This window comes from Oryctolagus cuniculus, chromosome 4 (assembly GCF_051225735.1).
Source record: "Oryctolagus cuniculus isolate XC-2025 breed Fujian yellow rabbit chromosome 4, ASM5122573v1, whole genome shotgun sequence".
In the NCBI taxonomy this organism is placed as follows: domain Eukaryota; kingdom Metazoa; phylum Chordata; class Mammalia; order Lagomorpha; family Leporidae; genus Oryctolagus; species Oryctolagus cuniculus.
In genome coordinates, this window is record NC_142870.1 from 130,692,600 (window position 1) to 130,931,855 (window position 239,256).

The window sequence follows — 239,256 nt, forward strand, 5'->3', positions numbered from 1 at the left end:
CTACAGCCAGGCCACGTGCTCTCCTGTCGCACAGACCCCTTCTTAAGGAACAACAACCCCAGACAAGATAACTCAGCCATCGTGATAAAATGAAACCAAACAAGGCCACCCCGTAATTATGTCTAAGCACAGACAAAAGATTGGTCCCAGTGCTTTTCCCCAGCTGTCTGATGGAAACCCTGGTTCCTGAGCGCCTCTCCCAAATCTTCAAAACGAAGCCTAAACCGTTTAAGACATTTCGTTGCAATAAATAAGAAACCCAGCCCAGTGTCACTACAGGCGGTCTCTGGATGAAACATGCTGATGGTTGTAGGCGCTGAGCCATGCTCCCCCACACCCACAGACATCTTGGGGGATTGCTGTTCCCATTTACACCCAGGGAAACTGAATCTGAAAGGAGTCACCTCCTGTAAGGGTCAGTCACGCAGGTGCCCACTGCGGTACCCTGCGTACCTCTTTGTGTGTATAAAGATATCTTATGGGGATGGCGCTGTGGCATAGCAGGTGCCTGTGGGGCCAGCATCCCATATGGGTGCTGGTTCGAGTCCCAGATGATGTACTTCCAATCCAGCTCCTTGTTGACATGCTTGGGAAAGCAGCAAAAGATGGCCCAAGCCCTTGGGCCCCTGTACCCACGTGGGAGACCCAGAAGAAGCTCCTGGCTCCTGGCTCCTGGTTTCAGTCTGGCCCAGCAGGGGCTGCTGCAGCCATTTGGGAAGTGAGCCAGCATTTGGAAGACCTCTCTGTCTGTCTCTTCCTCTCTCTGTCTGTAACTCTGCCTCTTAAATAAAGAAATAAATATTTAAAAAAAAATCTTACAGAAATTTCAAGAGTCATAAAATGAAAACAAAGTCCAAAAAGGACAGAGGTGGCACCCACGTGGCCAGGGATGCCTCAGGCCTTCTCCACCTCCAGGAAACAGAGGAAGCCACAGCAGGACTGGGACCAGAGTCAGGTGCCAAAGGCAAGGAATGCCAGCAATCTCACTCAGCAAGACACTTAGTATTTAAGGCAGTGTTTTAATAAATAAATCAAATAAAAATAAATAAATAAGTAAATAATAAATAAATCAAACCTGCAAACCTCGGCCCAAGAGCTGGCTTCTGATTTTGAAAATCTGGTTTCTGTGGCAGTCCCACCTGGCATCTATCTACTCAAAAGCCAAATCCCAGCACCCATAATGCCAAGTGGCATTACAGACATCCACCAAAGCAGCCCAGGCCCCAACCACTGAAAACTTAAAAAAGGGACCAGTTCTCCAGGAAAGGAAAGGAAGCTCATAGCTCATTACGCTGCTAGCTGCCCAGGGGCCCCAGACATTATTACATTCCTCCAGCAAAAGGAGGCCTGCCGCTTTAAACCCGTGCGCGGGCCGTCGCCCTGGGAGACAGAGGGACGCACAGCCTGGCGCGCGGCCAGGGCTGCGACTCGAGCAGCTGCGGTCTCGCCTCCGCCAGCCATGGCCTCACATCACAGCTCCGGCAAGCCGGAGAAGGAAGAAGAGGAAGAGAAAGACGAGAAAGAGGAGAAGGAGGAGAAGGAGAAAGAGGAGAAGGAGGAGGAGAGGGAGAAAGAGGAGGAGGAGGAGAAGAAGGAGGAGAAGGAGAAGGAGGAGGAGGAGGGGGGCCAGAAAGAGTCCGAGGAGGGGTCAGAGGAGGAGGAGGATGTGGAGGAGGAAGAGGCGGCGGAGGCAGAGGCAGAGGCGGAGGTGGAGGCGGACACCGGAGCTGGGAAGAGGCTGGACACTGTGCAGACTGTGCCTGGGATGCTCTTCAATGAGTACCTCTGGACGGCCTTGAACTTCGACAAGGTCAAAGACTACAACCAGCTGGAACTCTGCCCGCGCCTGCCCAGCGTGGTCAGCCCCAGCCTGAGCCCGACGCCCGTGCCCAGCCAGGCTTCGATCTTCACGTGGAGCCACACGCCCAGCGCGAGCCCGTCCTCCAGCGGCTCCGTGCACAAAAGTACCGCCCCCCGTCCACCTGGGCCTGGAGGGCAGCCAGGCGTCACACTGCTGAGCCGGTGTCTGGTTGCTAAATGCATGCACCGCCGCTACACACACACACACACACACACACACATAGCCTTGTCGCTAGGACCCAAACACACACGCACACGCACACGCACAGCCTTGTCGGAAAGACACATACACACACAGCCTCATTGCAAAGACCCGCGCGCGCGCGCACACACACACACACACTGCCTCTTCGCAAAAACACACACAGCCTCATTGCAAAGACCCACAGATCACACACACACACAGTCTCTTCGCAGACACACACACACACACAACCTCATCGCAAAGACAATCAAATCACACACACACGCACACACACACACAGCCTCATCGCAAAGGCACACACACAGCCTCATTGCAAAGACACACAGATCACACACACACACAGCCTCGTCGCAAAAACCCTCAGATCTTGGCTGAGCTGCTGAGATGATTTACCCTTTAGGATATGGGTGAAATGCTTCGCAAAAAAAATGGAAACCCTTGCACACTTCTGTACCAAGTGCTCGTGTCACTCCTGAGAGCAGTAATACCTTAAGGATGCTGTGCTACTAGACAGCCCTGCAAAGATGCACAGCTCCTCCCTGGTGTGTCTAACTTCCCTCCCGGGAATCACCACAGTCCCTTGAAAAGACAGGCAGGACAGTTAGCGCGCTTTCTCAGGCTCCCGGGTTTCGACGTTTTGCTCTGGAAAGTTCTTGGTTGGGGCGAGGACAGGGGCCAGTTCTGTGCGTAACAGAAAGTGTAGCTGCGTCTCTGGCAGCTGCTCACACACACACACACACCCAGACACTGCTTCTCCGGGGCGTGGTGGGCAGGGCGGCAGGCAAGACTGCCCTTTTGAGAACCACGGGTTTAGAGGAAGAGGTTAAATGCTTACCTGCTTCATTCAACAGGTGTTCCTAAAATATTTCATACATTTAGGAAAGACGTGTCTGATGCGAACTTAGATAGGTAAGAGAATGTTTTCACTTTTCATTTCACCGTTTTTTAAGCTGACAATGTTTACCTCGTGTATAAACATTCTAGAAAGTAGAATCAAATAACCCAGGGCATTTACCATTTATTCAAAAAAGTTGTTTTTTTTTTAATGAACACTAGGGCAGGTGATTGGTCCAGCAGTTAGATACTGTTTGTGGTGCCCACATTGCCATTTCCACAGTTCTGAGTTCAAGTCCTAGTACTTCTTCCAATTCCAACTTCCTGCTAATGTACACCCTGTGAGGCAGTGGGTGATGACTCAAGTAGTTGCCTCCTTGAACCTACAGGGGAAACTGGAATTGAGTTCCAGACTCCTGGCTTTGGCCTGACATAGCCTTGGCTGTTAAAGGCGTTTGGGGAGAAAGCCAGCATATGAAGACCTCTCTCTCTCTCTCTCTCTCTCTCTCTGCCTTTCAAATAAGAAAAAATTCAATAACGCTTTGAAAAATCTAGTTAGAAGCTTTAGAAAGCTCCTGTCTATTTAGCTTGTTACATGGCTATAGACTTAGCATGTCAATTTATCGGTGTCACATGTAACAATACAAGCCCATGTGGAGGACACTAACTGCTGGGAAGTTGAAAACATAGGTCTCTATAGACTAGGAAGAGCTGTGAAAGTTTAGAACATAGGTCTCTATAGACTGCATGCAAGAATGACCAGGTACACCCTTTGGTGAGGGAAAGTAATCGTGGCCTTTCTCTCTCTCTCTTGTTCTCACTCGCTCTTGCTCTCGCTCTCTCTCTCTCCTGATTGTTGCTGTTAGCCTTCAGACAGTTTGATAGGAACATAGTAGGGAAATCTCGAATGCCTGCAACAGCTGGGCTGGGTCAGGCTGAAGCCAGGAGCTCCATCCCAGGCCCCCACATAGCTGGCAGGAACCCTAGCATGTGGGCCATCATCCACTGCCTATTCAGGTGCACCGGAAGGAAGCTGGATCAGAAGCAGAGCAACCACACCCCAACCAACCCTCAGGTGTAGGAGTGGCTTACCCTGCTACACCACCAGGACTGCTCCTGAACTTTTATAAGCAACTTTTAGATTTTTAAGCAGAATTGTTCTGTCCCACTTATACATTTTTGTCCTTTTAACTCAACTTTTTAAACATATTTATAGTTTAAAAATTTAAGTATAGAGATAGGCGTTTAGCTTAGTGATGAAGATGTCACTTAAGACACCTGTGTCCTACACGGGAGTGCCCAGGTTCAGGTCTCAGCTCTGCTCCTGATAACATGCACTCTGGGAGGCAGGTGATGGATCAAGTAAGTGGGTTCCTGCCACATGGGAACCTGGACTGAGTTCCTGGCTCCCAGCTCAGCCTTGCCCAGACCCAGTGATTTGGAAATTTGGGGAGTGAACCAGAGATGGGAACTCTTTATGTCTCTCTGCCTTTTGAATTAAAAGCAGTAATGACAAGTAGAAAGTGAAAAATTGGGGGTAAGTGTCGTTACACCACAAGTTAAGCTGCCATTTGGGCTGCCAGTGTCCCTTATCAGAATGCTGGTTCCACTGTAGGCTAAACCCCACCTCTGATCCACTTTCCTGCTGATATGCCTGGGAAGGTAGTTGATGATGGCCCGAGAACTTGTCTCATACCACCCATGTAGGAGACCTGGATGGAGTTCCATGTTCCTGGCTTCAGCCTAGCTCAGTTCTGGCTGTTGTGGCCATCTGAAGAGTGAACCAGCAGACAGAAGATCTGTGTGTGTGTGTGTGTGTGTGTGTATCTAATTCTGTTTTTGAAATGAATTAATAATTTTTTTAAAAAGAAAGAAACCAATAGTATGACTGACAGACACTGTGTCGCAGTAGGTTAAACCTCCCTGTAGGACACTTGTGTTGCACGTTAGAGAGCTGGTTCTTGTTCTGCCGGCTCCACTTCCAGAGTATTTTCCTGCTAACGTGTCCTGTGCGGCAGGAGATGATGGCTCGGGTGCTTGGGCCCCTGCATCCTTGTGGGGGACCTGGACTAAGTTCCTGGCACTTGATTTTGGCATGGCCTAGTCCCGGCTGTTGCAGGTATTAGGGGAATGAACCAGTGGTTGAAAGTGTTTGCCCTCTTGCAACTCGCTTTCTAGCTCTCTCTTTTGAGCTGATGAAAATTAACATTTTTTTAAGAAAGATTTATTTATTTATTTGAAAGTCAGAGTTACACAGAGAGAGGAGAAGCAGAGAGAGAGAGAGAGAGAGAGAGAGAGAGGTCTTCCATCTGATGGTTCACTCCCCAACTGGCCGCTACGGCTGGAGCTGCGCCAATCCGAAGCCAGGAGCCAGAAGCTTCCTCTAGGACTCCCACATGGGGGCAGGGGCCCAAGCACTTGGGCCATCTTCTACTGCTTTCCCAGGCCATAGCAAAGAGCTGGATCAGAAGAGGAGTAGCCGGGACTAGAACTGGCGCCCATATGGGATGCCAGCGCTTCAGGCCAGGGCGTTAACCCGCTGCGCCACAGCACTTGCCCTGTAAATTAACATTTTTTTAAAAAGAAAGAAATGTGATTGGATTCATGGACAAGAAATTTAATGCTATATCTGTAAAACTTGTCTCCTAAAAAGTGAACATTTCAACTCTCAGTTGTGTTTAGCTGGCTTCACTTTCTCTAGTGTGGGTTCAATAGCCACACTTTCTTGATTCCCATATTACCTTCTTTATTCTTTTCCTTTTCTTTTTGTTAGAAAAATGCTGTAGATTTTTTGTGGGTCTCGTAGGTAGTCAAATTCCTGAGTTCCTGTCTACTTGGAGATTTCTTCATTTGCCCTCATATTTTATTAATAATACAAACCAGTCTTGGGGCTGGCACTGCAGGTTAAGCCACCACCTGCAATGCCGGCATCCCATAATAGCACCAGCTCCCTGCTAATTCACCTGTGAAAATAACGAAAAGTGGTCCAAGTGTTTGGGCTCCTGCCACCCATATGGAAGACCCAGATGGAGTTCCAGGCTCCTGGCTTTGGCCTGGCCCAGCCACAGGCCATTGTGGTCATTGCAGCCATTTGGGGAGTGAACCAGCAGATGAAAGATCTTTTTCTCTCTCTGTATCTCCCTCCCTCCCTCCCTCTCTATCTATAACTCTGCCTTTTAAATAAATAAATATGCCTTTGAATATAATATGAATGAGTGTAAGAGAACAGGTTTAAAGCCATTTTCCCTCAAAGCTCTGCAGGTCTTGCTTCCTTGCCTACTCGTGTCCAGTTTCTCTGACCAGTCTGCTTCTCACACCTTTCTCAGAGTCGAGTGTTTCCTGCCCTTCGTTGCCTCTCCTTTCCTTCAGAACTCCTACTAGTGGCTGACGGGTCTCTTAGACAGATTCTGTTTCACAATTTTGTCTTTATATGTTTCATATCTTCAAACTTTATGACATTTGTGTGCATGTAGCCTGTGCACAGAATTTTTTTTATTTGGGAATTCCTATTTATAATTTCCAATAATCAGTTCTTGTTCTCAGATGGATGCTGTTCAAAATAGTTTGGTGTGTGTGTGTGCTTCATCTATTTGAAGGTGCTATACTATAAAGTTCTCCTTTGTTCTTTATCTTGGTTCTTTTTCCTCTAAGGGTTAATTGTTAGGTTTGTTTATCTTGCTCCTCCTCTTCCATGGTATTGGCTCCCCTTAAGTAACTGGTAATCCTTGGTTTTCCATTCATGTTTGTAGGTGAATGGAAGGAAGCTCGAATGGAAGCTTCCTGCCACTGAGTGGTCCTGCTTCCAGGCAGGCCTGGCAGGCAAGTGTTTATTAGAAGCCTTGTGCAGCTGGGTGGAGCATATCAAGGCCAGCTTCCTGCAGTGTCTGGGTAGGAAACAGTCCAGCTGGGACCCCTACTATTACCGGAGTTAGGACAAGGATACTTTTTGTGTATGGCTGGAGTTGTTCGTGAGTGCAATGTCCCTCCTTTCACACCCAACCCTGTTGGGCAAACCCCAAGCAAGTCATACTCTGCCTGCTTCTCTTTCAGGGCTAACATCTCCCCAGGAAGGTTGCCCACTGTTTTCTCCTTTGTAAGTAAAGACAGCTGCTGCCATCTGCCTGTAGAAGGGGAGAGACGAGGGCCTGCCTGGCCAGCTGTCCCAAGCTTACTCCTTGAACTGCTCAGACGAGTCCCCAGATCCTTCCTCGCTGTGTTTGGTTGAGTGGCTATGGAAACTTCTCAGGGATTCCCTTTGGAAAAACCTTCCTTACCTCTCTCGTCATGAGCTGTGGCATACTCTGCTCTGCTTTTCCATCAGCCTACAGCCACTTATTATTTTCTTCCTTGTAAGGCTTTCTTTTCTTCAGTATCACTTGTCTACTCATGTTTTCTGGGGCTGTTTGTTCAGTAAGATCTTGGAAGGCAGAGGAGGATTGTGTGTTCAGCTGCCATATTGACCTGGAAGTGCCTATTACATGATTTCTAATCTGTGGGAGCCTCTTTCCAAGATCAAAGTCCCTACTTCCTCACTACAAATCTTCCTTAAAAAGTGTTTTTATATTTGAAAGCAATCTCTGGTGAATTTGGTGAGATTATGAGTGTTTTCAAATAAATATGTCCTAAAAATTCATTAAAATGCAATCAATGTTGGGCAACTTCTATTTTTCATTGTTGTACTACTATTTTGGTAGTCAATTAGGCAATCTTTAAGAGGCAGAGAAATGTGGAGAAACACAGGTTTTGGAGCCAAACAAGGACCCCTGTGATTTTTGAAAGGTTCTCTAATCTCCATGATATTCAGTTTCCTTGCCTGCAGAAAGGAAATGTTAATAGTTTCTTTGATTTCCTTTTCTAGAGATAAATGAAGTTACATATATCAAGTAACTACTATATATATATATAGTATACACACACAACACACTGGGTAGTACCTTCTCAGTAAATGTTAAATTTTGTTATAATCTTCTTTCTGTCTTCCATCTTTACACAGAATTTCAGAAACAGTCTCTGGTGTTGGTTTAAGGAAGGTAGATATCTAACCAAATAATATATTGATTTTGTTAACCATTGATTTGGAAAACAAAAACATTAAATGTTGTCTAGGGATTCCTCTTTAATGCCTCTTAACTTGGCATCCCCATAACTTATTTCTCTGGGAGGTGAGATAAACAGGAATCCCCCAGAGACTGGCACAGGTGGCCTCCGCAGAGAAGTTCTTCCCCTGCTAGAAGACACACTCATTTCAGGATGAAAAACAAAACAGAGCACTTCACTGATGCAATGAAGCAAGGGCAGGAGCAGGGGACATCTTTCTGCCAAGGACAATTTGGATCTTCATAACAGCACTGCCAGGCCATACAAAATTATCACCTGGAAAGTTACCCTGTTACAGATTTCCTGGATTTCAAGTCCCACCTGTGGCTGCCTTGGTAGGCTCAGACCAATTGGGCTGGATCTCCTGGAGCCATGGGATGAAGTATGAAAAAGAAAGGTGGAGACATGACAGAACTGAGAAAGGTGAAAAGCTAGCGATCCCAAACCAAATAAACATGGTAATGTTTCAAGATCCAACAAATTATTCAAAAACTTGAAATTCAAAGAGGCAAAGAAGCTTTAAAGGCAATATTGTTTCCTTATTATCATGTAAGACTTATTTTAATTAGTAAAGTCAGCAGATGTCTACTTTCCTATTGCATCATTAATAAATAACTACTTATAAAGATAATAGGCTAATTACAATACATTTAACAGCTCTTTTAAAAGTTTGTAGTATTTTTAAGCTGTTGAAAGTGAACAGTTTAAGTTCAAGTAACTACTACAACCACCACCACCCTCACACAGACACAGTAGTAGTAATTCACCACCCGAGGGAGATGATATGGTACTGGGAGCCTGTGGGATTTAGAAAGGAATACTTTCCAAAGAATAGATGTGATGCAAATGCACTGTGCCTAGTGTTACAGAAGAAATAAGAATGTAAGAAAATATTTCAGAGAACATAGAATTAGGATCTTCCGAGTGCACTTGTTATTTGATTGTCAAACATACTGTATTTAGAAGACTTGCTAACAACCATATGTATATACTGGAAACTAATATTGTGCTTAAATTTCAGTGCTCTTTATCAGAATTTGTATCCGGGAATTGAAACATCAGTTCAAACAGAAGAAAGCTGGCTTCAAGAACTGGCTGATAAAAAGCACACACGTGAGTAGTTTGATTTCTTAGCTCTGGCCAGGAGGTGGGCCTGTGCACTGGAAACATCACAGTTGTGGAAGGTCAGGAGATCTAGGTTTGAATCCCAACCCCAGTACAATGACACTGGGCAAGCTGCTTAACCTCCCTGAATCTGTTTCTCTTGGTAACAGTCACATTATCACGGTGTTGCTATGAGGATCAGAATGAGATTGCACTTCTAAACACCACGGCATTACTATTGACAAATGGTAGTGTTTCTGCTCACATCAAGAAATAATACATACCTTTATTTTCTTGGCATACATACATATACATATACATACCTTTATTTTCTTATTACAGAAATGATATACAAGAGGACTTCAAAAAATTCATAGAAAATGCACAATATATTTTTAATTTAATTTTATTTATTTGGAAGACAGAGCTCCCCTCTGCTGGTTCAGTCCCCAGATACCTGCGCCAGCCAAGCCTGGGCCAGGCTGAAGCCAGGAGCCAGAACTCAATCCAGGTCTCCCACATGGAAGTACACTAGCAGGAAACTAGCAATGGGAGCAGAGCAGGAACTCAAACCCAGTCTGAACCACCACACTAAACACTTGTCCCCACTTATCTTTTCCTTCCATTCTTCTATGAACATTCTGAAGCTCCTTGGTGGGGCCAGTGTTGTGGCACCACCTGCCTTGCCAGCATCCTATACTGGAGCACTAGCTCAAGCCAGCTGCTCGGCTTCTGACCTAGCTCCCTGCTAATGCACCTGGGAAAGCAGTGGAAGATGGGCCAAGTGCTTGGGCCCTTGTACCCATGTGGGAGATGAAGAATGGAGTTCCAAACTCCTGGCTTCCACTTTGCCCAGAACTGGCCATTGTGGCCATTTGGAGACTGAACCAGTGGATGGAAGATCTCTCTTGCTGTCTCTTCCTCTCTCTCTCTCTGTAACTCTGCCTTTAACTTTAAAAAAAATATAGGCTCCCTTGTATGTACATTGTAAATATCAAACCATTAAGACATAATGTAAAAATTTAAAAATTTAACATATGCCCACATATTCCTCAGGTGTAATAATTATGAGAAGCCTTTCTGTCCAACCTCTATATCAGGTTTTATGTTATGGCACTGATTCAGCAAATGCTTATTGAATACCCACCATCCACCAAGCCCTGTTCTAGGAAACCAGCAGTGAGCAAAGCGATTAGATCTTGTGCCTCAGTAATCTTACAGTGTGAGAGGTGGAGGTAAGGGTGAGATAAATAACACACAAAATAAGTAAGTATATGCATAATACATTCAATGACATAAGTACAAAAGAGAAAAATCAGGGAAGGGGGTGGAGTGTCAGCGCGGAAGGACTCTTAGCTCACATGGGGTGTGCAGGGCAATCTCTGGGAAGCTGCAGTATTTTAGAAAAAACCTGAAGGAAGTGAGAGAATGAGCCAGCCAGGGGAACAGTGAGGGCCTCCTTCCAGAGTAAGGAGGCCACTGTGGCAGCAGGAGGATCCCAGGGGATGAGACGGCGGAAACAGTGAGGACCACATCTCCCTGGGAGTGAAGTGAGAAGTCCCTGGAGGGGGGCGCAGAGGAATGACGCTCTCCAGCGAATTTTAATGACGACTGACGGCTCAGGAAAGTTGGCGAAGGAGCAAGGGTCCAAGGATGGAGCCTTGGGGCACTGCTTTGTGAAGTCAGGTACACGAGATGGAGACTAAGAACAGCTTCCAGTGATGCAGAAGGAAATCCAGTAAAGGGTCCTGGAAGCCAAGAAAGGAAGCATAATGGGGCCGGCGGTGTGGCTCAGGGGGTTAAAGCCCTGGCCTGCGGCACTGGCATCCCATATGGGCACCAGTTCAAGTCCTGGATGCTTCACTTCAGATCCAGCTCTCTGCTATGGCCTGGGAAAGCAGTAGAAGATGGTCCAAGTGCTTGGGCTTCTGCACCCACGTGGGAGACCCGGAAGTTCCTGGCTCCTGGCTTCAGATCAGCTCAGCTCTGGCTATTGTGACCATCTGGGGAGTGAACTAGCAGATGGAAGATCTCTCTCTCTCTCTCTCTCTCTCTCTCTCTCTGTATCTACCTCCCTCTGTAACTCTTCCAAATAAATAAAATAGTAATCAAAAATAAAGCAGGATGGGATGACAAAATATGGAATTAAAAGAAATAAATATTATGATTATATAATAAACTGAATTATATCAATAATCATTTAAAAATAAAAAAGAAAGCAAGTGTCTTAATGAGCAGGGAATGATAGCTGGGTCAAAGGTCACTTAGAAGCCATGGAGGTGAGGACCTAGGGCTGACTGGTAGATCTAGGGTGATGCCCATAGCACCTGCCTCTATGGCGATAGACAGCTGATTGGATGATCTCAAGGGACAGGGGGAGCAGGGAATTGAAATAAGTACAGAGCAGAAATGGAATCATGCCCTCCATTTCCATTTCACTGGTAAGCTTTTAATGGTATAATTGTATACTGAAATGTAGTCTTTTTTTTAGTAAAAATAAGTAAAATTGATTCTTTTGACCATTACCCCCAAATTCAGAAGTCATCACTATGATCCTGTTGGTGTATTTCTTTCCTAAGCTTTTCTACCCATATACTCACAGAAGTACAGGCAGTAGTTTGGTCCTTTTTGGTTTTTATTTACATAGATGGTATCCCACCGAATGTGTTGTTCTGCTTGCTTTTCCACTAAATAACACACTTTGAAAATTTTATCAGGTCAGTACATACAGATCCTCCTCGATCCTTTCAATTGTTGCACAACAGTGTGTAGAATGGATGTGCAGTTGTTAGATGTGCAGTTCTTTATAGATTCCCAGGAAGGGTATTCGGCCTAGCAGTGAGGATACTGATGAAGACACCGACACTCCGTACTGGAGTTCCACATCAGTTCCGACCTCAGGTTCCAGATTCCAGCTTCCTACCGATGCAGATCATGACGGGGAGCAGGTGATAGCCTGAGTGGCTCGGAACACCACTTCCCTGTCACCCACACGGGAGACCTGGGTTGAGTTCTTAGCTCCTGGTTCTGCCTGGCTTGGTTTTTGGCTGTTGCAGACATTTGGGAAGTGAAGAGCAGATAGAAGCGCACTCTCTCTCTCTCGCTCGCTCTCGCTCTCGCTCTCTCTCTCTCAGAATTTAAAACTTTAAAGACTCTCAGCCAATACATAAAGTCACTCCCCACATTCTCACTTCCACAGTGTTACACTGTTTACTCCTTTGTGTGTGTGTGTGTGTGTGCATCCAAGAATTTCTCTAAGACAGGTGCCAATAAAGTGGTATTATTGGGTGAAAAGTTACGCATTTTAATCATCACCTTCCCTAAGTGCTAACTCCATGTATGTTTCTATTAAAAGAGAGATACTGAGGTTTCTTTTTCCCTACCCTTCCCAATACTTGGTGCTGTCATTCTTTTAAATTTTTTGACAGTAGGGTAGGTGGAAATTATACTGTATCTTATTGCATATAATCAATTCTCCTGAGGGCTCAGGAAAAGAAAGCTGTGCAGAAAGCCTTCTATTCCTAGAGAACGTCTGAGTGGTCAAGATCAGAACAGTAACACTACGCACGGTTAAGAGCATTCCGACGTGGTCTCAGACGGGAATGAAGAACGTATTGTTGGACAGTGGAGGAAAGGCCAGCCGTGTCATAAAGTGACAAGGAACTCGGGGGAACCGTGCTTCTGTTCCAGTGTTTTGTGGGAGGTACAACTAGCTTGTTAGATATCTGGCTGAAAAATTTCTAAAATAAGTGTTGAAGGTGCAGTTTGGCTGCTTTTGTAAGCTTATAAAGAAAAGAGAGAGAGATGACTTCAAGACAGAATTGTTAATTGAAAGAGAAGCAGTACTTATGGTAAATAAGTTTTAGTGAAAATCTTTGTGCATGGCATTTCTGTTGGACAAGATGCCTAATACAGGTTTAAATTTTTTTCAGATTCTTCACATCACACTGCCCACATGCATACACACACCTACACACACCCCACATGGATAACTTTCTGAAGCCTCTCTCCCCAACAGCAAACTTGAACTCCTGAGAAAATAGGTCCCTTACATCTCAGTAGCCCCCTCCTTTGCCTCTGGCCTTGGAGGCTGCTCTGATTAGTTTTTCTTCATGCCAATCCCACTTGTTTTAAATCTTTCAGACATTTGTTCAAAGTTGTGGATGTGTTGATGGCCTTCTCCTCATTTCCATTGCCTCTCTGGAATCCACAGAGGCTGTAATCCTGGTGGTTTGATTCACTATCTTGAACTGGACCCCTACCCACCCCTAGAACTCCCTTACCTGAAAAAAACCTATCAGAAAAACAGGCATAGAGTAGACATGTGGCACTTCTAATAAGCAGAAAGTAAGAATGGGTGTGTAGCTTAGTGGTTAAGACATCTGTTAGGGTGCCTGAGTGTCATATCTGTGCCTGTATCTGATTCCAGCTCTGGCTCCCATTCCAGCTTCCCACCAAGGCAGACCCTGGGAGGCAGCAGGTGATGGCTCAACCACCACTCATATGGGAGACCAGGACTGAGTTCCCATCTCCCAGCTTTGGCCTAGCCCAGTCCCAGCTTGTGGGAATTTGGGGAGTGAGCAATGCATGGGAGCTCGCTCGCTCTCTGCTTCTCAAATAAAATACATATTTTTTAATTTAAAAAAGCACAAAACAATTAAAATATTATAAACAATTAAAATATTCCTAGTAGTATCCTAGGGCTAGAAAGAAATAGGGAAGGTTAAGCCTTTGCCTGCAGTGCTAGCATTCCATATGGATGCTGGTTCAAGTCCCAGATGCTCCACTTCTGATCCAGCTCCCTGCTAATGCAGCTGGTAAAGCAGCAGAAGATGGCCCAAGTGCTTGGTCCCATGAAACCAGGTGGGAGACCCAGAGGAATCTCCTGGCTCCTGACTTCAACTTAACCCAGCCCTAGCCCTTACGACCATTTGGGGAGTGAACTGTGGATGAAAGATTCTCTCTCTCTCTCTTTCTCTCTCTGTCTCCCCCCTTCTCTCTCTGTATTTCTGCCTTTCAAATAAATAAGTAAATCTGCTTTAGAAAAAAGGAATGGGGAAGCAATTTTACATGTGATGCAGAGTGTGGTGAACTTCCTCTGATCCTTACTGTTGGCACAACGTTAATGGGAAAAGGCAGAAACACTGTCAGGACATCTATCTGTGTGAGCCATGTATTTCCTCCTGTGTATCTCACTCCTTTTCTGTTTTGTCAAGATTGATGACAAACATACACTCTCTTTACAGAGAAGAAAGCCCAGGCAGAGAAGGAAGCTGAACCTGAAAGCCAGGCTGCTAAGTTAAGAGGTAAACGGGTGCTGGGCCTCGTCCCCCTTTTGCTGGCAAAGGCCAGTTACCAGTGGGAAAGCAGCCTTAACTTGCCCTGAGGAGCAAGAATGTGTGCAGAAATGCAGGGGTCAGGGTCTCTCAATAGTGAGTATGGGGTGGGCTAAGAGCTTGGGGTGGCGAGGAAAACCAGAGAAAATGAAGTGCACAGCACAAAGGTTTCAAACTCTCCTGCTAAATGTATCCTTTCTCTTCAGCAAAGTGGGTGATTAACCCAGAAGAGTCAAAACTCAATATTTTAAATGAGCTAGAGGTAAGAAGTGGTCAGTACATCAACCTGTACACTGTTCTTACTGTAGAAAAGCGTGCTCACTCCTCGGCTTCTGTGTGCGTGTTTCTGATTTAGTTTCAGGAAGACTTCATGACACTCTTTGAGCCTTCTCTAAGAACATTACCCAGCATCGGGCTGCCGCCCATTCTGGCATACAAAAAGGAGACTTCCAACTTAGACATTAACTTCAAGGTAATTTCAATCCACAGTTTGCATTATTATTCTAAAAAATTAACCTAAAAGCCATATCATGATGTGCACCATGGATGTTAAACATATTTTAAAGAAAAAAAAAAAAAACAGCAGAGAGCTCATTCATTTGGAATAACACCTAGGGTGGCTGTTTCAGTCTCCATAGATGTGAAACAGAGCACCAGCAACTGGATGGCCTAAGCCAATGGAAGCAAGAGGGGACAGAGGTGGAAAATCAAGGTCTGGACAGGGCCGATGCTGTAAGATCTGTCCTGGCCCTTCCTCGCGTTGGTGGTAGTCGGCCGTCCTTGGCATTCCTCTGCTTGCTGCTGCCTCCTGTGGAGCTGCCTCAGCTGTCCTGGCGTTCCCTGTGTCCAAACGTCCCCCTACCTAAGGACACCCATCTTACCAGATTAGGGCCCACTCTAATAACCTCATTTTAACCTGGTGACATCTGCAAAGACCGTACAAGTATTTCCAAACATAGTCACGTTCACAGGTATCAGGGCTTAGGACTTCAACATATCTTTTTTGGGGACACAATTCAACCAATAACTGTGGCCACAGAGCCTGGAAACACAGGTGAATGTTTGCCACACCCAGTTACAGAATGTGATGATTTAACACCTGCAAGGGTGACTGTTCGTCACTTCCATAATTCCTAGAGATAGTGCACCAGCCCCTACACCAGACTCATGTGTGTTGACGTATTGGTGGAATGGCTGTTTTCAAACCTAGTTTGGACCCCTAGCCCTGTGGGGAGAATTGCACACTCCCCGGATCTGAATCCTTGACTTCTTCTGGGGTGCGTTAAGGGAGAGGTTTATACACTGACAATAAGAGACACCATGAGAGACAGCAGGTGTCAGATGCATGTGCATGGACTGGGGGAAAGACTTTGTGGCTGCATTACGGTGGTGTTCACTGACACTTTGTACAGCACACTGAACTATGCAATTCTGATGAGGCAACACATTAAATATTCATGTAATGTAAAATCAATACATAGTTAGCTAGGTTTCCAAACTTTCTGATCACCCTACAGACTCAAGATGAAAATATTTCTAGCAGTGTTATTTTAAATGAATTTATTTTATTTATTTGAAAGAGAAAGAAAGAGAGAGAGAGTACCCATTTGCTGATTTACTCTCTAAATGCCCACAATGGTCAGGGCTGGACTGGAGAGAAAGCTAGAAGCTGGAAACACATTCTAGGTCTCCCACGTGGGTGGCAGGGACCCAACTCCTTGAGCTACCCTGCCTCGCAGAGTCTACACTTGCAGGAAGCTGGAATGAGGAACCAGAGCCAGGTCTCAAACTCAGGCTCTTCAAAATGTGATGCAGGCATCTTCCCCCTCTCCCCAGAAACCTTTTATTTAAGGAATACAAACTTCGGGCACCAGTTTGAGTCCTGGCTGCTCCACTTCTGGTCCAGCTCTCTGCTATGGCCTGGGATAGCAGTAGAAGATGGCCCAAATTCTTGGGCTCCTGCACCCATGTGGGAGACCTGGAGGAAGCTCCTGGTTCCTGGCTTCAGATCAGTACAGCTCCGGCCATTGTGGCCAACTGAGGAGTGAACCAGCGGATAGAAGACCTCTCTCTCTCTCTGCCTCTCCTTCTCTCTCTGTGTAACTCTGGCATTCAAATAAATAAATAAATCTTTTTTTAAAAAGGAATACAAACTTCATGCATTTCATAAACACAATTTTAGGAATATAGTGATTCTTCCCACTGTATCCGCCCTCCCACTCCCACTCCCACCCCTCCTTCTATTCCCATTCTTATTTTTTACTAATATCTATTTTCAATCAACTTTATACACATATGATTAACTCTATACTAAGTAAAGAGTTCAACAAATTGTATGAAAAAAAAAAAAAACCTGCCACTCAACGGTCAAGACAAGGGCTGTTCAAAGTCATCTCATCTCAAAGTGTCAATTTCACTTATATAGATTACATTTCAGGTGCTCCATTAGTTACCACAGATCAGGGAGAACATATGGTATTTGTCCTTTTGAGACTGGCTTATTTCACTAAGTATGTTGTTTCCAGTTTCATCCATTTTGTTGCAAATGACAGAATTTCATTTTTTTTTACCGTGATGCAGGCATTTTTTAAAAAAACATTTTTCTTATTTATTTGAGAGGTAGAGTTACAATGTGAGGGAGATACAGAGAGAAAAGTCTTCCATGTGCTGCTGGTTCACTCCCCAAATGGCTGCAAAGGCCAGAGCTGGGCTGATCTGAAGTCAGGAGCCAGGAGCTTCTTCTGGGTCTCTCAGGCAGTTTAGGGCCCAAGGCACTTGGGCCATCTTCTACTGTTTTCCCAGGCCATAGCAGAGAGCTGGATCAGAAGTGGAGCAGCTGGGACTCGAACCAGCACCCATATGGGATGCCAGCACTGCAGGCAGAGGATTAACCTACTGCGCCACAGTGCCAGCCTGATACAGGCATCTTAACCAGTGTCTTAACCCCTAGGCTAAATGCCTGCCTATGAGCTGGAATTTGTTTTCTTCTATCCTGAGAAGTCTCTCGAGCTGTCTTTTTTTCCCTGATACCCTGAAATGGACCTGAACATGAGAAAGGCCTTGTGGCCTCTCCTGCGGGGAAACATCCCTGCGATGGCTCCTCTGGCTTCCCAGGCAACCCTTGCAGAGGTAGGGTTGATGCTAGTCCAATTCAGGGACAGCAGCACCTGCATCCCAGCTCCTTCTCCAGCCACAGCCTCTTCAGGTGTGGATTCCAATCCCGGCTCGTAGTCTACGGAAGCATGTCCATCTTGCTTCACCCCTAGGTAAAGTGAAGGGGCTATGAGCTGAGGTGGTCACTACCAGGTTCCTTGTAGGGAACAGCTCATAGAGGGCTTGGCACTGCTAAGCTCTCTTTCTGCCCTGCTCCATCATGTAACAGCTGTGCTGGACTTTTCATCACGATTCTCTATCACAAGACTTTACTCTCCAAGCATTCTGCTTTCAGCAGTGTGCAGTAGTCTCTGTTGGGTGGATTCAATGACTTAAAAACAATAGGTGTTGGCCAGCACCACAGCTCGCTAGGCTAATCCTCTGCCTGCGGCGCTGGCACCCTGGGTTCTAGTCCCGGTTGGGGTGCTGGATTCTGTCCTGGTTGCTCCTCTTCCAGTCCAGCTCTCTGCTGTGGCCCGGGAAGGCAGTGGAGGATGGCCCAAGTGCTTGGGCCCTGCACCTGCATGGGAGACCAGGAGGAAGCACCTGGCTTCTGGCTTCGGATCGGCGCAGCGTACCAGCCATAGCAGCCATCTGGGGGGTGAACCAACGGAAGGAAGACTTTCTCTCTGTCTCTCTCTCTCTCTCACTGTCTAACTCTGCCTGTCAAAAAATAAATAACAACAACAACAACAACAACAAAAACAGTAGATGTTACTCTGGGATAGTGAAATCCTGACTGAACTGGCCATCTCTAGCTCCATGTTGGGCATTTTTGTCACTCTCAGAAGATGATTTCCTGGGACAAGCACTGTGGCATAGTAGGTTAAGCCTCCACTTGTGACACTGGCATCCCATATGGGTGTGAGCAGTTCAAGATTCACCCTGCTGTTCCACTTCTTATCCAGCTCTCTGTTGATGGCCTGGGAAAGCAGTGGAGGATGGCCCAAGTAGTTGGGCCTTTGAACCCATATGGGAGACACAGCCCTGGCCATTGCCACCATTTAGGGAGTGAACCGGCAGATGGAAGACCTCTGTCTTTCTCTCTCTGTAAATCTGCCTTTCAAATAAATAAAATAAATCTTTAAAAAAAAACCAAGAAGATGGTTTCCACGGCCAATGCAGCTGCCCTGGTGGAGCTCAGATCTGGGTCTTTTCCTGGAGGCCACTGTTGAGGCCAGGCTGCTTGCCTGGCCAGGACATTGCCATCACAGACATTACCTCTGATCACTGGAACAGTCACAACATATCAGCCCCTCACTGAGTCACTGGCCCTCCCCTCCCCCACCGCATCCCTGTGCCATCACAGCACACGGAAATTTCAGAGCTGCAACCTGCAGATCCCTTTGAGAAAAGACTCTCATTTATGTTACGGAGTTAATGGTTGTACATGGTGGCCTACATGGTAGTTATGAGACTTTCTCTGTTACAAAAAAAAAAAAAAAAAAAAAGAGGGGCCGGCACCATGGCTCACTTGGTTAATATGGGATGCGGTGCCTGCATCCCATATGGGTGCTGGGTTCTAGTCCTAGTTGCCCCTCTTCCAGGCCAGCTCTCTGCTGTGGCCCGGGAAGGCAGTGGAGGATGGCCCAAGTACTTGGGCCCTGCACCCACATGGGAGACCAGGAGGAAGCACCTGGCTCCTGGCTTCGGATCAGCGTAGCTCCAGCCATAGCGGCCATTTTGGGGGTGAACCAACGGAAGGAAGACCTTTCTCTCTGTCTCTCTCTCTCTCTCTCACTGTCTAACTCTGCCTGTCAAATAAATTTTAAAAAGAAAGAGAAAGAGAGAAGTTTTATTTATTTATTTGAAAGGGACAGTAACACGCAGAGAAAGAGAGATCTTCCATCTATTTTTTCACTCCCCAAATGCCCGCAACAGCCAGGGCTGGGCAAGAGCTGGGCAAGACCAAAGCTAAGAGCCAGGAATTTCATGCAGTGACCCAACATGTGCTGCAGGGACCAAAGTACTTGGGTCATCATGCTGCCTCACAGGAAGGGGAGCTGAGAGTCAGTGGGACTGAAAGCAGATCTCTGTAAAAAGTAAGAGCGGGAATGGGAGAGGGAGGAGGAATGGTGACAGTGTGGGTAGGGAGTATCGCTGTTTCTAAATATGTTTATACAAAATACATGAAACTTGTATAACTTACATACATTTAAAAAAAAAAAAAAAAGAAAGTGGAGCGGGACCGGAACCCAGGCACTCCAATTCGGAGTGCAGGCATCCCAAGGGGCCACTGCTCAACCACAACACTGGGCACAGGGCGCTTTCTTATCTGGCCCTTTTTAAAAGACGACTCCGCGGTGTTTGAACACCTTAGACCCTCTGCAGAAAACCCAGTGTGTGCTTGCCTGGCATACTCTGGAATCACTGATCTCGCTGCTTAGTGCCTTCTAAAACCTTAGCCCTCTGAAAGTTCCCCACCAAGTATTTCTGGGAGTGCCCGTGGTGTCTGAGGGTTCACAAGCAAGTTGGCACCTCACTCATCCTCCTGATGTCCCACGGGACATTCACCGGCCCTGCCCAGGGCCTGCTCCTGCTGCTCTCACAGCTGCCGGGCCTCCTGGGACCACTTCACTTCTCTCTCTCTCTCTCTCTCTCTGAAGGAAGAAGAGGAGGAGCAATCGCCTGAGTGTGAATTTTGTGGAAGCGACCTAAAAGCATTTCTTTCCAATTTGGACATATACTCTGACTATAGATGCACTGAACCAAAAAAACATGTGAGTTTTGAAACAGGTTTAATGAGGAAGTTTTTTTATATAAACACTATTTTGAAACACATGTAGTATTTTCTCTTGTATCTTTCACCTGCATTGCTATTCTCAGAACTATATGACAGCTGCTGGGGAGAGGCAAATCACTCCCACAATGGGACACTACTTCACAGCCATCAGATGGCTATAATTATAAGGATAATAACAAGTATTGTCAATGACACAGAAATCTGTGCGTTTCTTCCATGATTTGCATTTTTCATGAGCTTTTAAAATCTGTTTAAGCAGGCAGAGAGAACAGACAGAGCTCCTCCATCCTCTAGTTCACTCTCCAAATGCCTGCAATAGCTGGGGCTGGGCAAGGCCAAAGCCGGGCACCCAGAACTTAATCCAGGTCTCTCACATGGGTAGCAGGGACTCAAGTACTGGTGCCATCTCCGCCATCTCCCAGTGTGCACATTAGCAGGAAGCTAGAATCAGAAGTAGAGCTGGACCTTAAACCAGACACTCTGATGGGAAATAACAGCATCCCAAGAGATATGGTAAGCACTCTGCCAAACACCTGCCCCCATGATCTTTTTGAAGACTCCTTATATGCATAAATGTCAAAAATTTTTGCACCAAAATAAACTTATTTCATTCCATTTTCCATGAACTTTTTGAAGTCCCCATCTGTACCCAAGAAAGTTGACAACATAGATCCATACAAAACCTTATGCATAAGTGTTCATAACAGTATCATTTATGATGGCCACAAAGTGGAAAGAACCTAATTGTCCATTAACTGATTAATGAATAAACTAAGAGTGGTAATTCATAGAATGAAATATAGTCATCCAAAAAATGAAAGCTGAAGTAGTGAAATGTAATACAATGTGGATGCACCCTGAGAACATTTTGCTAAGTGAAATACGCCAGTCATAAAGGGCCACATGTTTTATGATTCCACTTATAGGAACTGTACAAAATACGCAAACCTAGAGAAGCAGAGAGCAGATCTGTGGTTGCTGAGGGTCTGGGAGGAGAGACGGAAGGGAAGTGACTGTTAATAGCTAGAGGTTTCATGTCCTAAAATTGACTGTGCTGACTTTGTGAACATACTTAAAAACCAAGGAACTGTACCTTTTTTGTAAGAGTGGATTGTGTGGGATGTGAATTATATCTCAATAAAGCTGTTACCAGAAAGAAAAAAGAAGTGATGATAGAGCGGTATCCAACCCCCATTTAATTGTGTGTGGCGCCTGCTCCCTCTGATCATCTTCATCTAGGGCTAATGATAGGAAATGACCTCTTTGTTTCTCAGGCCTCCTGTTGTCTCCGTTTCCAAAATCTGATTGACTACATCTACGAGGAAAACCAGAGAGACAAAAGCCCTGATCTTGAATTAATCTGCATCAACCCCCACGAATCTCATGGCAGTGAAGTTGATAGACTCAAGGCAAAGGAGAAGGCCCTGCGGAGGTAACAGGGGGCCTGCCACCGGCCAGCTTCGCGGAAGAGCCCCCTGCGCGATGAACCCTGGTCTTTAAGAATGTGTCATTTTGAAGTTGTGTTCCCTGTGAAGAAGTAAAAATTGGCCAAAGCAAACAGATGACAGTGCCTGGCAGATTTCATGAGATTGAAAAGCTCTCAGAAAATCAGTGATCTCACTGACCGAAAGTGGTAGTTTATGAACTCTGAACTAGCAGGATAATTCAGCAGTCCTATGTTGGAGAAATGTGTCCAGTAAGCAGAGCAGGGACCCTCTGTGTCCTGATAGGCTGGATTCACAAGTAATAACAGATAAAAATGTAAAAGGATTAAAACAATTTGTATATTCTATTTTAAGTTTAAACCACTTCTCTGATTGATCCATGTTTTTTTGATTTTGTAGAAAACAAGAGCAACAAATGGCCAAAAATTTTGCAAAAAAAGCTGAATACACAAATTTATCTGAAGGTGAGTTTATCACTGCTGATATTATAGACTAGCTGTGCAGCATCAGAAAGATGTTTGAAAAAGAGATAAAATCTATACATTATAAAAATATTGAAAATTTTCACTTCTAAGCATTACTCAAAGTGGGTCAGAAAATCTGGTGTTTCAGGCATCTGGATTGTGGCGTTCTTAGTCTTCATCTAATTGTTATTATTGATTGAATTCAACTAGCAACATTTATAGAGCACTTCATAGAAGGCCGCAGAGTTTTCAAGTTCATCAGCTCCTGTTTGATTATGCACACATTCCATTTTGTTTTCAAATTTGGGTCTGGAAAATGTCAAAAATCAATCAGATTGGGCCGGCGCCGCGGCTCACTAGGCTAATCCTCCGCCTAGCGGCGCCGGCACACTGGGTTCTAGTCCCGGTTGGGGCACCGGATTCTGTCCCGGTTGCCCCTCTTCCAGGCCAGCTCTCTGCTGTGGCCAGGGAGTGCAGTGGAGGATGGCCCAGGTGCTTGGGCCCTGCACCCCATGGGAGACCAGGAAAAGCACCTGGCTCCTGGCTCCTGCCATCGGATCAGCGCGGTGCGCCGGCCGTGGCGGCCATTGGAGGGTGAACCAACGGCAAAGGAAGACCTTTCTCTCTGTCTCTCTCTCTCACCGTCCACTCTGCCTGTCAAAAAATAAATAAATAAATAAATAAATAAAAAAATCAATCAGATTACTTTCTTCATATACTGGTTTTGTCGGTTGGCTGGCCAGTATAACTGTAGCACTGGTACAGTTGGAGAATCATTGTATGACTGGCCAGTATAACTGTAGCACTGGTACAGTTGGAGAATCATTGTATGACTGGCCAGTATAACTGTAGCACTGGTACAGTTGGAGAATCATTGTAGGAGAAGGTGCTGCTCGTGTTGTGGCTCAGCGGGTTAAGCCACTGCTTCCCATGACAGCATCCCATACCCAGGTGCCGATTAGATTCCCGGCTGCTGCACTCCCTAACCAGCGCCCTGCTAACGTGCCTGGGAAAGCAGAGGAAGATGACCCAAGCGGGCCCCTGCTACCCATGTAGGAGACCTGGATGGAGTTCCCAGCTCCTGGCTTCAGCCTGGCCCAGCAGTGGCCATTGTGGTCATTTGGGGAGTGAACCAGTGTATGAAATGTTTCTCTCTCTGTGTTTATTGCATTTCAAACAAACAAACAAAAAAAAACAAATCTCAGAAGTCTAGAATTTGTATCCTTGCTTTTCTTCTTACAGGCTGTCTGATTTTGGGTAAATTACTTAACCTTTCTGAGCACCAGGCTCCTCCTTTACTGCTCAGTTATTGAACAAACACTTAGGGAGCAGGAGGGTAGCCCAGCGGTTAAGGTGCCTGCACCCCGCCCTGGAGTGCCTGGGTTCCGCTGCAGGCTCTAGCTCCTGGTTCCGGATCCCTGCTCCAGCTTCCTGCCAGTGAAGCCCCTGGGAGGCAGCAGTCACGCTTCCCACGGTTGAACTCCTGCACTCACGCGGGAGACCTATGCTGCTCTCTCTGCCTCCCAACTAAATAAAAATTTTAAAATACCTAGAGAAGACACATTTTTTTTGTAATTAAATCCCTAATACTACGTAAGTTTCTTGATACTGTTTCTCGCCAAAACTAAAGGCCAAAAAATGCCATTTAGTGAAAAGGATCTTTTTCTTCTTTTAACCAAAGAATGTTCTCACTTTTTTTCTAAAGGTTTATTTTTATTTACTTGAAAGGTATCGTTAGAGAGAGAGAAAGAAAGAGAGAGGGAGGGAGAGAGGGAGGGAGCGATCTTCCAACTGCTGGTTCACTCCCCAAATGGCCGCAATGGCTGGGGCTGGGCCAGACTGAAGGCAGGAGCCCAGAGCTTTTCCAGGGTTTCCCAACATGGGTGCAGAGGCCCAAGCACTTGGGCTATCTTCCATTGCTTTCCCAGGCCATTACCGGGGAGCTGGATCAGAAGTGGAGCAGCTGAGACTCAAACTGGTGCCCATCTGGGCTGTTGGCGTCGCAGGCTGTGGCTTAATCTGCTTTGCCAAAACACCTGTGCCTCTCCTCACATTTTTGTTTTAACAAAAGTACTCCCTTACTAACATAATGATGGTCCTCATTTTTTTCCTTAAGAACTCTGGTGAATCAATGGTTTGTAATGGTATTTGGAATTATACTTTAGAAGAAAGGTTTATTAAATGCTAAACATGTATGTAATTATTTTCCCATTAGATCCAAAGCATTTAAAAACAATTTCCTATCAACTTTCCATGGATGTCCCAGAAAAAAAGAGAGCTGATGAGAGTCTATTTGATCTACAACTAAGCAGTAGCATATCCATTGTTTGCTGTGATTCTAAGAGTGTATGTGGAAAGGTAATGGAAGTATTTTTACTCACTATTTTTAAAATTGTGTCAATGTTTAAAGATCATTTTGCCATATTCACTTCATATGTAGATACTATATATACACATACAGTTTTTCTTGAAAACAAGGATATTAATATCATATAACACGGGGTTCATGACAGTGATCATAAAGTGAGGAAAAAGGAGTGTATTGTCATGTGGGTAGTGTAATTCAATGAAGAAAGTATTTATAACTATGTACCAAATAGGATGACATCCACACTTTATGCCAAGTAGTAGACTCCACACACAAGAGAAAACCTGCTATCCATTTTACCTAAAATTGTAAAAGTTCTTATGAAGCTTAGAGAACATGATACATTTAACTATTTTCCAAAAGAATTGGTACAGACTCTGCTTTGTGATTTCTTCTAGGTTTATAACAATGTCTTAACAAATGTTTTGGTTAAAACCTTTTCATTTTAAAATGTGATAGCTGGGGGCTAGCGCTGTGGCATAGCAGGTAAGGCTGCTACCTACAGTGCCGGGATCCCATATGGGCATCAGTTTGAGTCCCAGTTGCTCCGTTTCCGAACCAGCTCTCTGCTGTGGCCTGGGAAAGCAGTAGAAGATGGTCGAGTCCCTGAGCCTCTGCACCCCTGTGCCCACATTGGAGACCTGGAAGAAGCTCCTGGCTCCTGGCTTCGGATCAGCAGAGCTCCCCGGCCATTGTGACCACCTGGGGAGTGAAGCAGCAGATGGAAGACCTTTCTCTCTCTCATTCTCTCTGTCTCTGCCTCTCTGTAGCTCTGCCTTTCAAGTGAATAAACAAATCTTTAAAAAAAAAAAAGCCAACTATTAAAAAATGTGATAGCTGCATGTGTTAGAACTTGCACTGTGCTAGACTTGCACTGCCCAATATGGTAGCAGTATGATACATGACTATTTAAACTTAAATTCATTAAAATTAATAAAATCTAAAATGTAAGGCTTCAGTCACACTAAGTGTATCTCAAGTCCTAGACAGCTGTGTGTGACTAATGGTTACACACTGCAGTGCCAACATAGAACATTTTTCTTGTCATAAAAAGTTCTAGTAGATAACAGTGTTCTAGACCTTTTTCCTTCCATAGGTCTCTGTTAACATCCTTGTAATCATATTATATATGTTAGCCTTTTTTTCAAGATTTATTTATTTATTTGAAAGGCAGAGTTACAGAGAAGCAGAGGCAGAGAGAGAGAATGAGAAAAGTCTTCCATCTGCTGGTTCACTCCACAAACGGCTGCAATGGCTGGAGCTGGGCCAATCTGAAGCCAGCAGCCAGGAGCTTCTTCCAGGTCTCCCATGGAGATGCAGAGGCCCAAGCACTTGGGCCATCTTCTAGTGCTTTTCCAGGGCATAGCAGAGAGCTGGATCAGAAGTAGAGCAGCAGGGACTTGAACTGGCACGCATATAGGATGCAGGCACCAAAGGTGCCAGCCCCTGTGTATGTTAACTTTTATCTACTCTTAAACTTAGTTGGAAAAATATGCTTTCCAGGATGGGTGCTTGTTGTAGCAGTTAGCATGCTGCTTGGGTTGCCCGTATCCCATATCAGAGTGCCTGGCTTCAAATGCTGGCTCTGCCTTCAATTCCAGTTTCTTGCTAATGTACAGCCTGAGAGGCAGCAGGTGGTGACTGGAGTACGTGAGTCCCTGCCACCCATGTGGGAAACCTGAATTGATTTCAGAATCCTGACTCAGCCTAGCCCTGACCCAGCTCTTATAGGGGCTTGGAGAGTGAGTCAAGGAAGGGCTCTGTCTCTGTCCCTCTCCCTTTCAAATAAAAATAAATAAGTAAGTAAGCAAGTAAGTAAAAAAAATTTTTTTGAATAGTTAATGAAAGCAAACTAATCCTTCAAAAATATTTTATGAGGTATTATATAGTATTCATTGTTAGGACTCACTAGGTCACTGAGACAGAAATGGTTAACTTCATACCTGGCAAACCAAGTCCCAAGGAGTGACTCTGAAGATGTCACGGTGGAATTTGTGTGTGTGTGTGTGTGAGAGAGAGAGAGAGAGAGATGTCGCTCCCCCTCTTCGTGGAGGAGCAACACTGAACCCTGCGCTGTTCTTTCGTCTGCTCGGCCTTCCCCGGGTTTGCTGCTGGTTCTTCCCGGGTTGGCTACTATCCCTTCCACCTCCGTGGAAGGGCAGTTCCCCCTGGCCGCATTCCCCACTTCCGCAGGGGAGCGGCACACCGCCGGCCGGCTTTCTCGGGGGCTGCACGGGTTCCCTTAGATGTTCCCCATAGATGTTCCTCGTGCATGCCGTCTCTCTCCTCCTTTATAGTCCTCCTCCGCCAATCCTAACTCGGCTGCCCACACGCCGAGTACGCTGCTCTCCTCCAATCAATAGCAAGTCCTACAGTTTATTGGTTGAACTGGAGGCAGCTGTGCGGAAGCTGTTTACTTCTCTCCCAGCGCCATATTATGGGAGAGCAGATGCATAGAATAAGTCTTAATTCCAGTAACAGTCTAGTCCGGTTTGCTCCCCACAAGAGAGAGAGAGAGATTTATTTGAGAAGCAGAGTTAGAGAGAGAGGGAGAGACAGAGAGAAAGGTCTTCCATTCACTGGTACACTCCCCAAATGGCAGCCAAGGCTGGAGCTGAGCCAATCCAAAGCCAGGAGCCAGGAGCTTCTGCTGGGTCTCCCACACAGGTGCAGGGGAACAAATATTTGGGCCATCTTCTGCTGCTTTCCCAGGTGCAATAGCAGGGAACTGGATTGAATATGGAGCATCCAGGACTGGACCCGGGGCCCATATGAGATGCCAGTGCTGCAGGTGGAGGCTTAGCCCACTACACCACAGTGCCAAACCCCATGGTGGAATTTTGTGGCCTATGATTCTGCTGGTTCTGACTCTCACTAAGCCTACCTGTCTGGGACATCCTGGGCTGATAAGGGCATACATCATAAATGGGTGACTTTCAGTGGCTCTGTCAAGCCACCCAAGATGTCAAAAGGAAAGAAGGCCAAGGGGAAGGAAGTGGCCCCAGCCCCTGCTGTCGTGAAGAGCAGAGGGCCAAGAAGGTGGGAAGTCCTGTGTTTGAGAAAAGACCTAAGAACTTTGGCATTGGACAGCACATCCAGCCCAAGAGGGACCTCACCCATTTTGTCAAATGCCCTCACTATATCCGGCTACAGCAGCTGAAGGTGCCTCCTGCCATTAACCAATCCATGGATCACACTGCCAAGCTGGAAAAGGTCAAGGCTAAAGAACTCGCCACAAAGCTGGGATAAATGTGCACTGTCTAGTTCCCTGTACATAATAATAAAGATTCTCATAAAAAAAAAAAAAAAAAAAAAAAAAAAAAAAAAAAAAAAAACCTGGGGGATTCCAAGATGGCAGAATAAGGAACAACATACAGCACTAGGAAGTCATTGTCAATCAAGAACTAGAAAACCACAGTAGAAATTCTACGAAAGGAAGAGGAACACCGTGGGCCTGTGTGCACCACGGAAGGTGCAGACACGCAGCACAGACACAGGCACGACACACGACTGCAGCAGCCAAGAGCTGGAGGAAGCACCAGCTTTGGAGACTGAGGTGAGATCCCACTGCAGCAATCCGTGCCACTGGTGCTATAGCCGGAGGGAGAGCATGCCATGAATCCAGCCCGGAGCCTTAAGGGGGAGAGGGCACCTGCAGACGCAATAAAAAAAGTGGGGGAGACGACATTCTCTCACCTCACCCCTCCAACAATGGCACTCGGCAACTGGCTGGGAGGGGCAGGTGCTATTTCGGTCATAAGTGGCAGCTGCACAAGCCGTTGTGCATGTGCGCAGCAACATGGCATCTTCTCAGCAGGACTGGTGGCAGCAGCTCTGGTGCACCTGGCGGGGAGAAGGCAACGTTCAGCCAGTGTGTGTGCGTGTGATCAGGGATTCTAGCAGAGGGAAAAATCCGCATTCCCCACTGCCTGAGTCTGGCTGGGGGACTGATGGGGACTGGGCTCCCATGTAAGACTGTGAGGTGCCCCCAGCCTTCCCAGGCTCCAGGACTCAAGCCGCCTAGGCAGAGCACCCAGAGGAAGCTGGCTCAGGGAACATCTGCCTCTCTGTGGACCAGATAGGCTGGCAGGGTGGAATGGATCCTCTGCACCCTGTGACTGTGGGAGCCTAATGTGATGAGACTTTGGGGACTCTGTGGCTGCACGAGAGGGTGCAGGGTGTAGCTGGGTCTCTGGGGCAATCGTGAGTGGCACCACACTCTCAGAGCTCCCTGATGCCTGGGGTAGGTCACTGCAGTGGGATCTGTGCTTGGAGTGAGGACTGTGCAGATCATTTGTGTGATTCATATGGCAACGTAGACAAGGGCGGAACCCGCTGGGGGCTAACACCCAGGCATTGACCACCTTGGAGGAGAGGGGTTAGGGTGTGATTACACCAACAGAGTTGACCATACCCCCCACTCTGTTAACAAGAGGAAATCTACCACAACCAACTTGGGCGTCACCCTGGATACTCGCCCCACCCTGGAGCACTGACCAGAGCTCCCTGGCCACATCCAGCATGCACTTCTGGGTATTCACTGAAAGTGCAGACATTCCACTAAGCCACAGATGAACAGTTCAAAGTTATCTTGTATAAGCCATCAGAGGAAAAAACTAACAAGTATCTCCATAAATACCTAAAAACAAATGCAGAAATTCAAGAAACAAGAATAAAGACAACATGACCTCCCCCAAAGGAACATAACAACAATTCGACATTAGAATGTGATGAAGAGATTGATGAAACACCTGAAATGGAATTCAAAAGGTTTATCATAGGATTACTCCAAAGCAATCAAAAGTAAATCCATGAACTAAAGAAATTCATACATGACAGGAATGAAAATTTTCCCATGAAATTGAGATTTTTTAAAAGAGAAATCAAAATGCAATATTAGAAATGAAGAAGTCAATAGATCAAATAAAATTGCAGTGGAAAGCCTAAACAACAAACTTGGTGAGGCAGAAGAAAGAATATCAGAGCTAGAAGACCAATCTTTGGAAATTTTTCAGTTTGGCAAAAAAAAAAAAAAAAAAGAAGAAGAAGGAGGAGGAGGAAGTGGAAGAAGAAGAGGAGGAGGAGGAGAAGAATAAATCAGGAAAATTAAAAACAGTGTTGGAGACATATGGGAGACTATCAAACAACCCAACATACAGATTTTAGGAGTTTCTGAAAGCGTTAAAAAAAAAAAAAGTGAGAGAGAGAATGGATTAGAAGGCTGTTTTAGTGAAATAATCACAGAAAACTTCCCTAATTTGGAGAAAGAGATGTCCAAGTACACAAAGCACATAGAACTCCTAATAGGGGCTGGCGCTGTGGCATAGCAGATAAAGCCACCGCCTACAGTGCCATTTGGGTGCTGGTTCAAGTCCCAGCTGCTTCTCTTCCTATCCAGCTCTCTGCTATGGCCTGGAAATGCAGTGAATGATGGCCCAAGTCCTTGGGTCCCTGCACCCAAACGGGAGACCTGGAAGAAGCTCCAGGATCCTGGCTTCAGATCTGCTCAGCTCCAGCCATTTCAGCCATTTGGGGAGTGAAACAGCAAATGGAAAACCTCTTTCTCTCTCTCTCTCTTTTTGTTCCTCTCTCTCTCTCTCTCTCTCTCTCTCTCTCTCTTTGCCTTTTCCTCTCCATAAGTCTGCTTTCAAATAAAAAATTAATCTTAAAAAAAAAAAAAAAAGACCTCCTGGCCAGTGCCGCGGCTCAATAGGCTAATCCTCCACCTGTGGCGCCAGCACACCGGGTTCTAGTCACAGTCAGGGCACCAGATTCTGTCCCGGTTGCCCCTCTTCCAGGCCAGCTCTCTTCTGTGGCCCGAGAATGCAGTGGAGGATTTCCCAAGTGCTTGGGCCCTGCACCCGCATGGGAGACCAGGAGAAGCACCTGGCTCCTGGCTTCGGATCAGCGCATTGTGCCAGCCTCAGTGCGCCGGCCGCAGCGGCCATTGCGGGGGTAAACCAACGGAAAAGGAAGACCTTTTTCTCTACCTCTCTCTCTCACTGTCCACTCTGTCTGTCAAAAAAAAAAAAAAAAAAAAAAAGAAGAAGAAGAAGAAGAAAAAGAAATGATTTGTATCACTGGCAGGCAACAGCATTCACTGATACACTTAGTGCTTTGTGTGTGAAACAAGTAACAGTCCCGTGTTCTGCTCTTTTCTCTGGTGCCAGGTTGTGAGGGACGAGTTCCTGGAGAAGCACTATAAACATGGGAGCAAGTTTCTGACTTCATTTCCAGATGGCACAATGCAAATATTGTATCCTTTCTTCCAAAAAGTTATTTTTGTTAGCTTCACTTTCTTTAAAAAACAGAAAAAAATATACAGAAAAAGCATTACCTCTAAAATTCTAGTGCCCAGAGGAAAGCTGGTAGCATTTTTAAACATAGCTTTCCTTATTTTTTCCTATGAGCATATACAAGGGTGCTTCAAGAAGTTCTTGAAAAAAATGGAATTAAAAGTATGAGTTTATTTTGGTGCAAAAAAAATTGAAATCCTTGCATATTGTTTTCATAATACACATTTCCCATGTATCATGAAGTCTTTTTGCACCCAAATAAATTAATACTTCTAACTTCATTTTTCCACAAATGGTTTTAAGTATGCCCATATGGATCTTTAAAAATCAACTGTTATGCAATATATTCATATCTTATAACTGGTCCTTTTATATAATAGATGTTATGAGTATATAATATGCAATAAATATAGATATGGCAGTACTTTTATAATCACATAGTATTTCATTATAGCAATGTATGAGGATGCTTCTAAAAGTTCATGGAAAATGTTCATATTATTTCCATCCATGAACTTTCTGAATTACCCTTGTACTATATCATCCATTTAACCTGTCCCCCATGACTGAACAAAGATGGTTTCACAATTTTTGCTGCTGTATATAATAGCTAAATGAACAGCTTTGTGTACACTTACTGTATATTATCTTGAATTAAATATCTAGGAGCAGAAATTATGGGAAAGAAATTCAGGCATTCTAAAGCTTTGATGGAGTGTTGCCTCCCAAATGGATACACGTTTACACATGCCTGAGCAGTTTGTTACTTTTTAACACCAAAACTCAACATCCTTTTATGGAACCCTAAGTTACTGATTGCTTGGACTTCTGCCCCATGGCCAGGCCATTTGATATTTTGGCACAAAGTTCATTTAGTATCTTGAGGAAAGTAAAAAACATGCAAGCAAAAAATGAGGCACCATTTTTCATGAACCAAGGGCCTTCCTTTTTAGAGGAAATTTTTAGTCGTAGTTTCCTAAATGTTTAACTATAATTATCAATAATAAATCAGAAAAATGGCTTTCACAACACAGGAGGCAAATTGAATTTTTAGTTCCTTAGGCCCATATATATTTAAAAACCTGAAGCAATGTTCCCGATTTTATTAGTTATCATTTCTTTCCCTGACTTTAATTCTTTTTTTAAGATTTATTTATTTATTTATTTGAAAGTCAGAGTTACACAGAGAGAGGAGAGGCAGAGAGAGAAAGAGAGAGAGAGGTCTTCCATCTGCCAGTTCACTCCCCAGTTGTCCACAACCGCTGGAGCTGTGCTGATCCGAAGCCAGGAGTCAGGAGCTTCTTCCCGGTCTCCCATGTGGACGCAGGGGCACAAGGACTTGGGCCATCTTCTACTGCTTCCCCAGGCCATAGCAGAGAGCTAGATCAGAAGTGGTGCAGCAGGGAATCGAACCGGCACCCATATAGGATGCCGGCACGGCAGGCAGTGGCTTTAACCCACTGCGCCACAAAGCCAGCTCCTGACTTTAATTTTTTTTTTTTTTTTTTTTTGACAGGCAGAGTGGACAGTGAGAGAGAGAGACAGAGAGAAAGGTCTTCCTTTGCTGTTGGTTCACCCTCCAATGGCCACCGCGGCTGGCGCGCTGCGGCCGACGCCCCGCACTGATCCGATGGCAGGAGCCAGGTACTTATCCTGGTCTCCCATGGGGTGCAGGGCCCAAGCACCTGGGCCATCCTCCACTGCACTCCCGGGCCACAGCAGAGAGCTGGCCTGGAAGAGGGGCAACCGGGACAGAATCCGGCGCCCTGACCGGGACTAGAACCCGGTGTGCCGGCGCCACAAGGCGGAGGATTAGCCTAGTGAGCCACGGCGCCGGCCTGACTTTAATTCTTAACTCTCTTGAAGGTTGTGATGGATTTTCAAAATGACTCAGAATCAATCTTGTATTTATTGTATCTCCAGATTTCTCATCAGCCTAAACATGGACTGAGTATGAGTATTAACAGTGAATTAGCCTCCGTATATATTTTTGCTGCTATTATAAATGGAATTATAAAAATTTCAATTTATTTTTATTTATTTGAAAGGCAGAGAGCTGGAAAAAGATAGATCTTCCATCCACTGATTTGTCCTCCAAATGTCCTCAATTGCAAGGGTTGGGCCAGGCCAAAGCCAGGAGCCAGAAACTAAATCTAGATCTCCTCTGTAGGTGTCAGGGACCCAAGTACTTGAACCATCATTTGCTGTCTCCCAGGGTGTCCAGCAGGAGGCTGGATCAGAAGTGGAGCCAGGACTCAAAACCAGGCTCTCCGATGTGAGATAGAGGTGTCCTAAACAGCATCTTTACAACGCTGCACCAAACACCCATCCCAGAACTGTTTTCTGAATTTCATTCTCAGAATGCTCAGTGCTCATGTGTAAAAATACAATGTATTTCTTGGAGCCTACCACTCTGAAGTCATGTATTGTTCTCTGAATTCCTTAGGATTTTCCGTATACAAGAGCATGTCATCTGCAGAGGCACCACTGTACTTCCCTTCCCAAGCTGATTCCTTTCATTTCTTTTTCTTCCCTGGACTTTCTGTGATCAAAACAACATTGACTAGAAGTGGAAAGAGTGGACATCTCTGTTTAGTGTCTGATCTTTGGGGAAAAGCATCCAATCATTCATCATTAAGCATGATTTTAACTGTAGGTTTTTCGTAGATGCCTTTATCATGTTGAAGACAGTCCCTTCTATTTGAAGTCTATCGAGTCTTTTTGACAAAAGTGTGTTGGGGTTTTTCCAAATGCTTTTTCTGTGATTATTGAGATGATCATGTGTTTTTGCTCTTTATTGATATATATATATTTTTTTTTTTTTGACAGGCAGAGTGGACAGTGAGAGAGAGAGACAGAGAGAGAAAGGTCTTCCTTTGCCGCTGGTTCACCCTCCAATGGCCGCCGCTGCAGCCGGCGCACCGCGCTGATCCTGGCAGGAGCCAGGAGCCAGGTGCTTTTCCTGGTCTCCCATGGGGTGCAGGGCCCAAGCACCTGGGCCATCCTCCACTGCACTCCCTGGCCATAGCAGAGAGCTGGCCTGGAAGAGGTGCAACCGGGACAGAATCCGGCGCCCCAACCGGGACTAGAACCCGGTGTGCCGGCGCCGCAAGGTGGAGGATTAGCCTATTGAGCCACGGCGCCGGCTATCTTTATTGATATATTACATTAATTGATTTTCAGATATTAAACTAACATTCCATTCTTGAGATGAATCCCACTTCATCATGGTACATAATTCTTTTTATATATTGTTAGATTCCATTTGCTGGTGTTTTTTGAGTATTCTTGTATCTCATAAATATATAATATATATTTTTTATTTATTTAAAAGGCAGAGTTACAGAAATGCAGAGGCAGAGAGAGAGAGAGAGAGAGAGAGAGAAAGGTTTTCTAACTGCTGGTTCATTCCCCAAGTAGCCACAATGGCTGGAGCTGGGCTGATCTGAAGCCAGGAGCCAGGAGCTTCCTCCAAGTCTCCCACGCAGGTGCCGGGACCCAAGGACCTGGGCCATCTTCCACTGCTTTCCTAGGTCATAGCACAGAGCTGGATCGGAAGTAGAGCAGCCAGGACTCGAACCAGCGCCCATATAGGATGCCAGCACTATGGGCTGCAGTTTAACCCACTACGCCACAGAACAGCCCCCCCCCAATAAATACATTTTAATCCACATAAAAAGCATAAAAATTGTTAATAATAGTATCTCTTATTTTCAGAATGCTATATAATTAGAAAGTACCCTTTCATAAACTGAATTTATTCCCAGAACAGTTAGGACCATTAGAACAACTCATACAACCTTATCTGAGTTCAGCTATCCATCTGGAAACCTAGCCATCGTCCGAGTGCCCAACAGGATAAATGGTTTCACTAGTATAGTTCAAGAAGATATGTCTACTAACCCCTCCATCCTGGCAGTGTTGGACTCCTCTGGCAAAAGTTCCTGCTATCATCCCAATGGAAATGTCTGGTAGGCGTCTAGGTTCCTCCTGCTGCCATTTTTACTTTTCTTGTATTTTATTTTATTTGAGAGAGAGAGAGAGCCACCACCAGCTGGTTCACTCCCCAAGTGCCTGTAATGGCCAGGGCTGGGCTGGGGCTGAAACTAGGAAGTGGGAACTAAGAAGTGAATCAAGATCTCCCAGGGGTAGCAGGAGCCCAATTGCTTGAGCCATTTGTCCACATCAGCAGGAAGCTGGAGTCAAGAGCTTGAACCAGAAATCAAACCCAGGCTCTCTGATATGGGATGCACAACCTTTAACCACTAGGCTAATGCCAACCTCCATTTTATTTTTGATTTTGTGGGAAAAAATTATAAATGTTAAGAATGGCTTTAAGTGATCTATTTAAGTTAGGGTCATTAGGTAGAAATGTTCAACTAAGAAGCATTTTTTAAAGATTTGTTTATTTATTTGAAAGGCAAAGTTAGAGAGAGTGAGAGGGACGGAGAGAGAGAGAGAGATCTTCCATCCACTAGTTCACTCTCCAAATGGCCACAATGCCTAGGGGACTGACCAGACCAAAGCCAGGAGCTCCACCTGGGTCTCTCATGTGGGTGGGAGGGTATCAAGTACTTAGACCATCTTCCACTGCTTTCCCAGATGCTTTAGCAGGGAGCAGGGTTGGAAGTGGAGCAATGTGGATTCAAACCAGCCCCATATGACCACGTTGGTGTTGCACGCAACGTCTTAACCCAATGCGCCATAACACTGGCTCCAGAAGAATTTCCATTCCATATGCAACTCAATGGGAAAATTCCAAGCAACTACACAAAACAAGGCTCATCATATTCTTTCTATAAAGGTTCTAGTCCCAGTTGAGGCGCTGGATTCTGTCCCAGTTGCCCCTCTTCCAGGCCAGCTCTCTGCTGTGGCCCGGGAAGGCAGTGGAGGATGGCCCAAGTGCTTTGGCCCTGCACCCCATGGGAGACCAGGAGAAGCACCTGGCTCCTGCCATCGGATCAGCGTGGTGCGCCAGCCGCGGCAGCCATTGGAGGGTGAACCAACAGCAAAGGAAGACCTTTCTCTCTGTGTCTCACTGTCCACTCTGCCTGTCAAAAAAAAAAAAAAAAAAGTAAAAAGTAAATATGAACTGGGGCCGGCGTTGTGGTGCAGCGGATTAAAGCCCCAGTCTGAAGGATCAGCATCCCAAATAGGCATTGGTTCAAGTCCTGGCTGCTCCCCCTTTAATCCTCTCCCTGCTTATGCACCTGGGAAAACAGCAGAGGATGGCCCAAGCACTTGAGCCCCTGTACTCATGTGGGAGATCTGGAAGAAGCTCCTGGCTCCAGATTGGCTCACCTCTGGCCATTGCAGCTATCTGGGGAGGAAACCAACAGATGGAAGATCTCTCTCTCTCTGTCTCTACTTCTTTCTGTAACTCTTTCAAATAAAAAAAAATCTTTTAAGAAAAAGAAAATATGAACTATACAATGGCGCAATTGTTATTGAGATACATTCCCTTCTTTAAATCTTCTTTTTAAAAAGATTTATTTATTTATTTGAAAGTCAGAATTACAGAGAGAGAGGGAGAGACCCAGAGATCTTCCATCCCCTGGCTCATTGGCCAGGGCTGGGCCAGGCTGAAGCCAGGAACAAGGAGCTTCATCTGGGTCTCCCCTGTGGGTTCAGGGGCCCAAGCACTCAGGCCATCCTCTGGGGCTTTCCCAGGCACATTAGCAGGGAGCTGGATCAGAAGTAGAGCAGCTGGGACTGGAACATGGATGCCAACACTGCAGGTGGCAGCTTAACCTGCTATACCCCAGTGCTGGCCCCAAGATACACTCCTAACTTGTAAGCTTCCTTTAGCCACAACCAACAATAGTAACACACACACAAAATCTCTGAAAGAATTAAGTTCCTGATCCCATTTTGATCGACTAACATACATACTCTATGGGTTCATATTATATCATGTAGCCTAACAAAGTGAAATTTGGATTCACTATGATTAACACCTTTTGAGCTTTTCAGAAAGAGATATTCATCCCTCTAAATTATTTACAGGTGTCAAGACTCTCATCTTGCCAATAATTGGCCAATTGGGCCCCTGCCAGTACTTGAGATACAGTGACTTATTTGTGTTTACCTAGCAGTCAGTCCATTACCACCAAACATACTGGAAAATTTTGACTTAACGTTCGGAATTCAGTGGCAATTCTATGCTACATTTGGTGGAGTGCTTTACTGTCACCCGAAGTCAATGAGAGCTGGACTACAGATTCTAGACTGCATGAAGCCACCTGACCCACAAACCACACCTCTGGCAGGCTGGCGGCTCCTTGATCCGCTCAACACCCCCTGTATCTGCCTCTTGAGCAGCAAGTACATTCCCTCTGCTACAGGACGCCAAGTTCCTTGAAAAAACACACCATGAACTTGTGCCACCACCTGGCAATCTGTCTGTACAAGGCAAAGAATGTATATTAAATTCAAAAAGGACCAGCTTACCCAGATAATGTCAGCCAAGTATTATTTTCACTCATATTTCAAGATAAAACTAAATTTCTCCTTTCCTAAGTCTGCTAAGATAATCATCTCAATTCCTCCTTTGTGTCTTTGCTATTAGGTTCCTATCACTAATCAATACTGGGGAGATAAGATTTTTTTATCTTACTTTTGGGGAACCCACATGACCAAGTCTGTCTCTTTCTTTTCTCTGTTCTATTTTATTTGAAAGGCAGACAGAGATCTTCCAACCACTCATTGACTCACCAAAGGTCTGTAACAGCCAGGGCTGGGCCAGGCTGACGCCAGGAGCCTGGAATTCCATCCAGGCCTCCCATTAGGGAGTGCAAGCACTTGAGCTATCGCCTGCCGCCTCTCAGGGCGCACATCAGCAGGAAGCTGAACTAGAAGTGAAGTAGGCAGGCCTTGAGAACCTAGTACTCCAACATGGGACACAGGCATCCCAGTGGCTAATTAACCACTGCACCAAACGCTCAGCCAACTTACCTCACTAACAAAATAATTCACTAGCAAATTAAGCCAACTTTTTTTTTTAAGATTTATTTTATTTATTTGAAAGAGTTACAGAGAGAGGTAGAGACAGAGAGAGAGGTCTTCCATCCACTGACTGGTTCACTCCCCAGATGGCCGCAATGGCCAGAGCTGCGCTAATCTGAGGCCAGGAGCCAGGAGCTTCCTCTGGGTCTCCCACATGGGTGCAGGGGCCTAAGCACTTGGGCCACCTTCTACTGCTTTCCCAGGCCATAGCAGAGAGCTGGACTGGAAGAGGAGTAGCTGGGACTAGAACTGGCAACCATATAGGATGCCGGGGCTTCAGGCCAGGGCGTTAACCCACTGCACCACAGCACAGGCCCAGCCAACTTTCTAAGTCTCTCTAAGTTCTCTCCTCAAGGTGGGGGCTGTGATCCAGATTGGAGAGTCTGCTGAGACAACTGAGGAGAATGGCACAGTTAGTGCCACCAGATCTCAGCGTGTACAGGGCTCACTCTGTGTGCAGTGTAGTGAAATGTGGGGCACTCGTGGTCCTAGAGACTGGGGAGCCCCAGCTGGTCTGCATTCTTGCAGCTTCTGCTCCGTCACAGAGCTCTTCCCTCCGGCAAGGGTCACAGGCGCTCTCACCCAGCCCTCGGGGGAGGCCTCCCGGTCCTCAGTCTGAATTGGTGGGCTGCTAGAAACAGCTCTCCCGTACTGAGGCTGGCTCAGACTGCTCCGGAACTTACACCCATGGGCGAAAACCTAAGCTCTGGCCTCCTGTCCTTCAGAAACGGTCTCTCTCTTCTTTCCCAGACCAATACTTTTCCTGCTCCCTCTTCCTCCTTGCAGAACGCTTAGCCATCTTGGTTCCATCTTTTGGACTCATTTTAATTTATCAGTAGGGCCTCACATTGCACTCAGCACTTCAGATGAGTGTGGGACGTGGTGCTGGGATTATCACTCCTGAGAACCCCTGAGGTTCCCACTGCTCATATGCCATTAGCTAGCAGGACTGTCACTCTCCTTGTCTAGCCAGGGACAGGACTCACTCATCCCAGCATGGAATTGTAGTTACTGCTTGTGATTTTTTTATTTTCTTCCTCCCCAGGGTGTACATCAATATCTTGGGAGGTCAATATTCAGACCAAGCCGGCAACAGAGTGAGAGCTTGGAATTGGTCAAGTGTCCTTGCTTCCGCATCCTTTGTTTCATTTAAACCTGTCTTTCTGGCCTTGAACTGTTACGTTGGAATTCGCATCTTAGAACAGGACAAGATTTCTATCACTTTCCTAGCAATGGGCCGACAAGCAAGAATCAATGCTGGAACCAAAGTGAAGGTACGTACATTTGGAAAACATTCTAAAGCATTTACAGTATGAGTGAAGTAACTTCTGTTCATACTATTACTGATAATATTTACATATATATACCCTGCTATCCCTTAAGAATTTTGGAATTCAATGAAAAAACACAATGAAAGCTTCATGTGGGATTGGGGCAACACTGCTAATTTTCCTCTTCAGAAATTCCTTAGTTCAGACTTGGATCCAAGTAACACTTAATGAGTGTTTACTCTGGGACCGGTAGTGGTGTCGCTCTGGGGGCTTTGTCTTAGGATTTGCTACTGTGTTTTTCTCCAGGCTGTGGTAGAAAGTCCTGGACTGTTCCAGGAGACCGGGGTTCTTCTAATCATGTTCAAGACCGAACATGGGGCTCACCTTGTTAAAGACACTTCCTGATTCTCCTAGTCCTCCGCCCAGTTAGCACTGACCACATCCTCGGGGTTGTCCAAGAACCAGCCTTTACCATGTGCTTGCTGAGCCATGCTGCCTCACTTGGCCGCATGGCTGCCTTTCCTACTGGACGGTGAGTTCCTGAAGCATAGAATCCCTGTCTTACTGACTGCTCTGTCGCTAGTGCCTTGCACAGGGCATGGCCCAGAACACACTCAGCCACCGGCAAGAGTGCACCAGCATGAACATGGACTTCAGGTTACTTACAGAATCTCTAGTTCAGACCCCAGCTCCACCACTTGGCTAAAGTGAATGAACTAGCACTTCAGTCCCTCATTCATAAAATGGGCTGATTCCTAACTTATAGATTGCTGTGAAGATTCAATGAGAATGCAAAGCACCAGATGTGGTACCTGGCACTGAATAAGCACTTAGTAAATGTTAACTCAACACAGATACAGAGGTGGCCATAAATAGAGATTGATGTGTATGTATCTACATTTATAATGGATATAGTGTGTGACTTTGGACAAGTCCCTGGAACTCTAAAGACCTTTGTGTAACAATTTTTTTAAAAGATTTTATTTATTTATTTGGGAGGTAGAGTTATAGACAGTGAGAGGGACAGACAGAGAGAAAGGTCATCCATCTGCTGGTTAATTTGGTCCCCAAATGGCTGCAATGCCCAGAGCTGCACTGATCCAAAGCCAGGAGCTTTTTCTGGGTCTCCCACACGGGTGCAGGAGCCCAAGCTCTTGGGCCATCTTCCACTGCTTTCTCAGGCCATAGCAGAATGCTGGATTGGAAGAAGAGCAGGCGGGATTAGAACCAACGCCCATATGGGATGCCGTTGCCACAAGTGGAGTATTAATCTACTGCGCCACAGCACTGGCCCCAGTGTAACCAATTTTTAAAGGAAGATGGAGCTCCAAACTTCAGAAGTGTCTTCAACTTCTGAAAAGCCCGTACTTTTACATGCATAGAAAGAGGATCTCAGTGTTCAGCACGAGCAGGACTATCTTTTGAATATCAAACAAAAGGAAGTTTCAGATGCCGCTAACAGGAAGTGATGGTCCACGTTGTGCTAAGCACTATTCTAGCTATGCTCTGTTGGTCTAGCTAGGGCAGTCAGATGATTGGGCTCCAGACAAGTTTCTTTCCTGATTAGAAGCGTGGACCGTAGCCTCCCGTGGCACATTACACTCATGGTAAGTACATCCTGACCTGAAACATAACAGTGTTCTCAGTCAGATGCTTGGGGTTCCTGCTTCCTGATCCCTCCCCACTAGAAATGAACTTTTAGCCAACTTAAGTCATTTTGATGCAAAAAGAAGAATTTGATGTTCAAATATTTTACTTTTTTTCATTGTTGTCACAATCACCCTTTCTTTGGGTTTCTGAAAATGAATAAAATGACTGTGACTATATCCTCATATTTGAAGATTATTCAAATAATATGTAGAGGATAAAGATGAGACTCCCTCAGGGCCAATGCTGTGGCATAGCTGGTAAAGCCAACCTGGGAAAGCAGTAGAAAATGGCCCAAGTCCTTGAGCCACTGCACCCACGTGGGAAAACCCAGAGGAAGCTCCTAGCTCCTGGCTTCAAATCAGTGCAGCTCTGGCCCTTGCGGCCAATTAGGTAGTGAACCAGTGGATGGAAGACCTCTCTCCCTCTCTGCCTCTCCTCTCTCTGTGTAACTCTGACTTTCAAATAAATAAATAAATCCTTTTAAAAAACGAGACTGCCTTTCATATCTTCTTCTATTTTAACTCCCTTTCCCAAAGTAATCACCATCCCATGCTTGCTGGGTATTTATAAATTATTCATATACATTTTTAAAAAATAAGAATTAGATCAGACTATACTGACTGTATTCTTGGAGGCAGTTCTATTTACTTTTGTTTTCAACTTAAATGAAACAGAAGGTTTCTCCATGTCTGCATTTTCTGGAACACTGAAAATCTCTTTTAAATTGTTACATAATATTTCACGTGTCCTGGAGCTGATTTATGCTAAACCCGATGAGCTCTCGGCACATTGTACTCAGTCCACCTCTGCCTGGAAGCCTGCCTTCCCTTACCTCCAGGATCCTGCTCCCCCTTGCCACCCCCCACCCCCCACGTCACAGGCTGTGCTTAGCTCGCTTGGCTGGAATCAGGAGCCGGGCTGGGATGTGAACCCATGCATGAGATAGGAGATGCAGGCATCCCAACTGGGGTCTCCACTGCTTGGCCAAACGCCCGCTTCAGAAAGGGAGTTTAAACGACCCCCGGTCCTACCTTCTCTGAGCAAGACTGGCCCCCTCAGCGCCTTCCCAGTGGGCACTCCGCACACCATCCCGGGCGGGTGCACCCGGGAGAGGGGCTATTTGAAGCATCTGTGTTCTTCCCTCAGTAGATGCCCGCTACCTTACTTGATTACATTCCAAGCTCCGGGTGATTTCTCAGGTCTCCACAGCATTTCAGCTCTTTCTTTTTTTTTTTTTTTTTTTTTTTTTTTTTTTTTTTTTTTTGACAGGCAGAGTGGACAGTGAGAGACAGAGAGAGAAAGGTCTTCCCTTGCCGTTGGTTCACCCTCCAATGGCCGCCGCTGCAGCCGGCGCACCGCACTGATCCGATGGCAGGAGCCAGGATCCAGGTGCTTTTCCTGGTCTCCCGTGGGGTGCAGGGCCCAAGCACCTGGGCCATCCTCCACTGCACTCCCTGGCCATAGCAGAGAGCTGGCCTGGAAGAGGGGCAACCGGGACAGAATCCGGCGCCCCGACCGGGACTAGAACCTGACTAGACTCCAGCTGAGGGACTAGAACCCGGTGTGCCGGCGCCGCAAGGTGGAGGATTAGCCTATTGAGCCACGGCGCCGGCCCTCAGCTCTTTCTTAGGTTAGAATGACACCATCGCCCCTGGTTACAGATAACTAGACTGCTGCTCCTCGGTAGGGAACCGAAGCCCAAATGAGTGCCACCATTTGGCTCCTCCCATCTCCACAGTGTCACTCCCGTCTCTGAGCTGCCCTTTCTCCCTCTCTTTGCTGAAAAGCTGCTGCACCCCGAGGAGATTCCGATCTTCCGGTACCTGAACGGAGACGACCTGCTTCTGCTGGCCAAGTTAATAAAGATCCGACGCCTGTTTCATAAACTTGAAGGATGTACAAATTTTCCCTCAAGCCAGGTTTTGGGAAAACTAAAGCAACCTTCCTACCTGTCTTCGCTTTCTCTAAAACTAATTGCCCTCTGTCACAATTCTGGCATAAAGCGGGAGATCATGACGGCCATACGAAACATAATCAATGAAAATGTTTAAGAACCACGGTGCTTTCGTTGTTTTGTAGGAATTTTACTTTTTATTGGCGGGGGGAGGGGGAGGGAGGGTGGGAGGGAGTTGGGAGGCTTCCAAAACAGTTAACAGTGCAACCAGGAACTACGCAGAAATATGGGACGTTATAAACTCAGAACCCGCATCTGAGGTCGTTCATGGTTTAAACACTCTGGGTCAGAAAACTACAACTCAATTGCCTGACACCAGGAAACCAGCCACTCAGCCCAAGTACGAGAAAAGGAGAAAGCAGGGTGGGGTTAGAGGTTTCACTGAGCCACTGGGAGGGCTGGGCAAGTAACACCCTGACCGCCTGCCGGAACTGAAGGAATTCCAGGGAGCCCTGAAGTCAGTCCCTTGGAGGGGCAGGGGCCCAAGCAGTTGAGCCATCCATCATCGCCTTCCTCCCAAGTGCAATTAGCAGGAAGATAGATCAGAAGCACAGAGTAAGCGGGACTCAAACCACACTCTGCTATGGGATGCAGCCACCCCAAGAGGCAGCAGAGCCTTGTGTGCCCCAACGCACATCCCTGGTTTTATTTTGCTTGCACATATTTTAGGTTTTATGTGTCTATTTTTAGACAGATAAAAGGACCACCTGTCAAGAACATAGACAAATGTACTCCTTGTAACTGACAGGCCAAGAAATTAAATGTCTTGGAGAGAAGGACCAAGATAGCAGCTGAGAGCGATGCTTGGGTGATCACGTGGCCCGCAGACACCAATCTGAACGGCTATTTGCACATCAAGTCACCCGCACGAGAGACCTGGAAGCCAGTGCCGGGTTTTACTGAAACAGTAAGATGAGACCCGCTGAAGAAAGCAGGGAGCAAGGGGTTGCCTGTGTCACCCCTCTCCAGATCCAAGCTTGAGGGAGCAAGAGGGAACCAAGGCCAGCCCTTAGACTTGGAATCCAGCACCAGGCCTGCCATGATATAAACCAGGGCTCGGCAGGGCCCTGTGCCCCCCTACCTTCCCCCACAGGCTCCCATTTGCGAGTTGAGGTTTTGGACTTCCTTAGCCAGGTGGCTAAGAAACTGCCTCCACCTTCCCCCTCCCAGCCTCTGACAGACAGCGGAGCCCGACTCCAGCTGCCGGGGAGCAGGGCGAGAAAGGACACTCAGACACTTGCCTTGGAGCTCAGGCCTGGACCGGCACGGTGAGACTCGGAGCCTGGGGAAACCCGGAGGCCTCTAGCGCCTGGGCCAATGCTCCCAGATGCAGCCTCTGGAGTGGCCCTTGCCATAGAGATCTGTGCCCCCATGGGACGGCCATGGTTAGGCATGTATTAGTGCAATTGGGCGCTGTGTGTACCGAGACTGCACAGAGCCTGGTGAGTGTGAACTGCCGCTCAGGGCCACCCTGGGCAGTGACACGTGGGGTGTTCTATCACCTCCCACCCCCAATCTTGAGTAGGCAGCAAGGAACCTCAGGACCTGGCACTCAGTGTCGAGCTGGTAAAAGCCGACGCTGGACAGATCCTGACAGCCACTCCTGCAGGTGGAGCTTCTAGCCTGGCTTCGGCATCAGGTAGACACCTGCACCAGTCCGGAAGCCTGAGTGTGCCACACTGCCTCTCAGGGGCCTGCTGCACGCCCCTGAGGCTTTGCAGGGCCTGAAGACTGAGAGCCAGGTATGACCCAATTTAATGCCAGTCTAGGTGGCCAAGAGATTGTATTTGTCACCCTTCCCCATCCTTGTGCAAACAGCAAGGAATCGCAGGACTGTCTTAGGACTCAGCTCAGGGAACCATGACATCACCCAAAGAACAAAATAACCACCTAGGATCTGACATTGTCAAATATTCAGATAAAAATTTTAGGTAGTTGAGTTTTTGTTAAAAATAAGATTTGTTTCACTTATTGAAAGGCAGGGTGACAGACAGAGGGAGAAACAGAGTGAAATCTTCCATCTGCTAGTTCACTCCCCAGTTGGCTGCAACAGCTGGGACTGGTCCAGGCCAAGGCGAGGAGCCTAGAACACCATGCGGGTCCCCCACACGGGTAGCAGAGCTCAAGTACTCAGGCCATCGTCTGCTGCTTTCCCAGGGACATCAGCAGAGAGATGGCTTGGAAGCAGAGCAGATGAGACTTGAACAATATGGGATCCCAGGGTCGCAAATAGTGGCTTAACTCACGTACCCCAACACCAGCCTCTAAAATAGCTGTTTTAAGAAAACTCAGTGAACTTCAAGACAACACAAAGAAACACTTATTAGTCTAATAGAGAGATATGACAAAGAGTTGAAAGTTATTTTTAAAAATCAAACAGAGAGGCCAATGCTGTGGCGTATTGCGTAAAGCTGCCATCTGCACCCAAGAATATGGCACCCAGAAAAGCTACCCTTTAGATATCAAGGAAAGACAATGGTGTTCTCAGACAAAAGTTTAGAGAATAAGACCTCTCTTAAATGCTAAAGGAGTTCTTCAAAATCAAAGAAAGGGATGCTAATAAGTTAAGAATAAATATCAGAGGGTAGAAAACTCACTGGTGGTGTGGGCATTTAGGAGCAAGGTAGATGCCGGTTGGGACGCCTGCATTCTGTATTGGAGTGCCTAAGCACAAGTCATGGCTCCACTGTAGCTTCCTGCTAATTCTTATCCTGAGAGACAGCAGGTGACGTCTCAAGTGTTGGGTCTAGGTCACCCATGTGGGAGACACAGATTGAGTTGCTGGCTCCCAGCTTCAGCCTGGCCCAGCCCCAGCTGTTGTGGGTAAGGATGATTAGAGACTATTACGAACAATTATACAACAACAAATTGAATAATCTAGAAAACATGGACAAATTCCTGGTCTTATACAACTTGCCAAGATTGAAGCAAGAGGAAACAGAATATCAAAACAGAGCAATAAAAAATAGTAAGATCAAGTCCATAAAAAAAATCTCCCAACAAAAAGAAACCCAGGACCAGATGGCTTCACTGGTGAATGTTACCAAACATTTAAAGAATTAACACTAATTCCTCTAAATTAGTCCCAAAAATACGAGAGAAGGGAATTCTTCCAAACTCATTTTATAAGGCCAGCATTACCTTGACACCAAAACCACAAAAGGAGACAATTAAAAAAAAAAAAAGAAAGCTTTAAGCCAATACCCTTTATGAACACAGATGTAAAAAATTCTCAACAAAATACTAGCAAACAAATCCCACACTACATTAAAAATATTCACCATGACCTAATGAAATTCATTCCAGGGATGCAAGTATGGTTGAACATACACAAATCAATAAGTGTGATATACGACATCAACAGAATGAAGGATAAAGAACCATATGATCAATTCAGAAGAGGCACTGATAAAGTCTAATACCTCTTCACATTAAAAATTCTGAACAGGGGCTGGTGTTGTGGCACAGTATGAAAAGGCTGTCTCTGGCCGGCGCCGTGGCTCACTAGGCTAATCCTCTGCCTTGCGGCGCCGGCACACTGGGTTCTAGTCCCGGTCAGGGTGCCGGATTCTGTCCCGGTTGCCCCTCTTCCAGGCCAGTGCTCTGCTGTGGCCCGGGAGTGCAGTGGAGGATGGCCCAAGTCCTTGGTCCCTGCACCCCATGGGAGACCAGGAAAAGCACCTGGCTCCTGCCATCGGATCAGTGCGGGGCGCCGGCTGCAGCGCGCCAGCTGTGGCGGCCATTGGAGGGTGAACCAACGGCAAAGGAAGACCTTTCTCTCTGTCTCTCTCACTGTCCACTCTGCCTGTCAAAAAAAAATTTATATTTATTAAATAAAAGTTAAAAAAAACCAAAGACTTCATCAGAAATTTATTAGAACAAATTTCAGCAAAGTTACAGGATGTAAAATCAACATACAAAAATCAGTAGTGTTGTTATATAAGAATAGCAAATCATCTGAAAAAGCAATCAAGAAAGGAATTCCATCTACAATAGTTAAAAAAAATAAAATTTTTAAAACTAGGAATAAATTTAACCAAAAAGGTAAAAGATTCCTACAAAGAAAACTAGAAAACTCTAACAAAGGAAGTTGAAGAGGACAGAAAGCAATGCAAAGACATACCATGTTATGAACTGAAGAATGAACACTGTTAGACTGTCCATACCACCTCCAGTGATTTATAGGTTCAATGCAACTTCTTACCAAAATACTAGTGATATTTTTAATAGAACTAGAAAAAAAAACACTGCTAACATTTGTGCAGAACCACAAAAGTCTCCCAAATATCCAAAGCAATCTTAAACAAAAAGAACAAAGCAGAAGGCATTACATTACTCGAAATTAAAAAGTATTACAAAGCTACAGTAATAAAAATAGCATGGTATTGGAATAAGAAGACACTCAGACCAATGGAACAGAATAGAGGCCCTACAATTAAACTCCTGTATCTACAGCCAGTGAGCTTTGAGAAAGGCGCTAAGAACATGCATTGGAAGAAGGATCAACTTTTCAATAAATGGTGCTGAAAAAACACACTAAAGAAAAAAACCAGGCACCTACTTCTCTCCATATACAGAGATAAACTTAAAGTGAACTAAAAACCCAAATGTAAGGCCTAAAATTTTGAAACTACTATAAGAAATCATGGAGAGATGCTTCAGAACATCGGAATGGGCAAGGATTTTTTTTTTTTTTTTTAGATTAGACACAAAACACAGGAAACAAAATAATAGACAAATGGGACTGAATCAAACTAGAGAGCTTCTGCACAGCGAAAGGAAAGAATCAACAGAGTAAAGAGAAAATACTTGCAGGTTATACTTCTGACAAGAAGTTAGTAACTAATCCTCCACCTTGCTGCGCCGGCACCCCGGGGTTCTAGTCCCGGTCGGGGCGCCGGATTCTGTCCCGGTTGCTCCTCTTCCAGTCCAGCTCTCTCTGTGGCCAGGGAGTGCAGTGGAGGATGGCCCAGGTGCTTGGGCCCTGCACCCGCATGGAAACCGGGAGGAGGCACCTGGCTTCTGGCTTCGGATCAGTGCAGCGCACACGGCTGCAGCATCCATTTGGATGGTGAACCAACAGAAGGAAGACCTTTCTCTCTGTCTCTCTCTCTCTCACTAACTCTGCCTGTCAAAAAAAAATTAAAAAAAAAAAAAAAAGTTAGTAATTAAATATATAAGGAACTCCAATAACTCAATAGAAAAAAAAATCCAGTTTAAAAACGTGCCTAACTTAAACAGACCGTTCTCAAAGGAAGACATAAGAAGGGCCACATGAAATAATGTTCAACATCAGGCCGGCGCCGCGGCTCACTAGGCTAATCCTCTGCCTTGCGGCGCCGGCACACCGGGTTCTAGTCCCGGTCGGGGCGCCGGATTCTGTCCCGGTTGCCCCTCTTCCAGGCCAGCTCTCTGCTGTGGCCAGGGAGTGCAGTGGAGGATGGCCCAAGTGCTTGGGCCCTGCACCCCATGGGAGACCAGGAAAAAGCACCTGGACCCTGGCTCCTGCCATCGGATCAGCGCGGTGCGCCGGCCGCGGCGGCCATTGGAGGGTGAACCAACGGCAAAGGAAGACCTTTCTCTCTGTCTCTCTCTCTCACTGTCCACTCTGCCTGTCAAAAAAAAAAAAAAAGAAGAAAAGAAAGAAATAATGTTCAACATCATACTCATAAGGAAAATGCAAGGCAGAACCACAGTGAGACACCACCTCACTCCAGTTAGACTGGCTATTAGCAAAAAGACTAAAGGTAACACGTGCTGCTGAGGGTGTAAGACAGGGAGCCCTTGTACTCTGCTGGAGGGAGTGGGAATTTGCACAGTCATCGTGGGAAGCAGCATGCAGGTTGCTCAAAAACCTCGGGGAACTACCAGACAACCCCGCAGTGTCAGTACTGGGTGTATGGCGAAGGCTATGAGCTCCCTTTCAGACATCCCCGCTGCCGCGTGAATCACACCACCAGCCACAACAGCCGAGAAAGGGGAAACAACGTAAGTGTCCACCCACTGGTGAGTGACGAGCACCACATGACCTCACGTTATACAAGGAGCCTAAAACGCCAACCTCACAGAAGAGTATAATGGTCATTATGAGACAGGAGGTATTAGTGGGGAGAGAGAGATGGGCATAGCTTCGTTTTTTTTTTAAGATTTATTTTATTTATTTGAAAGAGTTACAGAGAGAAGGAGTAAGAGAGAGAGAGAGAGAGAGGGCTTCCATTGCTGGTTCACTCCCCAAATGGCTACCACAGCCGGAGTTAAAGGGCTGATCCGAAGCCAGGAGCCAGGAAATTCTTCCGGGTCTCCCACGCAGCTGCAGGGGACCAAGGACCTGGGCCCTCTTCTACCAGTTTCCCAGGCCATAGCAGAGAGCTGGATCGGAAGGGGAGCAGCCGGGACTCAAACTGACACCCACATGGGGCTGCCAGCACTGCCGTCCGGGGCTTTAACCCACTGCGCCACAGCACTGGGCCCCATAGCTTTATTGCAGTGTGCTATGAGTGAGTTCTGTGCTTCTGTCACACAGCAGACTGACTACAAATAATGACAATGTACTGTATGTCTCTCTAAAAGGAAAACTAGAAGACAGGATTCTGATTGTTTTCACTATAAGAAATGTGAAATGCTTGAGGAGACAGATACGCTTACTCTGGTTGGACATTACACAGGACATACACATGTAGACACTTTACATCATACCCATAAACATGTATAATCTTTTATGCATTGGTTAAAAATAAAAGAAATTAAAATGTTCTGCTTCAGGATAATTTGGCAGCAGAGTGTATTTGGCAAAGCTCTGCAGAGAGTGAGACACAAAAGAGTGCCCCGTGTAAGAGCCTACACAAACCTTAGAACACAGAAGCAAAATATTTAGAGGATGCTTGTTGGTGGCTCACACTGCTACCAGAAGTACTGCCAACCTACTGTAGAAATTTTAGAGATTACAAAAAATTATAAAGGTATTTTAAAACACAGAAACTAATTGTATTTTTCCAATTATGTTAAAAAGTGAACCAAGAGCAATTACAAAAATAGATTTTACCTCAAAATAAGTAATTTTCTCCTCATTTTTTATCCCATTTCCCTGAAATACAGTGCTTTTCTTATTTTTTAAATTTTAATTAGTTTTTCACAGATTCAGTATAGTTTATAGATATAATTCTAAGAACAGAATGATATTCCCTTCCTCTCTCCCTCTCCCTGTCCTTTTTTTTATTATTGAGTTTTTGAGGTAACTTTTTTTTTTTTTTTTTTGACAGACAGATTGGACAGTGAGAGAGAGAGACAGAGAGAAAGGTCTTCCTTTGCCATTGGTTCACCCTCCAATGGCCGCTGCGGCCGGCGCACCGCGCTGATCTGAAGCCAGGACCCAGGTACTTCTCCTGGTCTCCCATGGGGTGCAGGGCCCAAAGACTTGGGCCATCCTCCACTGCACTCCCTGGCCACAGCAGAGAGCTGGCCTGGAAGAGGGGCAACCGGGACAGAATCTGGTGTGCCGGTGCCACAGGAGGAGGATTAGCCTAGTAAGCCACGGCGCTGTCCTGAGGTAACATATTTTAAATTCACATTATAGTCAAAAGGCCTAATACTTCAGCAGATTAAGAAGTTTACCAAGTAAAAAGCAAAAAGACTCTAGCTTAGCAGGAATATAGGCAATAATTGAATGGGAAAATGACAATATATATATTATGTCTTATTTTTTGCTTATCCTTTGCCTTATTCCAGAAATGATAGAAGCCACACTTTAGAAATATTTTCAACACAGAAAATTAAAATAATTTAGGGGCCAGCTTTGTGGCACAGTGGGTTAAACCTCTACCTGCATGCAGTGTGCCGACATCCCACGTGAGTGCTGGTTGAAGTCCTGGCTGCTCCACTTCTACTCCAGCTCCCTGCTAATGTGCCTGGGAAAGCAGTAGAAGATGACCCAAGTGCTTGGGGCCCTGCACCCACGTAAGAGACCAGGAGGAGGCTCCTGCCTCCCGGCTTCAGCCTGGGCCAGACCTAGTTGTTGCAGCTATCTGGGGAGTGAAACAACAGATGGAAAATCGATCTGTCTCTCTCACTCAAATGAAGTTTTTAAAAATTTTTCATAATATGAAACGAGGAACCAGATTACTTTCAAAATGCATCCCACAATGTCTAATGCCCTTGTTTCAGTTGGGGCAACAAAATCTCTAATGAAAAGGTAACTGACAAGCAATATCTTTTTATTTTAAGATTTATTTATTTGAAAGGCAGGGGGGAGAGAGAGAGAGAGAGAGAGAGAGAGAGAGGTCTTCTATCTGCTGGTTCACTCCCCAAATGGCCACAATGGCCAGAGCTGGGCAGATCTGAAGCCAGGAGCCTGGAGCTTCTTCTGGGTCTCCCATGTGGGCACAGGGGCCCAAGGACTTGGGCCATCTTCTACTGCTTTCCCAGGCCATAGCAGAGAGCTGGATAGGAAGTGGAGCAGCCGGGTCTCGAACTGGCGTCCATATGGGATTCTGGCACTGCAGGTGATGGCTTTACCCACTATGCCACAGTGCGGGCCCCGTCAAGCAATATTACAGCCTCCTCAAAGTACATGTTTTCCCTAGAGGAAGTCTGCGTCAATTTTTCCTCTATAACAAAGCATGAAATCCAGGAATTAGGAACACCTTGTTTTGAGCCAAACTGGCAAATTAAAGCAGGTGTTATAAAACACAAACGCATTCTTCAAAAACTTGGTGGGCAATCAGAATCAAAGGTAAGTTCTTATATTTTGATACCAAAAAGTTTTTAAATCCATGCATAGTTTTTCATAATGCACATTTTTCAAAAGCTTTTAAAAGACATTTCATATGCATGGGTTTAAAAAAAATTTTGTGCCCCACCCCTGCAAAAAAAAAAAAAAAAAAAAAAAAACCTCATCACTCAATTCCATCATCCATGAACATTTTGTCTGTGTGTCCACAGACAGGTGGACAACCACTAAAGTGTCCATATCACAGCTTGTGGGGCGCAACTCAGTCTCAGACAACGACAGGGAAGAACCAGCCTTCCAGTTGCATCCATTCTTTCCACACTTGCTCTACAGGACTGGCCCTGGGAAATGAAAATGACAGTGCAATGCCTTCCCAGACTCTCCAATGATGCCCAGTTACACAGAGGATTCCCATTGTGTTAAACTATTAATCAGGGCTGGGCACTGTGGCACAGCAGGTAAAGGCCATCACCTATGATGTTGGCATCCCATATGGATACCTGTTCAAGTCCTAGCTGCTTCACTTCCAATCCAGCTCCCTGCTAGTGCACTTGGGAGGGCAGCGGAGGATGGCCCAAGTGCTTGGGCCCCTGCACCCATGTGAGAGACCTGGAAGAAGCTCCTGGATCCTGGCCATTGCAGCCATTTGGGGAGCAAACCAGCAGATGAAAGCTCTCTATCTGTGTCTCTCTCTCTCTCTCCCTCTCTCTCTGTAACTTAGCCTTTCAAATGGATAAAATAAATCTTTAAAAAATTAAATGAATAAACTATTCAGCAAAGGAAACACCCACCGGAAAAGCAATCAACATCCTGCTCTCTGGCTCATGTGAAAATCTATGAGTTCATGACAAGTGTTGAACGAATGAATGCATGAACAAATAAAGTGAAAAATCTACTACAGACACACAAGCAATATTCAAAAGTGCATGGAAAATGTGTATTACGATAAAACTATGCATGGATTTCAAAATTCTTTTTTGTCAAAATAAACTTCTAATTCCATTCTGCCATGAAGGTTTTGCAGTATCCTCATACACGGTCATGGAGCAAAATTCTGCGTTTCTCTTCGCTGCTCTCCTCAGCACATGACAGTGTGGGTTAAGAACAGACTGAAATGGGGGCCGGCGCTAGCGGGTAAAGCTGCTGCCTGCAGTGTCGACATCCCATATGGGCGCCTGTTCAAGTCCTGGCTGCTCCACCTCCGATCCAGCTCCCTGCTATTGTGCCTGGGAAAGCAGCAAAAGATGGCCCAACTATTTGATCCCCTGCACCCACATGGGAAATCTACAAAAAACTCCTGGCTTCAGATCAGCTCAGCTCCAGCCATTGTGGCCATCTGGGGAGTGAACCAGCGAATGGACGGTCTCTCTCTCTCTCTCTCTCTCTCTCTCTCACTCACTCTCACTTTCTCTAACTCTGCCTTTCAAATTAAATAAATAAATCTTTTTTAAATAAAAAAGAAATAGACCAAAATCTACTCATCTCAAAGCCTTATTCTTACTTCAATCTTTTTATAGTAAATCTGTTGTTCTCTGGAGTTGAACTGCCACTGGTAACAAATTTCTACCAGAACCATGACTGGTACTCTTTTTTTTTTTTTTTTAATGTACTGAATACATTAATAAGTCAAGTTTCCATCCAAGGTCTGTGTTCATTCTATACACTCATTTGTCCACCTGTTTAGTAAACATTTATTCAGTGCCTACTTTGGACCAAGTACTTAGTGATGCAAAGTAAGAAGTCATAGCTCCTTGTTCTTGGGGAAGAAGAGACCATGACAAAATGATAAGTGGAGTGACAGAAAAGTACAGGGAGTACCAGAAAGACAGCATCTCCCGCAGCCTGGGGGCCCAGTGCTCCTTCAGTGGGGGAAGGAGGAGGTTGCAAATGACCATTCTCGGCATAACCCTAGAACTGTCTCCCTGAAGCAACAATTAACCCTTAAGTCAGCAGGATGGAGGAATCCCAGAAAATCAAATGCCCAGATGATGAGTAGGTGAGTATGTGCTCAATTCCTTTAATAGTTGCTCACACCATAAGGTTAGTGTGAAAGGGTTAGAAATGGAGGCGTAGATTTCATCCCAGGCATTGAGGGGCGAGGAAGGTGGCCTGCCTCTGAGGTCCAACTGTGGACTGAGGCAATGCATGAGGCTGGGGGACATGTCAGAAGGAAAAACACAGCCCTGGATAAAGCCTCTATTTGGGACACTAGCAGCATCCTCTGCACTTACCCTAATTTATCCACCAGTGGCTGGCAATGTGTTGGGACACTTAATGCTGGAGAAGCAACAGGAAAGAGGAACAGGCAGAATTAGCAGAGAAGGCATCACTGTGTACATTCACTCATTCAATACACATTTAGCCCACACCAGCCATTGTGCATGGCTCTCATATAGTTTATATTCCAGTGAGAGACACAACAAACAGCTATACAAGTAATTTCAAATTATGATAAGTGCAATGAAAAATTAAAAAAAAAAGAGTATGTGACTGAGCATCATGGAATAAGTAGCAGACTATTTAATATTATGTGGTCAGAGAAGGTGGGAAGAGCCAAAACACGAATGTTGAGGAGAAACCACCTGAGCAGTGAGCTGGGAAAAGTGTTCTGGCCAGAGGGACACCACATGCTGAGATGGGAATGCATTTATCTGCATGTCCCAGTGGTAGAAGAGAGGCCGCAGGGAGAGAGGAGGACCATGGTGTAAGGGGGAGGCTGGCGAGAGAGGAGGAAGTTACATAAGGCCCAGGGCTGTTGTGCCGCTGGAAGCGCTTGGGATTTCGTTCCACAGATGCAGCTCCTTTTCATCAAAGGGCACCAACTTCAAAAGCCTGCAAAGTTGATCTGTTGAACACACACATTGCTACTCTGTCTTATCTAATAACTGCTAGCTGGGAGAGAAGACGGAAGGCAATGGGAATGTGTGAAACCTTTGGACCACATGTAAACTGGTGCTCTCACTTTGGAGAGAAATTCACATTACCTAGCAAAGCTGAAGATGAGCATCCCCAAGGCATGGAAGTCCCATTCCTAACTAGATACATCCTAAAGGAACCTACGTGTACACAGCAGCCAAAAGCAAGCTTGTTCAGAGCAGACACTGTTTGTAACAGCAAGGCAACAACAAAATGGGCCCATCAACAGAAGAAGAACAAAATCAGGCTGTATTCATTCATACAGTGGAATTTCAAAACAGCGTGAAAATGAATGAACCAGAACCATCTGAATCAATATGAAGAGCTATGTAAAATATTCTCACCTTGAAAGAAGCAAGAGGGCAAAGAAACACACTCAGTACTATTCCATTTATATAAAGTTTTAACCCATGCAAAATTACTCCACACATCATTTAGGGAGACATATCTGCATAGGGAAAGTGTGTGGAGGCTTCAAAAAGTTCATAGTAAAAACAATTCACTCGAATTTTCTATGAACTTTTTGAAGCTCCCACCTATAAAGAAATATAGAAGTGCTTGATGTCAAGCTTTGGACTGGTGTTCACTGCTGAAAGTGTTTTTTACATTCATGTTTTAAATTTTATTTATTTTTATTTGTATTTAAAAGGCAGAAGGGGGGGAGATCTTCCATCCACTGGTTCAGTACCCCATTGCCCACAACAGCCAAGGCCGGACTAGCTCCATGCTACAAGCCTAGAACTCAACCCAGGTCTTCCATGTAGATGGTAGAGACCCAACTACTTGAGCCACCGTCCGCTACCCGCCGGGGCAGGCATTAGCAAGCTGGATTGGAAGTAGAGGAGCTAGGACCTGAACCAGGCACTCTGATATGGAATGGGGGTATCCCAAGCAGCAACTTAACCATGGTGCCAAACACTTCCCTTATGGTGGAGATCTTTGACTTTAGCAAAGCAGTACCTTCATGAGACTTCATTAGTTATTCTTTATATATGCTTAGTATGGGAAATTTTCTTTATTCCTTTTTAAAAAGACTAAGCATACGCAGAGCAGCTATGGGGAAGAAGCAAACAATTCTGAGTCAGCACAGGCTGTGGCTCAGTTCTCCAGGGTAGAGAGTCGATCACCAAGCTGGCAATTAGAGTTTCTTTGCCCTTTATCCAAAGAATAGTGAGCTTCTTTTGTACAAAATTTATTCTTCTTCTTTTTGTTTTAATGTGTTATTTACTTTATTTGAAAGGGAGAGTTATAGGAGCCAGTGCTATGGCCTAGTGGGTAAAGCCACTGCCTGTGGTGTCTGCATCCCATATGGGCTCCAGTTCAAGTCTTGGCTGCTCCACTTCCAATCCAGCTCCCTGCTGATGGCCTGGGAAATCAGCATTAGATGGTGCGAGTATTTGGGCTCCTGCACCCACATGAGAGACCTGGAAGAAGCTCCTGGCTCCTTGCATTGAAAAAAGAGCTTTCTCTCTCTCTCTCTCTCTCTCTCTCTCTCTCTCTCTGTGTGTGTGTGTGTGTGTGTGTAATTTGCCTTTCAAATAAATAAATCTTTAAAAAAAATTAAAGGCAGAGTTACAGAGAGAAAGGAAGAGATACAGCGGGTTCAGGCCAAAGCCAGGAAACAGGAGCTTCCTCTGGGTCTCCTATATGGGTGTAGTCCACTGCTTACCCAGGCACATCAGGAGGGAGCTGGATTGGAAGTGGAGCAGCTGGGAATTGAACCGGTGCCTATATGGGATGCTGGTGTTGTAGGCAGCAGTATAACCTATTACACCACAGTGCCAGCTCCATGTTGTCATCTTTTAAGAACTCTATCCTTGGCCTTGTCTAAAAATGATCAGAGTCAGTGAACTCAGGGGGCTTCCATAGCCTTGGCAACTCATGACAAGAGCCTAGGGTGATTACTGATGCCATAAACAAGAGTGTCAATTTGTTAAGTCAACAACAGGAGTCACTGTGCACTTACTCCTCATGTAGGATCTTTGTCCTTAGTGTGCTGTACATTGAGATCTAATGCTATAACTAGTACTCAAACAGTATTTTTCACTTGATGTTTCTGTGTGGGAGCAAACTGTTGAAATCTTTACTTAATGTATGCTAAACTGATCTTCTGTATATAAAGAGAATCGAAAATGAATCTTGATGTGAATGGAAGGGGAGAGGGAGTGGATAAGGGGAGGGTTGCGGGTTGGAGGGACCTTATGGGGGGGAAGCCATTGTAATCAGTATTCTGTACTTTGGAAATTTATATTCATTAGATAAAAGTTAAAAAAAAACTGAAAAAAAAAAAAAAGAACTCTATCCTTACGTAATTCTCCAATGGAGGCTAGATTCAGAACTTAACATGAACAACCTAGAAATTCTCTACTCACTTCATGGCTTATCTGGAATGCACACTGGGATGAATCTGTCTAAAAATGTGTGTTGCACTTTTCCTGTGTCCACACCACCTACATGACTTCTTTCCCCAGTTGCAGGGTCAAGCAGGGATACTGCACTTCTAACATTTGACAATTCATGTGCTGTAGCATTCAACAGATAGAAATACTAACTCAGTTCCCAATTCCACAGAATCCAATGATGCTTTGGGAATTCTTCTATGACCAAAAGGTGATAGTTTTCCATCTATTCTATGAACAAAAGAAGAGCAAGAGCTAGGACAAAATTATATTTCTTCATACTCAAACATTGCTTACAGACTGGGTCGCCCCATAATCCTACAAATTTCCAACAAAGACAGTAAGGACTGAAAGACTATTGGTAAGTGACACTCAGGTCTCACAGCTGCCAGGAAGTGGAGTGAGAAAGTGAGTGCAACTCTTCCCATCCCATTGAATGTTCTCTCCTTGCTTCCCTCCGGGACACTCTTTGACGAGGGCTAGAGCACAGAGAGGGGGCACTGTACTAGTCGGCTTTTTTCCCTATAACAAATACCCCCACACAGTCCACATATGAAGGAAGGAGGTTTATTTTCCACAGCACGGTTTTGGAGGCTCACCGTCCGAGCCTGGGTGGCCCCGCTGTTTCAACTCTCTAATGAAGCCGGTGAAGCGCAGAGGAGCAATCACACAGCGAGCCAGGAAGCAGAGACAGGGACGCCAGGCCAAGCAGGCTGCACAAACACCACTCTCCCAAGAACTACCTTCCCAGGGCAGGCCTTTAATGACCTAAGGCACTTCCCCTAGCACCCCTCCTAGCACCACCCCAGGACTCGGGGGTTTCAATAGTGCTCAGGCTTTATAGCCTCCTGACTTTGGCTCCCCAAAATTCATGTTCTTCTCACATGCAACACAGAATCACTCCATCCCCCAAATTCCAAAGTCTTAACTTAGTCAAAACTCCCAAGCCTCATCTGAGACTCAAAGCAAATTAACTCCATTAGCTCGGGCCACCATGAGATCAAAAGTTAGACACTTCCAAGATACAATGGCGAGACAGGCACCAGGTACACATTTCTGTTCCCAAAAAGGGCCAACAGGTAGAAAGAATCCATTGGAGCAAACCAAGCTCCCAAACCAGCAGGGCAAACACTACATCCCGAAGTTCTACATCTGGCATCCTGGGCACACTGCAGTGGCCAAGGGCAAGGGCAAGGGCAAGGGCAGCCCTGCGCCTGGGCCTTTGCTGCTCACAGCCCGCGCTTCAGTTCTCATGGCTCAGTCTCCTCTCTGCAGCTCCGCTAGCTGTCGCCCTGGCGGGGACTCTGGGAGGAGTTCTGAGCCCACCTTTCCACTTGGCACAGCCCTAGTGGGAGCTCTGCAGACTCCACCCCTGTGATCGCCTCTGCCTAAGCCCCAGAAGCCCTTTGAAATCGAGGCGGAAGCCTCCCTACCTCCGCTGGTCTCTCCACCTGGCCGCTCTCTGAAGCTGCATTGTGGATACTGGTGGCTTCTCCACTGGCCCGCTGCTTCTAGCTTTCCTTGGCGGGCATCTCGTGTTGCTGGCAGCTCTACCTCTTTGGGGTCTCCTTGGCAGCTCCACTCTCTTGGCTGCCACAGTGTGCACAGGATGCTCCAAAACATTTTTTTAAAGATTTATTTTTATTTATTTGAAAGACAGTTACAGAGAGAGAGAGAGAGAGGGAGAGAATCTTCCATCTGCTGGTTCATTTCTGAAATAGCCACAATGGCTGGGGCTGGGCCAGGCTGAAGCCAGGAGCCAGCAGCTTCTTCCAGATCTGCCATGTGGGTGGCAGGGGCCCAACCAACCAAACACTTGGGTCATCTTCGGCTGCTTCCCCAAGTGCATTAGCAGGGAGCTGGATTAGAAGTGGAGCATCCAGGACTATAACAAGGTGCTTGACCTTCTGTGCCACGATGCCAGCTCCTACTGTCCACGTTTAAATCAGTATTCCGGGCTTCTAAGCCCTCATCAAAATTACCCACTCAACCTACAGCATTCTAGGCTTTCTCCAGCCCGCTCCTCCAAAGTCTTCCAAGCTCTTCCATTAACCAATTCCCAAGGCTCCTCCACGTGGAGTATAGCTATACTGCTCCTCAGCACGTCTGTACTAGTTCTGTAATAGTCAGCCTTCCATCACTGTATCAAATACTCGACACGGGCCACTTATGAAGAAAGAGGGTTTATTTCTGCTCACAGGTGTGTAGTTCACAGTCCAAGAGCAAGAAGCCCCATGGGTTCGGCCCCTAGTGGTCCAGCAGATGGGAGAGGAGTTACCACAGTGCAGGCCGGGAGCGGAGATGGCAGCAGGTGCGACTCGGGCTTCCTAACGCAGCCTTGCACAGGAATTACCTTTGAATACCTAAGGACTGCCCACTAGACACCCGCCCAGACACTGTAACTGGATCGAATCTTACTCTCGGGACTGTTAACGTAGGACTCTGGGGTTTAAGCACCTGCATGAGTTGAGGAGCCACATCAGGCTCAAACCACAGCTGGTAGCGTGCAGAAAACAGCATCCAGGCAGACTTTCCAGGGGCAAGAGCCAGCTCTCCACCAACTGTGTGTCCTTGGCCACGTTACTCGCCCTACCTCTATAAACTGAGAAAGGTAAAATCAACTTCTGATGGTTCTGGTATCTCAGTCAGTTTGGGCTGCTGTAACAAACTAGCATAAAGTGCATGGTTTAAACAACGAACACCTCCCAAGGCCAGGAACCCAAGATCAGGGTAACAGCATAGCTGGGTTCCTGCGAGTGCCCTCTACTTCCAACTTGAACTGTACACAGCTAAACTGTTGCAGAAGGAGCTGGGGACCTCTCTCGGTTTCCTTTGACACACGCATTAACCCCACGTATGCACGCTGCACGCTCAGCACCTCGTCTCCTCTCAAAGCCGTCAGCTCCGCATACTACCATGTTGGGGGTGAGGATTTCAGCCCGTAAATTTGGCGTGAGACAGAAACAGACAGGCCATAACACGCTGGGCTGCTGAGTGCGGTGCTCAGTGATGGGAGCCACGGTAATTAGAACAGAGAACAAGTAAGGCTTGCGCCCCGCTGCAGCCTCGCTGACACAGCCCTCTCAGCCACCAGGGAACCAACTTGCAACTTTTTTTTTTTTTTTTTTTTTTTTTTTTTTTTTTGGACAGGCAGAGTTAGACAGAAAGAGGGAGAAAGACAGAGAGAAAGGTCTTCATTCCGTTGGTTCACCCCCCAAATGGCCGCTATGGATGGTGCACTGCGCCGATCCGAAGCCAGGAGCCAGGTGCTTCTCCTGGTCTCCCATGGGGTGCAGGGCCCAAGCACTTGGGCCATCCTCCACTGCACTCCTGGGCCACAGCAGAGAGCTGGACTGCAAGAGGAGCAACCGAGACAGAATCCGGCGCCCCAACCAGGACTAGAACCTGGGGTGCTGGCACCGCAGGCAGAGGATTAGCTAGTGAGCCGCGGTGCCGGACAACTTTTTTTTTTCTAACTGAGGATTAATAGGGTTAGAAATAGAATGTGGAGGGGCCAGCACTGTGGCTCAGCGGGTTAACGCCCTGGCCTGTAGTGCTGGCATCCCACATGGGCACTGGTTCTAGTCCCGGCTGTTCCTCTTCCAGTCCAGCTCTCTGCTGTGGCCTGGGAAAGCAGTAGAAGAAGGCCCAACTGCTTGGGCCCTTGCACCCACGTGGGAGACCTGGAAGAAGCTCCTGGCTCCTGGCTTCGGATCGGCACAGCTCCAGCTGTTGCGGCCAACTGGGGAGTGAACCATCAGATGGAAGACCTCTCCCTCTCTCTCTCTCTGCCTCTCCTCTCTCTGTAACTCTGACTTCCAAATAAATAAATAAATCTTTAAAAAAAAGAAATAGATTGTGGAGTTAGGTTAGACAATTCAATAAGAGAGTAACTAGCTATACTAGTACCGTATATATGGGTATCAGAATGGAAGAATTTAATTACTACTACTAAAATAAAGCTGTATTAATCCACTTTAACAGCAGAAGTGACTTTGTGTCATAGAAACATGTTGCTTCTCCTTCACTGACAGCCAGTAGAAAATACCACAGGAAACACACCCACATAATCGCCATAAGCACCATCGAAGGTTTTGCAGAATGTATTATTTATGTATCTGAAAACAGATCAGAGTATGGATTAACTTCTGTTTCATTGCATTCTCTCATTAGAAAAGCCTAGGGAAAACAAGGACAGGGTTTAAAACAAATCACCTTAGCCTACCAGCGAGAAGCAAGCAATCCAGCCAGACCAGTTCTCACACTTTTCCCATTTCACCTTACAGGAATATTTTTATGTATGTTGTCCCTGGCACATTTGTCAGTTCCATCTATAATGGCTCATCATAAGTTTAAGTCTTTGCAAAAATGTGATTTCCAAAATAGTCTCAATCTTGACATCTTGAAATAAAACATTACTTTCTAAAATGAATGCAGTGGAATCTAAATACCACAGTAATGTGATACTCCCATTATTCATTGAAAAAATATAAACTAATGGGGCCAGTGCTGTGGCATAGCAGGTAAAGCCGCCACCTGCAGTGCCAGCATCCCATATGGGCACCAGTTTGAGTCCCGGCTGCTCCACTTCCAATCCAGCTCTCTACTATGGCCTGGAAGGGCAGTAGAAGATGGCCCAAGTGCTTGGGCCCCTGCACTCACGTGGCAGACCTGGAAGAAGCTCCTGGCTCCTGGCTTTGGATTGGCACAGCTCCGGCCATTGAAGTCAACTGGGGAGTGAACAAGAAGATGGAGGACCCCTCTCTCACCCTCTCTCTCTGCCTCTGCCTCTCTGTAACTCTGACTTTCAAGTAAACAAATAAAATATTATATATATATATATAAAATAGCTTTTAATACTCATAAATGTGGCAATATTCTTTTTTTTCTTTTGGGAATTATACTTTCACCCTTCCTTCAGAGAATTTTTCTTAAGATGTATTTATTAGAAAGGAAGAGTTGAAGAGAGAGAGAGAATCTTCCATCTGCTGGTTCACTCCCCAAATGGACACAGTGATAAGAGCTGTGCCAGGTGGAAGCCAGGAACCAGGAGCTTCTTCTGGGTCTCCCAAGTGGGCGCAGGGGCCCAAGCATTTCAGTCATCCTCTGCAGCTTTCCCAGGCACGGTGGCAGGGAGCTAAATCAGATGTGCAGCTGTCGGGGACTTGAACTGGCATCCGTATGGGGGCCAGCACTGCAGGTGGTGGCTTAACTTGCTATGCCACAATGCTGGCCCCCGGCAGAGAAATTTATTGAACTGTGATATATTTTTATGTTTGAAACTGTATTACTGATCATCTCATTTATTGACTATAAAGTATTTAAATTTGAAAATTTTAAACTTCACTTCCTGGGGACAGCATTGTGGCACAGCAGGTTGAACTGCTGTCTTCAGATGGAGTTCCAGGCTGGCTTCTGGCTTCAGCCTGGCCCAACCCCAGCTGTTACAGCCATTTGCGGAGTGAACCAGCAGATGGAAAATCTCTCTCTTTCCCTCTCTCTTGCTCTCTCTGTCTCTCTCTCTCTCTCTCCCTCTCTCTTGCTCTTTCTGTAACTGCCTTTCAAATAAATGGGTGACTCTTTAAAGCAAAAACAAAAACCAAAAACTTCCTTTGACCTTAAGGCTCTAAGTGTTAAAAAAATTCTTTTGGTAGACTTAGCAGGAAACTTATCAGCACACAGGGCAAGCATCGTTTGCCGAAGGTTAACCTTCAACTTGGGATGCCAGCATCACATACTGGAATCCCGACTGGAGTCCCAGCTACTCCACTTGCAATCTAGCTCCCTGCTAAAACAGCTGCAAAGCCTAAGTTGATGGCTCAAGTTCTTGTTCCTACCACCCACATGGGAGACCCAGGTGGAGTTTCCGGCTCCCGGCTTCAGCTTGGTCTAGCCGCAACTATTATGGCCGTTTGAGGAATAAGCCAACAGATAAAAGCTTGCTCGCTTGCTCTCTCTCCTCTGTCACTCTGCCTTTCAAATTTTTTTTAAAAGATTTATTCATTTATTTGAAAGTCAGAGTTACACAGAGAGGAGAGGCGGAGAGAGATAAGTTTTTCTTCCGTTGGTTCACTCCCCAGATGGTCGCAACAGCCGGAGCTGCACTGATCCGAAGCCAGGAGCTTCCTCCGGGTCTCCCACGTGGGTGCAGGGGCCCAAGGACTTGGGCCATCCTCTACTGCTTTCCCAGACCATAGCAGAGAGCTGGATCAGAAGTGGAGCAGCTGGGTCTCAAACCGGTGCCCATATGGGATGCCAGCGCCCCAGGCCAGGGTATTAGCCTACTGTGCCACAGCGCCAGCCCCCCATTTTTTTTAATCAATGGGACATATCTTGATAAATGGAAAGCAAAATTTTAGTGGAAATTTATGATTCACTCTCCTCAAGTTTGGTTGAAACGAATTGCAAAGCTGCCTGCTAGGTTACTTATTTGTTCAACTTGGACCCTCTGGGTGGAGCCCTGGAGGGCTAGACCTCTAACAGAGAGACAGCCCAAGGTCGAAGGCTTTGTAAAGCAGACAGAAGCCCTGGGGAAAGCAGCAGCCCACATCTCCAAAACACATTCGGTGTCAGCTTGCAGAGAGGATGCAGGGAACTGAGCACAGGACCCCTGAGCCCCGAACAGCCCATCACGAAGGGTCCCCAGAGCCCCAGATTGAGAAGCACCAAATCAGACCACCCCTAGAGGCTGAAAATTGTAGCTGAACATCCAAGGTAGAGCTCACACCCCAAACGCGGCAGCTCCAGTTTCTCCTCCATGAGAGGTGCAAAGCGGATTCTGTTTGGTCACAAAACAGATACCATTACACACACACACACACACACAGGGAGGTGAATTTTCTCATAGGCCGTAGTGCTCAGGGCCTTTGAGTTATCGATGACAGATTAACAGAAAGGGGTATTGGGGTATTACACACAAAGAAGCAAGGGGGAGAGGGTGGGGAACTCCTGATCAACCAGGGGTGGGGGCTTATCTATCAGCATAATCAAATCCAAAGTGGTGCCTGGCTTCAGTGGGGGAAAACATGGGAGGTTCTAGAAGGCCTTCACACAGCTTCCTTAGAATATCATTGTGTTTTCCCCTCAACTCCATGTCCCCCCATTCACAGTACACACAGGCACGAGGCCTGAGCTGTGTGTACGGGGAAGGTGTGCCCTGCCTCCTCCGTCTACAGTCAGTGTGAGCACAGCCGCGGCAAGCAGCCGGCGGCAGGAACGTCAGTGTTACAGGCCTGGCCCAGGCCGGCGCTGTGGCGTAGTAGGCTACTCCTCCTCCGCCTGCAGTGCATCCCCCGATATGGGCACCGGTTCGTGTTCTGGCTGCTCACCTTCTGATGCAGCTCTCTGCCAATGGCCTGGGGGAGCACTGGAAGATGGCACGAGTGCTTGGGGCCCTGCACCCACCAGGAAGAAGCTCCTGGCTCCTGGCTTTGAATAGAACCAGCTCCGGCCAATGTGGCCATTTGGGGAGTGAACCAGCAGATGGAAGACCTCTCTCTCTGTCTCTCCTTCTCTGTCTGTAACTCTATGTCAAAGGAAGGAAGGAAGGAAGGAAGGAAGGAAGGAAGGAAGGAAGGAAGGAAGGAAGGGAGGGAGGGAGGGAGGGAGGGAGGGAGGGAGGGAGGGAAGGAGGAAGGACCCATCCCTTCTCTGTCTGAAGACAGAGGGGTGGAGAGTAGGCACTGCAGGTGAATTCTCAGGGAGCTCTGTTTGGGGCAGCTAAGGGAAGCTCAGATGAAAGGTCTTCCTGCCCATGACTGCGAGGCTGGGGGGACCCTCCAATCCTGGGTAATCACCACTCGGCTTGGTTTCAGAGTTCCACTTTTTCAGATTCCACACATAACTGACATCAAACAGTTCTTTTCTGTTTCACTTAGCGTGATGCTCTTGCGGTTCAGCCATATTGCTGCAATCAGCAGAATTTCCCCTGGATAATATTCCGTCTTACACGTATCCTTATCCGTTCATCTGCCAACAGACACTTCGGTGGTGTCCATGTCTTGATGTACTGTCAGTTTCTTGTTACCCTAACACACAGGCCATCCAGGAAGCACGGTTTAGTTCAGCTTGCGGTTTGGAGGGCACGCTCTCACATCTATGAGACAGATGCTCTGGCCTCTATGAGGACAATGGATGGTGGAATCACTAGAGGAAGGATCCCATGGGAGCCGGGAAGTGAATGGCTGGACCAACTCAGGCTTAGAGAACCAACTGCCTTGTGATAAGTACCTTCTGAGGCTATGCCTCCAGTGACCTAAAAACCACCCACCAGGCCCAGCTCATGAGCTCCATAACTGAAATCAAGGCACCATGCTCCTAGCACCACCAACCCCTCACTTTGGGGGTTAAATGTGTGCACAGGCTGAGGGGTAAACTACTGGGTCATATGGTAATTCTATTTTTAATTAAAAAATTTTTTTTATTTGAAAGGCAGAGTGACACACAGAGAAATCTTCCATTGGCTGGTTCACTCCTCAAATGTTCACAAAAGCCAGGCCTGGGCCAGGCTGAAGCCAGAAGCTGGAATTCCATCTGGGTCTTCCATGTGGTTGTCAGGGACTTCAGCTATCACCTGCTGTTTCCCAGGGTGCATTAGCAGGAAGCTGGACTGACAGTGGAGGTGGGACTTATCCCAGGCAATCTAACACGGGACATGCAGGTGTCCCAAGCACTGAACTGGCAGTGCCACAGTGTCCACTCTAATTTCAGTTTTTTGAGGAATCTTGACACTGCTTGTAATAATGGCTCTACCAATTTCTACTACTACCAACAACATACAAGGGCTCCCCTTTTGTCCACATCTGACCAACACTTACCTTTTGTCTTTTTTGTTAATAGTCAACCTAACATGTGAGAGGTGACATCTTGATGTGGTTTTGATTGCATTTGCTAGGTGATAAGTGAGGTTGAACACCTCTTCACGTGCCTATTAGTCTTCTATACAAGGATACTTCAAAATGTTCTTGGAAAGGAGACGGTATCTGTACAGCAGTCTTCACACGGCAGTTGGCATACCCGCAGCCCTTATCAGAACCTGAGTTTGGGCCCCAGCTCTGTTTCTGATTTAGGCTTCTTGCCCACACTCACGCTGGGGTGGCTCAAGAAGCTGTCTCTGCTACCCACTCTTCCTGAGCCTGTAATTCCTGTCTTCATCGTGTTGTTCTCAAGTCAACTTCATTCTAAACATAAATTCACGAGCGGTCAGGGTTGTGGCACCGTGGGTTAAAGCCACCACTTGGGACGCCAGCATCCCACATCAGAGAGCTGGTTCCAGTCTCACCCATCCTGCTTCTGATCCAGCTTCCTGCTAATGACCCTGAGAAGGCAGCAGAGGACGACCCAAGTACTTAGACACCTGCCCCACCTATACAGAGGGTCTGGCTCCTGGCTTCAGCCTGGCCCAACCCTGGCTGCTGTGGCCATTTGGGGAGTGAACCAGGAGATGGAAAATATCACTCGCTCTTTCAAATAAATAAATCTTTTATTTTTTAAAAAAGTAATTTTTGTAGAGTACAATTTCCAAGATCCCTCTCCCTGTCTTGGAGGTTGTGAGTTCATGCTAATTACTTAGTCTCCGATTAGCAGCTCATCCAGAGGCTATCCAGGGACCCCAACCTTTGTCCCTTCATTAGCAGCAACTAGGTCTGATCAAAAGAAGCTCCTACAAACAGCAACAACCAATCCTACCACTGGGGAAGTTCCAAGGATTTCCTCGGAACAAAGATGAAAGATGTTTCTATCAGCCACACATCACGCAAGCTGCTGTTGAGTTCCGGGTAGTCTTCAGGCTAGCTTAGCCCTACTGCCACAGTGTAAACCTGCTGGGATCTCTGTTGAGTGCTCCAGATGAATTCTCCACTCCAGCAGCTCAGAACATGACTCCCAGCCTTTTGGAGCTCTGGGAATTATCAGCTAACACCTCCCCACTAGTGCCTCACAGGGCTTCTGCAATGCACTCAAGGGAACTCCCATGCACACTTCTCCCATAGCTCCCTCCTCTATGCTTGTTTGCCCTGTAAATTCCAACCACCTCTTTGAACTCCAGTCCACCTCCGCGACTCAGTGACTTGACCCTGCTCCGGATCCTGCTCTCTGCATCTTAGTGAAGTGCCTCTGTTATGAAGAGGACCTTGTTTCCTTCAGATTCAAATACTGAACCCCTAAAGCCCCACTTTAATGTATTTGGAGATAAAGATCTTCAGGGAGGCAATCAAAAGGGTGGGACCCTAATTCCATAGGACTGGTGTCCTCATAAGGGAGACATCAGAGATACTCCCACCACCATCAGAAACCAACCCTCACAGCACCTGGATCTTGGACTTCAAGCCTCCAGAACTGTGAGAAAACAGATTTTTTTTTTTTTAAGATTTATTTGAAAAGCAGAGTAACAGAGGTATAAAGATAAGAAAAAGAGATCTTTCATCTGTTGGTTCATTCCCAAAATGGCCATAAGAGAAAAGATGAACTCAGGAGCCTCAAACTCCATCCTGGTCTTCCACATGGGTGGTAGGGGCCCAACCAGGTTCTGCTTTCTGCTGCTTTCCCGAGCACATTACCAGGGAGCTATACAGGAAGTGGAACAGCTGGGACTCAAACTAGTGCCCATATGGGATGCGTCGTCTCAGGCATTTAAACTGGTAATACAACACTGGCCCAATTTCTGCCATTTAAGCCACCAAAGGATGATTATTTTGTTATGGCCCTCTTAGCAGACCAATACAGCCTCCAGGGAGAAAACCTGGAATATTTTATGTAGGGTCCCATTATGACCAGAAGCATAAGCCCCTTCACAGCATGCTTTTTTTTTTTTAAAGAGATTTATTCATTTATTTGAAAGGCAGTTACAGAGACGAGAGAGAGAGAGAGAGAGAGGGGTCTTCATCCGATGGTTCACTCCAGAACTGGGCAGATCCGAAGCCAGGAGCCAGGAGCTTCTTCCAGGTCTCCCACGCGGGGGCAGTGGCCCAAGGACTCAGGCCAGGGCGTTAATCCACTGTGCTACAGCACCGGCCCCGTGAAGATTCTAAATACATCAGGCAGCCGAGCCTACTATGTCTAACAAGAACTCAGATCTCAGCAAGGTAAGACTTCTAGATCCTACTCATTCTTGTATTGAATGAGGACATGGAGTTTCTGATTCAGTTCAAGGGGACAATCAGTGTAACTTCCATCATACAATTTTCCTTGGAATTACCAAGGAATATCCCCTACTGAGGATCTAGGATCAGTGTCCTCTCTGAAATCAATACTCACAAGACATAGTGTATTGTCACTCGGGACTAGTCAGGATTGACTGGGCCTCAAAGGGCAAGGATGACTTCTGAGAAAAACAAGGACGAACAATCACACTACACCTCAAAGCACTTTCACTGCATTGTTTCATGTTCTCAGGGCAAGAAGGGAGGCTCCTTGGCCAACCATCCAAAAATGGACACCAAGAGGAATTTAAATAATTCCCAGAGGTTAAAAACTAAATTGTAAACTTGATACTTTAGATTTAAGGAGGATGGTTTTAAGGCAGCACAAGGTTCAGCACGGCACTGAATTCAAACGTGAAAGGGAAGTGAAGAATACAAAAGGAACATGCATGAACACGAAAGTTAGCACTGGGGGTTTTTAACTGAATACATTACTAAGTTATAATCCGAAGTCAGAAGATTGGAGGTATGACGCTACAAGAATGCTGGAATAATGCTTCCGCTAGAACTCTAGCTACCCCTCCTCCCTGCTCTGCCCCCTAGATGCTCACTTCAGCCAGAATCACCTTTTAAAAGCCCGGACTGGATTTACAGGCCATGTGCTCAGAAAGCCTCTTTGGCTAGTACCTGTAGGAGGCAGCCAGCTCCTCACCTCAGCTCTCACTGCCCTCAAACATCTTGTCCTAACCTACCTTTCTACTCTGTTCCCCAGATTTTTTTTTTTAAGATTTTATTTATTTTATTCGAGAGGTAGAGCTACAGAAGACAGAGGGAGACAGAGAAAGGTCATCCATCTGCTGGTTCACTCCAATGGCCCCAACGGCCAGAGTTGAGTTGATCCGAAGCCAGGAGCTTCTTCCAGGTCTCCCAAATGGGTGAAGGGACCTAAGCACTTGGGCCGTCTTCCACTGCCTTCCCAGGCCATACGAAAGGAACTGGATTGGAGCAGCAGCCAGGATATGAACCAGCACCCATAAGGGATGCAGGCACCGCAGGCAGAGGCTTAGCCCATTTCGCCATAGTGCTGGCCCCTCCCCAGCAGATTACCCACACCTCCACCTCTCCTCCACATATGCTGTGACCCAGCCCCTCCCCTTACAGGAATCATCACAAAAATCTTGTGCTTTTGTGCTGTCTCAACTCTAATGTGCTGATCCTCCTTGTACTCACCTCCATTTATGGGAAACCCTACCTTTAAGGACATAGAGCCAACGCCCGTTGTGTTCGGCTGTAACACTGCTGCACGGCTGTCCCCTCTACTGTACTATAAGCTTTGTTAGAGGTCTTCACCGCTATTACTGCCCACAGTCCGTAACACATGGAAACCCCCGCCCCCAGATGCTGTGAAGGTAGATGGAGAAGACAGGGTGGACTTTCAAGTTGGACCTGCTTGGTCCTCAGCAGATCCCAAAGCTCCCTCAACACCACCACCCCTCCCCCCGGCAGCCTAAGAACACAGAGGCCCAGAGGATTAACACAGGTTGTTGTCATTGTTGGAGGATACTTCTCAAAGCTTCTGGCCTGGAATGTTAATCATCTCTTTTCATGCAACTTATTCACACCACAGCTTTGGGGGGGGGGGGGGGGAACCACCAAAGCCAGTCTTTTTTTTTTTTTGACATCTTACTTCAAAGCTGCTTCTGTCTCTTTGCCTTTCAAATAAATGTAAATGAATTTAAAAAAAAAAATCTAATGTGAAGTGGAATTTTTGAGACTGCTTTGTCTCCCCTTTCCACCTGGAGAAACTTCTGACAGTCCTCTGAACTTTTACTGTGCTTTCCCCAAACCCGCCTAAGGCTTCTTTTTGCCAGAAACTATATAGCCAGGGAAGATACTTAAACCACTCTTGGTTCTTTTCTTTATTTGATAATTGGAGTACTGAAGTAGATTCCAAAATCTTTCACAACAAATTTTTATATACCTGTATAATACAGAATTTTAGAATTATTAGAATCATACAAGTAAACCACTGTTTATATGAGTACACATTATGTAGTTTAATCTTAAAGAGAGCCTCTTATCCCTAGTTTTTACGGGCTGTTATAAAAGAAAAACTTCAGCTGGATTTTTAAAAATTTTTTAACATGTAGAGGAAAATGTCATCGGCACACTTTCCTGCAAACAGACTTGTTCTTAGCAACTCCAGAGTAATAAACAAAGGTGCTGTAATTGCCAATACACAGAGCAGATGAGCCCATCCAGCGGCCCAGGGGAGGGCTGATGGCAACCTGCTCTCCAGGCTCTACCGAGACTTTCCTAACCAAGCAATCAGGCGTTGCTTCCTCCATCTGAGACAATTCTTAGCTTACACGGCTGAGTACTTGATCTGAGCAGATTGTAATGAGGAAGCCACAGGCTTGTTTTAAAAAATTTTGATCACGAATGGGAAGAAGGCTGGGTTGGGGGAAGAGTCAATGTGCAGGGGAAAAGCGGGGTCAGGGAGTGGACCTCCAGTGAGGCCGAGACAGAATCCAAGGCAGATGTGAGCAAGCTGCAGCAGAGCGCTCTCCTGGGCGTTCTTCCACACTCCCCTACTCTGCCCTTCTCACTCCACGTGCTCTTCCCTCCGGGTCATGGAGAAAATGAGGCCACTTTAGAGCAGAGTTCTGATAATCCTATTTGAATCCCCAAGGCCAATTCTACATTGGATTGTTCAGTTCCATGAACCAATTAATCCCTTTCCTTTTGGGGGCATAAAATAGTTCAGAGTGGGTTTCCTTAGTAATTCAAAGAGTTGCCATTAATTAATTACTCAAATAAAATGCAGGCATGCACTTTTTCCTATTCAGAACTGTAAGAATTATAAAATAGCTGCTTAATGTGAAAATCAAGTTCAACTGTCACTGTGAAATGAATAAAATGCAGGCATGCTTGAGAAAAATCTGGCAACTATTTTAAATTATGCTGAGAAGATTTAGTATTTGCCTTTAAAACATTCATCTGAAAAGTTTTAAAGTAACCCAAGAAGAAAAGATATGCTGCGCTGATAACATTAATTTGGCAATTAAGTCAATTTGTTAACAATTCCCTCTTACCTCACTGTTTATCTTCTGAGTTCCCATTTTTACTAAATTTGTGTTCCTATTATGCCATTCTATAAAAGTCAACCAAGTATACAAAATTTTCTTTTAGGCTGAGTCATGAGTCTTTCGCATCTTGCTTTATGGGACAGGGTTGCTCAGTGTGGACCAGACTGATAGAATCAGCATTACCTTGTAGCTTGTTTGAAATACAAGTGAGTCAGAATCTGTAGGGGTAGGGCCCAGGAATTTGTCCCAGTGATTCTTAGGCAGTCTGAAGTATAGAAACCTCCGAGAGTGTCCGCATGGTTACCATTTTGCTTCTTTTTATTTGCTCACACTTAAGATGCAACAGAAGACCATCTCTCAGCCCTCATACTGAATGGATGACCCAACAGTCCTCCCAATGTGTCTAAAACCAGCTTATATTTTTCTTCAAGACACAGTTTGAAGCTGCATTTATTGAATTTCTGTTTACCTTTCTGAAGCCTAGGGAAAAAGAAGCCAGGGACTGTGAAAGGAAAAGCCCAGCTGAAGTTTGGCCAACAGAGGGAAAGGATTTATTTCGTTTCTCCCCAGAGCTGGGGATAGGGCGAGTTTCTCAGGCATTCTGAAGGGTGGGGTTAACCTGCTCTACTCCAGCACATCACAGAGCCGCTGCCAGTCCAGCAGCACGGAAGCACAAGTGACCATAAGGCTTGAGAAGCAGTGTAAGTCCCAAGAGTGTTAAGACTCTGAGTGCTAGGCTGAGGTGGGATGGTCAACACTGGTTGGGTTAAGAAGTCATTAGAAAATAAACATATTAATTAGTGACATCAACTTTTACATTGCAAAATTTCCTACATAACATTACCATGTAACATGCTCTAGCATAGATTTAATTCCACAAAGTAGGGATTACTTTCACATCAGCATTATAAAAGTTTATTTTCACAATTCTAAAGAGGTAAATCCCCAAACTTTACATTTCCTCACTTATTTCTCCCAAAACAGATTAAAAAGATAAATAAATAAAAAGCGTCAGAATATCAAACCATGTTTAAAAATCCTGCGGGCTAATTTTAAAATCCGAATTATTTTAAATTATGACAGTGATGGAATGTTTGCCAGTTAATCAAGGTTCCAAACTAACATTCAAAATAAGAAAGAACTATCACTGGGATCCTGTTACATTTTAAATCACTATAAAGGCTGATCAATTTTTATCATTAATAATGCTATTGCCATAAGCAAATAATGCCATTTATATTCCAAAAGTATATTTGTCTTGCACACCTTACACATTGAGGTATAAAGCCATGCTTTACTTGCATTTTTTATTAACATAACGAATAATTTCTTCCATAATGGCAATTATAGTAAAAAGTCAAATAACATCAGCCAACTTGCTGGCATTTTCTATTGTCTTCTAATTAATATACTAGTGCATAGACATGTATAAACCATATAGCCATACCAATTTATAAGCAACAAATTCAAATTATTAGGAATATAAATTCAAATATTATATCAATTTATAAGCAATAAATTTAAAATGTTAGGAATATAATAAAACTACATTATAAATAGTTTACTTTCCATATTTCCTTAACATTATTTTTTATTCATGTCTCCCACTAAATTTTCTTCACTAAACTCTATTAAACTCTAGATTTAAATATGGCTAAACATAAGAGAGATGGGTGTCAACAAAACAGCTGAGTTTTGTCAGTGTCTAAGTCACTTAAAGCTATTCTTCAAAAGACACATTACTCAACCGAAGGCAAACGTGGAAAAAGTTGTATTTGAATCTTAGGTTCTTCACAGTTTGACCTGTCAGGGCCACGGGACATCAAAAGCCCAAGTTGTGAACGTTTACATAAAGTTAACTGTGTCACTAGCGGAATGTCTGTTAGCTGAAGAAAGACCTCTGGAAACATTCAACAAGACATTTCAACTTGCAGAAGATGAGCAGTTTGGAGTGGTACACAATCAAATTAACAAAGTTTTAAACCTTCTCAAATATAAAGTGGTATTATACCCAAATAACAACCTCTAATGAAATTTCAGTTTAAATTGTAACACTTCTTATCATTATATGAAGAAGTCAACATTGTTAATAAATGGTCTATGTGGTTAATAAAAAGGACAATCCTTAATCAATTTTGTAGAGTCAGTAATAGACTAACGTCCTATCATCTGGAGGTTCTAGTATGTTCCAACTTCAGGCTGTCACAATCAGGAACATTAAGTGATATTAAGTGATAAATATTCAGTGACAAAGTATAACATTAGGTGTTACAACATGTAAGTAAGTACAAGACTATTTCAAAAGTTCATGGAAAATGAATTAAGATGTTTATTCTGGTACAAAAAAATTCATAATCTCTACATATGTTTTTCATAATACACATTTTCATGAATTTTTGGAGCTCATTCATGGATAAGTATTTCAATTTTTGCATCAAAATAAACAGCTTTTTAATTCCACTTCCCATGACCCTTTTTGAAGTATCCTCACATAAGGTCTTAAAAACACCTAAGTGTTGGTGAAACCAACGCCAAAATTACCTCATAACTTTTCCTTAAATCCATTTATTTCCACTAACAAATCTAGGCCTACTACTGGCTCTACCACTTTATTCCTATTTAGAAGCTGAAGTATGTTATCATTGATGCAGTATGACTATTTTTCCAAACTATGGTCTTATTTCTGCTAAGTCATTCTTATAGTCTTTATTAGTTTAAGTTGTTTTAACTGTCTTTTTAGAACTCTAAAATGATATTAAATTTAAAATTTTTCCAATTCTGTTCCTCAAATACAATTCTGATATATTAGACAAACTATTAGACAACTAATATCAACATTGTAAAGAGATTCAATTGAGTGAGTTTCAATTATCCTAAAAATGTAAGTAAATCTAAAGTGTGTGCCTTATGAAGTTATCTGAGAATGAAAAACAAAAATTTGGAGAGACGATTGTTAAATACAATGTTAACAGGTATACTGAACAATAAATTGAAACTTTTTTATTTAACTGACATCTGCTTAGTTTTTTATTTAGTTAAGTATAAAGGCCCAGTTAAATCAACTCATTAGACTGGTCAAGGCAAGACACTTGAACTACATAATAGGACTTAAAAAGCAGTTGGTGTTATAGTAGTTCTGATAATCACACACACATACACACACACACACATACACATACACATACACACAAATTGGTAGAGTACTCTGGATATTAGATTTCCCCCTATAATCTTGTATAATGCACTGTTCACAATTTGCAGTGTTTTGAAAACTACACAAATTGGACATAGCCAAATTAGAGATGTCTGATTGAACTCTTATAAAGTATTTGGGAACTTTGGCTATATTCACAAAAAGACTGATTTTAAACCATAAAAAATGAAAATTCATATAAAAGCACAACAGATTTAACAGACATCTTTAAAATAAATCAAATTGTAACTCAATTTTCTACTTTTTCAAATATGTCTAAGAAAGTTGCAAGTAATGTCTACATTAAAAAAAATATTAACTGGGTGAATTTGGGAGGGGGAGGAAAACTATACAGTATTATTGCACTCCACGAAATGTGCAGAATTCCAAAATGTGCTAGCACTGAAAAACCGTCTTGCATTGAGGTTTTCCAAGAGGTACAACGAGCCTGCCAAAAAAGCATCTGGTCTGTACTAACAGCTTGCTGTCTTCAGTACAGGCCTTCATAATGTCAGTCACGCTGCTCTTGCAAAATCCCTTAATGTCTGAAAAACACATAGAAAGAAAAAAAAAAAAAAAAAAAAAACATTTTATTTTAAAATTCACTCTTGCAAAAAGAAAGTCAACTCACTGACCAGAAAAGATCTGATAATTCTGCTAAGCAAAAGTTAACTAACACTCTCCATAGTCAAAGATTAGCTTATAAATTTTCTATCTTGAGCATATTAAAAGAATACACATATACATACTCCAGTACAATATATCAACTCTGGTCATTAACTGTTCAGAATAAAAGGAAAAAAATATTAAGTTGTAGTCCAAGTTATTAAAACTTGAAGATAAAATTATTATTATTATTTTTTTTTTTGACAGGCAGAGTGGACAGTGAGAGAGAGAGACAGAGAGAAAGGTCTTCCTTTGCCGTTGGTTCACCCTCCAATGGCCGCTGCGGCCAGCGCACCATACTGATCCAATGGCAGGAGCCAGGTACTTCTCCTGGTCTCCCATGGGGTGCAGGGCCCAAGCACTTGGGCCATCCTCCACTGCACTCCCTGGCCACAGCAGAGAGCTGGCCTGGAAGAGGGGCAACCGGGACAGAATCCGGCGCCCCTACTGGGACTAGAACCCGTTGTGCCAGCGCTGCAAGGCGGAGGATTAGCCTAGTGAGCCGCAGTGCCAGCCCAACTATTGACATAAGTTTCTTTTGGCACATAAGTTTCTCTTGAAACACATGAATTATTAATGAAGAAAACATCATTTGTTTAAATTTAAGTTGAAAACTCAAGTGACAACAGATGCATTAACTACTAGCTTACTGATTCATGACAAGAAATAACAGAAACCTATACATAGTCATGTGTATTTTTAAAGTACTTACAAAAGAGTTTTCAGTGCTGATAGGTGGGGCTATGACCGATGGTGTGGGATTGAATCCATATGCACATTGAGTTTCATTTCATTGTCAAGAATTTGAACAAGTTGTTGCATGGATGGAAGGTGACCAGATTCCAGTTTAGACCACACAGGCACATCTATAAAAAGAAATGATAACCACCCCCCAAATTTAAATAGGAATCCCTAGCAAGACATTCATTCCACAAGTATTACTGCATGTGTATGTACATAACTGGGGATACAGGAGTGAACAAAAAGCCACTTGCTCTTAGTTTATGTTCTTGTAGGAGAAAACACAAAAGAACTGCCCAAAATTACAACTGTGTCCAAAGAATTAAAACTAAAGAGTGCTTTAAATGAAATGAGGGGCACACAGAAGGGGTCTTCAAAAGATAATGAAAAATGTGTTATGAGCAAACAATGTCTAGATTTCAAAATTCTTATGCACCAAAATAAATCCTTTTTGTTTGCTTTTTTAATTTAAGAGGCATAGAGACAGAGGGCTCTCATCTACTGGTCCACTCTCCAAATGCCTACAACAGCCCCAGACTGGAACCCTATCACTTGGGCCATCACATCTCTCTTCCAGGATCTGCATTAACAAGAATCTGGATTCAGGAGCTGGAGCCAGGAATTGAACCTTGGAATTTTCTTTAGATATGGTATGCAGGTGTCTTAAATAACAGGCTAAAATACCTGCCTCTACATCTAACTGAATTCATACTTTCCATGAACTTTTGAAATACCCTTGTACATAAGCCTGCATCACTGATTAGTCAGAGAAGTAGTATCATTTAAATTGAGATCTCCAATTTCAGTTCACAATTGATCATACTGATAGGTCTAAGAGTCAAAGGGATCACATAAACAAGACTAGTGTCTGCTAATACTAACTGATAGAATAAAAAAGGGAGAGAACGATCCAACATGGGAAGTGGGATACACAGCAGACTCATAGAATGGCAGATGGCCTAAACAGCACTCTGGCCTCAGAATCAGCCCTTAAGGCATTTGGATCTGGCTGTAGAGCCCATGAGAGTATTCTAGGCATGGAAAGCCAAGACATTCTGGCAAAAAAAAAAAAAAAAAAAAAAAAAAAGAAGAAGAAGAAGAAGAAGAAGAAGACCTAAATGAAAGATCTCTGTGAGTGAGATCCCAGTGGAAAGAACAAGGCCATCAAAGAAGGAGGTACCTTTCTCTGAAGGGAGGAGTGAACCTCCACTTTGACTATGACCTTGTCTAAATAAGATTGAAGTCGGCGAACTCAAAAGGCTTCCATAGCCTTGGCAACTCATGACAAGAGCCTAGGGAGCTTACTGATGCCATAAACAAGAGTGTCAATTTGTTAAGTCAACAACAGGAGTCACTGTGCACTTACTCCTCATGTAGGATCTCTGTCCTTAATGTGTTGCAATGTGAATTAATGCTATAACTAGTACTCAAACAGTATTTTACACTTTATGTTCTGTGTGGCTGCAAACCATTGAAATCTTTACTTAATATATACTAAATTGATCTTCTGTATATAAAGATAACTGAAAATGAATCTTGATGTGAATGGAATGGGAGAGGGAGCAGGAGCTGGGAGGATTGTGGGTGGGAGGGAAGTTATGGGGAGGAAAAGCCATTGTAATCCATAAGCTGTACTTTGGAAATTTATATTTGCTAAATAAAAGTTTAAAAAAAAAAAAAAAAGAATGTCATTGACATTTTGATTGGGATGACACTGAATCTGTAAATTGCTTTTGGTAGTATGGACATTTTCATGATATTAATTCTTCCAAACCATGAATATGGAAGATTTTTCCTATTTTTTGGTCTTTTCTTATATTTCTTTAATGTTTTGTAATTTTCATTGTAGAAGTCTTTCACATCATTGGCTAAAGTTGTTCCAAGGTTTTAAATTTTTTGTAGCTATTGTATATGGACTGATCTTAAAAGATCTTCCTCAGTTACGACATTATCTGTGTATATAAATGCTATTGACTTTTGTGTGTTGATTTCATATCCTGCAACTTTACCTAACTCTCTTATGAGTTCCAATAATTTCTTAGTGGAGTCTCTTGGTTCCCCTATACATAGAATCATGTCCTTTGCAAACAGGGATAATTTGACTTCCTCCTTTCCAATTTGTATCTCTCATACAAAGATGGAAATGGTTAGTATGTAAAACACCTTCAGTTAATCTCAAATTATGAAATTATGAAAAAATACATACGAATTTCAAAAATGTTTGCACCACAATAAATGTAATATTTTAATTTCATAAAAAATGAGATCTAAAAGATAAATTATCAAGACACAATGAGGCCAGCGCCGAAGCTCACTAGGCTAATCCTCTGCCTTGCGGCACCAGCACACTGGGTTCTAGTCCCAGTAGGGGCGCCGGATTCTGTCCCTGTTGCCCCTCTTCCAGGCCAGCTCTCTGCTGTGGCCAGGGAGTGCAGTGGAGGATGGCCCAAGTCATTGGGCCCTGCACCCCATGGGAGACCAGGAGAAGCACCTGGCTCCTGCCTTCGGATCAGCGCGGTGTGTTGGCCGCAGCGCGCCGGCTGTGGCGGCCATTGGAGGGTGAACCAATGGCAAAGGAAGACCTTTCTCTCTGTCTCTCTCTCTCACTGTCCACTCTGTCAAAAAAAAATTAATAATAAAAAAAAAAGACACAATGAGGATTCATGGGGACAGAAAACCTTCCAGGCACAGACAATAGAAGGATAAAAGGTAGAAAAGAGTGTGGCATATGAATAGTGAGAGAAAGTCAGTGAAACTGAAATAAAGGAGAGCAGTGGTAACATGGAGACTGGAGAAGTGGGAAGAATAGACTGAGGTCAACAAACTGTAAAAGGGTCAAAGACTAAACACTTGTTTGGCCAGGAAAGATAAACAGTTTCTGTCAGGGCTCTTCAATTCTCACTGTAACCTGAAAGCAGCTACAGGCCATATATAAACAAATAGGCCTGGTTGTTTTCAAATAAAACCTTATTTAAAAAACAGGGGCTAGTGCTGTGGTGCAGTAGATTAAGACGCAGTCTGCTGGTATCCCAGATAGGTACCAGTTAAGTCCTGGCTTCTCCTCTTCCAATCCAGCTCCCTGCTAATGTTCCTGGGAAAGCAGCGGAGGATGGCCCAAGTACTTGGGCCTCTGCACCCATGTGGGAAACCAGGAAAAAGCTCCTGGATCCTGGCTTTGGCCTGGTCAGCCCTGGCCACTGTAGCCATTTAGGCAGTGAACCAGTAGATGGAAAATCTCTCTCCTCTGCCTCACCCTCTTTCTCTCTAACTCTGTCTTTCAAATAAGCAAATCTTAAAAGAAACAAACAAACAAAAACAGAAACCATAGGACCAGTCTGCAGACCTCCAGCTCTGGCAAGTCTTTTGGTCAAGTTAAAAAGTCAAGTCATTTAATAATGAACCTGAGACATTTAGGTGACAAGATGAAGCCTACATTTTAAAACAATAACTACTGTTTAGAGCAGATATTGGATAATTTTTCTATAAGACGTGAGAGAGTAAATATTTTAGGCTTTACAAATCAACAGACAAAGCCAAGTATATTATATAAGTATTTAAATAGTGAGAAAGATAAATCTCCATGAATTTTTCATTGAAACTCAAAGCTTTATTTATATATACAGAAATTTAAATTTCCTATGTGTCATAAGGTATTTATATACTACATTATTTTAGCCATTTAAAAATACATAAACCGGGGATAGCACTTTGGCATAGTGAGTAAAGCTGCCACCTGCAGTGCCAGCATCCCATATGGGCACCGGTTCAAGTCCCAGCTGCCCCACTTCCGATCCAGCTCTCTGCTATGGCCTGGGAAAGCAGTAGAACATGGCTCAAGTCCGTAGGCCCCTGCACCCATATGGGAGACCCAGAAGAAGCTTCTGGCTCCTGGCTTCGGATCAGCACAGCTCCAGCCATTGTGGCCAACTGGGGAGTGAACCAGCAGATGGAAGACCTCTCTCTGTAACTGACTTTCAAATAAATAAATAAATCTTTGAAAAAAAAATAAAAATCATTGTTAGCTTAAGGGTCATTTTTGCCAACCACTGATTTAGAGAATGGATAACACAGTAAACAAAGCACTAATGGCATGGACTAGCATGGGGCAGTGAAACCAAACAGAAGCAGAGTTTTGAGAAACTGAGGAGGTAGTCTTGAGAAGATCTGATAATCCATTAAATAAGGAGAATAAGAGAATATGATGTTATAACAAATAATGCTGCCTTTAATTAAATCAGAACTGTCAGAGAAGAAGCAAATTAGAGTCCACAGAAATTGTAGGAAGCCTAAGTAATCAAGAGTTTATTTGAAGCACAATATATTTAAGATTCCACAGCAATTAAAAGAAAGGTCAGGGATCATCATACAGATTTTATTTTATGGCATGAAAATGAATAAGGACCACGGAAACAACATAACAGGAGGGCCAACTCTTCAAGGAATTTCAAAATGTGAAGGTCAAGACAGAGAGTAGTTGAAATTTTCCAAATTCTTCTATATCCTGAATTTTCACAATTTCTTTCAAATAAATTTTTCTTTTACATGAACATTAAAGAAGTTTCTCTTATTATTAAAAAAAAAAGCTGGATGCCCATTATAAATCATTTAAAATTTATCAACTATTCAGAACTTACCATTTAAAGTTATCTCAAATGCACCTGTTGACATACACTGGTTCTCAATCATGTTGCTCAAGAAGAAAACCATCATACATGCATAGACCTAAAAGAAAATACAATTAAGCACAATAGGCAAAGTCAAAACACCATCACAGCTTAAGACATAGTAATCTTTTTAATGTATAATCTCATTCTTTACTTGGTAATTCTATTTTTTAATTCACCTTAAAGCTTCATACCAACTATCACTGCTATTCCATATGTTCAGATAATACATTCAGAGCAAGAAAAACACAGTATTAATTCATAGCTATAAATATGCTGAAGAACTTACAGTACTTCCACAAATTTGTGGAAAATACAATTAAAAGCTAAGTTTAATTTGGTACAAAAATTATTTTCTAATTTATTTGAAAGAGAGATGGAGACAAAGACAGAGACACACGGACAGATTGAGGAAGATCTATCTACTGGTTTCTTCCCTAAATCTCTACAAATGCCAAGGCTGGGCCAGGCCAAAGCCAAGAGCCTGGAAGTCAATCTGGGTCTCCTTTTTGGGTGACATGGACTCACCCACCTGGGCCATCACCTCCTATTCCCTTCCCGAGTATGCATCAGCAGGAAGATGAAAATAGGAGCAGAAGCAGGGATTTGAACCCAGGAATTCCAATATGAGATGCAGGCATCTCAAGCATCATCTTAACCAACACATCAAATGTTCACTCCCGGGGCAAAAAATTTTGAAATCCATGCATATCAGGGGTCCTCAAAATGAACATGGAAAATGAGAAATACGAAAAAACTATACACGGATTTCAAATGTTTTTGCACCAAACCAAACATCTTTTAATTCCATTTTTCCACAAGCTTTTTGAAGTTCCCTCATATAGGATATTCATATTTTATATAATTTATACATATTACTCCCCAGAGATCTCATAATATCATAACAGCTTTAATAAGTTAAACAAGAATATCAGTATAAGCAGAGTTGCTGTTACCACTTTTATAATTTAATATATGAATTCACAAGAGACTAGTGATGCAATAATCAGCAACTCCATGTATTCAATACAACCTGTTTATGTTTCAAACACATCACTTTAAATCAAACAAAGAAGCAGTAAAGGAGCACTGACATATTAAAATTCACTCATTCACCTTTTAAAGGCAAATCTTTACTCTCCCTAAAGGGACTAGAAGCCCCTTGTTGGACAAAAGTTGTAACTTAACAAAATCACTGGACTAAAAATAGGATATAGTGAGAATGTCAATTCACGACAAACTGTTTCAGAAAAATAACTCATGTCTCTAGAGCAGATGAGAAACAGTATTTCCTCCTGTCCCATTTGAACTGGACAGAGTTGTTTCATAAGGGTTTCTAGTTTTTGGAAACCCAAGTCTACTTTCATGGGAACAATACATAGCAACTGTCTTGAAAGCTGCAGCTTTAAAATACATTCTTATACATTAGATCAGCAGCACCTAAGTCTACACATAGTAGTAAAATGCACAAAAGATAATTTGGAATCAATAAATACAGCATAAAACATTATCCATAAGTACTCAACTTCCAACTCTTAATCCTCTGCAAATCAACATTTTGTTAATAAGAGTAGAGACACACTTCAACTAGAGATAGTACCTCAGCACTTCTTCATGTTAAGTCTTGTCTGTTATTGGAAACAGGTGGTTCCATAAGAAAAAAAAATACAACTATGTAAGAGTCTGCTAAAGGCATTCAATCTAAAACTAAGACAAGACCAGACAACTCTAAAAGAGAACACTTCATAGAGGGAAGCCAAAGCGATCCCACCCAAGACATATAAAAATAACTGCTATTTCAGACAGAATGGTACACCCTCCAGAAAAAAAAAAAATTTTAAGCAAAATGGATGAAAATACAGGTGATCTAGAAAGAATGTATGTTGCAGCAAGATCCTGGAAAGGGAATAAAAGCACAAGATTCTTCAGCATATTCATTGCTGTTCTTTCAGGCAGTATGCCCAACAGAGTGCCAAGAACAGAAAAATTAAGACAAATATTTAAGAGAAAGAAGAATTTTGAAAGAACAAGTTAATGTAAAATCCCCTTTTAGTTGTGAACTAACCTATTAATGCCCCCAATAGTATAAAAAGCCCACATTATATCCATACTGTGTTTTACAGAATATGATCTGAGTGGTTCTATAATCAAAATCAAATAATTAATTACTTTGCACCCAGGTTCTGCTAAAGTAATACCTCTTATGCCACCAAAATAATCATTCTTTTTTTTTTTTTTTTTTTTTTTTTTTTTTTTTTTTTTGACAGGCAGAGTGGACAGTGAGAGAGAGAGAGACAGAGAGAAAGGTCTTCCTTTGCCGTTGGTTCACCCTCCAATGGCCGCCGCGGCCGGCGCGCTGCGGCCGGCGCACCGCGCTGATCCGATGGCAGGAGCCAGGAGCCAGGTGCTTTTCCTGGTCTCCCATGGGATGCAGGGCCCAAGCACCTGGGCCATCCTCCACTGCACTCCCTGGCCACAGCAGAGGGCTGGCCTGGAAGAGGGGCAACCGGGACAGAATCCGGCGCCCCGACCGGGACTAGAACCCGGTGTGCCGGCGCCGCTAGGCGGAGGATTAGCCTAGTGAGCCGCGGCGCCGGCCAAAATAATCATTCTTAATATGTAAATATGAAAACTGAGGTTAAGGGAGATTAAGTGACCTCCCCAAAGATAACATGCATTTAACAAGTCAATCAGTAACAAATACTCAATTAAAAGAAAAAAAATCAATAAAATATTTTCACTAACAACCTAAAAACCTACAGTTGCCAAAGTTATTAAGTTACATACCTTATTTTCCTGGCCCCACTGCCAGATACTAGGAGCTTGCATGCCAAAGAAAGCAAAAGGATCTTTGCCAACAATTATTAAGCCTATTAATACTAGCTTGAAGACTGACAGGAAAGATGCTATGTGTCTGTCAAAACAAAGAAAGAAATTCAGCAGAAGCCATAATTTCTCATCTACTTTAAAATTTAATAATTCAAGTACATATGTATAGACAATTTCTAGACACTAAACCTACGTTACTAATTACAGAAAAGATAGCTAAGGCTTACTACAGTTTTTTAAAAAAACATTTAATACTCTGGTTCTCTTCAGGTTGTATAAATCTTTCCCACCTTAAAAAAGCTTAATCTTTTAAATCAATCAAAAAATGAACTTATAAAATTCCTCAGAATTGGTCTTTTAAAACACTAACTTAAGACAGCACAGAATTTAATATCACGGCTTTTCTAGAAAACTTTAGAGGAGTTATTGAGCTATTTCCATAAAAACTAAGTAGGAAGATACATCCTTAGAATGGCTGCCATCTCTGAAATGACCCTATTGCTTCTTAAAGAAAAAGCTATGTATATTTGGATCAAATAAACTTGCTATTTATAAATCTGCATTCTCTGTATATTATCATAACCAAGTAAGAAATTAAAGTAACTAATGAAAACTAAAAGTTTATAAAATCAAAAAAACTGTTTTCTTTTTAAGTTACTTAAGTTTACTTACCTATATATTGGTTGAGGGAGGTAATTCTCTCCTTCAATTCGGATGTCTGGGTACCGCTGGCTAATAACCCGCATGTACTCCTCAAACACCCGCCTATACCCTCAGGAAACACTGCAAAAAAATACATGTATTTCCATTAAGTGGCTTAGAATACATATAGTTTTACTTTATAGTTAGATAAGAAAAAATTAATCTTGGTAATAATTTTTAAGATCCATTACAAATTATTAATAAGGGAAGTTGGATGATGGGTACATGGAGGTTTTGTGTTTTTTTTTTATTTTTGTTTTTATAAATTTTATAGATTTAAGTTACTTCCTACTCAAATAAATCCTGCTATTAAAACATTAAACTTTATGTATTTGGGTTATTTTGGCAACAGCAATTACCTACCACCTATCTTGAGTTCTCACAGTGATTTAACCTTTTTTTTTTTCCCAAGCAATGGCTTGTACCAACAATGAAATGAAGACAATTCTTATTTGTTTAAAATTGAGACTTTTAAATTTGGAACACAAAAGCATGAGATATGAATTTTTTTTATTCCCACTCTGCCCCTAACTGGGCAAATTTATTTGCTCAATCACAGAAGGAAAAGGAACTTAGACTAAACTCTTAGATTGCTTCTACCTCTAAAATCTGTGCCAAAAAACACAGACTGGCAAGGTAATTTTTAGCACTATAACAGAAAATCCTTTTAATTATTCTGGAAATTAAGTCTACAGCATCTAATCTTCTCCATTAAAGTCTCTTAACAACCCACCTTCAGAGGCACGAAGGAGTATATATACAGAAAATATGCAGTGGCACTACAGTACCAACAGAATAGCTTACAAACTCAAATACGACTGTTATGCACTGATTTAAGGAACACATTTCATGAGTTGGTGATGGTATCACCTGGTATAGAAGAAGCCAGGTCAGTTATTATATTCTACTAGAGTAAAACCTGAAGGGCCAGCATTGTTAATCAAAGAAAAAACTAATCACTACCAACCCAAGGGAACAGCATGGAGTTTATGGGGTAAAATAGTTCAAATACTAGATTTCAATTTACAAAAACACATTTTAGAGGATAAATTCACCAGTTTTTTCTTGTACTATTTAACTTTTTAAATTTAAAACTTTCTATTTATTTATTTGAAAGTCAGAGTTATAGAGGGAGAGAGAGAGACAGAGATCTTCCATCTGCTGGCTCACTCCCCAGATGGCTGCAATGGCTAGGGCAGGGTCAGGCCAAAGCCAGGAGCCTGAAACTCCATCCAGGTCTCCCACGTGGGTAGCCAGGGCCTAAGCATTTAGGCCATGTTCTGCTGGTTTCCCAGGCAAGGAACTGGACTGCAAGCACAGATTGGAACCAGCATTTACATACGATGCAGCCTTGCAGGTGGTGGCTTAACTCACTGAGCCAGGACATCAGCCCCTTATTCACCTCTCTGACAATTGTGCCTTGATGTCTAAATCTATGTGGTTCTTCTGATCCCAAAAAGTCTTAAGTCTCACACCTTTGTGTGAAACTCCAAATAGAAAAGGATATACTGTTCAGCTCCAAAAGAATTTTAAACTGTACTTACTTTTTAAAAAGTCAATCAGTTTACAAGACTACGCAACATATTAGACATGCTTATTTATTGTGCTCCTCCTTTCATATGCTTCAGACTTGTGAAGAAAAACCAAGGAACTGGGGCCAGCACCGTAGTGCAGTAGGTTGATCCTCCACCTGTGGCGCCGGCATCCCATATGGGCGCAGGTTCTAGTCCTGGCTGCTCCTCTTCCAATCCAGCTCTATGCTGTGGCCTGGGAAGGTAGTGGAAGATGGCCTGGGTCCTTGGGCTCCTGCACCCGTGTGGGAGACCAGGAGGAAGCTCCTGGCTCCTGGCTTCGGATCGGCGCAGCTCCGGCCGTTGCGGCCATTTGGGGAATGAGCCAGCGGAGGGAAGATCTTTCTTTCTGTCTCTCCCTTTCACTGTAACTCTATCTCTCAAATAAATAAATAAAATCTTTATAAAAAAAAAAGAAAAAGAAAAATCAAGGAACTTTTTTCCCTATGCAATTATTGCCCCCAAAACAAAATTTCTGTTTTAAGAGTAGCAATCACTATTGCAGATGGATGTCTTCCAAAATAAAACATGGGGCGAGTGTTTACTACAGCAGTTAAAACACCACTTCAGATACCACATTAGAGGGCTACTCTGCTTCTGATCCAGCTGCCCACTAACAAACACCTTGAGAGGCAACAAATACTGGCTCAAGTATTTGGGTCCCTCCACCCATGTGAAAAATCTGGACTAAGTTCCAGTGTCCTAGCCCAGCCCTGACTGCTGTAAGCATTTGGGGGAATGAACCAGGGGATAGAAGATTTCTCTTAGTCTGTCTTGCAAATAAAATGAAAATAATTTTTAAAAAAAATTTTTAAATGAAACATATCTACTATTTATCTAGAAAGGAAAATGTTAAAAGCACATGTAAAGAATTAGTAATCATTCCACATCTACCACATTACCCTAGTTCTTTCAAATTATTCTGTCTTACCAGGTCAAGTCAAAGTACCAGTCTGAGTCCACCTCCAACAACAAATATGTGAACATGCTGAAAACGCTAAGCAGTTACCTATTCCTTCTGCCGACCAAAGGTTCTTAAAAAGTAAACCTAACTCCTGTCCCCTCCTCTTCCTCTCTATTTAATTTTTTACTTGAAAGGCCATGACAAAGATCTACATCTACAGGGCTGAGCAAGGCTGAAGCCAGGAGCCTAAAACTAAATCTAGTTCACTCATGTGAACGGCAGGGACCCAAGTACTTAAGCCATCACCTGCTGCCTCTCTGGGTGCACATTATCAAGAAGCTGGAAATAAGAGCAGAGTCATGACTTAAACCTGGGTACTCTGATATGGGATGTGGGCATCCCAAGGGGCATCTTAACTGCTACACTAAAGATATGTCCTGTAAGTATACCTAATCTTGAAAAACAATCAGGGACTGGTGGGTGAGGCTGCCACCTGCGGCGCAGGTATCCCATTATGGGTGCCGGTTCGAGTCCCAGCTGCTCCACTTTCCGATCCCGTTCTCTTCTATGGCCTGGGAGAGCAGTAGAAGATGGCCCAAGTCCTCGGGCCCCTGCACCCATGTGGGAAGCCTGGAGGAGGCTCCTGGCTCCTGGCTTTGGATCGGCACAGCTCCAAGCCGTTACTGTCATCTGGTGAGTGAACCAACAGGTGGAAAACCTCTCTCCCCCTGCCTCTCTTTCTCTCTGGTGTGTAACTCTGACTTTCAAATAAATAAATAAATCTTTATTTAAATATATCTTTTCTTTTCTTTTTCTTTTTTTTGACAGGCAGAGTGGACAGTGAGAGAGAGAGAGAGACAGAGAGAAAGGTCTTCCTTTACCGTTGGTTCACCCTCCAATGGCCGCTGTGGCCGGTGCACCGCATTGATCCGATGGCAGAAGCCAGGTGCATCTCCAGGTCTCCCATGTGGGTGCAGGGCCCAAGGACTTGGGCCATCCTCCACTGCACTCCCTGGCCACAGCAGAGAGCTGGCCTGGAAGAGGGGCAACCGGGACAGAATCCGGCACCCCGACAGGGACTAGAACCCAGTGTGCCGGTGCCGCAGGCGAAGGATTAGCCTATTGAGCCGCGGCGCCAGCCTAAATATATCTTTTCTATATGGAGTCAACCACTACAACTGCTTGGCTTAATGTATTTTTCACACAGTACTCTTCCAAAGGGAGAGCTTGCTTACATATTAAATGATCTAGATATAATAACTAGAAAGGAAATTAAAGAAATACAGAAAAACCTCATCTATGCTATTTCTAACAGATCCTGTGCTTTTAGAGTTCATCACATGTCCAGTTTCCTAATTCACAGTGCCAACCATCCCACTGTTCCCTTCTCCACATCTAATTGTAGTCAAATGCCTGCCTGTGTATCAAACCTGAGCCTACCAAATTCTCACATCATGAACGAATATCTTGCGTTTACTGCAAGGAAATAAAAAAAAAAAAAAAAAAACCTCACTCTCCCTTTTTATTCACAATGACCCACTCACACACAGGAGACCCAACTTCTTCCTATAGCTAATGTTCCAGAAAGGCGAATCTGTCACAGGAAAGCCCCAAGTGCCCTCTCTAGAATGAAGAATTGGGATTTTAAAAACTGTTAAATGACAGTTAACACCAAAGCTGATAGGAGAGTCATATTCTTTCAACAGGACTAAGTGGAGATAAATCAAACTTCAGAGAAAGAGAAAAATGAAGCACACTTGACTGAGAAAAGTACAAATGTGAATCAGAGAAGAATGAATGAATTCTTGGGAGCGGTATTTGGTGCAGTGGTTGGGATACAACTTGAGACCCCCAATCGCATATAAGAGTGCCTGGGTTCAAGTCCTGGCTGTTTCTGATTCCAGATTCCTGCTAACATGCACCCCATAGAGGTAATGGTGATGGTCAAAGAACTCGATCCCCTGCCACCCACATAAGGCACTCAGATTGAGTTCTGGGCTCTCAGTTTCAACGTGGCCCAGCCCTGGCTGTTATTGGCATTTGGCGGTGAACCAGTGGATGGAAAACTGCTCTCTGTCTCTCCACTTTTCAAGTAAGTAAAAATAGATAAATAAAATTAAAAATAAAAATCAGGCTTTTCAGTTCCCTACTTCAGGCCATCTCTGCTTCTGGGTTTCAAAACCACCCTTTTAGAAATCTTTAAATGCATTTCTAAATGCTTTGTTTATACCAGTTCAAAAGAGTTTCTGCTACTTGCATCCCAATAATGTTTCCCCCACTTCCCACCAAGAAAATTAAGAAGATATTGTATGAACACTGGTTTCTAATTACACACAGCATTGATCAAGCTCCAGCAGAATACTGACATTACTTTTTTTATATAATCTTCATTTCTCCTTGGTCTATTTGGTAGCGGAAGTACTAACAGACATTTGTCTGATTAATCACCTGCTCTAAGTATTTTAAGCATGAAATCTGAACAAGATATTCTCTACACCGTACCAGAAATAAGAATAAACTAACGGGATAAATGCTTCTTAGAAGTAAGTTTCAGAGAGTAGGCATTTGGCCTAAAGGTTAAGATGACCACAACCCACAGTTGAGTGCTTGAGTTCCATTTCCAATTCTGGCTGCAAACTCCAGCTCCCCGCTAATGCAGATCCTGAGAGGTAGAGATGATGGTTCAAGTAACTGAGTTCCTGAGACCCATGTGGGAGCCCTGGATGAGTTCCCTGCACCTGGCTTTGGCCCCAGGGCCTAGTCCCAGTCACTGTGTGGGCTTCTGAATGGGAGCTGTCTGTCTCTCTGCCTCAAAAGTAAATAATTATTTTTTTAAAGTTGTAAACAAGAGTGCTCAAACACTCTGGAAGAATTTTAAAGATGTAGACCTTAATTTGCTCAGTTTTTCAAAAAGTTGCAAAAGCAGGAGCTGGTGTTGTGGCACAGCAGATAAAGCCACTACCTGCAGTGCCGATATTCCATATGGATGCCAGTTCAAGTCCCAGCTGCTATACTTCCGATCCAGCTCCCTGCTAATGCACCTGGAAAAGCAGCAGAAGATTGTCCAGGTCCTTGGGCCTCTGCACCCATGTGGGAGACCTGGAAGAAGCTACTGGCTCCTAGCTTTGGTCTGGCCCACCTCCAGCCATGCTGGCCATCTGGGGAGCGAACCAGCAGATCGAAGACTGTCTCTCTGCCTCTGCCACTCTGTAACTCTGCCTTTCAAATAAATAAATACATCTTTAAAAAAAAAAAAAAAGTTGCAAAAACAACTAAAGAGGTGGCATCTTATCAGATTAAGGAGCTGTGTTATATGAAATCAGGTGATTTCATCTTCCAGCTGCCTCACTCTTGGAACACTGCAATGCCCTCCATCGTAAAAACACACAAAATGAGCCTACAGTGGCTCCTGAGAGGTTGAGAGTCCTGGTTTCTTACTGACTTTATTCAAACGTTCACCTAATATCAGTCTACAACCAGTGGATAAAAAGACAAGATTAACAAGGCCAGTGCTGTGGTGTAGAAGATTAAGCCTCCGATTGAGGTATTGGCTCAATGGGTGCTGGTTTGAGTCCCAGCTGCTCCACTTCCAACCCAGCTCCCTGCTGATGCACATGGAAAAGAAGTGGGGGATGACCCACTTGGGCCCCTTCATTCACATGGGAGACCAGAAGAAGCTCCTGATTCCTGGCTTTGGCTTGGCCCTGCCCCAGCTGTTGCAGTCATTTGGGGAGTGAACCAGCAGATGGAAGACCTCTCTTTCTATCTCTGCATTTCCAATAAATACATGTATCCTATTTTTTTTTTTTTTTTTGAAAGGAGACAGGCAGAGAGGGAGAATTCTTTTGTCCACTGGCTCTCTCTCTAAATGGCCACAATGGCCAAAGCTGAGCTGATCCAAAACCAGGAGCCAGGATCTTCTTCTGGGCCTCCCACACAGAGACAAACATACAGGGAAAGATTTTTCATCTGCTGGTTCACTCCCTAATGCCCACAAAAGCCAGGCCTGGACCAAGCCAAAGCCAGGAGCCAGGAACTAAATTCAGATCTCTCATGTAGGCAGCAGGAACCCAACAACCTAAGTCATCACCTGGTGCTTCCCAAAGTGTGCATTAAGCAGGAAGCTGGATTGGAAGCAGAGCCCAGACCCAAACCCAAGCACTACAATATGCAATATAGTAGTCCCAAGTAGTGTCTTAACCACTATGCAGTTCTTGCCCCTAGAGTCACAAACATTCCTAATGAGAAAGAAATAGTAAAGTTTCTTTAAAACGTTACCTCAGGGGAAAGTGTTGTAGCATAGCAGGTTAAGCTGCCACGTGGGACACCCACCTCCCATACTGGAATGCCTAGGACTGAGTCCAGCCTCCACTTCCGATCCAGCTTCCCTGCTAATGCACCTGAGAGACAGATGTTGGATGGACCAAGTACTTGGGTTTTTGAACCCACAGGGTAAAACTTGGATGGAGTTTCTGGTGTGTGGCTTCAGCCAAATTCTGGCTATTGTAGGAATCTGAGAAGCAAACCATTGAATGAAGACCTCTGTCACTCTGTCGGTCAAATAAATCTTTAAGAAAAAACTACTTCAAAAACAAATGATTTTTTGTGTTTAGAACATATTTTTAAAAGATACGCATCAGAAAGGCACATAATCACGAAGTGAGTTGACTAAAAGAATAAAAGGGGCTGCATTTGTCACAGTGGGATTTGCTCACATCCCAAAGGACCCATGTGGCATTCGCTCACATCCCAGGTCAGAATGGCTGGACTCAAGTCCCAGCTCCACACCCAATTCCAACCTCTTGCTAATGCTCACCCTAGAAGGCTTTATGATAGCTCAAGTACTTTATGATAGCTCAAGTACTTAGGTCTCTGCCAAACATGGACTGAATTCCAAGTTCCCAGGCATTTGGGGAGTGAACCAGTAGATGAGAGATCTGTCTCTTTCTGCCTCTCAAATAAGTAAAATAAAATTTGAAAGTTAATGGAGAATGTAACAACAAGTGGCTTTTTAAACTATTAGCATAAAAAAAAGACAAACATGCTTACTATTTACAATCTTTGTCTTCTGACTTAAATAGAGAAAAAAATTCCATGGAAATGTACTGACTATCTATGTCCTAGAATAAGCTACTCTGCTAGCTAGCTATACTCTTATTTAACCCTCAGGACAATCCTCTGAAGTCTTCTTATCCCCACTTTATAAATGACCAGACTCATAACAACAGTTAACTTCCTTGTGATTAACAGGTGAATTAGAACCCAAATTATGTGAAGCCACTCAAATTCTGAGACTCTAAACCCCAATTCTAAGGCCAGCACTGTGGCACAGCAGGTAAAGCTACCACCTGCAAGGAGAGCATCCTATATGGAAACCGGTTCAATCCAGGCTGCACTACTTCCGATCCAGCTTCCTGCCAATGTGTCTGGGAAGGCAACAGGAGATAGCCCAAGTACTTGGGCCCTTGCACCCACTTGGGAGACTCAGAAGAAACTGCTAGCTCCTCACTTTGGATCGGCCCAAGTCCAGCCATTGTGATCATTTAGAGATTGAACCAGCAGATGAAAGATATATCTCTCTTTCTCACTCTCCCTAACTGCACCTTTCAAGTAAATAAATAAATAAATCTTAAAAAAAAATTTAAGCACAATTCTCCTCAAGGGAAGGAAAATGCCTTCAGATCAGGACAAAAGTAAAAAAAAAAAAAAAAAGAAGAAGAAAGAAAGAAAGAAAAGAAATCTGTAGTATGACTTGTGATGCAATAGGTATGGTGTAGCCACTATATGTGGAGTCAGGAATCAGGTCTCTCACTGAGCAAGACAAAGGTCTAGTCTATTAAAGTCAACAATGTGGCAAAGGTTAATTTTGTCACAGCATGCATTCTGTACTGATACTTGAAATAATCAGCTCCCACTATACTCAAGAGATAAGGCATATAAGAATGATATATATACACACACGAAGGTAGGTTTATTTTCACATTAGAAAAAGGAATTCACAATCTAATTTCTTAAGCACAAATACATAGCAAATCCTGGGAAACAATCATAAGGTAACATGTAAACAAGTCCACAAAACATACAAATGACAAACATGAGGGTGAAAGTGAAAGGGCAAGTAGAGGGTAAACTGTCATTTCCCTGGTGTATCTTTCTGTCATTACAAATTCCCTATGTCATAAAATACCTATATTTTACCTTTTTAGAAAACAATCTATCCTTTCCTCCTCTCTACTAGTAGAATTGAAAATAATAAAACGATGGGGACAGCACTGTGGCGTAGCGGGTAAAACCACCGCCTGCTGTGCCAGCATCCCATATAGGCACCGGTTCAAGTCTCGGTTGTTCCACTTCCGATCCAGCTCTCTGCTATGGCCTGGGAAAGCAGTAGAAGATGGCCCAAGTCCTTGGGCCCCTGCACCCACGTGGGAGACCCAGAAGAAGCTCCTGGCTTCAGATCGGCGCAGCTCCGGCCGTTGCGGCCATCTGGGGAGTGAACCAGAGGATGAAAGACTTCTCTCTCTTTAACTCTGACTTTCAAATAAATAAATCTTTAAAAAATAAATAAAAATAAATAAATCTTTAAAAAAAGAAAACCCATTAAGCAGAAACAGAAAATGTTATTTTCTGATTACAGTGGAACAAGATAGAAATTTTAAAACACCCAACCTACTCTATGATCTTCCAGAACATTAACCAACTCAACTGTCAAAATTTAGAATGTGGGGCCCACGCTGTGGCATAGAGGTAAAGCCACCACCTGTAGTACCAGCATTCCATCCGGACACTGGTTTGACTGCTAGCTGCTCCACTTCTACACCAGCTCCCTGCTAATGCATCTGGAAAAGCATCAGCACACTGCCCAAATACTTGGGCCCCTGCACCCTTTGACCTGGCCCTACTCTGGCCGTTGTGGCCATTTGCGGAGTAAACCAGCGAATAGAAGATCGATTGATCGATTCATCTCTCCCTCTCTGTAACTCTGCCTTTCAAAGAAACAAACCCACCTTAAAAAATCTTTTTTAAACATGATGCCCTTTGGTATAATCCTTTTTTTTTTTTTAGATTTACAATTTACTTATTTATTTGTGTTAAATTTAGAACAGCAGAAGGAGAAATCTTTCACCTGCTGGTTCACTACCCAAATGGCTGCAACAGCCAGGGCTGGGTTAGACCAAAGGTTAAGAGTCAGGAACTCCATCTGGGTCTACCAAATTGAGGGGCAGGGATCCAAGTACTTGGACCATCACCTGCTGCTTTCTCAGGCACACCAGCAGAAAGCTGAATCAGAAGCAGAGCAGCCAGGACTTGTACAGGTGTCCTGATATGGGATGCTGGAATCTCAAGTGGCAGTTGAACCTGCTGTGTGCCACAATGCCTGCCTCCGTAACATTCTACCTCTAAGGATTTATTTCACAGAAATAATAGAACAAGTATACAGAGATATTTAAGAATATTCATCTTATCAAAGTAATTTGGTAAAAAATTCAGGCCAGCATACAATGTTAACTAATAAAGCACTGGTTAAATTAAAGGTATATTGATTTTTTTTTAAAGATTTATTTATTTATTTCGAGGGCAGAGTTGCAGAGAGAGACAGAGAGGTCTTCTATCCACTGGTTCACTCCCCAGATGGCCGTAATGGCCAGAGCTGCACCGATTGGTAGCCAGGAGCTTCCTCCGGGTCTCCCACGCAGGTGCAGGGGCTCGAAGACTTGGGCCATCTTGCATTACTTTCTCAGGCCATAGCATAGAGCTGGGACTCGAACCAGTGCCCATATGGAATGCTAGCACTGTAGGCGGCAGCTTTACCTGTTACACTGCGGCGCCGGCCCTGCATACTGATCTTCCGGAATACTATTATTGTTGACACAGATCATCATATGGTGCCGGTGTTGCAGTGCAGCAAGTTGAACTGCAGCCTGCATCCCATGTGGGCACCATTTTGAGTTCCGGCTGCTCCACTTCCAACCTAGCTCCTTGTTGCTGCAACCTGGGAAAGCAGTGGAAGACTGCTCAAGTATTTGGGCCCCTGCACCCACATGGGAGACCTAGTTGAAGGTCCTGGAACCTGGCTTCAGCCTGGCTCAGCCCTAGGGCTGCTGTAGTCATTGAGGAGTGAACCCTGGAATGGAAGATCTCTCTCTCCCTCTCTGCCTTTCAAATAAATAACTTTTTTTAAATTACATATTTCTCTGTCTTCAAGGATACTCTTTACATGCACACATATCTATAAAACTATGTATACCAGAAATTTAATTTTATTTCTTTTTAAATTGAAAGTCAAAGAGGAAAGCTTTCAAAGGTTTATTAACTGAACTTACTTCTGTCACAGCAATACAGACATAATGAAAACAACAAGGAACAATAGTAAGCACTGGGTGCTTTAAACTGATGTTCTTCCCTTGGCTTGTAAAGCATTTTCTCTGTATCTCCTGCTAGAAATTCCCATCAAGATTTCATTTCCTTCTCTGCAAAGCTCTCCAACTTTAAATATTGCTGGAAAATACTGTTCCAACTGTAAATATTGTTTATTTCTGTCTCTTCTACCGTACAACTGGTTCTCAAATCTTATCACACACAAAAAATTGTACCTTCTTAAAACTGAACCAAAAAAAAAAAAGGGGGGGAGAAAGTGACATGGGGAAAAAAGGGCAAAAACAAAAGCTAGACTATGTTGCTGTCACTACAAACTTGATTACCAGTAGCTCATGATAAAACTACCCAATGAGATTTCTTCCTCAACAATAGTATACTACGCATCAGAGGAACCAGAAGGCTCCAACTATAGTCTCAGTGACAAAGACAGAAAACACAAACACAAATACATGCTTTTTTTTTTTTTTTGACAGGCAGAGTGGACAGTGAGAGAGAGAGACAGAGAGAAAGGTCTTCCTTTGCCGTTGGTTCACCCTCCAATGGCCGCTGCAGCCGGCGCACCGCGCTGATCCGATGGCAGGAGCCAGGTACTTCTCCTGGTCTCCCATGGGGTGCAGGGCCAAAACACTTGGGCCATCCTCCACTGCACTCCCTGGCCACAGCAGAGAGCTGGCCTGGAAGAGGGGCAACTGGGACAGAATCCGGCACCCCGACTGGGACTAGAACCCGGTGTGCCGGCGCCGCAAGGCGGAGGATAGTGAGCCGCGGCGCCGGCCATTTTTTTTCTTTAAGCCTCCTAACAGTAAAAAAGAAATCAGAATATCAGAGGTACATCAAATGCAACCAACATCTTCATTACACAGATGCACAATTATACCAAGTATAATTCCAAGGGTAGGTAAAAAGCAGATCAGTTAAGAACCTGGGTCTCAGGGCCAGCGCTGTGGCATAGTAGGTAAAGCTGCTGCCTGCGGCACTGGCATCCCAGATAGGTGCCAGCTCAAGTCTCAGCTGCTCCTCTTCTGATCCAGCTCCCTGCTAATGGCCTGGGAAAGCAGTGAGGATGACCCACGTGCTTGGGCCCCTGGACCCAAGTGGGTTAGAAGCTCCTGGCTCCTGGCTTCTGATCAAGCCCCACTCCAAGACGTTGCAGCCTTTTGGGGAGTGAACCAGTGAAAGGAAGATGTCTCTGCAACTCTGCCTTTCAAATAAATAAGAAAATCTTTAAGGTAAAAAAAAAAGAGCCTGGGTCTCCAAATCTCTATTCCAGTAAATGAGTAGTTTCCGTCAACTAGTCAAAATTTATTAAATTATTTTGGTATTTCTAAATGATATACTCAACTTTGTTTTCCACCAGCTACCTCATTAAGCAGTAAATTTTAAGAAAATAATGTTTCAACTTTTTTTGTTTTTGTTGTTAAAAGACTTATTTATTTGAAAGGCAGAGTTACAAAGGGAGGGAGAGACAGTAACAAAGATCTTCCTTCCACTGGTTCACTCCCCAGGTGGCCACAATGGCCGAGGCTGGGCCAAGTCAGTAGCCTGGTACTCAATCTGGGTCTCCCACATGGGTGGCAAGTACCCGACTACATGGGTCTATCTTATGCTGCTCTCCCAGACACATCAGCAGGGAGCTGGATCGTTGGCAAAGCAGCAGGGCCTGGACTCATGGGATGCCAACATTGCAGGCAGCAGTTTAACCCACTGTACCAAAACACCAGCCCCAAGAAAATGTTTCAACTTTCTGTAAGATGATATCAAGCCTTTAAAATCACTGCCATATTTTACCTGCATCGAACAGCTCTGAACTAAGTGCTTCATTCATTATTAAATAGAAACAACTATTCTGTGCACAGTATTCAATTAGATGCTGCAGCTATTTGCTTGTGGAAAAAAATGGTAAAAATCAAAACAAAATAGTGACTAAACTCCACATAAGCATAAAGTTTTAAAACCCTAATTTATTGGTAGGTATAGTAGTCACCATTTTATTTGTTTTGTAGTCACACTTTAAGACTACTAAATGACCATTTGGATCAACTTCTTAGTACACCTTTATTCATTAATCCCAAGAAGCCTAATTTTTCTATATTTAGCATCTCTTAAAAAATCAGGATTTACCTCACAATCATCAGTATGTCATAGTTATTCTTTTTAATAAAATGTATTTATTTGAAAGACAGAGTTAAGACAGGGAGAGATCTTCCAACCACTGGTTCTCTCCTCAAATGCCCACAACAGCTGAGGCCTGGCCCGGCTGAAGTCAGGAGCCTATATCGGAGCATTGGTTCTGATCCCAGCTTCTCTGCCTCCACTCCAACTCCCTGCTAACATGCCTGGGAAAGCAACAGAAAATGGCTCACATACTTGTGTCCCTGCCACCCATGTGGGCCTAGCTTTGGCCTGGCCCAGCCCCAGCTGTTGTGGCCATTTGGGGAGTGAACCAGTGGATATGAGATCTCTCCCTCTGTGTCTCACTGCATTTCAGGTAAATAAATAAATCTTTAAAAAAATTACTTAATTATAGGGCCAGTGTTGTGGTGTAATGGGTTAACCTACTGCCGGCAACACCAGAATCCCAAATGGGTACCGGTTCTGGCTGCTCCACTTCTGATCCAGCTCCTTGCTGGTGGCCTGGGAAAAGCAGTGGAAGATGGCACAAGTACCTGTGCCCCTGCCACCTATTTGGGAGACGGGATGAAGCTCCAGGCTCCTGGCTCTGGCCTGGCTGTTGTGGAAATTTAGGGAGTGAACCAGCAAATGGAAGACCTTTCTCTCTTCATCTCTCCCTCTGTCCCTGCAACTCTGGTTTTCAAATAAATAAATTACTTAATTCTACTGTGTAATTATCTGACAATAAAAACCTCACTTACATAGAGTAATAATGAGACATTTTTGTAGGCTTCATGAGTTAGGCACATCCCTCTCATTCATATCTACATAAGGTGGTCACATCTTTTCTTTAGTTCCTGGCACATAGCAAGGGTTAAATGAACATTTAAAAAAAAATGCACATAGAATAGCAAACTTTGTCTTCAGCTATTCTGTGCACTTATCTCTCTCCCCCTTTAATTCCACTGTGCACTGTGTTGCTACTTTGTTCTACTAGCAATGACAAAAGTGGCACAATTACCTTCAGGTGATGTGTTACGTAAGTATAAGTACTTGGGGCCATACAGGTTAGGCTGCTGCCTGCAGCACCAGCATCCTATACGGGCTGGTTCCCAGCTGTTCCACTTTGGTCCAGTTCCCTGCTAATGTGCTTGGGAAAGCAGTGGAGGACAGATCAAGTCCTTGGGCCCCAGTATCCACTTGGGAGACCGGAAGAAGCCCCTGGCTTCTGGTTTTAGCCTGGCCCAGACCTGGCTGTTGCAACATTTGGGGAGTAAATCAGCAGATTCAAGACTTCTCTCTCTTTCTCTCTCTGTCTCTGTCTCTCTCTCTCTAGCTCTTCCTTTCATATAAATAAAATAAATCTTTAAAAAAAAGAAAAAGTACTAATGGGGAGGGCTTTTGGCACAGCAGTAAAGATGCCTCTTGGGACACCTGCAATCTCCCAGCAAACTGCTTGGGTTCAAGACCTGGCTCTGTTTCAGATCCAGCTTCCTGCTAATGCACACCCTTGGAGTCAGCAGCTGATCATAGCTCACTGTCATTTTGGGAGACCAGGATTGGGATCCTAGCTCTGGTTAGACCTGGGGCAGCCCCAGGCATTGTGGACATTTGGGGAGCAAACCAGCAAATGGAAAACTTCCATTTATCTCTGTCTCTCTCCCTTTCAAATAAATAAAAAAGCCAAGAAAAACTTCTCATAATCAATATAAAATAAGAAAAAAAAAAAAAAAAAATTGAAAGCACAATTCTTGGGGCCGGCGCTGTGGTATAGCCGGTAAAGCCACCGCCTGCAGTGCCAGCATCCCATATGGGTGCCAGTTGAGTCCCAGCTGCTCCACTTGTGATCCAGCTCTTTGCTACGGCCTGGGAAAGCAGTAGAAGATGGCCCAAGTTCTTGGGCCCCTGCACCCACGTGGGAGACCCAGAAGAAGCTCCTGGCTCCTGGCTTTGGATCAGCACAGCTCTGGCCGTTGCAGCCATCTGGGGAGTGAACCAGCAGATGGAAGACCTCTCTCTTTCTCTGTCTCTCTATGTTACTCTGACTTTCAAATAAATAAATCTAAAAAAAAAAAAAAAATCACAATTTTCTCTTGATTGTTAACAGTGGTAATTAATGAAAGAAAAACTCTTTTATAGTACTGAAATTTGCAACAAAAAAATAAGATTTTCTTTTCTTCTATACATAGGGGAACTGAAAGACTTCACTAAGGAACTATGGGAATTCCTAAGAGTCTGGCAAAGTTGCAGGTTATAAAATCAACATACAAAAATCAACAGCATTTGTATACACAAACAATGCCATGGCTGAGAAAGAACTTATAGGATCACTCTCATTCACAATAGCTACAAAAAAAATTTAAATGCCTTGGGATAAATTTAACCAAGGAGGTGAATGATTTCTACAATTGAAATCAAAACATTAAAAAGAAACAGAAGAGGACAGAAAAAAAATGGAAAAATCTTCAGGTTCGTGGATTAGAAAAATCAGTATAATCAAATACCCATACTATACAAGGCAATTTATAGATACAATGCGATCCCAATCAAAATACCAATAAAATTCTTCTCAGATTTAGAAAAAGTGATCCTAAAATCATATGGAAACACAAGAGACCCAAAATGCTAAACAAAGAATCCTCAGAAATCTGAAAATACATCTGCCAATGATCCAGCCATCTCAATCCTGGGAATTTACTGAAATGAAATAAAATCAGCAGATGAGAGAGTTAGGTGTATTCCCATCTTTACAGCAGCTCAATTCATAATAGTTAAGATATGGAAACAACCCAGATGTCCATCAACTGATGACTGGATAAAGAAAATGTGGTATATATGTGTATGTGGTATATATGTGTGCCATAAAAAAGAATGAAACCCTGTCTTTTGCAACAAAATGGATGTAACTGGAGACCATTATGCTTAGTGAAATAAGTCATTTCCAAAAAGACAAATACTATGTTTTCTCTGACATGTGGTAGTTAATATAGAACACAAGGAAAAAAATGACATCTTATGATTTTTCTTTATAGCCCTTTTCTATATTTTTGTGGAACAGTGGTCTACTTTTTACTTTTGTTGAACATTATTGTTAGTGGTGCATTAAACCTGGCATTATAAAGTAAATTGAAAGTATGGGGGCTGGCGCTGTGGCATAGCAGGTAAAGCTGCCGCCTGCAGTGCCGGCATCCCAAATGGGTGCTGGTTCCAGTCCCAGTTGCTCCACTTCCTATCCAGCTCTCTGCTATGGCCTGGGGAAGCAGTAGAAGGCCATGTCGTTGGGCCCTTGCACTCGCATGGGAGACCCAGAAAAAGCTCCTGGCTCCAGATCGGCACAGTTCTAGCCATTGCTGCCATCTGGGGAAAGAAAAGAAAGTATGGGGGCTGGCGCTGTAGCACAACAGGTAAAGCCGCACCCTGCAGTGCCAACATCCCATATGGGATCATATCCTGGCTGCTTCACTTCCGATCCAGCTTCCTGCTAATGCACCTGGGAAAGCAATGGAAGATGGTCCAAGTCCTTTGGTCCCTGCATCCACATGGAAGACCTGGAAGAAGCAACTGGCTTCTGGCTTGGGGAGCGAACTAGCGGGTAGAAGATTCTCTCTCTCTGCCTCTATCTCTCTATAATTCTTTCAAATAAATATTCTCAAAAAAAAGTATATTATAAAAATTAAAGGAAAAAAAGAAAAGGGGGAGAGATGGAGGGAGGAAGGGAAGTACGGTTATCAGAGTTGTGTCTATAAGATATATGGAAGCTATTCTCATATTAATGAAAGTAAAAATTAAAAGAATTTTTTCGAAGCCAGCGCCGTGGCTCACTTGGTTAATCCTCCGCTTGCGGCGCCGGCATCCCATATGGGCACTGGGTTCTAGACCTGGTTGTTCCTCTTCCACTCCAGTTCTCTGCTGTGGCCCCGGAGTGCAGTGGAGGATGGCCCAAGTGCTTGGGCTCCTGCACCCAAATGGGAGACCAGGAAGAAGCACCTGGCTCCTGGCTTCAGGCCGATGTAGCACCAGCCATAGCGGCCATTTGGGGAGTGAACCAACGGAAGGAAGACCTTTCTCTATGTCTCCCTCTCACTGTCTATAACTCTACGTGTGAAAATAAAAAAGAAATTTTTAAAAATTATAATTTTTTCACATTTATCCTTAGTTAGATTCGCTTACTCTCCTTTCCCAAACTTGCAAATAAATATTCAAGAGATTTTAGCAAAACAATAATTTTGACTACTGTAAACAGATTATCTTTACGAAAAAAAAGTAACAGATGAGGAACTAAATTTTTTATACTTGGCAGGCATATTAATAAAGGTATTTCCTACATAAATATAAAAAATTGAAGCATTTTTGTGATCTACATGTCAGGATGACTACAAAAGTCAACTGAAGAACTTTTAAATTAAGAAAGTTTAATCTGAAGGACTGAATCACTGCTCTTTCCTACATTTGTTTACACACTGTGAAAACCTTGTTAGGAACCTCCTCAGTAGAAGTCCCTTCTGGTAAACCACTGTGACAAGTACACCAACTGAAGCAAATACAACAAAGAGTATTTCAGGAAAACCTGCAGTGCAATGAAGAGCTAGAAAGGGAGGATAAAGACTAACTACACAACTTGAAAACTGCAGTCTTATTTCATCTATTTAATTCCCAGAGCATCACACTTAATCTTTCACAATTTCTGTAGGTTGGCAAAATAATTACCACTTTCTAATTTTAAAAATTAAGGAAAAAAATTAGAAAAAACAGTACTCTAAAAACGATTATATAGTCCAGGTACACAGTCCACTGAACAGGGAATTATTGCTGTTGTTTTAATCAGGAAGAGATTACAAGGCTTTTGGTTTTCACTCCAAAAATAAAGTCTTACCATCATCTTATTTTCTGACTCTCTAGCTTAAACTCAGTTTTTAAATTTTTAAATACTTGATTAGTTTCCAATGTTAAAGCTAGTTGCTGAAGTATAAAACCTAAACGTCATCAGTGAGATACACAGCAGACCCATAGAATGGCAGATGTCCTAAACAGCACTCTGGCCTCAGAATCAGCCCTAAAAGCATGCGGATCCAGCTGGAAAGCCCATGAGAGTACTTTAGGCATGGAAAGCCAAGACACTCTGGGAAAAAAAAAAAAAAAAACTAAATGAAAAATCTCCGCGAGTGATATCCCAGTGGAAAGAACGGGTCATCAAAGAAGGAGGTACCTTTCTCTGAAGGGAGGAGAGAACTTCCACTTTGACCATGGCCTTGTCTAAATATGATCAGAGTCGGTGAACTCAGGGGGCTTCCATAGCCTTGGCAGCTCATGACAAGAGCCTAGGGTGATTACTGATGCCATAAACAAGAGTGTCAATTTGTTAAGTCAACAACAGGAGTCACTGTGCACTTACTCCTCATGTAGGATCTTTGTCCTTAGTGTGCTGTACATTGAGATTTAATGCTATAACTAGTACTCAAACAGTATTTTTCACTTTATGTTTCTGTGTGGGAGCAAACTGTTGAAATCTTTACTTAATGTATGCTAAACTGATCTTCTGTATATAAAGAGAATCGAAAATGAATCTTGATGTGAATGGAAGGGGAGAGGGAGTGGGAAAGGGGAGGGTTGCGGGTGGGAGGGACGTTATGGAGGGGAAGCCATTGTAATCCATAAGCTGTACTTTGGAAATTTATATTCATTAAAAAAAAAGAAAACTACAACTATAACATACAAAAAAAAAAGCTGATTTTAAATAAATTACAGCTAACAGCAACACTGGAGTATAAGTACCAGGATTCTCAAGGTTTACTAATCTGACCATCCATCCTGAGAAAATGTCATCTTTTAGGGTGTAAGATTCTCCCGTCTGCGATTTTACAATTTTCGTTTTCTGTTGTTTTTCTAACCTTAGCTGTTCAAACCTTCCTCGGGTCCACTTACCTTTTAGAAAGCACTCCTGCCCTGCTTCTAACACTTAACTACTAGCCGAGCACAAAAATCACAGCGTTGAAAACTGCCGGGTTCTTTTCCTATGTGAGTGCCCATGACATCGGAAAGGCAGGAAGAGGTGCCAGCGCAAGGCATCTCCTGCGGAGCGGGAGTAGGGAGCCCCGGAGAGAACCCCGGCTGTTCCGTGAGCGAACCGTCCAAGCCGAGAGGAGCCAGGCGCTGCTTTTCTCACGCTGAACTGGGAGCCAGCCTCCCCACACTGCCTCTCCACGCCCCCACTCAGCAGTCAGCCGCGCAGCTCCAGGAGCCCGGGCGCCGGCCACTCCATCCGCTCCCGTGCCCCTCACCTGCCGGGCGGCCGGGCTGCGACAGCGGCAGGAGACGCGACCTGAGTGACAACCGCCTGCAGCTGCTCCGCCAACGCAGCGCCCGCTCACGCCCCAGCCGCAGGCAGCCGGGGCAGCATGGCGCGATGCGCCGACAGCTCCTCCGGACTGACAAGCGTCCCCCCGGCCTCGCCTTTCAGCGTTTAACCTTCTCCTGCCCTCCTGCCCCACTCCTCCAGTCCTAGGAGGCAAACAACGAGTCGGCAGCTGTACCTGGAGGAAAAGAGGGGCGTCTGATCGACCCGCGGGGGAGACGGCAGGCTAAGGAAGGGCCCTGGCGCTGTTCTTCCGAGCTAAGGAAGGTGCAGCCACCTAGGCCGCGAAGCCGGGGCCTCGCGTACGGAGCTGCGCCGAAGACAGGCGGGGCGGGGAGGCCGGGGCTCGGCGCGTATACTCACCAAATCTGGAACTTCAGCAGCGGCCCCGTAGCGTACTGCATCTTTAATCTCTTGCTGGGCACGCCGCCCAGGTTGGCCGAGGCCTCGCTCCGGGCCACCGCCGACGCCGCCACCAGGAGAAGCAGCAGAAGCCTCATCTTAATTGAGCCAGCCGCTCCGGCCGCCCTCAGACAGACTGCAGCCAGCTCAAAGCCCAGCCGCGCGCCGCTCCTCACTGCGCAGGCGCGATCCGCCAAGGTCGGCCAGGGAAGCGCACACGCGCCTGCGCGGCCTGCCGCCTGCGCACACTCGGGAAAGCGGAGCTGACCTAGTTCGCTGTCCGCAGCCGTCACCATCTTGGGTGTATGCAGAGACTCTGGAAGGGAAGAGGAGAGGGTGGTGGGGAGGAGGCAAACGAGCTTAGTGGGATGTCAGAAGGACCCTTAACTTACTGCCCCGGAATATTTGGGTTTTAGATCCAGTTTTATTAATTCAGACATTTATCTGCCTGATATACTTAGGAACACCTCCTTGACTGTCCGGATCCATGTGGCGGAGGTAGAAAGAGCAATCTCTGGCCCTTTGAACGAAGTGTTCAACTTTTTAGGGAGTGCCCTTTCTTTAATCCTACAAGATTCCTCCATGCTTTAAAAAACGTCAAAAATAAATTATTGGGTTTCTCGTTTGGCAGAGTGGTCGTAACCGCTTTGGACATCCGGATCCCACGTCAGAGTGCCTGGTCCACTTCTGGTCCAGCTCCCTGCTGATATGGAGACTGCTGATGAAGGCTCAGTGCTTGGGTTCCTGCCACCCATGTGGGAGACCCTGGTTGATCCTGGGCTGCTACAGGCATTTGGGTAGTAAACTAATGATGGGAAAATGTCTCCGCTTTTCAAATAAGTAAAATTTAAATAACTTTTAGGAGAGTCTCTGGAAAGTTTCAAACACTGACAAGAATAGGATTCCCTTTGGCAGTTGGCATTTTGACCATCTTCATTCATCAGCACCTCTTAACCACTTCCCTCTCCAGGTGAGCTAGGCAGGCATACAGGTTAAATCCATTAGGTTTGTGGTCTGGAAGACCACGCCTCCACCACGCCCCTGTGTGATGACCTCATGCCCCTACCTGGCCACACCTGAACACCCACTGGCCAATCAGGTTAATTAACCACTCCCCTTTGAAAGTGGGCTAAGGGGCCGGTGCTGTGGCATAGCAGGTAAAGACGCTGCCTGCAGTGCTGGCATCCCATATGGGTGGTGGTTCCAGTCCCGGCTGCTGCTCTTCAGATCCAGCTCTCTGCTATGGCCTGGGAAAGCAGAAGATGGCCCAAGTCCTTGGGCCCCTGCACCCGCCTGAGAGACCCGGAAGAAGCTTCTGGCTCCTGGCTTCAGATCGGCACAACTCCAGCTGTTGCGGCTATCTGGGGAGTGAACCATTGGATGGAAGACCTCTCTCTCTCTCTGCCTCTCCTCTCTCTGTGTAACTTTGACTTTCAAGTAAATAATAAATAAATCTTTAAAAAAAAAAAAAAAGAAAGAAAGAAAAGGGGCTAAAAGCCTGGACCAGGGTGTGTCCGGCCCTTTCTCTTTTCTTTCCTTTCTCTGGCCTCTTGCCAGTAGGGGGCTGGCTGCAGCCCTGCACCTCCAGGGCGTGTGGCCTTCAGGCCACCCACCCCATGCTTCCTTGCCTACATGCTCTTCTATGTGGCTAGTTCCCGGTACTTGGTATGAACCCAGATTTACCTCTCTCTGTTAGATAAAGCTCTCATTCTCCTGTGCATCTTTCACACTTAAAGCTTAAAATGTATCATGCTGCCTCGTTCATTTATGCCGGTATTCAGAATTCTTCTCTGAATATTGGGCAAGAACCCACATGGGCTTATTAATACTGGGAACTTATTAATAAACATATGATGATATTGTGTGGCACCCCAGATGGGACTTCTGGGGAACTTTAAGGGGCCACATTCCAGTATTATATTTTAGGGGGTCAAATTCCAATATCAGAAGGACATTTGGGAGTGAGACTCAGACATCATAGCATAAAACATGTATCTCTAAAAAAGCATTATTAAAAAAAAGACCAAAGGGGCCGGCACTGCAGTGCTGGTGCCAGCATCCCATATGGGTGCAGGTTCTAGTCCTGGCTGCTCCTCTTCTGATCCAGCTCTCTGCTATGGCCTGGGAAAGCAGTGGAAGATGGCCCAAGTCCTTGCTTGGGCCTCTATATCCATGTGGGAGACGCGGAAGAAGATTCTGGCTCCTGGCTTCGGATCAGCACAGCTCTGGCCAATGCAGCCAGTTGGGGAGTGAACCAGCAGATGGAAGACCTCTCTCTCTCTCTCTCTCTCTCTCTGGCTCTCCTTCTCTCTCTGTGTAACTCTTTCAAATAAATAAATAAATAAAAAGGCCAAAAACAGTAATTGCTTAGTATCAAATATCTAGTTTCAAATTTGTCTTGTCTTCACTATTTACTATTTGTTTAAATCGGGATTTTTAAAAATTTATATATTGTCATTGGTTGGTATCTCTTTAGCTCCTGTCAAAAGCTTTATGACCAAGAATACAGCAGCTGCTGAACAATTTCATTTCTTAGCTGGTGCATGAAGAACCCAGGGAGTCCCGGTAAGGGGTGTTAGAAGGATGGACTCTTTGAGTGATTTGATGACTTCAGGAAGGGTGTTGGATTGCCTAGCAATTCTATGACTAGGTCACTCAATAACCCTTGACTTCAGAGCAAGGAGACTAGATACAGACATAGGTAATGGATACAGAAGCTCCTCATTGTGGCTGAAAGACAAGTTCTTCTGGTGTTTTTGGGGTAGCACAGTGACCTTATTTTGTTGCATAGACACAAACATCTTGTTTTCTATCTCAGTCCCTTTTTTTTAATGTCCCCCACACCTGCCCTTCCTCCCTGTCTCCTTTTCCCTTGCAACTCTCTGCTGAAGAAACCATGTATTTGTTACATAGGGTTTTCTACAGCCTGGACTTTGCTAATCACAAACTCATGGTATCCTTTAATATGTATCTCTCATTTGTTTCTCATAAATTGGCAGTTATAGCTAGAGAACTGAACACTTATAGGTTCAATTCTTTTAGCAAAGTTATAAAAAAGATGTTTTACTAACATCGAAAAAAAAATAAACGGAGAGTGTGCAGTGTTGTGGCACAGTGGGTGAAGCTGTTGCCTGCAACACTAACATCCTCTATGGGCTCCAGCTCCAGTTGCTCCACTTCCTATCCAGCTCCCTGCTAATGTGCCTGGGAAGGCAACAGGAGAAGGCCCAAGTGCAGGAGTCCTTGCCACCCATGTGGGAGACCCAGATGGAATTCCTGGCTCCAGGCTCAGTCTGTCCCAGCCCTGGCCACTGCAGCCATTTGGGAAGTGAACCATGGATGGAAGATGTTTTCTCTCTGTCTCTCTCTCTCTTCCTCTGTCATTCTGCCTTTCAGATAAACAAATATTAGAAAAGAAAACAGGAACACAAGAACAGACACAGGCTACTGCCATTTGATATAACCCTATGCAAGAAATACATTAAAAAACACTTCAGGTGGTAAATTAACACCAACATGATTATCAACAAAATGCAAAACTCTGATATAAGAGCATGAGAGTATATCCTCGTTCAGATTTTCCACAATATGTACTTTTTTTCCCTTAAATTATCACAGAATTGGGAAATACTTTCAAAAAGCTTTAAATAGAAAAATTGAATCTCTCACCTGGATCCCACGTCAGAGTGCCTGGCCTAAGTGGAGGCACTTATTCCTTTGAGAATATCTAGTGTCAACTATAATACCAACCTTTGTTGTGTTAATATATTGTGCTATTTTTTAAAGATTTATTTATTTATTTGAAATGCAGAGTTACAGAGAGGCAGAGGGAGGAAGAGAGAGAGAGAGAGAGAGGTCTTCTGTCCGCTTGTTCACTCCCCAAATGGCTACAATAGCCAGAGCTGCACCGATTCAAAGCCAGGAGCCAGGATCCTCCTCTGGATCTCCCACATGGGTGCGGGGGCCCAAGGATTCGGGCCATCTTACACTGCTTTCCCAGGCCATAGCAGAGAGCTGGATGGGAAGTGGAGCAGCTGGGACACAAACCAGCACCCAAATGGGATGCCGGCACGGCAGGCTGGGGCTTTTCCCGCTATGCCACAGTGCAGGCCCTTCTATTTACATTTTGAAATGTGCCTAGAAAGTTATTCACTGAATCAAAATTCAAACAAAGTTAATCACCTTTTGAATACATTTGAGTATGTCCTTACTTTAAACCTTTCCAAGATTTTAAAATCTATTTTACTTCCCTATTTTAAATTTTGTTTTGTACCTTTATTTTTCAATCCCATTGCTTCAGACTACTGAGATGGAGAATTTCTTCTTCTATTTATTATACTTTGCACAGCCCTAATACTAACCCAATATATTCCAGAAGTCTATGAGAGAGAATTTTTAAAGGACTGGGGTGTGAATGGGGAAACATTAAGAAAATAGCAGAAGTGGACCTTGGGAGAGAAAGGGAAGGATTGGGAAGCAAAGATGGTTCATCGAGTTTCCAGCCTCTCACCCTGAGTCTGCTCACCCTCCGTGACTGATACATTCTCGTGCTGCATGACGTTGGGATACTAGGTTTTAATCAAGCCCTAGTTCCTCAACTGTCCTCCCTGGAGAGACTCAACTGAAGACCCCAAGTAAGGGACCTCCCTGACTTTCTCTCAGGTGTAACAGCATCCAAAGACACAATAGAGGAGGCACTGGCAAATTTGGTCAACTTTTTAAGTATCAATAGTAATAAAGGCTGATCACTTACAGATCATTTTGCTCAGCTATTGCAATGATGAAATACATCAGATACGAGTTTGAGGAACAGTAGAAGAAATTCTAAGTGAGTATTTACAACATAGGTCCTCATATCCTGTAGATATCCTGTAGCACAGGACCAAAACTGTCCTGATGTAAGCATGCAATAAAAGTCTGAACACATCTCCCAACTGTTAATTCACCTCCCTTCAAATTTAACTGCTTTATCTTAAATCATACCTAAGGAATTTTAAAAGCGAAATCTTTTTTAAAGATTATTATTTTTTATTTATGTATTTGTCAGGCAGAGTTACAGGGGAGGGGGGACCTTTCATCTGCTGGTTCACTTCTCAAATGGCCACAATAACCAGGACAGGGCTAGGTTGAAGCCAGGAGCCAGGAACTTCTTCCAGGTCTTCCATATGGGTGTCAGGGGCCCAAATACTTGGGCCATCTTCTACTGCTTTCCCAGGCGAAATAGGAGGGAGCTGGATGGGAAGTGGAACAGCCAGGACACAACAGGTCACACATACGCAGTGCCAACATCGTCAGCTTAACCCATTACGATCTTGAAAGCAAAATTTTAAACTGTATTCAGTAATCACATTGAGGGGTGATAATGTTTGTATTATTCCAAGCCTACTGCAAGTACTGTGGGATGAAGCAACTGAGTGATTATGCTGCTATCAGTGGAGACTTTTGGAGTAGACAAGAAACAGACTTGAGTTAATGTATTACAAACTATGTCATGGGGCCAGCATTGTGGTGCAGTGGGTTAAGGTGTCACATGTGACACCGGCATCCCATATGGGCACTGGTTTGAGTCTGGCTGCTCCACTTCCAATCCAGCTTTCTGCTAATGGCCTGAAAAGCAGCAGATGGTCCAAGTCCTTGGGCCCCTGCACCCATATAGGAGACCCAGCAGAAGCTCCTAGCCCCCGGTTTCACCTTGGCCCACTTCTGGCCCAGCCATTGCAGCCATTTGTGGAGTGAACCACTGGATGGAAGATGTCTCTCTCTTCCTGTCGCTCCCCCTCTTCGTGGAGGAACAACACAGGACCCTGCGCTGTTCTTTCGTCTGCTCGGCCCTCCCCGGGTTTGCTGCTGGTTCTTCCCGGGTTGGCTACTATCCCTTCCACCTCCGTGGAAGGGCAGTTCCCCCTGGCCACATTCCCCACTTCCGCAGGGGAGCGGCACACCGCCGGCCGGCTTTCTCGGGGGGCTGCACTGGTGTTCCCTCAGATGTTCCCCTTAGATGTTCCTGGTGCATGCCGTCTCTCTCCTCCTTTATAGTCCTCCTCTGCCAATCCCAACTCGGCTGCCCACATGCCGAGTACGCTGCTCTCCTCCAATCAGGAGCAAGTCCTACAGTTTATTGGTTGAACTGGAGGCAGCCGTGCAGAAGCCGTTCACTTCTCTCCCAGCGCCACACTGTGGAGAGCAGATGCACAGAACAAGTCTCAACCCCAGCAACCCAGTCTAGTCCGGACCGCTCCTCACAGATCCCCCTTTCTTTTTATTTTTGGCGTTGATACGCGCCTGTCTTCGGTGCCCCGTGGCACACACTCTGCTCCGCTTGCTAGAGTTGCCACAGGTTCTTACAAGTCCTATCAATCAGGCAAACCGAATCCGGGTCCTCTCTTCGCCATGTTGTGAGGAGGTTTTTAGGCGCTGATGCGTGCCTGTATTCGGTGCCCTGCAGCGCATGCTCTGCTCTGCCCGCAGGGGCTTACAAGCCCTAACAATCAGGCAAACCGAATCCAAGCCTTCTCATTGCCGTATTGTGGGGGAGACTTATTAGTGTTGGTTCGTGCCTATCTTCGGTGACCTGCAGCTCATACTCTGGTCGAGCTGCTTGCTGGTGCTTACCGCCTTAATCAGGCAGACCGAATCCAAGCCTCCTAATTGCTGTATTGTGGGGAGGCCTTACTGATGTTAATTCGTGCCTGTCTTCGGTGACCTGCGGTGCATAAGCTGCTAGCCGCCGCAGGTGCTCATCGCCTCACTTAATCAGGCAGACCGAATCCAAGCTTTCTCGTTGCCATGTTGAGGGGAGGCCTTTCTATTTCTCTATTTCTCTATCTCCGGGCATTCCTATTTCTCCCATTTTACTTCTATCTTCCAGCATTCCTATTTCTCTCACTTTACTTCTAAACTTCTGTTTCTCTTATCCCCGCAGCTTCCCGCTCTCATTCTTATCCCCGCGGCTTCCCGGCTGCGCCCGCCCCGAGGCTGCTTCTCGGCAGCTTTCCGGCTCTGAGCCGCTTCAGCCCGCGCCTCTCTCATCTGCGAGGCTTCGCGGCTCTGCGCGGCTCGGCTTTGCGCGCACACTCCGCGGTCTCCGCGCTAGCCCCGCATTCCCTATGTACTTGAGCCCCGCACGCTCTGTCTGCGCGCGCGGCAGCCTCCGCGAGTCACACAGCGTAGCTTACGTGTCCGCCACTAGCATTCAATCTAAGTTCCCCGGGCTAGCCTGGCGAATTCAACCCAGCATACGTCTCCGCCCCACGGTTTGGCTTCCCGTCCTTTGCTCCCCGGGCTAATCAGACGGATCCCAATCTGGCTTACGTTTCAGCTTCTGGTTTCAACTTTTCGCCCCCTATTCCCGGGCTAACTTGAGAATCCCAAAGTGGCTTTCGTTTCAGCCTCGGCCTGCCCCCCGCGGCTTCAATTTCCCTAACATTTTTCTCTACCCGGTATGTTTCCCCAAGCTTTCTTCCAACAATGTTCCTCCCTCATTTCTCCTGGCCTCTCCCCACAGTCCGCATCCGAGTCTGTTTGTTCTAGCTTTCACTTTCGCTTTCGACCTTAGAGATTTCTCCCAGCTTCCCCCCTGTAGTCCGTATCTGAGTCCAAGCCTCCTCCAGGTTTCACTTTCGCTTTCAATCTCCTAGCTTCCCCGCCATAGTCCGCATCCGAGTCTATGAAAGCTTTCACTTTCGCTTTCAATCCTAACTTCTTTCCCACAGTCCGTATCCGAGTCTATGCCTAGGCTTTTGATAGCTTCTTCCGGCACCTATTCCGTCCGGCTTTTCCCTAGGCTCTTTGCTAGTCTCTCTCTCCGGTATTTTCCACTTCTTCCCGTTTCTTCTCTCCTAGGTTTTCTATCCGTCCTAGGTTTCCTATCCGAGTCAGGTTTCCTATCCGAGTCAGGTTTCCTATCCGAGTCACGGCACCATTATGTCGCTCCCCCTCTTCGTGGAGGAGCAACACTGAACCCTGCCTAGGCTTCATATCCGAGTCACGGCACCATTATGTCGCTCCCCGTCTTCGTGGGGGAACGACACAGGACCCTGCGCTGTTCTTTCGTCTGCTCGGCCCTCCCCGGGTTTGCTGCTGGTTCTTCCCGGGTTGGCTACTATCCCTTCCACCTCCGTGGAAGGGCAGTTCCCCCTGCCACATTCCCCACTTCCGCAGGGGAGCGGCACACCGCCGGCCGGCTTTCTCGGAGGGCTGCACTGGTGTTCCCTCAGATGTTCCCCTTAGATGTTCCTGGTGCATGCCGTCTCTCTCCTCCTTTATAGTCCTCCTCTGCCAATCCCAACTCGGCTGCCCACACGCCGAGTACGCTGCTCTCCTCCAATCAGGAGCAAGTCCTACAGTTTATTGGTTGAACTGGAGGCAGCCGTGCAGAAGCCGTTCACTTCTCTCCCAGCGCCACACTGTGGGAGAGCAGATGCACAGAACAAGTCTCAACCCCAGCAACCCAGTCTAGTCCGGACCGCTCCCCACACTTCCTCTCTGTCTAACCCCACCTTTCAAATAAACAAATAAATCTAAAGAAAGAAAAAAAAGAAGAGGCCTATACCATGAGAAAGTTGAGGTAATTTTAAAATATAAGAATATTTTTTTTTTTGACAGGCAGTGTGGACAGTGAGAGAGAGAGAGAGAGAGAGAAAGGTCTTCCTTTTGCCATTGGTTCACCCTCCAATGGCCGCCGCGGCCATTAGCCACGGCGTCGGCCAAAATATAAGAATATTTTAAAGTTAAAAATATTATTGGGGGCCGCCGCCACAGCTCACTAGGCTAATATATATATATATATATATATATATATATATATATATATATTGACAGGCAGAGTTAGACAGTGAGAATATACAGAGACAGAGAGAAAGGTCTTCCTTTTTTTTTTTTTTTTTTTTTTTTTTTTTTTTTTTTTTTTACAGGCAGAGTGGATAGTGAGAGAGAGAGAAGAGAGAAAGAGAGAAAGGTCTTCCTTTTGCCATTGGTTCACCCTCCAATGGCCGCCACGGCTGGCGCGCTGTGGCCAGCACGCAGCACCGATCTGAAGCCAGGAGCCAGGTGCTTCCTCCTGGTCTCCCATGGGGTGCAGGGCCCAAGCACTTGGGCCATCCTCCACTGCCCTCCCGGGCCACAGCAGAGAGCTGGCCTGGAAGAGGGGCAACCGGGACAGAATCCGGCACCCCAACAGGGACTAGAACCTGGGGAGCCGGCGCCACAGGCAGAGGATTAGCCAATTGAGCCATGGCGCCTGCCTTAAAAATATATTTTTAAAAATAAAACCATCACATTATATGATAGTCTATATATATATATTATATAGTTTGAAACATTAGAATCTCAGGAATTCTCATTTCAACCATAAAAAGATCAAATATATCCCCCTCACAGCTCCCATTCAGCTTTGTGCTAAAGTTTAGCACAAATAAATACACAATAAATAAAATACACAATAAAAGAGTTAAAATGTGAAAGGACTGCAACTAACTAAACAAAACCACCATTATTTGCAAACAATATGATTATATGCATAGAAAACAAAAAAGTAATCCTCCGCCTTGCGGCGCTGGCACACCGGGTTCTAGTCCCGGTCGGGACGCCGGATTCTGTCCCGGTTGCCCCTCTGCCAGGCCAGCTCTCTGCTGTGGCCAGGGAGTGCAGTGGAGGATGGCCCAAGTGCTTGGGCCCTGCACCCCATGGGAGACCAGGAGAAGTACCTGGCTCCTGCCATGGGATCAGCGCGGTGCGCCAGCCGCAGCGCGCTGGCCGCGGCGGCCATTGGAGGGTGAACCAAGGGCAGAAGGAAGACCTTTCTCTCTGTCTCTCTCTCTCACTGTCCACTCTGCCTGTCAAAAAAATTTAAAAATTAAAAAAAATTAAAAAAAGAAAACAAAAAAGAACCTACACACTTATAGGTCAGCAAGGATGCTGGATATAAGCTCAATATACACATGTCAAGAGTTATTTTGCATCAATAACAACTAGAAAATGTAATTTTTATAAAAGATAGCCCTTAATAAATGGCAAAAACTAAAGAAAAATGTGAGTTTTTCTGCTTGCTCTTCAAAGCCAGTCTGGTGTTTCTGTACGGAAGTCTAACCTCCGGGGTCCTTAGCACCGAGCTCCTTGCGCGTTGTTTGGTTTCTTGTCATCTGTTGTTCCTACTGCAGTACATTCTGTTCTTATCTAAGCCTGGCAAGGGCAGGCACTGTCATCCATGCTGATGGCCCCAGGGACCGTGGAGTTTTTGCAGTAACAATGACAACAAATTTTATCAGCTCCTACTTATCAAGGGCCTACTACAGATACATAGTGCTGCTATGGGCTTACATATATTATTTTTATTTATCAACTACTGACACAGGGAAACGCATGTTTGATTGTTTGCATGTCATGGATCGTTGAGCTTTTGAATAGCAAGAAGTGAGAAGAGGACATGAACGGGGCCAGGAGAGTGATCTTTGCATGTCTGCTGTGCAGGAAGGAGGTTCCTCTACTCTAACAGAAGAATGGGAAACAGACAGGAAATGTGTGTGGGACAGATGGGTGGGAGGCCTTGTGTGTTAGGCCAACCAGTTTGACTTGTTTTCCTATGGAAAAAGGGAGCCATTGAAGACTGGTGGCATAATCAAAGCAATTTTAGAAAGATCAACAAAACTCCTGTGTACTGGAAAGTGTTGGAGACAGGAAGAGCTAACAGTTATTAAAACCACCTGCCATAGTATAAATTCAGGAAACAAATAATTAGACTTGGTGGAGTCACAAAGAAAGACTTAAAGGGGCTGGCGCTATGGCGTAGCCAGTGAAGCTGCCACCTGTAGTGCCCGCATCCCATATGGGTGCCAGTTCAAGTCCCTGCTGCTCCTCTTCTGATCCAGTTCTCTGTGATAGCCTGGGAAAGCAGTAGAAGATGCCCCAAGTCCTTGGGCCCCTGCACCTGCATGGGAGACCTGGAAGAAGCTCCTGGCTCCTGGCTTCTGTTCAGTGCAACTCCAGCCATTGCGGTCAACTGAGGAGTGAACCAGCAGACCTCTCTCTCTCTCTCTCTTTCGCTCTCTCGTTCTCTGCCTCTCCTTCTCTCTCTGTGTAACTCTGACTTTCATATAAATAAATAAATCTTTAAAAAAAAGAAAGACTTAAAGAAGATCATTGCTGGAAAAGAAATATTTCAAGTGGGATAAATAAGATTGGCTCAAAAGTAGATGTGTGGAGAATCTCACTAAGCCTGGAAGGTTTCCACTACTGGGGCTCAGGAGTGCCAGGTGTGGCTGGCAGATAACAGGGATGTATCTGGGTTAATGGGGCTTAAATGAATGCTTCTGGGAAATAAGGCATCTTAAGAGACATGGCTGGGGCCAGGGTTGCGGCATAGTGGGTAAAGCCGCTGCCTGCAGTGCCAACATCCCATATCAATGCCAGTTCTAGTCCCAGCTGCTCCTCTTCTGATCCAGCTCTCTAACATGGCCTGGGAAATCAATAGAAGATGGCCCAAGTGCTTGGACCACTGCACCCGGATCAGAGACCCAAAAGAAGTTCTTGGCGCCTGGCTCGGGATCAGCCCATCTCCGGCCATTGTGGCCATTTGGGAAGTGAACCAGCAAATGGAAGGCCCTTCTCTCTGTTTCTCATTCTCACTGTTTGTAAGTCTACCTCTTAAATAAATAAATAAATTGATGTATTATTTTAAAGGCAGAATTACACGAGGTGGGGTGGGGGAGTGGAGAGAGAGAGAGAGAGAGAGAGAGAGAATCTTCCATTCTTTCTTCCACTCGTTTGTTCCCCAAATGGCAGCAACAGCCAAGACTCAGCTATGCCAAAGCCAGGAGCCTAGAACTCCATCTAGGTCTCCCACTTGGGTAGCAGGAACACAAGCACTTGGGCCATCTTCCACTACTTTCCCAGGTGCATTAGCAGGGAGCTGGATGGGAAGCAGAACAGCCAGGACTTGAACCAGCGCGCATATGGGATGCCAGCATCACAGGTGCCAGCTTAACCTGCAGCGTCACAGCAACCACCTCCTCCCAGCAGAAAAGTAAAATGCAAAGGAAAGAGAGAACATTCTCCATGTTATCCAGAAACACAAAGCTAGGGCACTGTGAAGTTACGCTGCAGCTGTGAGTGTCAGGGTTGGGATGTGAAGCGTACTCAGACATTGACAGACACCCTAGGTGCCAGCAGAGGGCGTGTCTGGCAGAGCAAAGGCACAATTCATCAGGCCCCTGGTGCTGGCGAGAATGAATTAATTGATCAAATGAACTCAGACATCTCCTTGCAGCTTCCTGCATAGACCTGGAGGATCTGCATGTTGGACCAGTGAGTCAGCAGCGTATGAATAGGTATCCTTAACATTACTTTGTTTATTTTCAGAGACTGATAGTTTGGTCCAAAATGCAGACTACAGAAGTAGTCATATCTATAGAAAGAGCGGCAGAACTGGCTTGGAGGCGTTTCCTGGGAGAATGCAATTCATACAATCTGTAGGACAAGGAGGAGCCAGAGGATGGATGACCTTGAACGCCAAAGTGAAAAAGAGCAAACTCAGCAGGCAGTGGCAGCTACTACAGGTTCTTGAGCAGAGAGAAGGGTGCTACAGAATGTTTCTGAGGAAGGTCATTTGGGGAGCTCAGTGCAAGAAAGACCAGGACAAAAGAGACTGGAGTTAATGAAGAGGTCAGACCCTCTTCTGTCCTTGCTAGCCACGTGGCTGTGAGCCTCCTCCCAGAATTTTAATAAGGATTACAGTAGCTAAAATGATATGTAGGGGCCAGCATTGTGCTGCAGTGGTTTGAGCCACATATTGGAGCACTAGTTCAAGTCCTGGACTGCCCCACTTTTTTTTGCCAGGCAGAGTTAGTGAGAGAGAAAGTTAAACAGTGAGAGAAACAGAGAGAAAGGTCTTCCTTCCATTGGTTTACTCCCCTAATGGCCACTAGGGCAGGCGCTGCACCGATCCGGTGCCAGGAGCCCGGTACTTCCTCCCGGTCTCCCGCTGAGAGCTGGCCTGGAAGAGGAGCAACCTGGACTAGTACCCAGTGCCCCAACTGGGACTAGAACCTGGGGTGCCGGTGCCGCAGGCGGAAGATTAGCCAAGTGAGCCTCGGCACTGGCCAGCCTGTGCCCACTTTCAATCCAGCCTCCTGCTGATTTAGCTGAGAAGGCAGTGGAAGATGTCCTAAGTGCTGGGGCCCCTGCCACCCCTGTGAGAGACCCAGCTGGGACTCTGGACCCTTGACTTTAGCATGGTGGGTTCCTGCTTCTTGCAGGTATTTGGGGCAATGATCCAGTGCATATAAGATGTCTCTCTTTTTAAAACCGAGACCAAGACTCCCATCTGCTGGTCTTACACTTACATCAGAACTGCTCAGGATCGATACATTTCAAGTCTGTAAATATGGACACCAATGCCATCTAACCTAATTTAAGAACAGAGGGGACTGAACCTTCCATGCTGAGGGCTGCATGCTACTGCATTTAAGTCAATACATTGGCTACCTGATTACCAGCTGCCAGCTGGGGCAGCACTTACAATGCTGGCGGCACTCTGAGAGCAAGTCTGAATGGGCACACGTATAATCTGCTATGAAGAGCCATTTGTATAGTGTGTTTCATTTTCTAATGTGTGAAAATAAAGAAAATTAAAGGGTTTCTGTACAAGTCGCATTTGGTTTTAAGTTTTACTAATTTCTATATGTAAATTCAAAGATACAATGATTGTGAAAAAAAAAAAGATGTCTCTCTGTCTCTCCCTCTCTCTCTCACTCTGCTTTTCAAATAAATACATCTTTTTAAAAAATGATATATGAGGGCCGGTGCTGTGGCATAGTAGTTTAAGCCTCCACCTGCAACACCAGCGTCCCATATAGGCCCTGGTTTGTGTCCCGGCTGCTCCTCTTCCCTTCTCTGCTATGGCTTGGGAAAGCAGTGGAAGATGGCCCAAGTGCTAGGGCCCCTGCACCCATGTGGGAGACCTGGAAGAAGCTCCTGGCTCCTGGCTTCTGGTTCTGGCCAGTGCAGTCATTTGGGGAGTAAATCAGTGGATGGAAGACCTTTCTCTCTGCCTCTTCTTCTCTTTGTCTATGACTCTGTCTCTCAAATAAATAAAATCTTTTCAAAAAATAAAAATGATATATGTATAAATTGTCTTCAATTTTCTTTCTCTGTCTTTCAAATAAAAAGAAAATAAGCAATTAACAGGGTTTTTTTTTTTTCCGTTTTCTCTGGTGCCTCAGTGAGTGGCAGGGTTTGTTATTGTTGCTTTATCTACAGTAATAAGGGTTTTGAATATGGGATGACAAAAAGTGAAAGAGAAAGGAAGAGGTACTACTAACAGGTATTATAGAGGAATATGTTCATTTAGTGATTGCTGATGAGAAGTGTAAATGAGGGAACAGCTGATAGTCATCCCTTCTCCAGGGCAGATGTTCTCACTTTAAGATTTTTATTTATTTGTTTGAAAGTCAGAATGAGAGAGAGAGAGAGAGAGAGAGAGAGAGAGAGTGAACCCACTGGTTCACTCCCCAGATAGCCAGAATGGCCAGGACCAGGCCAGGCTGAAGCCAGGAGCTAGGAGCTTCTTCTAGTTCTCCTACTTGGGTTGTAGGGCCCCAGATACTTGGGCCATCTTCCAGTTGCTTTCCCAGGCACATTATTACCAGGGAGCTGGATGGGGAATGGAGCAGCCAGGACTCGAACCAGCCCCCTATAGGATGACAGCATCGATGGCAGCGGCTTAACCGAATACACCAGAACACCAGCCCCAGATGTTTTTACTGAATAGGTGTAGGCTGGGGCCTGGGCATCCAAATATTTTAAAATGTCCTCAGATAATTGCAGCGTGCAGTCAAGTCTCCCGCACGAGGCTCCAGGTCGCTGAGAGCATAGGGTGAGTCTTACTTGTCTTCAGAGAACCCAGCACACTGTTGTGAAAATGAATGTTACTTAAACTTTTATTGCAATGGAAGGCAGTAGGGGCAATAGAAAGCAGAAAAAGATGATTTGACTATCAACATGTCAAACTTCAACCTTTGAGTAGCTACTCAAGTAAACCTATGCTGGAGATAAGATAGTATGGGACTGGAAAGACATAAAATGTACACAAACACAATGTTATTCTATTTTATTTATTGGAAAGGCAGACAGAGTGAGCCACCTATTCCTTTACTGCCCCAAAGCCCAAAATAGTTGGGGCTGGAAATTCAATCTGGGTCTCCCTCCCGCGTGGAAGGGACCCAAGCACTTGGGCCATCACTGCTGCCTCCCAGGCTGTGTATCAGCAGGAAGCTGAAATCAGATGCAGAGACTGGGACTCAAACCCAGTACTCTGATACGGATGCAGGTATCTTAACCATCATGCTAAAAGGCCACCCCTCAAATATCTCAAATATCTCCAATGATATTTGAGAATTATTTAAGAGAATATGGTAGCTAAAATTACCAAAGAGCAGCCAAATGCATTATACAATATTCTTGAAGCCTCAACTAAAAACACATGATACAAAGTAGGTTACTATAATTGGTAGCATCTAGATTTCAAAACAGTATGTAGAGAACAGAACCTGTATGAAGAATAGTACTTGATATCAAAAGTAAACAATAACGCATTTTGTACAAAAATTGACTAGCAAATTCGATTATCTTCTGAGGTTTCTTTTTATTATTATTTTTTTTATTTTTGACAGGCAGAGTGGACAGTGAGAGAGAGAGACAGAGAGAAAGGTCTTCCTTTACCATTGGTTCACCCTCCAATGGCCGCTGCAGCCAGCGCGCTGTGGCCGGCACATCGCGCTGATCCGAAGCCAGGAGCCAGGTGCTTTTCCTGGTCTCCCATGCGGGTGCAGGGCCCAAGCACTTGGGCCATCCTCCACTGCACTCCCTGGCCACAGCAGAGAGCTGGCCTGGAAGAGGGGCAACCGGGACAGAATCTGGCGCCCCGACCGGGACTAGAACCCGGTGTGCTGGCGCCGCAAGGTGGAAGATGAGCCTATTGAGCTGTGGAGCCAGCCTCTTTTTATTATTAATAGAATGGAAATGTTGTTTTTCTTCCCAGCATCTCCCCTTGTCCTCAGTTTCTCTTTGGAAGACCAGACTGCATGGCTCACAGCCTTGGGACTGTCAATTAATTAAGATCTCAGGCAGCCGTGAGTCTGTGCAAAGCCACAGACCGCTGACGTGGATCAATGCTGGCAGAACCTTGAGGAGAGCTCTGCACCCCAGACTTCTGCAGTTCCTGCCCTCTCCAGGCCCTCATTGGTCATCTTTTCCTTTGAACCAATAAGGAACCATACATTATGTTGTTTGCAGGGGAAGTCAGACAGTGAGAGAGAGACAGAGAGAAAGGTCTTCCTTCCGTTGGTTCACCCCCCAAATGGCCGCCACGGCCGGGGCTATGCCGATCCGAAGCCAGGAGCAAGGTACTTCCTCCTGGCCTCCCATGCGGGTGCAGGGCCCAAGCACCTGGGCCATCCTCCACTGCCTTCCCAGGCCACAGCAGAGAGCTGGACTGGAAGAGGAGCAACCAGGACTAGAACCATAGTGCCAGTGCAGCAGGCAGAGGATTAGCCAAGTGAGCTGTAGCGCCAATCTTCTTTCTTTCCTGAAGCCTGACTTAGGTTTTGCCACTGTCAATCACACCTCCAACACTTAAACCTAGAATTAAAGACAGACAATATTGGAGGTTTGGGTAATAGACTGTCATTGTCTGGGCAGCCATAACACAGATGGGACACCCCAGCCTGTAAGCTCAGGAGCAAGGCCATATCTTTATGCCAACAAGGGGCTAGCTAACATGAAAGTCTGAAACAGCGTGGGGCAAGAGTCTGGCCTACAGGTTAAGATGCCAGTTAAGAGACATGTCAGAGTGCCTAGGTTCAAGTACTGGCTCCATTCCCAATTCCCGTCTCTTGCTAACACATACCCTGGGAGGCAACAGGTGGGTCCCTACCATCCACAGGAGAGATCCAGACTAAGTCCCGGCTCCCAGAACAGACAGGATTCAGATCTGAGAACAAGTTGTATGACAACTAACAGTAGTAGTAGTAGTAGTACCTGTACAAATGGTGCTCACGTAGACACACTCACAAGTTGATGCATAGACTACTGGTCACCCACCAAAATTTGCTCGTCTTTCATAGTAATACAAATGTGATCGGTACCTGGTTACCCCATCGGGCACTAACTTTCCTAGTCTCCTTGCAGCTAGGAGTGGCCATGTGATGAAACAACTCTCGTTCGAGAACTGTCCATATCAACCCTGGTATTCTCATGCTGAAGAAGGCAGAGTTTGCCAGATTAGGTCCCAGGAACACCGAGTGAAGCAGAATTGCCCACTAGTCTGAAACACTCTCCTTAGAACCGAAATAAATGTCTGTTCTTTAATCCTGAGTTTGGGATCTAGCAGCTTAGCCTACTCAAACGAATACACAAGAACAGCAAGCCCTCAAGTGAACTGGGGGTTGGAAAAGTGAGAAGGAAGTTAGCAGAGCAGGTCTTGTTCACTCTTGCTGTCTGCAAGGGAATCTGGAACCATGACTGACCCTCAGGCAACCCCTGGGAATGTGTCTCTCAGGGAGTCAACGATTGATGAGTTTGTTATAGGACCTGCAGCAATGAATCATGCTACACCAACCTGTCAGGAGCGATGGTCAATTTGATGTGTCGACCTGACCATGTGGGGGATGCCCAGAGAGCTGCTAAAACAATACCTCATTTAAATGGGAAAGCAGAATTGGACCCAGCAATTCCACTTGAAATCTAACCTAGTAGGGGCCAGCGCTGTGGTACAGCGGGCTAACGCCCTGGCCTGAGGCGCCGGCACCCCATAGGGGAGCCAGCTGCTCCACTTCTGGTCCAGCTCTCTGCTATGGCCTGGGAAAGCAGTAGGGGATGGCCCAAGTCCTTGGGCCCCTGCACCCCCATGGATGACCTGGAGGAAGCTCCTGGCTCCTGATCGGCGCAGCTGTTGCAGCCAATTGGGGAGTGAACCAGCGGATGGAAGAGCTCTCTCTCTCTCTCTCTCTCTCTCTGCCTCTCCTCTCTCTGTGTAACTCTGACTTTCAAACAAATAAATAAATTAAAAAAAAATCTAACCTAGTAAAATACAAGTAAAGATTTTCATCACAAAAGTATTCATCAAAATGTCTTTTTATAAATTTTTTATAAAAGAAGACATGAAGGTGTCCTCTTTTTTTTAAAAAAATATTTTACTGGGGCTGGTGCTGTGGCGCAGCGGGTTAACGCCATGGCCTGAAGCCCCAGCATCCCATATGGGCACCAGTTCAAGTCCTGGCTGCTCCTCTTCCGATCCAGCTCTGCTATGGCCTGGAAAAGCAGTAGAAGATGGCCCAAGTCCTTGGGCCCCTGCACCCACGTGGGAGACTTGGAAGAAGCTCCTGGCTCCTGGCTTTGGATCAGCGCAGCTCTAGTCATTGCAGCCATCTGGGGAGTGAACCAGCAGATGGAAGACCTCTCTGTCTCTACCTCTCTCTGTAACTCCGCCTGTCAAATCAATAAAATAAATCTTTAAACAAAAGATTTTACTTATTTTATTTATTTATTTGAAAGAGTTACAGAGAGAGGTAAAGATAGAGAGAGGTCTTCCAGTTGCTGGTTCACTCCCCAAATGGCCGCAATGGCCAGAGCGGAGCCAATTCAAAGTCAGGAGCCAGGAGCTTCTTCTTGGTCTCCCATGTGGGAGCAGGGGCCCAAGGACTTGGCTCATTTTCCACTGCTTTCCCAGGCCATAACAGGGAGCTGGACTGGAAGTGGAGCAGCCAGGACTTGAAGCGGCACTCATATGGGATGCTGGTGCCAGCCCCATTTTATAAATTTGTAAGTCAGAACAATCTCAGTGTCCTACACTGAGTTAAGTAAATCCTGGTATTCATCCAAAGGCAGTTTAACGATTATCAAGAATGACATAAATTTTTACATATATATTTAAGTTACACACAGAATAACAGACAAGGCACCAAGAAGTGGTTGATTCTTACAAAACTGGTGGTTGCAGCTGGCACTATGGTGCAGTAGGTTAATCCCATATGGGCACCAGGTCTAGTCCTTGCTGCTCCTCTTCTGATCCAGCTCTCTGCTGTGGCCTGGGAAAGCAGTAGAAGATGGCCCTGCACCCGTGGGGTAACCCGAAGGAAGCTCCTGGCTCCTGGCTTCGGATTGGCACAGCTCCAGACATTGCAGCCATTTGGGGAGTGAACCAGCAGACGGAAGACCTCTCTGTCTCTTCCTCTCATTGACTGTAAATCTACCTCTCAAATAAACAAATAAAATCTTAAAACAACAACAACAACAAAAAACCTGGGTGGTTGAAGACAGGGAAGAGACACTCTTTATCACATAAATAACTTCTGTATTTTTAGAAATGTCCCATTGTTGTATAATGCTTACTCAAAAAGTAAACATTTTAAATATTCTATGAAAAATAAAATGCTCAAAGTAGTATTAAGAAAAATATTGGATTATGAACCAGTAAGTCTTATCACATTATTATCTACAAGTTTTTTAAAGTGCATAAAGAGGAAGATGTGTTAGTACCAGTTTACCTCCTTTTAGTAAAAAATCAGTATCTAAAAACACACAAAAGTGTCCTTTTTGAATCTCCTAAAGTGTCTTCTACTTCTCCTTCCACTCCAGTCTGGATTTTCTAAGACATTTTCATTCTTTGTTCCTGTCTCCTATTCTAATATTGCTTTTTAAACATTAAGTAATTTTTAAGACTATTTTTGGTAAGAGCAGTTCACAGAAATTTGAGTGGAAGCCACATGGGGATCCAACATACTTCCTGGCCCTACACATGGCTCAGCCTCTTCCATTACCAACTTCCTACCAGAACAGCACATTTGTCACAGGGGGTAAAGCTACACTGACTCATCGTTATCATCCAAAGTCCACAGGTACATTTGGGTTCACTCTCGCTGTTCTATATTCTATAGGGTAGGACAAGTGTATAATGACATGTATCCACCATTATATGGTGCCATACAGAAGAGTTTCACTGCCCTGAAAATCCTGTACTTCACCCATTCCTTCATCCCTCTCTGTAACCAACCTCCAGCAATCACTATTGTCTCTATAGTTTTGTCTTTTTCAGAATGTTCTATAGATGAGACCACATGGCCTTTTCAGACTGGCTTCTTTCCCTTGGTAACAGGTCTTCTGCATCTTTGCATGGCTTGAAAGCTCATTTCTTTTCACACTGAAGAAACATTCCATTCTTTGCATGTGTGAGTCACATCTTTCCTTTCACATACGGAACGGCATCTCGGTTGTTTCCAAGTTTTGGCAAGTATGAATAAAGCTGCTACAAACATTCTATGTACAAGTTTTTGTGTGGATCTGTTATATAAATATCAAAGAGTGCCATAGTGGATCTTACCCCAAGAGTAGGTTTAGTTTTGTAAGAAACTGTCAAACTGTCTTCCAAAGTGCCTGCACCACTCTGCATCCCCACCAGCAATAAGTCAGACTCAGTGTTGCTCCACATCCTTCTAAGTATCTGATGTTGTCAGGGTTCTGGATTTTGGCCATCCTAATAGGTACGTAGTGGTATCTCACTGTCACTTTACATTGTTATTTCCCTGATGTCACATAATGTGAGCATCTTTTTGTGTAAATATTTGCTATCTGGGTATCTTTTTTGGTGAGATATCAGTGAATGAATTTGGGCCATTTTCTAATCAAGTTATCTTCTTACCGTTGTGTTTGTTAAGAGTTTTTTGTATAATATGGACTACAGTCCTTCATCTGATGTATGTCTTGCAAATATTTTCATTCTCTTTAAAAGTTAAAATTGTGGGGCAAGCACTGTGGCAAGGGTTAATCCGCTGCCTAGGGCACTGGCATCCTATAAGGGTGCCGGTTTGAGTTTCAGCTGCTCCACTTCCAATCCAGTTTCCTGCTATGCATGCATCATCAAAACATTAAAAAAGTTCATGAAAGATACATACTATGAAAAAAAAGTATGAATTTCAAACAATTTTTGCACCAAAATAAACTTCTTAAATTCCATTTCCCACAAACTTTTTGAAAAAAAAAAAGTATATAATGAGATTTATTATAAGGAGTTTGTTCACAAAATTATGGAGGCTGAGAAGTTCCAAGATAAGCAGTTAGTAAGAGAGCCAATCCAAAGACTCCATTCATAACCAAAAACCTGAGAAGCAGGAAAGCTGATGGTGCAAGGTTCTATTCTAAGTTCAAGTTCAAGTTCAAGTTCAATTTCAAAGGCAGAAGAAAACTTATACCCCAGCTTACAAACAGGAAGAGACACAATAAAAGCTCCCTAGTGGCTTTTCTTATCAGAGTGCTAATCCCATCGTGAAGGTCCTACCCATAAAATTTTTCTTTTTTTTAAGATTTATTTTATCTATATCAAAGAGTTACAGAGAGAGGTCTTCCATCTGCTGGTTCACTCCCCAGATGGCCGGAGTGGAGCTGTTCCGAAAGCAGGAGCTTCTTCCGGGTCCCCTTTGTGGGTGCAGAGGCCCTTGGGCCATCTTCTGCTGCTTTCGCAGGTGTATTAGCAAGCAGCTGGATCAGAAGTGGAGCAGCTGGGACTCGAACTGGCACCCATATGGGATAGCTGGCACGGCAGGCTGGGGCTTTAACCTGCTGCACAAGAGCCGGCCTCAAGGGCCCTACCATTAAAACCTAATATAACCCTAATTACTTCCCACAGGGCCCATCACCCAGTACCATCAGGTTGGGGGTTAAGCTTCAACATGTGAATTTAGCCAGGGAGAGATTTAAACATTCAGTCCATAACGTACCCAATCCACTTCTCTAGCCAAGTTAGTATTTAAGCACACACCGATAGACACATGAACATTTTCATCAATCACAGGCCATTGCTCCCTAACAGCAAATGTATTTTGCCTTCTTGGACGACTTACCAATGTGCAATTATATATTATTTGTATCTAATATCTCACTACATTTTACTTGAATGATAAAAAAAAAAAAGATAGTGATGAAGACACTTAAAGAACTTTGTTTTAAAAACTTAATACTGAGAAAACAAAGGGTTAGGGTGAGAGAATTTGGTACAGCCTGCATCCCATACTGGAATGCTTGGTTTTAAGTCCCAGTTGTTTCCAATTCCAGATTTCTGCTAATGTGCACCCTGGGAGGCAGCAGATGGATCAAGTGCTTGGGTCTCTGCCACTCATGGAAGACCCAGATTGAGTTCCAGGCCTTGGCTGTTACAGGCACTGCTTTGTCTCTCTGCCTTTCATATTAATTAAACACAAAATCTAAAAGAAAGCTACATTTGATACTTAAGATTGCCACAAACTTAAAAAAAAAACATGAATTAGGTATATCAAAAGTAAAAAATATTTAGTAAAAGATGCTCATAAGGTATTTGACACATCCAAATGAAAGCAAAGCATAAAATCACATAAAATATTATAAATAAAGCATATATGTCCATAAGAGAAGCTATAAATTCTATTTTAAGCTTTTCATGAACATACCTTACAAGAGAAAAATTATCACTTTATACATTTTCAGGAATATAGTAGTATATACTGTAGGAGACTGGAAAACAGACTAAGAATATGGTTCCCCAACTTTGATAACACATTGGAATCACTGTGGAATCTGAAATATATTGACACCTGATTTCTACCACCAACTATTTTACTTAATTGCAGTGAAGGGGATTTGGGCATTAGGAATGATAAAAATTCCTCAGGTGATTTTAACATCCAACAAAACTTGGGAATCACTGCGCTAAATTATCCTGGGAATAGAAAATAGCTCCAAACATTTAAGGGAGGATTTTGCTTCCCCTATGCATTGGAGACCTACCATCTGTAACAGAGCCATCTCAACCTCAGAGCAAGGAGGAGGCAGAAAGGAAAAGAAAGTACTGGCTCACACACACTCTGCCCAGCGTGACTCACCTCGCTTCTCCTGAACATTTTATTAGCAGGATCAAGTCACTTAGCCATGCCTAACTCAAAGGAACAGGGAAGTATAATTCTCCAACAGGCCCAGAGGGAGATAAGAACAAGAAATACAACAAAGTAAATATGTGTCTCCCATATTTTCCCAATCGCACACAGTGAATGCTTGTTTTTATGGTTTCCTCTGGCTATATCCTTTGGTACCAGGTCTGGAATCATGAGTTGTCTTCTATTTCATTTCATGAATGAAGTTAAGAAACCTACAAATAAACATAGCTATAAAATAACTTGACATTTCTAAATTCCCTTTGTAATTTTTTTGAAGATTTATTTATTTATCTGAAAGTCAGAATTACACATAAAGAGAAAGAGAGGCAGAGAGAGAGAGGTCTTCCATCCGCTGGTTCACTCCCCATTTGGCCACAACGGCTGAGTTGCGCTGATCTGAAGCCAGGAGCCAGGAGCTTCTTCTGGGTCTCCCACGTGGGTGCAGGGGCCCAAGGACTTGAGCCATCTTCCACTGCTTTCCCAGGCCATAGCAGAGAGCTGGATCAGAAGTGGAGCAGCCTGGACTTGAACCGGCGCCCATATGGGATGTCAGCACTGCAGGCAGTGGCTCTACCCGCTATGCTACAGCGCCGGCCCCACTTTGTAATTCGCAATGTACCCAGTAAACACTTTAACTTAAAAAAAAAGTGTAGTTATTGCTAAATCTGATTTGACTTTACGGTCTTGATAGCTGAGTATGACCTTGAGAAGCAGGAACCTGCTATGAGCTTATACCACTCCTCCTCCTTCCAGGAGCAAAACAATTTGGTGGCCAGCACTGTGGCTCACTAAGCTAATCCTCCACCTGCTGCTCCTGCACTCTGGGTTCTAGTCTTGGTTGGGGCACCGGTTCTGTCCCGGTTGCTCCTCTTCCCGTCCAGCTCTCTGCTGTGGCCCGGGAAGGCAGTGGAGGATGGCCCAAGTGCTTGGGCCCTGCACCCGCATGGGAGGCCAGGAGGAAGCACCTGGCTCCTGGCTTCAGATCGGCGCAGTGCTGGCCATAGCGGCCATTTGTGGGGTGAACCAACGGAAGGAAGACCTTTCTCTCTGTCTTTCTCTCACTGTCTAACTCTGCCTGTCAAAAAACAAAAAAAACAAAATACAATTTGGTAAGATAGGAACACAGCCAGGCTGTCCCAGTCATTCCTACCATCTTACAACTTATAAACTCTTGCTAGTTTGCCCTGTTTTGGATGTTGATGCATTTACAAAGGCAGGTGAATCCAAGAACTGCTATGAAACTTCTTGAATAAAAATTCTTTGGGCAGGCCTTATGGCGCTGCCAGCTGGGCTGCCACTTGGGATACACAAATCCCATATCAGTAGTGCTGGTTTGAGTCCCAGCTGCTCCACTTCTGATCAAGCTTCCTGCTACTGCAGCCTGGAAGGCAGCAGATGACGGTTCAGGTGTTTGGGTCCCTGCCACCCACATGGAAGACCTGGATAGACAAACACACTTGGGGGAGTAGACCAGCACGTGGAAGATCTCTCTGTCTCTCTTTTCTCTCTCTGTAACTCTGCCTTTCAAATAAACTAAACCTTTAACAAGTATATAGATTTCAATATATAAGACAGATTACAATAATATCTACCCCTTAAATAATTGAATAAATGCCTTTTAAATTAAGAAAGAACTTAACAGAGGAACCTAAAATGATGACAAATGCATAAATTTAAAAGGTCTTTATTTATTTATATGGTAAATGCTGTCCCCTACTAAAAAAAAATTTGTCTTTCAATCTGTCAAGCTTAGCTGAGAAATTCTTGTATCTTTCTGCATTGAATATTGACATGATAGAGGATGCAGAATGTAAGTCAGTTTAACAGACATTATTAAATAATTTCACACGTATGCAGAATCTTGGATAAATGCTTAACACTGTAGAGCCACATTAAATATGGGCACACAGGTGCTCCATGTACACCACCGGGTTTAATGCAAGAGGTGTTCGCACTGACTTCTGGTAAGCAGAGTGTTTTCGGTGACTCCTTAAATACCCAATTCCAAATCTTCCAGTTCCTGAAGAAGGGCTGTCTCTTTTTGAATTTTCTCCAACTAAAAAAGTTCAAAACAATGAAGTTATTAAACAGGAAGTGAGTAATTATTGGTTTTGCTTTCAGATCCACTGGTAAACACACATTAAAAAACAACTTAGAAACAAATTCTAACTTGTTGTCTGGTATTTATCCAGGGGGCAAAGGACAAAAGCTGTCTTCATGAATCCTTTGGGTGCAGAAGATTTTCCATTCTACATTAGGGCTTAGAACGTGCTGAGGAAAGGAGGAGGAAAAAGGCGAAACAGGGGAATGCAACCTGAGACGCAGAAGAAGGAGAATCTTCTATTTGTCTAATGTAAGAAACCACCTCTACTTTCAGCAACGGTATTGCTCGTCTGCCCCCTAGGACTAGTGATGCTCCCATGATCTACACTGTCTCTTCTATTTAAAACTGTCCAAGAACATAAATGTTAAAAAGAATATGGCAAGTTTGCAAAATCAATGTGTTGTTTTATAGATTAAATCATTGCTTATAATAAAAGGGGGAAGGTGATTGTAACTATACTCAAATGCGAAATGTAGAAAATACCTGATTTTTTTCTAGCTGTTTTCCACTTGCTGCTTGTTCTTTCAGTTGTTCAATTGCTTTCAGTTTCTATAAACATCAAATACGAATCAAGAAGAAGGAAGAAAATGTCATTTTCAAGTGTTAAGCTTTCTTACTGACAATTGCATCAGATGAATGTGGAATTTGAATCAGCAGAATCAATTATGGTACATTTCTATCAAGAATAGTCTGTTAAAACGCTAGGGTAAACCATTTTTTAAAAAAGATTTATTTTCAATGACAGAGTTCCAGAGAGGGAGAGAGAGAGAGGGAGAGGGAGAGAGAGAACTCTTCCATCAGCTGGTTCACTCTCCCAGATGGCCATAATGGCCAGCACTGTGCCAGGCCAAAGCCAGGAGCTTCATCTGGGTCTCCCACGTGGATGGCAAGGACCCAAACACTTGGGCTATCTCCTGTTGCTTTTCCCAGGCCATTAGCAGGGAGCTGGTTAGGAAGTGGAGAAGCCAGGACGTGAACTGACGTCCATATGGGATGTCGGCATCACAAGCAGCAGCTTTACTTGCTATGCCACAATGCCAGCCCCAAGGTAAACTATTTTAAAGTTAGAAAAGTATATGTGGCCGGCACCGCGGCTCACTAGGCTAATCCTCTGCCTGCAGCGCTGGCACCTCAGGTTCTAGTCCTGGTCGGGGCACCGGATTCTGTCCAGGTTGCCCCTCTTCCAGTCCAGCTCTCTGCTGTGCCCCAGAAAGGCAGTGGAAGATGGCCCAAGTGCTTGGGCCCTGCACCCGCATGGGAGACCAGGAGAAGCACCTGGCTCCTGGCTTCGGATCAGCGCGATGCGTTGGCTGCAGCACGCTGCCAGAGCCATTGAGGGGTGAACCAACAGAAAAAGGAAGACCTTTCTCTCTGTCTCTCTCTCACTGTCTACTCTGCCTGTCCCCCCCCCCCCAAAAAGAAGTATATGTAAAATTGTACTTAAAGTAAAACTGTATATGTTAAAAACATGCAAGTGCTAAAATATTTTTCCCACGCTTTTTTAAAAAAAAAGTATGTATTTGAAAGTCAGAGAGAGAGAGAGACAGAGGAATCTCCCATCTGCTAGTTCACTCCTCAAATGCTTATAAAAGCCTGGGCTAAGCCAAGCCAAAGCCAGGAGCCAGGAACTCAATCTGGGTACCCCACATGGGTGGCAGGGACCCAGTTACTTGAAGCCATCATCTGCTACCTCCCAACAGCCGCACATCAGCAGAACTGAGAGTCAGAACTGGGAGAAGAGATAGGACTTGAACCAAGCATTCTGATAGGAGATGTGGATGTTCCAAGCTTATAACCACTGTACTAAATACCTGCCCTAAGCTCTTAACTAACGTGCATATGTGTGTAAGTTTAAATATATCACCAATTTCACCACTTATTTCAATACTCCATTGTACCTGTTTTAAAAAGAAACCTCACGCTGCAGCTGGGACAGGCTCTAGAGACCAGGTTTTATCCCCAGGGCTACGAACACTCTCTGCAATTTCGCAGGTAACTTCATCTTTAAAACTGGGATAAGTATCTGTTGCCACCTAGCTCACAGGTTTCTAATGAAACACTGAGTGTAGAAATGTTCAGCATATTTCTGTACTAATGTACATTATCTCTTATTACTCCAAAAATCAATAACATAAGTATTAATAACCATTAGATATTTGTGAATAGAGCTAAAATCAGTACCACTGCTAGTTACAGTATTTCATAGTGAGAAAGCAACAATGAGAACTACCACAAACTTCTGAGATACCTGTCTTCAGGCAACAAAGTTCTACTTCCCTTACATAATTCCCAATATTTCTTCAGATATACACAGCTCTTTCTAAGTCTCTCACCTTCTTTAGGTTCTTGATTTTTTTGTCTACCTCAGGGTCTCCAGAAGTTGACTGAGAGGTAATGTTTCGTGGTGTGCTTTGTGGCGCAGGAGTAGATGGCAAATCTGGACTTTTGTCACTTCTTGCTTCCTGCAGGAAATATTTTTTAAAATTCAATTTTGAAAAAACAAAAACATTAAAGTATCTCAATCAATATAGACATGGTATATATAACACAGAAACTAAATTTACATTTTATGTGATGAAAAACCGTGACTTTATTTACATTTTATGTGATAAAAGAACGTGAATTAATGAAGTATGCTACACATTCCTGTAATAGAAATGGCGTGTCCCTGGCACAAACCAGGAGATTCCCTAGCAGCCAACACGCATTCCCATCTTTTGGATATTCTGAGCTGCTCCACTCTCAGGATGGTCTGGGAACATGAGAGGGCTTTCCTAACTAAGGTATTTAAAACCTGGCTTTTTTAAAAAAGATTTTATTGATTTATTTGAGAGGTAAAGTTACAGACAGTGAGAGGGAGAGATGGAGAGAAAGCTCTTCTATCCATTGGTTAGAATAGCCCCAATGGCTGGAGCTGCGCTGATCTGAAGCCAGGAGCCAGGAGCTTCTTCCGGGTCTCCCATGCGGGTGCAGGGGCCCAACCACTTGGGCCATCTTCTACTGCTTTCTCAGATGCACTAGGAGGGAGCTGGATCAGAGGTGGAACAGCCGGGACTTGAACCAGCATCTGTAAGGGAATGCCAGTGCTGCAGGCAGCAGCTTCATCTACTATACCATAGTGCTGGCCCCAGAAAATTTTCTTAATCTACCTGGGAAACCAGTCTGAGCTAGGAAGCAAGACTGATAATGAAGGAGACAATGAATTTTGTTGATTAGTTGGGAGAAAAGCTAGCTCTGGATTCAGGGCCACATGCAAGGCCAGGGGGCAGGAGTTGTCCATGACCAGTCTAAGGAGTGTGGTGAAGATAAACAGCTCTCCAGACAGGCCCTAAAATAGAGCTTTCTCAGTTCTGTGAGAAATGTTTGATGGTTTACATATATAAACCCTTAGCACTAGCCTTCCCTTGTGTTTATCTTCTTCATACTGCGTGGCAGATAGAGCAAGTTCCCGAGGTTCATCTCAGCTGCTACACTGATATGTGTCCCTACAGTAACCCTACAGCACACTATCTCCCATTGGCCTTGAGCCCTAGCATGATACTGGCTCTCTTGTGTGTGGCAAGAACATGACCATGTCTGTGTAATTATGATATGTTAAGTTTGGACAAGAGGAGAAAAAAAGCTATGGATTTTTTTTTCCACCCCAAGGTAGGGTTTCTACTGCTTTCTTGTAGGGTTTACAGGGCAATACACTCAAATAATGCCCTATGAGTCTAAAATCTCTCACTCAGAGGTTTGGGTGGCACACGCTGAACTCCCAAAACACACCAGGGGAACACAGAACAGATTATTACTCTGGATTTCAAACTCTAAAAAAGTGTGCTTAAGAGTTTATAGAGGCGCCAGCACCGTGGCTCACTTGGTTAATCCTCCGCCCGTGGCGCCGGCATCCCATAAGGGCACTGGGTTCTAGTCCTGGTTGCTCCTCTTCCAGGCCAGCTCTCTGCTGTGGCCCGGGAGGGCAGTGGAGGATGGCCCAAGTGCTTGGGCCCCTGCACCCACATGGGAGGCCAGGAAGAGCACCTGGCTCCTAGCTTTGGATCGGCGCAGCGCTGGCCGTAGTGGCCATTTGGGGAGTGAACCAACGGACAGAAGACCTTTCTCTCTGTCTCTCACTGTCTATAATTCTACCTGTTAAAAAAAAAAAGTTTATAGAAGGGCCAGTGCTGTGGTGTAGTGGGTGAAACCACCTTTAGTGCCAGAATCCCATATGGGGGTGCTGGTTCAAGTCCTGGCTGCTCCACTTCCAATCCAGATCTCTGCTATGGCCCCTGGGAAAGTAATTGAAGATGGCCCAAGTCTTTGGGCCCCTGCACCTGCAAGGGAGACCCAAGAGGAGCTCTTAGCTCCTGGCTTTGGATTGGTCCATCTCTGGCTGTTGTAGCCATTCATGGAGTGAACCAGTGGAGGGAAGACTTCTCTCTCTGCCTCTGCCTCTCTGTAACTCTACCTTTCAAACAAATAAATAAATCTTTAAAAAAAGGAGTTTATAGAATACAGAGTTGAAGTAACTTTTCATTTTTAAAAAACTTTATTTACTTATTTGAGAGTGAGAGAGAGGGGGGGGGAGAGGGGGGGGGAGAGAGGGAGAGAGAGAGAGAGAGAGAGAGAGAGAGAGAGAGAGAGAGGCGGAAATCTTATCTTCTATTTCACTCCTAAAATGCCCACAACTGCTAGGACTGGACCACAGCTGAAATTGGTAGCTGGGAATGCAATCAGGTCTTCCACGTGGGTGGCAGAGACCCAACTATTTGAGTACTTGAGTCATCACCTGCTGCCTCTCAGGGTGTTAATTAGTTGGAAGCTGGAATGGGGAGCAGAGCTGAGAATCAAATCCAGGCACTCTGATATGGTACCCAAGTATCCCAAGTGGCACTGTAGCTGCTAGCCAACACCTGCCCCTCATTTCTATTCTTAAAGAACTATAAATTCTGAAAATATAACCTGCTTGCTAATTTTCATAATAAAAAATTAAAGGAGAAGAGTGCATAAAAGAAAAAGGATATTTTGCTTATTGAAACTCACTTTTGATGTCAACTAAAAAAAATTTATTTTTGGTAATAAGCTCAGAATATGTCTTTTTACCTAGGAAGGAAGATTAATGTTTTAAGTGTCAAAAACCATTAAAAATAAATAAAATATGAAACTAAATTTTCTATCATAAATTAACCAAGAATGTGTTAAAATAATAGTATTATATTTAAATTCTGGTCATTTCCTATAAAGGATGTATATGTGGCAAGATTAATTTCTTAAGTTTCAAAGATTTTTGGTGAAGTTGATAAGTTTATAAAATTATCACCCATTCATAAAATACTAATTAAATGACTTACATCCAACTGCTCTAGTTTTGGTTACTTAAGAGTCAGGACTGAGAAAACCCAATCAATGTTAGATCTCGTCACAGGCCATTACTTTTTTATTTTTTTTTTAAGATTTACTGATTTATTTATTTGAAAGTCAGAGTTACAGAGGAGAGGGAGAGAGGGAGAGAGGGAGAGGGAGAGGGAGAGAGAGAGAAAGAGAAAAGAGAGAGGAGAGATATCTGTTGGTTCACTCCCCAAATGGCTGCTGCAATGGCCAGAGCTGGGCTGATCCAAAGCCAGGAGCCAGGAGCCAGGAGCCAGGAGCTCCTTCTGGGTCTCCCATGTGAATGCAGGGGCCCAAGGACTTGGGCCATCTTCTACTACTTTCCCAGGCCATAGCAGAGAGCTGGATGGAAGTGGAGCAGCCGGGACTTGAACTGGCACCCATATTGGGATGCCAGCACTGCAGGCGGTAGCTGTACCTGCTATACCATGGCACAGGCCTCTTTTTCTATGATTTGAATGTGATTTGAGTGTGGTCCCCAATGGTCCATGTGTTGAAATTAATCTCCACTGCGAGGCACAAAGATGGTGGAAACATAATCTAACTTTGATATTTATAGGTAAGGCCTTGGTGAGGTGATTAGGATATCTAAGGTTATTAAGGTGGAGCCTCCATGATTGAATCCCAGAAGCTTCATAAAAAGAGGGGGCAAGGCCAGAAGACACACATTCACATGCACACACCCTGTCTCTGAGCACGGGATGCCTTATACTCCCTCAGGACTCTGTCGGCAAGACCATCATTAGATGCAGCCGCTCAACCTTGTACCTTCAGAATCTGTAAGCCCAAGTAAACCACTTTTATTTATAACATACCTAATCTGCAGTACTGATCATTAGCAATAGAAAATGGAGCTATTTAGTTGTGTTCTATCAAAAAGCCATAACCCCAGCCACTCATCTCAAAAATACATATTGAAAGGCCTATCTTGTGTTGAAAACCATCTGCCATCATTTGAAAACATTAAAGAGCAATTCAATAATAATGGATTAACAGTATCACCTTTAGTAAACAACAGCCATGGCAGTTTATAAGGTTACACAGGATGAGGAAGTTACTTTTGTAATTATTATGTTTTATACTAATGACACTAATTACTTTTTCTAAAAGAGCCACAAAGGGCTACCTAAGAAAGTCAATTATTTTAAAATTGACTTTTTGAGTAAGACACACTGACTCTGTATCTCAAAAAAATCATATGTGCTCAAATACCAGAAAAGCACACAAAATAAACAACTAATATTTTATTACAAAGAGATCTAAGTTTCAGTACTGGCGATGATCATATCAAAAATATTGCCCAGGGGCAGGCATTTGACACAGTGGTTAAGTTATCACTTGGAAAAGAGAAAAACCAACATCTTGTATTGGAATGCCTGGTTCTGATACTGCTTCCCGCTGATACACACCATGGGAGGATGCAGATGACGGCCCAAGTAGCTGGGGCCCTGCCAGCCTGTGGGAGACACAGACTGGATTCCAGGTTGTTAGATTCAGCCTGGCCCAGCCCTAGCTACTGTGGGCAGATGAGGACTGAAGGATTTGATAGAAGATCTCTCTTTATCTATGTTTCTGCCTCTCTTTCAAATAAAATTTAAAAATTTTAAAAATTAAAAAATAAAATCTTATAAAGAGGAAGAAATCTCACTTATGAAAATAGTTGAGTGGGTTTCAGAGGGATCCAAATCGTAATCAGAAGGAAATTTATCTACCAGCAGTTAATATCTAGGACCAGCAGAGGTCCCTACCCTCTGGTGAAAGGACACGTCTTGCTTTCTTACATCCTAGTGCATGGAGTATATGATTTTATTTGAAATTACCTAAAGAGGTCCTGTTGAAAGGTATTTTTGGAGATGAAATTAACTACAAAAGAGAACAATGATCTTTTTTTAAGCCCAGACTTTCGCAGAATATGGTTGCACAATGCAATTGCACTCCTTAAAACAGTAATTGCCTACCAAAACACATAATCAACACACACCTGTCAAAATCCAAACATTACTAGCAAGACTATTAGTAATATAGCAACCAGCTGTTAAAAATCTGCCTCCACTGCTACGATTTAAGTGCCTCCCCAAAATCCTACGATGGAACCTAATATCCAAGGTGACAGTATAAAGAGGTGGGACCTCTACCCTCAATGAGTGACTGGGATAAGTGCTCTTAGAAGAGGCCCTTGCCCCTTCAACTATGTGAGAACATAAAGAAGATGCCATCTGTGAGGAATAGACCCTCTTGGCTCCCAGATTCCCCAGCCTCCAGAACTATAAGTAACAGATTTCTGTGTCTAAAAATTATCCACAGCCAGCATTGTGGCGTTGTAGGCAAAGCTGCAGCCTGTGATGCTGGCATCCCATATGGGTGCCAGTTCGAGTCCCGGTTGCTCCACTTCCAGCTCCCTGCTAATGTGCCTGGGAAAGAAACGGAAGGTAGCCCAAGTGCTGCACCCAAGTGGGAGACCTGGAAGAAACTCCTGGCTTCAGTCTGGCACAGGCACCACTGTGGCCATTTTGGGAGTGAACTGGCAGATGCAAGATCTCTCTCTTTCTCTCTCTCTCTCTCTCTCTCTGTAACTCTACCTTTCAAATAAATAAAAAATAAATCCTAAAAATTATCCAATACACAGTACTTTATTATGGCAATCTAAACAGACTAAGACATTCATTCCTCTGAATCTCAAAAATGTAATCAGTATGGCTTCACTACCCAAACATTCCCTGACCACACTATCATTTATTTATCAATAAATACCATTTATTTATCAATTATTACAGCAGTGTGGCATTTCAACTATATAATCAAATAAAAATATTTTAGAATAAATCCATTGTTTGGGTACTTCTGACATTTAGATACCTAGCTGAATAATTTCATGCAGTAATATAATACTGATTGACAAAATGGTTTTATTATAGTCATGTAATTTCCAGCCTCTCCTTTTTAATTATTTAAAGATTTATTTATTATTTACTTGGAGGTGGAGAGAGGGTAAGATCTTCCATTCACTGGTTCATTCCCCAAATGCTTGCAACAGCTAAGGTTAGGCCAAGCTGTCGCTCCCCATCTTCGTGGAAGAGCAACACTAGACCCTGCGTTGTTCTTTCGTCTGCTCGGCCCTCCCCGGGTTTGCTGCTGGTTCTTTCCGGGTTGGGTACCAACCCTTCCACCTCCGCGGAAGGGCGGTTCCCCCTGCCACTTTCCCCACTTCCGCGGGGGAGCGGCACACTGCCGTCCGGCTCTCTCGGGGGCTGCTCAGGTGTTCCTTCAGATAGATGTTCCTGGTGCATGTTGTCTCTCTCCTCCTTTATAGTCCTCTTCCACCAATCCCAACTCTGCTACCCACACGCCGAGTACGCTGCTCTCCTCCAATCAGGAGCAGGATCAGCTCCTGCAGGTCATCACTCAAGTTGGCGAGAGGCAGCTGCTTAGAAGTTGTTACTCCCTTCTCAGCGCCATATTGTGGGAGAGCAGATGCATAGAATAAGTCTTAATTCCAGTAACAGTCTAGTCCGAGTTGCTCCCCGCACCAAGCCAAACCCAGGAGCCAAACACTCCATTCAGGTCTCACAAGTGGGTGGGAAGGTGCATTACCAGCGATGCTGGATTGGAAGTGCGGAGCAGCTGGGACTAACAAGGCAGGCTGATGTGGGATGTGGGCATGCCAGGAGGTGGCTTAACCCACTGCACCACAACATAGCCTCTCTTAATAAACACATACTTAAAGGAAGCAAGCTACATTACTTCATACAGTCCTCATACAAAGGATCTAAAGCAAACAAAACACTACACAATCCTACAGGGTCTCAGGTTCTAAGGTCAAGCCTAGCCTTCTTCATCACCTATAATACAGACAGGACTACTTAAAAATTCATGGGCAAATACAAAAGAAAGATATTTTGACTAATGAAGTCTAACTCCAAATATATTTTATTTTATTTATTTATTTTTATTTTTTTTTTATTTTTGACAGGCAGAGTGGACAGTGAGAGAGAGAGACAGAGAGAAACGTCTTCCTTTTGCCGTTGGTTCACCCTCCAATGGCCGCCACAGCTGGCGCACTGCGCTGATCCGAAGGCAGGGGCCAGGTGCTTCTCCTGGTCTCCCATGGGGTGCAGGGCCCAAGCACTTGGGCCATCCTCCACTGCACTCCCTGGCCACAGCAGAGAGCTGGCCTGGAAGAGGGGCAACCGGGACAGAATCCGGCGCCCCGACCGGGACTAGAACCCGGTGTGCCAGCACCGCAAGGCAGAGGATTAGCCTATTGAGCCACGGCGCCAGCCTCCAAATATATTTTATAATATAACTGTCAAGTCTTAAGAACAGAGTTCTTTAAGACAAAGCTAATTTGGATTTTTTTGGTTTGTTTTGAAGAGATTAGTACCCCAAGTACCTGCTTTGCAGCTTTCTTAGCTTCATGCTTCCTTTGATTTTTCAGGGCTGTTTTTGATAAGGGTTTATCACTTCCTGATTGTGGTTTCATATTCTGAGGTGGCTCTTCTTCATGCTATGGAAAATAGAAAATAAATAATTTTGAAATAGAGACCATATCTTTTTAAAATGTATGTACAAGCAGCTCTCTTGTCTTATTAATTAAATGATGAGATGAAATGTACTAGGCAAGATGACCGGATAGGAAGGATAACTCTATTCATTTACCTTCAACCTACAAAATGGAAGGAAAAGAGAAAAACCATGCATAATAACAAAGTATACATTTTTGCCAATATAGAATAAAATTTCTTTAAAAATATTTAACTTTGACAAAGAAACATAAGCAGAGAGAGGGGAGCTCATGTTGGGGTGCAGCAGATTAATCCACTGCCTACAACACTGGCATCCTGTATTGAACAGAGGTTTGAGCCCTGGCTGTTTCTCTCCTGATTCAATGTCCTGCTAATGGGCCAGGAAAAGCAGCAGAAGATGGTCCAAGTACTTAGGCCCCTGCAACCCATATGGCAGATCCAAATGGAGTTCCAGGTTCCTGGCTTTAGCTGTTGTGTCCATTCGGAGAGTGAATCAGCAGATGGAAGGTATTTTTCTCCCTATTGTGATGTCACTGTGCCTTTCAAATAAATAAAATAAATTTTAAGAGAGAGAGAGAGAAAGTAAGTTCCTATAAGCTGGTACACTCCCCAAGTGCTTGCAAAAGCCAAAACCTGGATCTAGGAGCTCAATCCTCGTGTCCCACATGAGTGGCAGGGATTCAACTACTTGAACCATCATCATCATCTACTGCCTCCCAGCGTCTATATTAAGAGGAAACCGGAACCAAGAGTGAAGCCTCAAATCCAAGCAGTCTTACATGGGCTGTGAAATCCTGACCAGCAGCTTCACCACTAAGCCAAATGCTTGCCCCAATAAACCTACTTTACTAAATTTATTTTTAAATCACGGGCAAATATTACAAAGCTCTTATTAGTAGTGGCACACCCCAACTGGCAAAACGGATTTTTTTTAAAGATTTATTTATTTATTCGAAAGTCAGAGTTACACAGAGAGAGAAAGAAAGGCAGAGAGAGAGGAGAGGTCTTCCATCCACTTTTCACTCCCTAATTGGCTGCAACAGCTGGAGCTGCGCTGATCTGAAGCCAGGAGACAGGAGCTTCCTTCAAGTCTTCCATGTGGGTGCAGGGGCCCAAGGACTTGGGCCATCTCCCATTGCTTTCCCAGGCCATAGCAGAGAGCTGGATCAGAAGTGGAGCAGCTGAGACTTGAACCGGCACCCATATGGGATACCGGCACTGCTGGCAGTGGTTTTACCCGCCATGCCACAGTGCCAGCCCCACAGAATGGATTTAATAAAAGTCTTTTTATTAGTTGATATATGGTATCTTTAAGTTAATAAGAGCTGGTGAAATTCACTTTTGTTTCATTTAAACAATGGAATTCTTACATCTCTCAGATAAAAAATTTTTAAAAAGTAAACTGAAAGCCGGCGCCATGGCTCACTTGGCTAATCTTCCACCTGCGGCACCCGCACCTCCTGGGTTCTAGTGCCGGTTGGGATACCGGGTACTAGTCCCGGTTGCTCCTCTTCCAGTCCAGCTCTCTGCTATGGCCCAGGAGGGCAGCGGAGGATGGCCCAAGTGCTTAGGTCCCTGCATCTAATGGGAGACCGGGAGGAAGTACTCGGCTCCTGGCTTCAGATCAGCGCAGCGCCGGCCGTAGCAGCCGTTAGGGGAATGAACCAATGGAGGGAAGACCTTTCTCTCTGTCTCTCTCTCTCACTGTCTATAACTCTCTCTCTGTCTGTCTCTCTCTCACTGTCTAACACTGCCTGGCAAAAAATAAAATAAAATAAAATAAGATAAACAGAAGTATCATAAGGCTTAACCTATTATGTACTTTTATATAGTTTTACTTAAATAACAATGTAACAATTATGTTTAAATTATTTCAATGAAAGTTAGGAAGTTATAGACCAATACTACATTATGTTAGTTGAGGAAGACGGGTCATTCTTTTATGTTTGTGGAAGCCCAGGAATATTTACTCTTCGGCAAAGTATCTACTTTCCTCAGTGCCTAATAATTAAGTGACCATATAAACTTTTACTGGGAACAGTACCAATTGATAGATGTTGTATGGTCACTTTATTTTTTAAATTTTTTATAAAGATTTACTTTATTTATATAAAAGAGTTAGAGAGAGAGGTAGAGCCAGAGAGAGAGAGAGGTCTCCCATCCGCTGGTTCACTCTCCAGTTGGCCACAATGGCCAGAGCTGCGCTGATCCGAAGCCAGGAGCCAGGAGCTTCTTCTGGGTCTCCCACATGGGTCCAGGGCCCAAGGACTTGGGTCATCTTGTACTGTTTGCCCAGGCCACAGCAGAGAGCTAAATTGGAAGTGGAGCAGCTGGGCCTTGAACTGGCACCCATACGGGATGCTGGCACTGTAGGCCAGGGCTTTAACCTGCTGCACCACAGCACCAGCCCCACTTTTATAAAAATGCTCACCACAACCAGAGCTGACCAGGTTGAAGCCAGGAGCCGAGGACACCACTGAGGCCTCACACATGAGAAGCAGGGGCCCGTCATCTGTTGCCTTCCAGAATGCATTAGCAGGGAGCTGGATCGGAAGCAGAGTAGCCCCGGGCTCTAATTGGCACTCTGATACAGGATGTGGGATTTATAAGTGGTGGCTTGGCCCGCTGTATCACAATGGCCTTCCCTGGTCATCTCTATAAAAACGTAAATACTGTTCATCTCAGAGCACCTTTAATATTTCGTACCATCACAGAAACTTGGGGCATTAATAAGTCTCTCCCCTAAGCTGTGAAATGCTAACATTTTTAAAGCATACCATATATGACCAATTCTCTGGTTATATCTTTACAGAGGCAGGGAATTAGGGGTCTGAGAATAACTAATATGCTTTGTTTACGTATCAGTATTTTAATAATTGAGAGATTTTCCATAATCATTTTGCCTTGAGAATCACACATTTTGGCAAACTGGACCTAAATTGTCTATGGAAAGAATCAGCCACTATGTTAGTTGCCATGACCAATAAAGAGGGCACGAGCTCTCTGCTATCCTGTTCTCCACCTTACCTTACCGGTCTAGCCCGGCAGCAAGTGAATTTGAGCCCTTCATCTACCAAGCCAATATGTCATAGTCAGATTTTAAAATGTGAATTATTTTACATTAACTACTTTGTTAGCTAAATAATATGAACTGCTCACCATCTTCTGTAGATCCTAAATTATCTCTGCCCTCAGTTTAAGAACATAATGAAAAACTTTTTCCAACCAAAGTAGTAAAACTTTACTTACCAGCTTGGAATTGGTGACTGGCTTATTTCTTAAAGCAGGGGGTCTATAAGCTGTTGCAACTTTAGGTTCCTCACTGGGTACTTCACTTGGAACTGCTTGGTAAGTTATTGCTTTTGCTGGAAATATTCCATCCAAAAATGGCTGCCATGAAACCTGCCATAACTCTCCATTTGAGGGCACATCATATTTGTGCAGGACAGAGCCAGTATAATGCCAAATCTTATACCCATTATTAACACGTAACCTGGGAGCACACGTGGCTGTTAAAATATGCTCACCATCTGGGCACCAAGCAAAATACGTAGAATCAGAAGCCACTGGTTTAGAAATGAGCTTGTAGTTCTTAACATCCCACACTTCCATTTGTCCTCTCAGATTTCCAAATCCAGCTAGTACTAATATATGTCCTTGAGGGCTATAGTAGGCTGCATTCCGAGGACCAGTTCCAAAGTCAAACACAGGATCACATTTCAAGTTGAAAATTGTTGCTTTAGCAGGCATGAAACCATACACAGCACAAAACTCAGTAGAACTAGAATTCCAAGCTACATCATAAATGGGGCCACCTTTCGCTAGAAAAAGAATATAAAATCCCAGTTAGCAATGAAGAATTACATTAATAGTGAGAACAAGATATGAACATAGAACATACATAAACATGTCAAACGAGCTTTAAAAAAACTTCTAAAAAATTTCAGTGGATGTTTTAAATTTTTGTACATGTTATACTATAAGGAATAATATATACTCATAAATTTAAGAATTCCTACTGAATCTTAATTTCTCTTAAACATCTAGGCAATGTGAGCTGAGAAGCTAATGTGGGCTTATTGAAATAGTTTATTACTATTAACAAACAAACTTTTTGGAAAGGGTAATATATGCACTTGGTAATAAAAACAAACTCTATAAAAAGACATGCCTGGGGCTGGAGCTGTGGCATAACAGGTTAAACTGCTGACTGCAATGCCTGCATCTTATATGGGTGCCAGTTCAAGTCCTGTCTGCTCCACTTCTGATCCAGTTCCCTGCTCATGTACCCAGAAAAGCAGCAGAGGATGGCCCAGATGCTTGGGCCCATGTACCCATGTGAACCACAGAAGCTCCTGGCTCCTGGCTTCAACCTGACCCAGCCCTGGCCATTTGGGGAGTGAACTAGTCGATGGAATATCTCTCTGTCTCTGACTGCAACTGCCTCTGCCTTTCAAATAAACAAAATAAATCTTAAAACAAACAAACAGGACATGCCCCCCCACACAAGAAGATGCTCTACAAAAAGCAACCCTCTATTTCTTGCACATCCTTTCAGGATATTCTGGCTGAAATAAAGCATGCCGTAAACACACTCAACAATGACAAAGTCCTAGACTTTGTTATTTCAGTTAGCATCACATCCTGGGAGATTTTTCCTCGCTAGTGCGTTAAGATCTACTTCATTCATTTTTAGTTGCACTGCATTCTATTACAAACCTTGCTGCCTATTCACTGTGAATATACTCAAACAGATCTAAAGGAGTGAAACTGCTAGGTCAAAGGGCATATCCATGTATTTGATAATACACCATCTAAATGCCTTTCAATAAATACCAATTTATACTCATATCTACAGTTTTTATGGTTCAGGTTCCCTCCATTCTCACCTACCCTAGGTAATTTATTTTTGTCTTTGCCAATTTATTAAGTGAAAACTTACACCTTGTTTTAATTTCTATTTCTTTAAGTATAAGCTAAGCATCTTCTAACATATTTCTAAGAAATTTCATTTTTTTCCCTGTGGCTTAATTTTTTTGTCCTATGCCTATTTTTCTCTTTAGTTACTGATTTTCTATTACTTAATATACTTGATATAATAAGAAACTTCACTTTTTTTATAGTCATTCCTTACCCATTTAAAAAATGTATTTTCAAGGCTGGTGCTGTGGCGCAGCTGGTTAACACCCTGGCCTGAAGCGCAGGCAACCCATATGGGCGCCGGTTCAAGACCCAGCTGCTCCACATCCGATCCAGCTCTCTGCTGTGGCCTGGGATAGCAGTAGAAGATGGGGCAAGTCCTTGGGCCCCTGCACCCACGTAGGAGACCCTAATGAAACTCCTGGCTCCTGGCTTCAGATCAGCACAGTTCGGGCCGTTGTGGCCAACTGGGGAGTGAACCAATGGATGGAAGACCTCTCTCTCTCTCTCTCTGCCTCTCTTCTCTCTGTGTAACTCTGACTCTCAAGTAAAAAATAAATCAATCTTTTAAAAATAAATAAATAAATATGTATTTTCCCCAATTTTTTTATTTGCTTTACTCAATTTATAGACTCTTTTCTTCCCTAATGTGAAATCTATAATTCTTTTTAAATGACGTCTGTTTTTATTTTTTAATTGTATTTTTTAATTTTTAAAATATTTATTTATTTATTTGAAAGGCAGAGTTACAGAGAGGCAGAGGCAGAGAGGGAGAGAGAAAGAGAGAGAGAGGTCTTTCATCTGCTGGTTCACTCCTCAGTTGGCTGCAACAGCCAAAGCTAAGCCAATCCGAAGCCAGGAGCCATGAACTTCTTCCAGGTCTCCCACATGGGTGCAGGGGCCAAAGGACTCGGGCCATCTTCTACTGCTTTCCCAGGCCATGGCAGAGAGCTGGATGGGAAGTGGATCAGCTGGGATTTGAAACGGTGCTCATATGGGATGCTGGCACTGCAGGCAGAGGCTTTACCTGCTACGCCACAGAGCCAGCTCCAGGCTAATTTTTAAGTTGATAACTCTATATGGCCCTTGAATGATATTATAAATATCCAAATAGCCCTTGGCAGAAAAAAAGGTTCCCCACTCCTATAAAGATTAGAAAACTGATTCTTCCAGTTCTCTACAGTCTTATGTATAATTTTTTGGCAAAATTAAATTTCTTTTGGTGAAGAAGTACAGATATTAACTTTTGTTCCAAATGGCTACCAGTTCTCCCTAAAGCATATATTAAGTGATCGATATTTTCTACATTGATTGGAATGCTGACTGCATTCATTATATCGATGTCCACAGAAGCGTGGATCTATTTCTGAACTCCGTTACGTCCCACTGGTTTTTCAGTCTATCCATGAGCCAGAACCAAACTGGCATAGTTACAATTGCCTTAGATTTTAATATTTGGTGGTGTCAGAACTCTAGAATATCCCTGGCCCTACTCTTTTACAAGTTTTCAAAACATTCTTTTTTAAAAAATATTTATTTATTTATTTGAAAGTCAGAGTTACACAGAGAGAGGAGAGGCAGAGAGAGAGAGAGAGGTCTTCCATCCGCTGGTTCACTCCCCAATTGGCCACAACGGCCGGAGCTGCGCCTATCTGAAGCCAGGAGCCAGGAGCTTCTTCTGGGTCTCCCACTTGGGCACAGGGGCCCAAGGACTCAGGCCATCCTCCACCGCTATCCCAGGCCACAGCAGAGAGCTGGATCGGAAGTGGAGCAGCTGGGACTAGAACCAGCGCCCATGTGGGATGCCAGCACTTCAGGCCGGGGCGTTAACCCACTGCACCACAGAGGGGCCTCTAAAACATTCTTACACATTTATTTCCCAATATCAGCTGTAGAATCAGTTTATCCAGTTGAAAAAAAAATTAGCTGGCCTTTAAATTAAATTTTATATAAATTAGGAAAAAAATGACATGCAAATTTTTACTATGTTATAATTGGTCCCTCTAAAGAGTTTTAAAGTTTTCTCCCCACAGGCCCCAAATATTTCTTATTTCTGTTGCTGTTTATGGAAATCTTCACTCCAATTGTTTTAAAGTAACCAAGCATATTTTTACTTCATATGCGTGAGCAGAGATGAGTCTTTTTTTCCCTTCAAACTCATACGCACTTTACTCCTTTTGCTCGGTTACACTGACTTGGTATTTCAGAATGTTAAATAGTGGAAAGAGAAGTCATTCTTGTTTTATCCGTGATTTCAATAAGAATACAGCTTGTAAGAAAGGTTATCCTACTCACACAAATAGTTCAAAAATGAAAAAAATTAAAGACTTGACCGTATTTTGAAACTATTATTTTAAAGTTAATTTATCTCAACACAAGAAGTGATAACTTCTCAGATGTTATTCATAATTCTCAACAGTCCATTCACCATGGGGTTGGTGCTGTGGCATAGCAAGCTGCTGCCTGCAGTGCAGGAATCCTATATGGGCACCAGTTCGAGTCCCAGCTGTTCCACTTCCGATCCAGGTCTGTGGGAAAACAGTAGAAGATGGCCCAAGTGTTTGGGCCCCAGCACCAGCATGGGAGACCCAGAGGAAGCTCCTGGCTCCTGGCTTTGGATCAGTGCAGATCCAGCTGTTGTGGCCATCTGGGGAGTGAACCAGTGGATGGAAGACCTCTCTCACACTCTGCCTCTGCCTCTCTGAAACTCTGCCTTTCAAATAAATAAAATAAATCCTAAAAAAAAAAAAATAGTTCAGGGGCTGGCACTGTGGCTCACTTGATTAATCCTCCACCTGTGGCACTGGCATCCAATATGGGCGCCGCCGGGTTCTAGTCCCGGTTGCTCCTCTTCCAGTCCAGCTCTCTGCTGTGGCCCAGGAGGGCAGTGGAGGATGGCCCAAGTGCTTGGGCCCTGCACCCACATGGGAGACCAGGGAGAAGCACCTGGCTCCTGGCTTTGAATCAGCGTAGCTCTGGCTGTGGCGGCCATTTGTGGGGTGAACCAATGGAAGAAAGACCTTTCTCTCTGTTTTTCTCTCTCACTGTCTATCTGTCAAAGAAAAAAAAATTAGTCCATTCACTAGACAAACTTGGAGTTACAAATCACTCTCAAGAGAACTACTAAAACGGTATTACCTCACTCAGGAAGTTCCCTACTAAAGAGCTAATAAAATTCAATTAGCCCAATTGGATTCTGTCAAAGTAGGGTTAAGTTTGAGTATGATTTTAAGTACCTTAACAGGAATTTTATCTTAGTACTTGATCCAAAATTTAGATTATATCACCTTTACGGCATGTTTTTTTTTTTTTTTTTTTTTTCTTTAACTCTCCTTGTTTTTATCAAAGGAAGACTGCTGGAATACTCACGCAGTTGCACTACGGCACTTTCTCCATTTGTTGCAATGTAATGCAGCGTCTGTTCCCCATAATAGGAGGCTCCTGTCTTGTCAACGTCTGTACTAGCTATTACCAAGACAGCAGTGGCTGTAACAGTGAACACTCTAGTTAGATTTCAAACCAATTAATAAGCAAGGACATTCTTTTCTAACACACATAAGAATACAAATCTACATTAACATTTGATAAACAAAATAAGGAATGAAATATATTTACCATACCTTTTTTATTCCATAGCATTGTAACCTTATCAGCCTTAAAGAAACTTTTATTGGCTAAAGCTGCATGAGGTCCACCGAAGTTGGGGTACTGATACAATCTAACAAATGAAGGTGCACCTTTGCTTCCTGGAACATAGACGGCCACCTAACACACACAGATACAAATAATTACTTAGTATTTTGAAGCATATAAACCAAGGTGGACATATTTTCGCAATTACAAAAAACCTGGAAAAGGTTTAAGCACATAATATTCCACATAAACAGATGAACAGCAATTACCTTGTATGGCTGAGGTCCAGGTGATAGCACAAAATCATTAATTTTTTGTAAATGTAATTTATTTGCAATTATGTCTAAAAAAGAGTAAATGACATTAGATTAATGACAAAATAATAAACAAGCTAAACTCTGAATGCATTATAAAATGTTACTATAACTATACACCAACACTGTATTCTTACATAGTAGTCAGAGTCAGTAGTAGGAAGAAGCCTACAGTACAGGCAAGACAGATCTAGGTTTGAATTCCTACTCAGTTACTTAATAGCAAGCTTGGGGAGGTAATGGAATTGTATTACCTAACTCCAGGTGATTGACTTTGAGAGCACTGTGCCCTGCACATGATAGGTATTCAATAGATGTCAGTGTTCTACTCTTCAACCTCTGAAATAAAGTAGTGTTAGAGCTCATTACACGGGAAAGCCTGGCATTGGCCTGCTCCTGTAGAATCTGAATATTTTAACTCAGTAACTAATGTGATAAACTCATACACAATAATAACCATCACAATAATAGTAATGGTTGATAGCTGAGTGTTTAAGCTAGGCAGCCAGAACCCATGCTATTAACAATACTGCTACCTTTGTTAATGGAATCAAGAATTATTACTTTTTCTTTGTTCAATTTTAGAGATCAATGGCTGTCTAACAGTAGCACAGCAGAATGCCAAACTAGTCACTCCTCTTCCTTTGGCGTGTTCACTTTTAATGTGTTTTGGCCCCGCCTTGTACTGAATGTCAAGTTTCCTTCTCCAAAATTGTGCTTAAAAACCCCACTACCTCCAGCCCCTTTGGGTTTTTCCTCTCCTGGAACCCTCCTCTATACCGCTCTGGCTGGAGGTCTTTGACTCAAATAAATGTTGTATTAAATCATAAAAAAATAAAGAAAGAAAAAGAAAAACTAAACAATGGGATGGGAGAAAATGAAGACTGTGTCTGTACTGAATAGATGCTGCTCAAAATCAGCCTTGTGTATCACTTTCAGCATATGTGATCAGCGTTCCCAATCCCTACTCTAGTGTGACATACTCAAGTGCACAATCACTAATGGTATATTCTAAACACAAAAAGAACTGGGGCCAGTGTTGTGACACAGTGGTTAGCCTGCTGCCTGTGACACTAGTATCCCATATGTGTTCGAGTCCTGCCTGCTTGGCTTCCAATCTAGCTTTCTGCTAATGCCCCTAGGAAAGCTGAGGAAGATGGCCCGTGTCTGGGCCCCTGGCTTTGCTCTAGCCCAGCCTGAGCCATTGCAGCCAACTGGGGAGTGAACCAGTGGAGGAAGATCTCTCTCTCTCCCTCCTTCTCTGTAAACTCTGCTTTTCAACTAAGTACAAAAAGAACTGCAAATTTTAGAAGCTCACACTGTGGCACAGCAGGTTAAGCTGTCTCTGGCAACACTAACATCCCATAGGACAGTGTCAGTTCAAGCCCTGGCTACTCTGCTTCCAATCCAGCTTCCTGTTAATGTGCCTGGGAAGGCAACCGATGATGACCCAAGTACTTGGATAGCTGCCTCCCATGTGGGAGACATGAATGGATCTGTTGTGGGCATTTGGGGAGTGAACCAATGATGGAAAATCTCACACACTCTCTCTGACACTCTGCCTTTCAAACAAACAAACAAACAAATCCTTAGAATTGCAAATTTTTTCTTTATATTATTTTCAGTAGTCATTGGTGTTCCTATTGGTATTGCTAACCTACAAATATTATATGATAATGTGGAAAAAAGCAAATGAACACTTATGTGAACCTGATATTCAAAACTATCACCTCTGATAATCTAGAGAAATGGGATTCTTGGCACTGGTAAAAAGCAATACAGGTAAGACAGGTTAAGTAAGAAATGTTCTAGTCGTTAACTTAAACAGAATTATCAGTATGAACTCAGGATTATTACAGCTTTAAAAACAAAAACAAAGGGCACAGAAAAAATGATCTACATTGCAGTGAGAACTCCTAGAACCCAGATTATGGTCTCTAAATGCCATTTTCCATTATTGGAAGATTCTAGGTACACAGTAGGAAATATTCAAGATAATCTTAGAATAGCTTATCTTCCCATATCATTAACAAAGTCATTAAAGACAAACTGATCAAGGAAGAAACAGTTTGAGCATCAATAACAGTGACAACCAGAGGCCGATGCAGTAGTGTAGCTGGTAAAGCTGCCACCTGCAGTGCTGGCATCCCATATGGGCGTTGGTTCTGGCCCTGGCTGCTCCAGTTCTGATCCAGCTCTCTCCTAAGGCCTGAGAAAGCAGTGGAAGATGGCCCCGACGCTGGGCCCCTGCACCTGCGTTGGAGACCCAGAAGCTCCTGGCTCCTGGCTTCGGATTGGCACAGTTCCGGCCATTGTGGCCATCTGGGAGTGAACTAGTGGATGGAAGACCTCTCTCTCTCTTTCTATCTCTCTCTATCTCTGCCTCTGCCTCACTGTAACTCTGCCTTTCAAATAAGAAGTAACAACTATAGGGGCTGGCGCTATGGTGCAGTGGGTTAAAGCTCCAGCATGCAGTGCTTGCATCCCATATGGGCGCTGGTTTAAGTCCTAGCTGCTCCGCTTCCGATCCCACTCCCTGTTAAAGTGCCTGGGAAAGCAGTGGAAGATGGACTGAGTCCTTGGGCCCCTGCACCCACAGAAGAAGCTCCTGGCTCCTGGCTTCAGACTGGCTCAGCTCTGGCTGTTGCGGCCACTTGAGGAGTGAATCAGCAGATGGAAGACCTCTCTCTCTGTCTCTACCTCTCTCTGTAACTCTTTCAAATAAATAAAATAAATCTTAAAAAGAAATAACAACTATAGTGGATTAGAACACGTATTTTTAAATTTCATAGTTCACAAAAAGATGGGGGGAAAACGAACTGGTTACAATGGCAATTGCTAGAGAAAGAATACATCAAACTGATTAAGGGAAAGAATGTTCATCTTACCATCCCATCCCTGCTTCCGCCCCTATTAATTAACTTATTTGAAAGGCCAAGTGACTGAGAAGGCAGAGATTTCCATTTGCTGATTTACTCCCCAACTGGAGCTGGGCCAGTCTGAAGCCAGGAACCAAGAATTCCATCTAGGTCTCCTTCAGGGGTTCAAGTACTTGAATCATCATTTGCTGCTTCTCAGACAAACTGGAAGAAGCCGGACTGGAAGCAGCATGGCAGAGACTCAAACTGGTACTCTGATTTGGGATACAGGCATCCCAAGCAAAGGCTCAGCCTGTTGTGCCACAAGGCCTACCACTCATCCTGCCTTTTCCAAATAAACGTAGCACTAGTAGTAGATGAATTTTTCTTTACAACAGTACAGCTAATAAATCAGAAGAGGAGGAAATTAGAATATCAATAAATTGCAAACACTGATGAAATAAAGCTTATAGGCACTGAATATTAATGTAAAAATTGAAATTATAGGAAAATACACAGGACAAAAAACTTTGTTTCTTACATAAATTACAAGTGGGAAAAAAGAGATGGATAGATTAAAAGAAACTTTAATTAACTGCAATATGTGGCACTCTGGTTGGATATTTGGATCCTGAGTTTTACAGAAATTATAATATTTCTAATTCTTAAATATTTAATGGTCTGTGATGATGGTATTGTAGCTAAGTTTAAAAAATTAATGGTCCCGGGGCCGGCATTGTGGTGTAGTGGATAAAGCTACTGCCTGCAGTGCCAGCATCCCATATGGGTGCCAGTTTGAGTCCCAGCTGCTCTACTTCTGATCCAGCACCCTGCTAATGTGCTGGGAAAGCAGCTGAAGATGGCCAAAATCCTTGGGTCCTGCACCCACATGGGAAATGCAAGAACCTCCAGGCTCCTGGCTTTGGATCAGTCCAGCTCTGGCTGCTGCAGCCATTTGGGGAGTGAACCAGTTGCTGGAAGACCTCTCTCTCTTCCTCTGCCTTTCAAATAAATAAATAAATCTTAAAAAAAAATTAACAGTCCTAATCTTCAAAGACATTTACTAAAATATTTACCAATAAAATCACATGATGTGTGGGATTTGCTTTAGCTTAGAGAGTAGTTGGATAGATGTATAGCTCAGACAGAACTGATCATGAGTTGATTACTGGGCCTAGGTGTCTACTTTTCTATATAATAAAACATTTAAAAAATTGTGTCACAGATTTTTTTGACAGCAAAGTCAGAGAGAGGTATTCACCTGTCCTAATTTACTAGCAACTAGCAGAGACAATAAGAAGTTATTATAAAAGAAAACATTTTGTTAGAGAATTTCACTGGCTTACAGAGTTGAGCAAATGAATATAACAGCAAAATTATTGACTACTTAGGAGAACACTATGACACCATAAAAGGTAATGAAAACTGAAGGTATGTATACATTTACAATAAATAATACAATTATTTCATAAAGCTTTTCATACTGAAATTGTTGTTTTCAAAGAAGTGAACTTCATTGTTCACATTTCGGGCACTAATACTTTCATCTTCTGACCAGGACGGACACCTACATCAAAAAGAAAAAAGCATAAAAAAATTAGAAAGTGACATCACATTAACATGCTAAAGTCTGAGGCTGCTTCCTATCTAATGACAAATACTTAGGCAGTAAATATAAATATCAAGTCAGTTACTGAAGTTTTAGCCAGTGTATGTAATAGAAAATCACTATTCTTTTCATTTAAACACTAAACAAAAGAAACACCCAGCTTTTACTCTATTACATTCTATATACAAAATTTTTATAAGATACAGATTTTGATCTGCAAAGTTATTTTAAAAATCAATACCAGACAAACAAGTATTATACCACAATGATATTTAAATTAGTGTGTAAATAACTGGTACTTTAAAGTACTTTTATTTACCAATTTTGCATTTTTTTCTGGATGAAAGACTTCAAACATGTCCCAGTTTTCAAGTCATAAAGTTGAAGGTTGGGTGTCCCAGCTGTGCCATCTTTAGAAGCTGTAACGAAAATAAAGTTTTGCAATGATTACCTCCTAAATCATGTAAAAACATTACACTTTTACAAAGAAATTTTAACAATATTATGAAGAACAAGTAAAAGAACTGGCTTTATATCAACTTTCCTCTCCTATCTTAATTATGGAATTAACCGCCCATTCTCAAGTCATGACAATACGACCAAAAGTCCAGCATCTTTGAAATGACTACTGATTTTAAAAACACTTGAGAGATTTCTTTTTTATTAAGGTTGACATGGATTACTGTTAAATGGATTAAATCATGAAAGACTGTGTCAGTATCACCAAAATAAGAAAAAATATTTATGTAAAATCACTTATAATTCTCAACTTATTCTCAATTTCCATTTTATTTGCTTGGAAACAGAGGATTAAAGAGTCCAAGCCTCCTAAAAAACAAAACCAATAAAGTTTATAACACATTTTTATTCAATTATATTGACATTATTAGACTATGTTCTTAAAACAAGTCCCTATACCAGTTTCCAATATTTTATTACCAATCTATGAAGCATAGCTATATAAAATGTTCATATAACATATATACTCACTAGATAGATTTAAATGTATTAGAAAATGGTATATCATTTCTTCCCATTCTTTGTCATACCTATATATCTCTTAGATGCTATGTCTACTGCACTTCCATTCACTTATGATTAATTAAAATATCTTGATTCCGAAAATCATTATTGGGGCTGGCATTGTAGAATAACAGGTTAAGTTGCTGCTTGTGGTGCCAGCATCCCAAATAGGTGCTGGTTTGATTCTCAGCTGTTCTACTTCTGATGCAGCTCCCTATAATGTACTAGAGAAAGCAATGGAAGACTGCCCAAGTCCTTGGACCCCTGCACTCACATGGGAGACCCAGATGAAGCTCCTGGCTCCTGGCTTCAGCCTAGCCCAACCCTGGCCATTGCAGCCATTTGGGGAGCGACCCAGTGGATGGAAGATCTCTATCTCTCTGGCTCTCTGTAACTCTGACTTTGAAAAATAAATAATTTTTTAAAGTCATCATTAATTTTAGTCTTTAAGAGACCTTCTCCATCATACAGCTATTTACTTTCTAAATTTTCTGTTGTGTTTGTCTTTTCCTCTATTTCATAATTTGATTAATTTATCATATACAGTAGTCCCCTCTTATCTGTAGTTTCATTTTTTGTGGTTGCAATTATCTGTGGCTAACTGCAGTCTAAAGATATTAAGTGGAAGATTCCTGAAATAAGCAGTTCATACATTTCAAATTATTCACTGTTCTGAGTAACAGGATGAAATCTTGTACCAGCCCCTTCTGTTCTGGCCCAGTATGTAATTCATTCTTCTGTGTAGTGTACACACCCATATATGCTACCTACCTATTGGTCACTTAGTAGCTATCTTGAATATCAAATCTACTGTTGTAGTTCCACAGTGCTTGTAGTCAAGTAATTTATTTTATTTAATAATGGTCCCAAAGTGCCAGAGTTGTGATACTAGCAATTCAGATTTGCCATAAGGTACTTCTTTAAGTGAAAAGGGGAAAGTTCTCAACTTAATAAGGCAAGAAAAAAATCACATGCTGAGAATGTTAAGATCTACAGTAAGATCAAAACTTCTACCCCTGAAACTGTGAAGAAGGAGAAGGAAATTAATGAGATTGGCATCGTGGTGAAACAGACTAAGTTGCAGCTTATAATACCAGCATTTCACATTGGAGTACAGGTCCAGGTTGGTTGTTCTACTTCCAGTCCAGCTCCCAGCTAATGTGCTTAAAAAAGCAGTGGAAGATGGTCCAAGTACTTGGGACCCCTATCACATATGGGAGACCTGGATGGAATTTCAGGCTCCTGACTTTGGCCTGACCCAAATCCTGGCCATTGTGGCTATTTGGGAAGTGAACCAGCAGATAGAATATTTCTTTCTCTTTGTCTCTCTGTGTTTCAAATAAATAAATAAAAAAAAGAAAGAAATTCATGCTTGTTTTGCTATTGTACTTCAAAGTGCAAAAGTTATAGCCACAGCACATGAAGAGTACTTAGTTAAGATGGAAAAGACATTATATAGTCTGGTACTGTCTACAGCTTCAAGAATGTACCGAGGGTCTGGAACATATCCATTGTGGATAAAGGACTACTGTACTTTAAAATTACTTTCAGTGTGTTGTATTTGGAGAACACAATGTTCATTGTTGATAATAAATTTTCAAACACTATTTAGTACCATAAAAACTAATTACATTTTCTTTAAAATTTTATTTATTTGAGAGACAGAGTTATTACAGAGAGGAGAGACAGAAGGGTCTTCCATCCACTGGGTCACTCCCCAAATGCCGCAACAGCAGAAGCTGTGCTGATCCAAAGCCAGAAGCCAGAGCTTCTTCTGAGTCTCCCACGTGGATGGCTCAAGCACTGAGGCCATCTTCTACCGTTTTCCTAGGTCATAGGAGAGAGCTGGATCGGAAGAGAAACAGCTGGGACATGAACTGGCGCCCATATGTGATGCTGGTACTGCAGGCAGCTTCACCTACTATGCCACAGTGCCAGCCCCTAATTATATTTTCTTAAGGCTTTAAACCTCTTCTTTTTTCAATAAATTTAATTGTTCCTATCAGAATATTTTTAAAATGGGAAAATACTTACTAGTGTAAGGCTGCCACGTTGCCAGAACAGTGTTTTTTGGCGAGAATTCAAGGCAAACTGTCTTTGGGAGGTCGAAGGAGTGCAGCTGTCCCTTGTTAGTGACACTGATAATATTTACTCTGGTTTCAAAAGAAATTACTTTAGCAATGATATATTGTTTTATAATAGCCAGCACTAACCAAAACATTGATACTTTTTTTCAAATACACATCACTCTAAAGTATTCCATTTTCATAAAAGTCAACTTTCAGCTAGTTCCAGAAAATACTCTAACAACAACAAAAAGAGTACGTTTTGCCAAAAGGCCTTAAAAAGGCTAATGCTGGGAAATAATATAGAATTAGTAGAGCAGATACAAAGATATTTGATCTTCAGCTGCAAAGGAAACAAGGCCTTTAAGTGGACACAAAGCTAAGCTACAGAGAAGCTGAGGTAGATAAAACCAAAGGGAAGGCAGAGGTGCTAGACAGACAGGCAAAAGTACACTTTTGTGATTTGAATAAATGGAAATTGCAGCAGCTAGGGAAATCAGTAAGGAGACTTCTGTTGTCTGTTCAAATCTGAAAAGTACTATTCAAAAGACATGGCTATAAGAATGATTACAATTCAATAATGACAAAAATGACAATAACTGTACAACAAAAGCAGGTTCACTTTTTAAAATGCTTCCTAAGTACCATATGGTAGCCTAATCACTTTATGTACACGTATTCATTTAATCATTATCAGTCTTACAAGTATCATCGTCTCTACTTTTTTTTTACAGATGGTTAAATTTAGGCTTAGAAAACTCAAATGATTTGATAACTGGCCCAAGGTCACACTATCGATACTACAAGATCCAATCTGTGAACTCACTGTGGTGTGACTGGCTTTGACATACTGTACTACACCCTTTGGTAAAGAAAATGATACCCCACTTACTCCAGGAATTGCTGGAGTTGTACCCAGGCTTGAGGAGGAGATAGGTGTTAAAATAAGTAGTATCTGGGCCGGCGCCGTGGCTCAATAGGCTAATCCTCCACCTTGCGGCGCCGGCACACCGGGTTCTAGTCCCGGTTGGGGCGCCGGATTCTGTCCCGGTTGCCCCTCTTCCAGGCCAGCTCTCTGCTATGGCCAGGGAGTGCAGTGGAGGATGGCCCAGGTGCTTGGGCCCTGCACCCCATGGGAGACCAGGAAAAAGCACCTGGATCCTGGCTCCTGCCATCAGATCAGCGCGGTGCGCCGGCTGCAGCGGCGGCCATTGGAGGGTGAACCAACGGCAAAGGAAGACCTTTCTCTCTGTGTCTCTCTCACTGTCCACTCTGCCTGTCAAAAAAAAAAAAAAAAAAAAAATAAGTAGTATCTGAGGCCAGCGCCATGGCTCACTTGGTTAATCCTCCGCCTGTGGCGCCAGCATCCCATATGGGCGCCGGGTTCTAGTCCCGGTTGCTCCTCTTCCAGTCCAGCTCTCTGCTATGGCCCAGGAGGGCAGTGGAGGATGGCCCAAGTGCTTAGGCCCTTGCACCCACGTGAGAGACCAGCTCCTGGCTTTGGATCAGTGCAGTGCCGGCCATGGCGACCATTTGGGGAGTGAACTAGTGAAAGGAAGACCTTTCTCTCTGTCTCTCTCTCTCTCACTGTCTATAACTCTACTGTCAAAATCTTTCATAAAAAAATTATGAAAAAAAATAGCAACTGGCCAGAATAAAAGATTATCATAGATTTCTTTTAAACGCAGACCCATGATTCTTTACAACTTACTGTAATTTACATATTTAGAGTTACATGGGACTTTCTTGCTTTTTGTTATTGCTAATCTTTAATATTCTTAGTTTAATGAATCATGTTTACTTAATTTAAAAACCTTTAAGGAAAAATGGTTATAGTCCCTGACTTAATCACAAAATGAACAGACTACAATCTGACTCTCTTGTTCTGAGACAGTAGCATTGTGGCCACAGGACTTTCAGGAAATAAATGCTAGAATCTGCTATAGAAATTATTTATTAAAATTACGGATATGTTAAAAAGATTCAGGAATGGGCATCTGGCCTAGCAGTAAAGATGCTGGTTAGGATATTTGACATCCCACACTGGATGCCTGTTTGATTCCTGGCTCTGGCTCCTGACTCTAACTTCCTGCTAACGCAAACTCTGGGAAGCAGCAATGCAGATGATAACTCTAGTTGGATTTCTGCCACCCACACAGGAGTCCTGGATCAAATTTCTTTTTTTCTTTTCAATATTTATTTATTTATTTGTTTGACAGGTAAAGTTATAGACAGTGAGAGAGAGAGACAGAGAGAAAGGTTTTCCTTCCATTGGTTCACTCCCCAAATGGCTGCCATGGCCGGAGCTACGCTGATCCAAAGCCACGAGCCAGGTGCTTCCTCCTGGTCTCCTGTGTGGGTGCAGGGCCCAAGCACTTGGGCCATCCTCCACTGCCCTCCTGGGCCACAGCAGAGAGCTGGATTGGAAGAGGAGCAACCGGGACTAGAACCCAGCGCCCATATGGGATGCTGGCGCCGCAGGCGGAGCATTAACCAAGTGAGCCACAGCGCCGGCCCCTCCTGGATTAAATTTCTACCTCCACTGTTTTTTGGTATTTGAGGAATAAAATGGTGGATGGGGGCTCTAGTGCATATAGTAGTGTGCTCCCTTTCTCAAATAACTAAATTATTTTTTTAAAAGATTCTAAGTTGAACCTAACAGAAGACTAAGTGGTATATGAAGAAGTATACAAAATCATTAATAATAATTACCACTTGTTCAACAATCTCTAAACTATTAGAAAAGGGACACCTCAAAAAAAAAGATGGTAATAAATCAAGTAGTAAATTTCTATTGTTTCATTACTCAAAAATTTTAAAATAGGGATTAAAAATTTAAGTACTCATAATAGATTACACCAAAATGAGAAAACCTGAGAATATATCCTATCGTTGAGGCTGACATTAACCCTATCAGTTAACATTGCGGCTAAGACTCAATATGATTACATTATTGATCATTTGAGAATAGCAGCTTAATAGTTGGAGTTAATAACATTAAAAAAGTAAAGATGTTAATCCTTACATTAATCTTTATCATTATAAAAGCTAATTCTTACAGTCATTAAAGATGAATCAAGTAATTCAATGCATTCTTTTTAGTAGTTAATTTTTTATTTAATATTTATTAATTTATCTGAAAGACAGTTACAGAGAGAGGGAAAGACTGAGAGAGAATCTTCCATCCACTTGTTCACTCCACAAATGACCACAATGGCTAGGGCTGGGCCAGGCCAAAGCCAGGACGCAGGAGCTTCATCTAGGCACATGGGTGCAGGGGCCCAAATACTTTAGTCACCTTTTGCAGCTTTCCCAGGTGCATTAACAGGGAGCTGGATTGGAAGTGGAGCAGCCCCATATGGGATGCCAGTGTCTCAGGAGGCAGCTTAACCTACTATGCTGCAGTGCTGGCCCCTTTGTATTTAATGTTTAAAAATCATGAGTTTAATCCAATCTTAGCTGAAGTTGAAAGATTTCAGAGTACATTTCCACGGTAAAGACCAGTTTTTTTAAAAACGATTTATTTATTTATTTGAAAGGCAGCGTTAGAGAGAGGCAGAGAGATCCTCCAGTTCATTCCTCAAATGGCCTCAACGGCCAGTGCTGGGCCAATCTGAAGCCTAGAGCCATTGGTCTCCAATGTGGGTGGAGGTGCCCAAGCACTTGAGCGATCTTCTACTGCTTTCCCAGGCCACAGCAGAGAGCTGGATGGGAAGTAGAGCAGCCAGGTCTCGAACAGACACCCATATGGGAAGGTAGCACTGTAGGTGGTGGCTTTACCTGCCATTCCACATCACCAGCCCCTGTAAGGACCAACTTTAAAACGTGCTTTTCAAACTAATTCGTGCATTTTTTTCTCTTTGAAAGAACCCAACAGTATTGCATATGGTAAAAAATAACAACTTTAAATCAAGTAACAAATATTTGGGCATTTTTCTGGTCTGTGAAATGAAATGTTGTAGTGACTCCTGGGAAATTGAAAAGGACTGGCTTTCTTAAAATATTAGCATTTAATCAAAATAATTATTTTTCTGTTAAGACCAATTTTATAATCTGGTTATTTTATGTTACATGGATTCCACTAAACATTCTTTTGAGTAACTTATACTTTTCTGTACGATAAGACTAATAGTAATGCTAAAAATGCTAAAAGTAATAGTAACAGCAGACAGTTGTCACTAATCTAACAGCAAAGATTAAAATACCTAAATAAGCAAAAAGAATTGTTAATGCAGAATTTAAGTCACCCTAACCAAGAACCCCTCAACATCAGCATTAAATTAAATTAGCCCTGTTTCTCAAGTGTTAATTTTTAGTTATAAGTAACTAGAAAAGAAAGGCATGGCACATATACAGAAAGGACTTTGAATATTTTCATATTTTTCTTGACAAGCTTTACATTGGAGATAATATCTCACTACATCATGACATTAAAAGATGTACTTTATTGATGATATCCAAATACATGTTATTCAAATAATGCTAGTTATTTGTATAATCATGAGACTCATAAAATATAATGGTACATAAAGGAACACTAACTTTTCTCCATTGCACCAGGCAAACAAGGTCCCATCCTTACTAAAAGTGTAGACTTTGCAATTCTTTCCAGATTCCCTGAAAATGACAAAAAAAAGTTTAAATTAATATGCATTAATAATTTTCAAACATTTTAATTACAAAGTCTAAAATCTCATAGTTTAGTGACTAAGAACTTATACAAATTTTAGGAAATAACTCAAGATGCCTTAGTCTGCCAAAATACTTTATCTCTGTTTTTTAAAAGATTTATTTTGTTTATTTGAAAGAGAGAGAGGTCTTCCATCTGCTGGTTTACTCCCTAAATGGCTGCAACAGCCGGAACTGAGCCGATCCGAAGCCAGGGATTTCTTCCAGGTCTCCCACATGGGTGCAGGGACCCAAATACTTGGGCCAACCTCCACTGCTTTCCCAGGCACATTAGCAGGGAGCTAGACTGAAAGAGGAGCAGCAGGGACTCAAACCAGCGCTCATATGGGATGCCGGAGTTGCAGGCCGGGGCTTTAACCCACTTGCACCATAGCACCAGCCCCTATTTTATCTCTTAAAATATAATGCCAACAACTACTGTAAAGTAGACTGGAAATGTGATATTACAGCAACAGTTCAATCTCAAGAAACAGAGCCTTTGGAGTAACTAGTTTGTGTGGAGGACCAAAGCTGGAACTGCCTGTGAAAGTTATCAGCTGTCAGCCTTGATCTTTACAAGGCTGAGTGACCTCACCAAGCAGACTTTGTGCAGGATACCCAGACCACTTGCGTAACAAAACAAAGATGGTCAGAGTATCATTAAATGACCAAAAAATGTTCTTGGATTTGAAGGAGAAAGACCTTCCATCAATCTCTCACATGAAGAGACAAAAAAAAAAAATTTAACAGCAATAAGATCTTCGCATTAAATAAATGCTGATACGAGATTCTGTACAAAAACAGATCTGTGAAAATCAGGCTACTTGGCAATATTCTGTAAGTAACTGAAACTAAGTACTGTATCTCTCGACTGAAGATGGGCACTACTGAATGTATTTCCCAGTGATAACAAAGATCTAAACAGAAATGTGTATGTGTGTACATGCACACAGCCACAAGGTAGTCTCAGTATTAACTGAGAACTTTATGACTAATGAATGATTTGAATTGCTAAATAATAGCAAAGCACTGAGAACTGACTAATACATCCTTTTTAAACTGAACACCACCTCAGCATTAATTTATCTGATGACATTTGTGCTTCTGCGATCTTGGAACATTAACTTATACTGTTTGCAGTTAATTAAACATTTTATAAAATCGCTCCTCCTCAGGTAAACAGCTATGACCAAGATGTCTCTCGTCCTATATTTATGCAATTCACTTCCAAAATTAAGGCAGAATTTTACAACTATGCTTACTAAATTTCTCCCAGATTTTGACCTATTATTCTAGCCTACTGACATCTACTTAAACTAATTTTTCTCTTTAAGTCTTTCCTTACAGATTTATGTAATGTATAAATTATAAAACATTTCTATCATCTAAATTATCTACAAGAATGATGAATGAGTTCAGAACATCTTGTAGTTCACCAACAATCCTTCCCTTAAACTAAAACCAACTTATTAATCAGTTAACTTCACTGTTCTTTACCAACAACAAGTTCGTCATCATCACCCCGAGCTAAGACTTCCTTATTTCTCACTTGGCTAAAATCATGTTTACAGTTCTATTTACTCTACTGTGTCTGGAAATTCTATGCAGAAAGGAAATAAGATAAATTTGAGTTTGTTCTTAGCGAGCTCATTTTTGGGCCCAATAATCACACCCTTATCTCAATGATTATAAACTGTCCCCTTAATTCATTCTAGAACAATGTCTAGAATTGATGTCAAGCTCACTAGACTACAGAATTCAGAAGTCAATTCTTTCCTTAATCTTGTCAGTTGGGAGACTTTGCTTATTTCCCTTGGGCATAATTTTTTAAATGAAAAATTTCAGATATATACAAAAATACAGAAAAAGTATGATAATCTACCTAGGCACATAACACCAAACTTAAATATTAAAATTTTTTTTCTCTACCCCTTTTACTTTAAAGCAAAATTCAGATGTCATATGACTTTACTCAATGTTTCAGTATGCATCTCTAATTGAAGATATTCTAAAAAAAGTTATCATCATTCACTTCATCTCATAAAATTAACTCTATTGCCATATAATACCCAGTACTTGGACTGAGTAGCCATTTTTAAATCTTTTTTTATTTTTTTAAAGATTTATTTATTTGAAAGGCAGAGTTATAGAGAGAAGGAGAGACAGACAGAGAAATCTTCCACCTGCTGGTTCATTCCCCAAATGGCTGTAATGACCAGGGCTGTGCCAAGGCAAAGCTGGGAGCCTGGTACTCCAACTGGGTTTCCCACACTGATGACAGGGGCCCAAGGACTTGGGCCATTGTCTGCTGCTTTCCCAGGTGCATTAACAGGGAGCTGGATCAGAAGTGGAGCTGCTCGAACTCAATTCAGCTTCCATATAGCATGTCGGGATCACAGGCTGCAGCTCAACTTTCTATACAACAGCGGCCATGGATAACCATGTATTGTCAAAGCTCCCCAGGCAATTCTAATGTGCAGCCAAATTATAGAACTACCCAGCCTGGCCGGCGCCACGGCTCACTAGGCTGATCCTCCACCTTGCGGTGCTGACACACCGGGTTCTGGTCCCGGTTGCCCCTCTTCCAGGCCAGCTCTCTGCTGTGGCCAGGCAGTGCAGTGGAGGATGGCCCAGGTGCTTGGGCCCTGCACCCCATGGGAGACCAGGGTAAGCACCTGGCTCCTGCCATCGGATCAGCGCGGTGTGCCGGCAGCAGCAGCCTTTGGAGGGTGAACCAATGGCAGAAAGAGGACCTTTCTCTCTGTCTCTCTCTCTCACTGTCCACTCTGCCTGTCAAAAGGAAAAAAAAAAAAAGAGCTACCTAGCCTAACCCTTCCTGCTGCCAAGCCTCAACAATTCAATGAAAAGACCTGACCACTTCATCACCTAAAACCACCAGTCATCTCAGATTCTAGGGGAATGATGGCCACACATCAATATGCCCACTGCAGGAGCAGGAACACGAGTTCTGGCACTAAGATTCAATCCCATTACCCAGAGTAAAACACTCTGATTGCACGTACATTTCTTCTCCTTCTCTCCAGGATAGATTGTTTTGACACACAATGGTTTCATAGAGTCTCTCTGGAGACATTCTATACTCAAGACCAAGCAACCCCACCATGTTCTGTGGACTGGTGGTCAGATCACTACACCACTCACTACCCTTGTATTTGCTTTCACTCCTTCCCTGTCCCACTTCCTTCCCACACCCACTCCTGCTGTTTTGGAACTGTACTCAACAAAGTGCAGCACATATTTTTTGCCATAGACTGTTTCCTATAGTAGTGCTTCTGAAACAATTATGTGCATATAACCTTCTTCACTTCCAATTCCAGCTTCTTGCTAATATGCACCTTGGGAGGCAGCAGGTCTTGCCTCTTGTACTTGGATCCCTGCTACCTAAGTGTGAGAGACTTGGATTGAGTTCCTGGCTCCTGGCTTTGGCTCAGCCCAGACTTGGTTTTGTAGGTATCTGGTGAATGAACCAGCAGATAGAAGATCTCTCTGTGTCTGTCCTTCAAATAAAATTAAAAATTACATATATGTATATATAAAACTCATCTGTGGATCTAGTTAAAGTATAGATTTGGATTCGGGAAGTTGGGTAGGGCCTGAGATGTTGCACATCTATATTTGCTCATGGGTGATGCCAATATAGCTGATCCCAAGTCTATGCACCCCATAGGAAGGTTCTAGAGAATGGGCCAAATAAAAACTGGCCCTTAGATTTGTGTGTTATCAACCCAACTCTAATGTTCCTCATCAACAGTTCATTTAATGGCTTCAGCATCTTTTGATAATCACTGACCTAGATCAGGGTTTCCTAAAAGTAGAGTCCCCAAACTTGGCAGCATCAGCATCACTGGAAATCTGCTAAAAATGCAAATTAGCTGGCTCCACTCCTAGTCCAGTGAATTAGAAAATGTGGGGAGCTGCAATTTATGTTTTAACAAACTTTTCAGTTGATTCTGATGCATGCTAAGGTTTGAGTAGCACTGGCCTAGATCCATGATTTCTTTAGGGTTACAAATGGTGACTATCTAATACCATCATTCCTTTTGTATTTTACTGGAATTCTTCAATAAAAAACCTTCCTTCATCAACTATTTGGTCACTCTGAAAAAGTATGTTACAGGAAAGGCAAGATAGATGCTTGATCACTTTCCTTTATCAATTTTTAAAGTGATGACTAAGGACCCCTTAACCACCACTGCAGACCAGTAAGGTTTAGAGGGAGGATTTTTTTATTTGGGGAGTGTTTATTTACTTGACATATTTTATTATTTTAAGATTTTTTTTTTTTTATTTGAAAGTCAGAGTTACACAGGAAGAGAGAGAGAAGGAGAAGTCAGGAGAGGGAGAAGAATGGGGGGAGAAAGAAAGATATCTTCCAACTACTGACTCACTCCCCAGATGGTCACAAGTGAGGCCTGGACCATGCCAAAGCCAGGAGCTTCTCCCACGTCTCCCATGTTGGTGGCAGGGACCAAAACACCTGAGCCATCTTCTGCTGCTTTTCCTAGGCCATCAGCATGGAGTTAGATCGGAAGTGGAGTAGCTAGGATATGGACCAGTGCTTGTTATGGATGCAGGTGTCGCAGTGGCAGCTTAGTCCACTATGCCACAACGCCGACCCTGACGTGTTTTATCCCTTGAGTTATAATTCATTTTTTTTTTCTTTTTTTTTCTGAGTTATAAATCTTTTTTTTTTTCTTTTATTTAGTAAATATAAATTTCCAAAGTACAGTTTATGGATTACAATGGCTTCCCCCCCACCTTAATTGTCCAATCTTAGGTTGGTGTGAACCCTTTCATGAAGACTCCTTTATCTCCATCACAAAACCCCATTAATCTTTTACAGCTTCCTTGCTTTCTGGCACTACATGTCCCTAGCCCAAGTCGTACATTTTCTGTCCTAGAGAGAAACTGACCACTTCTCCAGGAATCAGTTCCTTTTAATAAGGAACGGTATTTAGAGATCACAATGTGAGGAAGGGGTATTCACTGCTACTGAGTTATCACTGCTTCCAAACCATTTTAATGAACAAAACTAGGAAATAAAAATGTTTTTATCAAACAAAATCGGGGGCTGGTGCTGTGACATCACGGGTAAAGCTGCTGCCTGTGTGCCAACATCCCATATGGGTGCCAGTTCGAGTCCCGGCTGCTCCACTTCCAATCCAGCTCTCTGCTATGGCCTGGGAAAGCAGTAGAAGATGGCCCAAGTCCTTGGGCCCCTGCACCCACATGGGAGACCCAGAAGAAGCTCCTGGCTCCTGGCTTCGGATCTGTACAGCTCTGGCCATTATGGCCATTTGGTGAGTGAACCAGTGGATGGAAGACTTTTTTCTCTGCTCTCCCTCTGTCTGTAACTCTACCTTTCAAATAAATAAATAAAATCTTTAAAAAACAAAACAAACAAAAAAGAAACAAAATCAGGGACTGGTATTGTGGCATAGAGGGTAAAGCTGCTGCCTGTTACACCAGCATATCATATGGGTGCCGATTCAAGTCCTTTACTAGTTTCTGGTCTGTGCTTTTTGGGAAAAATATAAAACATGTTTCCTATTTCCTTCTTTTTCTGTATCTTTTTATCCCCTGATTTCATAAACACTAGCAGCAGTAGTTTGACTAAACATTTGCAAGCTTTTTTCATTCTCAAAGGTAAAATTCTTCCAAAGGATTCACCTCAACTAAAGTCTACACTTTTCCTTAGTATGATTCTCCTCCAGGATGACCACCTTTCCAACTGGGTGAGGATATTACTCTCAAACCTGAAATTCATTTTCCTTGACAGAGAATATGTATTCTTTCCATATTTGATTAATATCATATAGTATGTCCCGAAAAACTGTTTAGCTATTCTTCTTTTGTGTTGTTCAAAATATATCCAACAACAACAAAAAATTTTTAATATACTATATGTTCCCTATAAAATCACTCAACAAAACAAACCATACCTTGGAAACACTGTGCTTTCTGTAAAATGTGGTGGCCCAGTTACCATGTACAGTCCTTCTGATCCTCGAACTATAAAAATACAATGAAAAGGACCACCATTACTTTACTGGTAAAAACAATTATCAAAAACACTCTAAGAAAAACAAAAAGCTTTTAGGAAAAATATTAATGTAATCATCAAACGTTTTACTGAATTACAGGATCCTGTTTGTTACTCTATTACATAAACCAAGTAACTGCTGAGAAATAAGATGTTAACTTTTGTAAGTAAAAATTTGAAACGTTCACTGTCATCAGCAGAATAAATGCTGTTATGGTGTAGTAAATAGGACAGAACTGAAGGGCAGACTTGGATTCCTGAGTGTGGAACGTTGGATGCATCACCTCCTTAGAATCTATGTCCTAATGTGTAAAATAGAAACATTAGAACACAAGATAGTTGAGTTAGATAAAACATCATGCAATCTATTTAACATTCTTAGATATATAAGGTATTAAGAATATATTTACAATTTCTCAAACTAAGAGAACAAGTGAAATAAAACATTCATTTTCTAGTAAGCTTTCAATAAAAAATTGAGAACAAAGTTCAAGGTTAAATAAGCCAATAAAGCATCTATAGAGCCAGATTATGCTTTTAAAATGGGCGAATTAGATGTATTTAAAACAGGCCAAACAATCAATTGATTAATTTAACAAATGTTTGCTGGAGGGCCGGCGCCGTGGCTCACTAGGCTAATCCTCCGCCTGCGGCGCTGCACTCCAGGTTCTAGTCCCGGTTGCTTCTCTTCCAGTCCAGCTCTCTGCTGTGGCCTGGGAGTGCAGTGGAGGATGGCCCAGGTCCTTGGGCCCTGCACCTGCATGGGAGACCAGGAGAAGCACCTGGCTCCTGGCTTCGGATCAGCGCAGCGCGTCGGCCACAACATTCCAGCCACAGCAGCCACTTAGGGGGTGAACCAACGGAAAAAGGAAGACCTTTCTCTCTGTCTCTCTCTCTCACTGTCTAACTCTGCCTGTCAAACAAACAAACAAACAACAAACAAAAATGTTTACTGGAAAAACACCTACCTCCAGGTCCAGTGTTAAGCAAGGGAGCGATAATGAGGAGGAAAATCAGTATTGACCCTGATCTCAGTGAACTGAACAGACAGTAGTGAATTACCCAAACACGTGTAACTACTACAAAGGAAAAATGTAAGGTGCTATAGAGTGAATAATAACCTCCCAAAATAGGTTAGGGAAAGTGTCCTTGAATGATGTGTATGCTGAGATCTAAACAATGAACAGCAGTTAATAAGCAAAGAGAATCATAACAATTACAAAAACTCCATAGCAAGGAAAATGACAAAGTGTCAGAGGAATGGAAAGAAGGCCCATGGGGCTGGAAAAGAACAGGGCTCAGACCAGAGGGATCAATTGGGCCTAAGTTAAACAATGTTGCTCTGCATTCTAAGAATGGCAGGAAAACTCAGGAATTTTATGCAGATTGCTAAAAACAGATTTGTATTTTGAAAAGGTCAACCTGGTACTGTGGAAAGAATAAACTGTGAGGATTAAGAGGAGATGTGGAGAAACTATTCAAAACACTTCTGCAGCTGTGCCACAGGATGGAGCATGGAAGCTTGGACCAGGGTGGGGCAGTGAGATAAAAAGTGGAGAGTGAGTTTGCAGTATTTAGGGGAGAAAACTAACTGGACTTGGCGATGAGTTGCCACTTTATCAGCTAGAATTCTTGCTAGCAGCAAGAGTGTAAGTGCTGCAGGCAATAAAAAGCTTTACAGAGGTCCATGGCTACTGTTAATCTGCTTTTTTTTTGTTTTTGTTTTTGTTTTTTTTAACTTTTATTTAATGAATATAAATTTCCAAAGTACAGAATATGGATTACAATGGCTTCCCCCCCATAACGTCCCTCCAACCCGCAACCCTCCCCTTATCCACTCCCTCTCCCCTTCCATTCACATCAAGATTCATTTTCGATTCTCTTTATATACAGAAGATCAGTTTAGCATACATTAAGTAAAGATTTCAACAGTTTGCTCCCACACAGAAACATCAAGTGAAAAATACTGTTTGAGTACTAGTTATAGCATTAAATCTCAATGTACAGCACACTAAGGACAAAGATCCTACATGAGGAGTAAGTGCACAGTGACTCCTGTTGTTGACTTAACAAATTGACACTCTTGGGAAGTGAGATACACAGCAGACCCATAGAATGGCAAATGTCCTAACAGCACTCTGGCCTCATAATCAGCCCTTAAGGCATGCGGATCCGGCTGAAATGCCCATGAGAGTATTTCAGGCATGGAAAGCCAAGACATTCTGGGGGGAAAAAAAAACCTAAATGAAAGATCTCCACGAGTGAGATCCCAGTGGAAAGAATGGGTCATCAAAGAAGGAGGTACCTTTCTCTGAAGGGAGGAGAGAACTTCCACTTTGACCATGGCCTTGTCTAAATATGATCAGAGTCAGTGAACTCAGGGGGCTTCCATAGCCTTGGCAGCTCATGACAAGAGCCTAGGGTGTTAATCTGCTTTCATTTCTGTCCGCTATTCACAACTCTCCTACCCTTCTCTTGGTTACTAGTAAAGCAGCAAAACTGGTAGACAGGGGTCACCCTGGGCTCCAATTGTGATCTCTATTTCCTTTCCCTTTTTCCCTTCTCAAGAATGGTCAAGAGACAGATGTTGGGGTACAGTGGGTTAGGCTACCACTCAGTACACCCCCACGCCATGTCACAGTGCCAAGTCCAAGTTCTGGCTACTCTGCTTCCACTCCACCTTTCTGCTAATGTGCATCCTGGGAGGCAGCAGATGAGTCCCATGTGGTAGACCTAGATAGAGTTCCAGGCTCCTGGCTTCAGCCTGGCCCAGTCCTAGCTGTGATGGGCATTTGGCAATGAACCAGCAGACTGGGTCTGTCTCTATTTCTTTTTCTTTCTCTCTCCCCTTCTCTCTCTTTTAAATGGATAAAAATAAACATTAAAAGAAAAAAGAAAGAACTGTCAGGAAACTTCTCAGAACACTGATATAAATAATCTAAAATTAAAATAAAAGATTCACTAAAGAACAAGACAAAAATCTATGTCCTTGTGGAATTTGATGAATGATGAATTTCTTGTGAAACATCTGTTAGTACACGGCTGGATGCCATGTTTTCTCTTACATACAACACTAGTCTGAGCTATTTTGGGAAAACAGCTGCCCTGTGGGTAGTTTGCCTTTGAATAGAATGGAGTCTAGCAAAGCACTCTGTATACATCAAAACCCAAACCCCTTAATCGCAGCCTACATAGCTCTGTAAGACTTGGGCCCTGAATAGCTCAACTATCTGCTATGCATTACAGACTTAAAATAACAATGGTAAAGACACCCACACCCCATACTGGAGTGTCTGGGTATGATATCTGCCTCTGGTTCCTGACTCTAGTTTCCTATTACATTAACTCAGACCTTGACAGGTGGCAGGGACAGCTTGAGTAACTGGGTCCCTGCCAATCAGGTGGGAGACCTGGATTGAGTTTCTGACTCCTGGCTTCAGCACACCCCTCCACCCACCCATGAAGCCACTGAAGGCAGCAGGGAAGTAAGATGAGAGCTCTCTCTTTGCCTCTCAAATAAATAAAATCCATCACTGCACTCAAACAGTGATTTCAAAGAAGCTTGGTCTATTTATACAACTTGAAAACACACATTTTGAAAATCTCTAAGGATGTTTATAAAAGGTCATGTGCCACAAAATGTTTCCCTAGATTTAAAAACCATAAAACTTAATTCTTTAGCATTAAAATTCTTTTATCGCACGCACAAGGCAGTGCTATTCTCATCATCAAATTAATCATCTGTTGCAACACATTAGGATTCAAAGTGAATAGGCCATTTAAAAATTTTTTTGGGAAAGCAAGTGAGGCACAGAGTGAAGGCGGGGGGAGAGGGAGACAGAGACAGAGACAGAGACAGAGAGAGAGAGAGAGAGAAGCACTCCCATCTGCAGATTCACTCTTCAAATGCCCAAAATATCTGGGAAAAGCCAGAAGCTAAGAAGTCAATTCAGGTCTCCCAGGCAGCTGTCAGGTATCCAACTACTTTAGCCATTACCACTGCTCCCAGGTTCTGCATTAGCAGGAAGCTGGAGTCAGGAATTGGAGCTGGGTATCAAACCCAAGTACTCCAGTGTGGGACACGGATATACTACCTGGTGCCTCAACTGCTAGGCCAAGTGCCTGCCTCTTTTCTTCACACTATAATTAAGGATTCAGCAAATATTTGAGAGTACTCAAACATGAGTTATCAAATTATACCTTATCTTTCTTTTAAAGATTTATTTATTAGAAATTCAGAGTTACACAGAGAAAGAAGAAGAGGCAGAGACACAGAGAGAGAGGGGTCTTCCATCTGCTGGTTCACCCTCCAGTTGGCCACAATGGCATAACTGTGTTGATCTGAAGCCAGGAGCCCAGAGTTTCTTCTGGGTCTCCTACGCTAGTGCAGGAGGAGCCCAAGGACTTGGGCCATCCTCTACTGCTTCCCTGGGCCATAGCAGAGAGCCTGACCGGAAGTGGAGCAGCCAGGACTCTAACGAGCACCCATATGAGATGCTAGCACCACAGGCGGCAGCTTTACCTGCTATGCCACAGCACCAGCCCCACTTTATCTTATTATATAAAATTTTGCTAACATTAAGATCCTCCCATAGTTGCAGTGGCAATTTGACATTCTAAGAGCTCACTTTCAGAATTCACACATAGCTCTACAGAGCCAAAAGGCAGATGGTCATCACTGTAATCCCAATGAAGCCACAGTGAAACTAAAAAAATGATGACAGGCCAGTGTTGTGGGGTAGCATGCTGAGCCGCTGCCTGCAATGCTGACATCCCATATGGACTCCTGTTTGTTTCCTTGACACTCTGCTTCTGATCCAGCTCCCTGCTAATGCACCTGAGAAAACAATGAAAGGTGGCTGAAGTACTTGGGCCCATCACCTACATGTGAGACCTGGATGTAGTTCCAAGTTCCTGACTCTGACCTAGCCTAGCACTAGCAGCCTTTTGCGGGGTGAACTAGTGGATGGAAGGTCTCTGTCTCCCTCCCACCCCAACTCTGCCTTTCAAATAAACAAATAAATGCAAGCATGAAGCTTGTATACCTTAAATAAAGGTTTCTGTGTTATATATAAAAAAAAAAGCTTAAAAAATGCTGATGCAATCTAACCACTCATCCAATACCTTAACTACTTGCCCCAAGAGCATTTAACTGAACTATCAAGGGGGTGGAGGAAGCATTTCTCCAACTCAACTCAGCTTCTTGCATTCTTACGACACTTTTTTTATTGCTATTTTTTTTTTAAGATTTATTATTTATTTATTTGAAAGAGAGAGAGGGAGAGACCGAGAGAAGAATCTTCCATCTGCTGGTTCACCACCTAAATGGCTACATTGGCCAGGACTGGGCCAGGCAGAAGCCAGGGGCTTCCAGGTCTCCCACATGGGTGGAGGGCCCAAGGACTGGGGCCATCCTCTAATGCTTTTCCAGGCTCATTAGCAGGCAGCTGGATGAGAAGTGGAGCAGCCAGGACTTGAACTGGTGCCCATATGGGATGCCGGTGCTGCTATACCAAAGCACCAGCCCAGACACTTTTACCTAGTAGTCTTGGTGTTCCATATTTGCTGATTTTGCTGTTACCACCAACTTTAATTTTGCTTACATTATTCATGTGGCAGTTATACCCCAGAATCCATGAAGGTAGCATTTCTGGCTTTAACAGCTGGAACTTTCAGGTATTCATGACTACCAGATTTCCCTTGTCTAAAATTTGTATTCATACCTATGTCCCAAACCAAGACAAGTGGAAAATCCCAAATAGAGAAAAAAAAAAAAAAAACCCTAAAACTAAAAACCTAACCCACACTCATCCATGCAGTTAGACTACTAACTCAAAATCTATTTTTTTTTTTCTTTTTTGGACAGGCAGAGTTAGACAGTGAGAGAGAAAGAGAGAGACAGAGAGAAAGGTCTTCCTTTCTCCATTGGAAATGGCCGCCATGGCCAGTGCGCTGCGGCCAACGCACTGCGCCGATCTGAAGCCAGGAGCCAGGTGCTTCCTCCTGGTCTCCCATGCAGGTGCAGGGCCCAGACACTTGGGCCATCCTCCACTGCACTCCCAGGCCACAGCAGAGAGCTGGACTGGAAGAGGAGCAACCGGGACAGAATCTGGCACCCTGACCAGGACTAGAACCCAGGGTGACGGCGCTGCAGGCGGAAGATTAGCCTAGTGAGCCATGGCGTCGGCCCCAAAATCTTTTTTTAAAAAAGATTTATTTATTTTAAAGTCAGAGTTACACAAAGAGAGGAGAGGCAGAGGCAGAGGCAGAGGCAGGGGCGGGGGGGGCGACAGGGGGAAGTCTTCCATCTGCTGGTTCACTCCCCAGTTGGCCACGACAGCCGGAGCTGCGCTGATCCGAAGCCAGGAGCCAGGAGCTTCTTCCAGGTCTCCCACAGGGGTGCAGGGACCCAAGGACTTGAGCCATTTTCTACTGCTTTTCCAGGCCATAGCAGAGAGCTGGATTGGAAGTGGAGCAGCCAGGTCTTGAACCGGCGCCCATATGGGATGCCGGTGCTTCGGGCCAGGGTGTTAATCCGCTGCGCCACAGCACCGGCCCCTACCTCAAAATCTTAAAAAACAACACCAGACATTTTAAAAGCCAGTGAGGGGGCCGGTGCTGTTGCGCAGGTTAATCCTTACTACAGTGAAGGCTAAGGATACTGTTGGTTCCCCAGTAAATTAGATATTCTCGTGTGTACATGATGCTTCATGATAGATACATCTGGCCTTAGTGGAATCAATTGAATTATCAATTGAATTTATCATAAAAACCATTACAGTTTTGTTTATACATGTAACCACTATTTAAAACAATTATTTGATTTCACAACTCCCTATCTAGAAGCCAATCTAGGGGAAAGTATTGCAGAACTTTTTTTTTTTTTTTTTGACAGGCAGAGTGGACAGTGAGAGAGAGACAGAGAGAAAGGTCTTCCTTTGCCGTTGGTTCACCCTCCAATGGCTGCCGCGGCCAGCGCACCGCGCTTATCCGATGGCAGAAGCCAGGTACTTCTCCTGGTCTTCCATGGGGTGCAGGGCCCAAGCACTTGGGCCATCCTCCACTGCACTCCCTGGCCACAGCAGAGAGCTGGCCTGGAAGGGGGGCAACCGGGACAGAATCCAGTGCCCTGACCAGGACTAGAACCTGGTGTGCTGGCGCCACTAGGTGGAAGATTAACCTATTGAGCCACGGAGCCGGCTATATTGCAGAACATTTTGTACCTCTAAGATACTTTATTGGATTCAATCGGTTTGCACAACTTCCTTATAGAAATTTTTACTGGATATATTGTTTCGTAAGCAAAACATAAAATCAAGTCCATAAGAGAACATACACTGTTCTATAAATTAACAAAACCAAAAGCAAATATGGGCTCAAAACAAACTTGTTGCAATAAGTGAATTTTTTTAACATACAATTTTAATGAGAACTTCATTTTAATTAGAAGCATCTGAATCAGAAACAGCAAACAGAATGTGAAGTTTTCCTGATAGAGTGTATTCAGACCTGGTGTGATGCCTTGTTTTTAGTGATTTCCTCTTTTAATCAAAAGGCATCAGTGATATGTTCTATCAGAGACAAAAAATCTAGAATATAAAGTTCTTTCATTAAAACAACAAATAAATGCCAAAGGTTCGCCCAGTAACTTTAAAATAGCAATTCCAGGCCGGCGCTGTGGCTCACTAGGCTAATCCTCCGCCTTGCAGCGCCGGCACACCGGGTTCTAGTCCCCGTCGGGGCACCGGATTCTGTCCCGGTTGCCCCTCTTCCAGGCCAGCTCTCTGCTGTGGCCAGGGAGTGCAGTGGAGGATGGCCCAAGTACTTGGGCCCTGCACCCCACGGGAGACCAGAAGCACCTGGCTCCTGGCTCCGGATCAGCGCAGTGCGCCAGCCGCAGCGCGCCGGCCGCGGCGGCCATTGGAGCGTGAACCAATGATAAAAGGGAGACCTTTCTCTGTCTCTCTCTCTCACTGTCCACTCTGCCTGTCAAAAAAAATAAAATAAAAAATAATAATAATAAAAATAGCAATTCCATTAAATATTGTATTTACAGAACATCTTTTCCTTACTAGCCACTTTAGGAATCATATACTTTTTTGTTTTTTCTTTAGGCTCGAGTTAGAATGAGAAAAACTCTTGGATTCAATATCCTGTATCAGGGATATAGTGATTTTTTTTAAAGATTTTATTTATTTATTTGAGAGAGAGAGTTACAGACAGTGAGGGGGGAGACAGACAGAAAGGTCTTCCATCCGTTGGTTCATTCCCTAAAAGGCCACAACGGCCGGAGCTGCACCAGTCCAAAGCCAGGAGCCAGGAGCTTCTTCTGGTCTCCCACATGGATGCAGGAGCCCAAAGACTTGGGTCATCTTCCACTGCTTTCCCAGGCCATAGCAGAGAACTGGATTGGAAAAGGAGCAGCAAGGACTAGAACCGGCACCCATATGGGATGCCAGCACCGCAAGCAGAGGATTAACCTACTGGGCCACCGCGTCGGCCCTATAGTGATCATTAAAACATGATACTTTTCCCAACCCTTATATGTGCTCAGTAGCATGTATCAGTTTAGGAAAAATGACTCAATGACCTCAACTAGGCAAGCTGATTAGACATGATTTCATGTTATGGATATTATTGGTTTATCTACACAGCATTCAGCCTTTTTTTTTTAGGAGACATTAGGTTTTTTGGTTTATTTTTTGTAAGACTATCCAGGGGTGAGAATACAATTTGGCCCTGACCACCTGATCCAAAGTTGCAAAGATGAGCAGGAGCCGAACCACGTCAAAGACAGCCTTCCCTGAGATGCTGGGACTACTGGCCAAACTGGTCTTTCTCCAGAGCTGCTGAGGTGGCTTACTGTTGGTCTGAGAATGAATTTAACAGAGAGGGAAGGAAGCACATACAGTACTAAAGCTTTCAGGCCACAGAGTTTAATAAAAAGAAAAATCCCATTTTTCATTCGTTTTGGCTTTTCATCATTTCAATTAAGAGTCATGACTAATAAATTTACTGGATAATCCACAGCTCTAAAATTCATGAGTCTAAATTTAACCAAAGTATTTGGCATTTAAAAAAAAGTCCACTGTTGGATAAAATACTTACACGGTGAATGTCTAAAAAATTAAGCAATGTGTTCTATTCAAAGAAAAGTGTACTACAGAGTTGGATGATATGAATAACATCCTGATCCTGGCAATTTACAAAGTGAATCTGATCAGTTCATCTCTGTGGGCCTCTAAGAATATGAGTATAAGGGATAAGCTGAAGAAATAACCTTTATGCTCTTACAAAGTCCTTAATTTTAAGCACTGTATGAAACCTGTCATCCTTGGTTAATTTGACCATAATGAGACTATCTTTCATGAATTAAAAAAAAATATTAATTTTTATTTGAAAAGCAGAGAGAATCAGAGATCTCTCATCTGCTGGTTCCCTCCCTAAATGGCCAAAACTGCAGGGCTGGGCCATGCTGAAACCTGAACTCAATCTGTGAGTAGGTTGCATAGACCCAAGTATTTGAGCCATCACTTGTTGACTCCCAGAGTATACATTAGCAGAAGGCTAGAATTTGGAATGGAAGCAGAACTTGAACCCCGTCAGACATAGGACGTCAGTGCCTTAACTGCTAGGTAAAATGCCTACCCCATTCCTCCAGTAAACATTTAGAGTTCCCAAGTTTACCAGGTACTGTACTAGGTACTGAGAAGACAGGGATGAATAAGACCCTGTCCTGACATCAAAGGGCTTACAATCTAGCAGGAAGGAAAAAATCTGAAAAACTAGACAATTACCCTACACGATAAGTGTGTGTGTGGGGGGGGGGGTCAGAATTGAGTGTTCAGGGGTTACAAAAACAGCCCAGGGAGTGCCTGACTCTATTCTGCAAAGTGGGGAAAGGCTTCACAGGGAGCAATGGTGTCTGAAAGGAATCTTAACAGATGCAAAGACGTCTGCCTAATCAACAAGAGGAATAAGCTAGCCCTGGGCTGAAGAGATAGGTTCTTCAAAAGGATTTCTAAGCAGTTCAGTATTAGTGGGACACACAATAAGATGACTGGCAGGAAAGAAATGAATGTCAGGAGCTATTCCAAAATTATAGTGGGCTCTATATGCTAAGACGGAATTGACTACGCAAGCAGTGAGAAGCCACTGTAAGCATCTTAAAAGAATTTATCAAGTTTTAGATGAACTGATTTTTTTAAATTAGACTTCAAATGACCATTTAGTATTCAAAAATGTAAACATACAAGCTAAAGAAAAAAATCCATTTAATTATGTGATTATGTCAATTAAACAATCTCTAGATTTTAATGCATAACCTATATATATCTTTAGATTATAATACATAATCTACATATACGTATCTCCATTATATAGTCAGCATTTGATAAATGTTTGGTGAATGAACTGTGGCAGGCACATTGCTTAACAACAAAGATCTTAAAACACCCGTGGCAGAAAGTGCAAAAGCTTAAGATTCGTTTCAAGTCTCCAGGCAAAGGATCCCCTCCTAAAAAGCAGGCAACATTTCTCCTAATGCCTTTTTCCCCTCTGCATAGTTATCATGACTTAATCAAAAGCTTCCTTTCCCTCCTAATACCCGTCTTATAAGAATACTCATATGCTAGTTGAGGCTACTCCCAGCCATTCCGAGTTCAGCGTCTTTCCAGGCACTGTCCAAGCCCAAGTTTAGCATCCTCTCCAACACTACACTCTGTCTCAGCTTCAAAATCTCAGGAGTTCACTAATGTTCAACTTCTAAAACGCTCATACCCATTTCAATATCAAATGTTGCTAGATCCCTCTATCACGCTCAATGCTACGACTGCAAACTACACCGCTACCATTTGGAACCTGCTTCTACAGGTGCACCTTCCCTATCCAGTCCTACAAACCTCGTTACTGCAGAGAGCATAGAATTTGGAATTACTGAAGTCCAGGTGCAGTTAACATGGAATGGTCATCCTAAACCAATGCGTCATATGCTAGTCCTCTAGTCCTTATTAAGAGTTGAACGACTTCACAAGGGTCCGTGTGACACCACTCCTGGAGACTCAGGGGTCAAAAATGTAGCTAGTGCTTTCGGTTCTTCCTCCTATCTCTTAAGACTGAAACGGCAAGAATGATGGATGGGTACAGGGGGGCGGGGAGGATGCTGGCGCCTCACTTCCGACTGCCATGCTGTAACCCAAAAGATTAAGTGTGGCTTTTCCGCAAGTTACAGGCGAAGGCAGACCGGACTCCAAAGCTCCTACGGTAGCTCTTCAAGGGCAAAGATACAAAAAGAGATTATTCTTAAGCAAGAGTCCTTTGCTCGTTCAGAACCCACCTGTCAAAAGCGGCGTGGACGGCGCCATCTTGTCCCGGAAAAAGAAACCCACGCGCCAGGGTGAAAGTTCACAAGGGTCGAACCCAGCCCCTACACGTCTCCTCCGGCGTGGAGACCGAGAGTTGGTGTTTCCGGGGCCACCAGCCTCGGGGCCAACTAACTTCCGGTTGTAGAGCGAAGCCGGAAGAGAACCCGAAGGCGCACGCGCAGCTCTGGGGCTACATTTTTACACAACGTGGGAGGGCTGGGCTAGGGCGGGCGTGCCTGCTTTGCCCTCCCTCGCCAGCGGGCGGAGCCCGCACTTCCGCGGGGTGGAGCCTGCTTAGTGCTGACGTTGGCACCCGAACCCGAAGTAGTTCGAGGCGGCAGGCTGCACAGTTCGCTTGTTGCGTTGCATTTCCTTCCTGCCTTCTCTCCACGCTCCCGGGGGCGGCCAGAGAGGCGGCGGCGGCGCAAGAACGTTCTGGCGGCCTGCTCGCTTCCTCTCGCGCGCCCGCCTCGCGCCGCCGGCCAGTCGGCGGTCCGCGCCCCGCTAGCGCTCAGCTCCCGCGCTCGCCGGGCCCAGGCCCAGCGGCCGTAGCTAGCGCCCAGCCCAAGAGCCTCCAGCTCCGGCGGAGCGGCCACCAGAAGCGGAGCCTGGCCGTGGCCTGAGAGGAGAAGGAAGCGAGCGAGTCCGAGGGGTGGCCGGGCAGGTGCTGGCGCCGCGAAGATGGTCGCCAAACAGCGGATCCGTATGGCCAACGAGAAGCACAGCAAGAACATCACCCAGCGCGGCAACGTCGCCAAGACCTCGGTGAGGGGAAAGTGGACGCCCCGTCCTGTGCCGCAGCTGGGGCTCGGGCTCGGGCCCGGGCCTGGGGCCGCGTCTGCGTCTCCGCCTCTGGGCCCCGGGGGCCGCAGACTGCGAGCTGGACGATAAGTCGGGGGTCTTTGGATCGCGGGGGAGACTTGCGGGAGGGCCTGGCCCCCTGGGGGTGCGGGCTCCGGCGGTGGGTTCTCTGCGTGTGAAACGGTGGGTTTTGCCTTTTGCAGAGAAATGCCCCCGAAGAGAAGGCGTCCGTAGGACCCTGGTTGTTGGCGCTCTTCATTTTTGTTGTGTGTGGCTCTGGTAAGTGTTTTGGGGGCTCCCGTCGAGTGGAGGGTTGGGGATGACGTGGTGACGGATCCGCGGTGAGTCCAGCCCCGACCCACCTGCCGAGAGCGCCACTTAATTCCATTTCATCGGAACCAAATTACTTGTCCCACATATGCACAGAGGGTGGTGCTCCAGAAACTTCTCCCAGCTTGATTTGTGCGCAGAGGAGATCAGAAAGGAGGTCAGATCTGCGGTAATGTTCAAGTTGGAAGACATTTAAGACGAAACAAAAACCAAACTTGCCTCTCGGAATGAGAATTTAGAATGTTGTGCAGCCCCATTATCAGTGCCTTTCCAAAGAAGCTTCTGAACGTCATGTGCCTGGATATTAGAACTGGGTGTAACACGTAGCGGAGTCTCTTGTCTTTATGTGAAAATTGGATATATTTCATAAAGTAGAGCAAGTGCAAAGAATTGATTTACTGTAGAGGAAGCATACCTGATGGGCAATTTAACATGGAAGACAAATGTGTTTGGATTAATGAGAGAAATGTTTTGACATATGGTAAGAAAATCTGATGCTGTTAATAGTGATGGACACTTGCCTCTGCAAACAGACTGCAGCATATCTTTCTTGTCTTCGTTTATTCTCTTCATACGCCAGCTTTAGTGTTGAAGTAGATGTTTCTGTTTTCCACATGTTGAAGTTACACGGAGATTTCTGTTTAACATTCCACTTTGCCTTTCTCCTGAACCTACCAATTGGAAGCTTTCCTGATAAATGGCCAAGAGCCAAGTAGTTTATATAACCTTAAAGGATTATTGAGTTTCAGCTTTGTGAGAATGAGGAAATATGCATATATTATAGCCAGGCCGTAAAAGGATGCTTAATTATTTAAGGATAAACCAAAATAATTCTGTGTTACAGAAACCTGTTTACTTTTGATGCTTTAAGTACTTTATAAAGTGGTTCCCTCTCTGCAAGCTCTCGTGAACACTTGGACTTCAGAGAAGCTGAGATTTTAAAAGAATAACATATGGGCATTTAATAGTTTTATTTATCAAGATAGGCCTGTCTTCACTTTTATTGCAATAAAGTTAGGTATAGCACATACAAATAATTGTAAAAGTCTCATTGGATTCTTCCAACAACGCTAATAGGTGTTTTTACTTATCAGACCTATTTTATTGAAAGTTTATTTTAATATCTGCTCTTTCTCTTTACAGCAATTTTCCAGATTATTCAAAGTATCAGGATGGGCATGTGAAGTGACTGACCTAAAGATGTTTCCATTCTCCTGTGAATTTTAACTTGAACTCATTCCTGATGTTTGATACCCTGGTTAAAAACAATTCAGTAAAGCCTCCTGCCTCCGAATGACTTTCATATCATCCTTCCTGTGTCATTCCAAGGTTTCTTCACGAGTCATTCCAAGTTTTCTAGTCCATACCACAGTGCCTTGCAAAAGCACCACATGAGAAAAGCAATAAAATTTGATTGTTAAGCTATAGTAGTGGACCCTACTTATTCAGTCAGTAAAGAGTGATTTTTTTTTTTAATGTGGTTACTAAAACAGTATGCAGTACGGAGAATCAGATTAAATCTGTGTACACAGGGTCTAGATTTTGTTGACCCTATGTGTAATGCAATTAGCTTACTTTAAAATTTGGACTCTTCTGGTTTTTACACAGCTAGGCACTTTATTACTCTCTCTCGAATTAAAAGCACACTCCCTTAGAGAGTCCTGTAACTCTTAACAATAAGGTGCTTACCAATGGAGCAACTACACAGCCTAGTTCTGCCACAGCTGTTAGCACCTGAGAGTTTTTTAACAGCTTCTAAATGCGTAATATAAAGGGAGACGCTTATGGTCACAACATCTATTTTAACGATATTGTTTCTCTTACACTACCTTGGATTTTTGCATGAGTGAGTATGGTCACCTAAATTCCCACAGAAACAGCACCCGCTTGGTTGAGCGTTTTAGAACTTGGTCACTGCAGTTTCACTGAAGGCTACTGTGGTGAAGTGCCGTCCGGGAAGGTTTTTTGTGTCACATTGATTTCAGAATTATTTTATTATCAGAAGGGTTCACCATGGTAGATAAAAATTTAGGGGGAAAAATACTACTAAAAATGGGTGCCTAATCCGGACATGTTATGTCCAATGTGCTGAAGCCATCTTGCTAATAACATTTTTAATACCAAAAAAGGCACATCAACAGAAAAGTTCACTTCCTTTGTAATGACTTTTCTAGCTCTATGATTGAAATGCCATTAGGGTGCTTAGGTACATCAGACTGAGGTGGCGTCTGGAGTTAAATGGATTTACTGATAAGTATCAGTCTTTAGTCTTCCCTTTGTTGTGTGATTCTTGTAGGTTGTGAGTGAGCAAATGTTCTTTTTACTAATGGTCAGGGTGAGAGTGGTGAGGCAGGTTTTGGGTTTTTTAGTGCTTGTGAAAACTACAGGTATTGGCTGTTTATGCACTTAGCCCATAAGTTGTTGAAAAAGCATGAGCAGTGTCTGTGTATTAATGAGTGGATGAAAGCTGCTCAGTTTGCTTTGTTAATTGCCTCAGGATATCTCTTTGAAAATAAGCTGTTTTAAGAGGAACAGAAGGGAGATCTACCTAGTCTATACACAGTGTGAACCTCAGAGGGCTTCTGATACCCTCAAATATGGAGGACTGGAGAGGTTAAGGACGTACAAGAACTTAACTACTCTGGGATAGGAAAGGAATCGGCTGACCTTGGGCCAGCAGGTTTTTAACTGAATTCTTACCTGCCTTTCTCACCCAGTAAGTCAATCCCTATACTTGTTTCCCACTTTGAAACAAGTTGTGGTTAGCTAGTTATATTTTATTGTACCTTTGAAAATGAAAGTTACTGCTCTAAATTCATAGCAGGTGCCTTATTCTTTCCTTTGAACCGAATCATTCCGTATCAGAATTTCTCTTGGTTATAGATAATTGGCTTTCAGGTGTTTTATTTTTTCAATGTACATCATTTTGATCAATTTGTTAAATTTGCGATAGCCAGCAATCATTTCACATGTAAAATTGCATTCCCTTTGTACTTCCTGTGTGATTACCAATTGAGTACATTTTCTATGCAGGTTGGATTATGCATGTGTGTGTGGATAAATGAAAGTTGTGTCTATTTGTTTTATCATTTAAAAATAAAGTTCCCTGGATATTTGATGCTTTTCTTCTAAAAGAAAATGATAGCGTTCTTAACTCAGTACACTTTCTATAGGTAATAGAAAAAATTTACAGAATACCTATTATTATGTTGTACTTAAGTTAAAAATAGTCCCCAGAGGCACAGATACAAGATTTATGATTGGAAATGGACAGCAAGGAAAATACATAAAAAGCACAATGAACTTGATACTTCCACTTGGGCCTTCCTCATCTCCTTATTTTCCATGTCTTGGTAAAAGAGAAAGCACAGTTCTTTGATCTCCTTTTCCCAGTTGCATTTTATATATAATCTAATGTTGAGCACAGTATGAGAATAAATACTTTCCTTGAGATTGTCTGCATCATCCAATTCTCATTTAGCACTGACATTTAAAGTTGTCGGTTATTTCATTGTATCTGTTAGGCTGTATTTAATGTTTTCCAAAATAATTGAGTGGGATTCCAAAGTAAGGATTTTCATTGTGACAATGCATTGTAATAGGCTTCAACTTAACATTCAAAACGTGTACCTCTACTCAACTGCAGGACTGTGGCTCTTCTCACTGAGGCTGCTAGAACTGTGTTGGCACAAAGGACTACCGTGTAGGGTCGTATTATGTTCCTGGGCTCCATAGCAGGTTTGCCAACAATATTACACATTTCCATGTAGAAAAATTAGAGTATCTTCAGATTGCCCATTTAGAAATTGTTCTCAAATTTGATGTGCCTTTTCACTCACAGACATACACACATACTGGTTTTTAGTTGATTGATTACATGCAAACCATATAAGAGGTATAAGAAGGGTTCCTTAGCCAAGGTCACTCTGTTAAAGCTTTTCTTATGTAGACTTAGTTCTCTAGGTGTTTGTACTGCTTTACCTTCAACTTGAATTAGGATAACATGTCCTGATTTGGCAGGAGTAGTGATGAACAATAGGCTAGAAATTAAGCTGAAGGGAAAAAAGTAACTGGGCTTGGATTAAAAAGTAAATTCACACAGATGACAGAAATAAAGATAGGAAGGGAAATGTAGCCCAACCACTGCAATGTACAGATAAACCAAAAACATGTATTTATTCCATGAACATTGAGTAATTTACACACCAGGTGTGGAGACACAACTGTGAATATGGGGTTCCAACACAAGGTCCTTCAATCTGATAAAGGGCAACAGACAATGAAAGCATGACCATGATGGTAGGATTTCAAAGGGAAAGCAAAGCCAGATATAGTGGTCTTTGCTGTCACAGAGCCAACCTGGGGGTGAAGCAGAAACTGGAACAGAGATTTGCTTGACTCACTGTACATAACAATGATTGCAAAACTTAAAGAACACTTCTGCGTTCATGAGCTCTTCACTTCTAAATTTAGAAAAGTTCTTTAATTTGTTCTCAAGTTGCCAAAGAAGAAAGAAAGGAGTTTGTCCTTTTATGGATGCAGTTTCTTTTGAAAACGAATTCAAGTGACATTTACTATTGGTGTTTCCCAAACATCACAAAAATGCAAAGATGAAGTCATTAATGTTCCCACTGACATTCAAGAGTACAATGAACAAATTATTCTGCTACAATGTTATATTTTTCAAGTTAATTTCTTCTGTGATGTTAAGAAATAATTTGTAAAATAAAATTATTTTTAAAAGTATTTGGTAGTTCAAAAAAAGGCAGACACAATACCTTTTGTAACAAAGGTTCAGTGAATAAAGCATGTATGATGACTTTTCCAGTGTGCAAAATTTCTACTTTGGGATGCAGAGAGGGCAGATCTGCACATTTAAATAATTAAAGCAAGGATTTCACTAAATGGACTAGTAACAGGTTTTTCTCCTTTTCTCACTATTCTGGAGAAAATCAAATGGGATGACAGTAACTGAAAACTGGAATAATTGAATCAGGCCCTTTAGAAGTGATCTTTGTTGGCCCCTTTATTTTAGATTTGAGGAAATTGTGGCCTAGGGAAATTATCTTTCTCAACAGCAGAGAACAAGGATTAGAAAACCGGTATTGTGATGACCAAACTGGCTCTTTAGTATTTTGAGTGCCAAGGAATTAAGAATCCTGAAGAATGCCTCTTTATACCTGAGAAGATTATGTCCTAATCTCATGAGACTCCATGAGTTTTTCATGGAAAGGAAAATTTGAAGATGTGCTAAACCTCAGCGGCTTCCCAGTGCCCCTGGAGGGCAGTGACTAGCTTTGGTTTCAGTAGGCCTCACCACACAGCTTGGCACCCACAGCTTCCCACCATTGAACTAACCACAGTTTTTGCATTCTTTGTGCATTCCATGTTTTGGCCCATTTTCCCTGCATCACTATACTGCCTATCCTTTCATATTCACCTTTTTTTATTTATTTATTTGAAATGCAGATTTAGAGAGGAAGTAATAGAGAGAGAGGTCTTCCATCTGCTTATTCACTCGCCAGATGGCCACAACGGCCAGAGCTCTGCTGGTCTGGAACCTGGAGCTTCCTCCAGGTCTCCCACATGGATGGTGGGGGTCCAAGATTTGGGCCATCTGCTGCTTTCCCAGGCTCATTAGCAGGAAGCTAGATCAGAAGTGGAGCAGCCAGGACTCAAGCTGGCTCCAATTTGGGATGCCAGTGGCTGCTTTACCTGCTATGCTATAATACCAGGGAATGGAAGAGAGGTTTGTTTGTTGTTTTCCTAAAAGATTTGTTAATTTATTTGAAAGGCAGAGTGAGAGGGAGGGAGAGACAGAGCTTCCATCTGCTGATTCACTCTCCAAATGGTCCCAATGGCCATTTCTAGGCCAGGCTGAAGCCAGGAGCCAGGAACTCTAAACTGGTCTCCCACATGGGTGGCAGGGGTCCAAGTACTTGGGCCATCATCCGCTGACTTCAGGCGCACCAGCAGGGAGCTGGAATGGAAGAAGAGCACCCAGGTCTTGAACCTCCATTGCAAGCGGCAGCTTAACTCAGAGAGCCACAATGCCCACCCAACAGGTTCAACTTGATTTCCCCTTGCTGTTGGAGTCAGGAAATCTCGGATTGCTGACTCTGGACCAGCTAGCATTTATTATTTACCATATTTATTGGTTGTGTTTCTTCATTTCTCTGCTAGACTATGGGCTCCTTAAGGATGGCTGCCCTATCTTGCTCTGTTTTGTTTTATTTGCCTATTCTCACCACCCCCTAAGCCAGTATAGAGCTTTACACATAGTAGGAGCTTAACATGTATTAGTTGCATCATAAAGTGGAGGAAAACAACAAATGCCTTAGGATACCAATACATTTTTTTGAGTTTTTTTCTTTTTTGAGAGGCAGAGTTAGAAAGTGAGAGAGACAGAGAGAAAGGTCTTCCTTTTCCATTGGTTCACCCCCCAAATGGCCGCTGTGCCCGGCAAATCCAAAGCCAGGAGCCAGGTGCTTCTTCCTGGTCTCCCATACAGGTGCAGGGCCCAAGCACTTGGGCCATCCTCCACTGCCTTCCCAGGCCACAGCAGAGAGCTGGACTGAAAGAGGAGCAACTGGGGCAGAATCCGGCGCTCCGACCGGGACTAGAACCCAGGGTGCCGGCGCAGCAGGCGGAGGACTAGCCTAGTGAGCCACAGCGCCGGCCGATACCAATAAATCTTTAAAGTAAAATACATCTTGTCAAATCCTCTAAGCCCGGCATTACGGTCATTCCAACTACTTCCAAACCTGGTGACCTCCGGTGAGTGGCTGGGCTCAGCACTAAAATTCAGGGTCTCTACCCTTGAAACAAGCTTACCCAGGACAGGCTTGATATTTGGAACTACATCAACAGTGTGATATTTGTTTTTCAGTCATATTTAAGAACCATTCGTATGAGTGCTGTTAAGAAAAGCAGAAAGTACCTTCTCAAGGAAAGCCGACACCTCACCACACCAGTCAGTCCAGTTACAAGGAGAGAGTCTGGTAGATGTGTTTGTCTAGCTCAGGTGCCTGTGGGCAGTCAGTTGCCCTCTGCCCCAGCCCAGGGTATAGAAGGTGCAAGCATGCCACACAGGTGCACCCTTCTCCATGCCAGAATGTTGCAAGCCTGGAGAGTGTATGCCAAACTGGATCCAACCCTGGGAAGAGATCACTTATTCTCACAAATGAATTCCCACACGCTCCACAGCACCACGTTGACCAGCATTTAGGATATAGTGTAGCTGCCAAACCAGAGCTCACATACCAGCATAGGAGACTCCCAGGGCCTCTTTGGGAAAATCCATCTATCCATGGAGCCATGCAGAACGCCCACTTTGCAAAGCGCTCAGCTCCTGGCAGGCAGGAGTGCTGCAACATGGGGTTAACCACAAAAGTGCTGCAGGCTTGCTTTGTATTTGACCTGTGGGGCACGGATCAGCACACAGTTGCAGACTCCAAAGCACTTGCATCCGGGATTGAGACAGAGATAATCATTTCTGATAAAGCCCAGATCATAAAAGTAAATAAACATTGGGATTATCCAAACAGGCTTAGCTGTAGTCTTAATTATGGATGGATCATGTGGCGGGCGGAGTAAGGTGCCACAGACAATGGAAACTATACCAAAATCTTAAAAGATGTTTTTCAAGGTGAGAGTCCTTTCCTTTACGAATCAGCTGTTAAAATGTGGCTGCAGCCTCAGTACACAGGGAGAGGGATCAGTGGAGAGTAATACCCAGCCTGGTCTAAACTACTACTGCAAGTATCCCAGCTGAGAGCAGCAGTAATCTAGAGGCCTGTTAGCGATCCCGGATCTCCCAGAGGGCCTCCGAATCTGCATCTGCACAGGATCCTCCCGGTAACTGTCTGCAGATTTAGCGTCGAGAAGTGTTGCGAAGGGCCCTCCTTTCTAGCTCTGGCTAAATCCTACAACCTCCTCCAGCTTTGTTTTCTTTCCCAGGAAAAGGAAACACTTCACCCTCCTGCTTCCTGCAGTCATGAAATCTAATGATGGTAAAAGCATTTTTGAAAAGTTAAAAATACTCTATGCAAATAAGGTACTACCAGCTTTGTGCAAGAGATCTCTAAGAGTGAAGGGCCTTGGCATTGAAAACAAAACAGAATCATAGCCTTCCTGTTTGACTTAGCAGGCAGTCGTCCCCCTACCCCCCGTCTTAGGATCACTTCCTAAATCACAATTTTGCCTTTCCAAAGTTGCAGCTTCTGAATGACTTCCCAGATGATCCTGCAAAGCTGTGAATCAAACTCAGCCCCCATCATGACATGCTTTGCATGTATCAGGTCCTCAGGAAGATGTGCTGCATTTGAAAAAGCGAAGTGAAATTGTTAGGTAGGAAGTCAGATATGAGCTTATGTGTGTGTGTGTGATAAAGGCCTAAGGAGACATCTAGGTCCAGCATATGCATCTCAAAGTCATCCCGATAACCTTCCAGGGGCAGCCCAGTATCCGCACTTCCAACATCCTGCCCCAACCTGATCTTCCAGGGGGTCCTGCTCATCCTTCCTCTAACCAGGGCAACGCCAGCCAGGCTTACTCCTGTCTGATAACTTCAGGGGGAAAACTCAGAAAGGAATTTTTAGTATTTATATCCAAAAAGTCCTTTGTTCCAGGAGAAGATGTGGGAAGACAAGACCCATCCCTTAAAAACCCCCAGCCTCAACCAGATGGCGCGCTCAGGCCTCTGCCTTGCTGCTGAGCCGCCCGCCTGGCCTGCCCAGGTGTACTCTCTCCACTCAACCATGTAATCTTGCTCTCCCCCAGTCTGAGAGACTGGGCACTCTCTCTCAGGTCCTGTCTGGAGAGGTGCCCATCTGTTCTTACGGATGTCCCTGTTCTAATAAACTGTGCTATTTGCTTTCTACTTACTCTCTGTCTCACGCCTGAATTCTTTCTTGCGTGAAGACAAGGACCCTGCAGTTCTCTGGTAACAAAATCAGGGCACATATATGTCAGAAAGACTAGTCCACACTAGTCAGCACTGCCCAGGGGCCCTTGTGCCACCCCTTTATTACCTTACACAGGAATAACTATCACTGGGGCCAGCACTGGGGCTTAGACAGTAAAGCCACTGCCTGTGGCGCCAGCATCATCCCATATGGGCACTGGTTTGAGTCCGGGCTGCTTCACTCCAACCCAAGTCCCTAATAATGCGCCTGGGAAAGCACTGGAAGATGGCCCAGACACTTGGGCCTCTGCACTTACTTGGGAGACTCAGAACTCCTGGCTCCTGGCTTCAAACTGGCTCAGTTCTGGCAGTTGCAGCCATCTGGGGACAGAACCAGTGGATGGAAGATCTCTCTCTCTCTCTCTCTCTCTCTCTCTCTCTCTCTCATCTCTCCCTTGCTCTTTCTTTGTAACTTTTTTTTAAATAAATAAATAAATCTTTTTTTAAAATGGCCACCAGTGGGAAAGTGCGGTAAGTGCAACTACAGATAATGTTACCCTGGACATAAAGATATTCAAAACATAGAGGCTCATAAAACTTGCCATCGGGTGCTGGCATTGTGGCACATATTGGAGTACCTGTTCAAGTCCCAGCTGCTTCTGTTATCGGAGGGAAGGCAGTGAAAGCCCTGGAGTGCTTGTCTTCACACAAGAAAGAATGCAGGTGTGAGACAGAGAGCAGAACAGAAGGGACAGAGAGCGCCCAGGCGCTCGGACTGTTAGGTAGGAAGTCAGTTATGAGCTTACGTGTGTGTGACATAAAGGCCTAAAGAGAAGACATCTATGTCCAGCATATGCATCTGCTGACAATGTTTCAGGGGCAGCCCGGTATTCACATTCTGCCCTGCCCCCTTCTACCTGATAACCTGCCAGGTAGAGGTCCCCGCCCCTTCTGCCTGACAAATCTTCCACAATCTCCCAGATGCAGCCCAGTATCTGTATTTCAAACACCCTGTTCCGGATCCCCATTCTCTAGGGGGTCCTGCTCACCCTTCCTCTGAACCCAGGATGGCACCAGCTAGGCTTCCTCCTGTCTGATACCTTCAAGGGAAAACTCAGATAGGAGCTTCTTAATATTTACAGCCATAAAATCCTTTGTTTCAGGAGGAGATGTGTGAAGACAAAGACCCATCTCCTTAAAAACCCCCAGCCTCAACTGGGTGGCGCGCTCAGCCCTCTGCCTCTCTGCTGGGCCGCCCGCCTGGTCTGGCCAGGTGTAATCTCTCCACTCAACCATGTAACCTCGCTCCTTCCTCTCCACCCCCCCACCCCCCCCCCCACAGCCCGAGCGACTGCACTCTCTATCGGGTCCTGTTTGGAGAGGTGCCTATCCGTCCTTACGGATGTCCCTTCCCTAATAAACCTTGCTATTTTACCTCCCACTACTCTGTCTCACGCCTGAGTTCTTTCTTGCACGCAGACAAGAACCCTGCAATTTCTCCAATAACAGGACCAGGGGAGAGCGAGGTTGAATGGAGAGAATACAACCAGGTGGCTCAGCAGAGAGGCAGAGAGCTGAGCATGCAGTCTGTTTGGACTCCCTAGGTTTTTAAGGGAGTCTGTTTACCCACCTCCCCCTCTCCTCCAGGACAAAGGATAGAGAGTCCTGGTGGAAGAGTTTGCTGGGTGAAAATTAGCATATTCCTCCCCAGATTTGCTGGGGTCTGGGCAGAGTAGGGGGGCTTCCCTTAGGGTGTCTGAGAAGGTTTTATTGCCCCATGTTATCAGGTCAGGTAGCCCATTTGGTCCTGAAGAGCTAGAATTCTCCTGGGAGCTTTCCTTTAGGGAAGCGCTGGGACCCCCTGGGAGGTTCTCAGGGTCTGGGCAGGACTTTGAAGTGCAAGATGCTGGGCTTCTGGAGCTTCCCCAGTAGGTGCTGGTCTTCAGGCCTGTCTCACACACACAGGCTCAATTTCTGACTCCTACCTAACACTTCTACTTCCAGTCCAGCTTCCTGCTACTGCACCTGTGCAGGCAGGAGTGGAAGATAGTGCAAATGCATGAGCCCCTGCCACCCACGTGAGACACTAGTTCCTGCTTCCTGGCTTTGGCCCAGCCCAGCCCTGACTGTTGCAGTCATTTGGGGAATGAACAGCAGATGGAAGATTCTCTCTCTAACTCTTCCTTGCAAATAAATAAAATGCTAAGAAAAAAAATTATCCTTGAAAATTCTAGAATTCCCATGAAAAGCAAATAGTATTAAGAAAAATATATGGGGTTTGATTTAGTATCCTTACTTATATGCAAAGTAAACTTACCCCTGTAGAGAAGTTGCAAAGATAGTACAGAAAATTCCTGCATGTATCTTTTACGCAGCTTCCCCTAATATATATATATATATATATATATATATATATATATATTTGACAGGCAGAGTGGATAGTGAGAGAGAGAGACAGAGAGAAAGGTCTTCCTTTTGCCATTGGTTCACCCTCCAATGGCTGCCGCGGCCAGTGCGCTGCGGCCGGCGCACCGCGCTGATCCAATGGCAGGAGCCAGGTACTTATCCTGGTCTCCCATGGGGTGCAGGGCCCAAGCACTTGGGCCATCCTCCACTGCACTCCCTAGCCACAGCAGAGAGCTGGCCTTGAAGAGGGGCTACCGGGACAGAATCCGGCACCCCGACCGGGACTAGAACCCGGTGTGCCGGCGCTGCTAGGTGGAGGATTAGCCTATTGAGCTGTGGCGCCGGCCTTGCTTCCCCTAATATTAACATCTTATATGAACCACAGTACGCACTTGTCAAAACCAAGAAATTAACATGGGACAACACTTTAAATTAGGACTCTATCTGGATTTCACCAACATTCACAGATGGCAATTTTGTTTTAGGATCCAACCAAAGTCACCACATTATAGTTCAGCTTTCATTCATTTCCTTTTTTTTAAATGATTTTTTAAATTTGTTGAGAGGCAGGGGGTAGAGGGTCAGGACTGGGGAGAGATGGAGACAGAGAGAGAGCCCATCTGCTTCACTCCCCAAATGCCCACAATAGCCAGCCTGGGCCTGGACAAAGCCAGGAACCAGGAACTCAATTTAAGACCCCATGCAGGTGGCAGAAGCTCAACTACTTGAGCCATCACCTGCTGCCTCATTAGCAGGAACTGGAATCAGGGGTCAGAGCTGGGAATTGAACCTGGGAACTCTGAATATGGGATGCAGTTGTCCTAACCCATGGCTTAACCGCTAGGCCAAACACCTGCCCCCAAAGTGTGCATTTTCAAAGGGTGCAACTTTACACTCAACATTCTGCGGTTTCTTTGCTGAATCTGATTCATTCATTTTATTTGACACAAACAGCATGCGTTTCTGAGGGATTCGAAAGTTGTTTCTACTTGTTCACCGTTGTAATCCCAGCTGAAATAAATGTGGGTGTTTATACGTTGTCTCTCCGTATAGCTGTATATAGAATTTCTGTGGTCTAGAAGTGGAACTTCAGTTGCTGGCGCTGTGGCATGGTGGGCTAAGCGTCTGCTACAGTGCCAGCATCCCATATGGGTGCTGGTTCATGTCCTGGCTGCTCCTCTTCTGCTCCAGCTCTGCTATGGCCTGGGAAAGCAGTGGAAGATGGCCCAGGTACTTAGGCCCCTGCACCCACATGGGAGACCCAGAAGAAACTCCTGGCTCCTGGCTTCAGATTGACCCAGCTCCAGCTGGTGCGGCCATTTGGGGAGTGAATCAGTGGATGGAAGATCTTTCTGTCTGTAACTCTACCTCTCAAATAAATAAATAAAATCTTTAAAAAGGGGGGGGGGCAGTGTTGTCGCTCACTTGGATAATCCTCCGCCTGCGCTGCCAGCATCCCATATGGGTGCCGCGTTCTAGTTCCAGTTGTTCCTCTTCCAGTCCAGCTCTGTGCTGTGGCCCAGGAAGGCAGTGGAGGATGGCCCAGGTGTTTGGGCGCCTGTACCCGTGTGAGAGACCAGGAAGAAGCACCTGCCTCCTGGCTTTGGATCGGCGTAGCTCTGGCCGTAGCAGCCATTTAGGGGGTGAACCAATGGAAGGAAGACCTTTCTCTCTGTCTCTCTCCCTCACTGTCTAACTCTATCTGTCAAATAAATAAATAAAAACAAGTAGAACTTCTGGGCATTAGGTATGTGCATCTTCAAATGTATTCAGTATGATGAAATTGTTATCTAAAAAAAGTTTGTGAAATTAAATATCCACCAGCAATGTGCAAGAGTTCCTGTTTCTTTAAATGCTTATTAGAATGTCATTTTATGAGATACTAAACTTTTGCCCTTCTAAGAAGGTAAAGTCTCACTGCTTTTTAAATTATTATTATTATTAATTCAAAAGGCACAGAGACAGCAACAGAGAGGGATAGATAGAGCTCCCATTTGCCGGTCTACTCCCCAAATGCCTACAATGATGGGAGCTGGGCCTGGAGCCAGGCCAGAGCCTCAGGGACTCAATCCAGGTCTCCCACAGGAGTGGCGGGGACCCAGCTGCTTGAGCCATCCCCAGTTGCCTCCCATGGTCTGTGTTAGCAGGAAGCTACAATCAGGAGTGGAAGCACAGCGTCCAGCCCACGCCCTCTGTTATGGGACACGGGCAACTCAACTGCGAGACCAAATCCCTGTCTCTTGCTGATTTTGAAGCACCGGTTTGTATATATTTTTTTTTTTTTGTCATTTTGTATCTATATGACCTTGTACAACCTTCTAAATCTCAGTTGCCTCAACTATAGCATAAAGATTAAGGCCAGCGCCACGGCTCACTTGGCTAATCCTCTGCCGGCAGCGCTGACACCCTGGGTTCTAGTTCCGGTTGGGGCGCCAGGTTCTGTCCCGGTTGTTCCTCTTCTAGTCCAGCTCTCTGCTGTGGCCAGGGAGTGCAATGGAGGATGGCCCAGGTGCTTGGGCCCTGCACCCCATGGGAGATCAGGAGGAAGCACCTGGCTCCTGGCTTTGGATCAGCGCAGCGCGCCGGCCATAGCAGCCATTTGGGGGTGAGCCAACAGAAAAAGGAAGACCTTTCTCTCTCTCTCTCTCTCTCACTGTCTAACTCTGCCTGTCAAAAAAAAAAAAAAAAAAAAAAAAAAAGATTAAATGAGCTAATGTGTGTAAAGCACACAGAAATGAGACCGGCCCAACAAGACACCCCAGATTTATCTGAGCTATTTCTTTTCCGAGACTTGGAATCAGCCATTTGCCCAGGGAGCCCTGGTCCTTTCTAGTAGGGTATGCTATTTGGAGAGCACAGTCCTCACTCTCAGAACACATTGCAGCTGTGCCGTCACTGCCTCTGAGACTCAGTGAACAAGCCTAGAAAGTAGATATTTTTGACATTTTCCATTCAAATTTAAGATTTTATGTGTTTAATTTTATATTTGCCACCCCTTTTTAATTAAATTGAAGATGCTGATTCCTAACAACATTAATTACTTAGTTGACTTATCCTATTAAATATAAAATAATTTCATAATAATAATACCAGTTGTATTAGTAATCATATGGTTACTGAAAAGTTTGGTTCCTCAGTTATTTTTGCACTTCTTTTTTAGAAAGATTTATTAATTTATTTAAAAAGCAGAGTTATAGAGAGAGGGAGAGACAGAGAGAAAGAGAGAGATAGACAGAGACAGAGACAGAGAGAGCTTCCATCTGCTGGTTCACTCCCTCAAATGGCCGCAGCAGCCAGGCCAAAGCTGGAAGCCCAGAACTACATTTGGGTCTCCCACGTGGGTGCAGGGGCCCAAGCACTTGGGGAATCTTCCACTGCTTTCCCAGGTGCATTAGCAGGGAGCTGGATCTGCAGCAGAGCAGCCAGTTTGCAAACCAGCACTGCAATAGGGGGAGCTGAAATCGCAGGCAATGGCTTAACCCCACTGTACCACCCCTTTGCCCTTCTTTTTGCTCCACAAAATATATTCCCAAGGGAATGTATGGTCAAATTACTGGCTTTTTAAAAAGAGTTTTCAGGGCCAGTGCTGTGTGTCGCAGTAGGTTAATCCTCCACCTATGGTGCTGGCATCCGATATGGGCGCCAGTTCTAGTCCTGGCTGCTCCTCTTCCAATCCAGCTCTCTGCTATGGCCTGGGAAAGCAGTGGAGGATGACCCAAGTGCTTGGACCTCTGCACCTGCATGGGAGACCCAGAAGAAGCTCTTGGCTCCTGGCTTCAGATCAGCACAGCTCTGGCCATTGGGAAGTTAACCATTGGGTGGAGGACCTCTCTCTGCCTCTGCCTCTGCCTCTCTGTAACTCTGCCTTTCAAATAAATAAATAAATAAATCCTAAAAAAAAAATGTTGAAGACTATTTTCCCCCATCAAATTGTCTTGGTATTCTTGATGAAAATCTGTTGACCATGTGTACATAGTTTTTTAACTGGACTCTGAATTCTAGTCCCTGTTCTATATATAGAGCCTTATATTGGTACTACAATGTCTTGGTTACTCCTGTTTTAGAGTGAGTTTTGAAATGAGGATGCGTGAATCATCCAAATTTGTCCTTTGTTTTCAAGGTTGATTTAACTAGTTTGGATTCATTGAATTTCCATGTGAATTTTAGGATCAACTTGTCAATTTCTACAAAGAAGCCAGCTGGAATTCCGATAGTGATTGTATTAAAATTGCAGGTCAATTTGAGAAGCACTGCCATTTAACAACATTAAGTCTTCAGGTTCATGAACGCAGCTTGTCTTTTCAATTAGTTTTTCTTTCAGCAATGTTTTATAGTTTCCAGAGTATATGTTTGGTACTTTTGTTAAACTTATTCCTGAGTGTTTCTTTCCTTTTTATTGCATTGTATACTGTTTTCTTAATCTTTTTTCATTGCCACCATATAGGAATAAAATTTATTTTTGTTTATTCATCTTGTATCCTGAGACCTCACTGAGTTCATCGATTCTAAAAGCTTTTGGCTGATAGTTTCCTTTTTAACTTTTTTTTTTTAAAGTTTATTTAGTTATTTGAGAGACAGCGTTACAGACAGAGAGAGGGAGAGACAGAGAGAAAGGTCTTCCATCTGCTTGTTCACTCCCCAAAATGGCTGCAATGGCCAGGGTGGCCCAGTCCGAAGCCAGGAGCCAGGAGCTTCTTCCAAGTCTCCCATGTGGTTGCAGGGGCCAAGCACTTGGGCAATTTTCCACTGCTTTCCCAGGCACATTAGCAGGTAGCTGGATCAGGAAGTGGAGTACCTGGGACTGGAGCAAACACCCGTATGGGTTGCCGGCACTGCAGGCAGCAGCTCAACCCACTGCACCACAGTACCAGCCTGCAATCGATACTTTAAAAGGGGTTTCCACATGGAAGGCTATGCTATCTGCAAATGGAGATAGTCTTATTTCTTTTCCAATCTAAATGCCTTTTATTTCATTTTCTTGTATAATCATCCTGGCTAGAACCTGCAGCACAACACTGCATAGAAGTAGCAACAGTAGACATCTCAGTCTGTTTCTGATTTTGAGTAGAAGATGTTCACTCTTTCACCATTATGCATGATGTTAGCTGCGGGCTTTTTTACAGGCCTTTTTTCAGGTGGAGAGTTCGGTTTGCTAATGTACTGCTAAGGAATCTTGCATCTATATTCATAAGAGACCTTGGTATCTTCATTTCTTGAGGTACAAGTTCACTATCAAGGTGGCCTCTGAATGAACAAGGTCTATTTAGAGAAACACAGTTCCTGTCCCTGTCCTTTCTACTTTGTTGCCTTTTCTTATTGCTATGGTTAAAAATTTTAAACTACCTGGCCGGCACCGTGACTGCACTAGGCTAATCCTCCACCTGCGGTGCCGGCACCCTGGGTTCTAGTCCTGGTCAGGGGGCCGGATTCTGTCCTGGTTGCTCCTCTTCCACTCCAGCTCTCTGCTGTGTCCTGAGAAGGCAGTGGAGGATGGCCCAAGTGCTTGGGCCGTGCACCCGCATGGGAGACCAGGAGGAAGCACCTGGCTCCTGGCTTTGGATCGGCGCAGCGCCGGCCATAGCGGCCATTTGGGGGGTGAACCAACAGAAGAAGACCTTTCTCTACGTCTCTCTCTCTCACTGTCTAACTCAGCTTGTCAAAAAAAAATTGTTTTAAACTATCTATTCATTTTATTTGAGAGACAGAGATCGATATACAAAGAGAGATCGTCTATCCATTGGTTCATTCCCCAAATGCCTGCAACAGTTGAGGGGGGCCAGATTGAAGGCAGGAACCTGGAACTCAGTCGGTGTCTCCCACATAGGCAGGAAGTTAAGTACTTGAGCCACCACCTGCTGCCTTCTGGGTGTGCATTAGCAGAAAGCCAGAATCAGAAGAGCCAGTACCAAATCCAGACACTCCAATGTGGGATACAAGAGTTCCAAGAAGCATCTTAACACTGCATCAAGCTAACACCCTAAAGTGACTTGGCATGTACCAATGCCATCTCACCAGTCCAAGTGATCAATTTCAGTTCACAATTGATCACACAGATAGGTCTAAGAGTCAAAGGGATCACACAAACAAGACTAGTGTCTGCTAATACTAACTGATAGAATCAAAAAGGGAGAGAATGATCCATCATGGGAAGCGGGATACACAGCAGACTCATAGAATGGCAGATGTCCTAAATAGCACTCTGGCCTTAGAATCAGCCCTTAAGGCATTCGATCTGGCTGAAGAGCCCATGAGAGTATTTTAGGCATGGAAAGCCAAGACACTCTGGGAAAAAAAAAAAAAAAAAAAACCTAAATGAAAGATCTCTGCAAGTGAGATCCCAGTGAAAAGAACAGGGCCATCAAAGAAGGTGGTACCTTTCTCTGAAGGGAGGAGAGAACTTCCACTTTGAATATGACCCTGTCTGAATAAGATCGAAGTTGACGAACTCAAAAGGCTTCCATAGCCTTGGCAACTCATGACTAGAGCCTAGGGAGATTACTGACACCATAAACAAGAGTGTCAAATTGTTAAGTCAACAACAGGAGTCACTGTGTACTTACTTCTCATGTGGGATCTATCCTTAATGTGTTGTCCAATGTGAAGTAATGCTATAACTAGTACTGAAACAGCATTTTTACACTTTGTGTTTCTGTGTAGGTGCAAACTGATGAAATCTTTACTTAATATATACTAAATCGATCTTCTATATATAAAGATAATTGAAAATGAATCTTGATGTGAATGGAATGGGAGAGGGAGTGGGAGATGGGAGGGGTGCAAGTGGGAGGGAAATTATGGGGGGGGCAAAGCCATTGTAATCCATAAACTGTACTTTGGAAATTCATATTTACTAAATAAAAAAAAGAAAAAAGTGACTTTTGAGATATAATTAATGTAGCATTATTCTCATCCTTTTTTTTTTTTTTTTTTTTTTTGACAGGCAGAGTGGACAGTGAGAGAGAGAGACAGAGAGAAAGGTCTTCCTTTGCCGTTGGTTCACCCTCCAATGGCCGCCGCGGCTGGCGCGCTGCGGCTGGCGCACCGCACTGATCCGATGGCAGGAGCCAGGTGCTTCTCCTGGTCTCCCATGGGGTGCAGGGCCCAAGCACCTGGGCCATCCTCCACTGCACTCCCTGGCCACAGCAGAGAGCTGGCCTGGAAGAGGGGCAACCGGGACAGAATCCGGCGCCCCGACCGGGACTAGAACCCGGTGTGCCGGCGCCGCTAGGCGGAGGATTAGCCTAGTGAGCCGCGGCGCCGGCCTATATTCTCATCCTTTTAAAGTGTGCAGTTCTGGGGATAAAGCCACCACTTGCAAAGCAGGCATCCTATGTAGGCACTGGTTCAAGTCCTGGCTGCTCCATTTACGATCCAGCTCCCTGCTAATGGCCTGGGAAAAGCAGTAGAAGATGATCCAAGTACTTGGGCTCCTGCAGCCATGTGGGAGACCTGGAAGAAGCTCCTGGCTCCTGGCTCTTGGCTTCAGCCTGGCCCATTGTTGGCTGTTGTGGCCATCTGGGGAGTAAACCAGCAGATGGAAGACTTCTCCTTCTGTCTCCCTCTGTGTCTTTAACTCTTTCAAAATAAATAAACAAATCTTTAAAAAAGTAGAGTGTGCAATTCTGTGGGTTTTTTTTTGTATATTTACAAGACTGCAACCATCAATATTATCTAATTTCTGAATAATTCACATCCCCAAAAAGAAACTCCATACCGTTAGCAGTTCCTCCCCTAACCATACACATTATATTCATTTCTCCCTCTCTGTAGCCTCTGGCAACCACTAATCTACTTTCTTCTTTCTCTCTAGATTTGCCTAGTCTAAACTTTTTATATGCATGGAATAATACAACACATGGCCTTTGTGACTGACTTTTTTACTTGAGGTTTTCAAAGGTCACTTATTTCAAAGCATGAGTCAGCACTTCATTCCTTTTCATTTGTTTACTCATTCATCAGTTGATGGGCATTTGGGTTGTTTCCATTTTGAGGCTATTATGATTGATGCTACTATGAACATTCATGTACGTGCTTTTATGTTGGATAAATGTGTTATTTTGGTATGTGTTTAGGAGAATGGCTGGGTTTTAGGTGAATTTTTAAGATTTTATGTATTTATTTGAGAGGTAGGCCGGTGCCGCGGCTCAATAGGCTAATCCTCCACCTGCGGCGTTGGCACTCCGGATTCTAGTCCCAGTTGGGGCACCGGATTCTGTTCCAGTTGCTCCTCTTCCAGTCCAGCTCTCTGCTGTGGCCCGGGAGTGCAGTGGAGGATGGCCCAAGTCCTTGGGCCCTGCACCCACATGGGAGACCAGGAGAAGCACCTGGCTCTTGGCTTCGGATCAGCGTGGTGCACAGGCCACAGCGCGCCGGCTGCAGTGGCCATTGGAGGGTGAACCAACGGTGAGGGAAGACCTTTCTCTCTGTCTGTCTCTCTCTCTCTCACTGTCCACTCTGCCTGTCAAAAAAAAAAAAAAAAAAAGAGAGAGAGGTAGAGTTACAGACAGTGAGAGGGAGAGACAGAGAGAAACGACTTCCATCTGCTGATTCACTCCCAAATGGCTGCAATGGCTGGAGCTGGGCCAATCTGAAGCCAGGAGCCAGGAGCTTCTTTCGGGTCTCCCACTCAGGTGCAGGGGCCCAAGGACTTGGGTCATCTACTGCTTTCCCAGGCCATAGCAGAGAGCTGGATCAGAAGTGGAGAAGCTGGGACTCGAACCAGCACATATGCCAAGGCTGCAGGCTGGGACTTTAGCCCCCTGCACCACAGTGCTGGCCCCTAGATGACCTTTTTAAAAGTTTGTTTTACTCTTTAATTGAGAGCAAAAGCTTCCTGTGGGTCTCTCACGTATGTGGCAGTGACCCAAGCACGTGGGCCGTCTTCCACTGCTTTCCCAGGCACATTAGCAAGGAACTAGGTCAGAAGTAGAGCAGCTGGGAAATGAATTGACACCTGTATGGGATGCTGGCATCACAGGTGGCAGTTTAACCCACTGTACCATGCCAGCCCCTAAAATCTTTTTTCATTTACAGTTTATTATATTTGGTGTTGACATCATATATATATAACCTTTAAAACATATTCAAATATATATTTATTCAAAATATACATCCAACCATTACATGTAATTCATTTATATATATTCAAATATATCTTTGCTTTTCTTTTGCATATAATTTATGCATCCTGTTTTTCTAACATTTTATGTTCACTCTTGTGTCTATGTTTTAAGTGTCTAGTATAAATACTTGAATTTTTATTATGCTTTTATGTAGTTTTAAAAATACTGTGTTCAGTTCAGTTCATTTACATATATGATGATTAGTAATGTTTTGGACTTACTTCTACCATCATCTTTCTATTTGCCATATGCTAAAATTTTTGTTTACTTATTTATTTTCATTTTATTTGAAAAGCAGATAGATATCTTCCATTTAGGGTTCGTTCCCCCAAATGCCTGCAATAACCATGGACTGGGCCAGGCTGAAATCAAGAATATGGAACTCAATTGGGTCTCCCAGATGGGTGACAAGACCCAAGTCCTTGAGCCAGCATCTGCTGCCTTTCCTGGGTTTATAGAACCAGGAAGCTGGGTGGGAAGAAGAGCTGGGACTCAAACCCAGGCATCTGGATATGTGACGTGGTGTTTCAAGCAGTGTCTTAGCTGCTTAGCCAGACTCCCACCCCTGCCTAGTTTTTCCATAATGTGCATTATCCACGAACTGTTTGAAGACTTCGGTTATAAAAACATAATCTTGATGAGTGGGTGCCACCCAGTGTTCAGCTTCTGCAATTACTAATTTTAGAAATTCAAGCCCAACTTTTTTTTTTAAGATTTATTTATTTATTTACTTGAAATGCAGAGTTATATATATATATATATAGAGAGAGAGAGAGAGAGACGGAGAGACATAGAGAACGAGAGAGGTCTTCCATCCCTGGTTTACTCCCTCAGCGGCCACGATGACCAGGACTGGGCCAGACCAAAGCCAGGAGCCAGGAGCTTCTTCCAGATCTCCCAGATGGGTGCAGGGACTTAAGCCATCTTCTACTGCTTTCCCAGGTGCACTAGCAGGGAGCTGGATGGGAATAAGAATAGCTGGGACTCAAATTGGTGCCCATATGGGATGCTGGTGCAGCAAGTTGTGGCTTTAAGCCACAGTGCTGGCCCCCCCAAGTCTGATTTCTTAAAAATGTCTTTGGGAATGCCTTTTTGTTTATCTCTTTGAGGTAGCAACATAATTTATGAAAAGAATGTGTGTGATATCAAAATCAGTTTTAAACAAAACCACAAGCCACTAAAGTATGAAACCAGAGCCTGTATTGTAATATTTAATGCAGATTCTGCCTTCCTTAAATTTTCCCAAAATCTTAAGAGAACATCTAAATAACTGGGCAGAGAGAGGCTCTGATCAGTGCACAGATTAGTTAAAACCAGGGACCTATGCACAATCCACGTTAATTATAGGGCACTGAATTTTTCCAAACATCTATTTGCTGGAGCTAAAGCAGTCACAGCAGGAAATCTAGCAACACATTCCCCGCCCCCTTTTTCTCTAAAAACAAATGTTGTGGTTTTTTTATCCAAGTAAGTTCCATTACAACAAAAGAACAAAGTGGGCTGAACATTTGGCTTACAACAATTCAGCAGCATAAGCATAATACTTTAAAACGAACAATGAAAATGATTCTGCTTCAACAAACCACTCATTTGGAAGAGTTTTGTCTTCTTCATGTCCATGGTTATGATCCAAATTGTGCAACAAATCCTCAGAAAAAATCAGAATCTAGAATGCTGAATTCAATGTAGATATTCTCAGTGTCTGCAGCATTGTCTCCAGTGTCACCATCTGGATTTTGGCATTGCTCCCCAGGAACAGATGTGACCCGCCACTGACTGTAGCTTGTCCTGGAAGTTCAACATAGACCTCTAGATGTCCAAGTTTATCACCAACGTCATGTAAAATTTCCTACCTTTGTTGTCCAGCACTTGCAGACCTACCATGTGATGTCTAAAATCACTATCCAAACTTTTTTTGGATTCCTTTTGGCTATGAAAACATGTTGCTTCTGGGGCAGGTGTTTGGTCTCCTGGCTAACATGCCCCTTAAGATGCCTGGAATCAAGACCCAGCCCTGAACCCTGTTCCAGCTTCAGCTCGTACACACCCTGGGAAGCAGCAGGGATGGCTCAAGTAATTGGAGCCTTGCCACCTACACAGGAGACCCTGATGGAGTTCCTGGATCAGCTTTGGCCTGGCCCAAGCACGCTGTTAGGGGAGTGAACATGCAACTAGGAGCTCTCTGTGGCTCTGTCGCTATGTGTCTCCCCGCCTCTAAAAAAGTGGGAGGAGTAGGAGGGAGAGGAGGGGGGAGGAGGAGGAGGAGAAGAGGAGGAAGAGGAGGAAGAGGAGGAAGAGGGAGAAGAGGAAGAGGGGGGAAGAGGAAGAGGGGGAGGAGGGGAATAGGAAGAGGAGGAAGAAGGGGAAGAGGAGGAGAAAGAAAGAAACAAAGAAAAAAAAAAGTTGCTTTTAACTGTCGTTTCCCAACTTTTAGATTACCTGGGCCTAAACATCCATTCTGCTTTGATTCATCCTTCTTCTTTATATCTATTTTCTTCTTGAATGAAGACCTTAAAATACTTTGATTTCAATCATCTCCCTTTTCCAACTTTTGTTAGTGTTGTCTAGTATTTTTTGCCCCAATTAGCTATTTTTAAACAAACATGTGAACTTTTTTTGTTAAAAAGTTATGTACTTTTCTTTTACACTGCTTTACATTTATACCAATTTCTTTTGCTCACCATTCCTTCTTGCATTTCATTCTAAGTTCCATTTCCTCTTTCCTGATGTGTGTACAAGAGCCATCTTCTGCTGCTTTCCCAGGCCATAAGCAGAGAGCTGGATCAGAAGAGGAGCAGCCGGAACACAAACCAGTGCCCATATGGGAAGCTGGGGCCCCAGACGGAGGCTTAGCTCACTGTGTCACAGTGGCAGCCTCTACCCCCCCAATATATATTCTTAGTACAGTCATTCCTCAGTGGCTGTGGGAGTGTGGTTCCAGGACCCTAAAATCCAGGAACGCTCAAGTCTCTCACACAAAGGAGCCTAGTATTTGTATATAACCTCTAATACACTTTTGTATAAATCATCCGTGGGTACTTTTAATACTAGAAGACTCCAAATGCTATACAGTTGCTATGCTGTATTGTTTCCGGTATAACAAGATTAAGAACAAGTCTATACAAGTTCAACACAGATGTGATTTTGTTTTTCTGAATATTTTCAATCCAAGGTTTGGTTGAATCTTGGAATGTAGAACCCATGATACAGAAGGCAACTTCATTTTAACATAATTTCCCCCATTTTCTTCTGAAATTTTGAAAAAATGTAAGAACCATTAAATGAACACTTGTTCTTCTTCGCTTCTGGGACATTTATTTATCAGGTTCTTTTGAGGATGTATACCAGGCAGCCATTGATGATTTACAGAATATGTGTAGTGGGGTCAGTGCTGTGGTGCAGCGGGTTAATGCCCTGGCCTGAAGTGCCGGCATCCCATATAGGTGCTGGTTCAAGATCCGGCTGCTCCATTTCTAATCCAGCTCTCTGCTATGGCCTGGGAAAGCAGTAGAAGATGGCCTAAGTCCTTGGGTCCCTGCACCCACATGGGAGACCCAGAAGAAGCTCCTGGCTCCTGGCTTTGGATTGGTGCAACTCCGGCTGTTGTGGTCAATTGGTGAGTGAACCATTGGATGGAAGACCTCTCTCTCTCTCTCTCTCTCTCTGCTTCTCCTCTCTCTGTGTAACTCTAACTTTCAGATAAATAAATAAATCTTTAAAAAAAAGAATGTGTGTAGAGTGCACCTGCTTGATATTTCCAGGAAATTCATTCTCACTGCCTCTTCTCCAAACAGCTCCTTCTGAAGCACATTTTGAAAACCTCTACAGGAGTTTGAAAGATGAGGTTGCACCCAGAATTTTTCTTTTGCTATCAGCATTGAGTCTCACCCTGTTTGGTTCAAGGAAGGAAGGTTAAACAAATTTTGTTCCCGTATTATCACAGGGTTGCAAGCACTCTGGGGACAGCCCTGCAAGCCCAGTCCAGGAAATGCGAAAGGAGTTGCAGGGATAAAATGCCTGGGTGGGGTAGCAGGCAAGATGACATCTTGGGTCAGCAATGGGCTAGCAGCTGACTCAGCTCTGCTGGTATCCTCGACCTTGGTGAGGCAAGAGCCGGGCCTGGCCCGGAGAGGCACTTGACCCAGGCGGCTGCTGCCGCAGGTGAGGTGATGTTCAGAAAGCACTCTGTGGTCTCCGGATGTGGGGAGGATGAAAAGCTTATAGGGCAGAAGAGACGGACACATTTGCTCTGAGTGCTTGTCCAAGCAGAATTCTGAGGAGCAGGAGAACCAGGGGAAAGATATGTGCATATTTCAATCAGTTTCATGCAGTCCCGGTAAATGAATAACCCTTAATAAATGAGAAGGGCGGCCGGCGCTGCGGCTCACTAGGCTAATCCTCCGCCTGCGGCGTCAGCACCTTGGGTTCTAGTCCTGGTTGGGGTGCCAGATTCTGTCTCGGTCGCTCCTCTTCCTGTCCAGCTCTCTGCTGTGGCCTGGGAGTGCAGTGGAGGATGGCCCAAGTGCTTGGGCCCTTCACCTGCATGGGAGACCAGGGGAAGCACCTGGCTCCTGGCTTCAGATCAGCGTGGTGCGCCGGCCGCAGCGGCCACTGGGGGGTGAACCAACGGCAAAGGAAGACCTTTCTCTCTGTCTCTCTCTCTCACTGTCCACTCTGCCTGTCAAAAAAAAAAAAAAAAAATGAGAAGGGCAGGATATAAAATATGCATATATGCATACTGATAAACCCCACAGCAAAATGGGAAAGAAATATGGACAGTGTCAGGGGTAGGTTTGTGTGGGTTTTATTTTTATTTTTCCCCCAGAAAACCTTTTATTTAAGTTACACAAACTTCATGTATTTCATAAATACAACTTTAGGAACATAGTGATTTTTCCCACAGTACCCGCCCTCCCGCCCACACTCCCACCCATCTTCCTCCTCCCATTCCTGTTCCCATTCTTATTTTTCACTAAGATCTATTTTCAATTAAATTTATACATATAAGATTAACTCTATACTAAGTAAAGAGCTCAACAAACAGTATGAAAAAAAAAGGCTTTCCTCAACAGTCAAGACAAGGGCTGTTCAAAATCATCACATCTCAAAGTGTCAATTTCACTTCTATAGATTACCTTTTAGTGCTCTATTCGTTTCCACAGATCACGGAAAACATATAGTATTTGTCCTTTTGGGACTGGCTTATTTCACTAAGTATGATGTTTTTCAGTTGCATTCATTTTGTTGCAAATGACAGAATTTCATTTCTCTAAACTACTGTGTAGTATTCCATGGTGTACATGTCCTATAATTTCTTTATCTAGTCTCAGTTAATGAACATTGGGTTGATTCCATATCTGAGCTATTGTGAATTGAGCTGCAATGTGTGTGTGTTTTAATATGGACAGCTGTGGCACAGAGACAGCCAACTCACTTAGCTTTATGTGGCAGCCAGGATTCAGATCCTCTTTCTCGTCTTTATTTATTTATTTATTTAAGGATTATTTGAGAGTCAGGGCTACAGAAAGAGAGGGAGAGACAGAGAGAGATCTTTCATCCGCTGTTTCATTCCCCTAAGTGGTCGCAGCAGCTGGAGCTGGGGTGATCGAAAGCCTGGAGCCAGGAGCTTCTTGTAGATCCTTGATGTCGGTGCAGGGGCCCAAGCATTTGGGCCATCTTCTGCTGCTTTCCCAGGCACATTAGCAGGGAGCTGGGATCTGAAATGAAGCAGCCAGGACTTGAACTGGCACCCAGATAAGATGCCAGCATTTCAAGTAGAGGCTTAACCTAGCACACCACAGCTCGGGCTCCAAAGTTGTGTGTGTTTTTAAAAAATTGGTTTTGAGCAATATAATCAAATAATTTGAAGCAAGACAAAAATGCATTTGCTTATTGTAATTACGACCTAGTTGCAATCTTTCACATTTACCCTTGTATACAAATTCCTGAAGCACATTAACATTTAACACCAGATCATCTAGGTTGTAGTGGGAAACACTCGTGGCAAGACCATCTATGGAACTGTGCTTGTTCTGAATTCTCGGTCCCCAGGTCGTTCCTTGGCACAGCTGTTACAAGCCACTTGGGACAATCACATCCCGTATCAGAGTGCCTGGCTCGGTTCCAGCTTCCAGCTTCCTGCTAACATGCAGACTGGTGCTGGTGGGGGCGGGCAGCAGGCAATGACCCAAGTAGTTGGGTCCCTGCCAATCACGTGGAGACCCAGATGGAGTTCTGGCCCAGCCCTGGTTGTTGCGGGCGTTTGGGAAGTGAACCAGTGGGTCAAAGATCTCGGGCTCTCCGTCCGTTAAATAAAATTTCAAAATTAATTTAAAAAAAAAAAAAAAAGTTTCCTGGAGCAACGCGAAGTCCTCCCCGGTTGTTCGTAAACCCCCACACAAGCGGCAAGGCCAGCGGTCGCGCAGGGTGGGAGCGCCGGGGTCCCGTGGCCGGGCGTGGCGCGGGCGGGCGGAGGAGCTCGCCGAAGGCCTTCGCGGTGTGGAGGGAGGCCGAGAGCGCCCGCAGACCCCGCGCGAGCCGCCGCCTGGAAGCCCGCAGGGATGCGCGGGGGGTCTCCACGGTTGGCGCCCAAGGCCCGTTCCCCAGCTGGGGCCTCGCCTGGCCGAGCCGCAACAGCACGGATGCTGGCGGCTCCCTCCACGCCCGAGGCAGGCTGTGGACACAGGGGCTGGGGAGCGAGTAGCGAGCTCGAAGCCTGAGCTCCACCGAGCAGATCAGCGCGCAGAGCGGGGACAAGCAGCCGGAGCGGCGCGCGAGGCTGCCCGGGGCTGGGGGCCGCCGCCCGGCGCTGGAGCTGCTGCACCGCCTCGACACCCGGCCTGCGCACGGATCGCGTCACTCGTGCGCCACGGCCCCCGGGGGCGCTGGTTAGAGCCGGGATTGCGGGCGGCCCCAACCAAAGGAAGGTGTGACCCAAGGAGCCCGGTTTGGGGCCCGGGAGTGTGCATTCCCAGCAAGGTCTCCACTGAGCCCACTGCGGCTTGTCGCCTATGATTGTCAGACACTGGGGTGTCCAGCGCTCGTCAGCTACCGCTCTCGAAGGTGGGGCGATGTCCTCGTGGCGCTGGCTTGTATTTGGAGTTAGAACCATTTCGAAGGCCCATTTGGAGAAAGTTATTCCCGTGCTTTCACTGACTTTATAGACAACCATAAAACTCGATTTCCATGATGTCATTAAAGTGATCTCTCGGTCGTTTGTGTGGCCTCCTCCTTTTATAAACTTTGCATGGTATTTCTCTTAGTGTAAATACTGGGAAATGTCTTAGGGTCTTTTTAGCAGCAGTCCTGCGAGGTGACGTACAGGATTTTTCTGTTTCTGGCTAACCCCACACTGCCTCCTGGGAGCATATGCAGGATGAAGCCTGTGATGTTACAAGGAGGGTGTGGTTACAGAAGCGTAAGAGGAAGCCCCAGGCACTACAGAGGAAGTAATAGTGGCTGGCTGAGACCTCATCTGCGTGGCTTTCTCCAGCAATACCTGCTTCCCCTATAGGCCTTCAACTGGAAAGAGGCAGCCTCAGTTTAAAAGGAATCACTTGGGGCTGGCATTGTTGTGCAGCCGGCTGAAGCCACCCACTTTGTGACGTCAGCACCCGGAGGGGCTGGTCGGAGTCCAGGATACTCTAATTCCAATCCAACTCCCTGCTAATGCCTCTGGGAAATCCCCAGAAGATGGCCCAAGTGCTTGGGCCCCTGCCACATACAGGGGGAACCTGGATGGAGCTCCTGGCTCCTAACTGCTGCCTAGCCCAGATCTGGATGACTTCTGGACCTGAGTGGGTTCTATCATTATTTCTGTAGCACGGCACCTTCCCTGATGCTAGACATATCCTGTTTCCTCACGCTTTCTCTTTTTTATTTTTAAAATTTTTATTTATTTCTTTTCACTTTACTTGAAAGGGAGAGAGAGCGAGAGCGAGCAAGCGAGAGAGCGAGCTCATCCGTTCGCAGATTCACTCCCCAAATACCTGCAACAGGCACAGCTGGGCCAGGCCACAGCCAGGAGCAGGAAACTCAATGAGGTCTCCCCTGGGAGGCACAGAACCAAGTACTTGAGTCAGCGCTGCTGCCTCCTAGGGTTTGCATTAGCAGGAAGCTGAATTGAAAGTGGGAGCTGGGACTCCAGCCAGGCACTTGGACGTGGAGGAGAATGGAGACCAGCAGGCAGGAAAGAAGTCGAGAAGGAACTTGAGGGTTTGGCTTTGAGAGGAGGAAATGCCAAAGTTTCATTTACTCCCTGGCCTATGAAATATGTATAGAATTGATTTAAAGGGAAGGAAAGCAAACAAAAAACTGGCATCTCGAGAGAGCAGCTGGGCTCAGGGCATAGAATGTGTTTCAGCGCCCAGGGTCTCTTCTCCTTCCCCTCTCTCGGTATCCGCTCTGTGTTCCTGCTTGAAATCAGGTCTAAGTGACCATCGAAAGCAGTCACCAAAGAGAAAAGTTAGACCCCCACGGACCACACGGCCCTGGAGGGCAGGGGGAAGTGCAACAGCTCCGTTGCTTTAGTCCTGCGGAAGTTCTCGAGCTAATTAGTCTGACAGGACTATGCTTTAAGATTTTATTGATGAATTACTTAAAGTTGTAGTTTAACTTACACAGTAAAGTGAACAAAATCGTGTCTAACTGAAGTGAAGAATGCATTTTTTGCATACACATCCTTACACACTCACATTCGCCTGTGCACCCACCTTCCAGTCAACAGAATACAGCATTTCCAACACCTCATTTATGCCTGCTCCCAAAGTAACCAACACTGTGCTTACCTATTGCCACTGCATGGTTTTGCTTGCTCTAGAAGTTAACATAAATGGAATCATATGGTATGTGCTATTTTATGCCTAGCTTCTTTCACTGTTAATCTACACGATTGCATGTGGCAAGAGTTTGTTTAGTTTTACCCCTAATGGCCCCAATCCCCCAGCCCTAGGAAACCACAAGCTACTCTCTATAGATTTGCCTATTCTGAACATTTCATATAAATGGAATCACACGGTATGTAGTTATGTGGTTACCCAATGTTTAGAACTCAGTCTGGATCTCCCGTGTGGGTGACAGGGACTGAAGTGCTGGAGCAATTACCTGTTGCCTCCGGGGGTGCACATTAGCAAGAAGCTGGACTCACAAGTAGAGCTGAGACTAAAACCCAGGCATTCTTAAATGGGATGCAGGCATCCCAGGCATCAGCTTCAACTGTTGTGCCAAACATGGGCTCCTGCATTTCATTTTTATTAGGTTAATTAATTTTTGTTGTATGTTGTAAGGTAGGGGGTCAAATTTAATTCTTTTGAATGTGGATATCTAGCTGTCCCCGCATGATTTGTTGAATACTGTTCTTTTCTCATTGAGTTAGCTTAGCACCCTGTCAAAAGTCAATTGCCCATTATTGTGAGGATTTATTTCCAGAATTCTATTCCATGGATCTATATATCCAGGCTTATGCTAGTAGTACACTGTCTTGGTTACTGTTTTTGTAAGTTTTTTTTTTTTTTAAAGATTTATTTGTTTGAAAGTTAGAGTTACAGAGAGGAAGAGGGAGAGACAAGGAGAGGGAGAGACAAGGAGAGAGAGAAATCTTTCATCCTCTGGTTCACTCTCCAAATGGCTGAAATGGCCAGGGCTAGGCTGGATCAGGCTGACTCCAGGAGCCGGGATCTTCATCCAGGTCTCCCACATGGGTGACAGGAGTTCAAACACTTGGGCCATCTTGTGCTGTTTTTCCCAGGCCATTAGCAGGGAGATGGATCTGAGGTTGAATAGCCAGAACATGAACCAGTGCCCATAGGGGTGCTGGCCACATGCAGGATCCTGTATTTTGTAGGTTTTGAAATCAGGAAATGTGGGTTGTCTAACCTTGTTCTTTTTCAAGACTGTTTTGGTTATTCTGGGTCCCTTTCAATTCCATATGAACTTCAATCTTCAGTCACCTGATATATTATCAGTGATTACATTGAATCCATAGATAAGTTTGGGAAACATTGAAATTTCAATAATAACATTGAAATTTTTTATAACATTGAAATTTAATAATATTAAGTCTTCTAATCCCTGAAAAAGCAGACATTTGATTTTAAATAGAACTTTAATATTTTCAACAATGTTTTATGTTTTCAGAGTTTATACATTTAATTTTGCTAAATTTTCTCCTAAGTATTTTATTCTTTTTGATGCTATTATAAATGAAATTGTTTTCTTAAATGGGATTACTTAAATGGCCTACTTCTGTATAAAAATAAATTGATTTTATATGTTGATCTTGTATCCTGACCCCTAATTGAACTTGTTCATTAGTTCTGATAGTTTTTTAATGGAGTCCTTATAATTTTCTACATACAAGATTGTATCATCTGCAAACACAGTTTTACCTCTTGCCAATCTGTGTGCCTTTTATTTCATTTTCTTGCCTAAGTGCTCCAACCAGAACTTGTAGCACTGTGTTGAATAAAAGTGTCAAGAGTGGACATCCTTGTCTTGTTTCTGATCTTAGGAAAACAGCATTCAATTTTTCACCATGAAGAATATAAGCTATGGATTTTTAATAGGTATCCTTTATAAAGTTGAAGAAGTTCATAACTTTTCCTAGTTTGGTGAATTTTTTTTAATCATGAAGAGCCATTAAAGTTGGGAACATTTTTGTACATCACTTTTGCTGGCTTGGAGAACGTATTAAGCATTCATTGCTGTTGTATACATACCAAGGAGTGGAAATGCTGAGTCATAGGGTATGCATAAGTTTAGTGGTATTCTCAAACAGTTTTCTTTAGTTAATACTCCATCAACATCATATGAGGGTTCTAATTGCTCTACAAGATGCTGCCTTATTGAACCATCCGGTAAGGAAACTACTGCTTCACTTAAAAAAAAAATAAAAGAGTATCTGAGAGGCCTAGAGAAAGAGAGTTACCAACCACTGATTCGCTCCTCAGACAATTGCAACAGCCAAGGTCAAAGCCAGGAACTGGGAATTCATCTAAGTCTTCTAGTTGGGTGGTAGGAATCCAACTGAGCCATTGGCACTACCTCCTAGGATCTGCATTAGCAGAGAGCTAGAGGCCAGAGCTGGAGCTGGGTAGTGAACCAGGAACTCTGATGTGGGATGCAGGCATCTTAACCATTAGGCTAAACACCTGCCCCATCTCTTCCCCTGGCCATCAGAAATAGCTCAGCCTGCTTTCCCTGCATGGCTAGGACGATGGCCGTGGGAAGCAGTTCCCTTCCCATACTTTGACAAATGGAAGAGTAGCCTTGATTCTCCACCTCTATGCTTGCTTTGGTGGGAATTCAGTTTGTAGGGTAGAAAAATGGAGGGTCTCAATCTGCTAATATAAGATATGAAAAAAAAAACTTATTTTTATTTTCCATTTCTCTTGTTACTTTAGTGAAACACATTTTCAAAGCTTTATTGGGCATTTGTAGTCTATGATTTTTCTGTTCATTTCCTTTGTCTTCGAAGACATGCAAATATTTATTTTTTCTCAAGTCTTATTAATAAAGTCATTTCTTTGAGGACATATTTTAATAATATTTTCCTAGAACCACCATTTATCTTTTTTTTTTTTTATGGATATGGAACTGTCAGTAGATTGTCAGCTCTTTATGGTTTTTGCCATTGGTCTCGTATTCAGAAAGGTCTTTCTCATCTAGAAGTATAGACATATTCTTCCCAGTATTCTCCTAGGTTCTAAAACATTTTTAAGCATTTATTCTTTAATGTATTTAATGTTTTTTTATTTGACAGATAGAGTTAGTGAGAGAGAGACAGAGAGAAAGGTTGTTCTGTTGGTTTGCCCCCCAAATGGCCAGCACGGCTGGAGCTATACCGATCCAAAGCCAGGAACCAGGTACTTCTTTCTGGTCTCCAACGTGGGTGCAGGCGCCCAAGCACTTGGGCCATCCTCCACTGCCTTCCTGGGCCACAGCAGAGAGCTGGACTGGAAGAGGAGCAACTGGGACTAGAACCCAGCGCCCATATGGGATGCCAGCACCGCAGGCGGAGGATTAACCAAGTGAGCCATGGCGCCAGCCCCTCTTTAATGTATTTGAAATGTATTTTTTTGCTTTTTATTTTTGTCTGAAATTTCTTTTTTTTAAGTTTTATTTATTTGAAAGTCAGAGTTACAGAGAGAGAAGAGTAGAGAGAGAGAGAGAGAGATTTTCCATCCACTGGTTCACTCCCCAAATGGCCACACTGGCTGGCGCTGGGCCGATCTGAAGCCAGGAGCCAGGAGCTTCTTCTGGGTCTCTCACACTGGTGCAGGAGCTCAAGGCATTGGGCCATCTTCTACTGCTTTCCCAGGCCATAGCAGGGAGCTGGATCGGAAGTGGAGCAGCTGGGACTTGAACACGGTGCCCATAAGGGATGCCGGCACTGTAGGTTGGGGCTTTAACCCGCTGCACCACAGCGCCAGCCCCATCACTTACTGGTTATTAACAGACAACTTCAGGCCAGCAATGTGGTGCAGCAGGTTAAGCTGATGCCTGGGATGCCTGCATCTCAGAACGCCGCTTGGAATCCTGGCTCCTCAGCTTCTGCTCCAGCTTCCTTTCATTGCGCCTAGGAAAGCAGCACGTGATGGCCCAAGTGCTAGAGTCTGCCACCGATGTGGGAGATCTGGGTGGAGTTCCTTGCTCCTGGTTTCCACCTGGCTGTTGCAGCCATTTGGGGAGTAAACCAGCAGATGGAATTTCTCTCTCTCTCTTTCTCTCTCTCTTTTCCCTCCTCCCCTGCCATGTATGTCACTCTGCCTTTAAAATAAATAAACAAATACATAAGTATTTCTCAAACAGTTTAAAAAGAGGGCCTGTTGCTGTGGGCTTGGAGGAAGTTGTGCCTCCCCTAATTAAAATGGCAATACCTGTTCATTACGAGAATCGCAGAAACTAGGAACGTATCTAAACCCTAAAGTCAAAAATGGGGCAACAGCACTCACCGCCAGCCAGCCTCAGTGGCGGCTCTGCTCCTGGGGCAGCCCAGGCCCCTCGTGGTGGTTTTCCATGACCGCAAATTCCACCTGGCCACAATCTCCTTTCCCATTATCAGGTGAATTGGTAACCACGGGGGCTCCTGTGGACTTCAGCTGCAGTGCCTGAGGTTGCAAATAATCCTTGTTGACAAAAGCATCAAGGACTTAAAAGAGATCTTGATGCACACACACACACACACGCACACACACATGTACGCACACACACACGCACGCACACGCACACGCACACACACACACCCTGCCTTTTGGACCTCACTGCATCAACAACATTCCAGAAAATCTCTATTCCTTAGGACATCGACTTCCTCCCCGCGGAACCCTGGCAAGCATTCACCCCAAATCTCTCAGATGAAGTTCAGGCTCTTGTCCTTTTCTCAGATCCACCAGGCAGCAGCCACTCCCCACCTCTCACGGGACATGCCTGCCCATCCTTCCCGACTTTTCTGGACTCAGAAGGCTGGAGCACAGTGTCTTCCCATTGCAGGGCAGCAGTGGAGTCCTGAACTGAGAAGGAGTTCTCTCTTGTTACTTTTGTCTCCACTTTTGCTGTCTCTGCTTTTGCAGTTTGACTAAACCTTTATAAAATCCGATGCTAAGCAAACTACCCGGGTTTGATTTTGGGGTGACCTCACGCAGGTCAGACCCTATATCTGGGATTCAGCTTTTTTCTTGGCAAAAATTAAATATTATTTCATTAACCACTACTGTCCAATAGGACTGTTTCTGGATGTAAGTAGACAGAAAATCATAGTGCAGGGTTTTTCTTTCTTTATTTCAAAGGCAGAGCATCAGAGAGAGAGAGAAAGAGAGAGAGAGAGAGAAACAGGGAAAGAGAGATCTTTCGTTCAATAGCTCACTTCCCAGATGGCCACAACAGCCAGAGCTGGACCAGGCCAAAGCCAGGAGCGCAGAATTCCATCCAGGTCTCCCAAATGGGTGGCATGAGCCCAAGCACTTGGGCCCTCTTTCACTGCCTTGCCAGGCACGTTAGCACAGAGCTGCATCAGAAGCAAAGCAGCCGGAACTCAAACAGGTGCTCGGAATCTGTGCTCCGATAAGGGCTGTCGGTGCCGCCAAGCTGCAGCTTAATCTGCTGTGCCACAGGCTGGCCCCCATGAAGGATTTTTATGTAGCACTTTTATCCTCTGCATACTTCAAAAAGTATTATGGCAAAATACACATGGTGTAAAAGTGACATCATAACCATTTCTAAGGGTACCCGCTTCACTTCAGTAGTGACAAGCATATTCACATTGTTATGAATCTGATCGCCAGAACTTTTTTGTCTGGCAGAACTGGAACTCTCAGACCATGAAACCATTCTATGGATGGACTACTCCATTTATCTGCATCATGCAGAATTTGTCTTTTTGCGACTGGATTTTTCCAATGTCCTTGAGGTTCATCCATGCTGTGGCATGTGTCAGTTTCCTCTTTTTAAGACTGAATAATTACCCCTTATATTTATGAATCACATTTTAGTTTAACCATTCACTGATACATGGATGTTTGGGTTGCTTCCAGTTTTTGGATTTTTGAATAGTTCTGGCTGTAAGGCGTACTTTTGAGATTTGAGGAAAACATTTATTTGAAGAAAAAGTAATCAGGAAAGGGATTGCATGCTACTTTATGGTGTTGATGTATTTATTGCTGGCAGCTGTTCAGTCTTAAAACAAAGTCTCTCCTAGTGCGTTGCGTTAGACTTCGACTCTCTCATCACTTGCGGCACCCTCCTTGCCTATTCCTCACGTCTCCGCTACTGTCCAGCTGGATGTGAGCCACATGGCAAACTTGCTGTGACTCAGGGCAGAACAGAGTGACAGGGCAGCACCAAATATAGCCGTAACACTGCAAAGTGCTCTGTGATCAATGCAATCAAACCAGCATCATAAAAGTCCCCTGGGGGCTTATATTTTATTCAGTTCAGTGCCCTGCATAAGACAATGAAAGCTCTAGATCTAACAGGAGATAAGGTGACAGGGTTATTCCTGGCCTGGGGGCAGTGTGAGGGGAAGAAAAAAAGGGTTAAGGGTGTCATCTCCATTCGCTTTCACAAAGTCATTGTACTAGGAAACAGGATTGTCTCCAAGACTCAAAAAAAAAAAAAAAAAGGCAGCCTTTGGACATGTGACTTTCAGCTCCTTAGTTAAATCTAAAGCTCAGACAACAATGCTTGCTGTGTGCAGTCACCTGTTTGAGTCCCTTGCTCATTTGCAAGGTGAGCAAATAGAAACTGGATGCATCATCAAATGATCGGCAAGCGCCCAGGCAGCCTATGTCTTATCAGCTGAGAAAAGCAGCTGCCATTTCCAGCCGGGAATTCGACCCCAGGAGGTAACATGAGCACAGCCTGCTGTGGTGAGTTTGCAGACTCAGACCTGCGCAGTACCGTGAGGTCAGCAACCTAGACTCGAAAGGCACCTGTTCCCAGGAATCCCTAAACCAAAGGCACAGTAGGGCAGCCTCTTGCTGCAGGCAAGTGTTGGGTTCCACAGCTCAGTCACCTGGACACCTTTCACCACTTCGTCTTTTCTCTGGATAACATTGCCTTCTTGATCTCAACTAATCATTCACTGCAGTGGGTTCGCATGTTATTATCATGACCTTGCCAGGGAAGCTGCTGCTTCGAGCTGCCAGTATTGTCATCCTGTGCTTTAAGTACTTGGCCTGGGAATTTGGGTTTCCTGTTCCTGGCCTCTCTGTGTGTAGCCTGATCTTTTTTTTTTAATGTTTTTTTTTTTTTTTTAAGATTTATTTATTTATTCGAAAGTCAGAGTTACAGAGAGAAGAGGCGGCGGGGGGAGAGAGAGAGAGAGATGGAGGAAGAGAGAGGTCTTCCATCTGCTGGTTCATTCTCCAATTGGCCACAACGGCCAGAGCTGTGCCGATCAGAAGCCAGGAGCCAGGAGCTTCTTCTGGGTCTCCCATGTGAATGCAGGGGCCCAAGGACTTGGGCCATCTTCCACTGCTTTCCCAGGCCATAGCAGAGAGCTGTATCAGAAATGGAGCAGCCTGGACTAGAACCAGTGCCTATATGGGATGCCGGCGCTTCAGGCCAGGCCACAGCGCTGGCCCCAGTGTGTAGCCTGATCTTTAACACAACCTGCCTCTGCAGCGCTTGGCTAATTTCTATGATATCAAGCCTTCAGCACTGGCCTGCACAGGATCATAAATTGACTTGGTGCCTCTACTGGTTCTTTCCAGGATGCTACAAAGCCGGAGTTAGGAGCCTCAACTTTACATCACCGCTACTAGGGGCTAGTCCCCTTGGCAGGCACCACCTGATCCTGAGACACCTGTAGGCTTATTGAAACGATGCCTTGTTAGGTGTGGCTCCCAGGTCTTCTGATTGAGGAGTTCTGTGCTGGGCTTGGAGAATTTGCATTCCTAAGTTCCCAGGTGATGCTGAGCCCACTTTGGAAGCCACACTTGGAGAATTCATGCAAAGATAATATTTTTTTTAAATGAGAACTTCTTTTTTTATTTATTTTTATTTTTTTTTTATTTTTTGACAGGCAGAGTGGACAGTGAGAGAGAGAGACAGAAAGAAAGGTCTTCCTTTGCCGTTGGTTCACCCTCCAATGGCCGCCGCGGCCAGCTTGCTGCGGCCGGTGCACCACGCTGATCCGATGGCAGGAGCCAGGAGCCAGTTGCTTTTCCTGGTCTCCCATGGGGTGCAGGGCCCAAGCACCTGGGCCATCCTCCACTGCACTCCCTGGCCACAGCAGAGAGCTGGCCTGGAAGAGGGGCAACCGGGACAGAATCCGGTGCCCCAACCGGGACTAGAACCCGGTGTGCCGGCGCCGCTAGGCGGAGGATTAGCCTAGTGAGCCGAGGCGCTGGCCCGCAAAGATAATATTTATAGAAGAGCCAGAGCTCAATAGTAATTGGCCACAGTGTGACACTATTTTTAAGTGCTTGACTAATTTTGGTTTTACCACAACTTTTGTTTTTCTGATTTTCAAATGAGGAAACACAGAGTTTGACTGTTTTTCTTAAAGGCACAGTGCACTATGACTAGCTGCTGGTGCCAAGTTATGAACCTGGGGAGTTAGTTTCTGAGCCCCTGGTTTTAAATTGATATCTATAATGTGAAGTATATTACCTGAGGGTTTGAAATGTGTATGTTTGCATATATTTGCCTCTAGTTATATGTGTGTGTGTGTGTGTTTAAATATTTATTAATCCAGGCTTTTCCAAGAGCTGGAATTAAAAATGCTGAGTTGAGAGTGTGCTACTTGAATGACTGTAAACTGTGACAAGTGAACTCCTTTTTGAGCTCCTCATACCCATAACTATGACAGGTGTGGGTTGAAGAAAAATCTTGAATCAGCAAGATTTCATCAAATCGAAGCTGCCAGTGACTGCAGGAAGAATCATTATTTTCCGTTCCACTTAGAACAGAAAGGAAAGCTGCCATTTAACAGGGACACTGAGCGGTAATCCGCATGCAACAACTGGTTACGCTAACCTCTCGCGGCTTTGACAATCCCGCCATTTATTCCAAGGGCTTTGGTAAGATTGCCAAACTTTCTCAGGTACATTTCCCGGCATGTGATGTGCCAGTGTTTCTCAGACTTGACAGGGATTGAGTCATCTGGGAGTCTTGTTGAAAACGCAGACCCTGATTCAGTCGGTCCGGGAAGCCTTGCGGTCCTGCACGCCTACTAAGCTCCCAGGTGATGCCACTGCTGCTAGGTGCAGGTCTGTCATTGAGCAGCAAGGTTACGTGTCATCTGTCACATGTCCCCTCCATAAACTAGAGCTCTTTTTCATCTACTTGTGGGGAACTTCCTTGCCTAGATCTTGTAAAATTCTTGCCTATCGCTTGGCAAGAAAAGTTACAGAATTGTTGCTTTAAGAACATCACACTTGCCTGCCTACCTTTGCTACTAGGCTTTTGTAATATCGTGACTTTGTGTTTCCATATCAGATCATACCATCAAATTTTTGAAGACATTTTAAAGGCTAAGGGAGCCCAACATATCCATTTAGAATCATGCACGTAACCCAACACAAGTGAAAAGAATATGGACAGCCATGACCAAGTTCATGAATGCAGAAGCACTGGCATGTATGTCACAGCTGCTACCTGGCTAGCTGTAAGCACAGGACGCCTGAGCTTTCGGCAGCATTAGAATATGAAAAAGTAGAACCTGGAGACAGGACATTTAAAAGAGGGAAAATGATAGAAGGCAAGGAGAGACATAGGAGACAACAATGTGCAGTGCTTTGCACACTCGCTCACAAAGTGGCACCGTGTCTTTAGGTGAAGGACTGTGTGCTCAGGGAATTTTCTGGCACGGCCTTTCTTCCTGGACTGCAGATGGCTGCCTTCTCTCTATTGTTAGGCAGAGGAAGAGAGATGGGGGCTGCGGGGAGAGGAGGGAGGAAGGATGAGGGGTGGGGGGGAGTGAAGAGGGAGGATGGAGAGGGAGGAACTAGAGGAGAGAGGAGGAGAGAGGAGGGAGGAGGAAGGGGAGAGGGCAGGGGAAGAGAGAGCTCTGTAGCGATCTTGCTCTTCTTACGACTTCAGTGCTACTGGATCAGGGCCTCATTTAGCCTTATGGCCTCCTTAAAGACTCCATCTCCAAATGCAGTTCCATCCGGGTAAGGACTTTAATATCTGACATTTGGGAGGACGCAGTTCAATCTCTGTCAGCCTACTTGCTAGAATTTGTTTAGGACTCCAAAATCAATACTTGCAGCACTTCTGCAGCCACTTATAGACATGAACAGCATGGTGAAAAATTGTATCACCTGATCCACACATCTGAAGGAACCAGATGACACCATGCCTTCTTGTCTCAGTTCACATATTCATTTTCTTTTAATTATTATTTTTGACAGATAGAGTTAGACAGAGAGAGAGAGACAGAGAGAAAGGTCTTCCTTCCGTTGGTTCACCCTCCAAATGGCTGCAAAGGGTGGAACTATGGCAATCAGAAGCTGGGAGCCAGGTGCCTCTTCCTGGTCTCCCATGTGAGTGCAGGAGCCCAAGCACTTGGGCCATCCTCCACTGCCCTCCCGGGCCACAGCAGAGAGCTGGACTGGAAGAGGGGCAACTGGGACTAGAACCCGGCGCCCATATGGGATGCCGGCACCGCAGGCAGAGGATTAACCAAGTAACAAGTGTCCTTTTTGTGATCTCCTTTGTGAAACATTTTATGCATTTTTGTGTTTTTCATTTCAAAAACTTATTTGAGAGGCAGAGAAACAGCGAGAAGACAGACAAGGATCACCCACCTGCTGGTTGACTGCCCAGATGCCTGCCACGGCTGGGGCTGGGCCTGGGCCAGGGCTGGAGCCGGTTACACAATCCAGGTCTTACATGTGGGCGGTAGGAGCCTAATTACTGGAGCCAGGGCTGCTGCCTCCCAGACTAGATGCTGGAGTCGGAGCTGGAGCTGGGAATCACACCATCCCAGTGTGGGAGGCAGGGGTCTCAATCCCTGGCCTAAATACCCACCCTGTCATTCTTGTACTTTGTGTTGGTGATTTCACTGGTTAAAATGGCCCTCAAAGGTAGTTCAAAGTACTGTCTGACATTCTTAAGTGCAAGAAAGCCGAGACACGCCTTCCCGAGAACACAGGAATACTAAAGAACATGAGAATACTAGGTATGAGTTGGCCACTAGTTCAACACTGATGAAAGCGCAATGTGCATGAAATAAGGTCTCTTTAAAGGAAACGCATGTAAACTGAGGTTATATGTCCATCAGCTGATGAGAACGTGACCAAAAGCCTGCAGAACCCTAACTCTTTATATTCCCAGGGAGCATTGGGAATTTTTTTTTGTTAATTTATTGCTCATGGCAACATCATAGATCATGACCAGTAAGAATAATAAGAACTGAGTGCCACTATGCAGTTCATTATTTAATTCTAATTGTGATATGAAGGAATCTTATATGATTCTATGTGAAAGTTCTATAGAAGCATCATAAGGCTCTACATTTAAGACAGCATTTGCCCACCGTATTTTTAACATGAATAATATTGCATTTATAAAAAAGAAAGAACAAAGAAAATGAGGGGGAAATTAGCATTATATATATATATTTTAAAAGATTTATTTATTTATTTGAAAGGCAGAGTTACAGAGAGGCAGAGGCAGAGAGAGAGAGAGAAAGATCTTCCATCCGCTGGTTTACTCCCCAAATTTCCACATCGGCCAGAGCTGAGTTGACCCAAAGCCAGGAGCCAGGAGCTTCTTCCAGATCTCCCGTGCAGGGGCCCAAACACTTGGGCCATCCTCTACTGTTCTACCAGGCCATAGCAGAGAGCTGGATCAGAAGTAGAGCAGCCAGGACTTGAACCTGGGTCCATATAAGATGCTGGCACTGCAGGGGGCAGCTTTCCCCACTATGCCACAGCGCCAGCCCTTAGATTTTACATTTTACATAGTTTAATTACTATATTCAAAATGCGATGGTCTTCTGTGGACAATATATTTTTTCTTTGCTTATTTGTATATGTCTCCCTGTGTGCGTGTATGTTGAACAAAATAAGAATCATTCAATAGTAGAACTTTCAATGCTGTATGACAGTTCAAAATTTTGAATCTACATGAAAAACTATGAATGCATCTGGGGAAAACTTTTTCCTTGGGAGATAAAGGTAAAGAAAATATCAGACCACTGTAGAAAGTAATCCCAGAATTAAGCTGGAAAATCAAGAAGTCTTCTCCGTTCTTGCCTCCTGTATTGTAGCAAAATTAGGAAAGAAAGGCATAGACTACATTTTACAAATTTTCATAATAATTACATTTTTTCCAGCTGAAAAACATTTTCTAACCAACAAATTAATCATATTCATGAGAGGAACTGAAATGATTTTTTTTTTTGTTCCTAATGACTTGTGTTCTGATTTCCAGCCACCAGGTGGAGACCAAACAAAACTAAAGTGTTTCCCATATCTTGTGATTTCATACTGAATTTGAACAATTCCTGAATGTAAATCCAGGAGAGGGAAAAATTTTTTTTCCTACTTTGAGTGAGCCACTGACATCTTAGGGCAGAAAACCCTCATAAACCAAAGACCACCTGCAAATTAAAGCAAATACAATTTGTTGCAGGGACCCACAATGTTTTCATTTGTAAATGTATAATTCAGCTACTGTTTGGTTTAAATGGGCTGGATGGTCTAGCCTGGGAATTGTTACCATTTTCATCACAGAAAATAGTTTCCAACTTATGTATTAGACAATTCAACGATGTTAAAATTACGAGGCATGTTAAGTTGGAGCCACCTGTGCAACTGCTTTTGTACCGTTGTGTATAAAATATTTTTACAGCAAAATTAATGCATAAAATGCTGCCTTCTGCCACAATAAAGATGTTAATACTTAAGGAAAATTAAAATTGGAAACATCGTAAGCATACTTAAATAGGCTTAATTAGAGTAACTATATTCCCATGCTCTATTACAGCGAATTAGAGGAAACGCAAGAAGAGGGGAAAAAAAAAAAAAAAAAAAAAAGAGCAAGAGCAGACGCAGCTGGGCAGATGCAGAGTGAAACACCCAGCGCCTGAAGGCGGAGCAAGAGTGGAGGCGGAAACAGACGGGCGGAGCCGGGGTCTGTCGCGGGCCAGCAAGGTTGTGATGCTTCTGCTCGTCCCTGTGCTGGGTGTACCCCCGTCTGCCACCCCCAGCGCTCTTGGAAAGATTAATTAAACTTCAATGATCTTCTATTTGAACTGAGAATTGGGTCTTCTATTTACAAACTTCAAAGTTAATTTTGAAAATGAAGATTTCAGGGGCCAGCATTGTGGCATAGTGGGTAAAGCCACCACCTGCAATGCTGGCGTCCCATATAGGCAACGGTTCCAATTCTGGCTGCTCCACTTCCAATCCTGTACTCTGCTAATGCGCTTGGGAAAGCAGTGGAAGATGGCGCAAGTGCTTGGGCCCCTGGTGCCTGCATGGGAGACCCAGAAGAAGCTCCTGCCTCCTGGTTTCCGACCAGCCCAGCCGGGGACATTGAGGCCATTTGGAGAGTGAACCAGAGAATGGAAGATTCTCTCTCTCTCTCTCTCTCTCTTTCTCTCCCCCTTCCACCCCCGTAACTCTACCTTTCAAATAAATAAAGTAAATCTTTGAAAAAAGAAAATAAAGATTTCTCTATCAGAATTGAAAGATTTTTCTACCCCCATGTAAAGGAATCACTGGAGTTGAAATTCCCTTTTTGTAACTTTAGGACTGAGTGAGGAGTGCGTCCATGCACTAGTTTACCCCCCAAATGTTGTGGGACCCAAGCTGGGAGCTGGGTCCTCAATCCGGGTCTCTCCCTTGGGCGCTGGGGACTCAGTGCCTTGAGCCATCACTGGCAGCCTTTCAGTGTCCACACTGGCGGGAAGCTGAGGGCTGGAATCAGGAGCCAGAGCTGGGAGCTGGACCCAGGCACTCTGATGCGAGATGCAGGGAGCTTAGCCAGCGCCTAACTCCACTCCTCACTCCCTATTTGGAAGTCACAGACATTCTAGTGGCCCGTGGTTGTTCCGAAACTCGCTGTCAGTCAGCCCTCTTGTGTCTGTGGGTGTTTGCATGCACGCCCACAGAATGTGGAAGCAATCACGTGCCTGTGTGTCTAATTAGAGTCTTGTGGAGATGTTCTATGACAGGAACAAAGAAAATATCCCCCCTCTGGGAACACAGGGGAGCAACAGCCCCCGCCTTGTGCCTTTTGAAAGACGCACAGGTTTCGGTGGCTGTAGATCCCCATGCAGAGGGGGAAATGGCCCTGTGTCGGTAGCTCACTTCTTCTTAGTTAGCAGGAACTGGACTCGGTGACATCCCGAGCCAGATCCTGGGCGTGAGCACTTCTCCTTGGGTGTCACTGTTCAGATGACACGCCTGGGACGGCTGTCACAACGAGGAAGCGACAGGGCTCTGGGAACCAGCCCATCTCAGAGGGACTGTAAGTCACCACCATTTACCATATAAGGAACTTGTGTGAAATTTCCTCATAGGAAAGTTGGCAGCCTTTTGACGAAAAGGTAATGGTGTTCATTTTTCTTCCTATAACACTCGGGGGTTAAAAAAAAAAAAAAAGTTGGTGCCAAAAGCTGAAAAGCTAATACTGTCTTGTTATTTTACAAAGACCTACTTACTTTTTAAAAAGGTTTTGTTTATTTTATTTGAAAGGCACAGTTAGAGAGAGAGGGAGAGACAGAGAGAGAGATCTTCTATCTGTTGGTTCACTCCCCGCATCGCCTCCCTGGCCGCTGGATCTGGGCCAGGCTGAAACCAGGAGCCTGGAGCTTCTTCCATGTGTCCCACATGGGTGCAGAGACCCAAGGACTTGTGCCATTTTCTGATGCCTTCTCAGTCACATTAGCAGGGAGCTGGGTCAGAAGTGGAGCAGCTGGGATTCGAACCGGTGGCAGTTGAACCTGCTCTGCCACAGCACCAGCCCCTCCTAGTTACTTTTTAAGAGGTTTAAAACAAAAATAAGTTGTTGCACTGGGAGTCAGCTGTGTGAACCTGGGCCACCTATTCACTCTCTGGGTTTCTGAGTCTCTGAGGCGGAGCACACGCCTGGGGCATGTGCAGGATGATCCACTGCGGAGCTGGTAGAAATGTTAGGATCTTTCCTTACATCCTTCTGTGTAAAACACAAGGAAAAATATTAAGCTTTACTAGTATTTGATATATAGGTTGCCAGAGTACAAGTACATAACTAATAAATGTGCAGATTGTGGGGTTGCTCAGAAATGCTTCAGTGTTATTGGCATGTGATAAAAACATGTAGATATAATTAATAGAAACGAATCAAAAATTCGGCTGGGAGATGGTGCTGTGGTGCCTCAGGTTAGCGTGCCACTTAAGATGCAACATTCCATATAAGTGCCTGGAATCAAGTCCTTGCCTCGGCTTCTGATCCAGGTTCCTGCTAATGTTACCCTGGGAGGCAGCAGATGATGGCTCAAATTCTTGGTTCCTTGCCACCCATGTGGGAGGATTGATGGAGTTCCCAGTTCCTGACTTTAGCCTGACCCAACCCTGGCTGTTGTGGATATTTAGGGGAGTGAACCAGTGGATGGAAGATCTTTCTCTTTCTCTCTCAATCCTCCTTCCCCCCCTCCCACCCATTTCAAATAAATAACAATAAATAAACTTAAGAACAAAACAAAGCAAAGACTCTGGAAGCTGACAGTAATGCTATAAATGATGCTCTGTGTCACTCTGATAAAACAACCTTGGAATGGTCACTAAAATTATAAACTAAAAAAACAAAAAAAACAAAAAACCACCAAAAAAGCACAAATTAAGCCAGCTTCAGTATGTTTCCAGATTGCTAGCTGCAACCTGCTGTTGGGTTGTATAGTCAACTGGTTGGGCTTTTAAAGAGCAAAATAGGGGATGAGAGTTTGACAGAGCAGTTAGGATACCGCTTGGGAGCCCACATCCTATATCTGAGTGCCTGGGTTTGTATCCTGGCTTTGTTTGCAATTCCTGCTAGTGCTCACAAGAACTTGGAGTCTCTGCCACCCATGTTGCAGACCTGGATTGAGTTCCTGGCTCCTGGCTTTGGCCTGGCTTCTGCTGTTGCAAGCACTTGGAGAGTGAGCTAGTGGAAGGAGAAAGCTCCCTCTCTCTCTGTCCCCCCCCCCCCACCGTCTTTCAAATAAACAAATAAATATTGTTTAAAATAAAGATTGTCAATATGTACAACTCATAGTAAGAATTAAATATTGTCTGTGAAATTTTATAGGTGAACATGGGAGAGCACTGGGTTCTGATGTAAAATATTTCCTTTTGTGAATTGTGATTAAAAATATTGAAAACAACTGAACTGGAACAGTGAGTCTCAATGTGTACTTTGTAGGGCTCATCCTATTTGAAGAGGTCTATTTGAGGTCTATGTGAAGTCTTTTGAACTTCAGGAATCTAGATGCCATTCTTTCTGCATTTGGGTAAGTTTTCTGTCATTATTTCTTTATTGAACTTCTCCATTACTTTCTTCTCCTTTTATCATCTCTCATACTACAGATATTGGTTTGCATGAAGATGCCCTATAATTCACTTAGGGTTTCTTAACTCTTTTTTTTTTTTTCCTGTTTTCATTGGATAATTTAAAAAAGATCTGTCTTTGGATTTGCTGATTCTTTCTTTTTGATCAAAATCTCCAGTTAAGCCCCTCTAGTGAATTTTTAAGTTGTTATTAAATTCTTCAGCTTCAGATTTTCTGTTTTGCTCCTCTTTATCATTTCCATATCTTTGCCACAATTCTTATTTTACGCACATGCTGTTTTATTGGTTTATTTTGGTTGTCTATCTGTGTTCTCTAGTAATTCACTGACTTCCTGTAGGATGCCTACTTTGAATTCTTTGGCAAGCCATTCATCGATCTCCTTAGTTACTAGAGGTTTCTTTTATTCATTTTGTTGTGTTATGTTTTCCTGATTCTTCATGTTCCTTGTGCCTTTGCATTGATATCTGCACATCTGAAGGAACAGCCCTCTCTCTCCATAAACAGCCTTTATGGGCTGACTTTGGCTGGGAAAGCCCTTCATCAGTCAGCCCATCTAGAGACTCTAGCTCTTTGTTCTTAACTGCCCATCCATTTTTTTTAAGAACCCATAATCCCTTGCTCCCTTTCATGTCTGATCATGTCAGTTCTGCCAGTGCTCTCTGTGAGGTGAGACGGAACCTGGCCCCATTGGCATGCGCACTGGAAAGCCGTGGTGCTGAGGAGATGCTCCACTTTTTCCTCCCTCCTGGAGGAGAGGTCTCAGTTCCATGACCTCTTCAAGTCCCTCGGCGCTACGCTGGCTTCGGGAAGGTGCCCGTTCCCCTGTGTGTTTTAGGCATCAGAACTAAGCCAGATCGGCTTGCATTTTAACAGAAGCCCGCCCCTGGAGCACAGTGAAATTCAGGAGTGAAACCAGTGGCTAATAACGGATTACACTCTGGAAGGTATTTTTCTGACTTTTTAATATATATTCATATAGCCTTTAAAACGAAATAGGTGAAATTATTTTATAATTCTTCAGTAAATAATAGATCATGAATAAATCTTGTGTGTCAGTACATAGTTAGCTGATTCTTTTGAACACCAGCAGAGTTACAGTGTTTAATTTAACCTTTACCAAGCTTATTTGCACACATTTGAAGACAGAATGTATTTTGACTACATATCCATTCACAAGAGCATGTGGCAGAAAATGAATGCTGGGCCTAAAGAACGCAAGTGAAAATATTTCCTAAACAGATTGATACTGCAAGGAATTCAATAAACACTTAATTCATTATTGTGAATCTTTATAACAGAATAAGATGAATCATATTTTAACAAGAATAATAAGCATACTAATATTTACTATAATGATACTATTAATAATAATCTTTATGGCAAGAATAGTAAGAATCATAACAAGAATAATACGCATCATATTTTAAGAAGAACAAACTATACTGATATGAAGTGAAATATTTTCATCTTATATTTTGTTATATAATGTGTCACAGAAACAAACTCTTAAAATAGAAATACAGTTTTGGGGTCATTTTATCATATAGCTGAACAGCTGCAATATTGTCTTTGGGCAAAAACGCTCCATGTGTTAAAAGATTAGGCGTGTTGCCACATGCTCTCCAACAAGCACAATATACAAAAATCGCATCTTTAATACAAGAATACCATAGCAAAGGAAAGAGGGGCGTGAACAGAGTACAAGCATCTCATGGTTTCCTTTGTATTCTTGATGTGTATGCTCTAAAAAGTCCTTCATTAGATCCTTTTCCACGGCCCTCTGCAGAATTTTCTAGAAACTGATGGATATAATCATTCATTTTTATGTGTCCAAATATCTTACTTTTCTAATTCAGCGAGGTTTTGAACTACCAGAGCTTTTTAATTTAAAACTTTCTTCTTTCAGCCTTTGATCCATGAATTACAAGTGTATTTAGTAATACCATAAATATCGAATAGTGACTTCAAACGTGTCAACAGTTCTGAGCAAGGCACCTGGCAGTGGCATGGTCACTGGGGAGGAGGTGGTGAGCCTGAGAGGTCTGCCTTCCCGCCAGGGGTGCGCTCAGTGCACAATCACGCATTGCCTATGGAGGGCTTATTCTCCTCCGGCTGGAAACCAGTGTTCCTTGCTGAGCTCAATTATGGGTTATGGGTTAAATGATGTCTTCTGTCCCCACCCGGTATATATACTGAAGTTCTAATCCCCCTCCCCCAAAATGTAACCTTATTTGAAAGCAGGATCTTTACACAGATAACCAAGTTATATGGGGTTAGAGTGGTCCTAACCCCATATAACTGATGTCCTCAGAAAAAGCGGGGGGTGGGGGGATTCAGACATTGCCATATACAGAAGGAAGCCAGTGTGACGATGGCCATGTGATGACAGAGGCAGAGATTGGACTGATGCAGTGGTGAGCCAAGGAATGTCAAGGAGGATTGATGGGACAGGCGCTGTGGCACAGTGGGTTAATCCTCCGCCTGCAGTGCTGGCATCCCATATGGGTGCTGGTTCAATTCCTGGCTGCTCCTCTTCTGATCCAGATCTTTGCTATGGCCTGGGAAAGCAGTAGAAGATGACCCAAGCACTTGGGCCCCTGCACCTGTGTGGGAGATCCTGAAGAAGCTCCTAGCTCCTGGCTTCAGATTGGCTCAGCTATGGCTGCTGTGGCCATCTGGGGAGTGAATCAGCAGATGGAAGACCTCTTTTTCACTGCCTCTCCTTCTCTCTCTCTCTCTCTCTCTGCCTCTCTCTGTAACTCTACCTCTTAAATAAATACATAATTTTTTTTTAGATTTGTAAAAATTTATTTGATGGCTGGCGCTGCGGCTCAATAGGCTAATCCTCCGCCTGCAGTGTCGGCACACCGGGTTCTAGTCCCGGTCGGGGCGCCGGATTCTGTCCCAGTTGCCCCTCTTCCAGGCCAGCTCTCTGCTGTGGCCAGGGAGTGCAGTGGAGGATGGCCCAGGTGCTTGGGCCCTGCACCTCATGGGAGACCAGGAGAAGTACCTGGCTCCTGCCATCGGATCAGCGTGGTGCGCCGGCTGCAGTGGCCATTGGAGGGTGAACCAACGGCAAAGGAAGACCTTTCTCTCTGTCTCTCTCTCTCACTGTCCACTCTGCCTGTCAAAAAAATTTTATTTGAAAGGCAGAGTTACAGAGAGGCAGAGGAAGAGAGAGAGAGAGAGAGGTCTTCCATCTGCTGGTTCACTCCCCAGATGGTCAGAGCTGTGCCCATCCGAAGCCAGGAACCAGGAACCTCCTCTGGGTCTCCCAGGTGGGTGCAGGGGCCCAAAGACTTGGGCCATCCTCAACTGCTTTCCCAGGCCACAGCAGAGAGCTGGATCGGAAGCGGAGCAGCCGGGACTCAAACCAGAGCTCACGTGGGATGCAGGCACTGTAGGCAGCCACTTTACCCTATGTGCTACAGGGCCGCCCCCAATAAAATCATCTAAAAATTAAAAAATGTTTAGCTGTGCATTAAAAAAAAAAAAGGATACTTGATCACCACAAGAAGTCAGAAAAAGGCAAGAAGGATTCTACCCAGAGTCTCAGAAGGAGCACGGATCTGCCAACACCTTGAATTTGGACTTGTGGTCTCCAGAACTGAGGCAATTAGCTTCTGTTTTATTAAGCCACCTAGGCGGTGGTTCTTTGTTTCAGCAACCCTTGTAAATTAATACACTTGCTATAAAACTAAAACCATAAAAATAAATATAAGGGGGTGGCATTTGGCTTAGTGGTGGAGTCATTGGTCAGGGTGCCCATGTGTCATATCAGAGTACCTCGTTTGAAATCCACTTCCAGCTCCTGACTCCAGCTTCCTGCCAATGCAGACCCTGCCGACACAGAATCGATGGCTCTAGTGACTGGGTTCCTGCCTCGCACGTGGGAGACCTGGATTGAGTTCTCAGCTCCAGGCTTCAACTCCAGGACAGGCCTGGCTAGTTAGGGTATCTGGGAATAAACCAGTGGATAGAAATATTCCCTCTCCCTCTCTCTCTCCCCCTCTCTCCATCTCTAAAATAGATTAAAAAAATGTTTTTAAAGTTCCTGGGAAAATGGAATTAAATATATGCTAAAATATAGTAAAAAAAAAAAAAAGGCATTGCCCTTAAGTGTTTTTAAATTTCAACTTGATGCTTAAGAAACTGCTTAAGATAGGCTTGAGCCCTAGTACATCTTTTTATTTTATTTTATTTTTATTTATTTATTTTTTTTGACAGGCAGAGTGGACAGTGAGAGAGAGAGACAGAGAGAAAGGTCTTCTTTTGCCGTTGGTTCACCCTCCAATGGCCGCCGCGGTCGGCGCGCTGAGGCCAGCGCACTGCGCTGATCTGATGGCAGGAGCCAGGTACTTATCCTGGTCTCCCATGGGGTGCAGGGCTCAAGCACCTGGGCCATCCTCCACTGCACTCCTGGGCCACAGCAGAGAGCTGGCCTGGAAGAGGGGCAACCAGGACAGAATCCGGCGCCCCGACCGGGACTAGAACCCGGTGTGCCGGAGCCGCAGGCAGAGGATTAGCCTAGTGAGCCACGGCGCCGGCTACCTAGTACCTCTTTATTGAAGGAAGAATGATCAATGCTATCCCCAGGTTCACAGCAGCGTTAATCGCAATAGCTGACAAGTGGAAGAACTGCAATGTCCATCACCAGATGAGTGGATAAACAAAATATGGTATAGACCTACGTAACAGGCTATTATTCAGCCTTAGAAAGGAAGGAACTTCTGATACATGCTACAGTATGGATGGAAGTTGAGGGCATTATGATACATGAAATAAGCCAGTCACAAAGGGCAGGAAATACATGATTCCACGCATAGGCGTTATGTCACAACATCGAATTGATTATCAATAGGGACAGAATGCGGAATGGCGGCTGCCGGGGCTGGGAGCAGGAGGAATGTGGAGGTGCTGGTTGTGAGAAATGGAGTTTCAGTCCTACAAGATGAAAAGAGTTCCGTGAACGGACGGCGGTGATGGTGGCACAGCAATATAAATGTACCAGGTGCCACTGAGGTTTACACTTATAAGTGCTGCCATGGCAAATTTCATGAGGTGTAGCTACCACCATGAAAAAGAAAAACAGTAAGAGAGATGTTAAAGACACAATAGCACAAAACTGAAGTGGCCACCTTGACCTAATCAGGCAAATTGGAAGTTTACTGAAATTTGAATAATTTTCTATGAGACCCAATGTTATTTTTTGCTAGGTAAATATCTACACAACACTTCAAGTCATCCCACACAGTGAGTGTGTGGTACGTGTTAAGTGGTAACTTCCTCTAAGGCTGTGGCTGGCACTGTGGCATAGAGGGTGAGGCCACTATCTGTGGTGCCAGCATCCCATAGGGGCGCCGGTTCAAGTCCTGGCAGTTCCAGTTCCAATCTAGCTCTCTGCTGGTGTGCCTGGGAGAGCAGTGGAGAATGGCCTAAGTACTTGGACCCCTGCACCCATGTGGGAGACCTGGAGGAAGCTCCTGGCTTCAGATCAGCCCAGCTCTGGCACTTGTGGCCATCTGGGGAGTGAACCAGCAGATAGAAGATCTCACTTTTCCTCTCTCTCTCTGACTCTACCTTTCAAAGAAAGGAAGGAAGGAAGGAAGGAAGGAAGGAAGGAAGAAAGAAAGGAAGAAAGAATCTTTAAAAAACGATGTCTTAGGCTCCAGAGAACCAGAGCCAGGGTTTCCTAGGCCCTTGGACTTTTAGTTCAGTACACTTTCCTTAGAACACGGAAGAACTTATATTTTGACAAACTCACATCTGGTCCTTATGTATTAGGTTATTCCCAAAGAACAAGCCTGGAGCACAGTGCCCTTTTGTGAGACGGTGGAAGCTCTGGGGAAGTTTCATTCTCCAGTTCCTGGGGGTGGTTGGCATAATTCATCTCCTTGAACTTGTGGGACTGAGATCCCCATTTCCCTCCCTGTTGCCTGTCACTCAGGGGCTGCTGTGGGCTCCTAGACGCTGTCTGCATTCCTTGTCGTGTGGCTGTCAAAGGTTTCTTTCTTTTTAGATCTATTTGAAAGGCAGAGTGACAGAGAGTAGACGGGACGGGGAGAGAGAGAGAGAGGGAGAGAGAGGGAGAGAAAGGGAGAGAGAGGGAGAGAGAGAGAGAGATCTTCTATTTGATGGTTCACTCATTAAATGCCTACAGTGGCCAGGGCTGGGACAGGTGGAAGTCAGGAACCACAAACTCCATCTTTGTTTCCCTTTTGGTGGTAGAAACCCAAGTACTTGGGCTATCCTCAGCTGCCTCCGAGGCACAGCAAGAGGAAGCTGGATCGGAAGCATGGAGTGGCAGGAACTCAACCGGGGATGTGGGCCTCTTAACCCGCGGCACCACAACACTCACCCCATGTCACATATTTCTAATGCTTTGGATTTCTGGATTCCTTTTCTGCCACCAGCCAGAACAAACTTTCTGCTTTCCAAGATTATCATGTGGATAATCTCCCTTTCTTCAAGTCAGCGGTGCCGTAGAATGCAACCCCATCGTGAGAGCTAAACCAGACCCAGGGCAGCCCAGAATTCTGCCTTCCACAGCCTCACTGGGGGCTTCTATTGACTGTTTAAAGCAGAAAGAGTATTAATCCTTCACAAACGCTTGTAGAAAGTAGAGGTGAGAACCTTGCCGACTCATTCTAGGAGGGCAATGTTGCCTCATGCCAAAGTACACACAGACATCACAAGAGAGCTACAGAGCAACATCCCTCACGAACAGACACAAAAACCTACAATGGCATGTTAATAAACCAAATCCAGCAACTTAAAAAAAATCACGCACCATAACTCCATGGGGTTTAAGGTAAGCAACAGATTAATAGAATAAATGAGAGAAACCACATGATCATCTCAGTGGATCCAGAAAAAGTATTTGAAACAGTCCAAACAGGGTAACAGCTCTCAACAAGTGAGGAATAGAAGGCTTTTCCATAAGACCGCAGCTAACCATACACTTCACAGTTAGACTGACCATTTTCTCTCTAAGATCAAGAATAGGACAAGGATATCCCTCCCCACTTCTATTCAACATTTTCTTGTCAGTGTGATAAAGAAAGTAATGTTAATTTACCAATTAAAGCCATCCATATCGGAAAGGAAGACATTAAATTGTTCATGTTTGCAATTCATCCACACACACTATGAGAATAAGTGAGCTTAGCAAGGTTTCAGGGCATAAGATCAATATAGAAAAATCAATCATGCTTTTGTATATTACTAATGGAAAATACCAAGTGAACTTGAAAAATTCCATTCAAAAAGCCTCAGAAAAGAATAAGGACTACATTTAACAAGAGATGTACAAACCCTATATATGGAAAATTATAAAATAATGATGAGAACAATGAAAGGTCTAAATAAATGGAGAGGGAATTCATGGATTAGAAGGATTAAGCCACTGACTACAGTACCCACATCCCATATGGTCACCAGTTGAGTTCCTGCTGCTTCACTTGGGATCCAGCTCCCTGCTAATGCACCTAGAAAAGCAGCAGAGGATGACCCAAGTCTCCCATGTGGGAGACCAGAAAGAAGCTCCTGGCTTCAGCCTGGCCCAGCCTGCGTCATTATGGCCCCTTTGGGAGTGAACCAGCAGATGAAAGATCCGTCTCTCTCCTTCACTCTCTGTAACTCTGTTTTTCAAATAAAAAAAAATCTTAAAAAAAAGAGAAGACTCAAAATGAGTAAGATGGCAGTTTTCCCCAAACTGGAGGAGTGACAGATTCAACACAAAATCCTAACAAAAGCCCATCTGATATTTTTTGTGAGAAAACAACAAGCTACATTTTAAATAGAAATGCAAAGGACTGAAAATAACTAAAACAAGTTTTGCAACCTCAAGACTTAAACTATCCAGTTTAAAAACATGCTATGAAGTTCCAGAAATCAATATACTGTTGGCAGGTAGATAAATGCAATAAGATTGACAGAAACATAGTTTCCATTTATACTGTAAAAGTTTCACACTTATAGTCAACCTTTTGTTTTTCTGTAAATGTTATGTATTTATTTATTTGAGAGGCAGAGACAGATAGGGTTCCAATTTACTTGTTCATTCCCCAAATGCCTGCAACGGTAGATGTGGGCTGGAGCTGGGCCTGGGTGGGGTCCCAAGCCCTGGGCCAGGAATGTAATCCAGACCCACCATGTGGGTGGCAGGAACCCAACCCTTTGTGCCATTTTGCTGCCTACCAGGGTCTGCATTATCAGGAAGCTGGAAGCAGGAGCTGGAGTGAGGAATTGAACCTAGATACTCCAATGGGGGTTGCTGGCATCTTAGCCTGCATTTAAGCCGTCAGCATAAACTCTCAGCCAAATAGTTAATCTATCTTTGACAAAGGTGTCAACATTTTTCCACCTATAAAGGATAATCATTTGGGCAAAAAATTTTGGGGCAAGTGGATATCCGTAAGTAAAACAATAAATTCATAATCTTACTACATACTATATCCAAAAGTTAACTCAAAGGGGATCACAGACTTAATTGTAAATAGGTGCTATTATAGTAGAGAACAGAGGAGAAAATCTTCATGACCATGAAATGGTGAAAGTTGTTTTTCACCTTAGGATCAAAGAACATAAACCATAAAAGAAAAATTGGGTAAACTGTATTTCATCACATAAAACCTTACTGCCAAAGTGCAAAGGCAAATCAGACTGTGAGAAAGTGTTTGTAATACCTGTAACCATATCTGACAAAAGATTGTATATATAATATATAGACATCTTCAGATTAGATAATAAGAAATCAAACAACCTAATTAAACATGGACCAAAGAGAGCTGACGCTGTGGCGTAGTAGACCAAGCCTCTGGCTGTGGCTCTGGCGTCCCATATGAGTGCTGGTTCATGTCTTGGCTTCTCCTCTCTGATCCAGCTCTCTGCTTATGGACTGGTATAGCAGTATAAGATGGTCTAAGTACTTGGGCCCCTTTCACCCATGTGGGAGACCCAGAAGAAGCCCCTGGCTCCTGGCTTTGGATTGGTTCAGCTCCAGCTGTTGTGGCCGTTGGGGGAGTGAACCAGCAGATAGAATACCTCTCTTTCTGTCTTTCCCTCTCTCTGTCTGTAACTCTGTCTCTCAAATAAATAAATGAAACCTTTAAAAAAAGAACCAAATATTTGAACAGATACTGCACAACATAAGAAATACTCATGACCAATAAGCATATGAAAAGAGGCTAACATTATTAGTTATTAGGGAAATGTGAATGTGTGGCTGGGGCTTTGGGCAATCACTGTGGGAGGCTCCACGTGCTCAATACACTCCTTTGAAGTCTAAAATTAAAGGTGACAATGCCAAGTGCTAGCTGGAATGTGGAACAACTGGAATTCTCAGTGAGAATGTAAAATACATAAACATTTTGAAAAAACAATTGGGGATTTAGATGGTGGAGTAGGGAGGGAGCTTGCTGCTTGAGTCTAGAAGATAGTTTAAAAAAAAGTGCAGAGTACAGGCTCAGGGAAAATTAGGGATAAAACAGCAGAGGAAACCACGCAAATTAGTGGGACACAGTGGACCTACGTGGAAAATGTAGACACGTACAAATCAGGACCCTAGCAGCCCAAAGCCTCCACACCAGCTTTGGAGAGAGGTAAGCCAGACTGCAGCAGCCCAAGCCACTGGTGATAAAGCTGCAGGAAGAGCCTAGAGGGAACCTGACTTGGAGCCCCTTTGGGGATAGTGTACCTGCCAAACCAGAGGAGAAAAAAGAAAGAGGGACATGTTTCTCTCTCCCCAGTCACACTGCAACAGCATCCTGGGAACAAGCCAATAAAGAGCAGACACCATTTTGTACATACGTAACAGCTGTGCCAGCTCATGTCTGCACCCAGCAACCAGCTGAGTGGAGACTCCTGAGTCTGGTGGGGAGAATTGATGGGGGGTTGGGTGCTTGTGACTGTGGGAGGAGTGTGTGCCAGGACTGTGAAAACACTGAGACTGCAGGGCTTTGAAAACACTGAGGCTGTGTGGGAAAGCTCAGGGTGTGGCTGGGACTTTGGGCAGTCACTGTGGGAGGCGCCACATGCTCAGGGCTCCCTGGTTCCCCAGCGAGGGAAGTTGCTGGGGAATCTGCTTACAATGAGGACTGCATAGCTCCTTGGTGTGGTCCTTGTTGAAGTGCGAATGAATATTATACCCACTGGGGCTAGTGACCAGCCACTGGTCTACTTTGAGGAGAGGAAATGAGCTGAGTCTATGCCAATAGAACAAACTCTTTTCTCATTAAAAAAAAAAAAAGGAGGCCGGCGCTGCAGCTCACTAGGCTAATCCTTCGCCTTGCAGCGCTGGCACACCAGATTCTAGTCCTGGTCAGGGCGCCGGATTCTGTCCCGGTTGCCCTTCTTCCAGGCCAGCTCTCTGCTGTGGCCAGGGAGTGCAGTGGAGGATGGCCCAAGTACTTGGGCCCTGCACCCCATGGGAGACCAGGATAAGTACCTGGCTCCTGTTATCAGATCAGCACGGTGCGCTGGCCGCAGCATGCCGGCCGCGGTGGTCATTGGAGGGTGAACCAATGGCAAAAGGAAGACCTTTCTCTCTGTCTCTCTCTCTCATTGTCTCTCTCTCACTGCCTGTCAAGAAAAAAAAAAAAAAAAAGGAGATTTATCACACCCAATTTGGTGTCACCTTAACACTCCATTCACCCTGGATCATTGAATAGAGCTCCCTGGCCACACTGACCACATGCCTCTAGGTATTCCCTGAAAGCAGACACTCCACTAATCCACACAGACATAGTCTAAAGATAAAAGCTGCCACAGCAAACAAACAAACAACAACAACAACAAAAAAAAAAACCAAAGAAACCAATGAGTATCTCCACAAATGCCAAATAATAAATGCACCAATTCAAGAAATAAGAACAAGGAACACAACTTAATGTCCCCAAAAGAATACAGTTCAATACGAGATTGTGAAGATGGAGAGTTTCAAGAAATGCCAGAAATAGAATTATAAAAAATTTGATCATAGGATTACTTAGAAGCGATCAGAAGCAAATGCACAGACTAATGAAATCAGTACATGAAATGAAAGAAAATTTCTCCCACGAAATTGAGATCTTAAAGAGAAAGCAAAATGAAATCTTGGAAATGAAGAATTCAATAGAATAAATAAGAATCCAGTGGAAAGCATTAACAAAGGAATTGGTAAAGGAAAAGAAAGAATATCTGACTTAGAAGACAAATAACAGGAAATTCTACAGTCAGACAAAAAACAAGAAGAGGAATTAGAAAACCATAAAACACTGTTGGGAATCTACAGGATACTATTAAACAACCCAACATACAGGTTCTAGGAGTTCCTGAAGGTATAGAAAGATAGAAAGGGTTAGAAGGCCTTTTTAGTGAAATAATAATAGAAAACTTCCATAATTTAGAGAAAGGGGCATCCAAGTGCAAAAAGCACACATAACTCTTAATAGACATGAGCAGAAAATATCTTCACCACAACACATTGTAATCAAACTCTCCACAGTAAAACACAAAGAAAAGATTCTAAAATGTGCATGAAAGAAATGCCAGATTACTTTCAGAAAATCTCTAATTAGTCTCACAGTGGACTTCTCCTCAGAAACCCTACAGGCTGGGAGAGAATGGTGAGATATATTCCAAGTCGTCAGAGAAAAAAACTGTCAACTCAGAATACTGTACCGTGCAAAGTTCTCATTGATGAATGAAGGTGAAATAAAGATCTCCATAACAAATAGAAATTGAAAGAATTTGTTACTATCCATCCAGCATTGCAAAAGATGCTTAAGGATGTGCTGCACACAGAAAAACAGAAACATGGTCATCACTATGAAAGAAGGTAAGGAATAAAATCTCCCAGTAAAAGTACAAAGGAAATTCAAAGTAAACAATAGGAATATTTATGGAAAAATGGCAAAGGTAAAGTCATTACTTATCAATAGTCACCTTGCATGTAAATGCCTGAACTCTCCATTAAAAGACACAGACTGGCTGAATAGATTAAAAACACACACACACACACACACATCTATTTGCTGCCTGCAAGAAACAAATTTCACCAACAAAGATGCACACAGAGTGAAACTGAAAGGATGAAAAAAGATATTGCATGTTGACAGAAACCAAAAAAGAGCTGGTATAGCCATCCTAATATCACACAAAGTAGACTTTAAGACAAAAACTCTTTCAAGAGATAAAGAAGGATGCTGCAATGATTAAGGGATCAATTCAACAGGAAGATGTAACTATTATAAATGTACATATACCTAATTACAGGGCACCTAGCTATTTAAAAGTAATGTTAAGGGATCTAAAGGGAGACATAGACTCAAATACAATAGTAAAGGGGGACTTTTAACACCCCACTTTCAGCAACGGACAGATTTATCAGACAGAAAATCAGCAAGGAAACAACAGAGTTAATCAAAATTATGGACAAAATGGACCTAACAGATATCTACAGAACTTTCCATCCTGCAGTTGCAGAATACACATTCTTCTCACCAGTGCATGGAACTTTCTCTAGGGTTGACCACATGCTAGGCCATAAAGCAAGTCTCAGAAAAAAATTGAAATAATACCATGCATCTTCTTGGACCACAATGCAAAGATAGGGGTTCAAATAAAAGAAACACAGCTCTTTGCCATCTTGTTATCGGAATATTAAAGTATTAGTAGGATAAAGGGAATCAGTTTTTGAGCTAGGAAACTGGATGTCTATGCTAATGTATGTGTTAATTGTGAACTCCAGTTCCTTCCTCTTTTGTTTTTATTTTTTTTCAAAGATTTATGTATTTATTTATTTGAGAGGCAGAGCTAGAGAGAGAGAGAGAGAGAGAGAGAGAGAGAGAAAGAGTCAGAGGCAGCAAGATCTTCCACTCCCCAGATGGTTGCAACTTCTAGAACTGGGCCAAGCTGAAGCCAGGAGCCAGGAGCATCACCCTGGTCTCCCGCATGGGTGAGAGGGGCTCAAGCACTTGGGCCATCTTCTGCTGCTTTTCCAGGTGCATTAGCAGGCAGCTGGATCAGAAGTGGAGCAGCTGGGACTCCCATATGGGATGCGGGTGCTGCAGGTGGCAGCTTCACCCAATAATCCACACGCCAGCCCCTCAATTCCCTGCTTTCCACAGAGAATGACCTTCTCATGGCTGATGCATGCTCTTGTTTCACTGCATGATGTGACAGCGAAGGACTCAGGAAATGTTGGCCATTCTTATTCTAAAGAAATTCTCAGCCAACTAGACAAAGATGCACGGAGAAACAGTTTAGATTCTAGGGACAAATTGAGTGCCATTTGAAAGTCCATTAATAGAGGAATTTCATAGTATGACTTCCATACAATGGTAGGTAGCCATTTAAAAGAATAAAGACAATCTCTATGCTTTATCATGGAAGGATGCCCGTGACTACTGTATAGATTTGTAGCATGCAAGCTGGAGGGAAAGATGTTCAGTATGATCCCATTCATATTAAAAATTAAAAGCAAACCACAAAATGTGTGTGTGTCTCAATTACACCCAGAGAAAAACAATTTGTGAGGGGAGATTTTTGTCTTTTTTAAAGAAGTAAAACTGATCTCTCAAAATTTTTCAATTAATGTGTACTACTTATTAGGAAAATACACACTTGCAATGACTAATCAGCACCATCCCCTGTGCCAACTGCAGTAAATGGATTCAGGTCTGTGGGTGGAGACTTAACTTCCTTTATTTCAAGGCGTGCAGTGTCATATATTCTTATGTTGCCCGTCCCGGATGGCCATCTCCTGAATCAGAGCATCGCCTCCATGAATGAAGCAGAAGGATCCGTGGTGAGGAGTACCTGGAGTACAGTTTCAAGTCAATTTGTTCCAGAAGAGGAGTCTTGTCTTCCTTTTGACTTCTAACCCGCTGAAGCACATTGATGAGGAAAGCATGACGCAGGGAGGCCCAGGGCCTGGAGTCTCATTCTTACTAGGGTGCTTATGAGGGTCTAAGTAGATAGGATGGCAGCGGGATAAGTACTGTCAGATTTGGTACCATAATTATTTGGAAAAGTTGACACGGGACTGCCCCTTTAACAGGTTTCGCCCTGACACACCAAACTCTAAAACCTCTTGTTATATTTCCCCATTCTTTTCCTGAAAGTTACCCATCTTATGCTTTAACAATGGGTCCAACTATTACTTTTTTAAAGTTCCTGGGGCTGGCGCTGTGGCATAGCAGGTAAAACCGCCACCTGCCTTGCTGGCATCCCATATGGGCGCTGGTTCGAGACCCGGCTGCTCCACTTCTGATCCAGCTCTCTGCCATGGCCTGGGAAAGCAGTAGAAGATGGCCCAAGTCCTTGGGTCCCTGCACCCACTTGGGAGACCCGGAAGAAATTCCTGGCTCCTAACTTTGGATTGGCGCAGCTCCGGCCATTGGGACCATCTGGGGAGTGAACCAGCAGATGGAAGACCTCTCTCTCTCTCTCTGCCTCTCCTCTTTCTGTATAACTCTGACTTTCAAATAAATAGATAAATCTTTTTTTTAAAAAAAAAAAAAAACAAAGTTCCTGTTTCCTGGGAAAACTTCTTAGGACAAGATGGTGCTCCGTTGGCCTAATTCCACAGCCCTCTGATGGGAACTTGCCCCTCAGCCTTTCTGCATACCAGTTCTCTTGTTTCTAATCCATCAAAGCTTCCCACGACCCCTGACCTGAGAGACAGATTCAAATCATAGTCTCACGGCTTCTGTCTTCCTCTTTGCAAAAGACCGGCATCACGCACTGTGTTGGGTACAATGGGCAGCAGACCTACCTCATGCAGTAACAACGTGGCCTGACTTATCGAAGCCATCTGAATTACCAGAGGAGCTATTTCCCGGGCTTAAAAGCCATCCAGTCTTTTTGCAGATCTTCCGGTCAAAAAGTGATGAGCAGAAGACATACCACTGAGGTTTCAAGTAGATTCCCGGAGAGAGGTAAACAGGAAAAGCTAGAGCAAGCGTGAGTGTGTGCTTACTACAGCAGGTCCTGGGTACGTGAGGTGCAGATTTAATTCTGTTTAGTCATTACCAGGAACCTATGATTGCCTATCCCAGGCTACCTTTAGAGACCAGGAAACTCAAGAATAAAGAGTGTGTAACTTAGGGGTGACTGCTCGCTCTTTCACTCATTCATTGCATGCATCCCAGGTCCCAGGAACTGGCCTTGCTCTAGACTGCACTTGAAGTTTTCCGGTTGTCAAAGGGAACATGGGGGCTTCTCTTTCAATGGTCCACCACGGCCCGCTTCTGCTCCCAAGTCCCGAGGCTGTAGAGTGCCAGAAGACCCTGCCGCTGCTGCTCTTCCTCCCACTAGGACCGTTCACCCTGGGTGGCCATCCTTGACTATCCAGGGGGTAGAAGCTTGTTTGAGCTCATCTTCCCTCTCGGGCTGTGATTATCAGAGCTGAGACAGCCCCCAGGGAGGCTGCATTCCCAGATGAGTCAGCTGTCATCCTCGCCATTACCTAATGCTGACCTGGGCTGGGCTGGGGAAGCTGAAGTCAGCAGAAAAGCTGGCACTTACAGGTTTGGACCTCAAGGTTGCTGGAAGCAAGGGGCTGGCGAATTTCCACAGCCGTGGCCAAGTCTCCACTTGCTCACCCTGTGGAGAACAATAGGGCAGAGCAGTCTGCAACTGCCCTGTGTTAAAAGAGGCTGATCTTTCTGTGAAGGGACTCCTATTCAATTTTT

General features: G+C 44.2%; 4 protein-coding genes and 1 pseudogene across 6 annotated transcripts; 2 read left to right on the forward strand and 3 right to left on the reverse strand.

The window, feature by feature from the left end:
- The first annotated feature begins 1,459 nt into the window (after positions 1-1,459).
- Positions 1,460-42,882, forward strand: ERICH6 (glutamate rich 6). Its single transcript, XM_089331399.1, has 15 exons — positions 1,460-1,666; positions 1,754-1,964; positions 2,917-2,974; positions 9,018-9,109; positions 14,347-14,406; positions 14,643-14,698; positions 14,792-14,908; positions 20,196-20,309; positions 21,607-21,764; positions 22,177-22,241; positions 24,457-24,599; positions 30,780-30,865; positions 34,721-34,876; positions 38,956-39,184; positions 42,619-42,882. Exons 1-15 carry the CDS (start codon positions 1,460-1,462, stop codon positions 42,880-42,882), a joined length of 2,016 nt encoding a protein of 671 aa, XP_089187525.1.
- Positions 42,883-63,914: 21,032 nt separating this feature from the next.
- On the reverse strand, positions 63,915-64,037 carry LOC127483088 (small nucleolar RNA SNORA51; annotated as a pseudogene).
- Positions 64,038-69,867: 5,830 nt separating this feature from the next.
- SELENOT (selenoprotein T) lies at positions 69,868-103,692 on the reverse strand. The gene is given in 6 exon segments (NM_001199819.1): positions 69,868-74,790; positions 75,624-75,777; positions 80,287-80,374; positions 83,104-83,230; positions 83,818-83,928; positions 103,529-103,692. Coding segments are annotated over 5 exon segments (588 nt in total). The 5' UTR covers positions 103,666-103,692; the 3' UTR covers positions 69,868-74,790; positions 75,624-75,652.
- Positions 103,693-128,187: 24,495 nt separating this feature from the next.
- EIF2A (eukaryotic translation initiation factor 2A) lies at positions 128,188-177,293 on the reverse strand. Of its 3 annotated transcripts, XM_002716262.6 has the most exons (14): positions 177,007-177,293; positions 165,571-165,640; positions 159,482-159,556; positions 154,908-155,026; positions 152,170-152,269; positions 151,726-151,808; positions 147,339-147,412; positions 147,057-147,201; positions 146,806-146,922; positions 141,766-142,337; positions 138,384-138,497; positions 130,957-131,085; positions 129,107-129,172; positions 128,188-128,575 (listed from the first exon to the last, which is right to left on the reverse strand). In XM_002716262.6, exons 1-14 carry the CDS (start codon positions 177,032-177,034, stop codon positions 128,510-128,512), a joined length of 1,758 nt encoding a protein of 585 aa, XP_002716308.1. In that variant the 5' UTR covers positions 177,035-177,293; the 3' UTR covers positions 128,188-128,509. The 3 variants fall into 3 exon arrangements, with proteins under 3 accessions (XP_002716308.1, XP_069928764.1, XP_017202329.1); XM_070072663.2 differs by lacking the exon at positions 154,908-155,026 and having other exon boundaries at positions 177,007-177,063; XM_017346840.4 differs by lacking the exons at positions 154,908-155,026; positions 165,571-165,640 and having other exon boundaries at positions 177,007-177,168.
- A 67-nt stretch (positions 177,294-177,360) lies between these two features.
- On the forward strand, positions 177,361-181,304 carry SERP1 (stress associated endoplasmic reticulum protein 1). The gene is made up of 3 exons (XM_017346842.4): positions 177,361-177,799; positions 178,039-178,114; positions 179,309-181,304. Exons 1-3 carry the CDS (start codon positions 177,716-177,718, stop codon positions 179,347-179,349), a joined length of 201 nt encoding a protein of 66 aa, XP_017202331.1. The 5' UTR covers positions 177,361-177,715; the 3' UTR covers positions 179,350-181,304.
- Positions 181,305-239,256: the final 57,952 nt, after the last annotated feature.

Excerpts from the sequence above, each read along its gene's own strand:
- EIF2A (XM_002716262.6), bottom strand. The coding sequence starts at position 177,034 with ATGGCGCCGTCCACGCCGCTTTTGACAG. Across the intron at positions 155,027-159,481 it reads GCCTGGTGCAATGGAGAAAA|AGTAAATATTATCAGTGTCA; the intron begins GTTAGTGTTCCT and ends TTTTGAAACCAG. Across the intron at positions 146,923-147,056 it reads AATGCTATGGAATAAAAAAG|CCACTGCTGTCTTGGTAATA; the intron begins GTATGGTAAATA and ends TCACTGTTACAG.
- SERP1 (XM_017346842.4), top strand. The coding sequence starts at position 177,716 with ATGGTCGCCAAACAGCGGATCCGTATGGCCAACGAGAAGCACAGCAAG. Across the intron at positions 177,800-178,038 it reads GCAACGTCGCCAAGACCTCG|AGAAATGCCCCCGAAGAGAA; the intron begins GTGAGGGGAAAG and ends TGCCTTTTGCAG. Across the intron at positions 178,115-179,308 it reads TTTTGTTGTGTGTGGCTCTG|CAATTTTCCAGATTATTCAA; the intron begins GTAAGTGTTTTG and ends TTCTCTTTACAG.
- ERICH6 (XM_089331399.1), top strand. The coding sequence starts at position 1,460 with ATGGCCTCACATCACAGCTCCGGCAAGCCGGAGAAGGAAGAAGAGGAA. Across the intron at positions 1,965-2,916 it reads CAGCGGCTCCGTGCACAAAA|GTGTTCCTAAAATATTTCAT; the intron begins GTACCGCCCCCC and ends TTCATTCAACAG. Across the intron at positions 22,242-24,456 it reads ATACACAAATTTATCTGAAG|ATCCAAAGCATTTAAAAACA; the intron begins GTGAGTTTATCA and ends TTTTCCCATTAG.